The 243,793-nt window shown below is 40.8% G+C and overlaps 6 protein-coding genes and 2 long non-coding RNA genes across 13 annotated transcripts; 5 read left to right on the plus strand and 3 right to left on the minus strand.

Annotated features, from left to right (window-relative positions):
* Nucleotides 1-10,587: 10,587 nt before the first annotated feature.
* On the minus strand, nucleotides 10,588-171,496 carry ptprn2 (protein tyrosine phosphatase receptor type N2). 2 transcript variants are annotated; one of them, XM_084939480.1, is made up of 22 exons: nucleotides 171,151-171,496; nucleotides 152,247-152,297; nucleotides 140,443-140,556; nucleotides 134,092-134,333; nucleotides 127,480-127,933; nucleotides 127,068-127,364; nucleotides 126,766-126,806; nucleotides 125,806-126,230; nucleotides 116,719-116,805; nucleotides 109,640-109,719; nucleotides 70,869-70,933; nucleotides 42,421-42,636; nucleotides 39,373-39,576; nucleotides 30,650-30,797; nucleotides 27,777-27,850; nucleotides 23,768-23,845; nucleotides 20,637-20,756; nucleotides 19,658-19,824; nucleotides 17,101-17,154; nucleotides 16,041-16,105; nucleotides 14,016-14,089; nucleotides 10,588-12,023 (listed from the first exon to the last, which is right to left on the minus strand). In XM_084939480.1, the coding sequence occupies exons 1-22, from the start codon at nucleotides 171,260-171,262 to the stop codon at nucleotides 11,952-11,954; spliced, it is 3,240 nt and encodes a 1,079-aa protein (XP_084795606.1). In that variant the 5' UTR covers nucleotides 171,263-171,496; the 3' UTR covers nucleotides 10,588-11,951. The 2 variants fall into 2 exon arrangements, with proteins under 2 accessions (XP_084795606.1, XP_084795605.1); XM_084939479.1 differs by having other exon boundaries at nucleotides 134,077-134,333.
* On the plus strand, nucleotides 35,788-37,225 carry LOC146380422 (uncharacterized). The gene is made up of 3 exons (XM_084939481.1): nucleotides 35,788-35,969; nucleotides 36,229-36,490; nucleotides 36,851-37,225. Exons 1-3 carry the CDS (start codon nucleotides 35,788-35,790, stop codon nucleotides 37,037-37,039), a joined length of 633 nt encoding a protein of 210 aa, XP_084795607.1. The 3' UTR covers nucleotides 37,040-37,225.
* On the plus strand, nucleotides 137,005-158,537 carry LOC146380423 (uncharacterized). Its single transcript, XR_014801305.1, has 3 exons — nucleotides 137,005-137,241; nucleotides 137,475-137,534; nucleotides 158,009-158,537. It is a non-coding gene; the product is annotated as an uncharacterized LOC146380423 (long non-coding RNA).
* A 906-nt stretch (nucleotides 171,497-172,402) lies between the features above and the next one.
* ncapg2 (non-SMC condensin II complex, subunit G2) lies at nucleotides 172,403-185,622 on the minus strand. 2 transcript variants are annotated; one of them, XM_084939483.1, is made up of 26 exons: nucleotides 184,805-185,622; nucleotides 182,001-182,183; nucleotides 181,699-181,813; nucleotides 180,721-180,878; nucleotides 180,438-180,572; nucleotides 180,225-180,319; nucleotides 179,991-180,147; nucleotides 179,797-179,889; nucleotides 179,453-179,578; nucleotides 179,144-179,323; nucleotides 178,823-178,975; nucleotides 178,395-178,617; nucleotides 178,206-178,303; nucleotides 177,159-177,329; nucleotides 176,997-177,067; nucleotides 176,735-176,885; nucleotides 176,058-176,231; nucleotides 175,839-175,955; nucleotides 175,207-175,359; nucleotides 174,329-174,428; nucleotides 173,749-173,951; nucleotides 173,513-173,647; nucleotides 173,287-173,390; nucleotides 173,106-173,206; nucleotides 172,916-173,015; nucleotides 172,403-172,820 (listed from the first exon to the last, which is right to left on the minus strand). In XM_084939483.1, the coding sequence occupies exons 1-26, from the start codon at nucleotides 184,880-184,882 to the stop codon at nucleotides 172,769-172,771; spliced, it is 3,426 nt and encodes a 1,141-aa protein (XP_084795609.1). In that variant the 5' UTR covers nucleotides 184,883-185,622; the 3' UTR covers nucleotides 172,403-172,768. The 2 variants fall into 2 exon arrangements, with proteins under 2 accessions (XP_084795609.1, XP_084795608.1); XM_084939482.1 differs by having other exon boundaries at nucleotides 177,159-177,332.
* LOC146380425 (uncharacterized) lies at nucleotides 178,071-179,206 on the plus strand. The gene is made up of 3 exons (XR_014801306.1): nucleotides 178,071-178,323; nucleotides 178,425-178,562; nucleotides 179,118-179,206. It is a non-coding gene; the product is annotated as an uncharacterized LOC146380425 (long non-coding RNA).
* A 207-nt stretch (nucleotides 185,623-185,829) lies between the features above and the next one.
* esyt2b (extended synaptotagmin-like protein 2b) lies at nucleotides 185,830-225,966 on the minus strand. Of its 3 annotated transcripts, XM_084939484.1 has the most exons (24): nucleotides 225,211-225,966; nucleotides 216,777-216,818; nucleotides 216,130-216,264; nucleotides 215,822-215,898; nucleotides 215,364-215,436; nucleotides 212,826-212,915; nucleotides 209,024-209,079; nucleotides 204,323-204,443; nucleotides 202,799-202,975; nucleotides 202,519-202,601; nucleotides 202,084-202,132; nucleotides 200,998-201,087; nucleotides 200,804-200,899; nucleotides 199,347-199,448; nucleotides 198,643-198,705; nucleotides 195,300-195,374; nucleotides 193,024-193,110; nucleotides 192,765-192,914; nucleotides 189,997-190,349; nucleotides 189,627-189,725; nucleotides 189,275-189,406; nucleotides 187,147-187,252; nucleotides 186,968-187,017; nucleotides 185,830-186,850 (listed from the first exon to the last, which is right to left on the minus strand). In XM_084939484.1, the coding sequence occupies exons 1-24, from the start codon at nucleotides 225,610-225,612 to the stop codon at nucleotides 186,781-186,783; spliced, it is 2,778 nt and encodes a 925-aa protein (XP_084795610.1). In that variant the 5' UTR covers nucleotides 225,613-225,966; the 3' UTR covers nucleotides 185,830-186,780. The 3 variants fall into 3 exon arrangements, with proteins under 3 accessions (XP_084795610.1, XP_084795611.1, XP_084795613.1); XM_084939485.1 differs by lacking the exon at nucleotides 199,347-199,448 and having other exon boundaries at nucleotides 225,211-225,965; XM_084939487.1 differs by lacking the exons at nucleotides 198,643-198,705; nucleotides 199,347-199,448 and having other exon boundaries at nucleotides 225,211-225,965.
* A 445-nt stretch (nucleotides 225,967-226,411) lies between these two features.
* On the plus strand, nucleotides 226,412-238,241 carry dync2i1 (dynein 2 intermediate chain 1). Of its 2 annotated transcripts, XM_084939488.1 has the most exons (23): nucleotides 226,412-226,550; nucleotides 226,778-226,831; nucleotides 226,933-227,599; nucleotides 227,676-227,743; nucleotides 227,842-228,108; nucleotides 228,216-228,281; nucleotides 229,119-229,172; nucleotides 229,417-229,648; nucleotides 229,787-229,889; nucleotides 230,043-230,172; nucleotides 230,266-230,377; nucleotides 230,460-230,554; nucleotides 230,639-230,768; nucleotides 230,939-231,111; nucleotides 232,413-232,575; nucleotides 233,838-233,951; nucleotides 234,717-234,778; nucleotides 235,313-235,364; nucleotides 235,469-235,529; nucleotides 235,957-236,062; nucleotides 236,166-236,297; nucleotides 237,443-237,666; nucleotides 237,762-238,241. In XM_084939488.1, exons 1-23 carry the CDS (start codon nucleotides 226,536-226,538, stop codon nucleotides 237,934-237,936), a joined length of 3,255 nt encoding a protein of 1,084 aa, XP_084795614.1. In that variant the 5' UTR covers nucleotides 226,412-226,535; the 3' UTR covers nucleotides 237,937-238,241. The 2 variants fall into 2 exon arrangements, with proteins under 2 accessions (XP_084795614.1, XP_084795615.1); XM_084939489.1 differs by lacking the exon at nucleotides 228,216-228,281.
* Nucleotides 238,242-240,975: 2,734 nt separating this feature from the next.
* Nucleotides 240,976-243,546, plus strand: wdr97 (WD repeat domain 97). The gene is given in 3 exon segments (XM_084939491.1): nucleotides 240,976-241,670; nucleotides 241,782-241,914; nucleotides 243,173-243,546. Coding segments are annotated over 3 exon segments (267 nt in total). The 5' UTR covers nucleotides 240,976-241,641; the 3' UTR covers nucleotides 243,278-243,546.
* The last annotated feature ends 247 nt before the right edge of the window (nucleotides 243,547-243,793 follow it).

The following is a 243,793-nucleotide window of genomic DNA, read 5'->3' on the forward strand; positions in this document are numbered from 1 at the left end:
ACCGCAGAGGCTCAGAAACACTTAAAGAAATGCAGGTTAAAGCTCTATCATGCAAGAAGGTGTGAAGGTGAAATATCTTCTTTAAGCCAAACCTCATTTAAAATGGACTGAGGCAAAGTGGAAAACTGTTCCTTGGTCTGATGATCTGAAATTCTTTTTGGGAAAACATGGACCTCTGGACTAAACCATCGGGCTTGTTATTCATGCGTCATACTTCAAAAGTCTCTGATGTATGAGGGTGCATTAGTGCCTATGTATTTGGCAGCCTGCACATCTGAAAAGGCATCATCATTACAGAAAGATATATGCAGATGTTAGAGCAATATATGCTCCCATTAGAAGAAGTTTTCAGGTGAGGCCTTGCATATTTCAGCAACAAAATGCTAAACTATTACAGTATGATAATAAGTATAGTAGGAGAAAATTGGCCTTCATGCAGTTTACCAACTGTAAACTGTCCCAACATTTTTTAATATGCATTACTACTATTAAATTCAAAATGAGCTCATAATTTTCATTAAATAGCATCATTTCACTGATTATTCATTAGATATTTTCTCTCTTCTCTTGTGAATAAAATGTGGATTTATGAAATCACTGAGTTCTGTTTTTGTTTATTTTATTTACATTTTACAAAACGTCCAAACTTCATGCAGTTACTGAAGTTTACCTCTCAAATGCGTTTGTGGCGTAGCTTCTTCTTTAGCATTTGTAATGCAATTATCTGACAAACAAAATCACTCGCGCTGCGGTTATTTCACTAACAGCACATTCAAGAAGCCTGTGCTCCATTTTTGGCACGTGAGTGATACTTGGCATGTATGTGGATGCATCTTGCTAATCAAGTTTGCCAGTACTACCTGATAATTTAAGCCCCTTTTCCGTTAGTACCTACTTGGATTGACTCACCACTGATCGCCACGATTCGACTCGGATCAACTGGTTTTCCATTGCAATCCAGTACTACCTGCTTGGATCGCTTGGAACCGTGCAAAGTCGATCCGAGTAGCACTCCTAGTAAATTAATGAGTCATTGCACAGTCTCACAGTAACCCTGATAACATACGTGGTTAAGAAAACAGATGGATGACATTTAATAATTCAGATTGCATCATTATAACCTAATAAAGAAAGAGGAGTTAAAGACAGAACAAAACATATTTCTTTAAAGATTTAGCCTGAAGCTACAGCACACTACTGCAGTGTTACGATGTAATAAAATCAGATCTGTTTCCATCTCACTTTATGTGCATTGCTGCCAAACATCACACTTAATAAGGTTTTTAGCATTCATATACACTAAAAAAAGAAGCTTGTGTGACTCGGCGGGGGTCCATATTTTAGACCACAATTTCGTGCATGCGTTAACTATGAGTGTTAAAGAAGATGAGTTTTCTTAGGATCAGCAATTTGAGGAGCCGCAAAAGTAGAAGAGGAGAGTCACTAGCCGGCAGTGCCAAGTTAAAAAGCTTGTTTGTTTCTTAAGAAGATCAAAGGTATTGAGGCCTTGGACAGACATGAGAAGAACAGCCTCTGCAATCTGCTCTCCATTCACTCCCAACAACACCAGCAAAGAAAAACAAGGCTTTTCTCTTCAGAAAAATCCTGGAAATCATCCCAGACAGTGTTTTAAACAAGCAAACGCTCTGGGACTTCCCAACCCCTCTCCACGGGGAAATGACATGTTGGTCAGCATGTTGTTTGCTATCACTCAAAAGTCCAGTAATCTGCAGGTGTGGTTTTTGCAGACAGGAAAGCTAAATTAGCTTCCAAGCCTTGCACCCCAAAACCGATATTTTAAAAAATATGCTGCCTCAATATCCATTTGTCCATTGAGCCTATCAGAGCTAATGTAACAAGTACGAACTTCAAAGCATCCGATGCAGCTGTTCCCAATACATTTCTGTAACCTCTGAGTTTGGATTTGCATCACTACCACTTAGGCTGGCAAGTACTTCATTTCATACGTTCATATAATATGCTCATTTTTATGCAGTCATCAGCTTTACTCTTAAAAAATAAAGAAGCATCTTGATGCACGTGGTAGAGGCGGAGATCGATGCAGATATCAATGCCAACGCATGTAATGGTACGGGATCGATACTTTCTCTCCTCTAAGTTCGGTATGTAGCTCCCTAAATTGTGTTAAATTAATAATTAAATTATTATTATGGAAATGAAAAAATATACCACAAACATGCACTGTGACAGTCATGCTGACTTTATTTACAGCCTATGGCACACTTAAACAACAAGAGCAGACCCAAAGTGCTTCAGAGACAGACACATTTCAGTTTCAAAATATGCAAAAAGCTGAAAGGTGTGTTTTGCTGTATTAAGTCATTATTGTGGAAAGTAAATATTACAGTGATTTAGTCGTCATTAAAAAGTGTTCAGAATTTGCAAAAAGACGACGATTCATCTTATAAATCATGACACAAACACACATAAGCTGCACTTATGAGTAAATGTGAGTATCAGCAATACTGGCCTGTATTTACTTGGTATCATATGAAGACCAAAATTTGCAGCATCAAAGAGGACTAGCATGCGGGGCACCAAACTCGCTGATCTTCACTTTTAAAAACAATATTCATATATATATATATATATTTGGCCACTTGGGGCAACAATCAAGTAAATCACGTGAAGAAGCGCCCCATCCTGGGAAATAGACAGCACACAGAAATATTCCTTGTTTTAATTTAAAAAACTCATGGACAGCTAAAAATATAGCTACACAGACAACATATTAGCATATTTTTACCTTTTATGGCAGCCTGTTAAAACAGCTATTGATCAATTGGCTGTAATTTTGTTCTTCACCATCTCTTGAAAAAAAAACTATTTGACTTTGTGCTGTTAATCTGCTCGTTTCTAACCTAAATTTGATGGCAGGTACATAATTGTTTCATACTAGTTGTGATGTGTTAAAATGAAATACTTAAGCCTTTGAATTATGACAAGTAGAAAGCTCTTCAAAGCTGAGGGAAAATCCAGTTCAAAATAATTTGTAAGACTTTAATGTAAATAAAACAGCTAATTAAGGCCTCACATTTAGCTGACGCTACGAGGCAACATATTGACTAAGAAATGTTTTTGTTTATGTGCTCACTTTGAATTTGACACTAGCAACTCATAAGTTTGAGACAGAGACAACAGAAGACTGGAAGACTTTATAATGATTTGAAAAAAAGCACAACTACTGGAACAGATCAGAGCTAATTAGTGTAACTGGAAACAGGTCAGTAACATGATCGGAAGGAGGGTTCACCATAAGCATTTTAAAAATACCTTTTTGTCCTCATCATCAGATTGGTAAGAGTTGGTTTTCAGTAGTACCTGTTTTTTGGTATTTGTTTTGAAATAATACATTTAAAATGTCCCGTTACAAAATACGTCCATCTCACTTGAAACATTTTGTTATTTATTGACATTTGACACACCAGCTGCCCGTGTGTCTCAGTGCTTACACGCTACAATATTAATTACTGTTAGGATATTATTGGTTATGGTTAAAAACTACAGTGTTGGACGTGTTTGTTTACTGTCAATAGCTTCGTGATAAGTACTTTCTGAGTAACTGGTGCAAAAATGCTTAAAAGTTTAAATGTTAAAAAACACTCAGTGAAAAAAAGCTCAGTTTGTTGGACAACAGTCTACTGTCTGTCCCCCACTCCAGATTTAAACTCAGAGGAGATTGTGCACTCTCTGTAACTGTGAAGCAACATTCCCTTCACAGTCAAATTTGATCCTTTAAAACTAGACTTAAAATGTATTTTTATTCATTGGCACATTGGTCTGATTTGCTTACCGTGTCTCCTTCTTTTTTGACCACGACTGTACATGTTTAGCACTTACTTTCACATACTTTCCTTATTTATTAAGTATTCCCTTATTTATTTATTTACTCGACTTCTTATACATTGGTGACAGATATGCTAAAGTTAGCTACAGGTCCTGCACTAGATTTAGCTTTCAGGACATCAAATGGAGACCATGGCACTGTGACATCTGTGAAGGGACCATTAATGCTGAAGGATGAACAAACATGCTTGCAATATTTCCCCCCACCCAAAATGATGTCTTTGTTCCAGTGAAAATACATCTATCCATCCACCCATTGGTTTTCTTCCACTTATCCCACTCATCCTGACCCTATCTCTAAAGAAGAGGCCAGCCACCCTTTGGAGAAATTTCCATAATTTGTATCCACAATCTCGTTCTTTTGGTCACTACCCAGAGTTCGTGAGCTCAGGTGAGGGTAGGGGCGTATGGCATTATTTTTGTGCCACTATTCTGAGCACGTAAAAAACAATAGCAGGTGCAAGTGTTGCATTTTGAGGAGAAATTTATTTTGAGCGAAGAAAAGCTAAATTTGAGTGAACAAAAATTAATTGCTGCGTGCAAACAATGCATTTCAGTGTTTGCTATTATCCATACACACACACAATAGCAGCCCCTCTCGCTCAGTTTTTGCATTTGCGCTTGCTCGCGCTCTCAACATTTCTGTCCGTGCGCGCTCAACTCTTTCTGTACACCATTATATTTGTGCCACAAAACCAGCCAATCACAGACTTGGATGCAAAAAAAATCTGATTGGCTGTTTTGGTCTGCAATCAGCTCGAAATGACGAAATGCAATATCCCAGAATCCATTTCGTCCAAAACTCAAACGAGGCAGTGGCGGAGGAACACAGAGTTACTGTTACCCACCAGCTGACCGCATAGCTGGACTGGCCGGTGGGCCGATGATGATTTTTCATTTTTATGTTTGTTTGTTTGTCTTTGTAACGGTATAAACAATGAAAGGTGGTGGATTAGCCAGTTGGTCATGATCAACTCTGGGCTGGAACAATTACAATACATCCGTATTGAGGGGAAAAGGAACGCGATTCGTCCCGGACTTCAGCTACAATGAAAAAGACACAAAGCTGGAGTTATTCTGTCTTTGGGGCACAGCTGCCTCTTCTTCTCTCATTCTCTCCCCTCTCTCTCCTGTTGCTACTTCAATCATGAAACTGATCAGCTGATCGTCTCTCTTGTTTGTTTATCGCCCACTTTGCGCCACAAAGAGGAAATCAGCGGATGTCGCGCTAAACAACAGCAGCACGTTCAAGCTTGATAAGCTGTTGTTAGAATTTATTTAATATTACTTTCTAGTATCAGCTGATGTTTGCTGGAACCACAGCTGTAAAAGCTGCTGCTCATGATATCGGTTTGGAAACATGAAAGTGATACAAATCATACATATATACCAACAAGACAGTGTACATCACTGTCACAACAGCGTTTGTTTTAGTTCAAAGGCTTTATGGTTTTTCCTATAATACCTGGTGGTGTAGTCCATGATTTTTTGTCACTTCAGCCTTATATATTATGTTTAACCTGAGTGACCACCCGGTCAGCTGGTGGGTAACAGGCATCTCCGAAAACGTTAGAGCACTTATGCAAATATGCGATGTCTTGAAGAATCGAGCAGATATTTGAAGTTTACACAGCACCATTCTCATGAAAATATCTTAAAAGTTTATTTTGTGACCCAGAAAGAGTAATATTTCAAACTCCGCCACTGCCTCGTTTGAGTTTTGGACGAAATGGATTCTGGGATATTGCATTTCGAGCTGATTGGAGACCAAAACAGCCAATCAGATTTTTTTTTTGCATCCAAGTCTGTGATTGGCTGGTTTTGTGGCACAAATATAATGGTGTACAGAAAGAGTTGAGCGCGCACGGACAGAAATGTTGAGAGCGCGAGCAACACATTGCGAGCAAGCGCAAATGCAAAAACTGAGCGACAGGGGCTGCTATTGTGTGTGTGGATAATAGCAAACACTGAAATACATTGTTTGCACACAGCAATTAATTTTTGTTCACTCAAATTTAGCTTTTCTTTGCTCAAAATAAATTTCTCCTCAAAATGCAACACTTGCACCTGCAAATTTTTTTTTACGTGCGCTCAGAATAGTGGCACAAAAATAACGTCATAGGGGCGTAGATGACCGGTAAATCGAGAGCTTCGCTTTTACACTCAGCTCGCTTTTCAACACAACTGTCATGAATCGCTGTGCGGCAGGCAGGAGTTGGACCCAAAATGCAGGACTCACAGACTCAGGGGATGAACTCAAAATCACAGCTTTATTTGCTGGGAGGGAAAAAACATACAAACTAAACTAATCTAAACTGGGAACAACAAACTAAAACTCACAGGGAGATCCACACAGCATGAGGGACGACGCGACACAGACTCAGAGAAACACAGGGTTTAAATACACTGGGAAGTAAGAGGGGAATGAGACACAGAAGGAGGGCACAGCTGGGAGAAATCAGGACTGACGAGACAAGCAAAGCAGGACGCATTCACATAAGACACGGACCTTCAAAGTAAAACAGGAAGTATGACACAGAGACGCGAACTAGACTAGGGGAGACAGAGCAACTAAGAAACACAGACAACACCAACAACAAAGAGACACAGAGGGCAGCTACTAAATACTCAGAGAACTAAACAGAATACACGAAAACCAAACTAAGACATAAGCTGAATAACCTGAATAAAGAATAAGCTGGGACAACAAAGAGAACTAAGAACATAATATAAAAAACTCAGAGGCACAAGAAACTCAAAACACTGGGTCACTGACCCAGGACCGTGACAACAACAGAGGAGGAATTTAAGTATCTCGGGGTCAATGACTATCTGGGTCATTTAACAAAGACAATTCCAAACTACAAGGATTGGTGGTAAGAGTCCAGGTAGAAAAGTGCTTCCTGCAGTCCAGACCCATCCAGACCATCGATCATCCAGACCCATCCAGACCCATCCAGACCCATCGTCCACTGAGAACATTTAGTACAATAAGAAATGTAAATCCAACAAAGGAGGCGCTGAACTCTTTAGAATCTGTTTTGTCTTTGCAGGCTGTTCCAGCGTTTTGGGAAACAGGGACCTATAAAAATGTTAATTATGGCCATTTCTGTGTCTGTAGGAAATAGAAAAGTGAGCCAGGCTTGCTGCTTATTCTTACCACAATCATACCGCCCTTGTGTAATCCTTTTTTGTATAATTATTTTGTGACTGAACATAATGTATGCATATCTAATATATCAATTATGTACAAAAATCCCACAAAAAAAGTAGCTCTGTGTTGGGAATACAGCTATCCAAAGAGAAACTGATGGTAGGACTTGCATTTTCTTCTAAAACGCCATGAAGTGTGTCAGAAGCACTGAGAGCCAGCAGTGATTACAATAAACCACAGCGACATCATCAAAGAGTGGGCAGGAGCTGTAAGACTCGCTGAGGTCCGTGGCTGAAAAGGCCTACTCGACGTTGTTGGCGGTGTAGAGGCCTCTCCGAGGGACTGGCGCTCTGCTCGTTTCAGGACTGAGTGATTCATCGGCTTTGAGATGGCTTCACTTCAAAAGTCTCTCCTACAATATGTGTTTCCTCATTTCATGCCTGTGACTTTTCACTTTTGTGTCATTCCTGCAGTTTGCCTTCCATCTTTTCTCTTTGGTGGCAGGAATTTAGCGTCTTGCCAGGGCTGGTATGCGAGTATTTTCTGGTGGCATCATGATTACACAGTCGTTTTCCTACTTTACATACATTTATATCCCTGTGATATGCCAGCACTCTTTTACAACAGCCAGATATGCTGATTTTGACGGATCTCACTCCAAAGACTTATCCGAGCTTAAGCAGCAATTTAGAAATCCCTAAATTAAAAATCACTTTGAGTTAAACCGAGCATCCAAAGAGGCGATGCACAGTATCTAATTTTGACTTTTTCAGAACGCATTAATCCTCCCAAATGGGAGCTGACAGGATATCACAAGCTATTGTAGCACACCAGATACCTCAGGAAGCAATTACCATGAATACATTTTCTAATAAACTTGTACCCATCAGATGATAAGCAATTAAACATGCGTAATTATGGCTTCCATACAGTAATTTCTAAGCTGATTAGGTTTGTGTGCTTTACAACCTGAATGGGAGAATATTAATAGTGCTTTGGTTTGGGGTTGCTGGTTAGTGGTGGCAGCTCATCAGCGAATCATATGCAAATGAGGCCTCAGGAAGTGCACGGAGCCTCATTCCCGGCTATTAGAACTGTCAGGGGAGGGAGGGACATGTCAACGGGCAACGCACGCATGCTTGAATATCCATTCACACTTAAAGAACCCCACGCACCCATTGTTGAAAGGCAGGAAATTATATATTCTCTTTGCATGCTTCTCTATACTTTTTGTAGCCTAATATAATCCTTATTGTACTTTCTGCCCAAGTCCTCTAGTTTTACAGTTTTTAATGGGCTGATAAGCAGCCAGTGTGTTGGCTGATTTATTATAAACAGCATATGGATACTTCTTGTTTTGTTTTGATATTTATTTTGGTATCAGTTTCTAATATAGTAACTTTAACAGAAAGTTCGTAAACCGTGAGCAATGACTTGATTTGGATCAGTTATAAACCCTTAAGGATCCTGATCTTTGGATCATCACTTGATGCATGATTACTTATGCCCCACCCACTTCCTGTTCAAATCTCCTCTTTGAGAGGGGCAGCCAATCAAATGACAGTTGACTTAAAGTGGACATGAGACACTACATGTGCTAAGCATGGATTCCCACCCTAATGTATGACAGCTTTAACACTCTCTTTAAACTGGGTTAAAAAAGTAATTACAGTTACATCTTTTGGAGGAAGTATACCATCACCTCATGCAAGTACAGAATATGACGGCACTGGGTTGGTTAGCTGCTGTTAATAGTCCTAATGGTAAATGGACTAATAGTGTCTTGTACTCAATTTGAGTTTGAATTTCTACTACAAGTCTCATTTACCCACACACACTGATATGGTGCTTTTATCTATATCTAAACACTTTTATCTAACATTTACACACCGCACTCCCATTGATGCAACAATAAACTACTAGGTGTTCAGTATGTTCCCCAAGGATACTTTGACACATGGACAGGAGGAGCTGGGGATCCATTCACTGATCTCTCTATCACCTGACCCTGCCACAGTGGTTTATATTAAGCCTCAGTCACATCGGCCTAGTGACTGGTCGTTGACACCACTGGTGACCTCAGGTGGCTAAGGAAAATGTGTATTCTCCGTCTGGCTTGTTTGCTGGAGGTTACTGACTGTTTCCGAGTGAAATCAGCCCTTCTTGTAAGTGCTTTGGTTGAGAGCAGATTAGCACAGTCGTCTTCCTCAAGTGTTCATCATTGGGCAGCTGCACTGAAATGATAGAACAGCTCAAATGTTTGTCATGATGGGTGATCAGAGGGCCTGTGTTAAAAAGGTTTTCTATGGGGGTGTATTAGGCAACCTTAGCTTGATAAAAATCATATTAATCAGACCTCTGATAGATCAGTATCAGCTAAAACCTTTGAGAGGGGCAACCAATCAAATGAGAGTTGGGCTTTAGTTAAATTTGACCCATAAAGCATTTTTTAAACTATCAAAACAATCATAGTCACCCCTAGTCAACATTGCCTTTTTAGAAAGAAAGACTTTTATCTTATATTACTATTATTTAATTAAAGACTCATGAGGTATACATGCTACTCATGTGTACTACGTATCACACTCTCTGTGACTTGTAACATAACACTGTTGCTGCCTCTTTAAACACACTTGTATTATTGCCTGTCCCTGTATCACTGTTTATTGTCAAAATTGAAAATGAATTCAAATGCAGTAAACAATAATTTGTAATCACATGTACTTAAGCTACACAATAATGGATAAAATTAGCTCTTTGGTGTGTATCAATTGACTGGGGATCTCTGGGAGATGTGGCCAAAAGCTTCTGAGAACCAAGTAAGTGGAGATTTTAAAGATTTTTAATCCAGTCTGTGTCCTTTAGTTTGGCATCAAATGATTCTTGAAGGGCTCCCTTAAAGCTTTAGCGTGTCACCAATTTGCGTTAATATAAGAAAGAAAACACAAATGATTGAAAATACCCCGAAAGGCACGCTTACGACTGTGTGACTGTCGTATATTAGGAGCAAATTTGTCTTCACAAAAGACTCTTTGAGACAGTTTTATCAGCCATTGTTTGCAGGTGCAGCTGTTTCCAGCGATTATGGTCTAATAACAGATTGTATACCACCTCCCATTTCTAACAGCAGACAGACAAACCCCTGCAACAAGAGAAACTGCAGACAAAACACACAAAAATAAGAAAAGAGGCTGTCTGTTGTCAATTAGCTGAACGTGGCATCCTCCAGTAAACACTGATTGAGGTGGACTCTGACTGACTGAACTTTCTCCTCTCTGTAATATTGCAGGAGGACCTCAGTGGGTGAAATACATGACTGATTTCATTTCAAATCCCAGCCACTTTCTCCGCTGACAGAGCTGGTGAACCAAACATTTCATCTGTACAAACCTGCGACTCTCTCCCAGATACAAACCCTCGGGGAGCACCGTATAGCTTTTTCTCTGTGACTTTACCAAGGCCGCCATTCAATCAAGTGACTCTGGCTGTGAGGGCGGCCTTCTCGCTGCTGTTTGTGCGTGCGCGAGTGTAGCAGACGTAACATCACACACGAGGCGGCAGAGCGGTATAGTCCGTTCGGATTTATTATCAATCTGAATATTACTTCTCACACAAAATATATAGTTCTCATTGAGGCTCTCAGTATACATCTTCAATAGCACTATGTAAGTTTTCATAAAGTCATTCGTGGTCTATACATGGAGGGATTAATCGCTCATGTTTCACAAAATGTCACAATATACCATACCAGTGATGGAGGGACAAAGAAATTTAGCAACAATCCCAATATAAGGTCTTCTTAAATATATTATTACTATCCATACAGCATGACAGTATTTCTAAATAGAAGCAATAACTATCTCAGTTAGTATATTTCACATTTACTGTTAACAGAGATGTTTATGCAACAAACAGTTGGTGGCGTCCGATGTAAAAACAATACAATGAGGAATAAGAGAACAGCTGATGTGTTTCACAACAATCATGACGTGTGGGGGGCTCGGAGTCGGATAACCTGCAGTTTAGAACGACAGTGAGATGTCTCGACCCAAAGTACAACAACGCACACGCTTCAACGTCTGTACACACGATGTAGCAGCTGATTCAGATCACAGAGGAGAAACGTGTGAGGAGCTACATCGATTCATTTAGAGGATATAATCTGTACAATAATACGGGTTTTACAGGCAGGAAGTTCATTTACTTTACATAGCACTATAGTTTAGAGCTGCAGTGATTAGTTGGTGGAGAAAGCAAAAAAAAAAGAAGAAGAAAAGAAATGCCAATAAAACCTTTCTCTGATAAAACAATGATTTATATCTCAAGATTTCAGACTGTTAGTCATATTAAAAAAATACATTTTCTTTTTTTTATCAACATTTCTTAAACTGAACGATTAACTGGGAAAATAACTGTTAGTTGCAGCCTTACCGTAGCATGTTTTAATTGTGCCGGAGATCATTTTCTAAGCTTTTTGCATCAGTTTTTTTCTTTTTTTTTGCTCATTTTGGAACAAAAATCTTCACTTGACATCACGTAAACATCTCGTCAGTGGCACTAGGATGGTATGTTCAAAAAAACAACGTCACAGTTAAAGAGGACCGGGGTTCATACTGACAAAAAAAAACTCCCAGCGCGGCCGCTGATCGGACAGCACCGACTGATCGCGGATCAGCGGCCGTACGCTGAGGGAAATTTTGTGTATATGGATCCAGCTGAGATATCTGGCACGACATTCATAAGTATACAGTATATATAGAGGTGAAGAGGAGGCAGAGGGAGAAGAGGGAGAAACAGAGCGAGGAGAAGGCAGGCCAGAGAGAGATGTCAGTCTTGAGTGGGCAGAGGAAACCGGTGCTCAGCGAGCGAGAGGAAAGCATATGTGTGTGTGTTGGGTGTGAGGTGGTGGGGGGAGTGGGTTGCGATGCCTTCACTGAGGAAGTGCTTTCAGGATGGCGTTCACCTCTTCTGCCACGGCTGTCAGCGCGAACTCAAACTGCTCCTGAGGAGGAGGAGGGGGAAGGAGGATGAGGAGGAGGGGGAGGAGGAAAGGATGCAGGGAAGGAAAAGGAAGGATAAAAGTTTTACTGTGTGACCAAGTGGAATGGCATTTCAGAATGACTGGCAGCTCCCGACCCTGCCCCTGATGTGCTTGGCCACAGTCTAGAGGTGAAGGTGAGCCTCTCTCCGAGCTTTCAACTTAAAGTGTGTGAGCAGCCGGGACCAGCATCGATCCAGCCAGGTGTGTCTTAAAATGGAGCTTTTGAGTCAAGCTGTCTCTCAGCTTTCTCTGCTCACCTGTGTGTATGTGCGCGCGTGCGTTTGAGTGTGCATTTGTTTGTGAAACCGACTCATAGTTTTCCCCGAGGAGCGCAAAAGGGGCCGATTGATGTTTGCCCCATGGACCTGGTGTTTTTATATTCCTCTCCTCTCTCCAGGCTGAGGGGCCACGGGGTCCTCTCACAGAGAAAAGGTACGTAGGAGTTTGGAGGGAACAGCCTTTAGATGTGTCAACACACAGGCTGCCATAGTCTGGCCTGAGGATAGGCTAAATCAATACAGAGGAGTCACTGGTGACCGTGCCTCTCGCTTTGCAGTGGAGATTATCTGGAGTGCCGATGTTTTCTATTTTTATGTGTCTTCTGAAGTTGTGATGGGGCCAGAAAATATGTAAGTACATCCATGTTTATCTCCATCGCAGTTACAGGTGCCCACATCTATTCCCAAGTTAGGTTTAAAGTTTTGTGCATTGGAAGAGAAAAAAACTAAGATACTTCTAAATATGAGGGTTTGTGCACGCTGTTCACCTTTACGCCACTGGGGGGAGATCAATCTCTGCTTGACAGATCAGAGACGGATGTTAGTGAGGAAGGGAAAAAAAAAACGGTCACACATGTTGTAATTACTGCGTGTTGATGTCTGTCAAAAATTAGTAACCAGAGTAAGGGGAGAAATTAATGCCCCTTTTGTGAGCTTTGTCCAAAAATAAAAAGGCAGCATCACGAAGAGGAGGGAAAAACAAAAAAGAACATGATTGGTTGCTCAATCGTCGAAACCTAACTCTGAATTTCATACCTCAGTACAATGTAATTTCTGTGTAGACCCAGTATGAAGCCGCAAAGTGGAATCAACAATAGTCTGATATAATTTCACTTAGACTCTTTTGAAGAGAAGAAAAAGCAGAGAGTGCTTTCCTGCGCTGAGCAGAGCAGGGCCGTAAAAGCAGCATTAATGAACCATCGAGGAACACTCGAGTCTGTTAGCATAGCACCGGAGTCCATAAATATTATCACCCGGCTCTGCGTGGAGGTTCGCCTTTATTATTATTATTATTATTATTCCTTTCCAATTACAAGAGAGAAACAAAAGACCCTTCCTCCCTATTATTTGCATTAGTGGATAAGAGGAAACGCTTTGTTCACACCCTAAACTGCTCCACATAATAGTGAGAGGTGAACGACCCGCTGTGTTAGGAACTGTGTGGACTAGAGAGACAGATGCTGTATGAGACGAAGACAATCTAAGAGAACATTTTTGATTACTGGTTGCCATTTGTTTTTTGCAATATCAGCTGATTCCTCCTAAAAACTGACTCAATATCTTCTCATGTCTATTTTATTTGGTTGTATATTGTCCATGTTCTGGTTTTGGACTTCGTCACACTTTCTGATGGACATTTCTTTTGACATTTGAGATGTTACATGCTCAAGTCATGAATCTTACGATGCTGCAGTTTGAAAAATATTTCCGTGAGACATCTTGGCCATCCTTTTATTTTTGCGGCTCGTGAAATGTGGACTTATTGTTTTACAAGACAATGTTGTTCTAATCCTGACGCGGTTATCAGTTACCCCATCGTTTCCCCAGAAATGATCCCATGTGCACGTGAAGCAGACAATCCTTGGTCTTGAATGGCTGCAAACCCTCCTCCCGCTCTCCTTTCTCTCTGCCCCCCTCCCCCACACGCACACTTCTCTAACTCCGGGGACCTTACCTTTGTCTGGACCATGCCAGCTCTCTGGTCTCTCAAGTGCTCCAGGGTAGCGGCAATATCAATCTCTTTAGCACCTGCAACAGACCGAAAATTGGACTGAGTTCAAAGCAGTGGAGTAATCCAGCTCACATCTGTCAATCTCTCTTTATACTGGGCTCCCTTTGGAAGAGCGCAGCGATTGAAAATTATTACATTCATCCCTCGAAAGACTTGGACAAGAGCCACTGACTGTTTCTCGATAAAATATGCAAGAGGATATTTTTGGGCCCTGGTGCAATAATGCATTCAAACACACCACACACTGGCTTCCATGTGAGAGTCGTGTTCAAAAACCGGTTTAGATGATGTCCATGTCGGCAGTCCACTAATATCCAAGAGTGTGCACGTGCACATATCAGCAAATTAATTACAATGATTTATAGCAGATCTGCAGCAGTCATTCTGATGATTAACCCATGCAACAGTTGCCTGCCTTCAGCAGGGATCAGCTGCTGTTGAGCCTGTTTTGGCTTCACGAGTCTGTGAAGTTAATCTGGAAATCTTATTCCACTTTCAGATTTATGGATTGCGAGCAGCATGCCAGAGCTCATTTGAGGAAGCTGACATAGAGAGATGTAGAGAGCAAAACCCGAAGAGAGAAAAAGGGAGAGAGCCCCTGAACTCTCAAGATGGTTTTCAAAGTGAGGCAAAGAAAGGAAGCAAAGGAGATGGAGCAAGAGCGTGAATGTATGTATGCGTGTGGGTGAGCGAGAAAGAGACAGAAAAAGCGGGATTTAATGCGGCTGGACTTAGTACTCAAAGTGCTCCAGTGCTTTGACAAGACTTTCATGTCTTAGATGGGCTGAATTCCAAAGTTAGGCTGGAGAGAGGCTCTCAGAGAAAAGAAAAAAAAAAAGCTTTGGAGAGCGAGATTATGTACATTTTATATATCTGGTTCAAGAGCAGAAAAGAAAGGGTTAAAAGAGACCGAGTGGCACCTTTCATCAGCACGGACAACAGCGAATTCATCACCGAACTACATGAACTTAGTGCTGTTTTCCAGAGACGTGAGGGGAAGGTCTGCGTCCGCCTAACCTGCTCTAATGGAGCTGGATTGCAGGGGGAGGGCGAGCAGGCGGCGAGGGCAGAGGTCAAAGGATAAAGGGCAGGCTAACCTACGGGGGGACGGGGGGGGGCTTAAGGTGCACAACAATAGATGTTTATGTCTCAAAAGAACTCAATAGACAAAGCTAACTGAGCATTTTTTTTATTCATGAACACTCTCTGGTCGACTCTTCTTATGCTGGCGTAAAGATTCAACTAAAAACTAAAGTTTTCTTTGTCACAGCGAGATTAAAAAAACAAATCCATCCTCAGACTCTTCCTGTTTTACATGTAATGACACATCCACACCACAAGGGTCATTTTCCTGTTGTTTTTTTGGCCGTTTTTAATATAAAGTACTAAAATTTGTGATTATATTAGAGACAACAAACACAGCCTGAAGTCCAAATGACTGACACGCTGATGATGTTCACAGTTTGTGGTTTACATCGGTATCAAGCGGGAACAAATGTCAACAATTCTCAGAGTGAAATTAGAGCGAAAGCCGCAGACCGCTAAGAATAAATCAAATCAAATTCAATAAGCACAATGCTGCCATTAAATATTAAATATTGATTCAAACCACTGGAGCAAATTGCAGATTCTGATTTAAAATGTATTTTGCCTTTAAACATTTTATTTCCATGCATGTGCTATCTAAATTCATGTCGCAGCTGCTGAAGCAGGTCAGCGTGGCGTGGAGGTAGCTTAAATAGATAATTACTAATGTGGGTTCCTTTCTCATTTCCCTTTTCTCTGTTTTCTCTTTGTTCTGCTCTCTCCACTCCTCTCCACGGCTTCGGTCTTCGCTGCCTTTCCAGGCCTCAGAAAAAGTCACCCTCTAATGCATCCCCAAGACCCTCTGTGGAAAATGAGAGGCTTTAGTGTTGCCGGGGCAACACTTCAAGCAGAAAGAGTGAAAGGGAAGCCATTGATCGTTACCTTTAGCCATCCTATTGAGGACCATGTCAATCAGAATGTAAGTCCCACTCCTGCCAGCTCCATCACTGCAGAGAGTCACAGAGAGAGAGAGAGATCATTAAGGCGGCAGAGTGAGATGCTTTAATCTCAGAGTGTTTTTCTTATAAGGAAACAAATTGCTCATTTACATCTGTATCTGCGCAAAGACTGTCGAGTATGTTTAAGCACAAATTAGCCCGAGCACACAGACGTGTGTTTCTCCGTTCGCGCGTCACGTGGTGGATAAAAATCAATAATCACACTTAACATTCTTGCGAAAATACCTGAGCAGATCTGAATATTTGATGATGCAATGAATGTGATTATGTTAAACCTTTGCACACAAGCGTACATGTGGTCTTGAGAGCTGCATGGCAATTGGAGAGAGAGGATTGGGTTTTCTAAGGCACACTGGGGACAAAGGCTTTTAAATGCATGCACCTCAGGAGCAGAGGAGAGGTTGAGAGGCCAGGGGCGGTTCGAGAACAGCTTTTTGGAGAGCCTTGCTTTTCCATTACTCCAGAGATAGCCCCATGAAAAGGCTTCCTTTGTGCCCACCGGCCATTCAGCGGCTCTGCATGTTAATTGCAAACAAGGCGTGGACATCGCTCTAATAAAGGCAAAGCCAATAAAACAGGAGAGCGGCCCGAGCGCCACAGCTTCATTAATCCACTGCTAGACACTCAGTCCATACAGCTCCTTCAGAGGGAGAGCAGGCTTACTGGCCCCACACATGACTTAACAGGATGTGACTATTAAAAGTGACCAGACAGATACCTGGTGTTTAATACGAACCAATCAAGGCCAGTTAACTAACTCAACCAAATGGGAAATGGGAGTGTATTCGGCTGTGCCATGTTATTTACATAAGAACACAGTGAGCGGAATAAACAGCAGCTCCGGTGGAACCAGACAGAGTGAATGGACTGAGCGGGTTTAAGTAAACAGCCTCTCTCCTCCAACACATAGGCCACGACAAACACTCTCTGTCCCAAAGCAGCAGGGTCAGCCGCTGTCACAGGGTTCAAACGGTTATACTTGCCTGCAGTGGACAATTATCGGGCAAGATCGACCTCTGTAGCACTTGTTAACCTTTCTGAAATAAAAAAAAAAAGAGAGAAAAGTTATTGTCATTGCAAGCTTGGCATTAAGCTGTCTTAAGTGCACAGGCTGCTACATCGATTCAGGAAACAATTCTTTTATTTATTTCTTTTTCTTGAATAATAACAATAATAATCAAAACAAATGTGACTCGTGAGGGACTTGGGGCGCTGTGGCCTGGACGAAATTAATGACGGCAATAATCAAAGGGCCAAACATAACCACGAAAGATGCTCCCTCATGTCAATCAATCCCGTTAATTTGAGCGCAGAGAGAGAGAAATCTGTGTCGCACCCTCGTAAATAAATTGAGCATCATTTCAGGTGGCGTTATTGTGACATGTGGGTGATGGATGTGGTGGTGCGATGTTGTGATTTGCCGACCGCCGACGCATTAACCCGAGCCAATTCCGAATGTTATACACCACAGGCACGGCGAAGGCCAACGAGCCTTTTCACACCCCGCCGTTGCCATGGAAACTGACTACACCGAGAGCTTCCGCGTCTTTCCATTTCCTCTCGTTTCCCACCTTTCGGTGACAAAATGAGAAGTATCTCATGGTATCTATAGCTGATCTAAGCTTGCGTGCACTAATATGTTTCATATAGTAAGTATAATGTTTTGCATGAATATAAATATTGATAGCTTGTGCTATATTTTTGTAGTTTTGCCATGTGAATGCTGCATTTGTGACCAAAATTCTTAATAGTACTTAACATGTTTACCAGTATTGAAAAGCACAGGTGTGTTTGACTTAACATCATTGTGAGCTGCGCTGTTTATCTGTGAAGGTTCCAATTATAGAGGACCAAAGCAGCCAAAATTACAGCCCCCCCCCCCCCAAAAAAAATAATTAAAATTCAAATAAATAAATAAATATTCATTATTTTTGATGCCCTCTTTGCCAAAACAGTGATTTATGGAAATCTGATGAAGATTATCAACGAGTTAAAATCTGAGAATAAGTCAAAATTTATCAAAAAAACTAAATATTTAATAAAATACATAAAATAACAAATAAGTGAATAAATATGGATATTAATACAAAGGTAAAAAAATGCCCAAGAAAAGTAAAAATCTTATAGGTTTATTTTGGTGCATTTAATGGCATATTTTGTTTGTTTTGGCACATTTGGTCCTCCATACTTGGTGACTTAAAGTTTATTAAAATACATGTGCTAAAAAAAATGGACATGATAGAACTCTTTGCAATATAATTCGATGCTTATTTGGGAGTAGAAGTGTTTTCTTTTTGATGCTTTTTTTCTTTGCAGTTTTATGTGAAATCACATTGCATACTAATGCATACATTTTAATAATCTTGTTTGATATCGGAAGTATGACTAAATCAGAACACGCCTTCAGTGTAACAGCATACAGAGACGGTTGGAGTTCCCATGCAAGCCAGAGGAAGGAACAGTGTGAGGCAGAGTAGGAGGAGGTGGAGGAGGGAGACTGAGAGTGGAGTGAGAGAAAGACAGTTTGTGCACAGGCCTGGCTGAGGAGACACAGTTTCCAATGATCACTTTTGTGACTATGCAACTGGGCTCATATTACTAGCTGCAACATCACAAAAATGACACTGGCAACCGCAAAATACAGAGTTGGCCAAAACCACAAAACCGTGAGTGTTGAGTGCATCGTGCGGATCTGAGACCTCTGAATCGCCAGAGAGCTTTAGATTCCCAATAACCTTCAGCAGCATTATCGGAGTTCAATCACGGCAATTTAAGCGGGAGGGAGCTCTCAACAGCAGGGCAAACAGTGTATATGTAATCAAAACACAAGAGAAGCCATTACAGTAGTGTCTTAAACGTAGCTGACTGCAAGCAGATTAATTTGGAAGAATGGCAGCAACTCTGTCGAGAGAGGATGACACGATAAAACTACAGCTCCTCTTTTTCTTTCATCTGCATAACAAACCAGAAGGACAGGCTTCCATCTACAAATCAGATGCATCTATTCTTGCGTGGAGGGCTTTTCCTATCCCTCCTGGGTATTCCCAGAGGTGCTACTGCCGCTCTTCTGCCAGAACATATTATATGGAAAACAGAGTAAGGTTATTCAGTCACTAGCTTTCCCCCTCTCCCATGTTTTTAGTGAGACAGCTCTCGTTTAATTGGGTCTTTGAATTAGGTGGTGTTTTTTTTTTTTTTTCTTTCTTTCTTTTCTTCCCAAGCCAAGCCAGGCAGTGCGGGGCTGTTAATTTGCTGCATCACATGTGCTGGAGGGAGGTGAGGGAAATAGGCCCAAGATGAAAGGGATAGTACAGAAACACAGTCCTTATTAGAACAGCCATTCTCTAGGACACCAAAAGGCAGTGGGGCAAAAGGGAGAGGGACCAGAGAGGCGCTGACAGAATACAGAATATAAGGGAGGGTGATTAAGAACAAGCTCAGGACAAAGGCTGCTTAGAAAAAAAAAGGTGGAAATCTGTCTGAAAATCTGCTGAGCTGCAGTGTTTGTTTGAGGACCAACCGGCTGGATCTCCACTCTACCTGCGGAAGTCTAAGAGGGTCCTGGCTGAGCTGGGGATCCCACGGTCCATCCAGGACAGGAAGTGGAACTGAGTGACGGTGCGGGTCTCGTTAGTCTGCAGGTTCTTCAGGTAGAAGCTCCGTACCAGGAAGTCCTCACACCAGATGTGCTCAGACACCAAATTCACCTAAACGCAGACAAACAGAAAATCAAAATGTGATGTTAGGTTAAGGAAGGAAATGAGGAACATGGACACCTTCTTATAGAAATGTCAGGGTTTGTTTTATGCCAAATATTTCAGTTTTCATTCACTATTTAAAGAAATTAGAGGTGCACCGGTGTAACTCACAGACATAATAATGACCTCAGCCTGTCAGCATGTGTCATCTATTGCATCACATTGCTTCCACCCAGGCTAAATATTCAAAGATGGTGTAACGATTGATGAAGGCGGGGTTGTGACTGTGAAACATCAGTATTGGTGTCATCCCAGAATTTCCCTAATAGAAAATAATACAGGAATCACAGTTTTGTGTGCTTCCTGCTATTAAATTAGAAACATTTTGTGGTGAAATGAGATGTGACTAAGACACCAAAGCACGTAGGAATAATTTGGCCATTTTGATTGAACAGGGGCATTGTTATTGTTGGTATTATTATGATAAAATAAGAGATTATTATGTTTTATAACCCTTTATGATTTTAAGTCTAAGATCCTGGAGGGACAGGCTCTCATACTGCTACCACAGTTTATAAATGCTACCGCTTAACATGGAGTTTTAAGAATAGTATGAATAGATTTGTCTTATTTTTTAATGCTTCTCTTTACTTTTGGAGATTTTTACCCCCATAGCTTGCTCTTTTTCGCCCTTTTTTGATTGCTACTCTTCACACAAATTTCAGCACGTAAAATCCAAACCTAACTGCGTGGTTAGACACCAGCTGAAGTAGGAAAACATGTCTTTCGTGACCCTTCTGTTTAACCTCTTTTTCAATCACCTCGTATATGTGGTAGACGTCGGATCCCTCGTCGGGCCAGTAGTGGTGGCACTGCTTCACTCCATTCTCCGACAGCGGGGTCAGCATGACGATGACGACGCAGCCACTCTCCCACACCATCTACACACCAGAAAAGAGACACCCATCAGTCACACCCTGAGACGACAAACCCTTTCATATGCGACGTTCAAGTGGCCCTAATATGTAGCTAACCCGCAGCGCCGAGAGCAGCGCCGAGAGCAGCGCCGAGAGCAGCGCCGAGAGCGTTACTGATACACGGCAGCGTTGTATTACAGAGAAATTGATTTCTTAATCTTCATCCAGGAAGTATGAATAAATGTCACCTCTCCGTGTGTGACAAATGATAAATGTTGGGCTCGAGCAGCAGGAGGGCGCGTCATGTGTCGCCCTCTCTCTCACGCTCTCAGTCGTCTGAGCGAGATCACAACATCTACTGCTCTGATGCTCCATTTCATCTTATCACAACCTAATGTGTCCTTGGAAAAAAAACCCAAAAACAGGCCCACGGCAGCCATTAGGAAAATGAGGAGGAAACGTGGGTTTTATGATTGCTATAAAAACACAATGGCCTTGACTATACACTAATCACAAGCTTCTGTGATCCAGCCCAGTGGACACATTACACGCCAACTGTGCCAGGATGTGATGAGATTAGGCAAGGTGATAATGTGTGTGTGTGTGTGTGTGTGTGTGGGGGGGGGGGGGGGGGGGTTATTATCCATTTAGTCTTGTACAATTTAGCAAATATTTGATGGTAGCATTCATATTTTCCACCTCCTATCTTCCTTTTTTTGTTTTTGTAATGGGATTAGCAATTTACAGGCTCCAAAAAAGACATACACCAGCTACACTTGATTTGCATAGACAAAAAAACAAACTGAAAATGACCTGAGTTGTGCCTCTGTGAACTCATGCATGGCTTCTTCTTTTTTTTTGCATTTTGAGAAGGAGGGGAGGAAGGCCCAGCAGAGCTAAGGTAATAGCCAGGGAGGTGGAGATAGATGGAGGGGCAACGGATGAAGGGATGGAGGAATGAGGAGTGGAGGATTAGAGCAGAGCTGCCTTTCAGAGCACTGCCTGGGGCCGGTGTGGATTAGATAGGACACAGCAAAAGATTTGCACTCCTGCACGGTCCATTTGCATGAGAGTTGCCAGTGTTACCCCCGTTTGTTTACTTTTAATGGGGTAAAGAGTGTGTTTTTCCCTCATGCCACAATCCAAGGTTAACCATACTGAATAATGAATGGCTGCTAAGCATTCCCAGACACAGAGCTGATGTTCAGCGTGTCAACGTGTGGCTAATTTTCTATTATTTTTGCTTAATTGGGAAAGATTTAAAGATGAGTTAATGGCTAAGTAGCATTAGATAATGGAAATGGATTTATTCACCTGTACGGGAAAAAAAACAAGCAAACAAACAAACTAGCAGACATACAAGAAAAAAAACGAAATTATAATTAACACCTTATTCATTTGAGGCACATTTTATTCCTATTTCAGCTGATGTGGCAATTAATGTACAATTTTCAGATAAAAGCCTCTGAGTTTTTCCTTTTTAATTAGTTTTAACACCACATGAGCGTGGGGAGGTTTAAGAAGTCATATTACAACAAGTAAATATTCTCTGTTTGGTGTACAGCACCAGACCATGCTAAGCTTGGCTTCTCCACCCGCCGCACAAATCGCGAGCAGCCTCCAACGTCTTGTGCAAACACAAAGTCAGCACTATCATAATGATTCAAAATGAGTATCCGCTCAGTACAAGATGCAGAGTGCAGAGTGCAGGGCCAGCTGGTCTGTCAGGATTTATGCGCCACACTTTTACATCCTGGTCACGGCTAGCTGGAGTTACTTCACCATATGGAGGTGATGGGCCCACTAATTACAACAGTGCTGTCCTATTAACACATAAGACTGCCATTTGGCAACCATGCATCATTTAAGGCACACTTCCGCACAAGTTGACACGTTTTACAATAGCCTAAATCTGCTGATTGATTACAGGTCCCGCTGACATTTATGGACATGGAAAAGAATGCAAAATAGGCTTGAGGGGGAAAAGCCCCACTAATATGAGCAAATATCAGGATTATTTTAAATAACATTAGGTCTCCTGAGGCGTGTATAACTAGATCCTTATATAAAACTAAAAAGCTTCAGGTCTTGTGTACATATTCAGCTGCTGACACTTTTTGATTGATGAGTAGGAGCAGCAGCAGCACCATTACTTCTCTACCAAGTTTGTGCCTCTCATGAAATAACATTACATTTGAATGTAAGCATGCATTTTTCCTAAAAATATACAATTACCCTTCATCTTACCTCTGTTTGAGGGATGATTATGCTGTGCTGGAGCCACAGCTCCTATCACTCTTTCCAGTGTGTAAACAGGAAGTTTGTTTCCACAGACTGAGTGGGGTGAGAAGTGACTATGGGCTACAATTTCAGGAGTTTTCTCACCTTTGCTTGCTTACATTTGGGGCAAAGTGACACCATTAAAAAGACATCAAATTAGGGATGACACTTGGATCACTTGGATACAGATAGAAATCTGGCAAATCCAAGGAAAAATGGGAATACAATGACCTCTTTTGCACCAACGTGGTGCCAATTCTGCACACATTTCTGCAGGTTTGAGACCCGTGGCTTACAGAATCTGCGAGCTGAATATGCCAATTATTGTTGGATTTCTTGTGGCAGACCCTCACGTAGCCAGCTTTTTGGCACCACCACTGGTCTTTTAATAGTAAAAATGAGTGGGACCAGTTCTAGATTAAGCTCTGGCATTGTGCCAGTGGAAACAGCAAAGGAGCATCTTTTATGATTTCTAAATAAATTTAAGGATTCTGAATTATTAGCGGTAAGGATATCCTTGGTATAGTTTAACTCACTCTAAATGCACAAACGTGTTTAGTGTTGGTGTGTTCAGCTTGATTTCCTCGCTGATCCACCACAGTAATCTTGACACGCCTTTCTTGGACACTCACTAGTTGGAAAACCAAATAAAACCTCTGGGTCAGAAACTGAGTACCTCTGCTGTGGTTCTTCCCTCACAGCTGTAGACACAAACAAATAAAAAGATGAAGGATGGACAGTTAATAGAGTTTTACCTGCCAGAAGTCTGCCACGGTGGAAGCTAAGGGACCCTGCGACGCGATGTAAGTAGGGTTGCGAGGGTCATGGTCCATCTGGGAGAGAGGGAACAGAGTGTGACATAGTGTGTGGTTGGTGACTGGTGGATGAAAACATATTGTCTGGTTAAGACTTCCATGAAATCGTCCATCTGGATGCAGAAACGAAATGAGATCAGCATCTATTGATGAAAACACTTGGCTTTCATTCCTCCTGCAAACCCTGTCGTATTCAGGATGCGAGTATTTTTACGGGGGCGATTAGAGGAAACTGGGACGTGGAAGTAACTGCACGCTGTTCGCTGGAAAAATGTGGATGTTAACACAAGCTGAACACATATTTGAAGGATAGGTTTGTAGCTAAAAAATGTTTTTTAAAAAATCACTCTTTTAAATAGATTTGGACCTTGAACTTTCCCCTTTATCTGCTAGGCAACAGGCACCTCTAATGTTGAACACAACAACTCATATTCAACGGTTTTCTATGCGAGCAAATAACTGAACCTCTCTTTTTAAAAGCTATATATGTTATGAAGAAAGATTCTGTAGCTTCTCAAGAGGATTAGTGAAAAATCTTATTTCCAACTAACCTGAAATTTGCAAAATAACTTCAATTCACTGTCGCTATTTTTCACTCTTACAATATCTTTGTGCCCTCAAAGACTTGATGAACTGCTTTCAGAGCTCTTTCTTTTTCATGCTTAGCTGTGTTTCTACATGAAACACGACACTGCCGTGGACTTTAACGCCTGGAGTCTCCTAACACGAGGGCGCTGAATGCCCAGGTGGGGTGATGGACACAGTTTGAGGGATGTGCTTGAGATTTGAATGAAAATAAAATCAGCAACCAGACTTTACTGAATTAAGTTTCTATGGTTAACCTCTCGTGTCAGGCATACCAGTGGGGAACATGGTGACTTATTTTGAAGGGAAAGATTCACAAATCATTCTTAATGTATGTTTGACATCATAATGATAGATGACTCAAACAGTGCTGTATTTTTTGCACATGCAGAATAATATCAAATATTGCAGACTTTCTAAAGAGTGCAGGAGTTTTTAAAAATTGACGCTGGTGCTCAGCACTGCCTCCCTGCAGTAAGAAAGTTTTGGGTTCGAACCTCTTCTTGGTTAGCTGGCTGAAGGTTTAAATGTGAGCATGAATGGCCTATTTCTCTCTGTTAGCCCAGACTGGTGACCAATTTAGGGTGTATCCCATCAAGCTACCCTGCTGGGATCATCTCCTGCCCCCCTGAATTGGATAGGCGGGCGAATGGATGGTATAATTGAGTCATTGCTTAATTAATCTTCCATTGACTGACATCCACCAATGGAACTGAGTGCTTTTTTTTGCAGCACCGCCCTTAAATCTAACTGGGAGACACCTTCAAGCTGAACATCACAGTGACAGCAAGCGACAGGGTCGACTTTAATGGCGTTTTGATTTTTTTATGAAATCCCTTTTTTATGCTGAAGAACAAATTGTCAAGGACACTTGACATGGCCTTAAATGTTAAAGATCTAGTTTTCTCATTTCATATCTTTGCAAATTTCTTAAGCTCATTTGTCTCGCTCATGGACCTTGACACGCACCCTTAAAAGGAAAAATAATTATGGAGGATTTCTCCATGGCTCTAATACTACCATGACACTTCTCTCATGCTTAATATCCTGAACGACAGGATTAATTCCTAATGCTTTGAAAAGCTGATAAAAAAAACAAGCACGCAAGTTTAGTTGAATTGTTAAGAAAAATCAACTTCTTTGTTATTAATCCAAGAGTTTGGAATCTATTTTTTGTACTTTTTCGGAGGATTAAATACTTTAAATTGTTTTGTTTATTTAAATCTACTCCCAGGCAGTGACGTAAATGTAACTCAACCTCAACAGAAGCAGTATTGTCAGATGCCAGCTGTTGAAAATCATTTGTTGTGTAAATGATTATTTTGGAGATTTGGGTTTTTTGGAGTAGTGAAATGCTTAACGCAGCAGATTCTCCCGGGATTCATAGTCAATGTTTATTTATGATTTATAGTTTTTATCTGTATAAGATGTCAGGCAGGGTGTCAGTTTTCATTGTATATGTAAGAAAACAACCACTGGGGAGCAGAAACGAAGCTCGGAGCTGAACATGCTCGCCAACGCACGCACACGGACCGGCTGAAATTGAAAAATGTTGACAAAAAGGACTCATGGGTGAAAGAAAAACTGCATTCATTACCTGCTGTTACACGTCAATTAGCCATGTCCGCTTTCTTTTTGTCCCTTTTTCGAATTGCTCACATGGTTTGGTTGAAACAAAACAAAGTAAAAAACAAATCTCACCCGCAGAAATAAAAGGGTGATGTCAAAAGCTAGTGCCTGCACTCCGTTTAGCCAATCTCAAGGACACAGACATGCTGTAGCTGTGTGCTGACACCCCTGCATGAATACTAAAGCGCTAACATGAAAGAAAAGTCCTGCATTTCAGCTGCAGTCTCCCTGCCATTGTGGGAAGAAGATAGACTACAGTAAGAAAAAAAAGAACCAACAAAAGAAAGCAAAAAATGCAAAGAAGTGCTCTTTGGTTTGAAGTAAAATAGCTTGTTCGAAAATAGCTCGCACAATATGTGTTCACCGTGAAGCTTCAGCTTTCAACACCTCGCTGTAGTGTCTTGATCCCTTTTTTAAAAAATATAAGATTGAGAGCTCAGAAGCTAACTGCCAGCTTGAGCTCATCTGAGTTTGAAAACAAAAGCGAGGGAGAACAGGCGGGAAATTGGGAAAAGCCAGAAAAGGCCAGACGAGACAAAGACGAGCGGCCTTTGACCACTTCTTGCCGCTGCGCATTCCTTCAAACCATTCCTCGCACTAATGATGATGTACATCTGGGAGCGCTGGCACCGTTTGTGGTCAACCATTAACCATTAGCCGAGCTTTTCACCGAGTGTGCGTGTCACCCGGTGCTTCGCAAGGAGCTCAGATCGCCCCCTTCCCTTTGCCTCTCTGACCCCGGATTCCCAGAAAGAAGCGACAGATTATTTACTCGTAGGCCGCTGCCCCTGAAGCTAATGAGGAGGAAGAAGCCGCATTGACAGACATAATTATCACAGTTTTGCTGGGCTCAGCCAGGGGTCCCTTTTGTGGTGTAATTACTGTCCTTTCATCCACACACCACTGCATCTGCCATTACTGTATTTCACCCATCTTCAACATCCGCCTGCATTTCTGCTTTAAGCCGCACCAAAACAGTCTTGCAGAACTTTTTTTAATCGAAAATCTTTCCCTACCTTCTTCCTCTGATTGATCGACATTATTGCGACATTATTCTATAAGACGTTGCACTTCAGTGCTGTTTAAATAAGCTAAAAACCTCTATGAATATGCCATTAGTGAATATGGAGAAATAAATAGACCACCTAAAAGTCTCCATTGTTTGTTTCTGAAGAGTAATAGGCTTTTAGCGCAGCTGCGTGCATCCCGCCCCTCCCTCATCTATCTCCTCGGAAATTTTGGCACTGTATTTGAAATGCATAGTTTCCTGTTTCCTTTTGATGGAATCCCTTTTCAGCAGCCTCGGGGGAAATCATGACTGGCAATGTTTTGGGGGAGAGATATTTAAAAAAAATATAACCATAGCCCTCTTCAGTAGTCGGATCTTTCTGGATTTGTATGGGATACCTTTGCTTAGTCAAAAAAAATGCATAATTCTTTTTAGTGTGAATGAAAAAAAAGAAAAAGAAAGATGGGTATCTCCAGGGAGCAGCCATTTTGAAAGCAGTAAAAGTAGCAAGGCAATTCAGCAAGACACAAGAAACCCACTGAGGCTCTCAGTATGGAGAACAAAGTTTAAAAAAAAAAGATCAATGGGCTTGGATCAATCACTACTTTTCTCTCAGAGTAAAATCCAACCACAACAGGTGCTCTTGGTACTAAAAAAGGGGTGGGGGGGCTTCAGAGATAACATATTAGCCAAACTCTAGAACCATAATGAATAAAGAATACTCACAATTGGACTGGCATTGATGTAATCAGAGTTGCTGTGGTTGTTCTCCGCTTTCAAGGTGATCCTGGAATGATCGTCTGTAATGGAGATGCATAATTCATCGGTAAATATTTCCCCCCGCTTTTACTCCCTGCACAATAACAACAAGAGTTTTGAGCAGCAACACAGGAATATGAAGCTGAAATGGCTGCGGGGACTGCAATTTCACCAGACTTTCATCATGCGCACGCTGTTCTAAAGTCCTGGATTGCTTCACCTTAACCGAGGAATGTTCCAAGTGAAATAATAATAAACTGTTTCATCTTAAGAAGTGTGCAAGTTCTGAACTTTCAAATCCTGTTCGTTCTTTTTTCTTTTCTTTTTTTCCTAAACAAGTGAAGCTGTTGCAAGAGTCATATAATGTATTTGTAATGGCCTGGAACCCGCTTTGATTTGCTTGGAATTAAAGTCCACGATTTCAAATATTTTCTTATATTTATGAACAAAAAGGCGAAATCAAGGGAAATAAAACATCTTTATGTGTTATTTAAAAAGAGTTTAACACTTTAGGCTCGTCAGACCTGCGCAGGTGAGGTCAGATTTGACAGTAACCAAGCAACACGCCGCCTGTCATCAGATTGCAGTTCAAATGTAGCTAAATCCTGATTGGTGCATGACACCGTGTGATACATAGCTACTGTTGCTATGCCCTGAGCCCTCTACAGAGTGGGTTTCCTTCCTATTTATCCCACTGCACTGAAATTGGCAGAAAGTCACCTGGAGGGTGTTTGTGAGAGATTCCCAGAGATATATATATAAATATATATATTTAAAAAAGGCACTTGGAGAATCCTGAATGGAAATTTATGGGAGAGTTGTGCAACAAGTAAGATGGTGTCAGAAATAAAGTTTTCTCATACCCAAAACCTTATTTTGGGTCAAAGTCAGGAAGATTTTTCAGTGTTTAGCATCACATTTGAATGGTGGGTGAGTACATGCAGGTTTTATGTCCTGGTGATTATTAGAATATATATGACTCATAATAGATTAACTTTAACTAACTGGGAAATCCCGGCAAAGCGAGCTGTGACACAACTTTCACTGCTCTGATTTCACTCTTCAAATAAGGAGGCGTCACTAACAGATGCTACTTATTCACATGTTAATCTCCTGTTTTAACTGAGATTCCCAGTGTTCGTAGTAGTTGTCGTTTCTCTGGCTCTCTTTCACAGTGTGTCTGTTTTTTCCCAGTCTCACTCCCCTCACTCCTACCCTGTCGCACCAAATGGCCGAGCCTGTTTCTTCCTATTAAAAGGGAGTTTTTCCTTACCACCGTCGCCAAGTGCTTGCTCCGGTTTGCTCTGTATTATTGTAGGGTCTTTAGCTTAAAATATAAAGTGCCATGAGGTGAATGTTGTTGTGAGTTGGCACTATATAAGTAAAATTGAATTGAATTTCAAAACTGCGCTGTCAAGGACGGACATCGAGCTGTAAATCCTTAACTGCCATACATCAGCACACTGCTAACAACTTATGGGCCAACTCAGCTCCCACGTAAGATAAACAAACAGACATAGGTATAATGTAATTTCAGTTTGTCTAGAAGGAGGCGTAAACAGTTAATTTTGCTGTGTGGCTCCATTCACCTTTATCTCAGGAGCTTCATTTGGGTGAATTACAGCAAATTTTGGTGCAGGTCTGCTTGTGTTCATTTATTTTGGTGGTCACATTTTAAAGCATGATTTACATTTACTTCAATAATATTATAGGCTTTTGTACAACTGTTACAAATACTATAAAGGGCCAAAGTTTCAAAAAATGACATCGCTTTATGTGCATGTGACCCCTGTAATCCAGAAGCACAGACTTCAGACTGCTCTGACCATTTTTTTTCTAGTCTTGGATCTGTATGTTTTCAAAGAGAGAGGATATCCCAAATATGGTCATCTAAGGCACACGCAGCTGTGAACAGAGGTTGTTTGTGAGGTGCAGCCAATCAGAAGAAAGCTGGCTTAAAGCGAAAGGAGCTAAAATGACTTGTTGCAGACTGAGATGCTGCATAAAAGCACTGCATAAGATAATACTTAATATTCATTTTGAACTGTGAATCATCCAAAAAATCTAGAGTTTAAAAAGTAAGCAGAGCAGGTCGGCTTTAAAGAAAGACTTATTCACCCTCCAGTGTTACATTTTTGGGTCCCAGTTCATTCTGAACTAACTGAAAATCACAGTTCAGTGAGTGGAATTTCTCCACTAATGAGAAATTCTCAGCTCTGCCTAACAAACCTTTTGTCGTGTTATTGCATCTCTCTCTTCTTTAAAATGTGTGAACTAATGCTAAAATGTAGTGGTGGGCTGAAATAAAGCAAAACATTCTCATGAAATAATGTTTTTGTACTGCATGGTAACGCTAGCTAGTAATAATACTTTAATTACAAGGGATCAATGTTCATTTCAACCTTTGGATGGTTTTGATGCGTCCTTTGGATTCGGTGACTCTCAAACAGGTATGCATTTGTCCCCATTGAAAATCCTCTTTGGCTTTAATCGAGAGGATGCAAGAGATGCAGCAGGGAGTCTCCTCTCACTACACTGACAGACACTTATGGGGTTTCTGGAAAAAACAGTTTAAATATCGCTCTTTGGCTAGATTACTAATTACTAATTATTTGTTCATGTTTGAAGCATATTTTCCACAGTGTTGTTTTGGCATGTTTACCCAAATGGTTTTATGTTCCTCTTTGGAGCTTCTGTTCACAAATACATCAACAACATTTATGAAGCTACATGACCCTGCCTGGACTGTTCCAGACTTGAGGATCGTACTAACATTCCTGCAGAAAAAAACACTAAAGCAGACAAAAAAAACCCAAACCAAACAACCTGAATGGACTCACATGCGACCACGGCGTCAGAGCGGTTCCTCTTGGAGTTCTGCTCGCCTTGGCCCACGCTGCAGGCGCTGGGCTCTGCCTGGTAGGAGCACAGCGCCTCCCACTCACGCTCCAGACGGTTCTTGTTCTTCAAGTGGTCCTCCATGTATGACTAGAGGAAAACAGACACCACCTCAGCCACCACTTCAAACGACAAGCCAGAACCGTGCAAAAGGAAGCAGAGTTCAGCTCGAGATATGGCTGCAACAAAGAAATCTGATTTGTTTTTGCACTGAATTTGGTTTAATTAAGTAAAAATAACAAAACCTTTACCTCACTGGAGGTTTCTGGTTAATGCTCGATGTTAATGCTTCATTGTATTTTCTAACCCATAAATAAACTAGAGCAAAAACACTAAACCTTAAACAACAGCATCCTCCTTCAAGCATTGATCAGCTGTCATGTCGCATTATTATTCTAAGCTGCTGTACAGCATGGGAGCTAAATGAAGAGGAGGCTGCTGAAGATCTAGGTGGGGAAGGTGTGTTAATGCTGGCGTCTTTGTGTGTTTGTGTGTTTGACCGAGAAGAAACAAAAAACACACACAATTAAGACTCCCTGAAAGGTTTGTCTGCATTGGAAATACTTCAGGGGTGTTTCAATCACGTCCCTCACTGCTTGCACAGCCGCTGATAAGATTGTCTGCATTTAAGCTGTCGCTTGGAGAAGACAAAATTGAATTCGCTAGAGAGACAAAGATGGAAAAAGAGAAGGGGGAGGGGTATAGGCCTCTGTATGTGCGTGTGTGTGTGTATGTATTCACCCAAACCAGGGCAAGTCTTAGGGAGCTTAGAGGCTGTAGCTGGCAAGAAGAGTCTTTTTTAGCATAGCACAGTGTTGCACTTTCTCTCCTGTATCATGGCTCCCCTCTCGGCGGGGTTAAATGGTTTAGTCCGCTATTGTGTGAGACAGAAGATTACAGACTCATAAACTGATGTCAGGGATCAGCTGGCTAATACAATGAAAGTGATACCCAGATGTGCCGGGTTTTCATCCCGTATTAAAAGCAGTATAGGTAGGCCGAGCAGAGAGGTGACGCTCCATTGTCACAAATCCGACTTATTCACTTCTGCCTGTCATCGAGAATCCAAGTCTTTGCAGCATAGTATACATTAATATATATATATATTCATAGATGATAATCACAAATAAGCTTGTCCAAAAACACAATAGCCAATTATTCTGGTGATGAATTCAGAAGTCCTCTGCATGCCTGAGAAGGATATTAGCGCTTAAAAGAAAATTACAAATCCTGCACACAATGGAAATCAGAGTTTATTGTTGGCCACAGAAGCAAAAGGTGTTACACACGACCAGGCTGAGAACAATAAAAAAAAGCAGCTCTTGTGGTTAATGCAGCTGCATAATGAGAGAAAATGGTGGCACAGTATGCCCTATCTGAACCCATTAATGACAATAAGTGATCGTCCTAAAATACTGCAGTAAATTTCTACTCTTCTACTTCCCAGTCTGAATCTGCTGTTTTATGCATGCAAAAAAATTCAATTATTAAAAAAAAGTCAGTTCTAACACATGTATATTTGCATGTGCTGAGATGTGCATCGCCTAGAACACACACACACACACACACACACACACAGCGCTGTCTTCCCAGGAAAATGACAGCATGCCATTATGGCCACTTGACAGAGCCTGTCACCACTATGCTCTTGTCACCCTGTACAAGTACTCTCTGCTTGCCAGCCTGACAGCATTCCACCTCCCCTACCAATATTACATCTCCATGTACTTGATATATCCACTCTGAATTGCATCCCATTCTACTCAAACGATGCCCTGAATCGATTGCATTCCAAATTCATATTTTCGCAACTTAATGCAATACAGCCAGCAGGCCCTTATCGAGCCCTCCTGCTTCTAGGAGGAGGCAGTGGACCACGGCGTATTCCAGAGACAGGGTAACGAAGGTTTAGTGAATGGGGGGATTATGTCTGCCAATCAGAGGGCTGGGATGGGAGGCCTGGGTGTCAGGGAAACAATGTCTAATCCTTCCTAAGCAGTCTCCTCAGCAGCAGAGGGTGCTGGGTGAAATCAGGATGAAGGGACGACCACGGGAGCCAGACACAACAGGTAACACATTACTGTCAGGCTCCGCTGTCAAATTAAAACAAACAATGGAGGGAACAGTTTGTGCAGGGACCTTTATGATATGTCGAACAGCTGCGAGACGTGAAAAAGAGCATTAACGTGTACTGTGATTTGTGTGACTAATATTAGCTACATGAAAAGAACTCATTGTGTTGCTTTAAATGAGGCAGCAAATTGCCCCCCCCCCAACTAAATATAAAATTGCAAAGAAAAAAACCCCCACAAAAACGCTGAGGGCAGAACATGTTGCACAAGTCAGTGGCTATTTTTCCTTTGCCTGAGTCTATTATCCTGTTGAGCAAATAATTTATCATTTAAAAAAAATGAACAATAACAACTCAACATAATAAAAAAAAGGGCCTCCAGCTACTTAATTATTGATTTCTTTCCCCTCTTTTTTCTTTTTTCAGTTTTTTTTTTAAGAGAGAGGTGATTAAGCCAAGGGAAAACTACAACAACAGCAACGGCATCAACATTTTGACCCTGTTCCTGCACAGCAGGAGAACCTGCTCAGAGGTGTTTTGCTTGCGTTTGCAAAGGCCGGAAAACAAGTTTGGTGCCTGTGAACCCCTGTCCATGGTGCTGAAAAGCTGCAGACTCACAGAGTGGCACATGCTTCCTTGTTACACATCTCTTAATTATTTTACATACATAAAATGTAGAGGTTATGGCATCACAGTGTAGCTGAAACAGAAGAAGAAAGCAAGTGTAAGACACCAGAGGTGTGCCAAAGCTCTGGAAAGCACAGCAGATGACTCAGCACACAGAGGCATCCAATTTTGGTTTTGAAGTTGGAAGTCGTTATGCAAGTCTTAAGGTGGGCCACACAGTGGGACACAACATCGTAGTTCATTTATCCTGACGGCACTCTCGCAGAAGTGGTGTGTGTGTGTGTGTGTGTGTGTGAGGTGTTTGGGGCTCAAGAAGGGAAAAAAAAGAACCCCCAGCATGTGTGCTTTGGAAAGCTGGGTATTCATCATCCTTCTCCACACGGTGTGAGCTCCAAAGAGCGGGAGCGGCGAGATGAGAGGAGAGCAGAGATCGGAAAATATAGGTCTGAGATCAGTGATAACAAGGCAATCTCACACATGGTTTCATGTGAGATGGTGGAGGAATTTTAAAGAAGAGGCCCCTATAGGACATCTCGATGTCAATCACGGCCACGAAAGAGAAGTAAAGGCCCCAGAGTGTTTTACCTTTCCACAGCGTAGTGCTTGCGTTGCTGCTGCGAAGAAACTAGGGCTAATAATAACAGCTCCTAGAAATGATTCACAGTGGCTCTTTTGTTATTTGCAAGGCTAAATGCTTTTCTATTGTCAATGTTTTCAAAAGAGGCTTCACAAACAAGCCTTGACGAGTGCAACAAAACCCATCTATTACCAGCAATACAAGGCATTACTCAGATTCACTCTCATTCATTATAGCCTCCCAATAAAAGCTAGACATGCAGTGTGATGAATGCTCTCTCCATTAATGGAAACACTGCAAGGCATCTATCCATCTCTTTTATCAAGCTTGTTTCAAATGAATGAAGCAAAAGTTGTGCAAAATCAAACCATGCATTGTGTGTTTGTGGAAGTATTGGCAACCAAGAGCTTTTTCAATCAAACGACAAAAAAAAAAAAGGAACAATATTTCTAAAACATCCAAATGACAATCAGATGGGTAATGATATTTCACTTTTGTGCCGCTCTCATCACGCGAAACATTGTCTACCTTATTTTGCTGCGGCGGTAAGAGAAAACGGAGGCGGTAAGAGATGAAAATGACAGAGAGGAGAGAGAACCGGGACGGAATGATGAAGAGGGAAAATGACACAGAAGTAGGAAGAAAAAGTTGGAGGAGGAGGAGGAGGAGGAAAAAAAATATAAAGACGCCAGAGCCGAGATAAAAGCAGGAGGGAGAAAACAGCAGGAAGAGTAATGAAAAAAACAAAAAACAAAGATAACAGGGTTCTGAAGGGAATGAGGTGAGAGAGGGATGAAAAACACCATCCAGACAGATAAACAGAGAGAAATAAAGCTGTTGGTATTCATACAGGAAGTCTTAAAATCAGACACTAGCATATAAATTCATCAAACAAATAAAAGGAAGTGACAGCAAACATTTTTCTATACTGGATTGGCTCCAGTATGCCAGAATATTCCAAATTAGGTGTAGTACAAAATACATTACACTGGCAATCTTCATTTAACCATGCAGGCACTCTAAGCGGTGTGACGTATAACAGACATTACCTCATGGCTCCTCAAGGTGGAGCTAAAAAGCGAATGAGTGCAAGGGTCTTAACTGGCTTGCAGCAATAAATGCATAGCCTGAGAAGCAGCAGGCAGCCAGGGAAAGCAAATCAGAGTGCTAACCGATTGAAGCAACACACAATGCCAACACTTGTATATTAATCCCACAATGCAGTGAGTAAATTCTCTCTTCTGTGCGAATATCGCGATGTATCGTAAATGACTTTATGGCCATTTATCGAGTATCGCAGAATCACATACATATGACATCATAAGGTACTTGAGTCAGTGTTCATTTTTTAACATTAAAATTTGATTTTTAAACCTATTAATTATATAAAAGTAGATATTTCAGTCACTGATCACTTATTTTTCTTGTTCTTTCAAAAAAATTTAAACAATTTCTTTAGTGTCAACGTATTTATTTACTTGAAAATATCATCGGACTTCTTCCCACCACTATTAGCTATCGATTTGTCTATTTAATGACCCGTAACAGTATTTTCCCAAGCATTCATTAGGTACCACTAGGGCTGCCACAATTAGTCGACTAGTCACGATTACGTCGACTATCAAAATCGTCGATGCCTAATTTAATAGTCGACGCATCGTTTAAATGCCGTAAAATCCTGAAAGGTGCAGGAATAACAGTAGGATTTAAGAGTGTAATAACAGACTGAAACAGAAGATGGCGGAAATGCACCTACAAGGATACCGTTAAACGCCAAAGACGAAGAAGAAGTAGTCTCCGTTATCATGGCTACTCGGCAACGGAACTCGAAAGTCTGGGAGCATTTTGACCAAACAAAAGAAAAGAAGGTCCAATGCAAAATCTGCAAAATGGAACTTGCCTTCCATGGCAGTACAACAGCGATTCACGAGCATCTAAAAAGGAAGCACGTCGTGGCATCCGACGACGAAGTGGTACAGTCGTCTCGGTAAGCTAATTGGCTAGTTAGCTGCTAACATCATCGTAAACAGCAAGCTGCTAATTATTTGTGCTGTCAGCGTTAATCTCGTTAATATGATGTTAACGCCATAACCGCATTAACGCGGCAAATCCCCGTTAGTCAGTGCCGTGCAGCCCTTGCACCGCGTTATCGCGCTAACGGGGATTTGCCGCGTTAACGTCGTATTGACGAGATTAACGCTGAGAGCACTACTTATTGCTTATATTAATAGCTGTTAACGTTACAGGACTGCTAAAAAAATACGTTCGTCTTCAATGGACGACTTTGTCACCAAGCCAACAACATGTACACCTTGGCAAGCAGATGTCCTGACTGAATCAATCTTGAACATGTTGGTGACGGACATGAGACCCCTGTCTATGGTTGATGATCAAGGTTTCAAAGAGATGATCAAGCAGTTCAACCCAGATTACCATGATAACTACCTACCAGGCCAATCCCACTTCACCAAATTGATGGAAAAGAAATATGATGCTACCTTTGAGAAGGTTGGTCTCTCTTTCTCTCCACTCTCTCACACCACAAACACAAAATAGCAATTTGTATTAGAATTTAATACATTTCATGATGAAATAATATTAAGAGCTTGCTGACTGAGCAACCAATAAATTAATCTTGGTTAAAGCATGTAATGGAAAGTTGTTGTTTTTTGTTTTTTTTTGTTTTTTACTGATATGTTGAATGTTTATTGTTTAACATACGTAACTGTATTTGATGTAACTGAATTATTCAATTGGTAAATTTAAATCTTAATACATAAACTGACAAGCATTATTAATAATGAAAAAATATACTGTAATATATTTCCCTAATGCTTACTATTGTTCCAAATCATCTCATATCTTTAGGTAAAGCAGACCCTTGGTGGTGTCAAAGGTTTCTTCACCCTGACTGCTGATGTCTGGACCAGTCGTGCAACAGAGGCCTACCTTGGTGTGTCTTGCCATTTCCTGAGTGAAGATTGGAAGATGAAGAGCTTCATCCTTGATACCATGCCTCTTGAGGAGAGGCATACTGGTGCCAATATAGTGACATAGATGGAAGAGGTGCTAACAAAGTTTGACATCTTGCCTGCCAAAATAAAAGCAGTAGTACATGACAGTGGTTCCAATATGGTGGCAGCAATGCGACTGCTTGAAGAAAAACATGGATGGGCCTCTATCCGCTGTGCTGGACACACACCCCAGCTCATAGTCAATACTGCTCTCAAAGAAACCACCATCAGCAGAGCACTAGGTGCTGCTAGGCAGCTAGTGGAGCACTTTAAGAGAAGCGAGCTGGCTAGTACAAGACTAAAAATGAAACAGGAGCAAATGAATGTGAAGAAAAATACACTGATCCAAGATGTCAGTACAAGATGGAATAGTACATTCCACATGATAGAGAGACTCCTCGAACAGCGCTGGCCTCTCACTGCCACTCTTTCAGATCCCGAGGTAACGCCAAGGGGGAAACACTACTTCGACTTGAAGCCAGAGCAGTGGGTGCTGCTTGAAGAACTGAAGCAAGGTTTGGCACCTTTTGAGACTGCTACTGTTTACCTTAGTGGACAGCAGTACACAACGGTTTCAGGTCTTCCACAGGTGGTCAAAGGCCTGACACGGGCTGTACACCAAAGCCAACTGGAGACGAGCTCAGGAAAATCTTTCATTGCCAGTGCAGAAAAAGGCATAACACAGAGATGGGGGAGTATATGTACTTTCTCAGCAGACAAAGAAAACCCTGTTATTCTCGCAGCTGCCTTGGACCCCAGATACAGAAAGTTGAAGTTTTTGGCTCCTGAAGATGTCATCAGAGTGCAGGGGACTGTTGAAGTGCTTGCTGTCAAAGAAGCAAATGCTGGGACACATGAGCATGCAAAAGTGCAGACGGCCAATGGTTCAGGTAGAACTGAAAAGACTGCTCTGGACAACCTCCTTGAGTCTGACACAGTCAGTCAGGGTGACAATGAGGAAGAAGCATCTAAGGAGGACCAAGATGTCCAAGTTGTGAGAAGTGAAGTTCAGCTGTACTTTAAAGAAGCCACAGTTTCTAAAAAGGATGATCCTCTTAAATGGTGGAGCGAAAATGAGGGACGTTTCCCCACACTATCAAAGCTAGCTAAATCTTTTCTGTGCATTCCTGCAACCTCCACCCCATCGGAGCGGATCTTCTCCACAGCAGGGAACATCTGCTCTCAAAAGAGAGCAAGCCTTTCTGCAGAACATGTAGAAAAGCTAACTTTCCTGGCTATGAACAATAATCTCGTGTAGATTGCTATACTGACTATATAGTCCCAAAGTTCAATATAGTTGTGAGGACTGAGCACAAAATGCTATTTTGTTATATTTGTTTTCGGTTTGCTTCAAACTTGAAATTTCATTAAAAGTTTAATAAACTATCATCTTGTCTTTATTTTTAGTTTCACATACCTTAAACACTTAAAGCTGTAAGCTAATGATAGTTATATAAGAGCAGATGCATGCTGCTGCAATAATCTGTACGTTTTACGTCCAATGGATGCATGATCTGATTAGTCGACTAATCGCAAGAATAATCGGTGACTAGTCGACTATCAAAATAATCGTTTGTGGCAGCCCTAGGTACCACTAACCCTAACCCACTGGCTCTCAAACTGTGGTGAGGGACAGAAACAGGTGGATAGAGTTTGCTGATGCTATTGTACTTTCAGCTTGGATCCTTTTTATTTTTTATGACTGTTAAAAACTGTGGGGTGGGTGTGTGTGCGTGTGAACGTCCTTCTGAAGTGGGGTATGCCAGGAAAAACTTGAGAACTGCAGCCTGAAACCATCACTCTCAGCTAACAATTGTCACCTCTCAAGTTCTCTTGCTAGTTTTCACAACAGTCTGTATTCTGCATTTGATTACAGTTATTTCATTAGACAGACATTACTAAACGATCACTCAGATCTCATTAAAGACATCCCGCGTGCACTGTTGGAGCAGGTATTTGTGGATGCCAGCTTTTTCGTGCTTTATGGATATCCTGATTTGTACTTTTATGATTAATGTAGCAACTCAACACTCACCATCCTCTGGTGAAGTGCAGTACCAAAGGCTGGGAATGTCTGATGTAGACTTGTGACTGTCTACTGAAAGCTGACCCTACTTACATAGCTTAGGAGTCTCACACACTCGACTAAACCCAACCTGGCAGGTTAAGTGCATATTTATGAGACATGAAGGGATGTTTGTGCTTGTTCAGTTGAAACAGTCAGACGCTAAGAACCACAAATGCTCTCTGAGGGCTGGACAACAAGCCATGTTACCAGCCAACCTCCATTTAATAACTCATCTCCTTCTTTGACCCTTTTTCCACCTCATGAATCATTACTTAAATTATTTCTGGAGTCAAGGTAAAGCTTCTTACCAGTATCATGTGACCAGTGGAGATGTCCATGTTGGATGGGACTGGCTCTTCACACCAGGAGGAGGTGCTGCTGCGGGTCGACGGGCTGGCTGCGGGGCCATCGCTGAACTGAGATGACACGCTGTTGAGCCGAGAGTGGCGCAACGTCTCCGGCCGCTCGACGCGCTCCGATGTTCGTATCGCCATCCGCTGACGACACAACTCCTGGGGATTACAGGAGACGACGACGGTGAAGAAGTGGATAATGAAGAGCGCAGTTCTTCCTCTTTGCAAGCTCTTGTGCATTTATCTTCTTTTCATGCACGTAACAATAGCTTTATGTGCTTATCCTTGCTGTGAGGGGCTGGTTTCTGTAAATGCACCTTGTGAAATCCTGCATCTCGGCTGAGTTGATCTGTCCTCACTTAACTGTAGATTAATGGCTTATCCTCGTGGATTATGGAGCTTATACTAATTATGTCAAAAATACATGGTTGAGGAACCCTTACAGAATAAATTCAGTATGTCACACCTTGCTGCCACACAAACAACTCCCTTCAACGCTAAAGAATGGATCTTTCACAGCATAATCACCCCACATCCACACGGTGAACTCAAACTCTGCACAGCAAAAAGTGCACTACTTAAAAAAGAAGAATCTTTTTTTTAAAGGATATTTTTTTTGCAGAGAAGCAAAGGAGATACAAAATGAAGTGCCACTATTGCAAAATAAATGAATAAACATTTCCTGTGACTTAAGAAGCCACTTCTATTAAGACCACGTCTTTGTAGTCTTAATGAGTCAGTTTTTCTCCCATCATGCCTCAGTGCAGAGACAGAGGATTAACCCTCTGAGATCTAATTTGTCATCCTAGCCCCCAACACTTAGCCTAACTGTACCCTGATGTTATAGTGACAAAATTCAATTAAATGAGTTTTTAATGCATGTCAGTGAGAATAATTATTATTATTTGTGTTATTTCCCTTATTTTGTTTTCTAAAATGACGTATTCTGATGGTTAGGACCATCACAATTGGTTACTTAGACCTCAGGGGGTTAAACAGTTCAAGACTGAGCATTACCTACTAAAATGACCAGCACAGGGTTGTATGCCTCGGCCAACAAGCTACACTGGAGTTTATATTCATGCCTGTTTAGACCCATGGAAGACTTTTAAAGGTGGATGCCAAAGATCAATTCTGCATCAGTAAATTCCAGAAATACAGTCACAGTCTCTTCCTCCTTTTCCCAAGTTATGGCTGGAAAACCTGGCTGGATATAAAATGTTGCTGCATTATGTATTTGTTAGACATTTGTGTGAAATTCTGTCCCTAAAAGTCTCTTGTGATGTAACCTTGATCTTTGACATACGACCATCAAACTCTCACAACTTCACCCTCTACCGCACGTTTGCGCCACATGTAATGAAACTCCACCCCGTGACGACGCTCTATCTCACTCAAAACACTCTGATGGTAGTTTATCAGATTTGAAGAAATTCGCCAAGAGCGTTCCTGAGCTATTGTGTTCACCCCCAAAAAAAGATGTATGAATAAATGGGCAACGAGAAATGATAACGCCTCTGGCCATGCCTGTTGACAGCGCTGAAGCATAATAAAAATATATATAAATATATATATATAGGCAAGGAAATCTGCCGAATTTATGCAAGCTTACGTATTACATCTGCTTCCCCACAATAAGGTGTGGCTTCACTGGATATTTCCACGTTAAATTTATAATCTGTAAGCCCCACCATGTTTAAATTTGGGAGGCAAAGCAGTCAGCTCCACAGAATTCATTTCCATACTCAATTAATAACAGTCAGGGCAGGCGGGCCAGTGAAAATGCCTCGTGAAAGCACATGCTATCTCATGATGAATCATAGCGATATTTCCCTCTGGAGCACAGGCCTCTCTAAGCTCTGGTCTTGGATCAGCTTTTCTGCCATCGGACTTTAATGATTAGAGGCATGAAGCAGTGCCCTGGGCCTTGGCCCCAGGGCACAGTCCAGGTCCACCTCATAATTCATCCTACTTCTCAACATCTCTGCAAAGCCCTGTGCTGTACCAGCGCTGAGAAATGGTCCCATAAGAAGGGAGTGGGATGCAGTTAGTGCCAGAGGAGAGAGACACACGGAGCCCAGGGAGAAGCACAGGTCGTGAGATCACACTCTCCCCGTTACCCCCTTCTTTCAGACAACTAATCAGAATGAAAACAGGGCCAAGGGGAAACAAAATCTACAGTCCGTGCTGCCATTTTACAATAACACCCTCCCACTGCAGACAGCTCTCCCTGAACAACTCTGTATGTCAAGCATGGAGTACAGACCCACAAGACAGCAGAGTGGCTAGCAGAGGACGAACAGGTACCAGATTTCACCTTAAATTTGCACCGATTTTCATTAATTTATGATAATCAAAGAGTGGGATTCGGAATGGAATTTCAGAGAGAATATTTTTGCATCTATTCTTAATTTGAATATTTTTTTATTTGATATCTTTTTTAATGGTCATCACCATAACACCTCAGCCTTTGGAAATCAGCCTCGTGAAAACCTGATTAAATATTGAAAATGTTAACGTGACATGCAGGTAAATGTGTTCTGAGTGCCACGCTGGGCACAGCTGAGCCCCAACTCTGAAAATCAATACAGCCCAGGCTGCCTGTTGCCCTGGAGGAACTGAGGGAATAGGTCACAGTGGCGGTCTGCTCCCTTGCTCCTACGCAGACACACACAATTCACATGAAAGGGTAAGCATATCTATTGGAAAAATGCTACTGGCAAAGACAAAGGAAAGATTTAAATACGCATGACGATGTTTTCCTGTTAAACTACTAAAACATTTAATAGCACATAAAATAAAACAAAACAACAAAATCGCTGCATCAAAAAATGGTCCCAAAAAGCAGGTGGAACAAGAGTCACTCAAACATGAGCAGACAAACTCTCACAAACCAATTGGATGATCGGCCGTATTTGAACAGAGGGTGCTTCCCTCCAATGGCAAAGCACAGGATAAGAATCCCGGCCTCTGACTGGCTCATAGCAAGGAGGCTGGTCTTACCTGATAGGTTGCAGTGGCATCAGTACTGGTGTCAGTCCCCAGACTGGCTAGCTTCTCCTTCATGTGTAGGTGCGAGCGCTGGCGCACGCAGAAGAAAGTGGCCGACACTGCCACGGCCACCAGGATGAAGAGCATGCAGAGGACGGAGAGCAGCAGGAACTGGCCCGACTCCACCCTGGTTTCCTTCACCACGGGGATCTGGGTCAGGCTGCCCCTCTGGAGGACACGCACACAAACAGAGAGAGAAAAATGCTGTCAAGAGCGGTAAATGATGCCAGTCTGTCTTTTTCCCAGACTGATGCAGTCGCTTTTGATTTACAGCAACCTCCATATCAAGTCTGCAGTGCATCAATTTTCACCTGAAGGCTTGTGTTGGGGAAAAAAATGTGGATGCAGAAGTGATGCAAGTGCCTTGTCACCTTACCTCCACTTCCTCTCCCACTCTTTCCTTCCACCCACTGCCACTGTCTGACTGGCCATTCTCATTAGAGAGCTCTAACTCTGGCTTGATAATATGCATTCAGACTCAGTCAACCCCTATTACAAGCCCCTGTCCAGTATTGTCTCCTCACTGTGCCCCACTATAGATATTTACAACCCCATTTAGTGCTGGCATGGCACGGGCTGGCACTGTGCAGCTTCAGGAGGCCTGGATACTAAAAGCTGTTGCTTAATTAGCTCCTCTGGTCCTGAGTTTGGCTGGATTAGGCCCTGGCCCAAGCTGCACAGCTAATGGCTACCAGGACTGGGGAGACACAGGCGGCGCAGACTGGACCCTCACACATACACCACTATCACCAGTTCAGTAAAAAACAAGAAAAAAAAGAAGCTTTTCAAACATTCACACCAACGCTGCATGTTAATTTAGACAGCAGTTTCTACAGCAGACCAGGTTTAATGTGGTGTAATATCATCTAAGAGATTTTTATCAGTGTCGGTTAAAGAATAGGCCCTATGCGTTGATAATTGGTCCACTTGTGGCCATTTACTATAACAATAAATCCCCTGTAGGCCTTGCTGATACATATTTTGAGAGCATAACAGTGATAATTAGGAGCAATAATGCGGACAGATAATTAAAGATACCTAAAATGTAGCTGCTAATAAGACTGCCTGTGCTGATTGCATAGGCATCCTGTCAATTTGTTTTTGCTTTGAGCTCTGCAAAACAGAGGGGTGCAATTTGGCCCAGCACAATTTGCCTCACATAAATCATCCTCACTGTCCTCTGCGATTGACGTAAAAACATGGCGTTTCTGTAAAAGCCAGCTCTCTGCAGATTTTGATCAAATTTTACCAGCTGCACACATGCCAATAGCTATGCATCTGCAAAAGGGCAATATCAATAACAGTGCACGAATACATCAGCAGGCTCCTAAATGTCTGCATGCAATATTGAAAGATTGATGGGTGGAATGAATCAAATCCACCCCCCAAAAAAAGAAAGAAAAAAAAAAGAAGCCAGTCGAGCTCTGACATTTAGCCTGAGGGGTCTAATGGGCCGGCTGAAGGATTACTACATCTTGTTATACCATTTTCAAAACAAGACACTTCACCTCACACCAGTAACAATGCGGTTTGACCTTGTGGCTCGTAATTGCCAATGTTTTAGCTGTTATGCCGATGCCCGGGTCTTTTCGATTACTGTGTTGGGCCTGACGACAGTTGCTGTTGATTGCAATTGCGGTGACTCGAGCATGTAGTTTCAATCAAGCATTAAGAGGTTGGACAACAACCGAAAGGTTTGAAGAGGCTCATATACGGTTAGAGAGGGGAGAAATGGCCTCCATCCAGTGAATTGTCTCTCGTTTTTAGTGATTGACATGAATACACGGACAGCAGCGATGTTTTAGAAATGAAAACTATTTTCATTTGCTGGAGTACATTTGCTGGAGTACATTTGCTGGAGTACTTATCTTATCAGATGCATTCTAACATAAACACGCACACAAAAAATAAAAATATCGAAGCTTAAAAAGCCTCCTTCCACTTTGCATCCAGCATATCTGGCACCATAGGATGCTACACTGATTCAAGCCTCTGAAATCAAAGTGCCTACTGATTCAGATCTGCCTCAACCGATTTCCAGCAGTAGCACAATAATACAACTCTATCTTTTATTTCAAAAAAAATTAATAAATTAACATTTATTATAAAGTTCATCACGGACGTGGCCCTTCGTAATACGTGGCTTATTCTCGAAAATAATTTACCTGGTCAGCTTGAAATGAATAAAAACGTTTGGGAGCGAACAGACTTGAAATGCAGTGTGATCTTAAAAGAGTGTTTGAAGATGGCAATCGAACTGGAAGGAAACTAGAAGAGAGACAGAAAAGGGGGGGAAAAGGAGGAAAAAAGGGGAGGAGATGTGCCGCGAAGAATTACCTTTTGAGTTTTGTTCCTCAGCTTTTTTTCAGCTTTTTATAAATTACATTTTGTATTAATTTCCCCCCCCATGATTGGAGTCTGGTTCAACTAAAAATTGCTTCAAGATTTCCCTCATAACTAAATGAACATTTTTAACCGAAATTATTCCTTTAAAAAAATCATAAGCTATCACATTTAGAATTTTACCCCCTTTTGTTTTATGTGCATTTAATAAAAATATCACCTGGTTGAAGCATCACAGAATAAATCATCAGCTTAGTTTTTTTTTTATATCTTTTTGGAAATGTATTTGTTAAATCTCTTGAACACACACACACACACACAAATGATTTTAACACCATTCCTATCTCTGGTTATAACTCTGCCTCTAACAGGCTCTCTCCCTCTGCTCTTCTCTCTGCTCACATCGCCCCTGTCTGGTGTGGTGAATTAGCCAATCTGAGAGGAGACAAGGGGCAGATGGATTTCGGTGCTCTGGATTATTCACATAATAAGAGGGAAGGTCAGGCAGAGAGGTGCTGTCGGGGCGAATGGCCATCCATTCACTCACGCCACAAAACCTTTAAGAAGTACGAGAGGAAAATCCTTCCAAACACCACAACGCCAGACCTTAAATCAAAGTCTTTTCTTTTTGAAGTTGCAGCTACTATTACAGATTTGAATGGTATGAAATCAGCTCCATGTAAGCTGTATTCATGAGAGAACCTGTGATTAATAAAAGAAAAAAAAATCTCCCAAAATAAAAGTGTCTAATGTTATTTAAATTTGGTAACTATAAAAATTATTTTTAGACTTATTTTTATTCATTCATTTATATATACAATATATGTGATTTTTTTTAAGTCAGCCAGTCCTAAACTAGACTTAAACGATGAAAATAAATCTAGGAATTAAATAGATATTTATGTCACAAAACACATGATTAAAAATGAATATTTGAGCAGTCAAAGAGGGGAATTACCAGTTCTAGTTCTCAACATTTAAGAGTTGGAGCTGCTTGCACCAAAGAAGATGAGCCTGCTTCGAAACTTTGTCCCCTGCAGCCAGATGTGCTCCCATCAAAGCAGCAGACTCAACACACCGCTTCCTAGGATTTTTTTTTTTAAATCTTTTTTTTCTTTCTGTAAGATTAGATTTATTTTTCATACACTGGAAGCCAAATGCTTTCGATTCTCGATCACATTTATGCCATCAGCTTTTCGTGATTCGGTCTTCAGAAAACTATCGCGCAGAAGGAGCGAAATTAAATGTGCTCAGACTGAAACCAGAGCTCCTAAATTATTCTGCATCTCGATGAAAAACCATTTTCGCTCACGGGCTTTCACCGTGATTGTTCGCAAGTTTTTTTTTTTCTTCTGTTATTTTTTTTTTTCAAAGCCAATCCTTCTCTCTCTCTCTTTAACCGTTAAAACTTGCACACTGATTACGGCACAAAACAGAAACACGCGTTTTCAAGCCAGGAGATAATTACCCAAATCCATGTCGCCGGGCAGAGCGCACATTTCGCAGTAAACGGAAGCTGATGCTGCGTCTTGTATTCCAGAGAGCACGGATAACCACTGACGCTCGCCGCAGCTCCAAGAAGCGTTTGCGCGTCCCGGCCGCCCACTCAGTCCGCTTCTCCAAAAGTTCCCCTGCGATGGTCCCATGCGTGCCCCCTCCCCAGCGCCAACAAAAGACGTAGATGAAGGGAAAAAAAGAGAAGGGGCAAAAAAGGGAGAGTCGAAGAGAATAAGAAAAGGGAGAAGAATGTGGGATATGCCCGCCTGATTTTCCGAGCCTCGGAAGAATGTGCAGAAGCCCCACTAGTGAGTCCTTTCAGCGCTTCTGTGCCAATGAAAAGAGATGGGGAGGTGGTGGGGTTGGGTTTTTTTTTTTTTTTTGCGATCATTTAGTTAAGGCTGAGCCCCTCCTTATATTCAGCCGCTCAGGAGTCCCCGTCCATTGCACATGTCATATCCACTGGTTGCTATAGCGATGCCTCCACATGTTGTCGACAGTGAATGTTCAAGGAGCGATGCCTGGCTAATAGGCTTGCGGGCCGAGGGGCGATATGAATGGACATAGGGCTAGTCACTCATTTGTTGAGCTACTAGGGGTCTCTGTGTTTGGTGTGTGAATTGCTGTTTTCTCAGGCTCTGCTTTTCCTCTGCTCCCTCTCCCAGGGATTCAGTTATGTGAGCAGAATAAGGGAGATGGGGTAGTCTATTCTTCAAAGTAGGCTTTTGCATTTAAAGCTGAAGTGAGCGCTATTATTGGAGGCTACCACACCGTACAGTAGTTGTAAACTATATGAATGCTGCATCGGAGATAGATTGGGTGCATTCTGGAAAAAAAAAAACCCAAACCTCAACCTAAAGTAAAATTGCTTATAATTGGCTGAGTCTTTTGTCCACTTCCTTCCCAGTGCTGCCAAAATGAAGTGAAAAGGAGGTGGAAATTGCAAGTTTAACAAGTTTTAAGGATAAAACTCAATAAAATGCTATCCTAATTAGCAATCAGTCTGAAAAAAAAAAGATCCAATGGAGAGTAACAGCTGCACTTAGCAGGGAGAGAGAGAGCGAGAGAGAAAGGGGGATTATGGAGAGCACAAGCAGAGAAAAGGAGAAAGCAAAAGAAAAGGGGCGGTGAAGAGAGGAGAACGGGGGTCCTGTCAAATGCAGATGACGAGTCGTGGGGAGGGGGGCTGTGTGACGGGGCGCTCTCCAGTTTATTTTTTCCATTCAGAGAGCACCCCCTCCTCTCCTCTATTGTCCCTCAGTGTGACAGCTGGAGTTGGCAATGTGAAGGGGAGAACAAAAACGAGCTTGCTGTCCAGCCTGTGTCTGTGGCCACATCGGACGCCACCACATCTCCCCCCCACTCCCCCAAAAAAAGCAGGGCCAACCAGACGGGCCCTGCGGGGATGAAACCTGAAGCAGAACACACTCCGATTGACTCGACAATTTTACAGCATCCCCCCAAAAACTCTTAAATGCGTAATTGTACCAAGCAGGATTAGCTGCAAAACTAAAACTGTGAGTGCATTTGGCTTTCCCCTTTTCTCATGGCCACAATACGCTTGACACTCCTCACGTCGTGTTCTCTGCACACTTGCATCTGCAAATATCAGAAAATTATTCAGAACCCAGACGCTGTTTTCTCTCCTCCCTGCGAGAGGGCACGCAAATGCTCATGGCCCGCGAGGTAAATTTTTCTAACTTGCAGGATTCTGATTCAGTTTTGAGCAGATTAACTCATTCTTTCTGCAGTGGCTTGCTGTTGCAGCAATGCACGACAGATGCAGAAGTAATGCAAGGTGGGAGACTTTTATTACGACTGCCGGTGTGTGGGTTTTATTACTGGTAAGAAATGAATAGTGGCTCCTGAAGTTAATCCCCAGAAAATCAGTCCCTACATTAAGTCGGCGATCATATCTGTCTTGGTCTCTGGTGGATTGGAAGAGAGACCTGTTCATGCTTTTTCATACAAGACACCCTGGTTACACACCTGTCAGCCCTATCTAAACCCACACTCACCCAAACAAGAGTATTCCCTTGACGCTCAGAGGATGAAACCTTTACCTTTTCTTTGAAGGAAAGCCTGACTTTGGCACATGCCGTTTTCCTTTACTTGAACTCTGCGTAAATGGACACATTTTCACACATGCCGTCTGCTACGTGCCGCACAGTGCCATCTGACAACTCGTGTCACATCCCCCCAGTGAGGCCAGCGCTAATGGTTATCTCACCAGGGAGTTCTGACGTGCATCAATTCATTCTCTCTCTCTGTCACACACACACACAAAACCCTACAAGCAGTCAAATTCAGGATCGTACTGAAGTAAGTCGCTCTTGTGGTCACTGGTGATAATCGTAGATGCTGTCTCGCCTGCGTGTCCCTCCTGTAAGTACTTCCTCGGGGTAACACATGTTCCAACAGCCGCCTTGAGCCCTGCATGGCTTATCTGTCCTCCTCTACTCTCGCTGCGAGGCTGTTTGCCTCTGTGACACATTTCACATTTCTAATAAAGAAAAAAGACGGAAAAGCAACGAGTGTGTTTAAACAGTGGCAGACAGAGGTATGCGGCACTTCACCATGTCACCAGGAGAGAGGTGGGGATGAGAAATGTTAAACAAATGCCAGGATCAAGTGCGCTACCTGCGATGGCAGAGCAGAGACATCCACTGATGCCTCTGTGTGAGTTCAGAAACGGGTTGAGGAGACAATAACTTGCTCAGGTATTATCTTTGCACCTACAGGCTGCAGACATCTGGGCATATTGACATGTCTGTCGCAAATGTGCAGGTGTGCTTCAACGGTCCATCTAACGGTGTAGGAAGACCTTCATCTGGACACACAGACGTCTAAGCTTTTAATATTTCTATTTTAGCAAACAGAATAGAAAGCCAGCTTGCAGAGGACAGGGAGGCAGCACATTGGTGGTGCACACGTATACCAATCACACTATAATGCCATCAGTGAGAGCCTAATGTCATTTACAGTGCTGCACAAGAAACCAACAGCTGCAATGTGTACCTGCAGACTTAACTAATGTGAGATAGTGCTACACCAGAAATAGTTAGGGGGGTGTTCTGCTAGGCTTTTTGAAACAGGGTACAATAAATTATTCATAATAATATGTGAGAGAAGTGGTTTCTACTGCTCAATTTGGGAAGGTGTTGGAGGATTAGCTTCAAACTGTAGCGCAGAGAGAAATGTATGCAGTACAAAATACATTTGGGTTTTGTCTTTCTTTTTTTCCCACCCCTCTCCCAGATCCACCAGCTGTTATCGTTATTGCCGAAGTGATATTACACGATACGTGCGAGAGGGAAATCTCGAGGCTCATCTGGGTTTTTAACTCTTCTGTTTTTAAGCGTTTGATTTACACATTTACCCTTATGCTGTTTGTCATGAAACAAAGCTCTCATAAAGGCAGGGGCAGAGATGCGAGGACGAAAAGTTTGGTTTGAAAGTCTGTCTGCTTGTATTCACAGTACACCGATGTCATTCTGGGATATTGTTAGCCGCTCCACTGCACTTTGATTTTGCCCCCGAGACATAAAATTATATGTATACAGAGGTAGACTATAAAAGGTGACACTTTGCGCTCTTGTCTAAGCCTCTTTTAAAACATCACTTAAGGTGCAGAAAGTTGACAGCGAGGTGAACGTCTTTAAATGCATTGTGTCTGTGTGTGTGCGAGAGAGAGAGAGTGCGAGAGAGAGACCATGTTTTCCAATGGAAGATGTTCAAAGACCCAAAAAGGTCCCATTTCTGGGTTTTACTTGAAACATTTGAATTGCTGTGTCTCATGCTCATCACTTGCTCAGAGAGGAACCATTCAAAACCCGTGTGTGTGTCAGCCATGTCATTCTGGTATTTTCCCCAGATGAGCTTGTTCAAATAGGCCTCTTTCTTATGTGAATCCCAGCCCAGGCTTTACCAATGCCAAGTAGTTCAAAGCAGTAAACATCAAGGTAAATGCTATGCCTGTCATCCTGACTATATTCAAAGCACAGAGGCAAACCCACACACATGCACATCAGCGCGCACTTCAAAATGAAATAGTGTTGTGGCGTCACAGCCTGGAGTATGAAATCACAGCACATCTGTGAAATTATAGAAAGTGTTGTAATCTATTATGATAAGCAGAGTGATACATATTATGTCTTGATTTAAATGGCTTATAAATACTGATCATGTACACATACACTACTGTATGGATTCCAATCGCTACAGGTGAGGGAGAATAAAAAAATCCTGTAACTGTTTTAGTCAAAATAATATAACACAGAACCGTTTCTCGTCAGTCCCCCTGCACTCAGCTTTTTAAGGTACTTGGCAGGTAGGTTATTCTAGACTACTGGACAAGTTGAGACAATATGTGTGGATTTTGGCTGCCTCCCTGTGTCTTTCTAGACATCCCAGACTGACTCCAGGCTCTGAGATCAGGGCTTTGTGTGGGTCGTATGAAGGTTGCAAGACTCCTTGTTCTCCTCACAGATGAAGATGGTCACACCGTGTCCTCATTCAGCTACTTCCCCTAGTGCTCTTCCATGAGCGCTCTTCTCTGTAATCAAGTATGGAGTTGTACATTTATCTTTAATCTTTATCTTTAAATGTATTTTTCTGACTCGGGCCTGTAATACAAAATACTGTTACACTAGAGGAGAAAAATCTGACATCAATGCCTGATTAAAAAGCAAGCCACTCTGTAGCTTGTGTTGGCATTGCCATGAGTGGCTATGTATCCTTATACTGTCTGAAAATTATTTGGTGGTCTCGCTGCTTTGGCTCCATACAGTACATTAAAGAAACTTCAAAACAGAACAAAAAAAATCTACCAAAATAAAATAAAAAATAAAATAATGTCACATTATTAAGGTATTAGTAAGGTGTTAACGAGTTCTTAATTCATCATTTATACAGGATTACTCCTCCTTAGTATGCCATTTATAAATACAGGCATAATATTATGACTATGATAATGATTATTACTAGCAGCGATAACATTCTTCTTGAGTCTCTCTATGCTGTCTGTTATGTCTCATAATGGATGGCTGCCTCTTTCTGAGTTTGTTCTGTTGTGAATGACTTCCTGTTAACTGGGAGTTCTTCCTTCCCATTGTTGCCAAGTTATTGCTTATAAAGGATAATCTAATTGTTGGGGGTTTCCATTCTGTAGTGTAGGATCTTTACTTCACAAATTAACCTCCTAGGACCTGGCGTCCACATATGTGGACATCACATTTTGGGTTATTTAGACCAAAATATTCCATTTTGCTCTACAAGGGCCTGATATCCACTTACGAGGAGATTATACTGCTACTGTTCTATTGAAATTTTAAACAAATACCCTCATATGTGGCTCTCATTTTTCTTAGAAACAAAAATCAGGTTAAAAAACACCAAATCTGGTAATTCTTTGCTTTTACAGGTAGCAATCAGCCCAAATATAAAAGAGAAATTAAAAATGCATGCCGTGGAAGAGTTCGGGTCTTAGGAGGTTAAAGCACAATGAGGCTACTTTTTTGAATAAATTAAATTAAAATGAACTGAACATAATTGGAAATGGTAACTATTAAGGTAACTAGTGTACCCATTTATTAGTGTATGGAAAAAAATGATTTCAGATGCAGTCTGAAGCTCTGTGTTTTGGCTTGTTGCGTGCACTATTGTTTGTTCAATCAGCATTTAAATCTAATATTCATTAAACCTTTTGTATGTCGAGCGAAAGGAAAGTCAACATTGTGGATAATCACGATCTGATGGCACTAACTGTTTATCATACAAGTCAGATGGCAGATTACCTAAAATTGTCAGTAATCTTTGAGAAAATTGTCATTTATTTTAGAAAATGGCAAACAGAAGCAGCTTCTCCTTTCAAGGCTGCAGTCATTGATTTTTCTGCTGCAAGGACATGTGTTAATATCAGAGTTTGATTGCTGTAGTAAGCTAATTCAACTTACTATATTTTAATTATTGTATCACTAACACTGCTCTTTACAGTGTTCATATGAAAATGAAGACTCTGCAAGAGCTGTAAGTAACTGTTTTCTTTATATTTTTGTTCCAAGGAGCCAGACTCTTGTAATTAAAAAAAGAGAGTAATAGTTCTTAAGGCTTTCAGGGGTCTGTCAAAGCTTTTCTCTCCTTCCTCTGACCATTTTCAGAGGATTTTGTTGTTGTTGTTTTTTGTTAAACTACTTAACATTGACCTATGGATCATTCAAGCATAAAATAAGCACCTACCCCAAGAGTTGAACCAGTGTTGTATTTACACATCACATACAACTTAGATGTTGAATTTATGAACACAGAAAAGCACCTTCACATTTTGATCCACCGTGCAATACCACCTGAGAAGGATCTGATTGGTAGTGGCTTCATCTTTTATCGTTTCTTTCTGCCAATGCAGTAAAACCATACTGTGCAATTATCATGGATTGGCTTCCCCAGAGCTCAGATCTCTCTATTATTATCTTAACAGAGAATGGAACAAAAAGCAGCCAACATCCAAAGAAGAGCATCGCATGTCTTTCAAGAAGTCTGGATATTCTTGAACTACTACTACTTAAAGAAATTACAAGAAAGCGTGCCTAAGAGAGTTCAGGCTGAGTTGAATACTAAAGGTGTTCATACCAAATATTGAGTTACAGAATTGCTAAAACTTGTTTTTGTGTTTATATACTGCATTTGTACATGTCTCAGTTTAAATCACTGCACATATTTCCCATTTTCCTAGCAAAATATAAATGAATAAAGGGTGGGCCAAGACTACACAGTAATGTGTATTGTATTCTTAAAAATCTGTGCTAAAGCTGCATATCATAGTTAGCATTCTAATTATTTAATGGCACTGAAGTAATAATACAGCTTGGTTCTTGTATGATGTTAGCTTCAAAGCTAGTTAGCCTTAGAGCTACATGCTAATGATTACAGCTTACATTAAAGCACATACCACTATCAAATACTTTTGTTTAATTTTTGACCTTGTTTTTAGGTTTTTAAAAAAGGCTCCTCTCTAAGCTCTAAAGTTACAATATTTTTGTTTGTACACCAGTTTATTTGAATAGCTAGTTACTGCTAAGCTATGACTAGCTAAATCTGTCTGAATGGGCTCTTAAAATGAAGTGCAGTTTTACATTTAGGCTCTGATCTTCTTTTTAAAAAGCTGGCTTGTTAATTCCAGACAAGACAAAGCTGTCAAGTGTCTGAGAAAGTTGAGCTGATTTATTTTAACTTTCTATTTTTTTAATTTGGTCAAGGTGCAGCTTTAATTCCCAACTGGTTGTAGCTGACAATAATGATCCTTTCTCCCTGCAGCTGTGATGACAATAGCAATATGTCTGACAAGGATGATTGTGTTTGCTAAAATGCCAGCCAGAATTAATTAAACAAGGTCACCAAATGGTGCTCATTGCTAAAACTTACAAAAGTCTGCTCGGTATCAGTAAAGATGTTTGCACTGTGGCCCGAGACAAAGTAAATTATGCTCAGATTTGCATTAATCATAACGACAAGAATTATTTTCAAGATGTAATGAGCTTCTGACAGGGGATATTATAATACAGTAGGTGAAAAGTCATTAGACACCAAATAAAATGGCCATGCCCAGAGTGTGATCTGAGTTTGCTAAAACAGAAGCCAATCAGGAAAAGTAATTGAAGGTAATACTTCATTCTCTTGTGGCAAAAGATAAAAGAAGAGCCACCACTAAAAATCATCCGCAGTCAAAAAACAGTGAGGAAAAAACACTGTGGTTTTAATTGTTTTGTTTGAATAGAATCCACACTACTTTTAGACTATTGTGTTCTCAGCAGGCTTTTTTTTTTTTTTTATCTTGGAGGGAGATAAAACTGCAATTAATTTTGAAAGGGGCGAAAACAGTGAGACAATACATCAAGTCACACATGAGTGGTGGCAGGCAGGGATATGTGGGCTGCAGCGGAATAACAGAGGTAGTCAAAGGTAGCATTCATAATTGAAACCCCTGTCACAAGAGACTTAGTGGGCTGGGAACCTCTGATACTGAGACTGACAGTAAAGGGACAAAGGGAAGTGTTCAGAGGAGAGCACTGAGCGACTTCATAGGTTCAACAGGATGGGTTTCCTCCACACCTGAGTCCACCTACTATCTTAAAGCCCCTGAAACATTTTACTGCTCTATAGCTGCTGCACCATTGCACAGTGGTGCTCAGTTTCATAGTCCAAAGAGTTAAAATTCACCCACAATCTAAAAATAATTTGAATTGTACTTTTCAGTAGATCACCCTTGAGCCAAAACCTGCACAACTAAACTTACTTTTCAGCTGAAATGTGTTTTCTCCCGGTAAGGTAGCATTATCGTGACTTTTGCAGTATGATGCAGTTTAAAAAGAAAGCTTACATTTGAAACACGAGGGAAATGCTGGATTTTCACAAAGGAAACTGGGGGTCAAGTCCTGTGTGGGATAGTTACTTTAAGAATGTTGTTTGGGCCAGAGGTCTTGAACATTTATCTGTTTTCAGGCTTGAGGAGACCTTGACAAAAAAAGAAAAAGAAAAAACAGATGAACAGGTTTTTAAATTATCTATCCTTGGAGTAAGCAATTCTTTGGATTCTTTAGAGGTGCCTGGTGCCTTTATCCTCTTAATTTCGCTGAAGGTGGTTAGCACGGATTTATACCGGTTAGTGCCGAGTGGTATAGATTTAAAATCCCAAAAAGAAGGAACGTTGTGGAGAAAAACGAAGAATTTAACAGTGTGTGAAAATTACTGATATGCCTGTTCCAAAACCAGCCTATTTCTTTTACTATTTTTAAAGTTATTAGGGTGCTCAATACTTTTAAAAAATTTCTTATCAAAGAGAGCTACTTTCACTTTTATTCATTTGCACAAACACCCTTAGGACTCAAAGTGGCCTTCGAAGCTTTAAAGTTACTGTTTCCTAATAGTGTCCAAGATACAAAGTAACAATATGCTCAGCTCCAAATCTTTGAAGGCGTACAGGGTGCCTGGTTTTAAAGAAACAAAGAAGGGAGCGAAAGTACCACTACTTTCTGATGAATGTATCTCACTATATTTGTTAAAGGCCAAGCTTAATAGTTACTGTTTCCTAAAAGACCTAAACATGCTAATAGATATTTTAGATTTTAGATAGATGTGTTTTGCAGCTTTTTTAAGGTCAAATATTACTCATTATTTGGTGTGACACAAGAAGATGACAGGGATAGGGTGAGATGGAGGCAGTCAATCAGAGATCAACATAAGCTACAACTGTTTTTGCAGTCAACAACAAAGTGTTAGCAAGAACCATCGGAAATATGATGGCATAATTTGACATAATAACCATTTTAATTCATTTTTCCCCTGGTTTCTGTATAAATCTAACTTTACTTGAGGCTGACATGCACAAAGTGGTACCATAAACTATCAGAAACTACATTTATATATACATTTATACTGAACAGTATTTGACTGTGTAAATGACCACACTATACCCATAGTTAAACAAGTGTTCACACTGTGGCCATCAGTGCACTTCAAACGAATCAAATCTGGCATGGTCTCAAACGCTACTGGGCCGCTGTTGAATATGGCGTCCCGAGCAAATGCCAGCACACTCAATGAAACCCTGGGCCTGTTTGTTTAATGGCATCCACGCTTGATAGAGCACAGACAGAACAAACAAAGCAAGAAATAAACCAGAACAAGCATCCCAAAGTGAATAACCAGCCTTGACACTATTGGTCAGTTGAAGTGCAGGGTGTACTGGCAGGTGGTGAGAACGAGACCGGCCACCCACCCGGCCTGTGCACGTTGTGGCAATCTGCGCTTTTTTATGGTCACATTTCTGCCGTTTTGCCTGTCTGAAAGCACCAAAGTAAATATTGTTTAAAGTAAGCAGCCTCCCTAATACAATTAGATTTTAAATTGGCCCTTTGAGAATGCCTCTCAAGACTTTAGTAGACAATTATTCCTCTAGTTTAAATCGAATGAAAACAACGCACATTTCTGATCACGTTTGATTACGTTTATTGGACAACCAAAGCCTCGTGTCGCCGCCTGAGCTGGTGCTGGTGGACCCGCAGCATATTGAGGCCGCCTGCCTGAGCATACGCCCCGATGATCAGCTACAACTTGTATAAGTGAAGATATAGATGTAGAACCACAGGAGGCAGCACGTGATGGGCTAAGGGTCATATCCCTGTAAATGCACAGAGCCACAGCCTCATAAATTCTCATCAGTGTCTTCATTAAACATTTTCCCCTGTTATCACCATGACAACAGCGGGCCAGCGTGTGCCCGCAGGGAGAGGCGTGTGTGTCTGTGTAACCCCGGGGGTGACTTTGGGGGGTAACTTGGCACAGACACCAACAGCCCATACCTCTCCTCTGGACTCGCTCTTAGTATAGGGACCGAGGGGGGGGATTGTGGAGTGGAAGACAGCCAGGAAGGCTAGAGCTGTTCCACAGCGATCACACTTGACAGGCACTGGCTGTGTCTGGACTGGAGGCAAGCGCTCTGATTTCTCTCTTTAATTACTGCTAATCGGAGGAGCCACAGCCCATGCTAATGAAGCCACACCAATCAGCTGGGGGAAGAGTCATGGGCCTGGCGCTGAAAAACAATCCTCTGCACGGAGAGAGCTGACACTGCCTGCCCAGCACCGCAGCGTCCCTGTGTGTCTTGCTGTCTGTCTGTCTCGCAGCTCCGGCAGCTTTATACGAGGTGTCTGCCCTCGAGCCAAACCAAGCAGCACCACTCGGCAAAAGAAACCTCTGTGAATCCCTAATGAGAGCGCTGCCACAGCTGTAGTACGGTATCAGCCGCCTGCTTTCAGCTCACGTCTCCCACAGCTTCACACCAAAACCTCTGACAACAATGCGAAGTACGGCTGATCAGAAATTCTGAAGGCAAAATTAATTATGATTTATGCCAAGATTTTGATGGTTCTGTAACATAATAATACAATTGACGGCTCATTATTATAAATGCATATAATCAATCTAGCCAATTTTCACCCACAAACATAATTACACTCTATGGCTTTTTTAGCGAGCCAGTGAGGACATCTTTTTTCTCTTTCTTCAAAAGGAATAAAGTAATGAATAGTGACAGACATGTGATTGCATGTCTTTGCGGACCTGACTTGCAGAGATACCTCTGTCTTTTGTTATTTCCAGCATTAAAATGTAATTCCTTCTATTTGTCCTTCATATTGTTTAAGCTGTGAAAAATTACTTTGTCCCGTATTCTTTTTATTTAGAGACTTACCTTTTTTTTTTTTTAATTTGTTGTCCAAATGTCAGATAAAATGCACAGAAATATACAGATATTACATTAAACTCTAAGTATCTGTTATGAAAATCAAACTAGTATATAGTAATTATTATTAACTGCACATTACTGTTTGACATACCATATATTTTTCAGTTGTGAGCATGTAACTATTTTCATGTGTTACATGAATTATTTTGATATTTGGTATCAAACATACAGCCCGTAGACTAGAACAAGTCCCAAAGGATAGCTCGGAAAAAACAACAATAAAAGAAAATGTACTGCTCTTTCTGGTGTGATGCTGCCAGCACAAAACAGGAATGAAAATGTATAGAAAGTTTAAAGTAGATATACTACTAGTAGTTTCGCTCGAGAGCAGTAAGATAACATTGTTACCTCTATTATTACCTCAGTTTACAGGCTCAGTCTTTGTGCCTTAGCACAGTTAGGTCTTTAGGTTTTTGGACACTGATTTCATGTTTGTACACCATCACAGTGGCTTTTTTTTAATCAAACAATCAATTATCTTGTTTTGTAAATAGATGGCTGATTGCATACTTAGAATATATTTTTAGTTATTAACACAAAAACTAGAAAGAAGAATATATATTGTATAGTTGTGGTCAGAAGTTTACAAATGCTCATCGGGGGCAGGAATGTCATGGTAATTTAATGATTTTTTTGAGCTGTTTTTTGTTTTGCAAGGTGGAATGATTGCACAGCACACATTTTTAATGGCTTTAGCAAAACAAGAATTGGGTGCAGAAGTTTATTTGGGATTTTCTCTTACAGCTGCACTAAAACCTGGTTAAGTTAAATGTCAACCAGTTGCCTTTGGACATCTGCAAGCTTCTGTAATAACTCTGGCTAGATATTTGATCACTCTACTTGGCATAATTGGCAGAGTTCATTTAAACTGGTTTGTTTCCTGTCACAGAAATGGGATTTTGAGCACACTGCACAAATTTCCGATAGGATCTGAGATCAGGGTTTGGGAAAGACCATTTCAGAAGCTTAAGGGAGCACTTCTAAACAACTGCAGATTTCACGATCAGTTCAAAGACTTGTACACAGATATTCTGATGTTATTTTGATATGCCACTACTTTGCCAAGGTCTGGAAGAAGACCCCAAGTGTTACGCTCACATAAGAGGAAATTGATTAGGATTTTCAGGAACTACCAAGGGTCAAGCTCGCCGTGAACTGGAAACTGTCGGAACACTGGCAAAGTCCACAGTGAAGCAAGTTTTCAGCATGGCCGTGAACTGAGAGGGTGCAGACCAAAAAAGAAGCCCCTGCTCCAAAATCAGCACCTTCAAGCTTGACTGAAATTTTCACCTGCCCACATGGACAAGCCAAATGCCTTCCGAAGAAAATATTTTTGGACAGATGAGACAAAGATTGAGATATTTGGCCACAACAAGATAAGAGGTATGTTTTGGAGTAAAGGTAAGGTAAGGTGTCGAGCATGGTGGTAGTAGCATCATGCTCTGGTGCCAGTAGTACTGGTACACTGCAAAGAAGATGAAATAATGAAGGAGGACTAACTGCAAATTCTTTAACTTCAACTCAAATCAACAGTTAGATGGTTGAACCTTGGCCACGATTGGGTATTCAAACAGGACAATAATCCCAAACACATATCAAAATTGTTTTTGTAAAGCAGGCTAACATTAAGCTTCAGCAATAACCTTCCCAAAGCCCCAACCTCAACCCTTTTTGTGGACAATGCTTAAAAGCCAGTGCGTGCCAGGAAACCAACCAGTTAAATCAATTCGACCAATTCTGTCAACAATAGTGGTCAAATATTCAACCAGAAATGTTCCAGAAACTTGTTGATGACTACCAAAAGCAGGTACAACTTGCTAAGGGACGTTTAACCAAATATTAGTGGGGGCAAGTCATAGCATAGATTACACAGACACGGAAGGAGACGGAGGTTTTAACAGAAAGCGACCCCTTTATTGAGCCAGTAACTGAAGGCTGACCTAAACACACATGAGGTAAATGAAACCATGAAACCAAGAAACACAGAATATTCAAACACTATAAAGTCCAGAAATCTCGAAACACTGGGTCAGTGACCCAGAACAACGACTGGGTGCGTGTATGCATTTGAGCCTGTGTCGATTAGAGAAAATCCAAAATAAATTAAAACTTGTTCACCCAATTCTTGCTTTTGCCCAAAATTACCTTGATATTCGTGCCCATGATGAACGTTTGTAAACTTCTTACAGCAACTGTAGGCCACTGTGGTCTGGTCGAGTTTAGTTCGACTATAAATGGCCCAGTTTAATTCTTCCGTTGTTGCCCATATGACAAAGGCTTTATAGATGAAATACCTGCTGCAGGTATCTACCACAACCTGCTGTGTATTTTCCTCCAGCACCTGACAGGACGAGCCTGCACGTAAATGTAAACAGGCATCTTGGCAGCCATATACAGACGAACATGGCTGCCAACAAGCCAACTGTGATATGTAAAGCAAAAATCCCATCACAGCAGGACTCTTCTCGAGTTCACAGACGACTCTCAGCATCTGATCTTTGCCGCTGCCTTTTACCTACACGTGTCTGCTGTGCAATGATTGCATCACATATTTGGATGAAAGATAACATATATTACTCCAAACACATTAAAGAAAGGCCTTCAGTTTGTGGCTAAAGGGCCTAATTAGACTCAAATATTGAATGCTATCAGATTAATATTTATTAATGTAAATTAAATAGCTGGCAGAGATCAAGCAGGAAAAAATGCATGCAGGTACAGTCTTAATTTAAATTATGTAAATTGTTATTGGCCCAAGAAAACCATGCCTCAGAATTATTTAGAATTTTCATTAAAAACAACAAAAACAATAAAAACAATGTAAGGATTAAGGAGAATATTTATCATCTTAACTTAAAACCTATACACCTCTCTAAACATTGCTTTAAACAAGGCTTTGCATTATTATGATTATTGTACTTTAAATTCAGAATTTCAGACACGTCCAAACATAGAATATTCATAATTTAAACATTTATCATTATGTCTGAACACTGCAAGGTCAATGCAACATACTCTTTTTGAGCAGTGAGCAGAACTGGTAGATGTTTTGAAGCCACTCTGCACCAGACTGGTCTAGTTTCATTTCATGGTTTATCACCACAGATGGAAGATATTCATACATCCTCCCAAGTCAAGGTCATCATATAAAAGACCATAACAGCTCATCAAGCAATTTAGTTGACCTTGCCATGCAGAAAGCAACTAGCAGTTACAGCAGGATTCACAATTACACTCAATTAAAGTCAATAAAAGATGATATGACAGTTGATTGCATTTAATTTACTGAGAGCAATGCGGTTTTCGTGTTTTGCGCCCACTGAGCAATAATTATTCGACCGCACAGCTATCATAAATTGTGGTGTTTGCTAAAAACATGCCACATTAATGTTTTAAGATGAAACTATATTCATGAAACTATATGCACATATTTATATCTTTAAGATATTATCTTTTAATGTTACTTACAGTCCTGTAACTGGAACTTTTATCTTCCTTTTTGGACAACTAGCCCTAATTTTGCTATAATGTTAAAAAGATTACCACGGGCCACTGGTTAGCCTGCAGCAAGGGCCTTTCCTGCTGCTGTCAGTGCTAAGGTGCCAGATGCGTTAGGCAAGTAACCACATGATAAATGGCAGAAGGTGAGAGCTCTGTGGCCGGGACCTGGAGCACCCTCTCCCTGCATCCTGCTGCCAGTCCCTTGGCATGCGGCTTGTCAGGCCAAATGGCAGCCACATCCTCCTTTCAATGTTGACATTTAAAACCTCTGCCATGCTATCCAGCTGTGGACACCGCAGGCCTACCCCCCCATGTCTCCTCAGCCTCTCCCAGGCACCCAGCCCTCAACCCAACAGTTGCCGCTCCCAGACAGCAGTCAACTAATTTCCATAAACGGTCAGAGCGTTTGTTCAAACAACTGTGGAATTTTTAAAAAATTAAAGGGAAGAATGTTCTCATAGTGGAAGATGCAGATTATTTTCCTTGTGCTTTAAAACGTGCAGAATATTATTTTGGTTCTCAGGTATGCTGCAGGAGTCCTTTTTAATGTCACCCGTGTGTTGTTTGTGAAACATTGTTAAGCTTCTAATCATGCTGTGTAGTACAACTAACTTGGTTTGAGCTTCATAACATAGAGAACGAAACATATAAAACATCTTCAAGATGGAAATATAGTGAAGATGGTATGGCTTTGCCTTGGGCATGCAGACTCAGCCTCAGGTAGAACGCTAACCTTAGCATCTTTAAAACAACCCCATCTGACATATTAAAAAGTCTTCCAGTCACATTTTTAAAACCAAAGTTGGCTGCAAGAGGAATAAAAGTACTCACAGAAGCAGCCTTTAGAAATTAATTCACAAGCACCAGGCCTCTCCTTTAGTAAGATCTAGGAGGGTAGTTGAGCGTAATCACCACCATATTGGGAATAAAATGTAGTGAAGCGGCAGGGCGTACAGTGATTATTGCTTCTTAAAATCTGCATCTGCGTGGACACCAATGTAAGAGTTGTAGGGGCCTCTATCAGCTGAGGTCTCGACATAATTTTCAACTTTTTAGGTGGAAACAGTCAAAAGATACCAACAACAGTTTTAGAGTCTTTTGGTGGAGATTATTAATTCTGGTTCTTATTTAAAGGAGAAGAAACAACTCTGTGGTGGTTATATTTTATTATTAATAACGTGCCCTATTCCTCCTGTGCTTCTAGTCTGTAGGAAACTGTCCAGGAGTAGGTACTGTCCATGCTCCTAAAGGTACTCTTTAGGAGCATGTATTCCTTTGAGGTAACCGAATGCGCTCCAGTGATCAGATTCAGATAGATTTGCATCAGGGCATAATAAAAGAAATAAGGTTGTAAAATAAGTAAAAATGAACTCGGATGAAGAATAAAACATACCATATTAAATTTTGATTAAATATATTTAGGAAAAAATAAGTCAAAAATACAGTAGCAGTGTGTGAAAAACTAAGTATAGTGGAACCCACGACTTACGAAATTAATTTGTTCCCGAGGGTCTTTCGTAAGTCGAAAATTTTCATAAGTCGAAGCACCCATTGCACGTTTTGAGTGAGGCGAGGCTGAACGATAGGCTATAGGCTAATTGCTAACTAGAACAACAATACATCGTTCAAGTGGAACAGCGAAGCGCAAGTACGGAAGCCAAGGGGTTGTCACATGATTCGGAAGGCATTGTGGGCATTGTAGGCTCAGCCAAACAGAGCCGGCAGATTTCGTTACTTGGGCATTTTGCCATAACACGGGCAGAAATATTGCCGTTCAGTGCCTTCGTAACTTGAATTTTTCATGAAACGGGGTATTCGTAAATCAGGGTTCCACTGTACACCCCATTATTTGATAGCTTTTAGCTTCTGGATGACTATATTAGTCTCTTACATCATTTGGCCTCTTGCTTCTGTTCATTTGTTTATTCAAAGCGTCCTTGTGGTCTCATCACAGCATTTTTATTAGGTTGAGGTCTGGACTTCAACACACTGAAGTCATTGCAACAGCTTGATTCTTTATTTTTCAGTCGTTCTATTGTAGATTTGCTGCTGTTTGGACCAAGCATTAGCTGTTGGATAGATTTCCTCACATGTGACTCAGAGGAGTTTATGTTGGACTCAATGACTCCAAGGTGTCAAGGTCCTGTAGCAGCAAACAAGTCAAAATCATAACCCCTCCACCGCCGTGCTTTACAGTTTGTAAAGGTGTTTGTGGTGATATAAACACTAAACATGGGAATGTGCATTATGGCTGAACATCTCCATTTTGGTCTGATCTAGCAGCAAACTAACACAAATTTCAGATTTCATAGAGATGCTCACACTTGCTGATGATAAATTAATCAAGCGAATTTAATTAGCAGCACCAGTAATTCCAGTGAATGCAGTACTTTAAATTATTTTTCACACACTGCTTCTGCTTTTGACTTGATTATTGTTAAATAAATAATGGCATGCCATAATATATAATGTGTCATTGTTCATCATCTAGGTAGTTTTTTACTTGTTTTATTACATGGTAAGGACACGACACATAAAACCTTAGAATTGAAAGAGGGCGTACTTTCTTTTTCACTCGACTGCATGGGTTTTACGAGTATGATTATACGTTTTTTTATGTTCAGTGTATCCTCATATATGTAAACAGGGTTTTGTGTTTATTCAGGGCTGGCAAAAGTAGCAGACTTCACTGCACGGTGGTGAAAACAATGGCAGTATGATCTGTGAAAACGTAAGAAAATCAGTAAAATCAGTGAAATAAGGTGAATCACTCACACTCAAAGTACAAGTGCTGGAAAATTAATTAGTAGCACTCTATGAAAGAAACTGGAACTGAAACAGCGCCAGGGCTAACGGTTGTGAAGCAGCAGTGTTACTGAGTGAACAATTCCTAACAGTGTAAGGTTTTTCATGAGTGCATTTTTTCCCTTTAATTTTATCTAAACCCTCATAATACCTCCAAGGCCACCCCGACCTTGTTATTTCTCTTCCAAGAAGAGATGAGTACACCAGAAAAAAAATCTCTTATTTAATACCTTACCTAAGGTGAAAGAATTGCCCTTCAACAAGCAGAGTAAAAATACCACTGTCAACTACACACAGTAACCGTGCCTCTCTTTAACAAAGGCAGCAGAACATAAAAGAAGTGAAAGGTAGGAGAGTAAATACTTTACATTCTGATACTCATTAAAAACAGACAAGTCTACCCTTACCCGAGGGAGAGCACACGTCATGATATAGAGAGAGGCAAATACCAAACTGCATGGCTTGGTATCAAAGGCATTTCTGCAGTCCAAAGGTCAGGTGATGGTAAAAGGTTGCCGGGAAACGGGGCTGCTGGACGGGCTTTCATCAGTGGGAGGCAGCTGGAGTCTCCAAAGAGGCAGTGCTACACGTGGCTGCAGGCTCAGTGGGGCTGCTCCGATATGACATTTCACATCCAGATCTGCCACAGTAATGGCATTTTAGCCACTTTTAAAACAGCCAGATTGGCCTTCCTGCACTGTTGAAATTTTTATAGGCAGCAATTTTTGATTGTTTGGGTTTATTACAGTCTCTAAAGAAGATAGGATAGGTTGTCAATGTAGAAAAAGGCAATTGAAGGCCAATGTAGAATTGATTGGCTGATGGAAAGACATACTTACAGGCCACACAATATGCACACTATACAAGACGTGCATAGGCACAGCATGTACTCCAAAGTGCAACTTAGCCACTCTCATTTCCCTGGAGGAGCTACAGTCATGCTTAAATAAGAATAAAAGATCCCAAAATTAACATAAAAATGTATTTTCCCCATCTTGTGATTTTTACAGCTCGAAAAACCAACGTGGGAAAATATGTTTTGAAGTAAAGCATATTCCCATGCCGTTACAAGATCAATTTGTAGAGCTCTTGTCACAGTTATTTATTTATTTCAGTCAGGGTATCTCTTCTCTCTGGTAGGAAATGGTCAGTGTAGTTTTCCTTTGAAGTCTCAGCTGAAATTATTTGTCCCATTCCCTCTGAGAAATTGCAGTCACTGCTGGTTGCACATGGTATTTGTTGTTAAGTGGAATGTGCTACAATATTCAGGCTTTGTTAGATTAAAGGAAAGCAAAATGCACTGATTTTCCTTCATATCAAAAAACATGGGAATAAATATTCATGTGGAAAGAGAGTTCCGCCAAAACAAAATGCAAATTTACAGTGATTATCTCTGAGCTAAGAAGTTATTGGAGCCAGTTGAGTGCATTAAGATGTAGTGTTTGCTGCCCAAGTTTCAGCTGTCTTGTATCTGGATGTGACAGTGATGCATTAAATCAAACGTCATTTATAAGACATGAAGATTAACACAACAACTTAAGTTACCCTGTAAGTGCGTAGATGCTAACTGCTGACCTGAACATGCTAACATGCTAACACGCTCATGTCATCCAGGCTACTTCTGTACTTGCAATTAATTTTAACTGCAAAAATGTCTTCTGCATTACCATGTAACCTTTTGATAACCTAAAAAGTTTAAGTATTTACTCTGTATATTTTTCTGTATAATGGAGGGACCATCACCGAACTATTAACTATGTGGTTAAGTATACATTGTCAGCATATGATGCTAATGCTAGCAAGCTAGCCAAGAGCTGGTAATTTTTTACGCACTAATGTTATATTTCCTGTTCTGTTGTCTTGCTGCCTTTACTAAAGTTCAGATTATTAGGCTAGTATGAGTGTTCAGAGTATATGTCAGCTAATGGTTTAATAAAATTATATTTATTTATAGACTTGTGACTAGATAGTGGTAGGTCTGGTCATCTCTACTTAGACCCAGATAAATCGTAGGAAAAACTTGGAAATCTGTCAAAACCCTTTTTCTTTTTAAACAAAAAAAGACAAACAATATTGTTATTTTTTAGGTAAATAAAAAACTTTTGTTTATACCCAAATTTGGGTATAACACTAGGCTTCGCTGATAAGCAAGAAATTAATCAAGCATAACATTCACTAAAACAAATTTTTTCTGTTTAGATATGCAAACAAATAACTGTAATTTAATCTTAATTAAAAATTATAATTTTATTATTATTATTATTATTGTAGGTTTTTTGTGAAATAGCAATTTGGAAAATAAATCATGCACAATAACAATAATCATATTTTTGGAAGTAAAACTTTAATTATTTAAGATATCTAGAGCTTTTAAAGAGCTTGCATATACTAGTGGTTATGACAGAAACATAAAAAAAGAATTTTTGTTAAATAAAATATTTTGGTTATAACCACTACAGTTAATTTAGGTCAGCTGTGGCACAAACCTTACATTTTGGGGTTGGCAAGCCAGTGCAAAAGTTGCAAAAGTTAGTTTAGTGTCATAAAATGTATTGATAAGAACAAATGACCTTCAAGACTGACAAGGTTGTGAAAGGTTTTGCAGGTTTGTGGTGCGATTTTCAGGTGGTTACACAGAGAAAGCTGCAAACATGCCGCCATGTCTGAATTATGATAAAGATAAGCTAAGTTGCCAATAAATAAATGCCGCTGTAAGCTATTTTGCCATTGTTAAGCTGAATTTCAGCACAAATTATGCTGCGTGATCAGTTGCAGTTCTTTTATTTTCCATTTCCTCAACTCCAAATGGATTGTTGTCTTTTAACACTAAATGTTTGAACACTATAACAATAATTTAAAGTTCCAGTCTATTGCTTAACTTGTATGATCAGATGTGATTTAATAGGGTTGCACAACTAGGTCCATACCTGGCTAATGATACTATTCAACCACACATTCAAAGAGATGTCGAAAATTTAAAAGAAAAAGACTTAAACTGAAACAACAACACAAACATGAATAATTTAAAATATTCAGGTGTGGCACAATAATCTATTTGTTAAGGAAAATTATAAATTAATTAATAATAAAACTATCAAACCCATTCAAACTGATCAAAGAAGTTACATCGATGCTGCTGACTGGCCAAACTTGAACTCGAAATTACACATTCAGCTGTTAATGGTGACTATCCAAAGTATTATATAGTATTTTTCCTTTTTCTTTTCTTTTTTTTTTTACAGGAAGTCTGTCAGAAAATTCTCATGTAGCGTTAATTATGGTTCAGGATATTGGAAGGAAAGCCTTCAAATCCATTGTGAGGGGTCATCATTACACGTGACCTTTCTCTGAAATGAGTTTTGCCTCTGTGCCTTAGCACTTATTCATTTCATTAGAAATATATCGCGGTCTCTCAGACATCATACGATGATGGCATTCTCCCGCTGGGCGTCTAGACTGACACAAGAGGATATAACCTCTTAATATCTACTTATTAAATAAAAACAAAATGGAAAAACATGTAAAAACACAGGTGCAAATAAAGAGTCAGACATCTGAAGAGTACGCAGGAAAAAAAGTGCAGAATTGAGCCCTAAACAGTGGTGAGAGGTTGTGTAAGGCCACTTCATTAATACACCCCTTTACTGTAAAAAATACATAAACAACACACACATCCTCGGCGCAGAGACTCCCTGTCTGCCATATGTGATTTACATTTAGTGGTTGAATAATCAGTTGACACGTAGCTCAGGGAATTCTCTGCTTAATGAGCACCTCTTCACATAAGCAGTTTGCCAGAGTTATTTGGAACATGAGACCGCTGTCAAAATGTCAATGAATCTCAATTTAACTACCAACTTAATCACATGGGGATCATCTGATGCAGGCAGGATGAATGTGGAGCTACATCCTTGGTGCGTTTTCTTATAAACACTGGCACAAGTAGAACAGAAAACTGGGAAAACATGATTAGAACGTTTCACATGTCATTAGGCATTAATTGCGAATGATTGCTTTGAGAAATTTCTAATTAAGCAGGTATACTGGGGATATTAAACTTTAGTTAAGAAAATGTTGATATGGAGCCCTGTGCTGCATTTTTTCTCAGCTTCTCTTTGGATGGGTGTTAATTATGTCAGCTGTCAGAACTGTTATTTCCTCGCAATTTTTTAAAAAATATTATTTTTTTCTTGATGAAAGCTTCTGCATACTCGTATCATATGATGCGAGCTCTTTAATTGCGATTTACGTTTTTGATCAGATCCTAATTGACTGAGAAATACTTCTTACAGGGAACCCTTAAAAAATTAACTAATGCCTGACAAGCGGTAAGATTTAGTCATCGTTCGCTCAATTTTTCAAAAGACTGGACGTTACTATTTTCAAGCCTTAGATTTGTATTTTGACCTTACATCTGGCAAGCAATCGCTTCTAAAAAACATTCTCAGCCTCCCTTTTATTCCCCTGCCTCTCCCTACTGGTACCAGTCATGCTGTGTCTACGGCTGTCAGCAAAAGCATGATGACGCCAGACGTTTTCATGGTGTCTGGTTGCTGCCAGCTTTGGGTGTGACTCACCTCCTGCGCAGAGGAAGAAGATACGAGGAGGCGGGTGGTGATGGGGGGATGGATGGTCACACAGCTCTGTGTGCCTTCTAGGAACGATGATGTTAGTGGAGCCAGTACGTGGTACGATCTGTCGGGGTTTATTTTCTACACTTAGAGTAGTAAGAGTCTGAAAATAACGTGGATGTGTTCGCTCTGTATGGTTTCAGCGTGGCATGAATATAGACGGCGGAGTCGGTACGAGCTCGACCACGTCAACCGTGAATTTTTTTCCACTTTGCTTCTTTTCTTCCTTTCAGTTTTTCACACATTTACAGGCTCATAAATTGCTGTGAGGAAACCTCTATTTGCCTGTTGGGTTTTCACAAGCGTGCATCTCCCACTCGGGAAACAGCTGTTAATAAGAAAGATACTCAGAAAAGAATACACTTGCATACACTGTGTAAGAAAACCAAAGTAATCATTTTCTGCCCCCCCCGCCTTCCTTGGTAAGCCAACTTCTATGCGATCTATAATGCAGTAGATATTGCTCGGCCTATTGATTGATGTCTCCTTCCTCCACTTTGACATTTGCTTATCCTCGTCCGCATCTACTGCTATTGACGTTCGCGCTATCTGGACATCTTCCTAAGCTGTTTTGTCATTTGTCACCTCTTAAATAAAAACGGAGGCGGGTGGGAGTTGTCAGTGATAAGACTTAATGATACCAACCGCTGTGATGGGTTTATACAAGCTGAAGGAAAGAATATCGTGGGGACGAGTGGTACCGCTTAATTTTCAGCTCTATACCTCTTATGGTTCCACGGAGCAATTTTACCCAGCCTGTTTCTATTTCTGCCACTAATAAGCAGACTAAAGACGACCCTCTTTGCAACCTCTAGCACACATTCACTCATAACTGTGGTCAATTTAGTGCAAATTTACTGAAAGCGGGCTTTCGGTTTAACACCTTTTCAACTAATGTATTTGAAGGGCCCACTCCACAGGCTCTCCTGTCAAAAGCTACTATTTTCCCCAACTTACCCTCAACTCTCCACTTCCAGGATGCAAACTGGTGAGATCAACACATCCACATTAGAGCATCACTGATAAAAAAAAAACCAAAAACACCCTCTGAGTGAGTTTTCAGGATTTATACTTTGCCAAATCACGATTTGTAGTAAATGCTGTGCTTCCTTTACGTGAATTTCAAACAGTCTAGCGCTGATTTTCTCCCCATGAGGTGGAAGACAGATCCTTCCTTTCCTCCCTCCCTCTTTCCATCCTTCCCTCCCTCACCCTGGCTCCTGCGGAGAGGCTATTATTGCAGCTAATTATCTACAAATAGGCCCAATATGACAAACACAGCCCTGTACCAGTGCTAGCCGAGTGCAGGAATCAGTCTAAGTGAGAATAAGAATAAAAAGGAGGCGAGGAGAGGCGGACAATGAATAGGACAAAAGTTACGGAGAAGAAAAAAAAATAGCAAAAAAAATAATAAAAAATGAATCAGACATAATTGAGATGAACATGATGAAGACACAATGTGGAATGAGATGAGAGAAATTGTGGTCCTAAAAAAGATATAAGTGGGAGGCAGATGGGCGAAGAAAGGCAGTGACACCAAAAGAGAGACAGCGCAGAGAGAGACTAACGCAGGAAAATGATCTTGTCTATACAGTGTGTTGTTGCCATTGGCAACTGTCCTGCTATGCACAGACCACATCCAGTTAACTCCCAGCATGCCTTATGATCAGGGCAGCTCAGGGGTCTGAGGCTGTCGGTCTCATTTTCATAGAGAAACTCATTTACCAGGCAAACATGGAGGGCTATGACACATCAATAGGTGCTTGATTAGATCCTTACCTTTGATACATATGAATATTTATCACTGTTGAATAAATACACATTTGCTCTCCTTTCATCTGGATCATCCAGAGAGTCCTCCTGCTCTCCTCTTAATTTCTTCCAATGAATATGTCACAGGAGCTTCAGTGCTCCCTACAAAGTGACAGCACTCAAGATAATCTGGTTATTGTTGCTCAGAGACGTGATCAACACTCACTTTAAGTTTCATAAAATGCACTGGGGCTTTTGTCTTGTTTTTTTTTTTCCATGGTGACAACAGCTCTTAGAGACCTAAAGGAAATGAGTAAGGGGGCAATAATCACTGGAGCGGGCTCAAAAAGATGTGTTTGGAATTCGTTGCTGCAAAAGATTAGTGTTTGGCTGCACGACTGAAGCTGCAGGTGTGATACGGATGCCAAGACAAGTTGAAATCACAGAGTTATTCCTGTTTGATGAGCCCCAGCACAGAGAAGGCACACAATCACTTAAGCACACCCACTCTCTCACTCTCTTTTTAAACACACAGATCTGGATAGCAGATATTTTTAGTGAGTTTTACTTACATCACTAACTCCAGCCTCCACTATCTTCAGGCCCGTCTCCTTCTCCAGCTGCTGCTTCTGTTGGACTGCATGGGGAGACAAAAGCAGAGGAGGTGTTGAATATGAGCAGTGGATGACGAAGTAGCAGATTTTTCAGTTCCTGCAGCAGAACAAGTGGACAGTGAAAGTGAGAATGATGCAATGGATGTATCAGGCTGAGTCAGATGTCAAACTGGTCAAAATGTACAGCCCACACATACAGCCAGACAATCTTCAGGGAAGGGAAGGGAAAACAGTCTCTGGGGTAAGACAGCAGTAGCCAGCAGTCTATTGTGGTACTTTGGCAGGAATGAATTGTTAGTAGGCCTTTAACAGGTAACAACAGGTTAGGGTTAGGTAAAAGGTACATTTCCACACCTGAACTTTGGGATACTTTCCACGGTCTTTGGATTTCACATGTAGCACAGAGCACCATAAAGTGGATTGCAAACTATTGCATTGATGAAATACTTGATGTGGTTTAACATTGAATACAGCATGCAGGATGCACAACACCTAGTTTCTAGTGCTAAATGTACTGGAGTATTAGCTGTATTGTTATACAGTAAATTTACATTTATTTATATAGCGTCAAATCACAACAAGTCGCCACAAGACACCTTTTACAGCAAGGTAAAAACACCCTGAGGAAAAAACCCCCAGCAATCAAGTGACCCTCTTACAATTGAGCACTTTGCGACAGTGGGAAGGAAAAACTCCCTTTTAACAGGAAGAAACCTCTGGCAGAACTAGGGTCAAGGAGGGGCGGCCATCTGCTTGGGGGTGAAGGGAGAAAAAAAAAAAGTAGACCATAAGAAGAAAGGACAAAACACAGAGTAAGGGCCTGGTCATTGCTCTGAATATGGCTTAAAGGTTTTACAGTTTTACTACTGATTCAATCACTGCTGCCATCTTGGATTGCTAACTTGGAGTTGGTGGGTCTGCTGTGTCTCACGAAGTAGGAAATCCGAGTTGAGGGAGCATGAGACTGGACTTGGACACAGTAATTGTATAAGCTAATACTAATACTTCCAGCATGCTAACAGTGATGTGCAATGATATTTAAGATTAATACAAAATGTGAACAGGCATCCTGTTTATAATGATAGCACTCACCATGCAATGCCTCATTTGATTACTTGGTCTGTAGAGCTGTTATCTGCTGTGAGTCTATGATTTTTGGGGGGATATAGCAGCATAATGTAGCTGAAAGGCTTATGCATATTGCATGCACTGCATAAAATGAAGCTGTGGCATGCATATCCTATTTTGGTGTGTATGTTAACTAGGGCTGCCACGATTAGTCGACTAGTCACGATTACGTCGACTATTAAAATCGTCGACGACTAATTTAATAGTCGACGCCTCGTTTGAGGCTTTGTAAGATCCCAAAAGATGCAGGAATAAGTAGCAGGATTTAAGAGTGTAATAACGGACTGAAACAGAAGATGGCAGCACTGCATGTACAAGGATGCCAGCTGCCGTTAAACCCCGAAGAAGAAGAAGCTGTGTCCCAGAATCCATAGCGCCCTGCTCAGTTGTCAACAATGGCGGCAGCTAGTTAGTTTTAATATTACTCTTATTATTCTTTCTGGGTCACAAAATAAACGTTTAACATATTTTCAGGCGAGAATGTAGCTGTGTAAACCTCAAATATCTGCTCAGTTTATCAAGACACCACATATTTTCAAAAGCGCTCCGACGTTTTCGGAGACGTCTGTTACCCACCAGCTCGATAGCTAGTCGGGGGCACGGCTCACTAAAGCCCGTTAGAACACCGGACTCCCGGCAAATCGTTTTCAAACCCACCGCTGTCTTTCGCTACTCAGGTTAAACATTATATATAAGTCACTTAGATAACTTAAAAATTATTGTTTGGCTTTTTTTTAGTGTTTTATTTGTTCCTGAGTAAATCGGTTTGGCTGAGATTAAAGTTATAGTTTTTACACAGCTGAATAAAAGTCAAGCAGACAGCTGATTATCAGAAGTGCCAGATGCTCGAGAATATACTCCAGTGTCCTGATATATTTTAGATAGCAAGGAGTTTATTAAACTTCACCGAAACAATCTGCAAACTTCATTAAATTTAATAAACTGTCATCTTGTCTTTATTTTTTAGTTTAAACACTTAAAGCTGTAAGCTAATTATAGTTATATAAGAGCAGATGCATGCTGGTGCAATAAGCTGTACGTTGTACGTCCAATGGATGCATGTTCTGATTAGTCGACTAATCGCAAAAATAATCGGTGACTAGTCGACTATCAAAATAATCGTTTGTGGCAGCCCTAATGTTAACCATAGATTGCATATAAAAGGCGGAACTTCTGGTTGTGCAAATCTGCATTGTTTTTAATGGCCACCAGGGGACGACTCTTTAGATCGGAAAATTTGTTTGCGTAGAAATCTGTGAGAAAATTTTTACTTGACATGTGATCTGTATAAATATTTTGGTCTTAATTACTGGTTTCAAGTTTTCTTGCATGTTTGCAAGAAAACTGTTGCGTGTGCATGTTTGAGGGCTACACTGTGTGAGAGCGAATGTGTCATCAGGGTCAAAATACTCAAGACAGGAAAACACAAACTGACAGGTGATGACACTGAGGCAGTCTGTTATATACAGTCAGTGATGCTAACATTTGCTAATTGACGCACCTGTCGCACCATTTTTACACCACTGGGAAAACTCAATGCAACATGATGATGACGCCAGACGTTTTTATGTATGTTACATTTTTATTAAGTTTTCAATGCATCCATAGTCACACTAGAGCTGAAGTCAACTCTGTAATTTTTGAGAAACCCCAAATATAAAAGTAAAAATATCAAGGCTATCAGTTTTATAATGGGGAAAAGTGATGAACAGCTAGCAAGGCTAAAACGATTGTACCGCTATCCTCAAACATATCATGCCAGACCTACTGAAGATTATCAGACAGCACATGAAGTGCTTGTGGATTCGCAGCACACAATAACTTGAGCTCCTGCCTTTGTTCTTCCAGTAATTAATACACCACCCGAGTTTGATCCTCAGATCTACTGATCTAATCAAATATGGCATGCTATTTCCAAAGCTTTGTTCGCCAAGGATATTCTCATGCAAATCAAACTAAAGTGAGGCAATCTTAAATATCCATCATCCAAGATCACACGTTCTGCCGACTTTTTCCGCCTCCCTGTGCTTAACACCCCTTCCTCACTTTGATAGAAACATTTATATTGGAAAACAAAATCAAAGGGTACCTTAATAGATTATGCCAAATTATAGAGTGAAAGGGAAAATAGAGCATAATATTAATTGAGTTGGTTAGCATGTGAATGTGATTGGAAATGGGAGGGGGAAAGGAAAAAGAGTGCAGTTAAAGGGAGAAAGAGAGCAGGTCCTTTAAATCCCATTTCCCCAGATGAAGGCTATGCAAATGACCCTGAAGAGCTGAACCCCACCTCACACTCCAAATTCGGCAAGGGCCTGTTTAATTAGTATTTTAATCTATCCCAGTGATTCCACTCAGTCCACAATGTATGCAGAATTCTATCTAATTAAGGACGCTACTTTTAGGATAATCATCCATCTCCCTGGCTCTTCCTCTGTCGCCTTTTCACTGTCTGGTTATTAAGGATCCTGCAAACATTGATCATCCTATCATCTCATCAACATGGCAGCGAAGGGGGCATCTTATATTTTAGTTGTCAGCCGGGGTTTTCTGAAAGATGGCTAAAAAGGAGCATAAAGAAGGCTGAGAGAGAGCCGGAAAGGTCAAATATACATTCAAAGTCTCTGAAGAAGAGTGCCACATAAAAGAAGACAAAAAGGAGGGGAAGAAAATCTCCTGCCATTAGTGAGAGGAGAAAAGTCTTCAGCTGGCATGTCTCCAAGATGGAACTCATCTTCATTTCATGCTGCCACCCCTGTATTTAGTCACAGACATATTGGCTCTCCATAGATAGCGACAGTACCTGCTCAGTCCCAGTGCTGTTTAGAAGGGGGGTAATGAGCAAGGTAATTGGGCCCAGCTGGGTGAGGGCGTAGGTGGTGGAGGGAGGTGAAGCTGCTTAAAGGTCATGCAGCGTTTTGGTCCTAATGAGGACCCCTCTGAGGGTCACAACACATCATGAGTCAAACTACGAAAGATTAGCCAGGAATCAACACGTGTCACAGAGTCTGCAGCTCAGGTTTGACTGACAAGCTGACATTAAGCGTCTTCCAATGAAACCAAAGAAGCCTGAAGGTCAGTATACTTGTGAATCAAAGCTAAAACCTCTCCAATCAACCTGAGGGGAAGGACAGTCCAACAACAGCCACTTTAAATATAAATACAATGTACTTGCCAAGCTAATTAGCTGGCGCCTGGATGGATTTGGGCTGCAGAGAGAATCCAGCCAAGGGGTAGCTTGTTCTCTCGCCGACTGCACCGATAACAGCCAACCGGATCTCTTTCTGGTCACCCCTTATATTAACCTCCCACTGGAGCTCACTCTCTTTTTCTTTTTCTCAAAGACACACACACACGCTGATTTTGTAGACTTCAAATTAGCCACCAAATAGTCCTGACAGACTGTGGAAAAGAGATGTCAGGTCTCATTTCAGAGAGCCTCCTCCAGCCATTTTAATAGACATTGTCTGAGTCTATTTAGTCAGATCTCTAATACTGAGATCTGATCCCTGCTGTGCATTTGATCTTTTTGGTTTCCAAGTCATCTTAGCCAAATCATCTCATGTTCTGCAGTTTTCATATGTGTTTGAATGTGCTCCGTTTTCAAGTGGCTTTGAGAGAAATTATGTACAAGGACAATAGTTTTAAGAGAAAATATTAAAAAGACTGGCTGCAAATCTTGTTTTCTGCCTTTTTCTTAAAACTCTGGTCACCAAACGGAGTACCGTAGGATTTTCAGTACTATTCATTAGTATTGCAATATACAACTGAACAAAAAATGAATTGCAAATTAGTGTACCAGTACTTCGTATGCACTCAGTTACCCTAAAAAAAAATCCTATCAAAGGGAGCCCAAGTCTTGTCAAGCAGTCGCTTGATGGTGGGAATTATGAAAGCAAGACACATCAAGATCAAGGCCCTGACTGACAGCAGAGATTAATGAGAGAGAAAATCAATCACCTTTTTGTGAACAAACCACAACCAACCACCAATGCAGAAAACCCACCAGTTAAAGAAAAGAGAAAGACAAACAAACAAGCAAACAAACCTTTGGCTTTTGCTGAAAATGGGGGGGTTAATAGCCTTCACCACGAAGGCATCCTGTGCTGGGAGAAGCTAGCTAATGCTAACAAGACTCTGAGCAAGGGAAGGAAACCAACATCTCCCATGAAAAAAAACTTGCTGCAAAAAAAATGCTGTATCTGAGTCAGAGGCGTCAAGGCTGTGTGAAAATCTCAAAGAATACAAAGAAAGAAAACTAAACTGTATTACACTATAGTATTATAGTAAGTCCAGATGCTGCAAATGACCCGTGTTACAACTTCTGTTGTATTTAATTTAAGATCTGCATAGTGTGGGTAGGGTGGGTATGTGGTTGGAGCAGCCAGTGCACAGCTTACAGCTGATTGGCTTCATCCTGAGGTCTATTCGGTCTTTAAGTGATGACGTGTTGAATCCTGCTCCCGACCCAAATTACTCTGCGCTTAACAAGGCTCTTGTGTTTTTAACATGTTTTAATGCTTTGTATCTTGTTCTATTTAATCTCAACAAGCCCCTAAAAACAGTCTGTGATCACTGTCGGTCTCTCTCCGTTTTTATTGCCGCTATTCGTTTTAAAGCTCAGTTTTTAAAGCTTTAGGATGTAACTATAGCCCAGCCCATGCAGCAGTATATTAATGACTAACCTCGTAGATGGATTATCTCAGTTGTTCTCCCGACTGAAGTTTGGTCCGTTTACAGCATCCCGACATGCGATTGCATTTGTCCCGAACCATCGAGTGGAAAAAAGTTAGCATTCATTCTCCAGCTTCACTGTTATATTATGCCAACAAAGCTGTGCTGCTAGCGATCACGTAGCACATCATTGTATACCAGCTAGTCCAACTTCAGTAACCCTACAAAAGTCACTGCTGTTTACTTTCCTGTCTTCATTTATGTTGGAAGTGATAGCAGAGCTGTACGTTTTAATTTTTTCCAGAAATCTCTCAGTCTGAACATGGTATGTCATGTTTAGGTGAACCTAGCGAGCTAACTTCCTAACTTCCTGCTAACTTCTAACTCTGTTAAATTTAATGAATTATGTTTTAATGGATGCCTGGATGTTAAACTTAACTGTTACACCTGATAGAGGAGCTGATCATTTTATTACAGATGAAAGAATTTAGACAGCTTTTAACTCTCAGTAATGCTGCAGTGATCGTTTGACTTTGGGACCTGCAGCGGAGTTTGGGCCCAGACACGGCTAATGACGTCAGACTTAAAGACCGAATAAGAAGCTAAACCAAAATGACTGCCACCTGCAGCAAAAGAGCATTCACTTCCCCATCTCTCAACCAGCCACACTGATGCTGATTTGTAACCTGCCACTGAAGGATTAAGTAGACCTGAACTGCCCTTCCTTTATTTTTGGAACAGTTTTCTCTTGTTTATGTTCATTTTCGTATTTTGGTTTGTTTCTATTGGTTAAGTTAGCTTAATTCATGTGGTGCTAATTTATGTTTGTGCGTCTCTAAGACTGTTGATGAATAAATACAGCTTTTATTGTATGTTAATAAGTTGCTTTTGTGGCTGCTTGGGGCTTGGGTAAATGGATGCTTTTCATGTTTTTGTCACGGCCCCCCTAGACAGGATGTAAGAGGCTGTCAAAAGTGCCTCCATCTGACAATACAACCCACAGAAGGACTGACGACATGTCAGATGACACTGTCTTGAAATTTTGTCTTGCCCTTGGATGTCCCTTTTTGCATAAAATGCCTGAAATTCACAGATCTGTGCAGCAGCCTTAGCTACTACTCTGCAACTGTAATGTGGGTACGGGAAAGCAAAGGAAATTTTTAATTTTTGCGAGGGAGTAAAAGAAGAAAGAGGATAAAGGAAGCTTTCCCAGTAAGGTAATAATTTTTCAGCGCCCCACTGCTGAGTGGAAAACTCCACGCGCCATATGGAACATGAAATCCGATCACAGCTGCAGTTAATAACAACTGCAGGTTAGTTTGGCTGTTCTGTAAACTGAGACACCAGTTTTTCTGACATAGTTGCTGTTCAAGAAGTGCTTTTAAAAAAAAATACATGAAGTGTATTTGAAATTGTTTTAGTCTCCACATGAGAAGGGACATTTTCTATTTTCAACATTGTCCTTGTAAGTATGATAAATAAGAGAGAAGGCCGCAGTTAAAATACACAAAGGTCATAACTGAAGATGTTTCGCTAGAAAACTTGACACAACACATGGATATCATATAACGTGTCAAATTTGCTGGATTGTTTGGAAAATCCGTTGAAAATTAGAGTTGGTTGTAAAAATTTCAGAGTACTCTAGGATACGTGCTTTGATTTAAACCCTCGTGACCATCGCTCTCTGTTAAAAATCACACAGTTCAACTAAGTAAATAGAAAGAGTGAAGAAATGCTCAAATTAAAGTTGCCAAGGACTTGTTAAAGAAAAGGAAAAGGCCAACTCAATCAAAAGAATTGGTTCATTTTCTCGAAAAGCACGCCAAAAGAAAGATATATATTAAGAAAAAAAAGAGGCAAGCAAACATTTACGCTTGATTTTATGTGACCTTTAAATCTTTAAATTGCTCCGTAGCACATGTGTTCGACAAAAATTATCCAGTGGCGAGATTTAATTTGATTAAAACGTTGCTTTTCTACACCATATGCTGAAAACTGGAGCAATTGTGCTTCCTCATCATAGATTCTAATAGCGATTCAGAAATGATTATCATGAAGTCATCAGAGCTTAAAGTCATGAATATACATATATATATTCATTTTCCTGATTTACGACAGGGTTGTTATTGTTAGAAGCAATATAAATTCAGCATCAGGAGACAAATCACCCACTGGAGGCTGTAAGTATTTTGTATTTCAACACAGCACAGCAGCCGGCACTGTCACATGATCGTTATGTTGCCTCTTTGGCCAAATGGGGGTATACAGTTGACAAAATGCATATTTCACTAGCCCCTGATTGATCTGTTAATATTGAATAACATCCACAGCCGTTCCATCTATCTATCCGCCCCTCCTCCCTCCTCTGTTCCTCAGGTCGTCCATATTCACCACTTCCATCACTCCATCCATCACTCCAACCAAACAAAATGAAAGTGTTTATTGCAGGGGAGGGCTGACGCTCACGCCTCTCCACAGCCGTTAGCCTTATCAGCAGGCAATCGCTCCGATATTAAAGCTGCCATTCCGCCCATCACTTTCCCCCCGCACATATGATGACTGTCTCTACCTATCAGAGGTAGAGACTGAAGAAAGGAGGAGAGGGGTGGGAGGGAGAGGGAGGGGAGATGCACCTGATCCCCCTGACAGATAAGATGCATGGCAACCCATTTTTCAGTCAAAAACCTGGGCGGAGAAACAAAAACAATAATATTCCTTCATAGCTCGGTGTACAACGAGCCGTGGCGCTGATTTCCGTGCGGCAGCATATTCATTACACGTATCATATGTAACATGCATGTGACCTCTTTACATCGGTACGCAGATGCTTATCAAAATGTAAATCAGCTCACGGATATTGCTGTTGCGTTTAGAAAGCTTATTTGTTCATCCTGTCTCTCGCGCTCTCTATTTTTCTTCTTTTTTTTTAACCTTCTGTGAAATTTATCAAAGGGAATATTGCGCAGGAGACACAAACATCCTGTAAATAACTGAATAAATACGAGTATTTGAGCGCAGGCACAATTTCTCTTTAGAGAAACCCACAGAGAAACTCTGCTCTGCCTTTCCTCGTTCGTGAGCGCCGATTGCTATTCTTCTCCTCGGCTTATAAAAAATCAAGACGCCAAATCAAAGCACCTGCACCTCTGAGGAAACCTACAAATGAAAGAGAGGAACAAGGCAGGAGAAGAAAAGAGTGCGTCGATAAAAACAAGACACTTTAATGCAACCGCTGAGTGACATTACGAGCTAACAGATTAACTCACAAGCGGTACATCAAAACTAAAACAGAAAATCAAAGCAGGTGCGCTGAAGATCGCACGGTCAAAAAACTGTAATGTAACACAGTAATCCCAGAGTAATTAAGTAAACTGAGTAGTTGACTTTTGCATTACTAAAAGCTGAATTAACATTACCAACTTCTAACTTTGCTCCACTTAAAAGTACGTCCAGAGTGCATTTATTTTGTTGTGTGCATCCACTCTAGTCTGCACTTGTTTATTAACACTGTTGTAATTTTAACGTATTTTAATATAATTAAGTAGAATTACTGACCTGCATCTGCCTAAAACTTGGGTCAGCAGCCTTCACTAACAAAAGAGCCATTTCTGACCTAAAGAATCTGAACAAAAGCATCACTTCACATAGAAACAGGGTCTATTAAACATAAGTTAGCTGATCAACATTACTAATAGATGCAAAGAATAAAGATTTTAGTACATTTTTACCACTCTGCCGTAGGATTTTTACAATAGTTTGGAGCTTTAACTTTGCACTTTCATTACAATAATATGATTTTTTTGTGGAATTTAGAAAATCGTGACACATAAATGTCTAAAACATTTTACTTTCCATCGCCTCAAAGCAACAAGGTCCTGGGCTCGAACCCACTGGCCCACTTGGGCCCAAGTGTGACGTTAGATTGAATAAGTGGAAGAAAATGAATGAATGGATAGTATACAGTGGTCCCTCGTTTACTGAGGGAGTTATGTTCCAAAAATAACCCGCGATAGGTGAAATCCGTGAAGTAGCCAGCTGTATTTTATTTTTTTACAATTATTTTAAAAGTTTTAAGGCTGTAAAACTCCTCACTCTTGTTTAAACTCTCAAAGTTCAAACCTTCGTAGAAAAATAAGTCCAGTATTGTATAATGAAACCCGCGGTTGCTTTTGACGGCGCAAAACATTTCATTGACATTGTTGTGTTTGTTGGGGAGAAAACTTCAGCGTGACGCTGCTACCGATCCAAGATTTATGTCAATTTGACAAGCGGAACGCATTCTGTACTGTACAGGAGACACGGCATGAGATTGATTGATTGACAGTGGTCTACAGCCAATCAGGATGCAGAACACAATGTGCTGGGGAAAAAAAGAAAGAAAAAAAATATGGAAAATTGCACCAAAGAAAATCAGCGAAACAGCGAGGCCGCGAAAGGTGAACTGCGTTATAGCGAGGGACCACTGTACCTTCAAAATTTGTACTGCCAGGAGAAAATATCTAAGAGCAAGTATAGTCTTACTTTGAAGCAGAGTAGCCATGAAGCTATGAAGGACACTTTGAGTCCTGCCTTTGTCTGGCTGAATCAAATTAAAAGGACCTCAATAGAAACATAACCAAAACATATAGCAGCAACTGAGTAATGCCAGAGTTGAACTGATGTCCTTGATTTGCTGTCTGGTTGTGCTATCTTTCATCCCCAGATGGATACTTTTTAGCAAATGGTGCATGAATCTAAATGTAGATTTACAGTGAATATGAACCGATATATACAATACACATTGTTATAGTTGGAAATGAAAAAATGAACATGTAAATATTAAAAAACTAACTATTTTTCATCTTCAGATTTATATTTATTCTTTTTTTTATTTGGTTAAAGCCACGGGCAGCTAACTTTGTGATCTCTGCCGTAAAGTGTTGTAATTACTTCTTTTGTATAATTAAAAAATTAAACAATCAACTAAATCCCGTTAACTAAAACTGTTCACAGTGTGTTAACAAGCAGCTTGTAATCAAAATATTACAATTGACTTTTAAGTTCATCAACTTTTAGGACTGTTTATCAATTCAGCCAACTTTTGGACGTTCACCTTTTTTTCCAGTTTTAATCAAAGACTTGATTAATTGTTAAGTTTATTAAAAACATTGAAATCAGACTTTCCAAGAACCAAGATGTCTTCAAACTGCTTGTTAAGTCAGAAAATCAGAAAAACATGAAATGATTAATCCCATTATTCTGGCGATCAGCAGGAAAGCAAAAATCTTTGTCGGATGCAAATGTGAATATCTGTTGATTTTTTTAATTTCATCATTTTATGAACCTAACACATAAAAGAGATTCGGAATCATCGAAAACATGTGAAAGGAGAATTTTTATTTAATGTAAGACATTTATTTATTTATTAAAAGTATTATTAAATTTTCAAACAGACTCACTCTATCCACTCACTCTCTAACACTATGATCCAAATAATGATCATATAGACTACTAACACTAAATAATATAGCAGATAATCCCTCAGACGTAAATATGGAGTTACACTGAGCTGAAAAGAAGAATCTTCCTTCCAAGCAAACCCAACATGGCGATACCCATGACATCATTAAACTCTAATGTCCAATAAGGAGAGCCAGTCATATACCACCATGCCTGTCACATGGTAGGACCATACTGTTACTAGCAGGGGTCCTGGCTCGCTCGCTGTTTATTCACCCCGATCAATCGCTTCCTGCGGATAAGCCAACAGTGCTCCTAAACAAACCAACTGCTGTTATTCAGCCTAAACCAAGACACCGGGAACCTTTGATATCTAGCTGAATTCAGCTCATGAACTCTGCCGCAAAATATTGCAAATCACGGAAAACCAAAGCCGAAGTCAAACCCTGTTTTCCGGTTAACACATTGCAGGTGATGTTAATAAAGGAGATGTAGTTTGCTGCCTGTTTTCAGTCGTGCAATCAGCAGGCACTTTGTGTCTGCTACGGACCCTGCTGCGGCCTTTGCTATCAAATACTCTACAGGCCCTTTCCTTTTTACAAACTGAGCACATGACACCTTTATAATTGCATCCACTCTTATTAGAGACCCTTTTCAAAGATGGTTGAATAATACACCGAGATGAGTGCAGATGTATGAGCGCCCACAGACACGCTTAAACACAAATACACACTATCTGTTTCTTTGCCGGCTGGTTGATTAATAGATTGTGGCTGCTCTGACACTCTGTGTAGAATAGGCATTTTGCCTTTGATAGGTGCTGACATCAATTCTTCACGGACTGCAGGAGACCAGCGAACAGAAGCAGTACTGGCAAATGACTTGGATGGCAGACACCTCCAGATGTGGGAGAAACCCCACGGATGTCACTCCGCATTCTCCTTGGGTACACGTTTAGATCATTTACGCCGCCTTTCAGAAATGACAATCAGCAGATGTGTGACATATGCGATGCAAATCACATCTGACAATCACTCAAAAACAGCCGATAGGTTTGTGGATCACAGTGAGCGATGTGGTAAACAATGCGCATCTGAAGCAATCATGGTCATCAGAAGTCCAGCCTGCTTCAGAGCCACGCTGCTGAATCTTTGGGTGACCTTTTCCAAAAGCACAAGCTGGCAACCCTTCTGCATAAAAACCATTTACTGCGATCTTTAGGGAAACCTCAACAACTGAATAGTGTTTACACAGCTAGCGCCAGACTCCTCCCGATATAGAGCACTGCATATACTCATGCAATATGTGACATACAGCTAAAAGCTGGAGGATTACTAGGAGCTCTTTTCTGGGGTTAAAAATATCCAAATGATTAAATGATGCTTGATGTATTTCCTCGGATGTTTATGTGATACAAGATGAAAACATCTGGAAGGCTGCCATTGTCTGAAGGGAGCCTACTGGGGAAATGCTTATTGGAGGAAAGAATGGTGAAGCTGACACACACACACGCACACACAGACTGACGAACTCGCTCCTTCCCCAGCTTCCCCACTGAGGGAACTCTGACAGAGGCAGCCCTACCTGTCACTGTGGCAGCAATTATCCTGCAGGCTCTCTCCACGGACTGTCTCCTGCAGGTCTCCACATTACTAACCACATCACTGAGCACACACACTTATTGAGTATGCACACTGACGCACAGGAGGGCACACTGCACACCCACGAGTACACATACTGTACATATTCACACACACACGCACATATGGCTGTATGTGCGGTTGTGCTTTTCATCCACAATTCGCTCTGCACAGGCTAATGGCTCGAACGAATCGTAATGATGTGTTGGTGCAGACATCCTGCTCAAGCCAGGAGAAACACACAACATTGTGTGGATGTGAGTGCTCATGCAAGCATGTGCACATATCTCTTATGGGTTCTGCTAAAGATAAATATATTATCAAAGGTGAGACGGGTAAGAAGTCTGCAAATACACACATAGATGAGAAAAACTAACAAAATAAGTAAATACGCTCAAGCCATCATAAGGTTTAAAAATGAGAGGTGGAATTAATATCAGACCAGGATATAAGCTCTAGTGAGTCAAGAAATAATTCGTGGATATTGGAAGGGGGGTAAACAGACATGCTCAAGAGAGCAGGGTGTCCATTTTGGCTGCAGGGAGGTCTTCTGGAGGAAGCTTGTTTCACGCCGGTTCACTGGAGCTCAAATGCAGAGCTCAGTCTGAGTTTGAGAAACAGGTTGACTGTACAGAGCTGTGAAGGGTGATTTCAGCGAAAGGGAAGGGAAAAAAAAGGAACCTAATGTGACCTCATTACTGTAGATTTGTTCCGACTGTCATTAGGAATCACAAACGCCATCACTCAAGTCAGCAATATGAAGGAGAGGATGGTGCAGGGGGTGGAGTGAGCAGGGGTGGGCGGATGGGCTGATAGTAATCAAGTGGATTCAATCTTAAAACAAGATTTATCATCAAACAATCTATAGATGACAGAGAACATCAACACATGTGGTACGATCGCCCAGGCGAACGCATGTGGCCCAAGGAAGCAGATGCGTGAGCAATAAAGGACAATTAACACCACGACCATGACACATTAAACCGTATTATTACACTTGAGCCACTAGAAGATGATGCCCAGCTGCTCAGGCGCAAGAAACCTGGGTTATTTACAAATGAAGGAACTATTACAGTGATGTGCACTTTATTTAATGTTAAACTGTCCACATAAAAAGGACAGTAGCTCAATTATCCACTGGCAACAAAAAACAACGTTATTATAGAGGAGCAAAGTCCACTAGGTGAGGGGTCAAGGTGTGTTATAGATTTGTTTGTGCTAATCTATAGATACACAACTGTTTCCTACACATAACCAAGTGGCTATTGTAACTTGATTAACTGTAACTGAAACCATGAGCTCCAAGCAGCTTCCTTTTTATGCTTTAAGCTAAATAAACACGTACTCACTGTTGTTACTCGCTGTGGTGAAAGCGCGGTGGTTCCAGCTCCTTTGGAGTGACACTGAAGCATACAGGGTTAATGCATAAAGAGCTATATTTTGAGCTAAACCCAACTCTTTTCCTAAAGCTAACCGATCAGCTCGTGTCTAAGAAAAGACAAAAAGCATGCGAAGAGGAAACTAATCAGCGAGTGAAAAACACAAATCTCCCAACCACAACACACCAGAATCTCCAGGCTGAGAAAAAAGAGTTATCGCTACCCGGCCTGCCCTCCTTATATGGACTTCAGTGCTCTTTAAAACAGGGCCATTAACTCTCAGAGTCCAATGCTGCCCCGGCAACGCCATGAGAACATAGAAAAACAAAAGAGAAGCTACAGGACCACTTAAAATGAGCAACTTTGGATTTCTAAGCTGTGTCCAAAATTACTCTCTTTAATTAATTGACTTATTTTTAAGGCTAAAGTCACACTAGGAAAACTGCTGGATGACCAAAATGATTACAACAGTGTTCAATCAACTCGTGATCTCTGATCCCTTTGAAATTGATGCTTCAAAGACGAGGACTAGGTGCCATCTTCAAACCAACTTTGGTCCATCAAGACAGTTAAATAAACTCTGCTATCAGTTTTTGATTGGATAGAGTGAGGTCTGCAATAACATGCAATCTGTTTGTGATAATAATGCAGTTGATTGTGATAAATGTCAAATATGTTGCTTTTTGTTGCTATTTACACCTGAAGTGTAACGCTGTACCAGAGATAGAGCAGACAGCCCAACCGTCTCAACCGTCTCTCAGCCACACACTTATAAACTATAAATTTATAAACAACAGAGATAGTTAGACTAGTTGTAATCATCACAGCTATGACTGATTGCAACATATTGGCAGTCTGTCTGCGTTTATAGATTAAATTAGATCGCAGTTAATTGCAGACCTCCGTCAGCCTGTCTGAGAGTGACTGCCTGCAGTCTAAGTCAGACCAATAGAGGTTGAATCCCATCAGGCAAACTGTGCAATCGCCTTTGTAACGAAAAGTGGTCGCTCATAGATTGAGCGTGCAGCACTCTCATCCTCTGGGCCACCAGTTGACAACTACTTGCAACTAACCAGATAGCAATAAAATGAAATGAAATAAAATCATTTAAAAATTCAGTGCAATCACTCATCAACTACCAGCTTTTCCTGGTTGCATGGAGGTTGCTATCTTATTTTTATACTAGTGTAATCGAGGTCTATCACACCCCTATTTTGAGGTGAGCATTAAAGTGAGATTTCAGACTGTTTCATGCTGTTATCATCGCTTAGTTACTTCCTATCTGTGCAGATTTTTAACAACCAGCGCTTTCTTGTTTTCTGGTAAGGCTACAGAGAGAAAAATAAAGGCACATGCTGAACTGTTGTGCTTTTTCACTCCACTCCACTCTTAAAATGCCACTAAGAAGTTAGCACGGCTTTGCACTAGGGTCACCTTAAAATGACACATTGGTCTCTAATGACTGGTTAGGGAAAACTGAACACCCTCCCACGTGGAGGTTGGTCAGAGTACAGAGCAGAGCTACTGTCAGGCTGAAGATGGAACGAGTGTAATGACTTCACAATTATGTCTGATATCAGGCTACAGGCTGAAAATTTTAGACTCAGTTCAGACACAAACACACTAGACGCTTTATTAGGTACACCACGCTCAGACATGGTCCATATTGACACGACAGGATCGGCAACAGCTGCTATAGATTTGTCAGCAACACATTCATGACGTGTGTCTCTCGTTCCACCACGTCCCAAAGATGCTGTTTGAGTACACTGAACGTGTTGTCATGTTCAAGAAACCAGTTTGAGATAATCTGAGGTTAGTGACATTATCCTGTTAGTGAAGCTACACTGTGGTCATCAAAGGATGGACATGGTCAGAAGCAATAATCAAGTAGGCTGCGGCATTTATGATCCTTAATTAGTACTAATTAATATTTGGCACTACTGAAGTGTGTCAATATCCTCCATTCATTACACCCCCAGCACCACCTTAACTGTTGATACATTGCGGGATGGATCCATGTTTTCATGTTGTTTAAGTCAAATTTGTAGCTTCAGTTTCCTGTTCTTAGCTGACAGTAGTCTTCTGCTGCTGGAGCTCATCTGCTTCAACGTTCGACATGTTTTTTTTGTGATGCTCTTCTGCATACCTTGGTTGTTAACAGTGGCTATTTGAGTTACTGCGGCCTTCCAATCAGCTTGTAGCAGTCTGGCTATTTTCCTCAGACCTCTGGCATCAACAAGGCATTTTTACCCAGAGAACGGCTGCTCACTGGATAGTTTCTCTTTTTCAGACCATTTTCTAGAAACCATCCTACATTCAAAGCCACTTTCGTCTTCATGATGCTCGGGTTGAACTTCAGAAGATGAAGTGGGCACGAAGAGCTCATTACACATGTATTATCATGCTTGTCAATCCTGTGTATACGTATATGCTGAAATCCCATCACTGATGTGTTGATTGATAGCTGATTACGGTTGCAGCTAATGAGTATCTCTATCATTAATTACTCTGATGGTTACATTGTTAGATAATCACTTAATCATTTAATTTATAAGATGCCAAAAATAAGAGGTAAATGTCCATCTCAGTTCTCAGGGTGAACTTTTAAAAAAAAGATGAGCTCTATCGTTTCTTAAATTAGAAACAAAATAAAAACTCAAAACGAGTCCAAACAAAGCAAAGAGAAGCAGGGAAATCTCACAATTTATGTGAAAGTAAGAAAAAGACAAAACCAAAAAACAGCAGCGAAGGAACAAAAGAGCAATAGTTTAAAATGATTTTTTCTGCCTGAAGGTTTTCTTGTAAGGCCCGCACTCTCACTGAATACATGTGCCAGTATGAGACTGTTAAAAGTTGCCACCATCTTCCAAAAAGGATGCTAAATCAGGATGAAATATATGTTGAGCTGCTAATGTTGGTCTTACAGTAAGTCCAGATTCATCAAATGAACAATATAAGAATACAGAGCTTCTGTTTACTCTAGCTCCCTCCATTTCCATCTAATGCACTGTCTGAGCACCTAGATTAGATTTGCGAGGCTTCTTTTATTATTTGAGAGAGTCGAGATGCTTTCAGCTCGAGGAGGTTAATGTCAAAGCGAAAACATTTGCTGCCAGCGGCCTTTAAGTAAATCCCTCCAACCACTGGTACAGATGTTAGCGGACATCTCTCCTCAGAGAGTGGATAAAGCGGCCGAGCGCCGCGTACGTCCGCCCGCCTGCCTCTCTTCGTCCACGTGATGCACCCTGGCTGCTCGTCAGATCGCCCCGTTAATCTCGCCGCGCTGCCTTCCCGCGTACAGCTGGGAGTGGTGGGTGCAAAATGAAAGTGTAACACAACGGCCTCATGCCAGGTGTCAAAATGAGAAATATGACATTTCCCTTTTGAGATTTTATTAGTTGTGATATCATTTTGCATTCAGCCTGCCTGACGTGTCACCGAGCCCTCGCTCTCTCTTTTTTTTAATTTTTTTTTAATACTATTTTGCTTCAGGACAAAATGTGATAATCATTATTATATGTCTAAAGCAGAGCAGCTGTGACTGCAAAGAGGAAAAGAAAAATGCAAAATGCATTCAGGATGAGGTGCAATTGGAAAATCAAAATACACAGTTTGACTAGTGTGTTTGCTATCGCATAATTCTCCCCACTCTGAATCAATCATCTTACTGCAGAGTTTCTCAAACAATTGCTTTTAAAAGTGAGGCAGCACAGCATGATGATTAAATCTATACTCCACAGCAGCGCCGGCATGCAGTTGTTGTTTTTTTTTGTTTTTTCAGGATTCATTTCATAAATAACTGCACAAATCTCTCTATATGTTTCAAACTCTCCTGTGACTGAACTTTCAAGTAGTTGGAGAGGGAAAGACAAGGCTGTGTAAGCACACCTCGCTGCCTTTTTAAGGACACCTGTTGGGCTGCATGGCTCATCTCCTCCTCATTTAGCCGTCTGTCTGGGCTCCGTGGGGCTGATTACCAGGAAGAGCTGATTCCAGTTGCAGTGCTTATCAGTCTAATTAGAGCCCCTGGCAGGTGACTTGAAGGAAGTTGTATGTCTCACGGATGTTCAGGCGGAGCAATTTGTACAGGGATGGGGGCTGGCACATGACAAAAATGCAATATCAAAATCATAAGACGGAAGGGTATGAAATTGTGTTTTGAGAATTGCGGTGACAGATCAGTCTTGGTAAAGGTGTTTCAGTGCGGGGGATATATTTTCAGGGCTTTTTCTGGGGAGCAGAGGGGCGCCTGGAGGAAGTTAAATAGAGTCTTTTGCATCACTTTTATCATGCAAAATTTCAAGCGGTGACAACAAGTCAAGAGAAAGAGGTGACATCTTGAGTAACATCTTCTGGTGAAAGTATCAACTGTCAAAAAAAGAAACAACACAGAGAGACAAACTCAGACAGGCTGTGTTTCCACAGAAGAGAAAATGGGAGATGGAAAAAAAAAAGATTTAGAAAAGAATATAAAACACCAGAGAAAGAAAGACACACGAAAAAGGGCAAACAAAGTGAAAGACAGGGGCGGAAAGACAGTGAGAAAAGTTGAGGACAGCGTGCAGGAGGAGAAGAGTTATCCAGGTAGTGTATCAGTCACCGGTAAAAGGTCAGTAGTCTGCTGTTCGCACATCCAGGTGCTAATGCAACACCTCTCACACCTTCCGCAGCTGCTGGTGTCTGTCTGCCTGCAGGTTGGTGGGTAGAAAGACTGTTTGTGCTAGAATAATATGCTGTAATCCCCCATCTCAGATGTGGCCTTAACACAGGTAATTGGACTTGGAGTGTGAGGAAGCCTGTGGCTAGACACACACACACACACACACACACACACACACACCGCTGTGAAACAGGAGGATTGTAGTCTGATTTGAAATATGAACAGAATTGCTCATTTTCTCAAGAGAGATAAGCCCTCTTTTATTTTGTTTGTTTGTGAAGCAGAGCTGCTTTAGTTGTGATGTTACACTGTCCTGTTGAGCTCTGAATGTGTTTTGAGAATGTTGTATACAGTAAGACTAAGACTAGAAGATTGTGGCTTCTTTATTATCCTATTTCTTAAACCAAAAACCAGAAGAGCAAAAACTAAAGGAATGTTTTTAATCTGTTTTTTTGTTTAACGTAAGCTGCAGATATTAGCATTTCCAGCTAATGTAGAGCTAATGCAGTCTGAGTCATAATTTGTCATACTTTGGTAGTTTTGCCTGTTTTATACCCTGTTTTCTACATAGTCCCTTATTTTCAGAAGCTCAAAATGAAGACATAATATCTGAAGTTGATTCAAAATGTTAAATTTGCATTCTAATCAAGTCAAGGATACTCTGAAGGAGATAAGCGTATCATTGTCAAGGTCTACAATCAAGCGGTGCCTTCATAAAAACGGATACAGGGGGTTTACAGCAAAATGCAAACTGTTTACACTCGAGAACAAGAAGGCCAGATTAGAATTTGAAAGAAAGTGTCTAAAAGACTCTGCACGCTTGTGAAGAAAAACTCTTTGGACAGATGAAAGCAAGATTAACTTGCACCAGAACGATGGGATGAGAAAGGTATGGAGAAGGAGAGAAAGAGCTCGTGATCTGAAGCACACCCCATTATCTATCAAACATGGCAGGGGCAATGTTATGGCATGGGCTTGTGTGTGTACAGGGCTATACTCTCTGCTCAGATTCAGCCAAACGCTGCAAAACTGATCAGACAGTGCTTCACAGTGCAGATAATGTTTCTGAAGGCAAAGCAATGTGATGGTCATAGAGCAGCTTTTCATTTAATGATTACAAAACTAAGGCTCACATTGCAGGCGAAAGCGCATCAAATCCGACTTTTTTGAGCCTATGCGACCCATATCCGATCATGGTATGACAGTGTGAACGGCACAAATCCAATATTTTCAAATCCGACCTCACTTTCTTATGTGGTACTGAATCCGATACATATCTGATGTTTTAGAAAGCGACTGCTGTGTGAATGGTCATGTCGCATTAAATCCGTCTTTTTCGTCACTGACACAAGACAGACACCAATTATCAGCGCTGGAGAAGACATCGTGAACGCTTCCTGGCCATCCAGTGTAGATGTTAGTGAAACTGTTGGGAAGACAACGTTGGAGAAACGTGAACATTTTGTACTGTATAATCTGCAGATTCTGACAGAAATCTGCAACTATCCTTTGAAGCACCGTTCCTCTTTAAAACAGCAATAAGGATAATTATTAGGCCATATGTAAATAACAAAATAAATTTATAACTTAAAGCAAAATTGGGAAACGTAAAGTCCGAAGTCTTTATATTAAGGGCCATCAGTCAAACAGTACTGTTTGCTCTGGGTCTAAACAGAGCGCGTTGTGTGTGACGTCTTCTTTTGCGCATGCGGGCCGCTTTGAGGGTTCACACTGGAGCGTGTTTGCTGTCACATTTTATTTGTAGTGTGAACAAGCAGACAAAAAAATCAGATTTGATCAAAAAATCGGAATTGAGCATTAAGACCTGCAGTGTGAACGTAGCCTAAACGCTGAGATACCCACAAACAAGCAGCAACTGATGGTGGCTGCAGTAGACCTAGCAGAGCATCTCAAAGAAGAAACAGAGCATTCGGTGATGTCATGACTTCTGGACTTTCTGAATTTACCATTATTAAACTTAAAAAAAACAACAACAACGTTACACTATTAATAAAAAACAGCTTTTGAATGAAGGCTTGAGTTTGTTAGTTTAGCCTGACCATAGCTGGACTTTGAAGTTATTATATACTGTTAGATTGCTTGATCAGAAGGTGTAATTATAGTAGTAATATTAAATGGTTACTAACACTGATTAGCAAAAAAGGTGTTTTAAAACAAAACATACAAAGCAGAGAATTCCTCTAAATATGCCTAACTTTGCAGAATTAACTCTGGATTAACGAATGACTGAGTTATCCCAATCCGGTTGTTAAGTGATGACGTGACGAATCCTACTTCCGGGCCTAAAGTAGTCTGCATTTAATATGGCTTTTGTGTTGTTAACATGTTTAATGTTTTGTATTTTCTTCTATTTAATCTCAAAAAGCTCCTAAAACAGTCAGTGATAACTGTTGACCTCCCTCGGCTTTTATTACCGCTAATCATTTATTTAAGCTCAGTTTTTAAAACCTTAGGATGTAACTACAGCCCAGCCCATGCAGCAGTATATGAATGAATAACCTCGTATTGTGGATGGATTATCTCAGTTGTTCTCCTGGCTGAAGTTTGGTCCTTTTACAGCATCCTGCCATGCGATTACATTTGTTCCTGACCACTGAGAACACTCACGTTAACTTTTATCGAGTGGAAAAAAAGTTAGCTTGTTTATATTATGCTAACATAGCTGTGTCGCTAGCGGTCACGTAGCACATCATTATATACCAGCTAGCCAAACTTCAGTAACCCTACAAACGTCACTGCTGTTTAGTTTTCTGTCTTCATTTATGTTGGAAGTGATAACAGAGCTGTATGTTTTAATTTGTTTCCAAAACCCCCGTAGTCAGGACATGCTATATTGTATTTAGATAGAAGCTAGCGAGCTAACTTCCTGTTAACTTCTAACTCCGTTAAATGTCATAAATTCCGTTTTCATGGATGCCTGGATGTTAAACTCAATTGTTACACCTGGTAGAGCAGAACGCTGATCATTTTATTAAAGATGAAAGACTTTAGACAGCTTTTCAACTCTCAGTAATGCCATAGTGATCGTTTGATATATGGACCTGCAGCGGAGTTTAGGCCCAGACACGGCTAGTGACGTCAGACTTAACGACCGAATTTGAAAATCTGCTCCTGAACAGCTATTATGAGGGGAAAACTGAGGAGCAATACTAGATTTTTGAACCGGTAACCCTCTTTATTTCTGGTGTGAAACAGGACACGTTAACATGGGAATCAATGCAGACTGGCTTAGAGGTCGCTGTTTCAGTGGATGATGTATTAAACACAGATTTTCCAATGGTCAATCAACAACTAACATCTCCGCTGTAAAACTGGTCAAACTTGTCATATCAGAGGTTTTACCTTTAGCAATCATAATTATTGTTGTGATGTCAAACTAGCATTAAGCAAAAACAAACAGCTTAGAAGATACAAAAAAGTAACATCTGTCATGTATGTAAGCTAAGCAGCACAATATTTTTAATACTCAAGTCACACATGAGGCTAGCATTAGCTTAACTAGCAGAGTTTTGCGAAATTTGCTAGCAAGCTGTTTTAACTGATAAAAATCAGCAACTGGCTACTAAAACACTACATCTTTATGATATTAAACTTCAAAGAAAGGATTTCAATTGAAATAAACCTTTTATAGAAGCCGGAACATTAAACATTTTACATTATCTTTTTTGGTAAGATGTCATTACAAATTGCAAAGATACTGTATAGCTGCAGGTATTTAGGCATGCTCAATTTCTTCTAGAAGAAATGCTGATCACACATCTATATATTCCTTTCCTTTGTGTCATCCCAAGTCAATCTGAGGAGGATATTGGAGTTCAATTGAAAGCGGGTGTGCCTTAAAGAGAGGTTTGAGATAGGAACGAGTTATCGCCTCCAAAGAGAGCTCTGGGAGACACTGTGCTCCTCTGTAGCAGTCCAGCCTGATGCGTACAGGCCACTGACCCATGACAGTGAGCCCGTATCGATTTAAGAGGAGGCAGAGGACACAGAGGAAAAGAGAAAGACGGCTGGGGGGAGGAAAAAATGAAAAACAGTGAGGAGGCCAGGGAGCAATATCCCTCTTAAAACTTATCCATAATTCATTGTCTATTCCTTCTTTCTTGCTTTCTTCTATATTGCGTATATATTCTGTCTTTTTCAAATGGGTGCACGCTAGAGGAATGCTTATTTTCACAGGGGATTAGCGACAACCTATTTTGAAATACATTCCCAACCCAGACACACACAGAAACAGCCATGGCTACACAGCCAGATAGCTAGAAGAGATGTACACAGAAGATACAGTAAAGAAGCGAATTTTTAGTACTCATAATGTAAAAGAAATATTAATAATTTTATGTATTTGATATATTAACACCAACAACATCTATTTTATTCATAGCGGGTCGTTCCATTTGTCATTTAAATTGTAATGTGAAAGGAGACGGTATCTATCTTCTGAATCCAAACTGGGGTCTGGGTCTGGGGTCACAGGAGAAAGGTCTGAAGTTGCTGAAGCCTCTGCCTCCCATGCTACTGTTAGAACCACATGCCCGCAGTTTGAGAGCAAAGTCCTTTCGGGAAAATATGGTACTATGAGACCTTTCAGATGTGACGGTTCCTGATTATTCAAGACTTCTTAAGTGAGGAAAAGAATTTCAAATTTAAGTCTGGATTTAACGAGGAGCCAATAAAGAGACTAACATAGGAGAAATATGGTCTCTCTTCCTTGTCCCTGAGAGTAGTCTCGCTGCATCATTTTGGGTTAAATGAAGGGAACTTTCAGAACAGCCTGATATTAATGAATTACAAGAGTCAGACGCAGTGTTGGTCAAGTTACTTGAAAATAGTGATTAGTAACTAATTACTGATTACGTCTCCAAGAAAGTAATCTCGTTAATTTATTGATTACTTACTTAAAGAAGTAGTTAGTTACTTTATTGCTTAGTTACTTTTTAAAAACATGATACACAACCAGAATACGTGATAAAGAAATAGACCTCTCAGCCCAATTCTATTTTTTCTACATAACCCATCATATAAAGTTGAATCAAATGGAAAAGTCTCTTTTTAAAAATAGTTTTAATCTTTTAACTTTATGCACATTGCATCAAGCAAAAACTAAATTACAAGCAATAGTTTTTGACTGGAAGAAATTTGTTTAACATTTAAACCTATTTTCTGCATATTCCAGCATATAAAATAAAATAATACACTTACTCTTTCAAATAGATGCAAGTAAAACACAGTAAAAAATAAATAAAATCAAAGATTCAGTGGCACTAAGTTCTGTCGCTCTTAAATCTATTTTCACCTGTTTAGCAGGAGTGGGGCCTGTGGAGGTTTGCCCAGTGCCGTAGAGGTCATGTCAGTGGGGGGATCCGGGGGTTTCTCCGTGAATTTCACAATCCTGTGGCAGTGTACTAGGTGCTTGCTCAGATTTGAAGTTTAATTTTTTGGTACAGTGGATGATGTTTTTGTCACTTTTTATGGAATCATACTCAAAGTAATGTCAGTATTTCCAAGCTTTAAACACTGCATGGTCGTACTCTCTCCCGCACTCCATATTATCCATTGTTGATGTACACATGTCTGCACCACCATGTTTCTAAGATTGTTAGGACCAAATATAATAGCTTCAGTTTTTGCCTGATTAAAGCTGGGTATCATCTGCATAAAAATCAAAATTTTGCCAGTGATTTTATAGTAATATTGCCCAGGGGAAGTATGTATAATGTAACTAATATTGGTCCCAGCACAGAACCCTGTGGAACTCCACGACTAACTTTCATGTGTGAAGAAGAGAAAGACATTTGCATGGATGAATTTGGAGTGCAACACCTTTTTTATACCAACAGTGTATTTTAATCTCTGTAATAAAATATTGTGATCAACTGTAATGACTACTGCACTGAGGTCTAACAGGACAAACGTAGAGATGAGTCCACAGCCAGGCAATAAGAAGATCATTTGTTACCTTCACTGGTGCTGTTTCTGTGGTATGATGAACTCTGCATACTGACTGAAACTCCTCAAGTAGTCCATTCCTCTGCAAATAGACAGTTAGGTATTTGACAACTAACCTTTCAAGAGGAAGGCTGGATATATGTCTGTCTAAACTAAGATAACTCAAGTGAAAACTTTTAAAGCTGTGCTTAAATCACAGCCACCTTGAAAGCCTGTGGTAAGTTTCCTGTTGGCAGAGATTCTAGTAAAGCTTATGATAGTATAAAAAAACATAGGTTGTTAACACTACAACCTCTGCTAATGGTTTCCCTGTCAGTTAGCCTTGACATGTTAACATCTCCTCTACAACACCTCCTTATTTATTCATAGAAATCCAGTGTAAGTGCTGTTAGAATAATGCAGAAAATCCTCCACAAAAAATCTTCTTAACCTCTTATCCAGTTCAGACTATAGCAGGGGGCACATTGAGAATCTCTAACACAATAATTTTCCACCTGATATTGATAAAATAATTCCTTCTTTGCCTTTGATTTCACCCTACAGACTTTGAGGCCAGTGCGTCCTTCATTAAAGCCCAGCCTGAAGTGCTTCAGCTGCCTCGTCTTAACTACAGCTTACCTATGACATATCATGCGTAAAATGTAATCACTGAATGTAATTAGAAGAATGTGCGATACATTCTGAAGTGCTGGCATTACTGAATACTTTTCTTTTTTTTTTACCTTACTAATTTTGGATTAAACGGCATATGAGCAACTAATTATTAGTTAATAAAGTCTGATGCAGTTCAACATTATGTAAATAATTCTCACATACATCCATGATACTAAAACCAGCTGCTATATTGGGGTCTGGTGATTTTAAATTGGCCGCAGTTGTGAATAGTTGTTTTGTCTTGTTCTGAGTTAGCTCTGGGATAGACTGACAACCCGTCCAGAGCACTAATCTTGCACTAAGGTCTTGTATACACAATAATCAGGAGCGTTAGCATCAAGTAGCATCAATTGCGCTCAGCTTTTAGAATTGGAACCAAAGTAAATGATTTTCTATCATCACCGTGCATCATGTCATTATCTTAGCCCAAGTCCAGAATCTTTCCAGCCGCAAAATTTTCACTACACAGTACTTGTCATTTTGCAATATAGATATCCACCTGCAGAGTTCAGTCGCTCCCACAACTCTGCTGTCAGTGGGGGGCTCATGTGTTTTGTATGACAAGCTGTACAGAAGCTGCATGTAAATACAGCTGTGCCGTGGGCAGGTCTTGGCATTCATGCTTCTCACGCGTCTCATGATGACTGCAGGACTGAAATATCTGGCTCTTTGCAACCAGCATCCCCAGAAAAAAATAACACTACAATGCTTCATTATGGTTCATTATTTGCAGATTTCTTTTTTTATTCCTGGGTAAAGCTTTCTGTCTTGTTTCCTATTTAAAATGCTGCACTCAACAGCAACTACAAGCACTTCACTCTGACCATATGCAAACCGAAACACGCACATCAACACGAAGCTGCACCCGATGGTTAGTCATGCCCGTGACTAGCTTTAATTACTGCTGCTGCTGAACTGCTGGGACCTCGCAATCTGCATTACAGGTAAAAGGGGGCAAAAGTGGCCCGTGGACACACAAACACATATAAAGAGATGCACAAAGGAAGTGAAAATTGAACATCTGTCTTTTTTTCCCCCTTTCAAGCCCCCTGCCAAAGAAAGCTGGTGCTGCACCTGGACATGAATTATAGAGAGGCACTTGGATGAGGTGGGTGGAAGAAAGAGAGAAGAGAAAGAGAGGTGAATGAAAATGAGGGGACAGGGTGGATTTCATGTCTCCCCCATCTGGAGACACTCACCAAGGGAGCTCAATGGGTCAATGATCAATTCACTGCCAATAGCTGCCAATAAGGTCTGACACAGTGATATAGTATATGCTGCATAAAAAGTTGCTTTAAATTATGCATAATAGCAAATAATAGTGGCACAGACATATTTAAAAAATAATAATATAAAAACAGACAGCTCATTGTGCACCCTCTATTGAAAATGTTATGAAATGGCCCTCAAATACTACTCTATGTTTTCAGACAGCTGTAATCCTTTAGAAAAAAAAATTATACTCAAAGAGGAACTACAAAAGCAAATAGTGCTTTGAAGATGGAAAGCCCGAAATGTCACCCACCCGCTTTGAAGCTCCCTGGCTCTCTTTGTTTCTCTACACTTGTAGCTCACAAAACCACAGGCAGAGCACACTGCATTCAGGGGCCAATTTAGAGCGGATGTACCATTAAGGGAGAAAACACACACACACATACAAACACATGCTCATGAGCTCAGACAGTGATATACTGTGTAGGCCGAAAGAGACAAGCGCGCACAAACACAGATGAACACACACCTGGAAAGGCGACATTGTACAGCATACATATGGCCATCTCCCTTTGTTTTGTACCGTCTCTTTGTAGTTTCGAGCACTTTAGGTGTCATTTGCCGCCTCTTTGATACACACGTACCTTCTGGTTAGTCCATTAACAGCCACATCCAACAGTGACGATTTATGTCGCTTCAGTATACTCAAATGCAACATTTTTGCAACTCACCCTTGACGCAGTTTTGAATCTTGTAGAGCTTATTTAGGGGACACGGAGTGAGGGTGAAAAGCAAGCACGGTGAAATCAGTCAGAATGACTGACGGTAAAAATGTAAATGATCTTTTCCCATTATTTTCTAAACAAAGCATTGCTTATTTGGAGATGAGTAGTACAAAATAATCAATACCAATTACCTCTTTATTATTATTTAATTATTAGTCTATTAGCAGCCACTGAATGAACCAATTTTTGTTATTTTAATTTTTGGATATTACAAATAAGTCTGATGATGATGAGAAGTTTTTTAAAGCACGGGATGGCAGCATACATCAAACACTTCTGGAAATTTCCTGAAGAAGCAAAAACCACTTAACAGTTACAAAGAGTAAAAACATCATTTGTAAAATATTCTTTAGCTTCTTTATTTTGTTGATATAGAAGAAAAGCTTTCAATTTGCTCAACGACCGAGTTTCAATCCAGTTTACTTAAACCAGACTGATTGTTTTTACTTGTTTTGCTTAATTTGCAGATAAAAAATATTTTATGCTGGACCTTATTGCCGGGCCTCAGTTTATTCACTGTGTGAAACAAGCTGTTTTAATTCTTCTCCTTTAATTGTTCAGTCACACTAGGGGACGAATTAGATGACCTTCTCTCTGTAAGTAGGAAAAATGGGTGGTTGGCCAGCAATTGCATTGAATTTTATTTGTTGTCAGACACCGACTGAAAGCAGTTGTGATGACCAGAGGTTGAGAGTGTTTGATGGACCACCTTCAAACACAAGGCGATTACACCTGTTCACCTGCTGAGAGGCAACTTACCACCTCACAATTTGCGGTCTGACTCATACTGACTGAAATCACTCTCAGACAGATTGCTTAAGGTTTGCAAATAATTGCCATCTAATTTATAAATGCAGACAAACTGCCAAGACATTGCAATCAATCTGAGTCAGTCTGCACTGATGAGCACAATTTGTCTGTGAAACATCTCTTTGCAATAAGAGACTCAACTTAAATAGTTGTCAACTGGTTGTATTCTGGTTACACGCCTATATAAAAGCAAGGTTGACCCCTGCCTATTTCATGTAGCATTTAAATCGCCGCTCTGCAGCAACTATGCCACTATTTTTGGCAGTAATTTCTGAATTTGAATTTAAAAAGTTCTAGCAGGATTTTGAAGTAAATATTTAATGTGAATTTCTGTGTATGCAGACAACAACAGAGTTGCAGTTTTTGCTGCTTTATCACAGTTAATCGCTGTATTATCTCAAACGGATTGAATGTAATTGCCAACTTGACCCCATTCATCAGAATCAGAATAAGAATACTTTATTAATCCCTAAGGAAATTTTTCAACCACAAACTATGTCTTATTGCTGTTTTATCACCGTCTTGATGCACTAAAGTTGCTATGAAGATGGCAACTGATTGAAAGTGGTTGCAAGCATCCTCATCTTCAAAGGTCACAAGTTCATCGCACGTGGTTGCACCAATTGGGCTGTGTCACAGTCTCCAGCCACTGTTTTCCCTGTGTGACTGTAGCATAAGCTAACTTTCCTTTGATTGGCTGCCTCTCACAAACACAAGCTCTGAACTGCAGGTGGTGAGATTTGCCCTTGTGCCTTAAAAAGAATCCCCCCACCCCCACAAATAAATAAAATAAAAACATAATGTAAATGCTACAACTAAACTTTTCTCTCAGTAAAACATTCACAACTGCATGATGGGAGTGATTAAAAAACTAAAATACTTTGATTTAATTATGGTTCATAGCAGGAGCTGGAAAGAAGCTCATTTCCGTAGCTGTTTGTGTCTGCTGCTTCATAAAGTGGCAGCCATCGAGTATACCGACTGCTGTGCGTACAACAAACACAATGCACGAGTACCCGCTGCTCTTGACATTAGGGCCGTCGGCACACGGACTCTCTCGTGGAGTAGCATTTACTGCGGGCAGACATGGAAGATGAAGGGATGAGGGAATATAGAGATGGGGGTGGAGAGGTCGAGATGAACCAAAGGGAGAATAAAAGTGTTGCTGATGGCAGGACTGAAGAGGAGGCTGGATTTTCTGCTCAACATGGTGCTTAAACCCACAGCACCAAACATGTACCCACCATCTATATGGCCTGACTGCCTGTGTATATAGAGTAGTGGAAAAACTCTACATCTCTGCTGGGTTTAGTTGGTATTTTTCTGGCGTTTGTGAACAACACTGATAGAAAAGATACTGCACTGACAATTACGTCCCTTTCACTTTGGCACAATCTGTTTAGACAGAAGACTGCGACGACTAATCGTCTTTACGACTTTGTGGCAAAACAAGCCATTTTGTCAGTTCATAAAACATGAAGCTAGTGAGCCATTCTGTTATTATGCTCACCACCGTGTGTGAGAAAATGTGCTGTTGCCAGCCGTCCTGTGTGGCTCAGCTGGAAATTAGATCACGGAAAAGTACTTGGTTAAATAAAAAAATTGCATCATCAACTCTGGCTGAAATCCAAATGAGATCAATTATAAAATTTGGTGTCACTTAATAGCAATAACCTGCAAACTGGAACAAGCTAATACACAAATAAAACGCCATATTCATTAGCCGTGTCTGTACCCCTGATGTGACTGCAAATCTCCAGAGAAACAAAGTGGCGGATTATTATCTCCAGAATCATATTTGGCATTAATAATATATTTTGCAACACGGTAAGTTTCCTATTAATCAAGATGAGACGGTTTGATATCGGCAAATCCGTTTGAATGAACATGAAGCTGGAGCAAAGCACAGATGTGGCAGAAGTTCTGCAAGGCTGACTATGTTCACTGTCCTTAAAGGGACATTCAGTCTTACTTTGGAAAGTTGCCCCACCCCCAGCTTCGCACACACACCGTTAATCATGTTGGATTTTGAGGCTGCTTCCAATCATTCCTGTAACTTTCCCCAAAAAACGACAACCTGACATTGACGCCCACGTTATGCTGTGATTGTCCTGAAAGAGCAGTGGGTTTTAACTTTTTTTTCATGTGAAGAATCAGGAACGTTTTTCTGACTAATTAAGGTCTGCCTCATATTTCATATTTCCTTATGTTGACCACTGTTCTCTGCAATGATGACAAAAGAAGGTACTGGAAGTGGAAATAAAGTAAATAAAGTCAATGCTATATCCTGCTCGGAAAACTGGCTGAAAATCCTGGTTATATTAAAGTTATACACTCGTTACACATCTAGATTACCCTTGAGTCTATGTATTTCATGCCTCTTGTTCAAGTCCAGGTCTCACGGGAAGCGGTGCAAGCTGAGAAGCCCTGATGTCCCTCTTTCCAGGGTCTCCTCCCAGATGGGACTGTATGAACCAGCTCAAGTAGCTCCTTTCGGTTAGTTTCTCCAGCTCTCCATCCATCTTCCAGTGTTTTGGATTGATTTACTTCATTTCTACCCAGTAGGCCAATGGTGACCAAGACAAACCATTGGCACCTCATCCAGTTTGGCAGGTGTGTGTCGATGCTTTGTGCACACCACATCAGATGTTTTGGGAACCAGTGCAACCATGTTCACTTTTTTCACTACCAAAGAGACTAAAGCAACCAATTTGTCTTCTTTTGTCACATATGAAGCAGCTTATATTGCTGCATCAGAGCATTTAAAAGACTAAAAAGCAAGAAGACAAAATCTGTTTTTGTCTGGTTTAAATAGATTTTTTCTCCAAATACAAATTAAAGGGTTTAGATCCATGAGATTGTTATCCATTCATACTATACGTTAAGACAGAAGATACGTCGATTCAGTCTAAAAATGCTAAAAGCTGATGATTTGCAGAGAGGCGGCACCTTACTGCCTCAGCGTCATGCCCTGACACACTTCACATTCAAACGTATCGCTGTACATCCTTCTTCATCTTCTTTCAAGCTTTGCTTCCCACCACCAAAACAATGCATATTCAATTTTTGTTTACGAACTCGGGGTCTCTGCGGGTGTCTGAGAAAGGTTGCTCCGTCGTTCCAATTTGCGTTGCGTTTCACCCCCTACTCATTAATCTCCCTCCATTCGCTGATAGTTTCGTTTGGTCCACTAGAAATCGCTTTCAATTATTCATGCCTATTTACCACAAATACCTTGGAGATGGAATTAGCAAACAAACAATGCCAGGCGACACTAATCCTCGTCTACAGCAAAGATCCTTTAATGCACTGGAGATCAGGCCGGCTGTTGACAGGCACCTGTTACTGTCTTCAGCTGCTTCGCAACAGCAATGTTGACACAGTAAATGTGTTTACGGGAGCAGCGCAGCCCTGACCTTACGCTAAAGGTGCAGGGATAATGCAAAGGAGAGAAGAATAAGTAAGAGGAGGAGAGCATGGAGAAAGGACAGGCGAACGACTGGCAAGGATAAACAGGATAAAGGCAAGTGTAAGACTCGGCCCGATTCGTGGGCTGGAACACTCTCGGCTCTTCAACGCAGTAGCAAATGTTGTACCTGACACCTTTTTTTGTATGAGATGAACTCAAAAGTCAGCGATGATGAAAGCTCGCTCTTCGGGCCAGGGACGTGGATAAAAACTGGATGTTTTAAACCGATTTATAGACACCAAAATGCTCTGATAAAGCATTTGTAATAGCTGTCTTTGACAATTTGAGTGCTTTTTTTTTTTTTTTTACTGGAGGCAGTTGAGGCGGCAGGAAAAGAAAAAAAAGAGGATGAAGCGTCATGACCTTGGAATTAAAAAGACATATAATACCCTCGTAGAGAAAGAAAGTTTCCACTAAAACAAAGCGAAAATATTTAGCAGCTTACAGTGAGTAACACAACTCTGGTTATCTAGCGCCCTGCAGCTAGCAGGCACACAGGCGCGCGCGCACACGAGAGCTGTGTGGAGTGAATAAATTTCGGTTTACCTAGTGTAACAGACAGCGGCCGTTTCTGAGATCAACAATGCATAAACGTTAAGACAGAAAAGTGAGATATGTCATATCGAATGAGCATCACTGTGGATTTATGTTTGTACGCGCACATGTGTGTGTGTGTGTGTGTGTGTGTGTGCCCTCTAGCAGACAGGGAGATGATGCAAGGGAGCCTGGAAAGGTACTACTGAGACTGAAAGAAGATAGTGAGAGTGACGGTTTAGACAACTGAGTGCTGGGCTCGTAGCTGAATGACACACACACATTTTCTCACACACGCATGCACAGAGCCAGGGGCAATGCAGGAGAAGAGACTGAGGAAGACTTTGATCACCGAACTGAGCACATTCAAGCACTCAACCAGAGAGGGCAGCCAGTGATGAGGAGGAGAGAAGAGAGCGCCCAGGGAGGGAGGGAAGGAAGGAGGGAGTGAAAGAGGGAAGAAGGGGGTAGGGTGGGTGGGGGAAGAGAGGGATTGGGTTGTTTTCTGACCTCTACGCTCATTGATACAGATGTTAAGGCATGAACACACAGACAATCAGGCATCCGACATGGATTCTACCAAGCAAAAAAAAAAAAAAAAACAGCTTTTCTTGACGTGTTTCTTGATAGTGGAAACCCATGCTGACAAAACTAATTTCATTCCAGCTGTATGTGCCTGGACATGAGCACACCAAAGTGGAGGAAACGTTCGGAAAATTAAATTCACACTTATTTCTTTAGCCTCTGGTGGCTTGCTGACTTCTGAATGGTAAATATTACAATATCAAGCAGAAACCAGACAGACAAACGTGTCGCTCTGGAATCCCTGCGGCTTATGTTACCTTTGCTGGCGGCGTGACCGAAAAAAACACCAAAAAAAACCAGGCGGCTGTAGCACTACGGAGCCGTCCTGCACGCCTGAGATGCAGGTGGATAAACCATTGTGCTGTTTGCGAAGAGAGCAGGTAATTATCGCTGGCATTTTGACAAGTGTTTGCCAGAGTGAAGGTCAACTCTGTCTGCGTGGGAGATCTATGCTAATCTGCTCAGCTGGAAAAGACTACCACTCACCACTCGAATGGTAGCTAGCACTATTATGCAGCCACAGCTACTATGTTTTCACTTCAGAGTTGTCTGCAAGGGTGTGTGTGCAGAAGAGGGTGTGTTTGTGTGTGTGTGCCTGCGAGCAGAGCGGAGAGAAGAAAAAAAGGAAAGAGAAAAGACAGACAGAATCAGACAGGAAGACAGACAAGTGGAGTGAGATGGAAAAGGAACCCGGTTAAATTTAGGCTGGCTCTCTTATGGTTTTAGAAAAAACACCAGTCAGTGTGGTTCATTTCACATCGTGTAAAAATCTCTTTCTTTTAAGGCAAATGGCTCAGATTTCCATCCAAATGAAGACAGAAAAGTGAAAAATAAGAATCCAAACTAGTGTACGTCGCTGCTCTTTAGCCTTTTTTTGGTGAAAAATAGAGTTGGGTGCATACAGAATAAACAGCTGGGCGCCTTTTTTCCAGTAGGATGTCATTAAAGTCTTGCAGAAGAAGGAAGCGCAGTGAGATGGCGTAACTGAAAACACATCAGGCGAATCTCAAACAGTGGAAAACAGTGATGAAATTATGCCACATTCTATTTGTTTCACGTATTAATCTGAATGTTTTCTGCTCCACACAGAAAACATCTGATGTCTTTTTTTATTTTTACAAATAACCATTTATGAAAATATAGAAGGGGCCGCTCATAATGTCGCCTACGGGCGAATTATGAGCTGAATCTGCAGCTCTTCCTGGTTTTTTATGGCTCTTCACAGTGAGATTGCACTCTTTCTTTAGCTGTTGGGCTCCTAGAGAATCGTTTTCATCTGCAGAAGGCAGCTGTATTCAGTAAAAAGTAGCAACTTAAAACAACTGTATACTATCTGCTCGCCCCTGGCAGTTTTTTTCTTGTGAACAAAGTTGAGAATTAGGCCCCTGAAGAGTTCTGATGTTTTCCTCAGGAGATGGTAGAGACCAAAAACAGAGACCGCTGGCCTTTCATTGGGAAGACTGATCATAATGTTGGCGGTTTAATGGTTTATCATACCAGCATACATGACAATAGTCTGCTTAGAACCTGTCTTCATATTAAAAAAGCAAGTCTACTTACTGTTTTTCAACTTTTCTGCCCCATCAAGGGGCAAGCACTTGATTTTGGGAAGGATTTTTAGGTGGATAGCAATTCAGTTTTCCTCCTGGTAAAATCCTCAGGAGTTTTCTCACCATCATCTTCCGTTTGACTCAGCAATCTCCATTCTGCTGTCACTTACATGTGAGTGAAAGAGTGTGTGTGTCAGATAGACAGAAGCGGAGGCAGAAACACGGGGGCAGACTTTGTCTATGTCCACATCTCTGCGTGTCTGCCTCGGGTGACAGCCGTGTGTCAGGGTCTCTGCTCTCTGCTCCAGATGGCCCAGCAAGTTGCTCCCGGGGTCCCCAGACTCTCAGTGCTCATTGACCAAGGCTGGGGTTCTCACGGCCTGGGGGCCTGTGGACTCATTGCTTCGGCCTGGCCTCTGGGGCCTTTGAGGCCTCCGAGGGGCTCCGGGGTCGCCCAACCGTGACAGCCAAGACAATAGGAGTGTCCTCACCCTGCTCCCCACCCACCACCTACAGCCCCTCTCAACACACAGTCACACACCCCGGTGTTTGGCCTGGACATCCTCGATCTCCGCAGGCAGACAGTTGCCGTGTCATCCAGCATCAGTTTTCATCCCAGCTAATCAATAAAATACTTTAACGTGTAGGTATGATAACTGTGTTGCAAAAATGCATCGTATCTCATCTTTATCAATTGAAAAATATATATAAAATAAGTCATAATTATAGACACTTTATAAAACACCCTTCCTACACATAAATCCACCTCCTCACCGTGAAGAGCGCAAACATGTAAGTGGATCAAATCCATCACCAGCTACAAAACGTCGCTTTTTGGTGAGCAAAAGCAGTTCTGACAGATCTATTTCCCACTGACTGAAGGTGATTTACATGTTTAGAAATCACAGAGAGGAAGCAAGAAGGCAAAAAAAAGAAAGAAAGTGGAGTTCTAAACAACACATCTCAACACTGGTTTTAACAGCTTGGCTGCCACTTCATCAAATATTGAATAAATCATTTTCTTGGCACAGTATGAACACAGCTGCAAAAAAAAGAGAGAGAGAGAAAAAAAGAACAAAATCACACACACCAACACGCACACGTCCACACGCACATGCTAACACGGACACACAGAATGCCTTGTAGTTTTGATAAAGCAGCAGCTTTCTCTTTTGTTTTGCAGCCGAGCAGGGATTAGGCAGTGCGGGCCTTTGTCCTGCGGTTTTCCAGTTGAGCAGAACACAAGAGCCTCTACCTCCACTAATACAGTCAGACCTCCCAGCAGGCCTTTCACCACACAGCCGCTAAGAACCTGCTGCCTAAAAGATGCTTTTCAATGAGTTATCAAATCTCCTCTATACTGTCCATGCCTTTCAACAGAGTCTCTTTGTCTATTCTTTTCAATGGAGCATTGAACACATCAAATAGAACTGATGGGCAGATAGATGGACAGCAGAATGTAGCAGAGCCATATTAACCTCTTTCAGACACTGCCGAGTACAGTAAAGGTACTCGGTTTAACGTATAACAAACCTGACTGAGAACTTGCTAAATTGGAGTTGTTTTACCATTTTTATTTAGCCACACAGGACAGTAAACAATTTACTCGTTAATCTAAAATAATAAGGAAAAGATTTATTGACAGTGAAAATGATAACTTGTTGCAGCCCCGACAGTAAGCAAACATTATTCTGAACAGCATTAAAACAATATTTTAGTCCACAGGAAGATTAATCGCAAGTCATTTTCAAAGCAAACACTCTCAACGCTTATTCAAGCGCCTGAAATGTGAGTATTTGCATCTTTTTCAGTTTGTTTCATTACTCTAATTTCTTTATTGCTCTCCACTCTCGGAGCATTTGAGTCACATTTTAACTTCTTCCTTTTGGGACCAAACTCTATACCGAATAATCAATAATGGAAATATAGTAATTGTTAGTGGAAGCCCTCAAAACCAGTCTACAACACAAGTAGTGCTGACACCGTCAGATGTTAGTCGACGGGAAAATTAGATGGCAACAGCTTCTCTTCATGCAAAATATCAAAAGCAGTGCATGAAAGCCGTCATTTAGTCAACAGTGAAATTGAAGAAAAACGATTCTGATTGCCACTGAAGTCATTTACCAAGAGCGATCCTGAACATTTATGTTTATTCGCTCCTCAGTTGTAAAGATTTGCTTCTTTTTCTGTCATTTTAAAGTGAAAATCTTCTTGTTACTGGTGCATTTGAAAGAGTCTCCTGCAATCATCGCTTGCAGCAAATTTATTGAGGAAAATTGACTTGTGTTTACGGGCATCTCTGTTTTCTCTCATGTTGGTGGCAAATGACTAATTAGACCTGTTTAATGGTTATTGATCTGCTTCAAAGAAAGATGATTTTGTTACATTCTCTCCATCGTTCTTGGGTTTTGTAGTTTCACGACTGCCATCAGGCTGGATGTGGAGGCTCTCAGCGGCAGGTTGGGCACAGAGTACAGCAGGGGTTTCGATGAGTTCATTAGGAGGCCACGTCATTTATGCACAGTCACACATAAGGCAAAGGTCAGCCAGGATTACCCAGGTGGCCACTGCATGTGGGTGTCAGTTTGATTTTTAGACTGCACTTTAACCATGCTGTTGCTCCACAACCTGGTAACCGCTTTGAAATCACCATGCCTTTGCTGCACTGCATTGAATTCGGTGTCACGCATGCTCATTTGGAGCTGGGAAACAGCTACAAAGCGACAGTTTGTGCATGCACTTCAGATTGCTTTTAATATCGGGAGGCGAGTGGGAAGTCCACTCCACTTCACACTGTGGTGGAAACAGAGGGTGGGCAACAAGGTAGGAGGGGGCGCAGGGACTAAAGCTCTGGTAGGATTTAATCTAAGGTCAGCGGGGGGACACACGGAGAGAGGATCCAACCAGTCAGCTATCTCTAAGTGCTATTTCTATACTTTTTATACATTTCAGAGCTGAAACTCTTCGGTCTACTGGGATAAAAGAACAATGCATCCAAGGGGAAGTAACTTGATAAGCTCCGTCTGTTCACTTTTACAAATTGCTATTCAGGTGGGCTGTATTCATAATTCATCAACATGGGTCAGGCTCATGATCATGTTGACTTAACATTTGGTCTGACATTTCAGCCCTGCTCACGCCTGTCATTAGCTCTCGCCACACGCTACCTCATCAAAGTCAGTCACACAAGCGAGGAGGGGAGGGAGGAGATGAAGAAGAAAAACAAAACGTTAAGACAGAATAAAAAAAACCCCAAAACGATACAGTTTAAAAATAATACCTTGTGCATATAACGCCCACGATATTTGTTCATTTGATCGTTTTGTTAAACAAACATTGCCAAAGTGGGATGACGGTGCGGGATAAAGATAGACACACACCGTAATCCGGCGAAAACGCACCCTTAAACCCGCTGAACCGAAGCTCAGCCCCCAGCTCAGGCTTTCTTGCGGTAAATCTGTATCATCAGCCATCAGCCATCATCCAGCGCTTCCCTAATGGGAAACGAGTTGGTGCCAAAAAAATGTCGCCGCGCAGAAAAACTGGAGCAGCAACACATTTCTGCCAATAACAACACCACCATGTTGATTCCAGTGGGGTGATATTGGATGATATTGACTGTTGGGAGTATTGCTGTGCTTCTCAAAGTCATTTCCGACCAAAGCAAGGACATCGACACACATCCAACACATAGGCGCACTTGCTGCACGCACTAACACCAACACCGGGCTAATCGGAGTGCAGACATCGAACAGGAGAGTGGAGGCAGCGCATACTGACAACCTCCTTTCTGTGGGTGACAGCTCTCCATCAGTCTACATCAAACAAGTGCATACATGCAGGCACACTCACACACAAGTGTACACTCCGTCTGATTGGCCGTTGCAAACCTGTTTCAACCTGCCACCAAATAAACTGTGCTGTGTACTATATATGTGTGTGCGTGTGTGTGTGTTTGCAGAAATAGCAGGTGTGCACGCTGAGCTCATCATCTCTGTAACTGATGGTCATCTGTCATCGCCCGGTGTTGATAATCTTCTTAGGGACGGGGGTTTGTCCGAACAAGATGAACACCAGCCTATCTACTGTATCGGGAGAAACTAATCTGTGCTCTCATTTACTGGAGCCCAGACTATAACAGAGTGGTCCGGCTGGTAAAAATTAGATGAATCGCAGTGAAGGTTGTCAATGGGATGATTGCGTGAGGACGACGTGAGGAAATACAGACCGCTGCTCTTACCTGCAACTTGAACTAGATCTGCAGTGGTGACGTTCTTGGGGTTCGGACCGACTCTGAACGTCAGGGCAGGGCCAAGGACGCTGCAGATAAACAGCAAAGGAGAAACAGAATGAGCAGGTTTTTGGAAAAATGTGAAGACGCTCAACAGCTCAGGTCCATGATCTGTGAAGATCGAACTACAGGTGAGCTTAGCATAAAGACTGGAAGCACGTAGAATCAGCCATTCAGGCTCGATGTTTACAAAAGCTCTAACAACTACTAATTAGTGTAATATTACACAAATAAGAAATATCATATGAAACGCCTGTACTGCTGCTGGTAGGTTAGGTTTTTACACCTGTAAAAAGATATCTTTATAGTTACCTTAATAAGAAAGTAGGAATAGAAAGTAACAACTTCTCAAAAAATATAGAAGCATGCAACTGTAAAACCAAACTATAAAATGCACAGAATAAAACGTTGAAATTACTTCCACCCTGTGACATGTAAACCACTCTTCTATGGGGCCACCTGTTCAAGTGAGAGTCACAATATGAAGTCACACACATTTTCATAAAGTAATCAGATTAAATTTCTCGCTGTAGAAAGAAGTTTTCGTCCCACGCAGAGTGTACAGTGGACGCTAATGTTTATGTCAATTTTTACGGACTGAAACTTAAAGTAATGTAAGTACTTCCACGCTTTAAATGCTGCATGGTCATACTCTCCCCCACGCCACGCTCCATATTATCCGTTGTTGATCTACACACGTCTGTTGAGATCAACAATGGATAATATGGAGCGCGGTTGTACGTCATTGTCATGAGACACTCTCACAAACAAAATCACGGTTTAGTAACGCAGTATTGCAGTAACGCAGCATGCTTACGGGAAAGGAACAGTAATCTAATTACTTTTTTGCAACAGTAATCCCTTACTTTACTTGTTACTTGAAAAAAGTATTCAGATTACAGGAACGTGTTCTCTGGTCTGATCAAAACATGTGAATCCATCCACATGAGTAATAAAGGAACAGCCAAAATTACCAAGTGTTAAAAGCAATGTTGCATGTAGGAATAACGGACATCAGCAAGTCTCACAGAGATGTGATTAAGTGTTTGGGAAAGCAGAACATTTTGGGGAAATGACTCCTGTAAGCAGCACAGCAAAGGATCATAAAGATGCTAAATATTGACTCAGAAGCCCTCAGGCATATGTTTCACCAACAGAACAGAAATATTAAGAAGAGAAACTGTAAATTACCCAAAAAAACAAACAAAACCTCCCCCAGAAAATATGTGGAGTGATCATGATTTCTGTTTTCCTTTCAAGCCTGAAATTGGCCAAAGAGCAAAGTACAGTCATGAGCGGTGCGCCTTGTTTTCCCTTCACCTGCGGTAACCTGCCTGTACTCTCTGCACCCATTCTCCTCTGTGTGGTCAGGAGTCAGCAACAGACTTCTCCCCCTGGAGGAGAATAAATGTTGAAGGTCCCCGAGGTTAGCCATAAAATAAAATCTAACAACTCTAGCAGACTCAGCGAGACCGCCCAGCAATGGTCAAGGGAAAAGAAAACCTGTGAAGCAATGTGTAAAGAAAAAAATCCTACTCATGTTTAGTGTAACCTCTTAAGATCCCAAATGAAATGATTTTTTCTAGAAGCAAGGAGACCATTTTTAACAACTAAGAGAGCAAACACACATCGACTGCACAGCCCTGAGTGTGGCTCGCTTTTAAACACGGACCAGCAAAGAACCCAAGTGGGAAAAGGTAACCAATGTAGCAATGAGATCATTTTTCTCAACACTCAACATTAATATTAAAGCAGTGACGACTGAGACGCCGACAATGAACAAACAAACGATCATCACTTCCCAAATTTAGTAAAAACACGAAAATGCCAGAATGAGCAATCAGCTTATTATCAAGTACTTTTATTATTTCATTCAGTCACAAATGGATCTTTTTTTTTTTTTTAAGCAAGTGAAAATTTAACCACCGAGGTGCGAAAATTTGCACCTGTCTCTAATACAAATCCGCTTATTTGAACAATTTGTACAATAAAGACCAATTTTCTTTGCTTCTAGCGTAGTGCTAGGCTTTATTCTGTCTTCTTTAAGATATTACCGTCACATAAAATTGTTCTATTTCTTCTTTCTTTATGAGTACATTTTGTCACTTGTTTAAAGGAAACAAGACTTCTGAAATAATGAAGTAATTTAACACTGGTACACAGAGGAACCTGTTACAGATTATTTCTGTGTTAGAAGTTTGTCCATGCAGTGCAGATTTGTCCATGATGTGAATCTCCTTTTCCACCACATGCCAAAGCTGCTGCACTGAGATCTGCTTACTGTGGAGGGCATGTTCAAGAAACCAGTTTGAGATGTTTGAACTTTGTGACACGGCACTGATGGAAGCAGCCAACAGAAGACCTGTACGCTGTGGTGATAATGGGATGGACAACAATCCTCAGGTAGGCTGTGGTGTTTAAACAATGCTCAGTTAGTAATAAGGTGCTGAAAGTGTGCCAAGAAAATATCCCCTACACCATTACAACACCACCAGAAACTTGAATGTTTGGTACAAGGCAGGGTGGACGCATGCTTTCATGTTGTTTATCCCATATTGTGATCATACCCTATCCGAATGTCATAGCAAAAATTAAGACTCATCAGATTAGGCAACGTTTCTCCAGTCTCCTGTTGTCCAATATTGGTGATCCTCTGTTGACTGTGCCCTCAGTTTCCTGTTTTTAGCTAACAAGAGGGACACCAGGTGTGGTCTTCTGCTACTTCTACTGCTAATTCTCCTACATCTTGTGCATTCAGGGATGCTCTTCTGCATACCTTGATTGTAATGAGTTTTTATTTTCGTTGGTGTTGCCTCCTATCAGCTAAAAGCCATTCCTCTCTGAGTTCTGACATCAACAACGTAGTGGTTAGTGTCTCATTTTAGGACTATTCTCCGAAACCTCTAGAGACGGTTGTGTTGGGAAATCTCAGTGGATCGGCAGTTTCTGAAATACTCAGACCATGACACATTCAACTCACCTAAATCACCCATCTTCCCCATTCTGATGCTTAGTTCAGACTTCCGTATGTTGTCTTGGCCACGTCTACATGTTTACATTCGTTGAGTTGCTGCCATGAGATTGGCTGTTTAGCTATCTGTGCTAAAGAGCAGTTGAATGTTGAACTTAATGGAGGTAATGGGGTACTTAATAAAGTGATTGGTGAGTGTATAGTAAAAGTGATAAAACCATAGACTTATTTAGTTGCATTCAGACTGTATGAGCTGTATGTGGCTGTATTTTTCTTCTCCCCAGTTTTTATGCTAAGCGGAGTTAAGCTAACCAGTTAGCAATGCTTATCTTACTCTCCAAGTAAGTAAAGAGAGTGGAGACAGCTTTAAAGAAGTCCAATGAGTCTGAAAGAGCTAAAATTAAGGAGATAAAATGTTTAGTGTATATGACTTATATAACAGCACATGTATAGATGTTTTGTCCATAATTTACTGACAGACGACAATAAGTAACACTGAAAAGAGAGCGTGTGGGGGTCCCATTTTTGGCATTTCAGTACATCATCATGTCGGAATTGTTATGTCCAGGAAAGTGCACGTACATTTCTAGTGTACTTCCTGCCAGACTGTACAACAGAGAGCGAGATTCATCAGACTGCCAGAGTGCTGTGACCCAGACCCACTCACCATCAGTCAGCCTGGTACAGAGGCAGCAACGCTCACTCGGCCAGGAGCAAAAACACAGGCAAATACCGCCAGACAGACGGACCCAGCCGTGCACTGATGCATTTGTGATCAAGCACACACACACACACACACACACACACACACACACACACACACACACACACACACACACACACACACACACACACACACACATAGGTCTGAAGGAAATATGTCCTTCTCTAACGCCTTCACCTGGCCTCTGTTTGCTCTCGTAAATGTCAATGTTTCGACAATCTTTACCCCTGCCTTCGTCCTCCGTGGCCGAGGCTGTTCTGCCTGAGATCTCAATGCATCTCAAATTGAACTGACGTGATTTCTTTTTCCCTTTTTTTTTTCAAACCGCACAAACCCTATTTAAATATACTGGGAGGCGGGGGGAGACTGCCACAGTTGGGAGATGAAGTTAAGATAGATAAGTTATCTAGAGGACTTCGCACTGCCTCCTGTGTTATCGGATGTGTGAGCTTGGACTTCATATTAGCTCTGCTGGTGGGACACGAGGAGTATGTACGTGCAGAGCGCTTGGCGGGATATTGGCAGGATGTGTTTGTGTGTGTGTGTTCTTGCACAGACTGTGTGTGAGGATGGACCAGTGAGTGTGTGTCCCACTCCCCCTAGTGTTTCTAAAGAGTAAAACCCTTACGTCATCTGAAAAAGGAACATTTCATTCCCTGCCCATCATCATCCAGCTATTTCAAGTCTCTTTCAAAAGGGGAATATTTTATGCTGATTATCGTAGGAGCAAGCTCAAACATAATTGTGTTCGGCATCTCAAAATCTTAACGGCGCCCAGGCCTCCTCTTCTCATACTCTCTGTCTGAAAGTCTTTTCTGCCTGCCTGTTGTCGTATTTGAGTATCTCTCCTCCTCCTCTCTTACCATCAGAGCTCATCAGAACGAGTGTGAAAGAGAGACCCCCCGAAGCAGGGCGGCGTGCTCCGACCCAGCTCTTGTACTCCAGCCGACTCGTATTCAGACAGAGGCTTTCAAACACTCACCTGTCGAGGCCGCACAGCATGAGGCACAATAAGCTTGCATCATGTCCTTCGCCTCGGCTATTTCTACATGAATGCGCTTTCATTACTTTGTAAAAAGGAAAAAAAAGGACGCAGATAAACAAGTCAGACAAAGAGGAAATTTGCTGTATTCTTTCTTCCATATCAGAATGACGTGATGTGTTTCGGAAACCTTTATTTTAAGCAACTGTGTGGTTTTCACACTGGCTAAATGACTATAATGAGCAGGCACCATTGATACTATACACTCACAGAAATGCTGAAACATTTAATTCTCTTTTATGAATATTATGAATTAGTTATTAGTTGCAATGAACTCACGTACATGCAGAGAAATACTGCTGGGTAAGTTTTATAGTGTAAAAAACAATGATGATGGTTTTTCAAGCATCTGTGGCAACATTCGTGGGGATATTGATTTTCAAAGGACACTGGGGACAAAGGTATGTGTGGTTTATTCCTACTGATTCTAAAAACATGTGTATTATTTCTCTGTGTTATCATTATGACTCCAAAGAAGAGGACACATCCTCATTTGTACATCTTTGTATGAAACCCCCACCCCCACTTCACTATTGTGATGTAAGAAAAAATTCACTGCTTGTTCAAATATAGTGAAAACTTGAGTTTTATGAACTTATGTCTATGCCTGTTGTTACGTTACGTGTACATCAAACCACAGCAACCAATCTGATAGTTTGTCTTCAAATTAATCAAAGAAGGTTTTTATTCCCTTTGTAAGTTGAACTTTTGTAAACATTATATATTGTAAATATTGTATACTTCTTTAAATTCTGTAAACAGATTAAACTCAGTGTAATCCTAATTCATACTACATTTTGTGGTGCTCATATTCAACTCCATATTTCTATTCCTGGACTCTACTAGAGTAGCTGTGCATGAATCACAGTTTATAATAATGTGTATTCATTTTTATACTGAGCCTTAATTGGTGCAGTCAGCTTAGTGACTGTTTGAAACAAACTGTTTTGTCTCCTTCTCATTGGCTGCCCCTCACAAACCAAAGATCTGACCAGCAGGTACGTCTGCGCTCACTGCCAGAGATAACCATATTAAGCATTATTAATCATCTCTGTGACAAGATGAAGGTAGAACTGTGTAAAATTGGGTGTTTAGACCAGCCTGAAAGCATGTGGCTACATGTAATATGATTACTTCCTAATGTAATGGTATAGATATGACAGGAAATAAAGAAAAGCATAATAATTGCACCTTAAGTAGCACTTTAAATGCAGGTACCTGTGCTGTACTATCCTGTAGTCAACTTTCACTCAGGTCTTTCACCCCTTTCTAAACGAATAATAGCCCACAGCAATAAGACCCTCTAATTGTGTTTGAGTGTCAGGAGTTGATTCTGAGTGATATGAAATGACAGGTATAATAACAAAATGAACGAAATCAGCATCACTATGCTACGTCCTCCTCGTCCTCCTAAACCCAAAGGTTGGATTTAAAGATCGAGATCAGAACGCCTCCTTGGCTACATTTATTTTAAGGCCCCTGTGCGCATTTTCGATGCTTAACAGTAGATACAGAGCGCTCTGATAGTTTCACCCTGTCAGGAACTATTATCTGAGCCCGAATACTCTGTATCTACAGTTTCAGTGCAGCCTCACGCTGCAGTGCACCGGCTTTGGTGTTCATATGCTGCGAGTGTTACTGAACCACCCAGATTTTACTCCTCCTGCAGGAGTGTCTTGAAAGGCTTGTCAGATCTTCGGCGAACATGTCTCCTCTGCCTCCTACATGGTCTGACACCAAGTGTACAGCAGAACCATGGTACAAGCACAAAACAGCCTGGGTTCAAGGACAGTTCGCCTGCTCATTAATATATTAACCGCCTCCTGCTGACTACTTTCTCGTTTTCCAGCTCTCTATTCACTGCTTGCTTCCCTTTCGTTCGCTTCCTCTCTTTGCTTCTAACGAAAAATCGTTTGATGGCTTGACTGCTCTCTTTTTTTGACAAGGCGCACAGTGACAATAGCGGCTAGGCAGTGTTTTGAATACAATGGAGACATCAGTATGTGTCTGGAGGTAATTAGGCCTGATTTCGCTCCCCGCGAGAAGTCAAACACTCCGAAAGGTCAAAAAAACAACAAACGCCTACAGTTTGTGGCAGTGTAGCAGAGCATTTTCACACAAACAATGCTCAGAGCAACTGGACAACCTTCATTCTGCTTCCTCATCCTCAAAGGCACAAAACAAAACATTTCAAATGAGGCCAATTATCCTCTGTTCGATGTATGGTTTGTAAACGGCACGGTAAATCATTATTTGCAACAATGTGGGATGTTTTTTGTGTCTGTACATACGAGAGCTGGGTGAGGTCTGCAGCGTGGAGGCTCAATCTCTGGGTCAGATGCTCCATCAGGTCCGTGCCCTGGTCAGTGGTGAGGGAGCTGGGGGTAAACACACACACACATACACGGAGAGGCGTCAAATTTTTAGGTTCACATCCATACAACGTACAACCGTTTAGCCATTAAAATGCGATTTTTTTTTAGGGCGATACTGTCACAATTCATACCCACAATTGGGTCATTGCACACAAGCGAATGCTACGGTCGTCTGAATGGATGTGCTGCACGCATTTGCAGACACATACAAACACAAACAAACACACAAAGCACCGTGCTGAGGGAAAAGGGATCAGCTGCCTCTTCAGGCTTGGTAAATCACCTGCTTTTTTCCAGCAATGAGACAAACAATAAGGTGCAAATGGAACCTGCATGAGGTGTAATGGCTGTATCATATGGACGCTCCTTTCTCTCCCTTTCCTTCTCTCATCTTTCTTCTTCTTCTTCGCCTACATTGGCGTTCTCTCACCGACGCGCACGCACACTCAAAAGTAAAACATGATAACACAGAGAACACAAACAGCCGGGCACGCACGCGCCCTCACGGTGAGATGAGAATAATAAGGTGCAAATGGAATGGAGGTGAAGTGTAATGGTGGTCTGATAAAGCCATGCCTCATCTCAGCTCAGTCCACGGCTGCTCTCTCACTGGGAGAGTAAATCGGCAAGGAAATAGACCAAACAAAGGCAATCTGCTGGCCAGCGCGTCGTATGAAGAAATGAGGAGGGCATCCACACAGACCCACTCAGAAAGCCACTTTATTGTTGACAGCTTAACCTGGAATCGCCGAGACTGCCGAGTAACTGCAAGGTGACATGCAGGACCAAAAAAAAAAAAAAGTCATGGATCATAATGAGACATCGTTCAAATTTTGTTACCACCTCATTGCGGAGAAATGTGAAATAAACTGGGAAACAATTTCATGCTGCACTGGATATTGAGCGCAATATCACTTATGTGTTTTTTTGTGTTTTTTTAAGATACTCGGCATCATCTTGAAGTTTTAAAAAAAAATTTTTTCCTTTGGACATACTCTAGTCAGAATTATGCTGACATATTTTGTTTAGCCTGCATTTGACACCACATTACAGAAGCTTTTCTTCAGCAGAACAGTGTGCCGTGCATGAGCGGCTGATTCACTCCACCTTTGAGAGAGTGGGAGGTTCTTTCTTTTTTTTTTTCCCTACACTTTTCGAGGGGTTTTGAAAGTTAAAGATTCAACCAAGCAATTCCAGACACGTCTGCATCCCTCTGTGGTAATTCTAGCAACAGGAGTGACTTGGTTGTTGATGCTAGCACTTTTCCCCTTGGGTTTCTCTCTGTCTCCTTCTCTTCTATCCATACCTTTCCATTTCCCCCTCCACATTCACCACCCCATCCTCTTGCTATTCCCCAAACCCCCCACTACCACCGCCACAATGTCAGGAGCTGTCAGATAAGCAGGTTTGCGTAGCGTCACTGCAGGGTGCAAAGAAGCCGGGGATAACAACTGTGCAATCATGAGGTCTGCAGCAAAAGCACAGACACCTGTACAGGCCAACTATAGGCATGCACTAGGTGGGCTGAGGATAGACAAGAAGGAGGAGGGGCAGACATTTCACTCAGAAGGTGACCTGTTTCTTTCCCCTGGCACACACTCACCTACTAAATTGTGTGTTGACGTCTTAATCTGCTATTCCTATTTGTGTGGCAATAAGGTGACAAAGACTGTACCCAGTGGACCTTTATGAGAGTACGTGTGTTGAACAGGTGAAGGACAACCCTCTGACACTGGACTTGATAACACTATAAAGGGATTTGAGAAAGGGCCAGGGGCAAAGACAGAGTCGATAGGAACTTATCTTTGCTGAGCTTGAGAGGTAAGAGAGAAGGAGAGAGAACTTGGCTGCCTTTGCTGACAAAGTATCATCATTAAAGCTGTAATACAACACAGTAATACCTACACACTGAGGGATTTATCAGCCCTGCTTTTCTAATCAGGTACAACACACAAAAAGGATTTCAAACTTCAGTATCCTGTAGCATAGAGAAGTTCACATGTGGGTGGTTTTGATAGAGGATGCATGCAGTTTAAGGTAAGCTAACAAAGAAGACATTTGCTGAGTATCAAGATCTGTAAAACAAGTCTGTCTTGAAAGAAGTGCATCACTGTATCACCAGTAAATGGAAGCAGCTGTAAAGTTATAATTATAAGAGCCCAATAAGGAATAAGACAGGCTCTCGTGCTGTTGCTGATGTTAAACACAAATGTTATTGATGATGGCTTAGGCAACCGACATCACTGACATACAAAGTATTTCTGAAATTTATGGGTCTGCATTGCACTTCATTGTCAGGGACAATCATGTCATCCCTTTACATACTACAGCTCAATGTTTTTATCCTATACTGCAATTTATTTTTGTGGAGATGCAAACTGCAACATCCAGTGTCTCATCCCATGACATTTGTCTCTAGGTTGGTATAAAAACACCACAAAATACAAAACACATCATGCATTAGAATACAATTTAATTTAAATTCTAATAAAGGCTTCTAGTTTTTTATGGCTAGTCAGATTATATATATAGTAATGTGGAGTAGCATGAGGCACTGGTGCTTACCCTAACATTAGAAAAAAAAGAATTAAAACTGAACAATTAATAAAGACTGAACAAGTATAGCCTGTTTGGAAGGGATACCAAGAGAAATCATCTAAAAAGAACATGGCAGCATGGCTTAAGTTTGAAAAGTTGCATCTGAACAAACCAAGACTTCTGGAACAATGTCCTCTGGACAGACCCACAGTGGAAATGTTTGACTGTAATACACAGCACCATGTTTGACGAAACCAAACACAGCATATCAGATGTCAAGCGGTGGCTGAAGGGTATTGATTTGGGCTTGTTTTGCAGCCACAGCAGCTGGGCACCTCTTAGTGAGTGAGTTGACCATGAACTTTGTATAACAAAATATTCTTGAGTCAAATGTGAGGCCATCTGATCCACAATTAAACCTCAGCCCAAGCACAGCAGCAAATCTACAACAGAATGGCTAAAAAAGAGAAGAATGAAGGTGTTACAATGGTCCAAACTGCAACCCTCAGCCTGATTGAATTGCTGTGGTGGGTTATTAAGAGAGCTCTGTAAAGAAGAGTTGGCGAAAATTCCTCCACGGTGAAAGCGAGCACTGCTAAAGGTGGTACTAAAAACTATTGAATTTCATATTACTGTAAAGTAAAAGTAATCCGTGCACTCAAATTTCATCAGTCACATCCATCCTACAAGTTTTCTAGATAAGAATCCTTCATTTTCTATACAATCTTAATTGTTATTATTTATATCATTATTTATGTTTAGAAGCATCAAATGGACTTTTCCACATGTGTGGGTTTTCTTGGCCAAAGAAAAAAAATCAATATAATATAATGTAAAAAAAAATAAATTAAAATAACTGAAAACATAGCAGTGATATGATACTTGATTTGATCTTGAAATTGGCTGTCACTGAATATTTATCTGGAAAGATAAGCATATTAGGCACACTATAACCTTGCCATTCATAAACTTTCTGACTGAATTTCTCTGCCACACTCTGATAAAACAAACCCCACATTGTTAGACTTTTCATCGCCACTTTACGGTAACATACTGGCGTCACTGTTGCCAGCGTCATACCATGACGCCGTGTTACGGTAGCTTACCGTTCTGCAGGATGATACCGTTTTTTGCTGGTGTGGTATAATACTCTTGGACAAATTATGGTAACGCACCGTAGCCTTTTTTACGGTATCTCACTGGCGACAGTGACGCCAGTGAGATACCGTTATGTCGTTATGTCGTAAATTACGTCAACAAAGTAACGTCATACTGTGATTAAGAAATTGGTATACTACCGTTTATTCACGGTATGTCACTGTAAGCCCGCTGCAAGGTAATAAACTGCAATATATTAACCAGTAACTTACCGTTATCACGCATCATCAGTACCAAAAATATTCATCTCTGCTAGAGGATACCGTGTCCCAACAGGCGGTCATTTACTGTTTAACAGGTCGTAATTTACCGTAATTTCAGTTAACAGTAACATACTGTAAGAGACTGGAGGGTTCCAAAAAAATTGGATGGATGGATGGATGGATGGATAGATACACACACACAAAATATAATTCATGTGCTTTACACCACTTTATTTCAATTCTGATTTTTCCCTGCTGAAATACACATTTCCAAAATCAAAAACTGAAAAGAACTGAAAACATATTTTCATTGAGGAAGCACTTGTTTTTACTAAACCATGTAATACATTATTTTCTCAGATGGTTGTACAAACAATAACTATATTATGTCATATCCATATCATGGCAGACAACATATGCTCAAGGTGTTGGGTTTTCTTATTTATATTTTGTAGGGTCTTAAACCTACAGTGTGAAGTGCCTTGGCATTCATTTTGTTGGCACCATACAAATAAACTGAATTGTAATGAATATAATATCAAGCCCCACACGTCTGCCTTTATATACACTTTGTCCAAAATACTGGCTCACACCACCAAATCATTGCACAAAACAGGGTCCACAAGGACATGGATGAGCGTGTGTGGTGTGAAGGAACTTGACTGACCTGCACTGAACCCTGATCTTGCTTTGTGGACTGAGTTTATTGATTTGTAGGGTGAGCCAATACATGTGACAATTAAAGTGTAAGTAGCTGAAATAATTTTTAACAAACAGGTAAAAGCAGGGAAAAAAAATCAACACTGTTGCACTCAAAAAACCTATTGGACAGAGACAGCGTCTTGCAAGAGTGGCAAGAGAGCTTGTCTTCATTGTTGTTCGTCTTGTGTAAATGTCCAGAAAGCATGGGCCATGGATCATCTGTGGAGACATGGGTAACAACACATTGGTCACTTAAATTATACAAGAAATTCACTAAAAATGGCAAAAACAGTTACCTAATTTGAAGTTCTCCACTCAAATTCAGTAAGGCGCTGGAGGAAAGTTGTGACACGAGGGTTAATGTGAACAACCTTTCGCTTCACAGTGGTCCCAGTCTTTCTGCTTGTCCCAACCTTGGAGGTACATTTTGTTCCCTCTTCAGGGTTTATCCTTACAAAAATCCTTGCACACGCTGACTCCTGGTATTCCAGGTTCAATACATAGAATTACCAAAGAAGACTGACATTGCATCAGCAAAGGTGTTCTCTTTGTCCAGCTCAACAATTACACGCCCCTCTGCACTCACCATCCAGCAGGTGGCGGTCATTGAACTTTGTCCTTAAATGTATAGGGGCAACATGTTGTCATTATGCAACATAAAATAATTTCAATACTTCACTTCTGCACACTGTCTAGATAGTCATAAAGCAAATAGCTACATACAGTTAATTATTAATGGCCTTATGTACATAAGTCCGTTTTAACATATTATAATTGTACATAATTGGGAATTATTCTGCACATTAAACACACCTAACAAAGAGTCAGCCCAGTTAAATTACCGGAGATGAATCAACTGTATGGTTATTTTGGAGTTTATAGTTTGTGCTGCTGTTAAACTTTACAGTATTGACTTCAGTATTTCTGCCGTTGGTGTAGCTAGACTACAGTGTTGATCGGTAATATGTAATGTGAAATTTGATATTGTTACTTTGCTGGATTCACTGAGACACATGTCCAACAACCTTGGTTTATAAAGGAAATTACAGAAATTTGAGCTAACAAAACAGAGACTGGATACCTGTGTCCACAAAAAGCTCCTGTGCCAAACAGAAATTTTAATATGGTCTAATTAGCTCTATTTCATAAATGACTTCTTACCAAGCATAATCAGCCTTGGGGTGCTTGGCAGGCTTTTAACATGCAAACTGAACAATATATATTTGCGTGCACTGAAGCCACAAAATTTAGAAATACACATAGTTGCAAAAAGTTCAGTGACCAATTACCTTTCCTAAATGACATATGCAAAAAATAAGAGTATTGTCAATAGGGACCAATTCCCAGTTTTTACATGATCAAAATTATTCACAAAAGGCTTCAATAAACAGAAAATGTGTGCCGACAAGAGAACAGTGCACAAAAATGAAAAGATATTTGAGCTCGACGCTTTAATGGGTTTAACATGACTTAGTCAGCACTCTGCACCGTACAGGTAGTACAAGCACACCTGAAAACACTGACCAGCTAACAGCTTTAAGCATTTGGCCGCAACCTCGGTAGTTCACCGATCCACCTGTTGCAAACGTCCAAGTTTCTATCAAGTCTCATAAATCCATCGGCAACTATTACCTAACTAGTCTTTTGAGTCTCCACATTCATAGATATTGACATTTTGTCTTAGCATTTGAATGAAAATATCCTGGCAGGGTAGCTTAAAAGTCAAAACAAACAGTAATAAGAACGCATTTCGGACTTCTCTCGAATAAGTGAATAAAACACTTACCTTCAGACTGATTAGCTGGTGTCAATCCAACTTTAATGTGTCCCATGTCAGTCCGTTTTAGGGAAGAAGCGTTTCATTTAATTTTGAGATACTCCCGCATGGACGAGCAATTTGGAGTCTAGCAGAGTTATCACGAATAGCATATGATCTTCAGATATAATCCAATCAACCTTGCATTTAACCCGATTGAACATCCAGTTACCTCTGACTACTTTTGCACATGTTAACGGTCTCATCATCACTCTGTGCTGCAGCGAACTGGATCTGTGGCACAGAATAGTTGATGGCCATGTTGTTCTTCTGCTTTGCAGCTTTGTTTGAGTCTGAATTGCGGCTTAAACGTGCAAAATTAAGAGAGGCAGATCAATATTTTCTTCTTGTTGTTATTTAATGGTGGTTGGCAACCAGCGAAAGGAGCATTAACCACCTCGAGCAATATTTTGTATCCCCATTGTTGTTTTGAAAGTGAATACCCGACGTGTGCGTCATACGTCACGTTGTACGTCAGGTGAAGGTGTGGTGTCGGCTATTGCACCTGTCGCATTAAAAAGCTTTAAAAACGTAACAATCGCTTTAAAAAAACAACCCAACGCGCTAAACATGAACAAACATAAACACCCGTGATACATTATCACGTATATCCAGGACATCTCTTCTGAACCAAGACGAAGAGGTGCTACAAAGGAATTATTTCTTTAGGAGAGTGTATTTAATAGCAGTCTGGCCTGCAACAAAATGCACCGCTAAAAATACAGTTTCTGCTTGTCCCAGGATTTATTAATTTTGAGAGTGAAGTTGTAGGACTGATGCTGGTTAGTGGTGTAGGTTTCATGGATGTGACACCTTAACTTGTGTAAAATGACGACCAGAGCATATTATTAGGTCAGTTCACTGTAGTTAGGCAGAGGTGTCTTAAAAAGTACCACATTATACAAAACAAATGAAGGTCCAGTATAAGAAAGAATAAGAAGAGAAAAAAGGAACACCCTGCTAAATGAAGTAATTTTTAAACATTACTCTAAATGTAGCCATTAGTTTTTGTTGCTGGCCATACAAAAAATAAGTATACTTCAATTATATTTCCCAAGTATACCTTACCTAGTACGTATACTTATAATGCTTCTTGTGACTATATTGGCCCCCGTTTTAGTACATAACAGTATTCTTGAAATTAACTTTTAGATGTACTTTTTGTTCACCATAATTGTACTAGCATAATGTCATAATGTCTACAAGAGTATAATTAAAATATACTCGACTCTATCACAATACTAACCTTACGAGTATACTATTAATTAATAGTATTAATAATGTTTCATATTGTTTGAATAAACAAATACATTTATTAATATATGAGGTTCCATTCAGCTCAAGGAATTAAATTTTAGTGTGGCTGCAACTTACTCCTTAAGTTAAAAATTGTGCTGTATATTGTAGTTTATATGTTATACTACTTTCACAGTGAATCGCATTTTATAGTAACACACTCTGAATGAGGATTTAAGTAATTACTCTTAGATCTACAGTAGAAAACAACAGAAATCCGGATGGTGTCATAGTATAATCTCAGTAACATCACCAATTGTTACATTTGCTGTATTTTACAGCTGTTTCCATGAGTACGGTGAGTTACTGTAAAAATAATGTAATCTCATGGAATTTTCCCACAAATACATGCAAATTACAGTACTAAACTGCTAACATCCTTTAGAGTTTTTTACTGTTGATTTTGCAGTACTAAGCTATGGAAATTACTGCAAAGGCTAACAGTGCACATTCACAACCATGATCAGTGTGTGTGTGAACGATGATCATTTATCTAAAACAGGAATCCCACCGGGCTTTGTTCTTGGCCCACTTCTCTTTAGTTTATGCTTAAATGACTTACGCAGAAAAGATTTTCTCAGCATTTGCAGTCCATCACAGCAGGATTTAAAAAGCTCCCGTCTTACACGTAACATCCCATTCAAGAAAACAGCACTAGTTTGGTTCTCTTTGTTTTAGAGATGTCAACTATTCCAACCTAAAATTTGAGAAAGATATTAAAATTGTTCCAAAAAGTGGGAGAAACTTTTTGGGATTTCCTTACCTGGATGATTGAGCATGCATCAAGACATTAAAAATGTGCACTTTGTTGCAAAAGCAGATTCAGCTATTAGTCATTAGGGTGATATCTGGCTCCCAAGCAGCATCTCTGCATCAAGCAAGCTTAATTTAGTGATATGTAATTGAGCAACTAAAAATATGAATAGGAAGTTGATAAGATAAGGTCGCAGTCATGTTGTTAAGGAAATTACATTTGCTTTAACATTATAAACTCAACTATCTTTCTAAATAATCACATCTAAGGTGTTCAGTGACCTGGTGGCTCTTATCAGGGCATCTGGCTCAGTAAAACATGGATCCACTCATCCATAAATCCTAATTTAGACAAACAGGTTTTTCTGGTCAACTCTTTACCCACAAATCAAGGTACAGCATTACTGTGATCTTCAGAAGGCTTAGGGTTTAGTTTGGATTTCATTTCACCAAAAACCTTTTGTCAAGTTTAGGAAAATACGAGAGGTAGTAATTTCTTATATATGTATAAACATCATATGTTTGAATCATACTTACTCTGTGCCGGTGATGATGTAGCCAAAGTGTCTGTCCTTCCCTCTGCTGGAAAACTCCTTCACTCCCACATGGACCAGCTGGGTTTTGACTTTCATGTCCTTCTTCTGTGGCTCCTCCAGCTGCTTCCTTCCTTCTGGGCCTTGAATCCTCTGCATCCACTTGTCAATGTCAGAATCGACCTGAACGTCAGGGTCCTCTGCCCCACCGGTCAACCGCAAAGTGGACCCTTCCTTCGCAGGTGCTGTCATAGTCTTCTCCTCCCAGCGGTGGGGGACGGGAACTTGGTCTTGCGTTGTGCGGCTATGCACGGTCTCCAGTCCTACCATTTTCTGGAGCGGGGCTGGTTGCCCACTGTTGACCTCTGGAGCATTACCAAAGGGCTCCATGTTGAGGTAGTCCAGCAGCTTGGAGAAGAAGGCGGTATGCTGTTGTGAATCAAGAATGAATTCTCTTTAGAATAGTGGAGACATTTTCTTTTTAGGTCTACCTACACATTACTTTTGTCTCCTTACAAAAGAGAATTAATCAAGAGAAACTCTGTTATCAGCAACTGAAAAGATATGAATTTGTTCTTCATTCACCAGCGTTTCTCAGTCTAACTGCCAGTCCAAGGTCTAATAACATCTTTTTATTTTACCAATTTTAAAGGCTGCTTAGTAGATTTACTCATTTACCATTGTTAAACAAGAGTTTTGTGACATTGTGCAAAATAATTCTGATTTCAAAACGTTCCATCCAGCGAAAACGCTGGGGTCAGACAACAATCAAGGAATTTTCTACGTTTCTGCAGTTGCAAATTTGCTTTCAAGTTCTAATAATGCCAAAGTAAATGGTAGTCTGCACAACTTTCAAATCATCCCCGTTTGAAAAGTGTTCAAAAGAAAATAAAATGCAAGTTTGGACATGTCTCACTCCCTGAGAAACCAATTTGTTGGTTGGGCAGATTAATTTTACATTCACCTTGTCAACGGGCTCTTTGTCTGCACCGTCTATTTTCTGGCCTGGAAACAAACACAATATATGTGAGCAGATTGTGTGAAAACTGAAGTACTCTTTTGTATTTAGCAAGGAAAAACAGTTATGACTCAAAATGAAAGACTCAAAAATACCTCTGGCAGCACTTTGAACAGAAATTACATAAACAAAGCCTTACTAAAGCATCTTCAGCTTACAATGTCTTATTCTCTCTTACATTTATATGCTCATCACTACCATGAACGCTGCAAGCTTTTATTCTCTCTTTTGCCAGTAGACATACGGACCTTGCTGTTTCATTCTCAGTGTGTTTTTCTGGTTTAGATCCTGCTCTTTATCTGATTTCAGGTCCTGGTCCTGATTCAAATGCATTGCTGCCTGGGGCTCCCTGTTACCCTCCATGTTCCCCCTGGAGTCAGTGGCTCCTGGTCCTGGCTGAGCTTCAAGCGCAGGGTGCTCCACATCCACCTCCCGCAGAGCTCCTGTGATGACTTCAGCCAGCTGGTCCAAATCTTTGCCCATCAAAGCATCCATGTTGATGCTGTGCCTCCCCAGTTGGTTTACCAGATTCTGGATGAATCGCTCTGGACAGGAAAAGAAGGGTTGATAGAGCATTTATAAATGCATAAAAAAAGGCACCAAAATGCTAAATTTTCCTGAAAATGTAGAGGAGAAAAAAGCAACTATAATTGATCGTACCATCCATGGCCCTAAGAGGCTGTTTTGCGGTGAGTCGGTTCGAGTCAGCCTTGAATAGCAGTTGGTCTAGATTAGGCTTTTGGGCTTTGGAGCCAAAAGCAACCTGAGTCTGTGGCTCTGCGTGGTCGTTTAAAGCTGGTCGCACGTAGCTGAGGTAGTGGAGCTTTCCTTTGGGCCACATCGCCTCGCCACCTGGACTGCCCTGCTGAGTGCCTGGTGCCCCGGAAAGAAGCCGTTCCATATGGCTGGAAAGCAGCGTGCTCTTTCCTGGGTTCTGGTTGGAGTAAGCTTTACTGAGCTTGGGATGCCTGCCCTCTCCACTCTGTGTAACGACTTTGGTGATTGGAGGCTGGCCGGCTCCTTTCTGAAGACTATAGATTGTGGTCTCCTTCCAGCCCTGCTTGGGCTTTGGCTGGCTGGGCTCTGAACGGTCATCAGATTTGATGTCTTCTTTCTACACACAACACAATATACTCAGTATACCACATTTAGACAATTGGCAATATGTCACACATTTTCACCAAGCTAGCTATAATGGATCAGCCTGTTAGTAAGTTGTAACTATGACAGAGTGAAGAAAACTAACCTCTAAGTAATATCATCCACCAGATCGACCCGGGTCCATCTAAGAGTAGGCTTAGGCTTAGGAGTAGAGTTTGGGTGCTATTAACATTGCACCCAAACCCTACATGCAAGCAACAATGAATGGATATGTACTATTGGGTCCATAATTGGTTAGGCAAAGACACTATTTTTGTAGTTTTGCCTCTGTTCCTCACTGGGAAACTGCTTCTCAACTGAATTTTTAGCGCCTGAAATTGTGGGACTGTGTGTAAAAATAGCTGTCATTCCTTAACAATCATCCATCCATTTTGTGCAAAAAGTTTTGTTCAAAAGACCAAAAAACTTAAAGTCTACCTCCTGAGCCACAGCCACCCCACAGTGGAAGGGAAAATAATTAATGCCTTAAGTGAAGGTGCCTCTTTGTCAGCTGTGTCAAATACCTAAAAGCATCCGTGTGCTGAGAGGCGCTAGCAGGGTAAATGATCCAGAATTATTTATTGTACAAGCTCATAAAACTGAAAAACTTTAAGGAGACAAAACTGGATAGCCTGCAGCAGACAAACTATAACTTCCAAATGTCGGCTGTAGGGTTATATATTTCTCGAAGTTAAGCTAAAGCTAAGACCATGTAGCTTTTTAAGGTTAAAGATGGATAATAACAAGCTTTAAGCAATATTTCTTTAGGGCTGTAATTAGAAAAGTGTCTTTTTAATGCTAGTTATGTGTTAGCTTAACTAGCATAATCTTCGTACTAGCTAGCCTACACAGTGGGTGTTAAAATAGTGCTTAGACATAAAGAATTATAAATCTTTTCATCTTGCTAAAAGTATTATTAGCTTTAGCCCTTAATGTATAGAGTATGATGATTTGAAGCCATGTCACTATGCTATCACTGTTAGCATGCTTAAATACAAGCTTGTGAAACTGCTAGCATGGCTGTAGAGTTTGTTGGGACATATCAGTCATATGTAGGGTTGCCAACCGTCCCTTAAAAAACGGAATCGTCCCGTATTTAGAAACAAAAGTACACGTCCCGTATTGAGCTAATAAGGGACGGACTTTGTCCCGTAATACAGTGAGAATCAAAAGTAGTCTATAAATGTTAATGGAATTAACGCTTTGTTTGAAAACATAATTCCCAGCCCCTCTCCTGCTTTGTGACCAATGAGCTGACAGCACACTTATGACAATTCGAGTATGACAATTCAGATTACCGCTCATGTCATTGGTTGAGGAAAGGTCGCTTGCGGAGAAAATACCGGAAGACAACAGATGACCACAACAAGAAGCATGGCCAACAGGGAAACAAACACCGACACTGCGGTGCAAGTCTCGGATGACAGTACACCTAAAGCTGGGCAAACACTGTGCGATTTTTTTCAGTCACGTTATTCAGCTCCTGCTCAAACTGCACGATTGACTCACAGGGGTTAGAAGTTGGTAGGTCACGATGCAGGGTCTCATACTATACCGCCCGATGCTCTGATGCGACCTGAGTGCTCACACTGTGCCTCCATAAAATGAAGGTTATAGCAGAAATTCTGTCGCTCGCTCGCTCGCTCTCTCTCTCTCTCTGTCTTTCACTCATACAGACACGCACACCACCACCATCAACTTTGCTAAATTGCTAATGAAAAACATTGATCAGGCAGCTGTGATTAAGCAGCAATGTAAATCCAACTATTTTCACGGTTGTGGTCGTGATAATTTTGTGATGCCACATCGAAAAGGCTCGGATGAGCTTTCCAAAGTTCTACAAGTTGTGCCTCCATCGCTTGTGTCCAGATCACAGGCTGCACAGCCGTGCTGCTCCGTCTTTTTCACCGACGTTTACGTGTTTGCGCGTGAGCAGTGGTCGTGAGGTGTTAATCGTGTCTCGTTACCCCACGTATACTACAGGGAGTGCAGAATTATTAGGCAAGTTGTATTTTTGAGGGATAATTTTATTATTGAACAACAACCATGTTCTCAATGAACCCAAAAAACTCATTAATATCAAAGCTGAATGTTTTTGGAAGTAGTTTTTAGTTTTAGCTATTTTAGGGGGATATCTGTGTGTGCAGGTGACTATTACTGTGCATAATTATTAGGCAACTTAACAAAAAACAAATATATACCCATTTCAATTATTTATTTTTTACCAGTGACACCAATATAACATCTCCACATTCACAAATATACATTTCTGACATTCAAAAACAAAACAAAAACAAATCAGCGACCAATATAGCCACCTTTCTTTGCAAGGACACTCAAAAGCCTGCCATCCATGGATTCTGTCAGTGTTTTGATCTGTTCACCATCAACATTGCGTGCAGCAGCAACCACAGCCTCCCAGACACTGTTCAGAGAGGTGTACTGTTTTCCCTCCTTGTAAATCTCACATTTGATGATGGACCACAGGTTCTCAATGGGGTCCAGATCAGGTGAACAAGGAGGCCATGTCATTAGTTTTTCTTCTTTTATACCCTTTCTTGCCAGCCACGCTGTGGAGTACTTGGACGCGTGTGATGGAGCATTGTCCTGCATGAAAATCATGTTTTTCTTGAAGGATGCAGACTTCTTCCTGTACCACTGCTTGAAGAAGGTGTCTTCCAGAAACTGGCAGTAGGACTGGGAGTTGAGCTTGACTCCATCCTCAACCCGAAAAGGCCCCACAAGCTCATCTTTGATGATACCAGCCCAAACCAGTACTCCACCTCCACCTTGCTGGCGTCTGAGTCGGACTGGAGCTCTCTGCCCTTTACCAATCCAGCCACGGGCCCATCCATCTGGCCCATCAAGACTCACTCTCATTTCATCAGTCCATAAAACCTTAGAAAAATCAGTCTTGAGATATTTCTTGGCCCAGTCTTGACGTTTCAGCTTGTGTGTCTTGTTCAGTGGTGGTCGTCTTTCAGCCTTTCTTACCTTGGCCATGTCTCTGAGTATTGCACACCTTGTGCTCTTGGGCACTCCAGTGATGTTGCAGCTCTGAAATATGGCCAAACTGGTGGCAAGTGGCATCTTGGCAGCTGCACGCTTGACTTTTCTCAGTTCATGGGCAGTTATTTTGCGCCTTGGTTTTTCCACACGCTTCTTGCGACCCTGTTGACTATTTTGAATGAAACGCTTGATTGTTCGATGATCACGCTTCAGAAGCTTTGCAATTTTGAGACTGCTGCATCCCTCTGCAAGATATCTCACTATTTTTGACTTTTCTGAGCCTGTCAAGTCCTTCTTTTGACCCATTTTGCCAAAGGAAAGGACGTTGCCTAATAATTATGCACACCTGATATAGGGTGTTGATGTCATTAGACCACACCCCTTCTCATTACAGAGATGCACATCACCTAATATGCTTAATTGGTAGTAGGTTTTCGAGCCTATACAGCTTGGAGTAAGACAACATGCATGAAGAGGATGATGTGGGCAAAATACTCATTTGCCTAATAATTCTGCACTCCCTGTATACGATGCACAATGAAGGCCAAAATCGGGCCGATCGCCAAAACGGTCGCACGACTCAAAAATCGGCTCAAAATGGGCCAAAAATCGCACAGTGTAAGCCCAGCATTAGAGCAGCAATGTTTGTTCGCTCAGAGAAAGAAAAAAAAAAAGGCTGCAAAAGTACAGGGAGGAATGGGAAAAGGAAAACACCTGGCTGGAAAAGTGCACGATAACACCTATAATGCACTGTGTGCCGGCGCACTTTTTCCATAGGCATGCTTCTAATGGTGGGCACATGAAGAACATAAGGGGTGTGAAAGCTCGGGGAACCCTTAACCAATTTTTTGTCCACCAGGCCACGGCAGAAGCAGATATGGTATGTAAACATTGGTTTGTTTTTTTTAAACCGTCTGGTTAAGGTTAATATGGGCATGTGCAGTGAATATCAGCGCTATGTGGCCAGAAGGGTGATAATATAATTTATTTTGTGTAATAAACAACTGCAAGGATAGATGATTACAACAAATAGATCACTAATACATAAAAGTAATACATAGATGAATAATGATGATGAGTTAAGATGCGTAATCATGGGAACAAGCGGGTTTACAAACAGGAGCAGCTGATTAGCATTAGAAAAGCTGAAATAATACCTCAACTGAAGCCAATTGTACTAAATGCACTATATGTGCACAATTACAAGAATATTTTTCGTTCTATTGCTTTCTATTAATTTATATAATTTTAAGTTAAGCAGGACAGAGTTCTTTTAAAGAAAGATTTACTTATATTCTCAAAAGTTAAGCATGACAGGCTTCTGTTTAAGAAAGAGACCTGTTTTATTGTGTTAATGTTGTCATTTTGAGCTAAAAATAAATGGCTAAATGATCATTTGTTTCCCATATGGTCATATCACAAAGAATATGCATCTGCTTAAATCAAATTCAAGTCAAATGGTTAAAAAATAACTTCACACACAAAAAAAAGAGCTACCACACTGGGAAGGGTGAAGACAACTGGGTTGCCCGGCCCTGGCCACGAGGTGTCCCTTATTTATTTTTCAGGGAGTTGGCAACCCTAGTCATATGATAAGTATAACCTAGTATTTTTTTCTTTGTGACAACATTAAAATGGGTTGTACTGGGTCAGCATTGTTGTGACAGGCTTCAGTATAAAAAGAAAAGCAACCTTAGCTCGACGAGACGGAACAGGATATGAATGGGGAATCCAGATCAAAGACAACTGCTCTTGGAAATTGCATTATGGAAATCATAGATGAGATAGTGTCACTCAAAGAGTAATTTCATGCATTTCCACAGCACACAACAAACTTTAAAAAATATACCCCCTCTATCTGAGAGGTAGCAGCAATGCCTTATCTAAAGAGAGAGAGAAAACTGAGTCATCTGATTTAAAAGTTCGTCATATGAGTATATATTTGACACATGATGAATAATGTATTTACATTAAAATGATACAAAGACGTTTAGAGGCATTTTAACCATTTGGTATTGTAGCTGTTATTAATATTGGCACCAAAATGTGTGATTGTGCTCTAAGAGAGGAAGAAAAATAATTCCTCTCGTATGAATCATAAGAGCCCACGCTTCAGTTCAGCATACAGTATATCCATTCCACTGAACAGCATCATTATCCATGTTGCTGTTGCACTAATACTAGCTATCTCCCTTGCCATTTTCCGTCCTTCAAATGTATATAGAGAAAATGTCAGTCTTTCCAACCCCGCCATACTGAGAGGTTATAATGGCATTAGCACAGCAAGATGGGGGCTGCTCTGCCATTCATGCTAACCATGTTTGCCTTTTTCCATCACACCACACAACAAAGGAGCTCATTTCATCAATAAGGAAGGTCCTGAACTCTTCAACTTTGCATTATGGCTGCACTGACACAGCAGCAGGAAGCAGCTCGGCTATGAAGGATGCGGAGCACATTTCACACAAAGCCGGGGTTCCACCCTAAATATAAGGACTGAATAATGTAAAGAGGTGATGGAAGATCTTTGTATAAAAAGGCTCCCAGCTCAGTGGGAGAGGAAGCGAAGACAGAAAGCAAGAAACAAAGGCAAAGTAAAGACAAGAGGGCAACCCCAGCAGAAGGAGAATACTGACACTTTGTCAAAAGAAGTGGGAAGAGGCCCTTCTATAATTTAGCCAAGAAAATGTGACGCTTTGTGTTTACTTGGACGATATGGATTCCTAAATCCTAACCTTAATGTTGCACCTACTTTTACATGAGCCATTAAAGCATATTTCAGTTTAGTATGTCCCTGCCATAAAGTTGAAGGACTAGCTTGAAACACATTAAATGGCAGACAACCTGACCTTTAGTCCTGACACTACTTCCTTCTTCATCATTTTTCAATCATTTAGATCCAGTTGCTTCTTAAATGCCTTTCCCACCATACGTTATCAACCCGTCATGTAAGGTTTTGCAAAATGTTAGAATTAACTTTAACATCATCCTACCACAAGCCTTTTTTCAGCCCTTCTGCTTTTTTGGGTCATTTTTATGTGTTTGTTACTGTTCATTTCACTTAGATGCTAGCGGCTCCTACACATTTACTCAGTGCTGGATTCTCACTTGAACATTGGCCACCTCATGTTGGACTCCAGGTTGTCCATCTATTTCAGCCCGCGGCAGGAAGCCCAGTCCCGTCAGGTACTTATGAAGGTTTCTAGTCAACTCATCTTGTCCAGGCCTCAGTTTCCTGTCTCTGGAGCTGCTGTAGGTGGTCAGGAGGCTTGGAGGGGTGGCTTGATGGTGGAGGGGGATGTTCTTCAATTTGGAGAGCTCTCTGGAGATGACCTGCTGAGTGATGTCATCCTGCCATGTCAAACCTGTAGAAAAAAAAGAAAAACGAAAAAGAAGTAATATTAAAATATGATTGTTTTATTATATTGTTGCTTACACTGTTCTGCTGTTCAGCACGGAGAACTGTTCAACTGTACAAGACTTCAGAGAAAGTGTTATACTGTAGTTCTCTCAGCATTGCAGAGTAAACATTATGGTACAAAACAGCAAGGATAAAGGATGAAAGAACAGAGGAAGTCCAAAATTATGACAAGCTAAACTGAAGACATGACTGCACGTGCACACATGTAGGGACACATGTCTGCACATACATGTACGGACACGCACACACACATATGCGCGCACAGCACAGCCCATCAACAAGCCCGGGGAGAATGTCACACAGTGGCCTGACGCCGTGCCAACATCCTTGCTAATTGCCAACACATAGTTGGGATGCAGAACTCCTGGGCAGGGGCAAAGCACAGTGGTGCCAAGACCAGATGGAGCTACCCAAGCAAAAAAGATACCCAAAACATGGCCCCATTCCCAATGAGCCAAGAGACACAGGATTCCACTGGCGGAGAGCGACGAAACACCAACCATATTATATTTTAAAAACAAGAACACACAGACGACACGGCAATTGCAGAGTAAGAGTGTTTTACAATGAGAATCAATTAATTGCTGCCACACAGCTAACTTTTTTTACCAGACTCTAAAGAGGTTTCTACCTAAAGAATCCTATGCTGCTCTTGGGTTTAATAAGGAAACAGACTGTGAAGTAGAAATCTGTGAAGGAATGAGCGTTTCAACACTGCAGAATGTCTTCATTAGCCGGGTTTCTCACCCATACACGCTGGATATTCTCATAGATATTCATAAGCACCAGATGAGGATCTGAGCAATGCAGAGTAGCTACAGATGCCTCTAGTCATTCTTGGCAGCAGTGAATGGAGCACAAAGCAGCGCATGTTGTCACTGTTCTGGAACGCAGCTCAGCCATCCATCCGTACAACAATGACAGTTAACTACCCGTGGCTTACACAGTTTGGTGTATACTTGCTATATATTACAGTGGTGATCATCATTTATGCCATCATCAGCGGGCGATGGGAGGATCGGGCCTGGCTTCAGCCCTAAAGGATCCATATGTCACCTGCAGTTTACTGTAGCCGGTTAAATAGGTTCAAGTGGTAAATGCGCAATGGCGCCGCAACAGGATGAGGCCGGCTTCATCGACTGTGACACCTCTATCCCCTCTGTCTCCTGGGGAATGCGTTCATTTCCATACATACCAATGTTTTGTCTGCGTGCGATGGGCCTCACTTGAGGAAAAAAGTATGCTGGCGCAAATTACAGAATCAAAATGAGCCATTTTATAAAAGAAAAAAAGTCAGGGAGAAAAGTGGTGGGGCCTTTACGGTTGGGCTCCTCTCAATCAACCTCTCCGCTGATTATCCTGGCACTGAGGAGCTAAATGTCATGCAAATTCATCTGTAAGTCCAGAGAAAGAGCAGGTTCCATCATCAAGTGCTGCCGCTTTTCGCCTGTTAAGGATAGCATCCCGTCTCAGGCAAATGCCTCAGTTAATTAACGCCTTGCCATTAGTGCAACAGCTTTCAAACAAGCAAGATATTTCTGTTGGCCTCCTGTCTGTTTTCTGTGTGACAGAGGGAGAGGGAGTGTGTGGGGGGCTCCTAAATATTCAAAGCCTATTAGATGGGATCCTGTCTACATGACTTGTTGTTTCATGTGGTGTTTTTTCTTTTTTTGAAATGCAGATTTTTCCCTTTCATTCACTTCTTTGCACTAACTGATTTAAAGGCATTCATGGAAAAGAGCTTGAATTACTTAGCAGCAAGTTCTGTTTAATTAGTTGAAATGTGAAATGTGTCAATCTGAATTTGACAAGTGCATTAAATCAATGTAGGCTCTGTTATATGAATGCACATGCTGTATGAGTGCCATTTGTAACATACTGCTGCATTTGCTGTGGGGTTCATGTTAGTACTCAGAACTCAGTACTCTCACACCTCAATAAATAAAATTTAATGAAAGCGTAAAAGCTCCAGCCCCACCTAGATTTAGCTATTCTCGTCCCAGTTAAATGCTAATGTATGTTTATATGGTGCATAGAACATCTACAGTACAAGAGTGCAAAGACGTTTAGTTAAACTGCAGCAAATAATTTGCTCTGAGTCAAAGCCTGCAGCAGAAAGTAGCCAGAGTCACACTGAATGACTGAGTAGATCCCCCGTGTTTTCCTTATAACAACTCCAGTTTTCACGCAGCACATTAGCCTGTAAGTGTATCTTTTCTCCCCGCTGCTATCTAGCTAGGCTGTGAAGGAACAGACAGAGTGGAACATGGTGAACAACAACAGCAGTTTTAGTTGCTTGTTTGTCAAGGAAAGCAGGTTTGCGCAGGATCCGAAGCAGGACCACGAGTAACCTGTTGTTTCCGTACCGCTGGAGGGACACGATGTCAGTTTATGGTCACTGAGTCTCCCTGACCGATGATTCCTGTCAATAGAACTAATGCAACTGTCACAGTGCATCATCTTATTTGACTTGTCTGTATGAGACTATGTGCTGCTCTACAGAGGGTCGCGAAATCAATCAACTTTAGGTTACTGCAGTGTGATATGCTCCATCAACTTTATATTACCAGTCTTGCATTCTGACATAATTCTTTCTGATGTTTAACTTGTGGCGCTCGAAAGCATAAAAACGGATCTGGACCTAGTATGAACTGTACTCACCTTCTAGGAGCACAACTGCTTGCTAAGTCCCTCCTCCTCCATAGCTACGGTTGCTATGTCTGTAAATGAATGAGGTAAAAGTAGAGCTACACTCGCTCTAGCCAGGGCTAGCTAGCTCGCTATCGACACTGAGCTTTTAGCATCTTCAGGAATTTCGGTAGACTCAGGCAGAGATTGTTTAAAAGACCCAGGTATGAGTTGCAGTCAAAATTTTTGTAACAGCACCTTTAATAACAAAGCAAAACCTTCTCCGCCCTTCAAGGTCGTGTGCTCCTTGGAGAACTCCTCCTTTGTTCTTTAGCTAGCTCGTTGGTCCAGTTTTGGCCTCACTTGCACGTGCGTGTATTCATAATACCATGGCCTACAAACTTGTATCAACTTTTATGTTAAACTAACCCATGTTTTATGCCACGGATTATCGTAGGTGATGATAGCTGGGCCTTAGGACAGAAAGAAAACGGAGGTCATGAAGAATGAGCATAAGGTAAGGAGCACAACCAGGAGATTGCTTGTTGTTTTTCCCAGATAAAATGGATTCCCCCACCATTACACTGGCAATGTGCACATCTTAAAACATCTGAGTACAAACGACCTGAACTTCGATGCATTTGTGCGCCCGCTCACAGCATAGTTAAAAGGCATGAGTTTTTCTGGCCACAGCAACACAGTCATCACCCACCATCTGCTCTACTGCCCAGATTTGGCTCTCTACAACGTCTTCCTCCTTTCCAAAATATAACTAAAATTTCAGTATTGCTGTTACAGAGGAGATGTGGATTACAAAAGCAGTATATGTGGCGAGGGCAGAAGCACTGCGAGCAGTGTAGCGGTTAATGGGGAAATTATGGTCCAGTGATGGTAGCGCATGGGCAGTTTTGGACTGCCTATCTGTCTGCAGTGGTTGAAAACTCCTCTCTGTAGACTCTCCGCAGACAAATACCTTCGTAAACAACAGGACACATCTGCAGTGGCATAAATCAGGCATCAAAAGCAGACGACCACAAAAGAGATAGTGGTCAAGTTTATGGGTTGAGTTCTAGAAGTTTTCCGTTGCACCTAATTTTGGCACACTTTCAGCTGATTTATTTCTCTTAACATCTACTGGGAGAACTTTATTGCACTCTCTCTGTGACCTTACCTTCAGTTCATCTGCTTTGTTAGCCACTCCCGTCACCCGGTGAAACAGAGACCAGAGGAGAGGACAGAATATAACATGACACAAAAAACACAGGAGAACCCACTACCCTCCACAAAGTAGGGAAAGCACTGCTGTGATTGGAAAATTGCTGTTCCAGTGAGGGCTTTAGAGAACGGTCAATTAAATACTTCATCATTTGAATATATTGAATATCAAATTCAAATCGCTGCAGTAACTGAATTAGCTCCTGTGTGTATAGTCACACAATCCAAGGCTACAGCAGCACACATATTTAGCAGAGCCGAAATTATCCCAAAGCTGTATGACAGCAGTCTAGCTATATGAAATGTGTAGGAAGACTGCAGCTGTGCACGGTGAATACTAACTAAGCTTTAGATGACGTGTAATATAAAAGTCATTTGCAGCTGGATGACAGCGTCTTGCATTCAAGAGGTATTGTGGTGAAAATTTAATACCAGACAATGTGCTCTGCCAATGGGGGCACATCCAGACAACCCAAGCCCTTTTGTACAAGGGTCAGTTTCTATTGATCTGAATGACATTGGTGTTGTGCATTGAGCAGAGATTGTGTGATTTCTACCTGCAAGATAAAGAGGATTGTAAATCGATTCCATTGATGTTTTTTTCCCTCCCCTTCATCTCTTCAATTTGGGTTACAGTACAATGGTCTCTATAACCCCGTCTAGCCTCAAAAAAGGGTCCCCGATGTCTCAAAGATGACACTTCAATAGCTGTTGAGCTGATAAGAATAACGTGCCACCGAGCATTAACAGTGCATTGTGGACTCATCCGAAGATAATGCTCCGTGTCTGTGGATGTAATTCTACGAGACAGAATGGGCGAGCGTGTTTCAAAGTGATGATGTCATGTTTGTGGTGTCGGGAGTCTTAAAATACAAGGTCACCGAAGAAGTCTCATAATGAAAACCATCTGAAGAGTTAAACACCTCTTAAAACAGAGCAGAAAAAAAACATTTACACACCGGATCTCTTCTCATCCTCCTCGCTCTCATTTGTTTATTTCTAAGCAGTAATTAGAATAAATGTGTGGTCTCGCCTGGCTTAATATTCATCACTCCATTTTCTCCCTCTTTTTTTTTTTCTGATTTTCTCTGGCCGGCTGCTTACTCTTAATGATTTTCAACACTGGTTTACGCCTGTTAAAAGATATTAAGCTCAGAGTGGCCTGCAAAGCCAATTACGCTTGGAGGGCTGAGCGGCCGGTCACGGTCTGTGTTAAAGGTGTCTACTGCCCCCTGGTGGGTCATAGCTGCAGTTACAAACATGTATTTTCTTGGTACCTATTCATTTTAATGAGTTTATAATGAACGTTCTCGTCTATGCTGAATTGTAGACATGTTTCCTCTTTTTGCATGTTCATCTGACCTGCTGTGCACACGCTCAGACATTTAATTGGATGTAATTAATTAGGAACGTACTGCCTGAACATGTTGTGTCTACATTTATACTTATAATGAGTACCAAATTACATATTTGCTTCCAGGAAACATGCTATTAAATTATTAAATCACAGGCCCATGAAATGAAATACTATCGTTTGCTTCATATTTTCCATTGTACACAGAATTTAAGTTATTTTTTCCCCTCTGATTCATGCTTCCTAATTAGCGCTGGCGTTCACACTGTATCAGCAAGAGAAGACTTTGTTCCCCACAAGTAGTATAAGACATGAATATCAATTTTCCCACATTAGATGCACTGATTATACAAAATCCAAAGGAATGCCGGCATGTCTCCATGTTAGGAAACAAGAAACAGATATTTGGAATTCCTACTGATTTCCATCTAAATTAGATGCACATATAGTTAGTTCTTATGTAATATATCTCTGAAGATGTATACCCATGAAAAAAAAAAATATATATATATATATATAAATCACTACCAGCTGCCAGTGAGTGAGCAGTACACGCTGTCTGAAGTGATTACACTGCACACCTCACAGCCTCTCATCCACAAAATTAGCTTTAAATGTCTGAGCGGCATACGTGCTGGTCTGATTGGCTGCCAGAGTTAGGCGATGAGGGCACAACAATAGCCTGATATGAGTCAAATGACCTGTTCTAGCTCTCTGGTGGTGCGCTGCGCCTAGCCAAAGAGACAGCTTGGCTTATTTGGCTTGTGTTGCACCATGGCAGTTGACAGGCATTTGCTGCGACTGATGCCGAAGAGACAAAAAGAAAGTTGGACAAAGATGGACAGGCTGTTTGTACCTCTGTGAGCCAGTTTCTGGAGGAGGATCCTGAGACGTTGCAGAGCAGACGAAGAAATATCGTACGTGTGCAGGTCTGCACCGGCCAGTTCTTGGCACCTTCCAAACACTCCATCTATAGAGGAAAATGGTGAAAACAGGTTCATGAGTGTTTTTTCTTTTTACAGCTTAAAGTGAGAAACAAACGCACACACACAATTTTACAGCCCCTTTTTTGTGGCTTTGATGATGTAAAGCTGCCCAGGTGAAATATTATATTTATGTGAGGCACCTGCCGTGCCTCATACCTCTGATTTCCTGTTTTTGGGGAGCTAATAGCTGACATTTTTTCCTCCGACAGCACCACGATAAGCCGGCGTTCATGGCAGGAAGGACTTTATCGGGAACCCCAGTAATCTCCCTATCAGCAGGCCTCCTGCCTCACTCAATACAAGTTGCTAGGCAACCCACGCCACAGAGCCCCTATCAGCCCCATAATTCAATGGATGGTGTAGACCTCTGAAAGATGCCGAGGCTCCGGGGGTCAGGAGGGAGTGTGTAGATGCAAGGCCTAGAATATAAATGACCCGTGTTGTCACCTTCTCTCAGCTTGGAAGATAAATCCATGCGTCTTGTTTGCTAAACTCACTAAATGAAAGTCTAAGAAGATCTCTGGAGATGAATCCTGCAGTTTCAATCTGAGCTACTTCCTCCACGAGCGTGCACTCATATGTGTGCAATCATCTATGCTGCCACGTGAGAGTATGTGTAAGGGATGCCGCTGTGATTAGCTGTGATTTAATGATGTGAATCAGCACTTGGTCATGCACCACAGCTTCCCATTAATTAGCCCCAAGATGTCGGACAATGACAGCAAACATCAATGCTATGAGTGATATTTAATGACACATCGGGAAACAAAGAATACGCAAAAACTGATGTCCACTACATACTGCAACTTTCTGCCTAGGGTTCTGAAAACAGACAAGTGCAAATCAAACAATTTATGATAAATTATACTTTTCAATCACAGACAGTAGTCAGAAGTTTCCTTAGCTTTTTCTTTTTCCAGGGTGGAATAATTGTACATTTAATGACTTTAGAAACAAGAACTGGGTGCACGAATTTATTTTGGATTTCCTGTAACCTACACTGGGACACATATGGTCAGACGAGACAAAGATTGAGCTACTGTACGCAGGAAACAGAAGAAATCACAAGAAATCATTAAAAGCCGAAATGACCATGATCAGTGGATGTCTCTCTGCATTAAGAGTGAAACATCTCTTTTGGAGATCAAGCTTAGTGTTAATTCAGGTAAATAAGTTACGCTCAGGTGCAATCATTTGATACCGTTCTACACATCCAATTAGCAATCCAGTCTTATATGAGGCTCAATATTTTGAGCTGTATGGGCCTGTCTGAAGTTACTGCATAACTGCAAGCCACTTTACAACCCACCTCCTTTTCCCTTCTTTTCACTTCTTTTCATGCCTTCTCTGGCTTAATCAGATGTTTAGTATTCTGTGTCGGTTCTCCCGACTTCTCCATATACAAGTGGATAGTGATTGGGTGTGTCCTACAGCACAGCCATACCACCAAATATAAATGGCTGCAAATGGAAACAGCAGTTTTCTTTTGGCTACAGTGATTCTGCGTGAAAGATAATAATGTGATGTCTAACGATGCTCTAAATTGAATTCTTAGTTTTAACGAGATGCGGGTGTGTCCCTCTCCAGCTTCCCCCCCTCTTCCCTGTGAATCATTAAATGACAGCTCTGTACAGGAATAAGCCTGTGGGAGGAGGTGAATTAGCATAGACAGCACGGTGCAACGCTCCGGAGTTATTTCGAGAACTCCAACGGCGCAGAGGAAAACTTCCCACCTACAGACTCAGATCATCACAGACGTGCGTGCATCACAGAACGTCAACTGTCTCCTTCCTCTTTGCCAACAATCCCTCTTTTTTTTTTTTTCCGAGTGTCGCAGTTGATATGATCCCAAAATAAGAGTGTTTTTGTGATATATTTTTACAAGTTATTACACTATCAGTGACAATTATGTAAGAAATAAAGGGAGGATGGTGACATAACAAGTGACGGAAAACTGTTCAATGTTTGATGCTCTGCATCCTTCACTGGTTTCCATGGTGATGGCACATGTTACTTCCTTCTCTGTTGTCAGGGACATTCCCGATGGCAACCAGATATGAAAACACACACACACACTGTGATTTAGTGCATTAAATACAGAAGTCAGGTGTTTAACAACAAAGAAATCCTTGTTTGGCAAATATAACAGTTGACTGGTCTATCGAGGTGGTGCCGAGCCATTCAGAGCCACATGCGCAATGAATCACAAAGCATTCTCCTGTCACTTTAGTGAGTATATTTACAATATTGAGGAGATCAAAACAATCAGGAATGGTTATTGTAGCTGACAGCTTGGAGGAAAACACATTTTTCTTTCCTTCTATTTTTTTGACAGATAAAAACAACATTTTAATTCCAGGCCTGGAAGTTCCCAGCATGTGTTTGGTATGCAGAGGGTTGACAAGTGGGAATCAGTCAAACGGCAAAATAATTTTCCTAAAATATGTCACTATGAGTGGAACAGATCTACGAATGTCCGAACCGTCCAGCTGAAGTCTATTTGCAGTGATTTTCTGATCATCTCCTGCGAGGCTTAAGGGAACATTAAGCTGACGATACATCAGTATGTGCTGTCTTGCAGTGGCAAGACTGCAGCGCAATTAAAGCTCAATCAATGTAATCCATAATACATAAAGTAGGCCACAGAATCAATCAATTGATCAGCCCTCAAATGCACCATCCCATAAATCAGTGATGTTCAAGAGAAGCTGTGACTGGATAAGCAGCACGTTGGCAGGAATAAAGAAGATTTTCAGCTGAAAAAGGTAAAGCGCTCTAAATCCAGGCACGTCTCTCCTCTCGCTGTGACAGACAGAGAGACGCCCGGCTGCTGCTAAAGCTATTTAAACTGTGAAAGCTAATGCTCTTGGATAACATGAGGAAACACTAAAGCTGACAGTCAGCAAAGCATTTCCAAAAGACTGTACATTCAGAAGATGAGGCAGACGGACCCAGGAGACAAATTAAGATGTACTGGAACAGGTGTATTAGCGCCGCAACTCATGTTATGAAAATAAATAGACTCAGATCAACGCACCGAGTCCAGCCAGATGTAGTCTGCAAATAAGGAACGGTATGGGAACAAAAGCTAAAGTGATCAGGATATGATTAATGAAGTGTTTACAGGTTATTCTGGGCTTCCTGTGTGGCAGTTGAGGCTTTGAAATGATAATTATATTTATGCATGCTCTGTAATGCACATGGAAATACAGAAATGAATAAAGATAAATCAGACTTTCAGATCAAACCATACCGCCTGTTGAATATGGCTGTGGGGCATAAATCATCTCTATTATTACATTTTTCCTTCCCCTGAAGAGCTCATGTCTTTTGTTAAACCCGCTGTAGCATCTTTTAATACTTACAGTTACTTTACTCAGCACTTCATACTTGATTATTCCTGGATTTGCCTCCTGAGCTCTGGCGCTCTTTCTCTGTCCTTGCAGATTTTTTTTTTTTTTTTTTTTTGATATGATGGATTTTGTAGTGGTTACTTAAGGTGTTTATGCTGCAGTTGCACTTGTTGCTGATCAATAGAAGCATCACCTAAATAGCTTAAATCTGAAATAAAGTCTGGATGTTTCAGACAATATTGGCCCGAGTGGAGGAAAGATAACCGCCAATCGATACCACACTGTTGGTTAAGTGTTTAATAGTGTGCCCCGAGGGAAACATGTAGCACTTATCCGCTGTACTTTAGCCTAGCTTGTGATAGCAGTAAGCCACAGACTTTGGAGAGCTGCATCAAATTAAAATGCATTTCCCGGGTAATCACATATGCTTTTAGAACAACGTCTAGAAAAGCATTCCCTGAAGACGAGGGTAAAGATTTGAAGAATTGCATTAAAAATGAGACATGACAGCAGGAAGTCAGATGGTATGTGTAAGGATATTAAATGATCTACCTAATCTACAGTTCATGAAGCATCTTTGTTCAAAATCTTACTTTTTTTTTTAAATAAGTTAGGGTATTCAGTGGATGGCTTTCACGTTTTATTGTCTCCAGTATTAAACAAGTAGGTGGGTTTAGCCTCATCTTTTGCACCAAGTGAGGAAAATAAACTGAGCTGGAATTTTTGAATTTTAAATGGTAAATGGCCTGTATTTGTATAGCGCTTTTACTAGTCCCTCCTAGGGACCCCAAAGTGCTTTACACACCCAGTCATCCACCTATTCACACACACATTCACACACTGGTGGAGGCAAGCTACAGTTGTAGCCACAGCTGCCCTGGGGCAGACAGCTGTGGCTACAACTGTAGCTTGCCTCCTGATTTTAGCAAGAAATAACCAACTGACAGCAAACAGACTTTTCAACCCACCAAGGTCTCTTTGAAGACGGGAAGATTAGCTAGTGAGCATGCTGATACCTGTCGTAGTCTTTTATTATATCATATCTTTACAAACAATTTAAAAAAAATTAAAGTCTCATCACATATTAGCTCATTCTCGCTAGCTACAGATAATAAAATCTGCAAGGAAGCAGTTAATTGTGATTTTAGCTGACAAATTAATGTTAAATTATAAAATATTATCATGCTCGGTGTGATCAAAGAAAGCGTAGCTGAAACGTTTAGACAGTCATTTGCACCAGTGGTTTAGGTTTGAATTAAAAGGGGGTGAATATGTTGCTATGGATGCGATAAATTTTGGGTCTTATGTTTGTGATGAATAGAGATTGATTAGTAAAGAGCTGTTTTCATGCTTTTGAGAGCAAAAATAAGAATGTGTTTTCATAAGCACTGAAAACGATAGTCAGTCACATATAAAATGATGCAACCCTTCCCTGCCCTCAGCCACCCTGCATGGCAACAGCCCGGGTGAAGAACGGTTGGCCCAGCCCAGAATAAACCAGGTTACTCCTTCAGGGACCTGAGGAAGAGTTGATGTGGCAGACCTAGTTACTCCCACACATCATGTGTCTGTGCAGTAGATGCTGCTCCTCAGGAGTCCAGTGGAGAATGACAGAGCAAGACTGAGTGTGCCGATGAGGCAACTAAATAATGTTTCATTACTTGCATATTAGGTACAACATTAATCTAACATTAGTCTTTTTTGCCTGTATATATTTTCCTACAGTGAACAAGCACAGCGCAGTAATTGCATTTCGGTTGGAGACGGATTCTGTGAGCAAGGCAAAATAAATAAATAAAAGCTAAAATGAAAATACGACTAGAGGCCAATCTTGCATGGGGATCACACCGGCTACATGCCGACGCTCCAGCCTGTGAGTACCCAGTTGATTACTAAACTGTTACATGATAACATGAGTACTCGGTACCCGTGGGCTGAATTTGGTCTTCATTTTGAACTCACACGCCTGGTAAATTTTGCGTATCCGGTCACAAATCTGTCCACTTCCATACAAACAAACACACGAACACCTGCCAAAGTACTCAAAAACATATTTAGATGTTCCTGCCTCGAGGTGCCTCGAGGATCATATTCTGCCATGATGACGCTCTCACACACAGACTCACAAGCTGTGCTGCGGCTGATGCAAACAGACAAATCTCCAAAGAAATGATCATCCACATTACATTCTTCATGAGTCTTCATATTCTTATGTATCCACACTAAGACACTCTTGTCTACCTCGGGGTATTTTATTGTGAAGGTGTCAGCAGGTTTTTTCTATTTTGCTTCCTTTTACCAATGCAGGCCGTGTAATTAAAGTTTTTTTTTTTTTAATATATTATTTTCTGTACTCTCTGCTTTTTCCCCATTTCCTCTGAAACTGGGTTAATATGGAAATCAAGGAGGAGGTCTCCCAATTTGTGCTAACTTCCAAAGTCTACCCACTCCCTCTCAATAGAAGATAATCCCAATCCTTAAAAAAAAACACACTCACACATCTCAGAACAGTGTTTCAGCATTTCTAGAAATAACTTTATCTAGTTTTTTTTCACTTCAGTGCAGAGTCAACACAATCAGCCAACTAGTATTTCCAACCCTTTAAAGATTTCGGGTATTCATGGCCTCGAAGTTTGAAGCAGTAGTAGCCATCAGTTTAACATTGTATTAAATAAAGTCATGTCAGTTTCTTTTTTATGGAAGCCATGTTAGCATACATGGGACTGATGACAAGAGCAGGAAGTCAAAAACAGGAGCACCCTAGAGAAACTGGTGGTGGATTTTCAAAATAAAAGATCTTTTGCAGATTCTGCTTCTAAGCAGTGTGGAGTTCTGCGAGGGTCATTGCCGGAGACATGAGATCACAGACACCCACCCAATTATGTGGCATTTTAGGTGTAGTTTTGTGCTAAAGTAAGCTAACTATAGATGCTAGTCGTTGCTTGATATTTATAGTGCAGGCATGAGTGGCATCATTGGTCTCATCTTTGTAAAATGCTGAACAAATCTTTAATGATACGTCTCTGTTCTCCAGGTATGTGGTTACTGCAGCCATGATTATTAATTTTGAACCCTTGTAGTGTTGCCACAGAGTGCAAAAACTAGTTGATTAATTGATTAGTTAGCTGACAGAAAAGTAAAGCAAAAACAATTAGGATGCATTTTATCTGTTACTTGGATAAAACCAGCCACTGGATGACTCACTGGGCTGGAAAATGTCTCAGTAATCAATAATGAAAACAGCAATTAGTCGCAGGCCCAATAAAGTGTCCTGACCTGTGCTTTAAAGCATTCAAAGTCATTCTTTACTTAAACAAGAGGTGTTATGTCACAGCATGATGTCCATTTTTGAGGGCCAGCTGTGGATATGGAGGTAGGGTGTTCTAGCTCCTCGAGCCAGCATGTCAAAGTATTCTTGGGCCAGACATTGAAACCGGTATTGTCCCTGAAGCACAGTCAAAGTTAGATTAAAAGCACTTAATACTAGAAAAAAGAGCTTGCATGAATGTATGTGTGAATTGGTGAATTAGACTTGTAGTAAGAAAGCAGTTTGAGTACTCAGAGTAGAAAAAACTACCAGTCTATTTATTACCGGGATAAAAGACTACATATTGTGACTTTACAGTACTAGTGGTTTATTGTCATTAATCAGATTGTTTACTGTCAATATGCAATAGTTCCCATGTACAGTATCACTCTTATTCGGTCGTTAAGTCTGACGTCACTAGCTGTGTCTGGGCCTAAACTCCGCTGCAGGTCCATATATCAAACGATCGCTATGGCATTACCGAGAGTTGAAAAACTGTCTAAAGTCTTTCATCTTTAATAAAATGATCAGCGTTCTGCTCTACCAGGCAGTGTTGCCAACTCCTCAGTAAGGAAAATCGCTATTGGTTGTCCTAAAAGTCGCTAGAAGTCGCTAAATGACGTCATCGCCTAATTTGCATAATTGGTCATGCTAATCTAATTGTAACCTATGTTGTTGGAGAGAGAAATAACATCGTGGAAGCGACATAATGTCAGTAAAAAACGTCCTAAATGCATTTAGAGTTTATTTAGAACTACAAATTAAATTTCTTTTAGCAATTATTGTTTTTTTTAATGTCACAATTCCAACCCTGCTCCTTTACCTGGGCTTGGACCGGCAAAAGTGACCCGAAATAGGCACTCTGGTGGAGTTACTTTGTGTGTGTGTGTTTATAAGTAGTTTTAAACCTTGTGATCCACAAAACAGCATAAGAGTAAAAGAGTAAAAGAAGAACTGACTGCGTTACAGCACCCGCTGCTTGTTGAGAGTAAAAGCGATACGCACTTTCACGTCTTTTTTTAGCGACTTTTTTTCTAAAAAAAAGTCGCTAAGGGGTCTGAAAACTCGCTAAATATAGCGACAAAGTCGCTAAGTTGGCAACACTGCTACCAGGTGTAACAATTGAGTTTAACATCCAGGCATCCATGAAAACGGAATTTATGACATTTAACGGAGTTAGAAGTTAGCAGGAAGTTAGCTCGCTAGCTTCTATCTAAATACAATATAGCATGTCCTGACTGCGGGGTTTTGGAAACAAATTAAAACGTACAGCTCTGTTATCACTTCCAACATAAATGAAGACAGAAAACTAAACAGCAGTGACGTTTGTAGGGTTACTGAAGTTTGGCTAGCTGGTATATAATGATGTGCTACATCAGCGGTCTCCAACCTTTTTTGCGCCACGGACCGGTTTATGCCCGACAATATTTTCACGGACCGGCCTTTAATGTGTCGCGGATAAATACAACAAAATAAAACTAGTACCGGTAACGAAAAAAAGAAGATTTATTCATAACACACGTGAAAACACCCAGGAAAACCGAGTAAACGATAAAAACGATAACAAAATAACGCTGAAAACCGATAAAAACCCTGAAAACTATACATTTCACACCTGAGCCTCAACTCTTGCGGCCCGGTACCAAACGACTCACGGACCGGTACCGGTCCGAGGCCCGGGGGTTAGGGACCGCTGTGCTACGTGACCGCTAGCGACACAGCTATGTTAGCATAATATAAACAAGCTACCTTTTTTTCCCACTCAATAAAAGTTAATGTGAGTGTTCTCGGTGGTCAGGAACAAATGTAATCGCATGGCAGGATGCTGTAAAAGGACCAAACTTCAGCCAGGAGAACAACTGAGATAATCCATCCACAATACGAGGTTAGTCATTCATATACTGCTGCATGGGCTGGGCTGTAGTTACATCCTAAGGTTTTAAAAACTGAGCTTAAATAAATGATTAGCGGTAATAAAAGCCGAGGGAGGTCAACAATGATCACTGACTGTTTTAGGAGTTTTTTGAGATTAAATAGAAGAAAATACAAAACATTAAACATGTTAACAACACAAAAGCCATATTAAACGCAGACTACTTTAGGCCCGGAAGTAGGATTCGTCACGTCATCACTTAACGACCGGATAGGACGTTGTTCACAGGCAAAAAAATCAGCTTCGTTACAAGTAAACTGTAAATTCAGTTGTTTTCCATGCTAAATTATTTGGTATCATTTTGTTCTTGGTAGCTTCAAGTGTGAAGGAGTTTTGGCATCAGTTTCAAATCAGTGTTCCTTCAATAGTATGCAAAACTATGCAAGAAGGTTTTTTCAAAATGTAATCAGATCATGCATGAGTTATCTATGATGCACGCTGGCTTCGTAATCATGTTTACAAAAATCTGAGGACATACACAAAGTTCAAAATCGAATGTTAACTCGGGTCATTCTCATCCTCTTCCTCTTATTAGCATATTAATAGTCAGTTTGATACTTTGTGTTCTGTTAGCTGTAGTTCATGTTTTGCATATAATTCTGCTGCCTGAGAAAGTGCTCGTCTTCCTCTCGTTGCCTTCATCTTGTTTGTGATACAGATTTCAGGATGAGTCTGCAGAAAGTAATTGAAAGGTGCAGACAAACAAACAGGCTCAAAGCACAGGCATTTAATCATTATGCCTGCAAGGACAAAAACAAACACGTGGACATGAAACCGCTCCATACACGTTTGACCCTTCCCTGACTTCCTGCTGCTGCTGTGTTGAATACATTAACCTTTCCCGACAACTTTCCGCGGAGACGATCCTCAATATCGACACGCTATCAATCCCCTTTAAAATTACAGCCCGCTGTGTGAGCCGCCTGAATGCCACACAGTGAAAAGCTATGACATTTCCCCTCTGTTCATCCGGTGATGCATTGTCATGGCGACCACTGAGACAGACAGTCCCGTGCTCCATGGTGAGAAGGTTTGCAGATGAGGTCGAGATCATGTGTGGTTTGGAGAAACCTCGGAATCGGAAGGGAGGAAAGCAAGACGCCGGCATCAATCATGAGATGAATGAGATCAGAGAGCTTCTGTGTGTTTATATTGTGTGGTATTATTGTTGCAGCCTGGCTCACATTCAATTTTGAAGCTTTTCTTAAGTATGACTCATGCTGTATGTCTAAACTAAGAAGAATGCTGTGAGCGGGACCGTCAGTCTCCATCTATCTATATATAAATCTGTGAGCGATTAAAAATAGCTTAAGGCTTTATCTGCAGGTTCGGAGATGTTGAGACTTTAACTCCACTTTGGTGAACCTCCCATTTACAAAATTTAAAACACAAGCACTTACAGAAATGACTCCAAAATTTCACTTGGTGCACAACTCCAGTTTCATGATCAGCACCAACATTAAAACTGCTGACAGGTGGACCCAATAGCATTTTGTTCCAATGCGACGTTTCGCTTGAATATCTTGGATGTGGACATTCACATCAATGTTATGCTGACAGATACCAGTAACTTAAACATTGCATTGCAAGCAGATAAACTGACATTTTACCACAGTAAAGAGTGTAAGGCATTGACCCGGCATCCCAATGCGATCGCCATACGAGGATTTGCTGGCACAAGTTTGACTCATGGAGGCTCCACTCATCAGGATTTTCATGACCCAAGGGATTCACGGCCAGTGTCAGTGTGTCCAACACCCCGGGCCACCCCCAAGAGAGCAAGCGTCCATGTCTACAGGCCAATTCTGTTTTGGTTTATGAAGGAAACTACACAGTGTTGGATTTTATTGTTGCAGCTAATTGGTGTAGATACAGCACCGTCGTACTGAGAGCTTTATAGTTAGCAGACTGCATTTCCTATAATATTGTGTACCACAGACAACCAGCTAATATTATAAGAAACCAGGGGTCTGAATTCCTTCCTCCTCCTCTGAAACAGTCCAATTTGCAACACAGACATGCACAAAACTGTACTAGCTTCATATGGAGCATGCTTGCCTAGAGAAAGCTGCTTTTAATAAGGAGTATTATTTTTGTCCGTGATTCAGTTATGATCAAGTGACCAGACCTTTGTTTTCTGGTACTCATTCCCTGTAAAGAAAAAATTAGGCGTAAAGAGAAATCATGGAGCAAAAGCTGTGATATAAAAGTCAAAATAATTTCTCACACACAGTTTAAAACAAAGTTTAGTGAGCTATGACTATTTGTTGACCTTTTGTATATTGAATCTCCCACAACCAACCTAAAGTGACACTACCAAAAACCAATAAAAAGATAAACATCCACCCGATTATTGAGGTGTCTGTTCTGTCTGCAACCACGCCTCCCTCCTACAATTTGTTTGATTAGATGTGAGAAACCCAAATGAGCATTTTTAAAAGACCTTTTTTAATGATTGGTTTCAGAGCTTTATGGTCATTTGTAATGATAATTACAGTCTCAGTCATATAGGCCTATAGACTGGTTGGCAACCCTCTGGCAACCTCCAGCCATTAGGGATGAAATGTCTATTTCCTCACTGAATGCCGGGTTAAATTGGTCGCAAAGTGGATGCTGCATCAAAACCCTCTTTGTGATTGCGTTCCACACTTTGCATGGAAGATGCCAACTTGTCTGCAAACATTTGCCAACTGCTCACTAAGAGAGCATTTGCCTTTAAAGTAAAGTTACCCATATTGCTTTTTTGCTTGAACCAATATGTTTCAAAAGGTGTAACCTTTACTTTGACGGCCTCTGATTCCAGTTTGTATTACTTTCTTCACAGTTTTACTAACCAGTTTGCAAGTACTCTTGACAAGTGAGCATCTTCCATGCAAACTGCACGTCACCACAGCAAGTCTCCACCAACCACTTCCCAACATGTTGGGTAATACACAACTTTCCTTAGCAGTTGGTAGTCTCCAGCGAGTGTTTATGCCTGTGTGACTGGACTAAGGACTTAATTTTGGATAAACTTGATAAAACTTTTCAAGTGTCCTGTATATGATAAAAAGAGGTATGTGTACATGAAGGTGAACTTACCGTTGACGCAGAACTCATAGGGTGTACAGAGCTCATCTTCAAACAGGCAACCTGGAGGTCAGAGAAGGTGAAACAAAGAGGAGACAAGAAATGAAAGCAGCTCAAGTCGTTAAAGTGTTTGTCTTTGCTGCGGAGAAAATGCAATGCCAAATTAGCTACATTTTCTAAATATGTGGCAGAGCTATAAAAGTGCAGCTTAGGACTACATTAACTCTAGCTGTAGGCTTTGCCGCTAATGGCAGAGCCATCAATCATCAATTAGTGTGACTTCCCCTATCCTGTCTCTGACACTGATACCCCAACTCCATGGGCAGCGCTTCCATTTATGAATGTTGCATGAATATTAATGAGCTTTAATGCTTAGACTAAGAATGGGTGTTCCAGACTAATAAATGAACAGATGGCAGAAGCATTATGAGTAGCTGTTCCCTGTGTTCATATCTCTCTCATGTGGGAGTTGCGGCGAACAGAGGACTGATTGTTCTGCTCGTCGATCTGCACAGGTGATCCTCTACATTTACACATTTCCAGGAAAAGGCTGAGGCGTGAAAAAAAAACAAAAAAACAAAATGAAAAAAAAAACTCCTTCTGAAGTGTAATTTTCTGTCTTGTACGGAGGAGGTGTTCGCACATTCAGGATCAAAATTAACTACACAGAGCACAAGATTTAGGCTAGTTCATTGAGCTCATGATACACCACTTCATGGCGTTTGCAGTGCTGGTAACACACGGAGAGTCTGCAAACAACTAGGCTGAGCCTCAGTCCTGTTTCTTCAACTCTTTTATCTTTGTTTTTCCCCTCCCTCTGCTCATCATGCAGAGTGACGGAATTGGATGCACCCTCTTGGCCCGGTGGCCTCGATGGACAGCAACGAGCAGCTTGTGACCGTGAATGAAGAACAGGCTGAGTAGGAGGAGAGGTGTCTGTCAGACTTCTTTAATAACGAGAAGAGATAGTTGCGGGATGTCGGATAATCAATTGGCACAGAAAGGACAGATAATAAGGACAGGTGTGGAAGAGAGAGGAACTTTTCAGGCTTTACTTATCCAAAGTTTGTTCAAGTTTCTTCTCTCCCAGTTGGACGTGCAGGTCATTATTCTGTTGCATTATTAAAGGCTAATCTGCGTGGGAACTGGAACTTATAGGCACAGTGCGCAGCCATTTTGTTTAGGAGTCGAGGGCACATTTTATGAAATTACTCTTTTGCAAGGTAATGGCTTCAATGTGTCAGCAAAATTGCTATTTAACGATGTAGAGTGGGGCATCAACACAGACTGTAAGGTCGCTCAGCTCTCTGGTACAAAACTAAAAGGCAGAATGTCCCAAACTGAAGAAAAGGAACTTACTGCTCTAAAACCAAGACCATGAATTGCTTTTCCAATTCATTGTACCTGAATATTATTCTGCATCATAACGATTATATACCTCATTTTAATGGACACATTATAGGCTAAAGGATGCCTGTATATGCACCAATATATTTTTGGAAGAGTCATTTTCAGTTACATTTGCAATTTACAAATAACTAAAACCACAACTCTAATGCTCATGGTTTAAAACCTGGGTTTCTGTCTTATATCAGAAGGTTTGCGGCAGAAAATAAACAGATGATAAACTTTCTGTGTGCTCCCTAACGGATCTGACGGATAAAAAGCCAAATATTTCCATATTTGGTGGAGTTGGTGGAGACCAAAAACAGAGTGACAAGTAGAGTGAATCATCCAGACTAGAGGCCTGAAACAAAAATCCATATGAATGTTAATGGTAAATAGTTTCATCTGTAGGTTTGAGACAACTTCATACAGTTTTATCAATTTTAATATGGCAGGGTTGTACTTGTACTTGTTGGTTGTACTTCTACTGCGAAAAAAAAATAGCCCAGAAATGCAAGTGAACACTGGGTCTAATCATATCCAGGCTAACACTTTCCAATCATTGCTTACTATCAACACAGATACATTTAAAGAGGCTAACAAAAATCTAAAAAAGCCCCAAACAGTTACACTTTTGCTCAAGTTACTCTTTATCGTGCAGGCGGTCAATACTCATTGGATTACAAATGTTGTCCTTTGCAAACATATTCTTCATATTCATGCTTTATTATATATGAAACATTTATGGAGATTCGGTTATCATGTACAAAGAAAAACTCAACAAATGCCCGTCGAGCAGAATTAGGCAGATACTTGCTCAAAATTAACATTCAAAGGAGCTCCATCCCCCCAAGACACCCTCAATCCCTCAAGAGCCACTTATGCCAGCTGGTGTTGAGACTGTGTCCACACAAACACGCCCCAACAAGTCTCACAACAGCACTGCTTACCAAACACAAGTCAGAGTGAACCAAATCATCACACAATGCGAAGAAATCTATCGGAAAGACTGGAGAGAATGGACTAAAAGCCAAAACAAATTAGAGAGATTATGAAATAGCAGAAAATCCCTTGACTGTCAGAGGCAGAAATCAGAAACATTCTAACCAGGCATAAGGTCAGTGACCATAAACCGGCAATGGAAGATACAAACAGAAACAAAACTGTGACAGGTGAGGTTGAAACAGAGATGCATTTCCTCTTAAGATGTAAATTATTCAGTGACGTGAGGACCACTTACTTCAACCAATTCAGATCTGTATTTCAGTGAGCTAAACAACATGACAAAATTAGAAGCAGTCCAAGGAGAAGGACACGGGGCCTATCTGGCTGCCCAGCATATATCAAAATGACACAACCTGAGGGAGGACCAGCACTGACATACACCTGCACGTGTTGTACTGTACAGCTGTTTGCTGAACTGAGTAGAAATTAAATGAACTGATACTGTTTTTTCTGTTGATATCTTTTGATATATTTCAAAATTTTATGTATACTGTGAGTGAATGAATATTGAATGTTGTCATGTTCCTTTTCCTAACGGTGCTATCACTTGGTTTAGCTACATCTGTCACTATGGCTGTCTTCCCACTGCTTGTCCGCCACTTCTATGTCCACTGTGTTAGCCATCAACAGTTTGTCCAGCTCTATCCTCTATGGAAGTGCCACAGCATCTGGACTCGATCATTCTCAACCAACCAAAGGGGCGTGGCCTATTTTGACCTTGGGATCTCCAGGCCATACCCAGCACGGATGTTCAATTTCCAGTACCACGTATGCCCTCCCTGCTAGCGTGTTGCACCCTGCTAATATGTGCTGGATCGTGTCAGTAGCCTGCACCTGTTGTATTACCTATATTAATCTCTAGCTCTCTTCCACAGTGTCTCTTTTATGTTGTTATTCTCCCCTCACCCCCATCCAGTCCGGGCAGATGACTGAGCCAGGCTCTGCTGGTGGTTTCTTCCTTAAAAGCTTAAAAATGAGTTTTCCTTTCCCACTGTCGCCGAGTGCTTGCTGGAGAAGCATGGGCCATTACCACTCTTGACTGAGTCATTTGACTTTCTGATGATGAACATTAATTAGAGTTCAATTAATTTCTTGGTTAATCAATCAACAGAAAAAATTAACTAAAAAATTTTGGATAGTTGATTAACGATTACAGTTAAAGCTTCTAAACTGAGAGGATTTTTGCTTTTTCTAATTAGGCATCACTTCCTGTCAGTTTGTTGTTTCCACAAATGAAACTATTTTAAGACGTCACCTTGGGCTTGAGAAAAAATGAAGTTCTGACATTTTATAGACCGCGCAAACAATATTCACCTGCCAGCCCTAATTTTCGCACGACTCTGTTTAACTTACCAAGACTTTCCCATTTAGCTTGAAGGTAAGTGAAAGAAGAATTTACACCAAACTTATAAAGCAGTCACTTAGAGCTGGAAGAGTCCCTCTTGACAATCCCTCTTGACCATGCACATCTCAGCACTCCACAATTAGTGTCAGTCCATTCAACTTTACTTCCTCATCACTTCCCTGCTTAATTCATGGGGTTCTCTGGGAAGCCTTGTCAGCTCTCAATATTAATTACAACTTTCCACTAATAACGCGTCCAGTCGAGCATAGTTAGTCAGACAGTATGTGTGTGCGTGTCTGCGTGTGAGATAGGCAGGGACATAGAATTGATAACAGCACAGCCCCTTTCTCCAACACCGTGCCGAGATGATTAAAATGGCGCCTTTTAATTAAAATGCAATCACAGTGGATGCTGCTGATTACCCCAGGCAGAAAAAAGGACTTGTCGATGCTGAGGGAGAAAAAAAAAAGGAGTCCTTGCTATATCTTGATGACGCATCCTGACAAAGAACAGCCGCGCTCTTTTATTCAACCCAAGGCCTACAAGATAATTTCACAAACACAATGACCTTTATGAAAAAGTGTTACGTTTGGTATTAAGTACTGAGGCCGTGTCAGCCTCGTCACAGATCAATCATGGCTTATCTGTAGCCGCTCTTCAAGTCAAGTAAGTGCAGTTACAGACGGATTTAAAGGGAAATGATTTGTGCTTCTTAGCCGATTTTTAACTTAAGCATGTGACTTTTTTCCTTCGACCCATGTGAGCAATGCAGTAAAAACATGTCATATATGCTCACCTTTCACACTGTTATCACTTATCTTAGTTATGCCGGTTATAACAATGATCTAAAACATACCAGCAATTGTGTTTCCAATCAAAATTAAGGTTTTGGAGCGCCCCAGTCAAAGTCCAGACTCATATCTGATTGACATGCTTTGGAGCCCGTTCATACCCAAAACCCTCCAATGTGGGGGAATTTTAAACAATTCGGCCAAAATTCCCCCCACAGTGATATAAAAGACTCACAGCCACAAACGTTTGATTAGCTTTAGGTTTTACACAGGATCAGGTGCATTTTGTATTACTCAGGTTATCTTTGTTGATGATTTATAAGATTTAGTGTGACAAATATGCAAAAAAACAAGAAATCAGGACTCTTTAGAAACTGTTATTAAGATTTAAAGATAATAAAAGTAATTGTTAGTAGCTGCACTAGATGAGAGCCGACTACAACTGCTGTAAATATGCAGAAGTTTCTGCTCCCAAAATAGATGCTTTGTGACCTAATTTATAAATGCTGTATGAAGGGAGACTCCAGAAGGTCACAGAAGTTACTTCACAGTTTTTTAACAAGATGCAGCGGTAGTTAGAGGCCTGTGTTCTCAAGAGACGGTAAAATAGGAGGTGTATCAGACAGAAGTGCATAACTACATGTGCTACAGTCACTGTTTGTCTCTGTCTGCCTTTCAAAATGACATTAAAACATGCTGTGCAGACTTTGCATAAATAACACCTTCAGAAAAGCATGCAACAATGGGAACTTGGACGGGATCTATTACCCTTTCCGAGACCTCTACATGCAGCACAGAAACACTTTACGAGGATGTGTCCTGTCTACTTTGTTACAAGTAACTGCTATTTAGGGCAGCAAGTGCACCGACCGTGTAAGTAAACAAGGAGCAGCACACGCACATGCAAAAAACTATTCACCTATAACTAAAACCACCTGCGTGTTGGGACACAGCAGCGTGCGTATCTCCCCTTGGGGGTGTGAAATCAGAGAGGAGTGAAAGGCTTATTTGAGGAAAAGCAATTACATACGTTTCTCATTAGAAAACAATATAACCACATTATCCCACAGTCAATCTCCACCTGAGCATTATAATGCTATTAAGTACACATCCCAGTGCACATTTAGGTCTCTAAACGTTTGGCTGTGATTGGCTGACCTTGCCCGGAACATTAACTATGTCCCTATGAGGCAAAACCCAAAGCTCAACAAGAAGTCAGAGGCCTGATCATCCACTTTCCCTCACAGGTGGTTGGCCGGTGCTCGGGTACCATCTGCGATGTCTGAGGGGCCAAGGAGAACGCTGGGAGCCTGGCAGTGAGAACAGCCAATCCCGAGGTCTGCTGCAGTTAAGGGCATATTTCATTCACTCTCTGGGGCCACCAAAGTATCTTTTATTATAGATATAAGGTGCAACCAAGGACGCCTGGCTCATTTTTTTTTTAAATCACAGACAACTGTACCGTCAGCCAAAAAAGCCATTTTAGAACAGCGCGGCGGGTGACAACGGCAATAAAAGTGCAAGTGAATTGAAAAGGGAGCGTGGCTGGAGCGGGGACAGCAGAGAAGAACATCACCTGCAAGCAAATTAGCATCAGCTTGACACCATGTCCGCAGATTTAAACAGCTTGTGTCATTATGCGCTCTCCTGCTAAAATTAAAGATGGCTCCAAGCTTTTCTCTGCTCCAGAAGGTCTGTTCTTGTCAAAAGCTGCATGCTATGTGTCAGCAACTGAGCTCTGGTTACCTTATCATGATCCTCGATGTTTTTTATACATTCCCCCCCACACGTTTTCATCTGAACATGGCAGGACGCTGCTATAACAGTTGTTTAAATAAGACAGTGACATTTTGTTCACCCACATTTCATCAGGAAACTATTTTCTCTGGGGTGAAGGACAAAATGAATAATTCACTTTAACACCACAAGAAAATACAGTAATTCTACCATTGAGGCTTCACTTCTATCACTGCATTAGAGAAAAATACCTTTTTATGTTTAAAGGAACAGTTTTCTTCTCAAGGCTAAGGTGAGAGCTTTCTTGTGTGCCCAATGTTTGTGAAGCAGCCAGTTAGCTTAGCTTAGCTTAGCTTAGCATGTTTAGCTAAAGCACTGTAAAAGCTTTAGGTTGTTAAACGATCATAAGGAAAAAAGGTTTCACAGTCACACTAGTGCAGCTGACAACTCTTCTGTTCATTAAAAAAAGTAGTAATTTGGACCTGGACCATCAACTTCTGTGTGAATGAATAAAGTGTTAAGAACAACAAAATTTGTAATTAAGTCTGCTAGGTATCTGTCTCTCAGACTGCTTTCTCCATTGAGCACATTTCTAATTGACCTCCAGCTTTTAAGCTGTAGTGTATACCTTGTTAATTAGTGAGCTTGAAAGTCGGTGCTGTTGGGTTATTTTAACACAGAGCTAGCTGTTTGCCCTTGTTTACAGATTTTCTGCGAAGCTAATTAGCTTTTAGCCGTAGCTTTTTTAACTTGTAGCGTAATTACCATTTTTTATTGTGTTTTTGTAAAATATTTCCTTTTAGCAAGATGGCACATATAGATATTGTGGGACTTTTTCTTTAGTTCAAAGCATTTAACATAAACTAAATCTAAAAGTGTTTAACCTGAATTAGGAGCTTGGGGGTCAAAGTCAGGGGACTCTGGGGTCACTTTGACTGAAGAGAGATCCTGATGTGAAACCACCTGGCATCCAGAGGAGTGTAACCAGACACAATTCCCTCAGAATTCCCAGGCAGGCAGGTCACTCTCAGTCACTCAGCTGCCAGCTCCAGGCGACAACCCAGACAACGGCTATGAATTAAAGATGGCAGCATCACTGCGGCAACAGAGGACCCAGAAATAGGCCGGGTTGACCTTTTTCCCGACCTGCACTGAGTGATTCAGACATTTGATTTTCTCCCTTCTCCTGAGGTGTGATTGAGTGTTGAAAAGCAGAAGTGGAGCGAGTGAAACAGCCTCTTCTTTCTTATGTTCCAAGGAGCTCGAAGTGAACCAACACAAACTGCCCTGAGGGGAATATCTAATCCTGCAGGTGAGGACAAAGGTTTAACTCTTGAGTGCCAGCTGAACCTCGATTAAAGTGCAGGTCAGTACCACGCCTTGGTGTTTGGACTTTACTGTCCTGCAGATGTGACATCGATGACATGCAAATGGGAGTGAAATGACATCTTTGTTGGCCTCAAGTCATTTATGTGCCTGAGTGGTAATTTCACAGCTTAAAATGAAACTACTCAGCTGTACCACCTGTGGAATTAAACGCCTTAAGATGCAGATGAGATGAGAGGAAATTGATATGAAACTGTCTCCATGCCTCTCCCTGGTCAGAACACCTCTCATCACTGAGGGATTGGATTTTTATGGCTGCAGTTGGTGCAGACACCCAAAGGCATCACATTTCTGACTCAGTGAAAACACTTTGGCAGTGGGGTGTGGTTTTCTGGCTCAGCTGTGAAGAGAGGAGGGAAAGTGATTCGTTTGAGGAGGGTGGCACACCTGGTGTGCATCTGCTGATTAACCTCTCCTCTTATATATAGTAGGGCAGGAGCACAGCAGGCGCTGAGAGAACCTTTGAAAGGAATGACGACATAAAGCGGAGCGGGCATTGATGTGTATGAGTGCGTAACAAAGAGAGCAAAATAAACAGGGTGTTTGTATAAACTGGGACTGGCCAGGCCTCTTTACACTCAGTGGCAAGGCTACAAACACACATAATCAAAAATTGCACACATAAAGCCCTTCTCTTAGCTGACTTTAAGTTTGGAAAAACCAAATAAATATAACGCAACATAAACTGAACAAATAGCATTCCTCCTCTAATATTTTACCTTACGTGCTTCTGCATAATCACCCCATTGCAAGATGAATATCAATATTAGGCTATCGAGAAGGAAAGGCAGTCTATATTCAGGTGGATTTTAAATGCTGAGGTATTCAGCAGTATCCAAGTCCCATTATTTAAATTTGGGGCCCCCAGGGTGACCGCAAAGGGGGTTAAAACACACTCATTTTAAACTATTTATGCTACCAACTAGTGCCATAAACAGAAATACGGATGTTTATGTCCTGTTAGAAAAAACGTTTTTCTCTCGATGGATGGTTGTGGTTTAAAGAAGCCAGTTGAGGTGGTTTATGTATCTGACTGGGATGTCTCCTTGATGGATTTCGGGGAAGGTGACTGGGAGGAGGCCACAGGGCATACTCCAGACTCAGTCGAGAGATTGTATCTTTCAGCAGGTTTGGGAAAGCCTCAGTGTTTCCCCTGATGAGCTGGAGGTAGTAGCCTGGAGAGGGAGGCCTTGACGTCTCTGCTGAGAGTGTTAACATCGTAACCTGATCCCAGAGAAGTGGCAGAAGATGGAGGGATGCACGTACGAACAGTCGTTTTTTCTCATTAGTCCCCTATTTAAACTGTATTAAGCTTTAAAGTCATGATATACTGAGCTAGCTTATGATAGCTGTTAACTTAGCACTACAGCTTCTTATCAAAACACGACCACTTCTGGCACCAACAAAACACCAAGGTGGTGACCAAAATGCCAAATTCTTGGCCCTAAACAGAAAGTAGTCCATCAGCCAGGAGGCAACTTGGCTGATCATTAGCATTCATTAGGATTTGTGTTTCTGGTGACCTGATGAAAGGAAGCACTCTAATCCTGGGCCTTCTTTAAACCTCAGTTCTCTGTTAAATGCTCCACCTGCTTGCTGCTAATTGTACGTGCCATGTTGTTCTTTGTCTTTGCCTCAAAAGACGCTAAAAACCTGCCGATGAAAGAGCTTAGCAGGATGCTACCCAAACTTCCTAAGAGATGGTAGAACTAGCTACTGAATTTAGACCTCATCCACAAAAAGTAGGTGAAGTTGTGCACCTTCTTTGTTGTAGACATCATCTTGGGGGTTTTACAAATAATGCTCAATGATCCTTTTTCAAGAGCTGAAGGAGATATATGTTACTAATGTACTTCAAATGAGACAGTTGGTCACAAATATAGGAAAACATCCATCTCTCTGTTGCTTTTTTCCCTTCAAACAGTCATTTTCCTTTCCTGCTGCACTGAGAAATGGCCCAGAGTATTAATCAGCATCCCCCAAAGGCGAAACCGGAACGTTACTGCTTTAATCACAGCTGAGATAGTATAGATTAATTCCTGTGCTCAGCTCACAGCTTTCAGAATCCTCATTACTGTGTTATTGTCCTCATTATAAATCTTAGCTCCGCCACACAGAGGTGACCTTCACTCTGACCCCCTTACCAACACCAGTTAATTTGAACCTTGAGAAACGCCGTCCACTCCTTGTAAAAACCGATGACGTTTTTAACACTCGCCGTGTCAGGTGTGTGCAGAGGAGAGAGAGTGCAAAAAGGAGCACGTTCTTTGCACTGTTGTTGGCACGCAAGCGGGAAAACGCCTTCTTTGTTTGTGTTTTTAATCAACGTAAAGGTCCAAATGCGTCATGTTCTTACACCTGACAAGTCTCAGAGGAAGAAAGAGCCTCTACTGAACTATAAACTAATTTTAGCATCTAAAAGAAAAGCAGACTTCCCCTGGAACATGTCGCCTTCCTCGCCTCTCTGGCGGCACTCCTCCTCCTTGACCCAGAATATCTTCAAGGTTCACCTTGAACTGAAGAGAGCCTAACGAGATGTATTGTCTCGACACGTCTATCTTGACACAATTCTGACTTCATTCCTCTCATAAGCTGCCGACATTTGTCTGGAAAGACACAGGAACAGCCAGCCGCCGTGCTCCCAACACACTCCTCTGAGCATCTGTTGAATCACAAAGAAAATCCACACTTCGCCTGTTATCACACCAGCCGTGGAAGCAACCCAGGCCATGGATACACAGCCTGCTTTGTTTTACATTTTTTTCCTTGTACTTTCAAGGGTACAATTGTGAAATCAACTAAAAACTCAAAAATACCAGTTTCCCAAACTATCTGAAAAACAGCGTCGCTCAAATAGCTTATCAGTCTGCGATTCATGTCATCCTGAAAACAAGACTTCCAGCAGCTGTGTGCCTGCACAGTGTGGCTGAGAAGAGGTCCTTTACAACACCGTATGCGCTTTATTAGCGAGAATCAATAGATATATATTATATTCAGCAACAGATGATGGCAGAACTGTTAATGTTAGATCAGTTACACTCGTACTGAATGCTGCAGCTGTTGAGTTTATTAATTTGGAAAAACAGGCTTTGCAAATAGCACACCAAATGCTTATTTAACCATCATGTGCTGCCATGTGCACAAAGAGGGGGATGTACTGCACAATGAAAACTCATCCAATAAATGGTTTGCCATTTATTAGATGAGTCAAAGCCCTTAGTGAATTTTAGAAGGGCTCCTCATACGAAGTGTCAATAAAGGCTGAGCTGAAGGCCGGCGCTTTGGACTGACCCTCCACCAGACCAGTCAAGATGACTCAGACGTCCTGAGAGAAACGAAAAATGCACTGTGACCTTTACTGAGAGTAGGAGAGCCATCAAAGCCGGGTTTTATTAGTCTGGCATTCATATTAGTTCTCGTCCTTATATGAGTTTTAACTTAATTAGCAATTTTGGTGGCAGAGGAGTTTTCATTACTAGAAAACTCATACACATACATGCATGAGGTGTTTGACTATACCTTCTTCTGCTTTGGCCCAGAGTAAAATATCTCAACAGATGGATTACAGTGAAATCTGGTGCAGATATGTTTGTGCAGAAGAAGGTCTTTGATCACTTGTTTGCGTTATCTAGTAGCTTAACTTCCTCAGGTAAACTCTTCTCCGTTTTAGGCTATACACCTGTAAACATAACTGCCCACACTGGCACTATGAACTTGTTGTGGTTTAATTCAAAGCACCAAAGAGAACCTCCCAACTCCTCTTCTTCATACTTTTTTGTCAGCAGCAGATATTTCTGCATCAAATTTACATTTTCTTTGTCCATGTATTTATGGAATGCGCACATCAATTTCAGGGGCATGCCCACTTTATCTGACGGGTGGATGCTGACACAGGTGGCTGCTGTGTGCGAGCTAATTCGAACTACTGACAAGGACCTCTGGGGTGGGTGTCGGAAGTTGTACTGGTGTTTTTCAAGGAATTATCCAATAAATAATATGACTTTCTGTGTAGTTAATTGTACTGACAGCTAGGGGTGGAGGCTATAGCCTCAAAATTATATCACAAAATTTCAAGGAAATTTGCAATGATGATAATTATGGTGAATGCAGTTTGCAGGCAGCAGCATTTATTAGTGCAAATAAAATAAAGGGCGTTTTCCATCCTTCTTTTCCAATGAGCTGCTGTCAGTGATGACAGACTACCTCATCTGAACTGGCATCTATTGCCACAAGCAGCAGCAGTATTATAGTGCAATAGTAGTGACACACCATTATTTATAGTGACAAAGGATAAGTCAAAAGCAGAAATGTAGCCCAGGTAGTGTTTTCTCTGGAAATTTTAAGTATAAAACAACAGCTTAACACTTTAGTGTAGAGTAATTAAAGTAACTGAACTTTGCAACTCTTATATTGTCACATAATGCTGCTTTTCCATCATTTAACTGCATCAGTAATTCCCATCCATCGTTTGGTCTTTCTGTCATATTGAGTGCAGTGAGTGAGCGCTCCGGTGACACTCTGCTGAGTCATTTGTTTACTTTTGGGTCGCACATCACCAGCTGCTAGCACCTCCTCCTCGTGTGTCTTCATAGCTTAGTGGTACTCCTGGTGTTTTTTGTTTTTTTCAAGTGGTGAAACGAGTTTGTTGTTTCCACCTTTATCAGGAACAGTTTGTTTTTTTTAAATAGTGTACAAAGTGTAGCCTACTTTGTTGGAGGTTGATGAAGCAGTACCGCTCAAGACTGGCACCCGCTCTCGCTCTCAGACGTTCTCGGGCTTGTGTCATTGTGTGGGCTAGGAAACAAACTCGTGGTCTTGATAAACCACTGATATCATAATATTACACTTTTTTTGACCATGTAAAAATGTATTTATACCAGTATGTCTGGGGACAATATGATACGGCACAGCACGCTCTAGTTTTTAAGTGAAATTTCTGTAAATTCTAAATAAAATTGTCCCCAAAAATTAAATGAAAGCAGCCAAATTATTGAAATTGAGGCTTAAAAACGTCCAAAGCCTTTCTACTGTGTGATGACTGGGTTGATCTTTCATATACAGTCTGTGGCAGGGGTGGGGGAACTCCAGGTGTCGAGGGCCGGTGTCCTGCAGGTTTTATATGTGTCCTTGATCCAACACAGCTGATTTAAATGGCTAAATTACCTCCTCAACATGTCTCGAAGTTCTTCAGAGGCCTGGTTATGAACTAATTGTTTGATTCAGATCTGCTGACCCAGGGTGATATCTTAAACCTGCAGGACACCAGCCCTTGAGGCCTGGAGTTCCCCACCCCTGGTTTATGGTAACAGCTTCAAATACATTGCACCTGCTTCTATAGAGGTTTTGCATACTGCACTGGTGGACAAGTTAATGTGGCATTAACTTCATGGCAGTCACTGAGAAAAGGATTGCTAAAGTCCCAGTCACGCAGACCTACAGACTTGTCAGTGATCACCCCCTGGCAACCACCTGTTGCTATGGAATGATGTGTTTTCCCCAACTGGTGGCAAAAACGTCCTTGTGTTTGCTTTGGTCGCTAGCACGTTGCTGACGTCATAGTTTGAATGGAAGTGACTTGTCTACTAACCCTGTCCAGCTACTCTCCGAACTATAGCAAAACAGTGAAAAGTGAGACAGAGTGGAAATGGCGAGTCAAAGTTGTGCCGACCTGTTTCAAAATTCATTTGACACTTTTTTGAGTTTTTTAGTTAGCAAGTATTTGCAGAGAAACATGAAGAACTACAGACAACCACAGCATTCAGCAACCAAAGCAATGTCAAGAGGTTTTTGCTGCTTTGCACTGTTTGCCACCCAGTTCACCCAGTGACACCGAGCAGCCTCCAGAAACCGCTGCCAACAGGTTGGGGGAATGCGCATTTTGTGCCCTAGTGCCACAAAAAAGAAGACATCCTAAACCACGCGGCATAAAGGATGAAAAAAGACAACTTCCACTGAAGCAAGATGTCCTGCTTGTGGATGCAGACTTCACCATGTTCATAAGCTGTGCTGTAGTAAAATATCAATCCTAATACTGCTGCACATTTCGATCGTCTCTGTTGATTTATTACCACTATGAGATGCCTGATTACCACTCAGTCCTGATATCTATTGGATGACAGAGGGCTGTGGCAAAACACATACAGCTCAGCAGCCAGTTAATCAAATCCCACTTGTCTGGGTATGTTAGGCGGTGGCTGCTGAGAGCCAGCTGTAAAGAAAAAAACAACAGACAGACAGACAGCGCAGCCTTAAAGCACATCTACAATGTACACATTGGAGAAAGGTCACATATCAATCAATATATCCTCTAACACTCCTTAATTTGTGTGTAAAAAGTGTGTTGAAGGGGGGAGTGGAACAGATTTGCTCAGAGGCTGTCACAAGCCCCGCGTGTCCATGTTAAACTCTGCTCAGTCTGATCTCAGTGTTCCTGCTAGATTTGTGTGTGCATTATTAGAATCGTGACAACACCTCGATAGCAGCTAGACTGCTCTGCTTTCCCTTTATTAAATCCTCGGAGCTGCTCATAACCTTTAAAGGATTAATATTTCTTTCTTTTATTATTTACATATAGCAAATGTTGCTGAAAGTACATTTTTTTCTCAAAAGCAGCACCTGCAAGCTGGAGAAAAGCTACCTGCGTAGCTAACAAACACTGGGATTTTTTCAGTAGTTGTATTGGGATTCAAGTCACTGCCAAACCTCTGCAAACAAAGCAGAGATGCTGAACAGAATTTTAACAACAATCCCGATGGAAATACTGATCGCAAGGCACTAGAGTGTTTCTGCTAATTTTCTATTGGCTACAATCTGTGCTGGAGTCAATAAATTCATTATTTAAATTATGCTTTTTCTAACTTTGTGTAAACAAGGCATTAACCTTTCAGCACTCTTCAAATAAAGATGAATAGTTGCCAATCCTTTGATAAAAATCTTTCTGCCTCTTTCATCAATTACGAGCACAGCAGGCCGTCGCGTACACTGAGGCAAAATTAAAGTGTAAGAGTGCTGTTAAGCTTTTTAAATGCCGCTGCCTTTTGGTTAATTTACAAGTGCTGTGCTCTTGAATTACATCTCGCTTTCAAGGCGGCAGACTCAAGGCTGGTTAGTGAGTCACCTTGGTGGGAACAAGTTGGAAATGCGTTAACCAGTCCATGACCTCTCCCAGTCTTTGGAAGACCAGAGCATCCTCCCAGAAGAAGCCACTCAGACGTCAGCAGCTGGGTCAAGGCAACAAAATGGCACGCTGTGTGAGCGAATCTAAACCAATCGAAGATTTTAGTGCATCACAGAGACGACGAACAGCAAATACAGGAGGAATAAAGGGTTTAAAGTTTCAACAGTGGTGGGTAATGGTGGCATGTTTTAGGCTATTTTAGGCATTGTAGCTGCCAGGAGAAAACAACATTTAACTTTGGGGAAGTTTACTTTTAACTTCTTTAGGATTCAAGTTTTGCAGCCAAAATAGTTCAGGTTAGAAAGCAGAATTGCTGTAATTTAGTTTAGCGTTCTGCCTTTAAGCTGATTAATTTAGTAAATTACTACAACACGAACCCACAAAACATCAGTTAAAATACTTCCTAGAGTTGGCTTTATACTTTAAATACTTAAAATACTTAAGTATTTGGGAAAAAGTCCATCTACCAACAAAGCTGTTAGATGGATTAACTAAATTTTTCTTATTTACATTTCATTTACATTTGTAGTCATTCAATTTTTATGCTAGATGTATTTCTGACTCCACAGTTATGTTGCAACCAATTCGTTAAGGCTTTATAATTATGATTGTAAACGCTCCACAAGTTAAAATGCGATTTAAAACCACTAATATTTACTAGATATTGCTTCTCTTCTTATCTGTAGACAGTATAAAACATGGATGTAGCTCCTCAGTTCAGAACAGCCACAAATCTGCTGATGGCAATAGCTGTGGTTGTAAAAACACTTCTAGTCTGTTGGAAAACAGCTTTCAGTCTTGACATCTAAAACACTTTTCTGCTAAGTTCATGGGCCCAGTCACTAGTTTCAGGACATAATGAAAAGAAAATTTGTCTTTGTTGTAAATCTTGGCCATAGTATGTTGCAAAACGGATGATTACCTGTGCATCGAGCGAAGCAGCAAAGAATGAGTTTATTCTAATCTCGTGTTTCTATGTTTTTGCTGCTGTTATATTATTACCAGGGGTGGGAATTGAGAATCAGTTTAAGTAGGTTCAGAGGTGTCCAACCATCAAAATCCTCTGCCTCCAAGCTTATCAGGCCCTTATTACAATGCTGGCATGTTTTTCTGCCAGTTGCATTGATTCATTGATTAAGCCACAGAGTGTACAAAAAAGGTGCTTTCAGCCAATAATGACACACCCTATATGGACAAACATACTGGGGCACCTACACATTTCACCTGCTGGAGCTGCTCCGTCATTGAAACCCATGTAATGAAGTTCCCAACACACAGTTTTGGTGCTGATGTTAAAGATTATATTAAGGCTGAGCCTTTTGTCTCTATTTTCTTTTTGAACTCTGGAATCTGGTTAGATTTTAGTTCTTGCTACTTTTCTAATCCATTGCCCTGTAAATTTTTTTCTAGATTACTTTATATTTGATTCCCTGCATTTTAGTTCAAATTAGCCTTCCTGGTGTCATCGCATACATCGCTGTCAAGTGTTTGTCTCTGTTATGCAGTTACTCTCAGTTTTACTGGTCCTCTTGAGTCATTACTTTCATTTCCTTCAATATTGCCAGAATCAGTTTCAGCTGTGTCTTGTTACCCCGATGTTTCCAGTCTCCCCGATTACCTCCAATATTTAATCAAAGCCCCCGTTTTCCTTAGAATCTAGAATCGTAAGGCGTTCTTGTCCATCCATCTTTGTGCGTGGGAAATGAAATAACATAAATTCTGTGGTACTTTTATTTATTTATTTTTTTCTACTTTGTTTTGTTTTTTGTTTATGAAGTCTGCATTCGGGTCTACAACCTGCAAACCTTAACAACGTGATCTGCCACTTTGTGGCTCAGTTGTTGTGCTTCCTAAACACTCCTACTTTGCAAGAATATCTCTTACAGCTGATTGTGAAACATCAAATCTCTAGAGATGCAACGTTGGCCTCCTACCACAGCACCATACTCAAATTCAGTGGGCTCTCTAGAAAAACACATTCTTTCACAATGTTTGTAGAGGCAGACTTCATGGCTTGGTACTTGATTTTATACACCTGTGATAACGGGACTGAAAACACCTGAATTCAAAGATTAGGTGATGTTAGCCAGATACTTTCCCCCCACATAATGCAGCTTAAACCTGTATTCTTTCTAATAGCTAGCAGTGGGGGACTTGTACAGCTTTACTTGATCTATGACCTCAGTAACACTCCCCCGATAAGTCAATGGTCTCGTCACCAGTTTTAAGTCTTCTTCTTTAATGTATTAAACATTTTTGTCCTATTTATTGAAAAACAACCAATCAAACAGGCTGTGCCTATCTAGTGATGTCATAGTGCCATATCAGTCTTTTATATACAGTCTTTGGCGTGCGTCTTCTTTTCATTCTACAAAGAACATTTATCAGGAATCAATAGTTGAGTTGACCTGTATGCAGAATCGATGAAAACACTAATGATCACTAATGCTCATCTCTTTATTCCCACACAGCAAATAATAGGTTTGGATAACTGCTGAAGTGTCTCAGAGGTGGAGTCTTTGAGCCAATGTGGAAAATGTTGTGCGTATGGACATAAATTCACACCACTACTTAAAAATCACAGCCATTAACTACATTTTCAGAGCTTGTAGCTGCAGACTTATTTTCTCCGTCTGGCTTTCATGTGCTCTCAGACATGCAGGATGTATACACCCACACACAGCGTGCTCTCACCGTCTCTCCCACACAAACACAACGATGTGGTTATTTTTAGATCAAGACACATATATATTTATATAAATATATACATATGGAGAGAGCTTTACATATGCTATATAAATAGAGTCACATCATGAGTGCACTTTGATCCAAATCTTCCCTATGACATGGCATAATCCGCAGTGGGGCTCATTAAAAACAATAACCATCCCCAACTCTCAGCCACACTCTGACAATGGAGACCTCATTCACACACACAGAAAAACACTCTGAGAATTCAATGAGAGAAATGCACTCGGGGAATATGAGCACTGACTCATTCAGTGAATTTGAAGAATAAATTAGCCAACTTGCAGGGAGAAAAACCCAGTGAACAAAAGGGTAAGTTCTGGGCTTTCCATATTATTGTATTTGTTAATCTGATCACTTAGAATATGTGTGTTTATATGAGAAAATAAGAAAACAGGTTACCAAAGGGCTTCCTCCTGTTCTAAATATACAGAATATGATGCAGCTCAGTGTCTGTATGAATCATCAGAGCAGAAGAGGCGACCAGAGACCTATATTCGCCTCTAGCTCATGATAAAGTTTATGAAAATATGTGCTCCGCCTCCTGATCCTGGATCAGTACATCTGATTTTTTTTTCAGTGTAAATGAGCTCACACACTACTGAAGCAGGAAAATGAATCATTTAATCTCTCATATGTCTCATTAAACGGACACAATTATCACTGCGGCTGCTCCAATACATCACTCTTTGGACATCTGCCACTCTTTTCTTTCAAATCACAGAGCAGTGTCTGAGGCAGGGCTGGAAGAACAAATCAAGGGTAATGAAAATTTACCTCAGCCAAGTCTGAATATGAAACATAGCAATATGAAATATGCCCTCTTTTCCCGGGGAGCATATAGGATGTCATCAAATATTTAACTGAGTTTAAAATTGCATGCTCCTTAAGGGAACGTGTGAGTAATTTTTATGTGCTGGGAAACTGTTAAAGGCATATGAAATGGGATGCATTGCTAGAGATGTAGGAGGTAAAAGGTGGTCACACACACAAAAAGTGTTACAGGAAAGATTGTGTCCATGAGGCCTGAGAGGTTATGTAACTTTTCCCTGTTCAGGTTTCATCCAGTCTTGCCCACGGCACAGGTAAGTTTGCACCAAGACGGTGATACACTGTTTGCAGATACCGACATTATGAGTCTCAGCATGCATTAGGAACTTTTCTGCAAAGAGAGCAACTGTTTATATTAGAGATCGAGCCAAAAGAGGGCAACTCGGGAGGATATAGCACCACGGACAGAGCCTGTGAGCGTATATACAAAACAAAAACAACTAAAAACCCAAAACACTTGATATGTTACAAAAAAAGAGCAATAACAGAAAGTGGAGCACAGCTACTTACCAAATTTTCTGTCGGCGAGGGCAGGTGAGGAGCAAAGGCTGACAGCCAATGCAGCGAAGAGGACGGGACACCAGACTGAATCCATACCGCTCCTGCCTATACTCCAATCCATCGCTCACCTCCGCTAAAACAGCATGTTGTTTTACGCCAAACTCAAAGTGTCGGCCGCTCGGAGGAGACTCACAGAGAGAGCATGTCGGAGGGCTCAGATAATAATAATAACAATACGAAAAAAACGGGTAGAAACTGGAGCCGAAGTGGCTAAACGGCAACACAATACAGGCGTTGTTTCAGCACCACAAACAGCAACCAGCCTCACGGAGGAGCCCCTCCTAAGTTTCTGACGTCAAACACACACATGGTGAGGAGGGATGATGCGTGCAGCATGCAACCGAGCCGGGAGGGGTGCATGGATGGAAAGGAGAGGGGAGATGTGAATGATCACTGCCCGAAAGCCTTGCAGCCAACATACAGAAACCGGGGTGGGGGGTGAAAACCCCCACATCTTCAGATTGATTGATAGGACTGATTAAGATGACTGGGGGAAACAAATGACGCGCACTGCAGGGGAGTTACAGAAATACTGCACATGAATATCAATGAGTGAGCTGCTACTACATTTCTAGAGTACAGGTGCATTAAAATAATATAATATACATTTATTATTTATATGATATTTATAATAAAATAAATACAGGGCTAATATTAACAAAATATATATACATATATTTCATTTTATTTAATTTACTTAAATTTTTTAGCTTTAAACTTTTATATAGTACATTTTTTAATGTCTCCATTTGTGTTCATCATAGCTGTATTCGTTTTCTTTATCCACATCAGATTCTCTAAAACAACCCGGTAGAAACTAAATTCAATAAAACTTAAAGTGGATTAAGTATTACAATCTGCTACGTTCATTTTAACCCTGAAATTTAGATGAACTGGTGACATCAACAAAATATGGCGAAAGCATATAGTTTGTTCCTTTGTGTTGGACAAAAGATGAAGCGGTGAATCTAACTGCTTCATCAGGTGATGTTACCTCGTGCCACTTTTTGAGACTAGAAGCTTTGCTGTCTGCAGTGTTAACAAATATTTAAGAACCATATGTAAAGTCTGAAAATGGAAGCGGTTCCCTCTTTGAGAATGAAAGGAAGTGAGAGGATGATTTACGGCTTGTTTTCTCTGTTATTACTCTGCAAAGCGCTGCACAGGCAAGAAAACATCTGAGGAGGAAATAAACATCAAATTTAGGCTGATTGATACCGTTTATTTTATTCTGATTAGCAGCAAACTGCAAGCTGACAGAGCAGCAGACACATAAACACACACGATGAAGATATGCATTTCAAATTGTTTTCAAAAAATATATGGCGAGTGAAAGCTTAAAAGAAAAGTCCCAGTTGAGACAGGAACTGAGTATTGTATGCCATCAAGAAATAAATACAATGCAGGAGTTTAGCGAGCCTTGGAAAACTTTGTATTCCTGGTATTAATCCAAACCCTTAAAACAAAGGTGGCTGGGGAAAATCGACCTTCAGGAAAGCAGACCAAACAAAACAAAATAAAGCAGAAAATACATCACATAGAAACGTTTGTCTTTTAAAGTTGGAACTCATAAATGCAGAATCTCATTCAAAGTCGTCACAGAAGATTCATAAATAACCCTGTTGGGGAAAAAAAAAAAAGATGATTAGCCAAATTTAGTTATTATTATTCACAAGTTATCAAAACAAAATCATCAGATTTCCTCCTCGCTTACCTCTGGACGTCTGTGCTGTCTGCAAAGGTGACTGCATGTTTGTAAAGCTGCAGCTGGACGGACACAGCTGCGCTCTTCAAGCCTGCTTTAGACTGTCCGCCTAACAGGCGGCAAGTGAAATGTGTCGTTAGGACCAGAGGGAAAAATATTCAGTTTTGAAGTTTTACGTTTTTTGGTAGTGGAAGCTCACCGTGTTTGATGACCGCCAAAACGTGCAGGACGGCTGCGAGTTCAACGAGATTGCCGATGGCCTCAGAATCCACAGATGTGCAGACCTCTGCCAGAAATGCCCTAAAAGAAGCAACAGCAAACCATTAGACTCTGGAATACTCATTCATGGAAGTTAATGAAAAGAAACTTTCAATACTGACCTGGTAACAGGCTGTGACTTGAGGAGGACAGACAACAAGATCCTGGACAAAGGAGGCATGTCGTCCACTGACTCTGGGATGATCACCGCCTCAGGATGCTCAATCTTTAAAAAACACGAACGTTAATATTTCCAAAAAGTCCCACATCAGTCTCAGAAAATGCAGGATAACTGTTTATAATCTGACTGCTTCCATTGTGCTGCTACCCTCCTCTGTCAGCTCACACCTTCTGAAGCAAATGTCTCTTCTCCACAACGATAACAGCAAATAAAGTAGAGAAGACCCCGCTGAGAGGTGCTCGCTCCCAGAGTTGGGCCACCTGAAGGAAGTCCGTCAGACCGGGAACAGCTGACTGACAGAGCTGCATCAGAGCAGGAAGAGAACATTTTATGGAGGTTAAAGCTCAGTTACCGGAACAGCCAGGTCCGTCAGAGACTTTAATAAATAAAAATTTTGAAAAACCTGCTTTCCTTCCTCTGGATCCTTCCTAAGGCGACGGGCCAAGAGCTCTATAATCTTCTGGAAAATGTTAGACACCACACCTAAAATAACAGTGGTTGGATCCTCCTGATCCTCTTCAGGCTCCTTGCTGTCCTCAGGTGCATAGCTGTTTGCCACCTCCTTCAAAATTGGCAACACTGCAGGGATGCACAGGTAGCCCGCTTCTGAAAACACAAAGCAGCGTTAATTTAATTGCCAAATCTTCAATTTTCATCAGTTTTTCTCAACAACCTTTCTTCTGACAAAAAAGATTGATAACTAAAAAAAAGGAATGCACTATTAAGTTGTGTAGAACTGCTCCGGGGAAAACAGTGCAACGCTTTACCTCCCACTCTCCTCGTTTTCCATGAAAACGCGATGAGAGGAAGAGAAGAGCAGACATGTGGATACATTTTTCATTTGATCTCATTAAAAATAAGATGCTTTGTAAACCATGTGGAGCAACTCTCTACTTTGGGTGAAGTAGGCTATTTTCAGAAAAACAAAAGTCCTGGCATTTCTCGGCGTACCTACAGACATGCAGACCATCTGAAACGCTCACCTGAGAGGAGGATGAGCGAGCACAGGTGTAGGATTTGACCCTTGAATGTCTCATCGCCCAAACCCACGAGCAAAACGTCACGGCATACTGTCAGGAAGCTCTGTGAAGAAAACAAAACAAAAACAACAAATACGGATTACACCCACTCTACATGTTAGCATAATGCTAATTTTTATGTCCAACACAAGCAGGTTTATTTTCAACACTCAAAGTGACAGGCTAATAATAAAAAATATGGAAACAAACAGATAATGCTAAAATGAGATAATAAAGCTATTTCACCACGGCAGTATTAACTGGAGGAGGCATGTACAGAGTGTGTGTGGACTGAGGCAGAACAATCAATGAAGAGTCTAAATTTACCAAGCAGAACAGAAAGTCCTGGGAGCAGGAGGAAAAAAGGCTCCACAAAAACCTAATGTTCTGGATAACAACATAACTCAGCCTCGGCTCTGTGTGCCCGGGTGAAAATGAGTGAGTTAACAATCGAAAGTGGCAATTTATGCACGAGGAGATGTGATTTAATTCGCCTGTAAGAGAAATCTTTTTCTTGGATTGACTTTACTGGTCACGTAAAACCACAACCATTCGTCACAAACCGACCTCGCATCTGAATTTATCTTTGCTCTTCTTTGAAATAGCTAATAGGTATTTCTTTAAACAGACAGGCTGATGACCCATCATGTGAGCCTAAATCACACATTTGTGCTGAATTGGAAACCAGAGCCTCGTCTCCTTTTAATGGAAAACGCACACATTTTCCTTGTTTGACCAAATTAAATGCCTCAATATTTTCAAACCCCTGCTTAAAAAAAAGAAGAAGAAAAAAGTAGCTCTTGATATAAACACATGTTCACAAAATGAACTGTGGAGCTCACCTCGGTTATCTCTGCAGCCAGCGGCTGTGGCTGAGATTTCTCAGAGTCCTCGCTGTCATCATCGCTACGTTTCGCTAGAAAGGGCAGCACCCTGTCGGCTACCCACGCAGCCACATGCTCCAGAGAGAGCAGGTAGTCACGGCCATCTGACAGCTGAAAGAGAGAGAAAAGCTTTCATTTTCTTTCTTTTTTTAATTCTTTTTTCACAATTAACAAGAGGGGGGGTAGGGGAATTTAAAAAAAACCAAATCAACCCATGGCCACATTTAGCTCACAAATCTAATGGTGTTTTCTGCGCCTTTTAAATCAAACTCTGGCTCCTTTTCCCCTTTGGTGTAGGTCATTCCTGCGGATGCGAACACGGTAATTACACTCAGGTGTAGAACAGAACACCTGAGCTGAGACCGTTTGAAGGAGTCCAGCTCCTAACAAACTCCAGAGCAGTTTGTGAGAACTTGATCCAACATAACAACAAAAAATCTGCTGCAAATCTGAGCTAAAAGCCTTCCCATGAAGCTTTGCATTCTGGGATGCGACGGCAAACTACATATGTGTTACTACAGTCCAGTGTTGCCTGAAATATTAACTATTAAGGTGGAGAGTCTAATGACAGAAAGTGCTATAAGCCTCACGTTATGTTGCAGATGTGCGCCGAGGCGGCCGTGGTGCTTGAAGGCGTTCAGTGCCGTCTCCACGCTGGCATGTTTGGGGTCTTCTGTGGTGGAGCTGAGATGACTGTAGAGCACCAACTATGGAGACAAAAATGACAGAAAACACACTTCTTATGGAGGAACCGTTCACACTTTTCTGTCATTCGGTTCAAATATCGTACTGAATGACATCCATAATACCTTCCAGTTCCCCAGAACTGTATGCAGCTGCTTCAGTGGTTTCGCACCGAGAGCCAGGACCTTCTCACGTGTTGAAGTGTGGCTGAAAAGGTGCTCCAGGTAAGCCAGCGCCAGGTCGGGTTTGGCCTCCACCGTCTCCATGATGCATACCTTTCGACCACTGGTCGCCTTGTCCTTAAGATGACCACAAAAAAAGAGAAAAAAAAAAAGAATAAAAAATCTAACTTTTTTTTCATGAAAAAAAAAAAAAAAGATATTCAGAACTAATTTCATTTTACTTTTGAGTGCCAATTTCTACAATAGTACAGAGAGAACCCAACAACGCTGTGAGCAAAGATTTGGTGACAGTGGGGAGGAAGAACACTCTCGACAGAAAGTTAAATCGTGGAAGAACAGCCATCTGTCATGAAAGGAAAGAAAAGACGAAAGAAGAGGAGCACAGAGAGACCACAAACAAACGAGACATAACACAAACTTTGTGAGAAAGTGGTCAAAAGTTAGAGGCAGTCATTGTAGATGAATGCAAGAGGAGTGAAAGAGCAGTGTATCTAAGGGCCACCTGATCCAGCTGTAATTATAAGCTTTATTAAAAAGTTTAAGGCTAATCTTAAACTTTTGTGTTCTGGAGACAGACAAAGAAGACTGCAAAGATGTCAGGCATTGCATAAAGCGAGTACCTTTTTGGGCAGGGACTCTGTGAGCCAGTCAGTGATGAGCTCCAGGATGTCAGCAGCCTGGCCCCAGCTACAGAGGCAGTCGAGCAGCTGGCTGTACTGTGCTGGAGCAGCTCCCGAGTCCATCCTCCTTAGTCTAGACATGACTCCACAGCTAGGAGTAAGAAAGCAGGATGAAGGAGAGGATTATCCAGGATGTTTTTGGTAAAAGAAAAAGCAACAAAAACATAAAAATCTGAGTCAGGAAAAAAAAAAAGCTGCTCACCTGAACATCGGCACTGCGGTCGGGGGCATAAACGAGGCCAGCTGTATGAGTGGAACAGTAGCTCGCTCATCCTGGAAAACAAATCATGACTGCTTACATTTATTCAGGGGACAAAAAGAAATATATAAAAAATACAACAGCACCACACTGCAGTGGATGTACCTCAAAGGCCTGGAAATACTTGGACATGACAGACCCAAACTTGGCACACGTATACTTCTGGGCCTCTTCATTTTGTTTCAGGGCTTTCGAGACACTTCTCCACAGGATGACCACGACCTCCAGCAAACTGGACACGATGGTCATGTCTTTCCCCAACAAGGCAGGTGCCGCCTGCTGAGATGAACAGACACACACAGAGGACACAGCCTGAGCTCGTGTTTCAGCACATTTTCTTCTTATCTCTGCAGTTCCACTAGTGGCCACACGAGGCTGGATTTAACCCTTTACAGCAGAAATAAACATGTTTACACCCTGGAACCAAAAGAATTTCACCTCTGTGAAATCCTGATAACTGCATTGGTGGTTATTTTTACACATCTCCGGCGGCTGTAGCCACTACCTGTTTGCTAGGCTTCCTCCACTAATTAAAGTCAATGATGTGGCCTTAGAGACACGTTTGTGCCATTTGTGGCTTTCGAAGTGTTTTCATGTAATTATGTGACTAATAATAACGCTTCCTGTGGAGTTAATGGCACAGCTGGTCCAAGAAGTTTCTGCTCAGGTTTTTTGTTTTGTTTTTGAGTAAATCTTTACTATTTTTTTTAAATATATTAATACTCATGTGAAGGTGTCTGTGTGAGGCACTCATTCAGTTTGTGGATGCAGCTTTTTTTTTTAAGCAGTACACTTTCTATTCTAATTATGGACACTTTACACTCTGAAAAACAAAAACAGCAAGAGCCAATTTGCTGAAACAGGAAACAAACAGTGGGTGGCAACGAGGTAGGGATATTATTTTTTTATATACATACTTCCATGGTGTACTGTTTCAATCGATCAAAAAGTCATCTAAATAAATTCAGATTTGACTTAATGCGTGCACATAAAATGGTTTAACCTCTTAAGCCCCAACGCCCCCTGATACGAGGGCAAAAGGCAGGAGATCAGTTAGGCTTGGGGCTTAAGAGGTTAAATAATAAAAATCAAAAGCTAAATTTTGGGAGATGCTTCCCCTGTTCTAAGTCAGTCTGTGTGTTTCCGTCTTACTGCGCTGTTCTCTTTGTTGCTGTCATTGATGTCAGTCATGTCACAGTCAACCTGGATGCAGCTGTTCAGGACACGACGAATGGCCAACATCAGCTTTACTGGAGGAGAAGATAAAACGGTACAAGCAAACTTTAAATATCCAAAACACAGCATGCAAAAATAAATCAGGTTTTGTTGCTGTGCATTTACTTATGTTAGTGGGTGCTGTGTGTCTATAAGCAAACTGGTAGAATTTCCTGGCAGCCATGGGGTTCATCTGGATGAGGGTGATGCAGCGGTTACACCACTCCTTCTCCGACTCGTTGACCGGGAAGAACGACTTGAACAGCAAGTCGACGATACGCTTGGAAACCGAGTGTGAGTCAATGGCAAGGCGGGCCAGCAGGTGGTCCATGTTGCACACGTCCCAGAACTGGAGATTGGTAGATAGAGGAGATAAATGAGAAGTAAAATTTGTGTTAACAGGCATCTTTGGATTCCTCTGTTTCAATGAGGGACAGTAAATGTCTTCAAAACTTTCCCCTTGTATCCAAATATATATATATATATAAAATCGATAGCAACGTCACACAGCGACAGCCTGTTAAAGGTTTTAAAAAAACCTACACATACATTACCTTTGCAGCACGCACTGCTTTGACCTTCATAAGCATGTCGAGGAAAGCTATCCGGACTTTCTCTGAGTTATCATGAAGGCTGTATTTGAGCATAGGTAAGAGTTTCTCCAGAAGTGGATGGCTGAGAGCGTTGTCCAGGACAATAGTCAGACACTGGAGAAGGAGGGTAATTACACAAACCACAAGTCATTAAATAAATCATCCATGACTCGTGCAAATCCAACGATAGTTATTCTGCATAATTAACTCAATACTGGCAAAATGTCACGACAGCGATTTCTTTCTCTTCTTTCAGGAAGGGAAAGAAGCCACATTTTCCACCTTGAACACTGAGCAGCGGACATCAGGGGAGCTACTGTCAGCCGCCAGCTCCGCCACCAGCTTCTTCACGAAGTCTGTGATGATTGTAGGTGGGAGGAGCTCCCAGCATTTAGCCAGGATCTTGCAGACACCCAGTGTGGCGTTGGAGCGCACTGTCGGGTGAGGATCATCAAGGAGGTTCTGGGATGACAACAAGTGACATTTACGATTCTGTCTGCGCTCAGACAACGCTACCTTAGAAATGCTTTGTGCTACTGAGATACACCGAATATTCCCTTAATGCCTGGCGGGGGTTTGAAAGGTTCTCACCATTGCTGTGTCCAGTTGCTTTTGAATGTTCTCGTCTATCTTCTCGTTGCTTTCACTCGGGTCGTAAAATGGGAAGGCCTCAGTGAAAAGCAAAGTGGAATTTGCACGCACCTCAAAGTTAGGAGCCTGAATAAATCAAACAGAAACACATTAGATTAGAATTAAATGTCAAAAATTGAGGGTTCAGCTGGCTCACGATGGGCCTTTTGAGGGTTGACTGTGCACATAATCTCAACTGGTCTGTATATACTTAAATGTGTGGATCGTCCTCTCATTAATTAATAATATTCTACTTGTTTTTTTTGCTTGAAAGCGAGGCTAAAACCTGTATGAAGTACGCGTACACTGAGAGCTTTCCAAAGTATGGGCCTGTAGAGATTATAGAGCATCTTGTCCACGTTGCGGCAGTCCTTCCTCATGTGGAAATAGCTCACAATCTGAATATGAGACAAAGAAAGCAGAGAATGACACTCCATACGATGAATATGAGGACTAAAAACATCTTTAAAACAGGCACATTTCTTATTTTACAGTCTACCTGTCGGACTTTGGAATGCACAGGAGAAGCTCTATGAAGGAAGATCGCGTTCTGCATGAAATCCTGAATGCATAAGCTCTCGATCTTCTCCAAGAACTCCCCACTAGCCTTCTTCCATGCTCTGAAGTAGATCTCTGCAATATGAGCAGTGATGAGCCTGAATGGAAGAGTTTAGTTGTTATTAACATGAAAAGAAAAGCGAGTGTGTTGGCGAGAAAAGACTGGGGTTCTTACTTGCTGTAAAACTCCAGCTGGTTTTTGATTGTGCCGTGAATAACCCAGATGAAGTTGACGTTCCAGCTGAAAAGAAACACCAGGAATCGCTTTCCCTGTGACAATATACACATCATCAGACTGACAGCTCGAGAGGGAAGCCACGACGATAAAAATAAATAAAGCAGGGAGTGAATCGTGAAAACAAGCACGCGGCGGCTGAGCACAACTCACATCATCGTTTCTAATGTGAGCAGGGCGGTGAAAGCACTGAAGCAACAAGTCGATTATCTGCTTGTTTTCTTCTGATGTGTAGTCAAGACTCAAAAGCACGTCATGGAGCCTCCACACTCTCTGGATCTCAGCTCCCTGACAAGAGACAAGAGATCACAAATGTTACCAGTTATCAGCAGACTGTTGTGAGACGCACTGGCTACTGATGGAAAACATTTCTTTCAGAGTGAAAACCTGCTGAAAGAGCTGAGGAGCTGACATGTGACTGAGGGGTTACACTCACTGGTTTCTTGAGAATGAAGCTCTTCTGAAGAGACACAAAGAAAGCAGTGCGCCCAAACCGTTCTTTCTCCTGCAGCCCTTTCTTCCACCAGGCCTCACACAGCGCGTGGATGTGGTTCTGCAGAGGTGCCTCTGAGACAGGAAGCGACACCAGTACATCTGAAGGACACAGACACACACAGATGCTCATTATTATTTAAGCTTTCTGAAAAGGCAAGGATCCTCAGATGGGAATTATGTGTTACCTTTGGATTGCAAATGTAACACATGTGACTTTCTGGCCTCATTGCAGAATAAAAGCATTTTCACTGAAACGCCCATGATTCATCTCATAAACTGAGCAATTATGATGGTTTCTCAGGTTGTTTTTTCATAACTGGTAAAAGAATTGGTACTTATAACAGCTGTTTTCTACTCTTACAGGATAATCAAAGCTCTATAATTTATATATAGGACCTGTACACCTCCAGGACACTGGGGCGTGCAGCTCGGATCACAGCTGACCCTTCTCACCCTGGACACAGTCTGTTTGACCTGCTCCCCTCAGGCAGGAGGCTCCAGTCCATTCGCACCAGAACCTCTCGCCATAAGAACAGTTTCTTCCCCTCTGCTGTTGGACTCATGAACAATAACCGTATGACTGTTCCCACCACTAACACATGACCCTACACTCTGTTCACTGCATCATTCCACGTTTGCACTGATCACCACCTGCACTCATGTATATATCTATCTACTTAGCACTTTTAATTCTTATTTTTATGTCTATTTAAGCGTTATATGACAGTATGTTTGCACTAAGTACCGCAGCAATTTCCTAATGTTGTAAACCTGCTCAACATTTGGCAATAAAACCCTTTCTGATTCTGATATATTTATAAGTTAGATGGATAGATATTTATACCTATCTATCTGAATGGGAAGAGCATCATATGCAACTCATTTGCTGTAAAAATGTGCAAAAAACACAAATAATCACCGTGAAGACGTCGGGTAACTTCCAGAAGGGGGCTATAGGGGTCATCGTCTTGTAAAACCTGCAGAGACACTGTAGAGACGAGCGTCACGCCGTCCACAACAGCCACAGCGTGTTTCTGGGAAAAAAGTTAATGCACCAGATGTTAAAAAATACAATTAAGCAAAACGTCAAAAAGCTTAAAAGCAATGTGATATTACAAAAATCAACATAGGAGTGCTTTCCATGCATCTAGTCCTTAATATTCGAATAATATGACTGACAAAGACTAAGCATGGGGTCAGTGAGCTGATCCTTTTACTCACAGAGTCTGCAGTGGGCTCCTTCTGCATGCCCTCCTCCTCCCCCCTGCCCTCCCAGCGCTCTGTGGGAAACTCCAGCAGGACGTCCTGAAGCAGAGATGCCAGTCTTCTCCACAGGGCCTCCCTCTGCTCTCTGGGCATCTCCTGCAACACCTCCTCCACATCGAAGGGCTCGGCTTTGTCCTTCTGCTCAGATTTATAGACAGACAGGCACAGCTTTGACTGGACAGCCATGTGTTATGCACATTTAATAAAAATATAATAACTGAAGAAATGATTTTTGTCTGTAATTCCAATGTCAATTGTGACCGCCACATTAAAAAAAGATATTTGAGAGAAAAGGATGATCATGCATTTTTTCTCACTTCACCTTTCAGCACATCCATTTTTTCTCCATAAAAATCCACAATTTACTTCTCACCAGGCTGAGTCAGACTTAGTTTAGGTCACATTTATTTATTTATTTTTATTTGAAATATAATTAAAAGTTCAAGTCTGCCTTAACGAAAAACCACACAAAGGACAAATTTCTTCCTTTTTTACCCCCCCCCGGATGCTAAAACTACCCTGATATTAATATTCTGAATTTGTCACAGCTAACTCTTACATACTGTTCAGGTCAAACCTGGCCCGTTTTGACAAATTTAACATTTCTTTTATTTTCGTTTCTTTTTTTTAATGGGGCATGGGTGACAGAGTTGTAGGGGGACCTGTCTATGTGCTGGTCTACGAACGGTCATGGGGGTAATCTCCATACATGAGGGTTAAACAGGCTTATTATCAATAAATTATGCTGGGTGGTTTTGCCTTGTCTCTCTGTAACACTTGTGGACTTATGTGCTGTGATTGCTTAATATCCATCTGTGACATAACTCTGAGAAAAGCCTCAGCTCGGGCTGCAGTGTGAGTACTGACAGGAAGTAGAAAGAAAGGTCATGTTTCTCTCATTTTGGCTTCTCTCCATTGACTCCCTGTTAAACCAAAGGTAGAATTTAAAATTGTCCTCCTCACATTCAAATCCCTTTAATCACTGAGCTCCATCACATTTTAAAGACCTCACAGTGTAAAACTGAGCACTTTTATTTCAGAGTACAGGCCTCCTACGGCTATAAAATAGTACATTTGCAGAGCATTCAGCTGGATTCAGGAAGGGCAGAGCCTCTCTGCTTTAAAGTTGGGCTTAAATTATATTTATATACTAACGTTGCATAACATCAACTTTGTATCTTGCAGTTTGGGGGTTTTCCTCCCTGTACCTTTTTCCAGGCTCGTCTCCATCTGCTCAGTCTAAGACTTTGGAGGGTGAAGCAACCAATTACATGACAGCAACTCAGTGCATTTAGACATGTAGACACACAACATGAACCACTGAAGTTCAAACAGAGCATGAGCACATGGAAAAAAGGTGATTTAAAATACTTTGAATCTGGCATGGTTGTCTGTGCCAGACAGGCTGGTCTGAGTGTTTCAGAAACTGCTGATCTGCTGAGATTTTACCACACAGCCATCTCTAGGCTTTACAGTGAGCTGCATTTCTCTGGGTGAAAATGCCTTGGTGACATCAGAGGTCACAGGAGAATGGCCAGACTGCTTTAAGCTGATAGGAAGGCAACAGCAAGTAAAATAGCCACTCATTACAACCAAGGTATGCAGAAGAGCATCTCTGAATGCACCACACGTCATACCCTAAGCTACAGCAGGAAAAGACCACACCAGCTGCCAGGCCTTTCAGCCAAAAACAAGAAACTGAGGCTACAATCTGCACAAGCTCACCAAAATTGGACAGTAAAAGATCGGAAAAACCTTGCCTGGTCTGATGAGAATTTAGCATAAACAACATGAAAGCATTGATCCATCCTGCCTTGCATCGATGGTTCAGGCTGCTGGTGATGCAATGGCCTGGGGGATATATTCTTGGCACACTTTGGACCCATCAGCTTCAGTTGAGTATGGTTTAAATGTCACAGCTACTGGAGTAGTGTTGATGACCACCTCCATCCAATTATGAAAACAGCATCCCCATCTTCTGATGGCTGCTTGCTATGCCACAAAGCTCAAATCATCTCACACTGCTTTCTTGAACATGGCAGTGAGTTCACTGCACTCAAATGTCCCAAACAGTCACCAGATCGAGATCATGGATGTGCTGCTGACAAATCTAAAGCAACTGTGCATTGCTGTCATGTCAATATGGAGCAAAATCTCTGAGGAATATTTCCATCATCTTCTTAAATCTCTGCCACAAACAATTAAAGCATTTCTGAAGGCAAAAGCAAGGTGTACCTAATAATAACAGGACTTAACACGATGAGCCTGTCTTAGCTTATTGAACAGGACTGCATGCATTTTCTTGATATTTCTGATTTATTTTATGCTTGAGTAAATCAAAGCCTATTAAAAAATAGTCTGAAAGATTTTTATCATCGTCTTGGTGACTTTTCCTTTGGTTATAGGCCAAAATCTCTTTGGTAAGTAATAAAAAAAACATGTAGGAGGGAAAAATGCTTACTTTACAACAGACAGTAAAAGTTTGTCAAAGTTGGGATCGAAACAAGCATTGTCAAATAACTGGAGTCCAATTTTTAATACCCCCCCCCCCCCATGAGTACACTCCGTATCTTAAACTTTAAATAGCATTTTAATAGTGAACACAGCAACCATATTATTTGCATCTCATGTTTAGGACCTGACTTGAACACTTTCCTGTACTACTTACACCTCACAGCCACAGTTAAACAAGCTAAACAGGAGACTTCCAATAGCTTCTGGGTGTTTCAGGATTAACTCGCATTGAGTTAGCTACTTACGTGAAGCTGAATAAAGCGAAGAAAGTCCTCCACATTTTCTTTACAGGCTGCTTCTAAAAATGCCTCTCGCTTGGACATGATTCCTGCTTCCACAGTGATCCGAGGTAACCGTAAGTTTTCCTGTAATGCTGCTATGAAGCCACTATAGCGTTAGCTTGTCTCGCTGTAACAACTCCACAACAACAAATATGGCAGTCCGTTTGTCGTTACCGTCAAAAGTGCTAACTGCAGACGCAGGGTTGGCTGGTATTAAGGCTCTCAATGATGCGCATCTGAATTAAGCAGCATTTCCTTCGCCTGTTACCTTTTTATTAAGGATTTTGTGAAAGGAAACAGTGAAATGACAGCGAGCCATAACAACAGTAAACCCGCGCAAATTTGGATAAAGTCGGTTCCACACGTCATCACGTTTGTTTCGACGCTGACGTACAGTTGCAATTCTCGCTTTTGCCACTGGATGGCGGCAAACCACTACAGATGTTCTGTGTCTCAAAAAGCGTAAACGAGTAACATTATCGCGTTTTCGTATTACTTTTTCTGTGGATGATTCATATTATGACCCCAGTCAAGAGACGTTTATTTGCAAGGCGCACACCAAGCCTCACATAATATATCGTAATTCAAAGTGTTTATTATTCAGTCTTTGCTAGATTTAATGTGCATTCAAGTGATTTCAGAATAATCGGAAAAAGGACAACTCGAAAAAAATCACGTCAATGCCAACCGAAGATAAAAAAAAAAAAACAATTAGGAAATTCCCTTAATTGCTTTTTAGGTACGCAGAAAACGACAGGTCACTGGTCCTTGTTAACCTTCCCATATGACCTGCTCGACCTCCTGAGCTTCAGCCAACCTGAAACTTAGCAAATATATCTTGTTGTTCAAACGAGACCAAAATACAAGACATCATCCGTTTGATTTTCATATTCCAAATTTAAGCACAACTTTAAGCACAACAAAGTTGCAAAATTCGGGGAACATCACAGAAGCACATGAAAATGGGGTATTAAAAAAAGCACACCAACTTTCACAAGATAAAACATGTATTCATCAAAAGCCATCCAAAATAATAACAATAAGAAGGCAAGTAAATTATATTTCTGTGGGGTTTTTAAGGCACAGGATAGATAACCAGAAATGTATTTAACAGCTCCCATGAAACTCATAACTGCGAGGCAAAAACATACACAAGCATGACAAGGATGCATCATCTTGACACAGACTCTGGCAGCCCTGCTCATAAAATGCAAAAACTGTTGTCCCTGTTCCTGTTTTTCAGTTTTTTCAACTTACATTTAGTTTGAAAACAGTCAAACCCTTATTCAAGTATCCTTTGCATAATGCACAGAGCTTGCTCATAGCCCTAAAATGTCCCCAAGTCTCATTCAGAATCAACCACCATTGCACAAATCTCCTAAAATATACACAGCACAGCAGTCATTTTATTCTTTGCATACCGGCATTCCATGTTTGTAATCAAGCATTAATAACGAGAGGTAAGCGATCAATCAACACTGCGTGCCAAAGGAAAATCAAAATCTCAAATCAGGACTGCTACTTAAGCCTATATTTGTGTGCATCAGTTCCTTTGGTTAGTTTTCTCAGACAACAAATGAAAATTCTTCACATTTTAACAAACCGGATACAAAGTCATAAGAATCGTGACAGATTTCAACACGACTCCTCCAAGTTAAGTATAATGCCATGAAAACCCCTGCAAATTCTTATAACTATATATATTTACATTAAAACACTAAAAACAGAGACAAGGCAGTAAGTGTGTTTGAACACATTAAAATATGTTACAACATCTTCCAATCAGGCTCATGAAAGATTAACAGGAAATTTTGACAAAAATAAAACTAAACATGATGAAATTATTCCTGTTAACTAAATGGAAATTATATATGAATACAACAGAAGGATGTGCCCTTAGGTTAACAAGATAACTATGTTACAGAAGAGAGGTGGTGCCACTACGTGACGACGGGGTCTTGAATACTTTTTGTGGCTTGAGACGACAAACCATCTTCACTTAGATAATACCTGCAACAGAAAATGATGAAATTAGATATTTAAGGACAGAAATTTGCTTCTTCTTTTTTTTTTACCCCCAAGAATCAACTCAATGTTGTACAGGAAACACATAAAATGCTAGTTTACCACTGTGTGATTCCTTTTGCTATGTCATCTCCACTTAAATCCACCAGAACCTGTAATTTTAGGCAAAAAACAAAGAAAAAGAACAAGAAATGTTTAGGATCAGCACCTGCATTGATGGCTCGAAAAGCGATAAAAACGTCAGTGCGTAAGCCACTACAGGGAAAACCTGCAGGAGATACCTTTCCCAGAAGCCCTTTGTGTTTGGACAGGATGCTCCCTCCATTCTTCACAGCAACATCCAGAGTTCTCCTGTGGAGCTCCACAATAGATACACTAAACTCAAACCTGCAAAGACACACATACGCACACAAACATAAGCATACGCTTTTTATGTTTAGCATAAAATCCAGATTGTGCGTGGTCATTGTCTGGGCCTTCTCTACGTATCCCTTTTGTCCCTCTGCATTTTCTTGAAGGGTCCTGGTGGGTGAAGTGAATCAGTGTAAATGGGACCACCCGGCCGGTCTGCCTGGATGCATTTAAGAGCTGCTTGTCTCAGGCTTTGCTCTACCTTGTTCTCCATCCACTTAGCACCATGCAATTTCTACGGCTGCCTAAAGATTCAGACAGTGCTGACTAAAGAGAGTGGGGACTAACAGCGATGTGATGAACAGAAACAAAGACACTTAGGAACTTTGTAGCTGGCGGCGCAAAGTGGACGGGCCCCAAGTTAAACTTTTTCTCAAATTTGGGGCGAGCCATTAAAGTAACCACCAATGAGAGGATACTGTCGATTGATATAAGACAAGGTGGTAAATACAGTACAGGAAAGGAGGAAACTGGAGCCGGGGATGTCCACTAGTGACCAACTGTCAACAAACAAACTGATGTGTGACAAATGAATTGTTTTACATGTGGACAGGACTTAACTCAGTCACGTATGGTCACAAGCTTTTCTGTAATGACTGAAAGAAAGAGATCACAGATACAAGCTTTCTCCGAAGGGTGTCTGGCTCAGCCTTTGGCTCATTTGAGAGGGGGGTAGAGTAAAGCTGCCACTCCTCCACACAAAAAGAAGGTAGATGAGATAGTTCAACTATCGGACTGGGATGCATCATGGATGAGGTGTACTGTCCTACTGGGTGGAGGCAATGGGGCAGATCCAGGACATGCTGCAGAGATCTGGAAGAGCTGGAGAAGGTGGCCCTGGAGAGGGAGGCCTGGTTATCACTGCTTTGACTAACAGAGTAGCAGAAAACGGATGGATGGATAAACAGGCGATTGAATGGGTTGAAACTGGGTCTTTGTCATGGCTCAGTGGCCAGACTATGACAAATATGGGGATTGTTCTGGTCCTTTAAACAAAAGGTAAGGCAAAGAAATTTGCCTTACCTTTTGCAAACTGTAGAAAATTATTTGACTTTGAATTCACAACAAAGCAGCATACACTAGTGTAAACTTGAGGCCTTGCATGGTTTGTTTGGCTTGCTAACCACATTGTGGAGAGACAGATAAGTTGGTTTAAGTTGGTATTTCTGACTTGTGATTTCAACATGGTGCCAGTGGGGTTTAAGTAAGTGCCAGCAGATGCTTAAGTGTCTGTGTGAGTCCATAATCCCTTTCTCTTTGACCTCAAGTCTTCTGTTCTAGCCCCTGCACAGCTATTGTTAACAATTTCATCAGCCTCCCCCGCTAATAGTTAAACTGCAAACCAGCATAAAGTGTTTCTGACATGGGCATATTGCCTCTCTAAGTTTGCACTAAGTCATCAAAACCCCTGCAGGCTCAAGATGGCTGATAATCAATACAACTGCATCAATAGCCAGCGGGACTAGGAAAGCACCGACGTGCTAACTCCAGCCTACACGAAGGAGCTGAATGATGCGATCGGCTTTCATCCATGAGGCTAAAAGATTTAGTCTGAGCACTGAAGCTCAACTGCAAACAAAAGTGTCCAAAACAAACAGAAACTCGAGGTGATGGATCCACAGCGGCCACATGTGATACGAATCTCAGCTCAGCAGGGTCATATCGTCTGTGCAAGCTCTTTTCTTCAGTAATAAAAAAGCTCTCTTGCTAGAAAAAATAAAATATTCCACAACTGCACCCTTGCTGTGGGTCTGAATTCAAGAAGGACCCTGAAAATATAACTGAACATTAAAACTGGAAATAAAAGGAAAGCTTTGAAGGACTCTCAAAACACAGCCAGTTATCAAATTAATACAGCGGCATAACTGCAGCTAAAGGCAGAAATATTCGCAGAGCTTATAACAATCGGACACAGGTGAAGCAAAACAACAGATCCTCAATAATCACATTACGTTACAAATCTGCAAGGAATCTCAGCAAGTACTGATGCAAACCCACGTCTGATCGTAAACAGGATTAAGAGTCCTCTTCATTGTGCTTGTCTTCCTCTTCCCCGTCCGGCTCTTGTCAGGCAGCAAATAGAGGCGTATGAAGGGGTCCGAGCCGTCTTTGGTGAAGGCTATCAAGTTGCTGAGGACACACAGGACAAACGTGTTTTCACTCACATGTTGCCAGGCACGTGTTGCTTGTTAAATCTTTACAGTTAGCAGCTCCACAGGAAAGAAAGTGATTTGAATACCATGGGCTGAATCTGCACAAACTCAAGTTAATGGCACAAAGAGCCCAAAAACAAAAAGTCCTTCGAACCACTTTGTGTAAATTCAGTGTATTGTAGTAGTTTGGAGCTCACCGGCAGGCGTGCACCACCACAATGAGTTTATTCCTCTGGGAGCTGTGTCGAACAGTCAGCTGGATCTCACCCAGGGGGTACTGGCTGGGGGCCGAGCCGCTATAAACACACCAAAGTCAGTCAGTGTCACGTCCAGGTGCTGCGGTCGAATTTACAAAGTGCATGCATACAGGGACTGATTCACTGTTTGACAGGTAGGCTGATAAAATATTTATAAAGATGAATATTCAAAAATCACGATGACATTTAGATGGAGGCCAGAATTTAAATGAAATTGATGGAAAAACAATAAGAAACCCTGAGATGAGCCAAGCTGGAAAAGCTGGAAAATAAACAATAATAAAAGTAATATATCATATCTGCCATTTACTTCTGCAGCTGACGAAGCCTTTGCTGAAGCTCCACGGTGGCAATAGGCAGGGAGATATCCGATGCCAGGCTGGCTGTGGACTTGTTGTGCGGCAGGTGTTTCTGGGAGCTTGACATGGCGGTAGTCAGGTTGGTGGTACTGTAGCGATGGCTGGCTCCGTACGGCTCGCCGTCCCTGTCCTTGAGGTTGAGAGTGGAAGCTTCTATAGGATGCAAATGCGTGGGCGGAGGCAGCGGCAAATCTGAGGCTGATGGTCTCAGGGACGAGGCTGGGGGTGCCTGTGGCACGCCGGACTTGTTGACCTGGACTGAAGAAGGCTGGTCTGGGGACACTTGCTTCTCCAAGGACAGGATCTAGAGAAAGACATAAAGATGTTTAGTTGATTGAGAATAGAAAATAAGAAGTTAAAGTTAGTGCTGTCATTTCACGTGAAAAGTCTCTAAATTTAGCAGACCTTTCTAAACTGTGTTTTTTAAAAAAAAATTATTATGTTTTTTTAAGACTCTGCAAAGTAATTTCTCTTCTAAATGTATGTTGGTTGTGCTTCAATATGGAGAAACTGTTTTAGAGCAGGTCAATATTTTAATGTAGCTGCATTCCTTTTCTTAATTGGATCACAGTCATTCAGTATAATACGCTTCATTTTGGTCTCAAGAAGGGCAATGCAGTTTGTTTGTTATAGCTTCCTGTGTTTCCAGATGGGAACAGGAGAAAATATCCTCATTAGCAGTAAGTAATGGCTTTAGTTAAGGCTGAACTACGCTATGGATGGCAATGAGGCAAACCACCAAAGACTACCTGTCAAATCACTGGATTTAGTGCCTCAGGCAAAGAGATATAATTTTAGTGGTGCATCTCGAAAACGTCTACAGCACAAACAGCAATCAAATCAGAATCTGACTTTAATTTTCACCGCCGTGATGCCGTGACAGCAGAGATGACGCTACGCCTGTTCCAACTTTCATTAAGCCACTAAGCCCCACAGTTTCAGAATGAAAAATGCTGTTAACTAAATAAAAGAGAAATAAATCAACGTCAGAGTCTCAGATTTTACAGAAGACTCACAAATGAATCCTGGAAATATTCCTCCAGAGTGTCAAACACGCTGACATCACAGTTCCCTATAAATGTGAATCCTGCAGCTTCTTATTTAACATCCTAGGACCTGGAGTCCATGTATGTATGTGTGTATATGTCACTTTGTTCCCTGTAGGGAGAGTTGCAAACTACTCTGTAACTGCTACACTGACAGCAGTAATCAATAGCAAATACCCTAACAGGCTTCAGAGTATGCAGGACCGCTCTCTTTCCTGAATTATTATGATAATCATTATCACAGGAAAAAAAATATAATCAGAATATTCCCAAAATTCACACTATATAAGATATATTGTAATGTACTGCAAACAGATTAAACAGTTTATCTTCTCAAACATGACATGCTATCAGCAAATCCATTTACAGTTTTATTTATTTACAGTTGAAGCTAGCCAGGGGCACATTGTTAACTAGATTAACTAACTACAGTTTCCAGGTTGCCACTTCAGTAAAAATCAATTTGCAAGAACAGCCACTGTTTTGTGTTTCCACACTTTGTGAAAGTCGGGCTTTCAGGGCAGTGAGGCGGCTCTATTCTGCTCTTAACTGGGAGTTAAGTTCACTCCAGCAACTGCAGTAAAGACAGTGTTGCTGAAAAACATTAGTCTTCGTCCCAAAAAGCCCGGCATTACAATATACTGCGTTAAATATAAATACTCAGAGGAGCCGCAGAGGTTTGGTTAGGGTCTGATTTTTTCTCTTTTTATATTTATAAAATATGATGATTATTAACCAAACCTTTGCCGCTAATGTTTCTCTGTTTAGTCTAAAATGTGTCAGATAAAACATTTTCAACCAACCTCATGACATGGCTGCTCCAACTGATTAAATCTGCCAGGGCACAATAATATTCAATATTTAGTATATTTAATATTTAATTTTATTTAATGTTATATTCCCATAGATCATCGCAATGATGTTGTTTATTATATTGCTCTTTTTTTTGCTTGTTTTATCTTTTTTCTTTCTCAACAGGTGATCCAGGTGATTGATATATGTATTTTTTGTCTTTTTGTTTCGTTTGTTTTTGTTTTTTGCCCTTTATCACCGTTCCTCTTCCCCGCTGTTTTTCTTTCCCTACCTCTCTTTCTTTCTCCCTTTTCTTTCCCTCAGTCATGTCTGTCCCTTGTGTAGCAAGGGAAAATAGAAAGAAATAAACAATAAAAACAAAGGTCAATCAAATGGACCAATACCGCAAGGCCGGGATGGTCCATTTGGTAAAGTAAATCCGCTGGGCATCTTTCTTGGCCTTTAGACAATAATTCTGATGGCAAAAGATCCAAACGGGACAGGCGAAAAAAAAAAAAAATAATAATCTGCCAGGGAAGGTGAGGATTACTCCATGAAAAATCAGTGAGCACCACTTAAAAATAACTTTATATTAACACTATAAAAATTGCCGGGCCTTTAAAGTGTCCAGTGTTTGGATTCAGTTGGTTGTGGACTAGAAATGAAATTTTTATAGCGGTAAATCTATCACTATTGTAAGCTTTTTCAATTTATTACACACTCAGTGTGCTGTATCTTTAATTTAGACATACTGTATCAGTCAGTTCTATTTGAATTAACAGATTGTGAACATCTGTTCTGGTCTCCTAAGCCTGAAATGAATAACCCATCCATCCTCAATGCATACAGGAGCAATGAGAAGAGATTCAGCCTGTTTTTACCCTCAGAGCCATCTTAAGTTTGATGGTGGAGCTGGGCCCAGAATTCTTGAGGGGAAAACGCTGATTCAGCGTCATGTCCTTCTCCACCAGCAGGCTACTCAAAGGCACCGTCAAGTTACCCAGAGTGCATTTGTTCTTGTCGTCTTTTACCTGTGCAAAAAGCAAATTTCTCCTTTTAGAAATGTCAGTTACTTAATCTGCGTCAGCGTACGATCTTATAAAGAAAACAGATGTTGTCCGTGACGTTTTGAAGAGTTACCTCCACCTCGAGCTCCTGCCTCCTCGGGTTATGGACCAGGAATGAAAAACAGTCTTCCCACAGGGGCTCCTTAGTCTTGTACCGGATCTTTATGGGCAGATAAGTAGCCATTTGCTGGTTGTTAATACAATGACAAATCTGATCTTATGTCTCATATAACATTTATCCTCTGCTTGGTCTTCTACTCTCCACTCCAGCAGTTCTGCATCTTCTTTTAAACCCCTAACAGTACTTGATTTACACCTTGAGGTTTCTAAAAAGCCTGATTATTCAGTTTTACATACATTTAACCCCAGACAACCAAACACCTCACACTAAGTGAGGAGAGATTATTTTTATGGCTAAACCACCAACTTTACCACTGTACTGTATCAGTCATGTTACATAAGCTGAAGATGTAAGATGATCTGATAAAGAGATCTAAAAGTGCAAATCCATCAAACACTTCTTTGGCTTGGACTGGAAGTTTGTGTATCTAAAAATGTGGCTGAGTTTTTTTATGAATCGTGTCAACAATCATGCAATCACAGAGTTAGAATTAAGATTACACAGTGCCACGGGGTTCATTTTACACAAAAGCAATAACTCCGGTGTCCCGCTTTCATCCCAAATGTAATGACAAACTTTTGAATTTGATTTGATTTCTCACCTCTGTCTAAATTAGGGTCGAATGAGTAATTTAACAGCTCTCATCCAATTACTTCCTCTCAAAAAAAAAGAAAAGAAAAAAAGTGAAACAGCAGTCATTCCTGCAGCCTCATACTGAAGCTGAGGATGGGCTCATGGTTTCATTGCTTCATTTTAAATCCAAAGTCCTGGAGCACAGAGCCAGTTTGAATATGAACGCAGGACTGTGTTCATACTCAAACACTTTCATAAGTGCAAACAGGCTCCATCGCAGTAAACCTCCAACAGCTCACGCCTGCAATAAAATCAGTCCAGCAGATCTTCCTCGTTTACATTTCCCTTCTGAATGCTAGGATAGAAATTTCCCGTGAGAAACAGCCAATCATCGTGTCAGACTGAAAGCTCTTAAGCTGTGCAGTTAACTGGGTGTTGGTGGTAGCAATTCCTCATTTAATGTTCTTTATTTTACAACAACAATTTCATTTCATCTTTTTTAATGCTACAGTCAGAAGGAAGTATATTGCTAAAAGAACGCCTCAAATAGTGATGGTTAAAAACATTTATATTTTGGGAAATGTAAGAGATTTATTAGACCACAAAACAATGCACATTTTATATTTCTCATTGTTTTTTCCATACTTTAGTTACTGTGTCGAAGTTTGGGGGAATACATATGAGAATACTATAAAACCTATAAACTTGTTACAGAAGAAAGTGATACAAATGATTCATAACGTTAAATATAAAGAACATACAGATAAATTATTTATAAAATCTAAATTATTAAAATTAGGAGATTTAGTGAAACTACGGACACTATTAATTATGTTTAAGGCTAAAAGTAATATTTTGCCTTCTAAGTTGCAAAGAGTATTTTTAACGTGTTCGGGGGGAGAAGACAGCAGAAGGAAATTTTATTTTAAGCATCAGCTAGCTAGGAAACACAAAGATTAGTGAGTCCAACGGTTAGGGGTATACGACTGTGGAACTCTCTTCATTATAATTTAAAGAGTTGTATAAATTTACATTGTTTTAAAAAGTGTTACATGTCTAAAACGATAACTCAATATGAAGAATGTGATTGAAGTTGGAGTTAATTGAATAAGGATCCATTATTTTTTGTTTCATTTATTTTATTTACTTATCTTTTCTCCTTGTTACTATGTGGAGTGGTATATTCTGATTGTAAATTAGTTGTTTGGTTTGAGTTAGGACTGGAAATAAGTGTTAATGTTAGTTTGTTCCTTGACTTTTGGTGCCCACTTGCGGTATAAGTTGGATTGTAGACAGGAGGCAGGGTTTAATAAGAATATATTCTTCTGCCTGCTCCTTTTCACACGTGGTTGCAGTGCTTTACTGACAGAAAGTGTAGTTGGTTTGTTTGAAAGAACTAACTGTGGAAACTGTTGACCAAGTGTGAAATAAATAAATAAATGGAACGAAATAAATGAAATGAAATAGTTATATGTAATTACATATAACAGCTTGACTGCCCAGAAGTCTTTTTTATGACTTACTAAGTGACACATTATTCTCCGAATAAAATGCACAACTGCGAAAAAAAAAAAATTAACACGACATTCCAGGAATACAGAGCTACGATACAATGACACAGCATAATAACTTTAATGGATACTTCCACGACTCACCTTACTTTCAAGTGTTTTATGTCCAACTCTGAAATGAACATAAGGGCTGGGGTCGCTGGTATTCTTCTTAGCAGACTAATAGAGAATCAGACAGAAGAGTGTTAGCGGCATGTACCCCACTGTGGCACAAAAATCAACCGAGGGACAACATAATTGCACTCAAACATTCAAACAGCAGCTCAAGTGGAGACTCAACCAAGCACACAACGGTGAGAGAGCCTGTAGTTCAAACAGGAAGGAGCATTCCCGTACATTCTGACAAGCAGGGCTGCAGGCAGAGCGGCAACCAAGGAGACAGCCGAGCTTTGTCTCCTCTGTGGGCTAAATTTAGCATGCTGGGCTTTGACAGCTACGTATTATTCAGTATTCCTCTCAGAATAATAATACCCTACATAGCTACAGGCCAAAGTCTGTGACAACAGAGGAAAAGCCTTAATTTTCTCATCATCTAATCCTTTCTCTTGAGGATGCCGCTTGAGTTTGACAAATGTTTCTCACCAGCATTACAATTAAGCCTCCCATTGAACATGCAGGCTGATAATAAAGACACTTTAACTTTAATTGAACAGAAATACACAGAAATACTTTCACAAGTTTTTATATAATTCATACAATATCTGTTTTTAACATTTAAACTACATGTCCAAAAGAATTGGGACACACCTCCTAATCTTTGTATTCAGGTGTTTTTAGTCCCCAGAGCCACAGGTGATTAAAATCAAGCATGCAGTCTATCTTTACAAGCGTTTGTGAAAGAACAAGTCGTTCTACAGAGCTCGCTTAGTTCAAGGCAACTGCAACAATTTTCCTTCCTCAGATCAACTCTGTAGGGGTATTGTGCAAAGTGGAAGTTTTTAGGAATCACAGCAAGTCAGCCAGTCATAAAATGAGCATGTAAAGTTACAGAGCAGCGTCTCTGACTGCTGAGGAGGATCGTTGCAAATGCTCTGCTGGCTCTATAAGAGTCCAAATCCTCCTCTGGCATTAATATCAGCATATAAACTGTATGCCAGGAGCTTCATTTCATGGGTTTCTATGATCAAGCAGCTCCTCTAGGTGTAAAGTGTAGGCACCCTAGTACTTTTATCTGTATAGTAGAGATTCTGTGTTCTATGTATAAAGTGAACTGTGAACAAAATAAATTCTTTCTGTGAAGGTAGAAACTCTGCTGTTCCTCTATATCCATTTTCTTTTGTTTTTCCTTCATCACGCACGAGTTTAAATGTGTGATTAGAGAAAATCTCTTCTCCTCTGCTGGATTACAGTTTGCATCTTTTCAGTTGTAACTGACTGTTTCTGTTTCCTTTTTTGACGTTATCGGAGGAGGAAACAGTTTCCTGCGACTGATGCGGTGTCAGACAGTGGAAGATGCAGCAATGTCTGACATGCATTGTTTGATTTTGTATGATGTATTTTTGTTTTGCTGTTTATTATTGCTCTGTTATTAATAAATGAGAATCAGAATTTTGTGTGTATCATTTTCAGACTGTGACACGATGCTCATAGTGATTCTATTATGCACTAGCAGAACCAGTAAGAGATTTTACATTCTGTTTATTATAAAAACTTTTACAGCCTACAATGATACATATTAACCTATAACCAAATCATATATATGTTTCTACATTTTTTTTTCAAATTAAATAATAACTAAGAATAAAATCAAATCTTTTTTTTTAAATAATATGAAACATATGAGCCAATCAGCACGGGGTTTGTGCATTAGGGAGTCCCATTACACTCATGCTATACTTCATGCACACATGAGGACATAAAGGTCTTCATCTCATAGATTTTATATATATGGACCCGTCCGCACAGACTCTACACTGCAAGGGCACCAACTGTGCATATGTTCTCTGAGCAGTCAAGAAAGTAGTATAATAAAAACAGCTAAGTATCCCTGGTGTCCTCAGCTGTCCACAATCACAAGGGAGCATAACCCGGGGCCTCAGACTCTCACTGAAGTGCAAATGTAAATAAGTCAGGTATGAAATGTGTCCTAGAACAGTTGCCCCTTTTCTTGTTTGTCTTAAACACACATGTGAAAATAGTGCAGACATTTTTGGCACTTGCTGCTCTTTCCTCCTGTTTTCTGCATGCATTACAAACATGCGAAGGCATGTGCCCATTAATATTTAACACATGACCTACTACACAGAGGCAGCATGGTGTATTAGCTCTATTTTTTCAGCAACCTTGCTGTCCAGACTGGCTGGTGAAGCTATGTGTGTTTGGCAGTTTTCAAAATAAAAAAAAATCCCACAGCTTCCAATGCTTTAAGCTCTAAGTCACTATATGGGTAATGCACCCACAAAAACAATTTCACTTGAATAGATTTTTATCTCAGCATGGACAGGCTGAAGGAAACAACACGTAAAATGGTGTCAGACTCACAGTGGTTTGAGATTCATTAATAAGAAAATAAGATGCAGCAGCTCAGTCTACCATCCAGCTAGCAGCCGGTCCTGCTGTCACGGTGATACAGACTGAACGACTGAGTGCAACAACAAAACATTTGTACTCCTGCTGCCCTCCAGCACAATGCTTCAGTGAGTTTCACTGGCTCATATCAAACAAAGGGAGTGTCACAGTCAGTGCGATACAATAGGAGGCTTTAAACTTCCTAGAAGTAGGAAGGTAAATAAAAGGAAACGACTCGTGCTAACTAGAATTATGCAACATTGATTTTTGGAATGGTGCAACCTGAAACTTATCTTTTGTAACACACTAGATCATCTGTTCTGATCACTGGTAAACAAGATAATGAAAGCCGGTTTCTACTTCTACCAGTCTCCTCACGGCTGCATTCACATAACATTTACTTAGACTAATCTGTGTCACTACCTAGTGTCTACTTTATCTGTGTATTTGTCTGGCAAATATGAGCTACAGAAGAAGAAATGTGGAAATGCTGGCCCAACAAGCATCTAGTCCTTATCCTGAATTCCTGAGCTTTAACATGATCGGGTTCTTCAACACAAAGGCACAAAAGGTGTTCTCAGAACTGTATTGTTCTATAGATGTGCCATTGTTAACTGCCTTTTTAAAGCAATCAAGTGTCCCATCATTTCACTTTAGAAAAACCAATATTGTACTTCTGCATGCAAAAGTAGGGAAAATATGACAACAATTCAGGACGGCACAACAAAGGCTCAGACAGTCAGTGCAATCATCCATCTTCATGCACATTTTTTCAAAACCCACAGTTCACTTTGCACGATCACTTTGCACGTCTGATAGCCATCACGATCACATGACTCTGGATGGTGCACTTGAGGACCGGCACAGGTGAGACACAGGGTGTACGTTCTGTACATGCAGTCCATTTTTCCCACATTACCTTCAGCACCTTAAAGACTGAGACTTGCTTCAACCCGTCATAGGTGAAATCTGACAGGTTGCTCTTTAAGCCACAAGGAGATTTGGGGGAGAAAATCACACCCACAGTTAGTAGGACGGGAATGACTCGGCACGATTAAGAGACATGAGGGGGGGGGGGAAGCCCACAAAAAACGTGTTGAAATTTGTGCTGAAATATGAATAGCATGGATAACTGTTAGATAAATCAGACGCAGCAGATATTGGGCTGATATTGGAGCAGGGCATAAAGCTAACAATGAAAACATATGTCAAAATAATGAGGATGTTCCCTATAGGGGAGACTTAAAGGTGCTGGATCTTTTTTAACAAGCTACAGACTTTCTGTATCTGTACAGCTATACACTAATGTGAAACATCATTATGAGCTCTGCCAGCGAGCTCTTTCTACTCCTGACATTTTATACTTGGGCCTTGAACTGAGCAACTGATTAAGAAGAATATGCTGCAGGCTAACTAGCAGGCACAGTATAGCTGAGTCCTTCAAGTGAAGTGTCTGCCTCATGTTACTGGTTATTTTTCAGTAAACATTCCTTCACAACCATGCAGCTAACGCATGCTTTAAGATTCATGTTTGCACGGGCTCCTGTTATTGTTCAACCCAACCCAACATTGCATACCGCTAATGCTAGCACTATAAAGATGGAAAAGTACCGGGGAACTCACACATATTGTTTTATACTCTGAAGTACTGCTCTCACAAAAGACTAGGCCAGAAGCTCTCCTCTCACTTAAGTTTCCACAGCCTAAGCTGCCTGAGAAGACGCTCTTGGGTGAAGAGGAAAGAAAATTAAGAGGAAACGGGGAAGTTATGAGAACTGAAAGAGCTAAAGTATTTATATAATAAAGGTAAACAAACAAACAAACAAACTAATATCAGACAAGAGGTCAATTTGACCAATTTGGGTATTATAAAACATTTTCTAATCTCATTACATAAACGTCAAAAATGCATTTAGTCAGCAATTTGAAGGTTCAAGTTTATCCTCTAACAAAAGCAAAAAAATATTGCCCAATATAGCCCTAACACAGAATCCTTGAGCTTTACCGACACTTTATTAGGTATACCTTGTGAGTACCAAGTTAGACCTCATTTTGGCTTCAGGAAAGTGTTAATTGATGGAAACAGTCCTCTGATTTTTGGTAAATACTGACATGATATTATCACACAGTCGCTGAAGACTGGCTGACTGAACACCAATCATGGGAATCTTCTGTTCTGATATCTGGTGACTGTGGAGACCATTTGAGTATAGTTAACTCATTGTCATTTTCAAGGAACCAGTTTGAGATGATCTGAGCTTTGTGACATGGTGTGTTATCATCTAGGAAGCAGCCATCTGAAGATGGGTACGCTATGGTCATAAAGAGATGGACATAGTCAGCAACAATACTCCTTAGTACCAATGATGCTCACTTGGTACTAAGGAACCCAAAGTGTGTCAAGAAAATCTTGGTTTCCTTTTTTTTAGGTCACAGGAGTGGCACTCAGTGCATTCAGAGATGCTGTTCTGAATACCTTGGTTGTAACATGTGGTTATTTGAGTTATTATTACCTTCCTACCAGTTTTAAGCAGTCTGGTCATTCTCATCTGACCTTTGGCATCAACTAGGGATTTTCACCCAGAGAACTGCAGCTCACTGGATATTTTCTCTTTTTCAGACCATTCTCTGCAAACCCAGGAGACGGCTGTGTGGGAAAATCCCAGTAAATCAGCACATTCTGAAATACTCAGACAACCCTGCCTAGCATCTTTCTTCCTCATTCTGATGCTCAGTTTGAATTTGACAAGGTCAACTTGACCGTGTGCACTTGCCTATATACACTGACCTGCTGCCATGTGATTGGCTGATATAAATGAGTTAAACAAGTGTACCCAATAAAGTGTCTGGTAAGTATATAATGTCCTGAAAAAAATATGAAGATGCTTTTTGTAGTAGACTAATGCAATCACTTCAGTCACAAATAAAAAAAAAACTACAGTAAAAGTATGTGAATCTTTACTACACAGACCACTAATCTTTACTGTTTTGGGTAGAGAACAAGAAGCCTGTGTAAGCCTAAAGCTATATTTTTGCACAAGCTACAGCGTCAAACTAAAGTGAGCATTGCATCATCTTACTGGCAGGTTCTTTGCCGAGTCCAGATAGACCACCAGCAGCGCTGATGACAGTCCGTCGTTGGCAAGGCTTCTGTCTGCGCGTACGCTTTGCAGAACCTAAACAAGAAGGACAAGTTAGACATGTTTTACAGCTGCAAATGCAGAGAACATGTCCTTGTGTTAAAGCGATGAAGCCTTATTGTTACATGCAGTACCTGGTCCAATTTCTCAGAAGTGGAGAGCAGCGATAGCCACTCCAGTTTCAGGTGGAGTTTCCCAGTAGTTGCTTCTTCAAGATCAAACCACTGCAACAATGTGGCCAAACAAGTACGTCAATATTTCCATTCATTCGATGACAGGAACAAACCAGGCTTAAAAATCACTTGTAAAGCTTTTAGGAGCTGTGCTAAAACAGAACAATTTGGTGGTTTAGTTTACTGTGAAAATTTAGATGATCAGATCAGTGCCTATCTCAAATCTGCATGGACTCTCAAACACCTTAAATCCAAAGTTAACAAACTCATAATTACCTAATCATTTCTATCATTACTATATATCAGTCAACATATCCAGTGTTATTATAGTTAGCTAAAAATAAACTAAAAAGTAAAACTAGAAGTGAAAATAAAACATTTAAGTACTACAATAAAAATAGAAACTAGACTCTTGGTAAAAAATAACTGAAACACTTTTGTGAACTTTGAAAAGCAACTAATGGAAGATAAAAAAAAATATAGTGGAAGTTTTAATATTTGTTACTTTATCAGAAATTGCCTGATTAGGCTTTGATGGACGTTTTTACTCAGACTCCAGATGTCTGTGAGAAGACTGTGAGTCAACTGCTTTCAAAAAGTTCTGCCTCTGACATATGGCTACCATACCATAGTGATTAAAAAACTAAAAACTAACACTCAACTTAATAAAAGCTGAAGTAAAACTAAGCATTTTGAAACAATGGGAAATACAAAATAAACTCAAACAAGCAAAGCTGCTGTGCTCACCAACTGAAACTAAGCAGGCGTACTCTCCAATAATCCCAGTTTTTACAGGGATTATGTGTCACCAAAGTAACTTCCTTTAAGGCTGGCAGAAGTCAGTCGACATATAAAGTGTTAACGAGTGAACTTTAGAGCTGCTGGTGGGTGTCATTCATGGTTAAAGTCTGGTTAGCTGTTTACCTGTCACATCTTACTCCTTACAAGAAAGCAATATGACTGAGTCCGACGGTTACTTTAAGATGTATAACGTATACGCTTTAAAGTAATTAAACTGATAATATTATTGCGAACAAAGCAGCTTACCATATCAACTTTCTGTTCTTTGTGCAGCTCTGTCATATCAATCATGAGACTGTAAATAAGGACAAATAATTATGGAAATTGGGACAGCAAACAGTAAACAGTAAAATCGCACCAATTAATCTAAACACAGGGGGTCCAGATATTGATTGACTGCTTTGTGTTAATAGCACTGGGTGTAGCATTACAGCCTTGGGGTAAAAATCAATGAAATTTGCCCTTGGGCCGGTAACTGGGGATAACACTTATACACTTCCATTATGAGTGATGTCCACTAACAAACATAGCTTTATTTACCTTAATTTTGTTGACTATATATCCCGCAATACATCAAAGATTGCTCTTACCAGTTATCAGCGCTGGTACACCAGAGCTTTGTTTTAAATGAAATAAGTGCAATAACATCTCAGCGGGTTAGGAAATGACAAAGACACTCACCTCCCCAGGAAGTCATCTTGGTCTGGATCCTCATCAAATAGCTCAATCTCAAGATGCTGACCTGAGTGCTCATACACCAGTGCCTGATGAACACAAGAACAAACTGAAGCTCATTCAAACTGGCACAGGAGGTCAATAAATAGATTACCTGTCATGCAAACCAGCAGGAGGTATAAATAAGACAAGTGGAAAACAATGGCACATAACAATAGGAAACAGACTAGCTTTTTCGGTGGCAACAAACAACCTTCCTGCTCTAAAAGACATCCCCAACTCTCACCTCGTACACTTCGTTCCACTTGGGATTAAGGCTTTCCTTAATTGTCTTGCTCTGAAACAGCTGGTTGCCGATCTGCAGGATACCATAGGGGTCAGACTTGCCTTTGATCAACCCTCCCAGAAATGTATCCTTCCCTTCTAGATCTTGAGCCTCCAGGAAGTGAATCCTTAGGACTCCCTGTGGAGCCATGCAGACACATGTGTTAAGGTCTGAAAAAGCTTACAGAGTTGATAAGACGTGAAGATTTCTGTAATAGGAGGACATTAGTAGTATAAGAGGAAACATGACTTATTACCATAATAAAGTAATAACAAAAATACTAATTCATTTCACAATTCATAATTTAGCAGACTTTATTTAAATGTGTGGTTTGTAAAAAAACGCACCACAATAAAACATAACAGCTACTATTTAAGAAAAAGAAATGCAAATTTATGTAAATTTAATAAGCTAACCTTTACTTACATACACATACATATACCTAGAATGTATTAGCACATGTGTGCATATATGTATGTGTATATATATATCCCATGATTACCTGGATAAATAGAGGACTAATCTAGACTTTCTACTGCAGAATAGGGCTTTTATTTTGTTTAATTTTTCCATTGTCAAATGTTTTTCCTTTCTTTAATATTTAATAAAAACATTTGCCTGAAAGATAGCAGTAAGAATTGCCACCGATATATAAAATCAGACCTGCATTTATTTTCTTATTTTCTTACCTAAGTATTGTGCAGCACATTATCTATTTTTAAGTTTCCTACTGAGTTTTTAATGGATTAACATATTAAATGTCTTTATTTTAAAATACAAGGCCTTATTAACCTAACAGTGATGGTGGATATAACAAGGCTACATTGTTATCATGGAAATCATTTCACCACATATGCTTCCTTGCCAGATGAAAGTCTAGTAAATAAAGATGACCATTAAAGCCAAGGAGGTAGAAGGACCTGTTGCTCAAGGCTCCTTGGAAGTAAAATATAAAGAAATGAGGGGTGACTCAGAGTTTATCCCCATGCTGTATATGTGACACAAAACATCCTGCCGTCTGATATCAGAAAGACAAGTTCTTTGTTATCTTTTCAATGTCTCCTTTTTTTCAAAGGCTGTAATGAATATATGATGTGTGGTAAGATTTTAGTTGTTTCTAGCCTGATCTGTGGCTTCTATTAAGATTCCAGCGTTTCTTTTTTATTCCTGTTTTGAACGCTTGAAACCTTTTTAAATATAATAAGGATGTGGCCTGCAGTGAAACTTTTTTTCATTTTGTTGCCATGGATACAAGTTCCAGGAACACAACCTTTGCTGCATTTTTTATTGTTATGGTTCTTTAGTTTTATTCCGCGTTAGCACTGAGAATTAACTACAAAACCCTGGGAGATACTTTTTACTACTGACAAGCTTTAACGTACTAACCATGAGCTCCTCGTGTGAAACTGTCTGCTTACGAACTAATAAAACACTTAGAAGAGCAGCTCATCCTTATTGGATGTATTGTAACAAGTGCATTTGTACCTTTGGCATTGGAAAGCGCAGCTTGGCCAGCTCCACCGTTCCGACCAGTGGGATAGTGATTCGGTTGGGTAATACCAAATAACTGTAGATAATGTCTTGAATCAGACTGTCAGAGAAGCCACTGTAAATACAAGGGGGGAGGTGGGGATGATGAGAGAGGGGAGGAAAAAAAAGAAAATAAACAGAATGAAGTGATAAATAATTTAAAAGACAATAAGGGTGCCCTTGGGTTATAAATGTTCTCTTTTAATCTAAGCGTAGTTTAGCATGTTTCTGTTTAACATGCGCGATGACAGCAGGAAAATTGGAGTGAGTTCAAGCATTCTGCTGCTGTTAGCCAACAAACGTCTGAATGTCTGTCTGATCCACTAATGATTCAATGGTGAATGACAACAATGACAGTGAGGTCACAGGATGACATTTCCATCAGACGTTTCCTTTATTCATTTCCTTACTGTGGCACAGCTGGAAAATTGCAATCTTGGCTAGCAAAAAAAATCAAATTACAATAAAACTTATCGTGCTGGGTTATTGCTCAGCATGTCCCTCGAAGAATGGTTATTATTATTATGGGCCAGATGTCCATATATATTATAATGTGACCATTGTAATCAGGGGCATTTGTAAATTGTCTAAGACATCACCTGGAAGTGGATGTTTTCTGAGGACACCTATAAACACAATCTTTAAAATAGTCTGCAAAGAAAGAAAAGTACAAAAATGTAAGCTGATGAAAAGTGGGTGAATTTTTTTTTTTTAAAACTAGACATTTGCTAACACACACCTGATGTACTTGTGCTCTGTGCTTTCTAGGTGCCCACCAGTGAATACGTACAGCAGCTGAGTAACAGCCTCTATGTAATTGGTCTTATAAATTTAGGAAACTTGCATCATTGGTGTCTTACTGAATTAGGCCCAAGATATATTCAGGTCTTCAATGAAATGTTATTGTGTGATAGAATTTCAGTTTTAACAGTAAAACTCTACTTGCTACAGTGATCACTGCATGGAGAAACTACAGTAAACTCCATATTTAGTCAAAGTTTAACCTTTTGTTTTGTCATATAGAAATAACAACACAGAAATGTGTAATCTTTAACAATTAACAGTGTGCGTAATTTCAGAAGAACAGAAACATAAAGTCCAAAAACTGCAGTGACAAGCTATGAAACTATAGCTAGCTTGCCACAGCATTATCCGTTTCCTGTTTATTGTAACTTAATATTTAGGTGTACTGCACTAATTAAATTTTATTTAAAGTAAGTTCTACCACTTAAACAAAGTCAATCTTGAAACAATCAAGAAAATAATGTAAAGTTATCACTGGGGATAAATGATAAATTCTAGCTGGTGAAAGCTAGGCTAAGGCTAGCTAAGGCTAAGGCTTAGCTAAGGCTAATTCACCTACTTTTCTCTTGTGTAATTAAAAACTTTAACCTATTGCTCAAACAGCCTAGGTGGTCATACCACATAAATAAGGCATTAGTTAAATGAATTTATAATTAACATAAAGTTATAAAATAAAATAAAAATGGTTTTCTTAACGTACTGAAAAACCACATTTGTATTTAATGCATTTTTAGGCTCTTTATTTTGCTTCTTCTAAAGGCTTTGATGATTATTAAGAATTGCTCTATATTAGCTAGGTTAACTCCTTTCCTTGCTTTTCAAAGGTGCCACACAATTTAATTTCCATGATTATTAGACTCACAACGGCCAAATGATCCATCAGGCTGAAAACATCGGTCAGCACAAAGGCCAAAATCCATAGCAAACGCTGGGCTCAATTACTTTTTTGTATCAGCCATAGGCTGCACATTGATTAAGCAAAAGATTCAAATACCAAGAAGTAAATTAAACTACTTTCTAAATATCGCACAACTCAGGTTTCAGAAAATTATACATCGTCAGGAGCTATTTGCCATTTGAGTAAAAAGAGCGCCCAAGTTTGCTGGATTGTCATGTAATTAACAATGCGAAGGTTATGAACCGGTTACATTAGAGGACAGTTAAAGCTCATTTATAAATATCTGTAATTCATTATAACCTTGCAGGAATACATGTAATGCGTCAGGAATCTCAGGCTGTCCTGCAAAACCAATAAAAACCTTCAAAGGAAAAAAAAACTCTGGTGTGATACTAAAGCTGCACAGACACCAGATGAAAAAACAAAACATAATTTTAGCTTTCATTCATTTGATCAATCCTCAGCTTCTCTTTAGGTGAAAAACATGCATTGACATTAGGATTCAGTGGCAGGGTGCTGATCAGAGCTGGAGCTTTTCTCCATCTAAGAGCTGAGGGTGTAAAGGGATTCCTGCCGCATCAGCACTGTTTCTGCTGCTCCCTCGGCGCAAACACTGGAACACCCCCATGTCCCTGCCTTTGTGTTTATCTATTCACTTTAGGACTCTCAACACTGCACACTCAACACTTATAATGCTCACATAATGCACGCTGATAATGTGTTTTACCTTCCACTGACTCACATCGACAGCAAATATCCATCACTGCGATGTACAGCAATGCTTCAGCCATGTTAACTTTGTCCTGGCTGATTGCAGAAGCAAATGACCATTAAACAGATTGCCATTAAATTCTACACAAGCATTTGTGATCACTAAGAAATGAATCCTAACAACTGTAGTGATTCCCTGCCTTTTTCTCTTGCTCAATTAGCTGGCAAAGGATTTCACTGATCCAGTAAATTATTACCACATCTTCTAAAGAGATTAGCACTTTAGACTCTACAAATATTCATGGTCCTCAGAGTAAGACTTTAATGACTTTAATGATCAGTGACTTTCCCTCTACAATGAGGTTGAAATTTGGAGTAATGTGCCAGCAGCTACTGGATAGATCGACACAGTAATTGTCACAGACGTTAACTGCAAATCACTTCAGAGATCACCAGAAGTTTATACTACTCTATACTGTGACCGCAAAACAACCTACTGTATATTAATGATGGATGGATACTGTGTTTGATTACAACCCACAGTGAAGTCTCAAACTGTCTCGAGTTGTCTTGGTGTTTTGAAAATGGACAATCTGACCGAGAAACCTTTAATTACAACGTTGGCATCGCGAGAGCACCAAATTGAAAATTTCCTTTCAAATACAAGTTGAGATATGAGATGAGTTCAGGATCAAAAAATAAGGTCAGAAAACAAAAATAAACAAAGACAATATTACCCACCTTTGAAAAATGAAGCTCTCATGGAAATGCCTTAGACCTCCATTCTATCTGAACACCACCAGATGCAATACTTGTGGTTAGAAAAAGACTTCCAGTCTTATAGAAATCTATGGGTATCACTTTGTGAATCACTGCACTAGCAACCTGTAAACTCTCACTCATGCCTGCTGTTAATGATATCCCAGGTTATCCTTTTTTCCCCCTCTAACTGGGAGCATAATTTATGAGGCTAGCACTGCGTTGTATTAAATTATACTTGAGGGTACAGATGAAGGGAGCAAAGCTAATCACATTTCCATTAGCCTCAGCTTTGTTTTGTGCTAATACACAACATTAAGAAGTTGATTATGGTTAATACTGACTCCACTAAACAACAACATGTTATCACAGCTACTAGTATGATTAATGACAGTCTTAATATTATTAACAAGGTTTAAAAGAGGCCCACTGGGCAAGTCTTCAAGTGGACGGCTGATGCTGCGTGTGCTGTAGCTGTGATTTGGACCACGAAGACCCAGCTAACCCCTCGCCCACATCAACACCCAGACTAACACGCCCACGTCTAGGCACGCAAGCTCCGTGGATCCATTTCACCCCCACAGAGAACTCAACAGAAGAGAGTCCACTGAGCTCTGCCTGTGTCAACATGTCTGTCAGCGTCAGGGGGGCGTTCAACAAGCAGCTGTAATCCCAGAAAACTACATTCAATATTCGTGCATCTGTCAGCTTCTTTTTCAGCTGTAAAAAAAAAAAGTACCACTCAAGATGGCAGCGTGTAATTGCGTCGGGCTGTTAGCAGCTCTTAATCAGCTCTTAATCAGCTCTCATTTATTTTCTGCTCAGCCCACACAACAACCCGAGGGAAAAAGACACTTAATACAAACAAAACAAAACGGGTGAGGATAAGGAAAACGGCGGAGACAAACACCACCTGTTTTATCCCAGTACGAGCATTAAACTGTTGTGTTAATCCTGTTTTTCGTGATGTGTGTGCAAACAGACATGCTGGATCGTTTCACTTGATCTCATTGTTTGCTTCCAAATGTTTGAAAGAGATATGTTTATCTAAATCAGCTCAGTCTAGCAAAACTCTGCGATAAACTACAGCAGTAACGAGGACAGGAACACCCGAGGCTTCGTGCACGTAAGGAAACCTCATTAGTGGAAAATACTTTCTCTACAGCTGGTGAGATTTAGCTTTCCAGAAACTGGACAATAAGACAATATTGTCTTTAAATATAACAGTGGAGACAAATACTACTGTATGCATAAAACTTTTGGTTTCATCAATGCTGAAGATATTAATAAATTAAATGCGACTGAAACTCTGAAAATTAAGCTTTTTTTTTTTAACATAAAATGTGTTTAAATGAGAAAAACAAAATCCTGAAATTATACAGCAAACATCTAGGCACGTGTTAACTTCACTTAAACTAGAAGTCCTCAAATCCTTTAAAATTTGTTTCTTGAGGGAAAAGAAAAGCAAGTTTGAATTGACTTACTTGAGCCCAGGAATATCCAGTATATTGGAGAGGCCGGTCCAGTTTATGTCCACAAGCTGAAAAGGAAGTAAAAATGAGAGCGTGGCCATGGGTTAGACGGTAAGAATAGAAAGCGTGAATGACTTTAAATGGAGTCAGAACACTTGATGTTATTGTTTCCTGGCCCTCTATTATGCTGCAACACGACATTATGCTGCACTGGTTATTTAGGAGGCGTCACACTGCTACGTAAAGTATAAAACAAACATTTCCTGTCATATATTAATAATTGTTTTTACCTTTTAGTTTTCAATTTGGGGTCCACTGACCTGTAAGTGTTTAAATGCATGCACTGTGTGCACAATTAGTTTATGAGTCACAACGGGAGCACAGAAAGCAGTGATCCTTGAATGGGAATGAATACAAAAGCACCTGCTTCCTGAAAGATTTATTAAAGCAGCAGCATCTGTCTGGGGTCTTGTTAGTTTACAGAATAATGAGGCTGGAAACACTGCACCTTCTAGTTTTGTGCACTTCTTTAGAAAATCTAGCAGCAGATCAAATCTTGATGAAGTGCCGCGGTCAAAGTAAATCAAAGAGACCTGAGACGCAGGCATATCCTGCTCCGCTCAGTGGGCTTTGATCGGCTCTTGCCTCCAAGCTCAGGGACTTGAGTTTTTCTAATGAGCCTTTCCCACCCTACTTTTTTGTCCAACCTGCTCACACTGCAGCAGATGCACTGAGCTCTGCAGGGACGAGGAAAGCACTGCAGGGCTGTAAATGATGTAGGGGATGGTGTGGAAGGACACATCCATCCCTGCATATTGTATTCAAAGAGTCATCAAGAGACTGTTGATGTATATATGAATAACAAAACTGTTGATAAGGGCACTGTCTTTAATCTAAGTGAATCGATTAAATGATAAAATAATATCTGCTTTGAAAAGCTTCTCAAGTGGGAATATTTCCTGTTTTCCTCCCCCTCGTACGTTATCATTTTAATGCCTTTGGGGTGTAAGACTATTGAAAAGTGAGAAAACTGCACAGAATAAGCCAGTTTTCCTTGGTGAAACCAAATATATATATTGCAAAGTCAATCTAAAGCAAACCCTCTCCTGATATATGCTACATGTGATAAAAGAGCAACTGCAGACAATGTCAAGACCCGATTTTACAGCTTTTTTAAAAAAATTTTATCAGGGTTCGATGGATGGGCTGGATTTGGTTGCCCGCCCCCTTTTCTCTATTTACAGGTGAAGCTGTTGCTCGGGTTTGGCATCACTGCTCGACCCTGAAGAGGAGTTGTCCTGATGCAGCTATTCTTCACACACCTCTGGGATTAAGCAGACAGACAATGAGTATATCTGGGTGGATTGGTGGACTGGTGCCACAGTTCCTCACCTGTTCGCCACTGCCTCTATGCTTGCCTAGAATCTCCCTTGGAAACCTGTCTATTCAAACCGTTACTCCTCTCTGGGCTGGGACGTCACCAGCAACGCTCTGTTGCATTTATGTGCTGAGCCCTGCACAGGAAGGACTCTGGTGCTTTGCCTGTGCCACCTCGCAACCTCTGGAAAATCCCCTAAATCTGCTCAGTAAGTCCAATTTAAATTTGATCATGACACTGGTTGTTTTCAGCCAGAAATTACTCAATAAAATGACTGTAATTAGTAACTGTCAAAAGGATCTATTTTTAATAAATTGATTTTGGACAGTCTAACCATTAACTCAGCAGTTTTCAAGCCAAAATACCAAGTCACACCTACGTCTATATCTGCAGAAAAAAAGCCTCTCTGTCACCTGGAATTGTATTTTAATATGAAAATATTGTATTTTCAGAATGATGCCTACATTTTTTAACCCATTTTGTTTTTCTTTCAGTTTATCTACATTGGAATAAAGTTGCCTCCATCATCTTATCAGATGCTTTAATACCATCCAACATTTTTTTTTGCCACCTATGGTTCAGATTTTTTTACAGAAGTTTCTGCAAAGTGCCTTTTCAGCTTGCTTGACAGCATTTTGGCATTAGCTAACTCCTCCAGAAGCTGAACAAATGTCAGCGGCCTAAGGTCGCCGGCATCTCTGATATAGCTCAAGCTATGAGACAGGTAGTATTCTCAGTAGTTTTTCCCTTAGTAGATGCTTTTTTTAGTTGGTTTGGTGTGGGTTTTTTTCTCATCAGTGACCAGATTTACCTCCTCACTTTCTGTCCGGGCTATCTAATGTGCACTAATACATATATTTAAACCCCAGCTGTTCTTTTCATGGAGTTAAATAATAACACTGTAGATATAAAATCCCACGGAGCAGCAGGATTTGGCTCAAGGCACACCATTTGAAAACCACTGCATAAACTGACTGAAAATCGGATCTGCCAGTACATTCAATCAATGTAACTCTATTGCTTATTGTCTATTGTCTTTGTGTGTGTAGTGCAAACATCTCACACACATCTACTAATTAGTACTTTCAAGAATTAATAGCAATAATAGCCGTGTTTGCGATTCAATCAGATCCTTCACTGCTTCATCATTCATTCATTACATAAAAGTATAAAACTGTCATCTGAGTTGGAGTAGATGAATATCTTCTGCCTCACTGCAGAATGTGGTGCATCTTTTTATTTAGGCTGTGCTGAGTTGCATCAGTGCAATCACACCGTCCAGACATGGCCAAGACCTCTTATGGTCTGGAAATGTGTCTGTTATGTTTGGCACCCAGCCTCAGATCTTGTTTAACACAAAGGGGAAAAAGAACATGACTTACTTGGAGTCCAGAGAACACAATGTTAATATGTCAATGTCAATAATTTGCTTTATTAATTCTTTTTCTTTTTCCTCCAGGAACCCAATGTGATGTTGCTGGTGTACGAGCTGAAAGAAGACTAAAGCACCTAAATGCATGTGTAGATATCTTTGCATGTGGGGAATTTACTGAGTGGAAGCGGCTTCTTCCTTCAGTCTCCAACAGTAATGTCTCCACCTTGAGCTTTAGTTCACTGCCTAGACCCCTCAGGGGAACGTAACACTGGGGTAAAAAAAAAATATGCCAAAGTAGGTCTGGCTTGATCTGCAGCTATTTAAAGCACCGCTACAGCTCCACTGGGCCTTCGCATTTGATATAAATCGGTCAAACGTTTTTAAGCTGTGCAGCAGTGGCTCTGCCTAGGGGTTGAACCAGGAGAATAATGGAGCCTCAACTGGAAAATAATGGATGCGTAAGCAACTGGAAATGTAATTCCAAATCATGTGAACACTGCTTGCACCGCAAGAGCACAAACAATGTCCGACGGTAAGGACAGTGAAGTAAAAGAGACTGAAATTACGCTGGAAATTAATGCTGCAAATAGTAAGAAACGCATCCTACTGTGATCCAGTCGTGACTTTGACTCAAATGACCCTTTTTAGCTTTAATTTATGTCCATTGTATCTGCATTAAAAGGCAACAGAATAAGTAAAGCACAAAAACAAGATGCTTTATGAGGTGAAATGTTAGGCATAGTAAGAACGGTGAAATACTCAGAGGAGCATTTTAAATATTCAGGACAGCAGGATAATCATGCCAACCTTGGCCAATGTAGTATTATTATATGTAATAACACAAAGTTGTCATTCTTTCTGAATGTCAATTGAGAGTATAACCCTGAATTAGTAATGTGCTGAACTGTGATGCCATCTTGGCTTTGTGGTTAAACAGCCTCCACTCTATTCATGCTGCATTTAATCAAACTGCAGTGTCATTATAACCTCAGCTGCTCCTCTGTTAAGTTAGTCTGACTGATAAAGTTACTCAGTTAAACATTATTAGCTTATGCACTTACTGGCTTCTTCAGGAAGAACAAAGACAGAGCTCCGACGAGAGGTATATCACCCAGCAACGGCTCCATCACCACTCTCAACACACCGTGGATCTATGGAAACATAAGAGGAACAACACGTTGATATCCACAAACACAAACGGAAAGCTACAGGGAACTCACACCCTGCTGACCCCTGACATTCGTCAGCAGCAGTGCCGCTGGAGCTTGAGCGCATGACAGGTTGGAAACTCTATCGCCGCCTGACTTCACACCTGCCCTGTGTGATCCTCCACCTTCTTCAAAACATATTATGACAATTATGAGGATTATGGTTTTGAAAGTGCTTTAGATGTATCATGTGGAACACCACACAGCTGCTCTAATCCTGCAGAATGGGAACAAAGGAGGTTTGAATTCTAGCACCAGTATATTTGTTGTGGAGTTATATTCCTTTTTTGGAGGAATCACAGTCAGAAAATGTTGTCCGAATGGAAAGTGAATTACGCCAGTAAATCTGATACTAATGACTAAAGCCCCTGTGAAACTAAAAACCAATAGTACTCTTGTTTTTGTGTTTGCAGGCAGTTCTTTAGACTTAAATGTATTTCTCTATTTCCTCTCTCGCTCTGTTAACTGTGAGATTGAATCAGCTCCTTAGAACATAAAACTTACACAAAGCCAGAACGGTAAAATCAAGTCCTGGAACGTCAAAGAGGACAGGTAGAAAAAGTTAAGCTTCATTTAGGTGCATAACTTGTGCAAAGATCACACCAAAAGTAAGTGGTGGTGTATTTCACACTGAGCCGTGGCAGTTTCTTGCTGGACTCTGGAGTATTTATAGCAATATTGACAAAACTGTCCAAAGGAATAATAATGGCTTAAAGGCATGGTGACCTAGGCCGGCAGGAGACTGGCAGGGGAAACAACAAAATATGAACATTTAAAATAATGGACCTGCTAAAAAATACTGCAATTTAATACAACACGTGATTTATTTGCAGGTTTAACTGGCTATTAGTGTAAAGCAGCAGTTGTTAAAAAGTTTAATCCAACCCATCTAAGCTTAATATGAAGCCAAACCCACCTTTGTAATTTTTGTAATATAATCCAGCTCAAATGTGGACTAATGTATGAGTGGATGATTATAGTCTACAGAGATACAGTATGTAGGTCTGCCTGGGTTTCATAACAGGGCCAGGGACAGACCTGACGGCACTGGGTCTCCAAGGAGGAGCACAGATTGCCTTTTTTCTGCCTGCTGCTACTCGACAGCAATACACAAAGGGGAGAAAGGAGCAGCAAGAATAACAACAACACACAGACACAAAATACTTCAGAGTAATTGGGCTGTGTAGTCAAAGGCAATCTTCCAAAGCAACATAAATAAGGTTTAGCTGTTTTAGTTTGTTTAAAACTTTGTTTAAGAGACACTTTTTAAAAATAAAGGTCCTCGTGACCATATCAGAACAAACAGTAAAGCTTTTGAAAACACTATTTGTCTATTCAAAGTCTGAGAATGTCTCCTTTGAGTTATGATCTGTGTTTCTCTTGTTGGGATTTGTGATAGCTTCATTTTTTCCCACTGATCTTTCCTTGAGTTTGTTTGGTATGCTGATTGTTACTTATTATGTCTTGTCTTTGTGGTAGCGCCTGCAGTTTTCTCGATTGCTTTATTTACGTTGTTTTGTTGCTGGACTTTGATAAGAAACAATCGGCTTCCATTATAAGTCATTTTCCTTTTTTCCAGCACAACATTAGTAGTTCTCAACATCAGAAACCCCTGATAGGTCTCGATATATATATAAGAAAAGCAGGAGTATCTCTTTGGTTGGGTTATCTGTGTTAATCACAGAGACATGAAAACTTCCTGTTTTGATTTGATAGTATTCTGATTTCCCCTGTTTTCCTTCCTCCTGTCTTACCTGCTGTTTTTCTGATTGTCTTCACCTGTGTATAATTACTTTCACCTGTTTCTTATCCCCTTCCCTCCCCAAGCTTCTCTGGATTGTGTTATTTTTACACTGCTCAAAAACTGAAAGGATCATTCGATCATAAGAGTATAATTTTCTTTTCCTTAAATTTTGCGAGTCATGGTTAGTAGGTCCTTTTAATCATGGCCTATTATGGGGCCAAGTGACTTTGCATAGTTTTAGCACTCAATGGCTCGAAATGTAATTTAAGTTCAGCAATATGAGAAAGAAAGATGGTCTCTCTTGGTTAAATTTGATGTGTGAACCCTTACAACTGCTTTTCATATGAGCTGTTTAGCTGCATTATATGATTATTCTGTTGTTAAGTATGTAAATAATACAAAACTTCAACTTCATCAGTACAAAGACATCCCCACACACCTGAATCTAGACGTTTACCAGTGTGTGTTTATGAGTCTAGTGAAACTGTACACTTAGACCTGACAAAATCACCTCTTACTTGAGTTAACAGCCTTTTTGTGCATTGCTTCCTGCTGTGTTTCTGTTTCCAGTGTGCAGTCCTTTTTTCTTACCAAGGGAAAGTACCTCTATGAGGATATGAAACAAACAAAAAAAGGGATTTCCTCACCTGGATGCTCTTGATGCCAGCTTTGCAGTAGTAGCGTTTGATGTCTACTTCGATCTCAGTGTTGCCAACAAAGCTGGGTGATAAAAAGCAAAAGTATGTCTCGTAAAAATCCTCTATCAGGGTTCCATCACTTTGATTCAGGCCTTTGAAGTTCAAATCCTTTCCAGGAAATGTGGATTTAATACTGTTTGCTGTGTATGCTATTCCTACACTGGATTCTCGTGTGCACAAAGCAGAAGATATTAACTTGCACAGACCTAAGTGGAAAGAGGCTATTTACATACTGACCTCTGCATGAAAGCAATGTGAGTTTCTTTAGCTGCATTGAAAACAGATACTCCAGTTGTTCTCGTGTTGTATTTTTAACAAAAGAGCCAAGCAAGTAGTGTCTATAACTATAATGGCAGGAGAGAACGCTAGACGATAAACATTTTTAGACAGTGATCTGGTTGGCTCACCTGATCTGCAGGTCCATAATGATCTGTCGCTTATCCACGTTTTCCGTGTAAACCTTGACCCCGTTGATCCTCAGCGGCTGCAACATAACATAAGGAAGCATTACGGCCACTCCGTCACCCCTCCCAACCCCCACGTAGTTAGCACAAGGTCGACCCCTCTGCAGACCCCCGCACGGAAACTATTTATGCAACGAGAGCATATGTCAGCGACATGCATGCACGTTCATGTTCTAGCCACGGCGCACCCTCATCAGCTGACCCACGGCACCTGCTGCTAGCAGCTTGTTTTGTCACATCGAGATGCTCACTTTGTCTCCCATGTCGAACTTGGTGAAGGAGAAGGTGCTGAGGTGGGCGTTGGACTCCTTCACCGCCGGCTCGATCACGTCGTGGAACAGTTTTTCCACAAACTGGCAGATGTAGGGCCACATCTGTTTCACAGTCTAAGGGGATACAGAAAGAGAGAAATCAAAGAGTTTTGGAACAAATCAAAGAAAAATATTCATTATATGATTATTCTAAAAGGATATAAAAATGTATTTGCTCCAGGACTTTAAACATTGAGGGGTACATCCTTTACAGTAAAATATTCAAAGTGTAGTTCTATTTAAGTCTAGTTCTATTTGTCAAACCCATACACATCAAGCAAAAAGACTAACACATGAATGTTTTAAATCTCCAGCTAGCTCAGTTTAATGTATACTCAGGAGTGACTCCAAATTTACATCCTGGTTGCTATCATGGGATTCGCAAGGGTTAATGCATTTCACAGCGTTGCAGGAACGGGCCTGCATGTTAAGTCAGATGTGCTGCAGTGTGGCAACAGTCAGCGTGAAGAGGAGAGTTAGCAGATGGCAACAGACATCCCATTTCCCACAGTTTTTACAAGGCATGAAAAACGAGGAGGGCTTTACTCAAGCAGGCAAATTCAAGAGGCAGCTGCTCGATTCGTTACCTTGTTCAGCCACTCCACCCGCTCTACATCTGGAAAGTGGACCTGCAATGGAGAAAACAGAACAGATCATCTTCTGGTTGGTTTCAGAAAGCCTTTTAAAGAAAAGGTGGAACATGCTGTTGGGGTTGGCTAAAGCAGGGTTGGCTAAAACTGTCATCCATCCATCCAACTTTTAACCATGTATGCAGTTTCAGGGTTGCTGTGGACATGGAGCCAAACCCAGCAATCACAGGGCGAGAGGAACCTTCTTGCTTTGAGACGAAAGCGCATCCAAGTGCATAAAATGACCATAATCATAACTAACATGATGACTGCCCAAAGGCCTAATGACTGGCAGCTGAAGCTGTTTCCAGTTGTTGTCTGTTGATGTGTTTTTACAGTTTTTGAGTTTTTTTTCTTTTTCCTATATTTAGTTTTTGGATTTAGGAAGTAAAAACCACGCTCAGTGTGTGATCTGTCATTTCTAAACCTATCTCATGTTAAAGCTGACAGTCTTCAACCCGTGTGCATTATATAACGGCAGCACGTAATTAAAACTAATCAGCCAAACACTTTCGATTACGATTTGTTAACATTTTTGTGAACCCAAGTAGATGTCAGACTTCCTGACGTTGCCATCTTTAGAGCCATGCTGCTATTTCAGCACAGCTAAATTTACCAGTGTAAAAGATTATGGTCTAGATACTTATTTATTATTCATGTTTGCACCGAAGCTAAGAGTAAAGAGCACGCATCTCCTCCAGTACAAGCTGTTCAAAATATTTGTATCTAGTGGCAATTTAGTGGCTGTGGCTAATGTCATATTTAATTTTAAGACCTTTTAGGCTGTAATATCACATCAAATGAGAAGCAATAGCTTCACTATCAGAAATTTAAAATGTTGTTTTTGTGTTTTCAGGCAGTTTAATTTTGAAAAAATGTTTATAACCTCACTACTAAAAGTTTCCAAAGGAGGAGGAGGAGGATGGAGTAACGTGTTCCTATTCTGATGCATGAGATTTACTATGGTTCGATTGTTGCTTTGCAGTCACTGCTGTAGGTGAAGAAAAAAGATGAAAATGCTCTTCAAAGATCAATTGTTTTGCAATCCATGTTTTCTTCTCTACCTAAAGAATGTTTCCATCATATGCCCTTCCCTTTATCATCATGCAGCCATGCTACATTTCTAAACAGACATTTCTAACTAATCTTACACTCACGGATACGCAGCTGAGGATTGAAATAAATCAGACATGACTGATAGTATTTCCATCCTTCTCTAGTCAAACCTTTTACATAATTTGTGGTCTGAGTCTGCTCTGCAGTTTAACTAATCTTACTGAATGACAAACGTAAATCACTGACTTAACAGGAGCTAAAGCAGAAACAAAGTCAATACGATGCATAATGGTGTTCAGCACTGCAGACACCAGCATAATAGAAAACAGATAAACCACGTCCTCTTCATCATTTTAATTTAAGGTGTTTATACCCTAACTTCAACAGAAGCCCTAATCAAGGCTCTTGTGGTGATACATACTGATGGCCACTTCATTAGGTTTACCTTTGAAACTGTTTCTTAATGAAAATATCCAATCTAATCCAATCACATTGCAGCGATTTAATGCATTTAGGCATCCAGACATGGTCAAGGGGACCAGCTGTCTGGGTAAAAATGCCTTGTTGATGTCACAGCTCAGAGGAGAATGGCCAGACTGCTTAGAGCTGATGGGAAGGGGCCGCTTGTTACAACCAGCGTATGCAGATGAGCATCTCTGAATGCACATAATACCGAACCTTGGAAGCAGCATAGGTGGAACGGCAGATTGACATTATGGATGTGCAGCAGCAGCTCAGTCGGTTTTCAAAGAGGGGTCAGTCAGGCATTCATGAATATTTCCCTACTTCCTGTTTTCCTGGTGCTTCATTAAACTGCGGTTTGTGCCTCGCCGCTGTCTCTCTATATTTTGCTGTGTTTCGAGTTTTGTGCTTCTTAACATTTATAGTATCGATTGTGTTTCTTATTGCCTTTTATGTTTCAAAATCCCATCTAGGAAAGTACACTACAAACTAGCTCAAGGTATAAATGCTGTGATTCGTGGCATGGTTCATATTACATATTTGCACTATAAAGATGTAAAAAATAAAATAAAGATGAAGTGAGGCAACTGGCTGGACCTATGGTGAGACATGATATGTGATGAGACAGCACCATTTCTCATGGATTCAGCAAAAGTGCTTATCCGGCGTTTATGTCAGAGTGTGAGAAAAGCAGTGACATGAGCAGGGCGACAGAGAAGAAAATGTCACAGCTAACATAAAAGATTCCAGAAATAATATAATCCTGTGGAGGAGATGCTGGAAAAAACCTCATTAATACCCCTGACACAGTGACCTCATTCACAAATGTAGGTGAGGTAATGATGAGTCAGTTCTCAGCAAATGTTTCCTTTTAAGCGCTGAGCAAGAATCAGGAAAACATCTTAATTATTTCGTGTTATGCCAAAGAGTCGCTGAGCTTTGCCTCTTAAAGACATAATTAACAATTTGCCTGGGTTTTGAATGAAAGATGGTTATTCTCACTGTCTTCAGACTGCTTATCGTGGCTCGCTGAGTCAGAGAGGTGCTCACGTCCTGAAGGAAAACACGTCCTGCAGCTAATAACACAGGAAAATATTAAAGTCTAAACACAATGTCAGCAGCAGAAGCAGCAGAAATGGGGTTTAATTCAGCTGATATGGTATCAGGATTTCAGCCAAGTAATGCCGTCCTCTGGCAGAAGGTGCATGTTAACCCTTTAAAGCCGATCCGATCAGCTGTTCGTAACACTTCCTACCTCCATCAGCGAACTATCGCATGTCCGTCATGACCTGCCTGAAACCGGAAGTGACGTCATTTTGCGGAAATGTAGGGTTTTTTTTACCTTCAGGGCCTTATGAGCCTATACTGGTGTTTTTAAAAGTTATGTTTGACTTTATGACTTTCTGTATCATTTCTGAGATGCTTAGAACTCAAATTGCACTACTGGAAATAGTTTATTTTGATGCATATGCTGTTTTTTTTTGCAAATTTGCATCATAATATTTATTTTCGTTTTTCCTGAAGTATATAAAAATTGGTGTATTTCAAAAATAAAACTATAAAGACACTCAAAATAAATTTCCTGTGATAGAAAACTATTTTGTGCAACTTTTTTGTATTTGCAGTTTTGAGGGATAAACTTCTTAAATTTCTCTAACTAGAAATATATGTTAAAAAAAAACAAAAACGATTTTAAATTTTTTTGTAGTTTATTGCACTTTTTTGCAATTTATGTAATTACTATGCACTTAATGCATACATATTATTAAAATTTGAGCTATAATGGTTGTATTGATGTATAGCAACTTGAAATGCTCCCAAAAATGGCACTACAGCAGGTAAAAATATAATATAAGCTCTGGCGAACTTGGTTCTATGGTAGGTGTTAAAGGGTTAAGGTCTCATATAATGCAGACAATCTGAGCCCTCTGAATGACACCTCCACAGCTAAGGTCCATCTCAGTTTGTACAGCACATATTGCTCTTTCACTGCTGCTATGTAAGATCAGAGAAAACAAACTGTACAAATAAACTGTGACCACAGGGTTCAAGGAAAACACGACTATATCTACTGCAGCTGTAGTACAGTTCTGTGCCTGTAATATTCACTGCCCAACTTCAACAATGCAATAAATATGTTTGCCGTTTTTAATTTACAGCTTATACTCCCTTCATATAAACTGTACGGGTGATAACTTTTCTTTAATAACTCCCTCATTTGTTGAAAACGCACACTAATTATTTCAACTTGTGGGTCTTAATATAGTTTAAATACGCTCTACTACTAAACAACATCATGAAAAACACATGATATACTGGAATTGTTATAAAAACCCTCAATTTTAAAAGGATAATTAGATTTAAAAAGGCATAAGCAATGCATTCAAGGTCAGTGATGTAAACCGGTGGCAGTTCAGAGCTACGTTACTTTTTCTAACAAGCTAAAGTATTCTAAGCATGAAATAAATGCCACAGCGTGCTGCTTTTGTTTTTTTCCACTGCAACGGAAACAAAGCAGGCGATAATAGTCTTCACGGTATTCCTGCTGACAAAAAGAGGTGCAGAACATGCTTGTGGAAATCAACAACTTTCAAAATCCTGAGCTCTGTGTTCTTTGCACTCCTGATGCATTAAGTCCATTTAAAAGAACAAACCAAAGCACAGTGTCACCCATTTTCTCCCATAAGTAGCCTGATAGCAAGTCAAAACTGCTTTGAGAAATCCAGCTGGGCAGCAAGCCATCTTCTCTGATAGTGATGTTCGATTCGTGAACGAATCGTTCAATACTCGAGAATCACTTTACTGACTCGTGAATCATGATTCACAAGCCCAACTGACTCACTGACTCATCCCTGTTGCTGTTAGCAAACTAATTCCATTAGTAGAAATATATCTAGCTTATAATTAAAATTGTGGGGAAAAAAAACAACAGCCAGTTTCGTAACAAAAGCATTTCTGCTCTGAACTGGAAGAAAAAACCCTGAGTAGAAGCTCACATCAAGAAAATAGCTCCTCGGTTCAGAGTAGCATCGCGCTGCTAACATGCTAACAACACATTTGAGCTACTCACCCCCTCCCTTCCTGTGCTGAATCGTAAGCATAAGCGAATCACTCAGGACTCGCTCACCCCCTCCCTCCTGTGCTGAATCAAAGAGCGAACGAATCACTCAGGACTCACTAACCCCCTCCCTCCTGTGCTGAATCAAAGAGCAAACGAATCACTCAGGACTCACTAACCCCCTCCCTCCTGTGCTGAATCATAGAGCGAGCGAACGAATCACTCGCTCACCCCCTCCCTCCTGTGCTGAATCATTGAGCGAGTGAACGAATCACTCACTCACCCCCTCCCTCCTGTGCTGAATCATAGAGCGAGCGAACGAATCACTCGCTCACCCCCTCCCTCCTGTGCTGAATCATTGAGCGAGTGAACGAATCACTCACTCACCCCCTCCCTCCTGTGCTGAATCATAGAGCGAGCGAACGAATCACTCACTCACCCCCTCCCTCCTGACTCACAGCTTCTTCTTCTTCTTGGTTGGCAAACAATGTTAAGGCGCATTACCGCCCCCTGGCTCATAGCGCAGTGGACATTTAGATGAGAAAATATATATTTGACACACTTAAGGAAAATACTAATAAAATACAAATAAACAAAATAAATGTTTATTAAGCAATTTTGATAGGAAATTGCTTAATTTTAGAAATGTTTTTGCTCTTCTTTTTTCTCTATAAAATAGTTGTTGTTTTTTTATTTTTTTGAATCATTCATCTTAGCAGTGGGATTTACATGAAAAGGGAAACAAATTAAGTTTGAGTGAAAATGTAAAATTTTTGCACTCTCTGGTCAACTGACTCAGTGAATCAAATGACTCAAAAAACCCGATTCACTTTGGTGAGTGACTCATTAACACTCGATTCAGTAAAAAGAATCAAATTTACCATCACTATTCTCTGACACTGAACCAAGGTGACTATCTGCCAGTTCAATCAGCTCAGCAGTGCACACGTGTTCGGTGTTTTCCAATTAAATCTGATTCCGTGGCTCAGACAGATAGAGACGCGTCGCATGTCAGCAGGTGCGCGCAAGCTAGGAATAATGGCCATTGTTTACAACAATGAGAATGAAACTACCTTGGAGAAAAAAGCAAGGACTATATAATGGCAGTTGATGCTAATCTCTATAAAGAAGTAGAAGAAGACAGGGCGATCTATCTGCTGACCTCTAACAGCTGACGCTCTTGCTTTTTTATCTTCATCTTGATATAAAGTTTTGATTCATGTCTGGTATGCAGTGTTGCCAACTCCTCAGTAAGGAAAATCGCTATTGGCTGTCCTAAAAGTCGCTAGAAGTCGCTAAATGACGTCATCGCCTAATTTGCATAATTGGTCATGCTAATATAATTGTAACCTACGTTGTTGGAGAGAGAAATAACATCGTGGAAGACACATAAAGTGAGTAAAAATTGCATTTAGAACTACAAATTAAATTTCTTTTAGCAATTATTGTTTTTTTTAATGTCACAATTCCAACCCTGCTCCTTTATCCAGGCTTGGACCGGCAAAAGTAACCCGAAAATGGCACTCTGGTGGAGTTGTGTGTGTGTGTGTGTGTGTGTGTATATATAAGTAGTTTTAAACCTTGTGATCCACAAAACAGCATAACAGTAAAAGAAGAACTGACTGCGTTACAGTCAGTGCAGGAGCAGCGGCTTCGCTCATGCGCGATTCATTTGCAGTTTGGACGCATAGGTGTGAACGTCTCCTGCCCTGATAGCAGCGGGGAGAGGACTATCCTCCACCTGTGAGCGCTTTGGCACGGCTGAGGTGCCCACGGCAGCACCGCTGCTTGTTGAGAATAAGAGCAATACGCGTTTTCATGTCATAAATAAGTCTCCAATAATGCCAGAAAAAGTCGCCACATTTGTCGCTAGTCGCTTTTTAGAAAAAAAAGTCGCTAAGGGGGTCTGAAAACTCGCTAAATATAGCGACAAAGTCGCTAAGTTGGCAACACTGCTGGTATGTTTTCCTCATTATGCTCTGTTACATCAACGCAATGACATCACCACCCTGAATGGCGGTCTACGTGTGAAAAGATTTTTTCATTATTCCTAAAAACTAAGACAGAGCATTCAATATTGTTTATATCAGCTATTAATGACTAATGCCAATAATAATGAGCTCTACATGAAGGCTAAAATATTCAGCTCCAGGTGCCATAACGGTCCATCTTTTATGTACAGTCCTTGGGCCTCACCAAATATGAATGCATTTACCTTTCATTTTATAACCATTTTCTTCATCTAGCAAAATGCTTTTTAAACAAGAAGAGCCATTTTCACCTGAATGCTCAAGGTTTTTCATTCGAAGTCTTGGTTCAGTCTGTGCCGCTCAGACTGTAAAATCTAGCCAAGAGCTATGTGCAAAACTGTTGTGACGCTTCCACGGACACTTTTAGTGTCAGTAGCTGCCACACCAGCTGACTACTGAGTCACCCTGGACAAATACAGGTCAGGACATAAACTAAACTGGATAAACTGGAACTGGCAGAAGTGCATTTTAGCAATTGTTTTGGGGTGTGGATGCACAAAAAACCCAACAGTGTGAAAGAAATGTCATCTTTATATGTGTAGTGGGGAGAAATCTGCAACAGCCAAGATTTAAGAGCTATAACTGGAAACAGTGAAATGTGCTCAGCTTGTCAGGCTGGAGGTTGTCAATCATTGTGAAGCCCCAGAAGATCCATGTTGATTTCCCATGAGGACACAATCCTGCTGCTGGTATGACCACAGTTTCATAAAGAACAGACTTAAAACAGGGGGGTGCTGAAGCCAATTAATAATTTCTCTTTCCTTTAAGTGGGATGCTTTCCCTCGATCCCATCTAATTCCTCCACCCCCCCTTTAATGGCATCAGTGCATCCTCAGCCGTGTGTCAGCAGAATAGGCTTTTAACTTTTAGCGAGGCTGTGCCGCAAACCTCCTCTGAGTCGGATACAGAAAGTCTCCGTTTTGAAGACCTACAGGTTATTCAGTCATTTAATTTAAAGTTTATTTGAGTTTCATTTTTTTGCTGAGAGAATACGGCTCAAATTCACTCAAAACTGATTACATGAATTGTCTGGACCACCCAGACTCTCTGGGGTCCTAAAGGAGGGTTCAGTAAAGCAAATTTCTCTTCCCCTTTCGAGTTTTACGGAAGATACAAAGTTTACTCACAGATATGATCTTTTACAGTCACATTATTTCTCTCAAGTGACCCCAACCTTTAGTGTTGAGACTAGTCGTGAGAAAATCCATGTGTGAAAAAAATTAGCCCTCTTCCAAAGCCTGGAATTAACCTGTGAATTTTTTTTTCTAAATATAAATTATAACTGTGGAATTATCCACTTTTCATTGGAATTTAGACTGATTAAGTGGGACCCAAAGTATAGCTTCTTACTGGTTTATAAACTGGTTTGCCAAATTAAACCCTAAATTGTTAAACCCAAGGATGGGCAGCGACCTCTGCTCTGTCTTAACATTTTGCCAAGATAACGTGCTGCAGAAATAGACTGACTTACTACAAGTGACATAGCCAGTCTGAATCCCAAAATAACAGAGACCCCGTGGGCATGTTTCCTTCCCAGCGTGGTGTCTCGTTTACCATTGTACCCTGCTGTATTTAGACTGGGGCTCTGGTCTAATGTCACTGCTGCGGAGACAGCTGCCCCATCACAGCTTTACAGCTCAACTCTGCTCTGCTGATCCTGTCAGCTGATTGTGTTTTCTTGGAAGCTCAAAAATATTGTTCACAACAATACTACACGCCCTATTCATAGAAGTGGCTCAGTTGGGATAAACAGCTCCGTCCTGCTCTGATTTAAATTGTGCCTTACCCATGGTGGTAAATCAGAGGTGGTGAGAGCACATTTGGCACTTTGCTCCTCTTGCTCAAAGAAAGCTATTGCTCGGCTCAGTCGGCTTTGCTTTCCTCCTGTGTTCCTCCTCCACCAGAAAAAGATCACAAGTCCAATAAGCAGCCAGCTGAAACTGAACTCAAAATAACCAAGTGCGTAAATGGGGAAAATGAGCACAAATGTCTTAGCAAAGTGGACCCAGGTCTGGGTCAGCTCGCTGGTGGATGACGCCGGGGTATCGTCGGGTATGGTCGTCTCTGAGGGATGGGGAAAGTTGGGTTGAGGTGGCCTCGGCGCAGTGTGCCCGTTCTCTTTGGGTAAAGCTGGGCTAGCGTTTTGTGAATGGCTTCCTCGTACATCTGTCATGCTGTCTCTTGACATGTCTCTGTGGCCTCCCCAGGAGAGTGTCCTTAAAATATCAAAATGCGGAGTGTCACAGCTCCCATGTGCCAGTGGACCAAAGCAGTCTTCATACGGGGATCCTGCTCTCACGTTGGTTCACCTGCACACCAGCCCATCGCCCCGGGAGGAACCGCTGTCGTTCACCGTCTTAGTTTCCACTCTGAAGAGCAGCTCGCGAAGACATTCCGCTGATTAAATCGGTCTGCTTGAGATAGTCCAGTTCACAGCTCTACTTACTCTGCCCACACACAGGGTGGGTATGACCATTTCCAAAAACGCACAGGCATCCAGTTGTGTGAGATCCCAGCGGCGTCTCTAGCGCTATGTATAAAGCTAAGACATCGCCATCTGGTGTTTACTAGAGGCAACTACATTGTTATCACCTAGAAAGCGTCAAAGTCCAGTGAAACAGATATTCTTAAAAGTAAATGTTTAAATAGCATCCTTCATTGGCTGTATTTGAAAAAGAAATATTGCATTTAATAGTGCCTCGCTAGCTTGTTAGTACAGTATTACCCTTAAACCCGAAATGATGAGCACTGATAAATCGCTACTCAGTCTTTATTGATAGAACTATGAACTCACATACAACTAGACATAACAGGGCGAAACAACTAACGGTTATAATCGTTTAAAGCCCAAAACTTAAGATATTTCGCTAAAACAAAAATGTATGGACAGTATCTTCAGCCGCTGCTATGGCAACTGGCTGTTGATTTCAGCGATTTCTCTGCTGCGGATTGATACGGCTGTTGTCAAGCCGAGGTGACGCGTTCTCCTTGGATTCGGTAAACTGCGCCTGCGCGCTGGGTCTTAACTATCATGGCGGTGTCTCTACAAAAATAAGAGCTAATATTCGGTGATTGAAGACAACCAAGAAATAAACAAGCGCCGATGGGAACATGTACACAGATAAGGTACGTGCTTCAGCTCTGACTTTACCGTGTGTGAGCCAAAACTGAGAAGTGTTTATTTTTAGTAGAAAAAGTCGTGTTCGCTATGAATGTTGTCAAACGTTATCTCAAAGAGTGAATGTTATCCCGCTGACTTACATGGGTCTGGTTCGATATCATACAAGTTATATAAAATGGTGTCTTTCAATTAAAATGTCATCAAATGAACCTTAAGAAACGTGTTTGTTTAGAAAATAACAAAGGAAGACACATGGAGACCTGCAGACCTGAGGAGACACATCAGGGTAAGTTGCAGAATTTTCTGATTCAAGCTCGATTTGTAGCAATTAAATGCAACGGTAGATGATTTAATCGTATTTTTATTGGTTGTATTTATTTATTCTAGGAGGAAGAACGCGGTGGTGACGATGCCAGGAGGCGCGATGGCTATGATAGAAGGTACCGTGGTGGGGAATCCGCTGAGAGACGCCATAGGGACCAAGAAAAGGAGTCTAGACACGAGAAGGAGAGGCTCAGGGAAAGAGAGAGCACAGGGAGAGAGAGAAGAGATGAAGGGAGAAGAGACAGAAGGAAAGAGGGCTCACAAGATAGGAGAGCTGAGACAGGAAATGAAAGGGAGAAGACAAGGGAAAGGGAGAGATTTGTAGATGTAAGGAAGTATGGTGATGACTACAGAGAAAATAAGGAGAAGAGAAGAGACCTAGAGGAAAAACATGACAGGGAGAGGGATAAGGAACGACACAGAGATAAGGAGAAAGAGAGGGTAAGGGACAGAGATAGACACAGGGAGGAAGACCGTAGTAAAAGAAGGGATGACGTAAATAAGGAAAGAAAAAGAGAGGAGCAGGACAGAGAGCTTAGGAATGATGGGGAGAGAAGAAGACACAGGGAAAGCAGGGAAGGAAGAGGAGCTCAGATAGAACAGCACCACAGGGAGGAGAAAGATCAGCATCGGGAGAGGGAGAGACACCAAAATGAATATGAAGATACAAGGAATGCCAAGGAAGAGAGACAAAGAGACATGAAGCATTTGGAACAGAAAGAGGACAGAGGTAAACATACAGGAGTGTGCCTATTTAGAGTAGCATGTCCATGAGATGTTTAATGTTTGAATGTCTTTGATTTCAGAGTATAAAGAAGAACATAGAAAACGTAAAGAGGAGAGAGAACGGAGGCACAGAGAGAGAGGACATCATGTAAGCTTCCACAGTAATATTAATGTTCGCGTATTTGAATTTTTAAGGAATGGCTTTGATTACATAGACCCTCTTGCTGGGATTTTCCTGCTATTTAGGAGGAGAAACAGAAGCACGATAGTGAATACAGAGAGCATCGAGGGGAAGAGATCAGACATCATCGTGCTGACAGAGAGTTGGCTGAGAGGGACAAACCCAAAGACAGAAGGTACAAAGAGGGAGAAGACCCAGAAAACAAACACAGGGAGAGAAGGCACAAACATGAAGCTGACGTGGAAAGGAAACACAAAGAGAGAAAGCACAGGGAGGAAGACGATCACAGAGACAAGAGATCATCATCTGGCAAGAGTCATGAGAGGAATGTGGTTAGTTTGCGTGTAAATTTCCCTCATAGCTCTCACAATGCTGATCCAATACTATGGATTATCTGATTGTAAACCCTTTCCTTGCATTATATCCTTTCACAATATAGGAAGTTGACTTGGTTTCTGAGCAGTGGATACCTGCTGTGAAACATGAAGCAGACACAGAGGAGCCTGTAAGATGCTCAGTTTGGTTATAGCCTTCAAAGGCAACAAATGCACTCTTGCATGTCTTTGAACATTTTTTTTAGCATGGGGGTGTTTTTCTACTTATTCCATTTATTTCATAAGTCACTGAGCCTAAGGAATATTGTGTCTTGGCACCCTTTGTGGAGTATAATACCTCAGCCTGACCTTTCTGTGCTTGCATGAGAACAAACCAGGTTTAAGCTCAGTCTGCAGCTGGTTTGTCTGTAATGCTCGCAGTGAGCATTAGAGAGAAGCAGACACAGGGACCTGTTTCCCACTATGTTGCATCATTTCTCCTAATAAACATAAAATATACTGAGCAGAATTTCCCATTTGTAGCTATGTAACACAAACACATAGATATCACTCTATTTTTTCTTCATGCATGTGTTTTCATTTCTGTTGTTAAATTGTTGACCTGTATTGTATGCCCACACACAGGGTAGCTATTTGGACTCCTGAAACACTCTCTGTGATGCTGGTTTTATATCCAGTGCTGACCTTTTGCCAGACAACATGATCAGTTGTGAAATGTGTCACTATCCCTCTTATCACATGCTTTTCTAGTCTTTTGTTGCCCGCTCCCAGCCTTTTTCAAACATGTTGCTGACATCAAATTCAAAATGAATCTACATTTTTTTTTGATTGGGCTTAACTTTGAATGTTTTCTAACCGAACAAACTTTAATTACATTAACGATTTGGGAATTATTAGTATTGCATTCAAATGTTTGGGAAATTGGTGTTAAAACAACATGAGTCTGTGCACAAATAATCAAAGTTTCTTAAACGATTGTCCCACTTTATGCTTTCTGATCACTTCAGCAAGTTGTCAATGATGAAGATTTGGCTGACCAGGATTATGAAGATGATTTTGAGGTAATTACAGAGGCTGCTCTTACAAAATATGCTAGTTTTGATTTTAATTTCAGTGTTGTTTACACATTTCTTTTTGTGTTACTTTGGCATGCTCTAATCGATTTACATTGTAAGAAAATGGTGAGTGGTTGGTTCACGTTTCTTCTTTTAGGATCTAGTTTTTGTTCATCATGGTTATTTTTCTTGTTTCAAATAAAAACGCGTTGCATGTGCTCAGTGATGAATGGGAATGCTCTATTTAAAGGACTATGAAGAGGATTTTGAGGAACTGAATGAGAGCACTAATGAAGATGAGGACGAGAAGGAGCCATTGCATCCACAGGCGGGTGAAGCAAAGGAGGAGCTTTCAGCACAGCGGAGAAAGGAGATTGAAGCTATTCGGAGAGCCATGGATGAAGAGAATGAGAGAATTGGAACAACAAAGTCCAGACAAAGTACGAGCAGAGAAGAGGAGGAGAGGCCTAAATGGTCCAGAGGTATATTCTTACCCACAATAAATGTTTTAAGTGTGCTTCTTTCTTTGTGTATAACTGAAAGGCACACTCCTGTTAAATCCAGGGTATTTTGTGCAGGATTATCCTGGATTTAAAGCATCATTACTGCCCTGTTTACAGACACTGAAAAGATCCAGAGCAGAGCCTCCCAACGCGGAAAGTTTATCGACTTTGTAGCTGCAAAGCAACGCGAAGTCAGCAAGAAAGTTGCCAGTAAGCAAAAGTAAGTTTATTTGCAGAAAACATATTAAGTTAAATGGACACTTGTGGTCACTTAAGTAATACTTTTCACATAAGCATAAAGCAACCTCGGGCAACCTGACAGTGTGCTTATTATTTAATTAAGCCTTGAATGTATATTTGTTGCTGACAACAGGAAGAGAAGTACAGAGCTGCTTCGTTTAATCGATCTGGATTTTTCCATGACTTTCTCCCTTTTGGATCTGCCGCCAGTCAATGAGTATGACATGTACATCAGAAACTTTGGAAACGCAAACACTAAACAGGTTAGCGATTATTTCTGTTGTCTACTTCTAATCCAAATTATAAAGAGAAACTGCATACGTCTTTATAACACGTGAGATCGTCTTCTCTTCTAGGCTTACGTTCAGTGTAATGAGGATAACACAGATCGAGACATCCAGACAGAGGAAATAGAGATGTCTGAGAAGTGGACGCAGCATCCTCCGGAGCGCAGTGGAGCATGTGGGGGTAATAAAACAATAAGCTTCTGATAAGTTAAGTGTGTAGGCTATATGGTGAGTTTATTAATAGAATTTCCCTGCACTGACAGATCCAAACCTCTCTAAGGAAGCACGAGACAAACAAAGAAGTGAAATGAACTATGATTCACAGCGTCTGGCATCATTTCTTCGCTCAGCCTCACAGGTCTTTAAACTATTTGTTAGAAGTGTATGCATGAAGAACTTTTTGTCTTGTTGTTAGTTCTCACTGCTGTCATTCCAAATCAAGGTCATGGTTGTCCTGCTGGAAGAGGATCAAGCTGAGAGAAAATCCCTGGAGAAACTGAGCACTCAGTCAGACACGTTGTCTTTCAGCGATGGAAGTTTACAGCTCATCACTGAGTTGCCTTTTCTTTATGGTACAAAGTCCAACCAGAGAAACTCGTTTTTGTTTTTTACTTGTATCTTGCTCTATTCTCATTGCTAGTTTGTTAGTTGTTACTTGTCCTCTGTGGCAGCAGTAGCAGCCTCTCAAAAACTCAGACAGTTGTTCCTATTAGATGTTCATGTTTTGTCTTGTCAATTGCAGATCGCCAGATTAGCATGCTGCACTTTTCTCAGGTCCAAAAGCACACCATGCTGTCAGTTCACATGCCCACGACTAAACCCAGCGCCAAGCATCTTGACAGCTGTACCATCATCTGCATCTGGAACATCTGGGAGCCATCCAGGCCTCAGAAGATCCTTGTTTATGAGTCTGAGGTGACATTTACAACTTCTAGTATTCAGTTTTATACCATTTCTAGAGTTTGGTATCAGCCAATTATTAGCCAATTGCAAAGTGGATATTTAAAAAGTAATATCAGACATGAGAGAAACACCATTCAGCCATGTAAGGAGTTTTGATATTGTTTGTGCACTAAAGGGCTCTCTTCAACTTCCCTGTTGGCTACACATTTGTCACAATAACCACCAGTCAGGCAGAGCACGAATGAGTAGAAAAATAAATACACATGACAAATATCAGTGAAACTTACGGAAGCTTGTTTCTGCCAATGAATAAAACAATTTTTGCCAGCCGAAAGAAAAAATTTGGGGTTTTCATCTCAAGATTTCCCCTTATTAACTCAAACTTCTGAAAAAAATAATGTACACTTGAGAAAATAACCTGAAATTTTCAATGAAAAAAAAAATTCAGTGGCAGAAAAAAAAATTGTTCATGTTTTATGTCCCTGAAAGAAAGAAAAAATATCATATGATATTTTGGAATATCAGATTTGAAATCAACAAATCGGTATCAGTCTTAAAAATCCTGTGTCAGTCAGGCTCTATTTATTTGCTCCAGAGCATTATTGTTTATCATGAATAAAAGCTGTGTTAAACTGTAGCTATTTTCTGCATCACTTAATCAGAGGAGCCTAATCAGTCTTGAAATTCAGTGAGAAGCATCAGTGCTTTGTTTGCCCTCCAGAAATCAGCAATCAAATCAGGCTTGTCTTACATGTTGGTCACATCAGAAGGGTAATTGCTTGTTGTAATTGTTCCTCCTTCTTGGGTGACCGACATACGAACAGCAGTCCCGTTCCCTTCGTCCCACTACGTTCAAAAGTTAACACTGCATGACCTTTACTTTTCTAATAGATGTGAGGAAACCTAACCTATAACTCTCTTTTGTCTGCACATTGTCCCACATAAACATCTGTCTCACATTAATTTCAAATTTGGTTAAACTTCCTCAGCATGTACAATCTTGTTGTAAATGATCAAACACAAACCCTGTAGTTGTTTAACATGGTGCTTTTTCATTAAAAAAAATCTGTAGGGCCTCCATCAAACATTATTTGCAATATTATGAAAAGACCGTAAGGATGGAAAATAAACATTTGATTTGTCCTTACGTGTCTAAATGGCGATATTTACTTCAGCTCTAATGAGGAATGTGAATCTGTCCTTTTAAGTGCAGCTGATGTTATTTGTGGACTTGGCATATCGCTTCTTAGTGAAACCAAAGCCACTGAACCTCTAACATCTACACTAATCCCCTGTCGTTTTCTTTGTTCCAGATCCAGTGTTGCTGTTTCAGCCCTGGAAAGGTCACGCTGGTGTTTGCAGGCACATCAGTCGGCTCTGTGGTGCTGTGGGACCTTAGGGAGCAGTCTAGTAACCACTATAGCTTAAAGATGGGGGAGGAAGAGTGGACATTCAGGCAGCCTACCTTCTCCACTGGTATGTCAGCAGGGAATTAAATTCCAGCTGTGCCAAATAGGGCTGCCACAAGCGATTATTTTGATAGTCGACTAGTCACCGATTATTTTTGCGATTAGTCGACTAATCAGATCATGCATCCATTGAACGTACAACGTACAGCTTATTGCACCAGCATGCATCTGCTCTTATATAACTATCATTAGCTTACAGCTTTAAGTGTTTAAGGTATGTGCTAACTAAAAATAAAGACAAGATGATAGTTTATTGAATTTAAATGAAATTTGCAGATTGTTTCAGTGAAGTTTAATAAACACAGCCATCTGCTCCTTGCTATCTAAAATATAACAGGACACCGGCGTATATTCTCCAGCATCTCACACTTCTGATAATCAGTTGTCTGCTTGACGTTTATTCGGCTGTGTAAAAACTATAACTTTAATCTCAGCCAAACCGATTTACTCAGGAACAAATAAAATACTGAAAAAAGACAAACAATAAAATTTTTAAGTTATCTAAGTGACTTATATATCATCTTTAACCTGAGTAGCGAAAGACGGCGGTAGGTTTGAAAACGATTTGCTGGCAGTCCGGTGTTCTCACCGGCTCTAGTGAGCCTTGCCCCCAGCTAGCTATCAAGCTAGTGGGTAACAGACGTCTCTGAAAACGTCGGAGCGCTTTTGAAAATATGTGGTGTCTTGATAAACTGAGCAGATATTTGAGGTTTACACAGCTATTACATAGCATTCTCGCCTGAAAATATGTTAAACGTTTATTTTGTGACCCAGAAAGAATAATAAGAGTAATATTAAAACTAAGTACCTGCCGCCATTGTTGGAAACTGAGCTGGGCTGCGCTATGAATTCTGGGACACAGCTTCTTCTTCTTCGGGGTTTAATCCTACTACTTATTCCTGCGTCTTTTGGGATCTTACAAAGCTTCAAACGACGCGTCGACTATTAAATTAGTCGTCGACAATTTTGATAGTCGACTAATCGTGGCAGCCCTAGTGCCAAATATATAAAAAAGCATTTTTCTTTCTTTCCTCTTACACCTAACATTTGTTTCCAGACTGTTATTCATCTATTTATTTTAAGAATATAAATCCCTTTGAACTTACACAGTGACACAAATTTCACTCTTTGCACCCGACCTAAGGAAAAATGAATGTCAGCACTCCCCTGCCCTCTCTCACATAAACTTGAGAGGCTGATTGTTTTTAGCTGCACAACTCGAGTTCAAAAACCAAAGCAATCTTCTTATTTGTCACCTTTTCAATGCAGATGCAGTGTTGGCCGCCTCAGGCCATTTGTCATCTGTGACCTCTGTAGAAGTTGTCCCCTCTGCACTAGCAGGGGAGCTGAGGGCAGACGTTCCACTGTTGGCATCCGAGGAAGGTATGAAATGATTAACCAGAGGTGTGAATGTTGCTATATGTTTTCTGCCATTCATGTTTCTTCATATTTTGCCAGGAAAATGGGAAATAGTTGCAGCAATTAGCACAATTCTAATGAGCTTAAAAGTCAATATTCATATGAATATTCACTCAGAGACAAGGCATACCCCAGCCATGTATCCATGTTTCTCTTCCTTAAGAATGGCTTCTTGACAGCAGCTTTGCTTAGACCATTTCTAATGAAGCTACAACAATCACCTTATTGATCACTTTGTTGGTGGAAAAATACTATTTTATACCTGTCAAACTGTGTTATCTTTAGAATTTTTCATAGATTCGGCTAGAGAAATGGGGACACTGTGTTTTTTTGGACAGGCAGCTACTAACAAAGTAACTAATTAACAATTAAAAATGGTTCTTTGCTAAGTTGTCTGTTATGTGTAGACACAAGGCCAGTTGATCCATTGAGTTCGGAGCCTTTTTATGCTTCTATGATTCATAGGTCAGTGCTAACTGGCTAAGCAAGCAAAAAAAATCCTCTGAAAAGGGTCAGTACTGGGACAAGTACTGGACTGAAAATGAGTGAGAAAGCAGCCAATATCCAAAGAAAAGCTGTCCTTCAGAAAAACCTGGAGCCTATTGCACTTTAAAAACATTACAACAAAGTGTGGCTCCTTGGAAGCAAGACATACAGAAATGGAGAGTGTCCTGAGACTTTTGCACAGTACTGTTTATTTAATTAAATGATGTTCTTTTCCAATTGTAGAGTCATCAGGACTGTCATTCCAGCTGGCTTCTTTGGATGAAAGTGGAGTTTTAAATTTTTGGGTAGGTTGAGCAACTAAGTAGATTGTACATATTTTACATGTATTTTTTTTTTCTTTACAAGGAGCAGGAGTTGGGAGTGGATTTTATTAGAGAGGTCATGGAGAGAGATACATGAATTGGAAAATTTGGAAAGCCCACTGAGGATTACTGATGTTATTTTAGATTCATTGTGACTTGCATTCCTCCAGGATATCCAATATGTCCATCCCTACTAACTAAGTATTCATTGTTCCAATGATTTTACATCTGTTTTATACTCATAAAAGAGTCACTGCAGGGCAGATGGGTGGTACAATGACCAAAAGAAAACATGTGCTAAACTAAGTGTAATTAATGAGATTTTTGTGGGGAAAATAGTTTTTGTGGTTTCTATTGTTTCTTATCTTCAGTTCACTAAAATTCAGCTTTTTTTTTTTACCACTTGTTTCCTGTCATTTTAACTCAGTGGTAGGGGGATCGGTTTCTGAAATTTGGGGACAGCTGCACCGTAAAAATGTGAATTGCCTGTCATGATTTCTCCCATTTGTCCTTTAGGTGGTGGTAGAGCTCCCAAAAGGCAACGAGGCAGGCTCTCCAACAGATCTGGGTAACGCAGTCACAGTATTTCTTTGAGTGGGCTCACCTTTCTCACACATGTGGCATTGCTTTCAGCCCCGCTTCTTTCTTTTTTTCCCCTCTCCCCTCTTGCAGGCCTCCGGCCTGGCAGCAAAGTGAAGTTGCTTCACAGCTCGTCCGTCCTTGCTGCCGAGAGGTGAGATTGATAAATGGCTCATGACGATCATCTGTCACTGGCAGCCACAGGGCTTAAAATACACCGCAGAGTCTTGGCCCAGTGGAACACAGCTGTTATGTTGTGGCCACTCGATCCTGTTTGTTACATGCTGCATGCTCTTGATTTTGTCACCTCAACATTTGATGGAAACATACCTGTGCTCTTATACATGTGTTACACAGAGAGGTGTGGTGAGGAAAACCTCAGACATCACTCTGTCTTAACTGAAGTATTTACTTTATTGTCTCTTTCCAATCTCTTGCACATACAGACAGCAACTTCCCCATATGGCCCACCAATGTGATGCAGTGTTGTCTTCCATTTTGTTCCGTTGTTGTTTGTTTGGGAGTAATCTAACTTCTGACCTGTTGTTTTATTTTTCCCCCCTCTATGCCTCTTTCCAAAGTCTCAGGGGGTCACCGCGAGATGTAGTTAAAACAGGGCCGCTGCACACGCTGCTTTTAAAATTCCTTCCAACAGACTCCAATCATTTCTTTATTGGCACCAACATGGTGAGCTTAATTCATGTAATTTCAAATGAATCCTCTCAAATATTAAAAAAAATTATACTCCTGTAATATTTAGTGAAAGTGTGCTAATGTGACTTGTGTGTAGGGGCTGGTCCACCATGGAACGAGTCACGGTTTGAAAGCACCCCCCAAATTTTACAGGTTTCAGGAGGTTGAAGTGCAGCCTGTCGATGTCACCTCAATCCACTTTTCTCCCTTCAGACCACACTTGTTCTTGGTGAGAGTCATGCTTATTTACATCACATCTATTTTGGGAAATATGCATATTTGAGAGGTGAGAAGACCGCTTAGATTAGCTTAGATAAAATGAGTAGGGACAAGAAATGTACCTGCAGGTCTTAAGCTCAAAAATGAACACATCCTGTTATTGTAGTGTCTTTTACGTTACAATATAAAGCACCTTGAAGCTACTCTGGTTGTGATTTAGTGCTATATATACTAGGGCTGTTCGATATAACGATATATATCGGATGACGATATAAAAACGTCTATCGTTTCATTTTACGCTATCGTTTGTTTCGTGGTGTCGCAAAATAAACTGTTTACAGCAATATTTTTTCATGGTTTTGATGGTCACTGTAGTGGCTATATTACTTTCTTAAAGTTCTCTCTTTCTCTTATATTTTATATAACCACACTACAGATGGACAAGCGTCTGTTTTATGCATTGTCGTTAGTAACAATGACGGTAACAGCATAGCGTGTCCGCTTGTTTATGTTCCAAATAAACCTTTCACAATAAAGCTCAAGATCCTGTTGATACTTTTCAAAATAAACTGAATCACGTGAAAGAGCAGATTATTTACGGATGAGAAGTAAAAAAGAGCCGCCAGGTGCTAAAAAATAAACCTTAGACTCAAACGTTAGAACAGGCTTTTTCCCGCAGCACGCCGTGTAATAAATACTCACAAAGAAAACGGCGGCTGTTACAACTTATGTCTAAAAATGTATAGTTTCATGCGTCAGTTAAAACACTCGACTCCAGCTACATGACGCGCAGCTGGAAACACTTCCCGCAAGACGAGCTGCCCGAGATTCACAGAATTTACAGAAAATGTTACATTTTTGTGATTTATATCGTTATCGGGACGATAGAATTCTTATATCGGGATATGAGATTTTGGTCATATCGCACAGCCCTAATATTTACATAAAACTGACTAGAACTGTAAATTCAGTTTGTATAAAGAAAAAAGGTGGGTGAGTAACTGAATATGTTGAGTGACTAGTTTTTATAGAGAAAAGAAAAGTTTGGAGTTTCAAAGGAATGGCATGCAAAGACTCAAGAAACAAAACCATGGAGATTTATACCAATGTAGCCTCGAAAGGGTATATTTCAAATATTCTCTGTCCTTGTTTCAGGTGGGTTGTGGCAATGGCAGTATCAGGCTGCATGCAGTCAGCCATGAGCAGCCTGTGGCACAGTGGAAGAACAGTACAGCTGGCGAACCGGTGGTCTCCCTGCAGTGGGCCCAGACCAGAGCGACGGTCTTCTGCGTACTCGATGCTGCATGTAATCTCCACATATGGGACCTGTTGAAAGATGACACACAGCCTGTGGTCACTGAGAGAATGAGTGCTGACAGGTAATGCCACACACACGCAAGTGATAATTAAGCAAATTAGTTTATTTTTGTCTTATGTGTTTTTGTTTTTTTTTTTTCATTTTTTCCATTGTCAGGGTGACAGACATGGCTTTGTTTGGACAATCTGGAAAACAAAACACATATTCAGGAGTAGCACTGGCACATGAGTCAGGGAAAATCGAAATGCAGTATTTCAAAAGAAGTTTAACTGTGTCCAACACTGCAGAAGAGGAGAAGCTGTTGGAGAGAATGACGACTGAAGCCTTTTGAAATGTGCTGTTTGTGAGAGCAAATACATCATTTCATAACCCTGTTTTCTGTTGCAGTTACTTTCTATAATAGAAGTCCTATTTTTTTGTTTTGTTTTATTTGAGCCAATGTCACCACGCACTGAAACAAAATTAACATAGTTGTGAGAAGGATGTAATTAAATACCAAAGATCTTCCACATTCATTACCATAAATATAGTATATAAAACATATGCACATTTGCTGATGTAAATATTTGTACTTTTTGTTTACATGGAATATTTTTATGATGTTTCGTTTTATATAATAAACTATATATAGCTGTGCTTGTTTTGTTGAATGGTTTGGTGAATTTTTCCCATGGAGAGTGAAGTGCTTAAACTCCTGCAAACACAAACGAAACCAACAAATAATTTCAGTTTGATTGTATTTTATCTTAAAAAAAATTAAAATTGGCTAAGAAGCAAAATTTAGAAGAATTAATAATAAAAAGTTTCTTTTGCTTTTGAAAGGGTACGAGAGGAAATGTAAAAAAAAAAAATCACAATATTTTGATTTGGTTGTAAATTTTCTGTTGAAAATATTATTTCCAAAATATCAACTTAAAAGTAGTAAAAATGATCATAGCTAAGTCTAAAAACTGCTGCTGCGATCAATAAAATTAGAAGTCACCAAGTCCTGATGGGAGACACCACACAGTGGTTGAGAACAACAGGGTTAAGGTTGTCTGGGACTCAAGGCAAACAGCTTCCGGTTAATCAACATGATATAGTGGCATCATAGACTGAAGGTCAGTTGGATCAGATTTCTAAGGTAAAGTTCAGCATGGTTGCCGTGGTAATAGAAACATTAGCGGCTGTAACCCCCAAACTGGAAAAGTGACTCCCACAAATTCCAGGCACAACATCAGAGGTCTCTTTCTCGAAGTGTGCAGTCTAGGAACAGCTAAGATACTGCAAAGGACCTCTAAAAAAACACACCACAGAGCACCACACTTTCTACACTACTTATTTAATTATACGTTAGGATTTTAACAATATTGGCAGCTATGCTGTGCAAATACCAGACTTTTTAATTAGTAAATATCTGTATAAGCAGTATTGGTCTGGCTCTACAAGTGAAAGCAGCCGCTGCGTATGTTTTGACATCTTTTCGGACTGCATGCTTTAGGGGTCGCTATAGTGCATCATCTGCCTCTTTCTCACCCTACCCTCAGCCTCCCCATCTGTCACACCAGCCCTCTGCATGTCCTCCTTCACTACATCCACAAATCTTCTCTGCAGTCTTCCTCTTTTCTACAATCCAGCTGCATATTCAAGATTCTTTGCCCAGTATGTCTGCTATCCCTAGTCTGCAGATGTCCAAACCATCTCACCCTTGCCTTTCTGACTTTGTCTCCAAACTGCTGGCCTGTTCTAAAGTTGTATGAGTGGAAAACAGTCTTGTGTAGAAGAAGATCGTGATGGAGTGCCCAAGAGCAACAAACACAAGTACTGTGCTCTTTCCCAACCTGAGGCTGCTGTCCCAAAGTAAATAGAGACAACAAAACTTTAAACACCTGTCAACATAATGTGGTCCCTCGCAACAGTAACTCAAATTAAGTCATTTTTATGTATATAGTTCTAACTCATAACAAGATGCTTTACACTGTGAGTTAAAGATCCTACAATGTTAGAAGGGAAAACAAAACTGAACATTTTGATGTGAGCAAAGATGAAATTTCGTGAACACCTGTGTTATTTTGCAGTAGATTGCTAAGGTGTGCTTAATAAAATAGTCCAAGGAGAGTAAGAGGTAGGAGACTGACATCTTTCAAACTTTCATGATGAATTTGTCCACTCCCCACCTGATGCGACAGATGACTGCCCCTTCCCGAGGCTGGTTCTGCTAGAGGTTTGTGCCTAGTAAAACAGTTTCTCCTTCCCACCGTAACCAAAGTGCTTGCTTCAAAAAGGGTCATCTGATTGTTGGGGTTTTCTCTGTTTCATTGTAGGATCTTTACCCTACAATATAAAGCCCCATGATGCAACTGTTGTTGTGATTTGGTGCTATATAAATTCAACTAAAATGAATTGAATTGAATTTTTGAACATAAATATTGACAAATTGTGTTTTACAGTGATGTCACTGCAATCACGCACTGCATTCAGCTGGACTGTTTGATGATTGCTCTCCGTGACCTGTCCATCAAGGTATGGAGTTTAAACTGGTGGCCACATAGGACCCTTTTAGGCCATAAAGGTATATTATGACTGAACTACTCCATATATCTACTTCTGCCTGTCTCTGATTGGTTATCAGCTTAATTTTCTTACATTTCTTGTCTGTTGTTTTTGTCTTTACATGTGGTAAAGTCCTTGTTTTACCGCTCTGGATTAAGGATGCTAATATCTTCCTCAGTGGATGGTACCATCTGCCGCTGGGATCTGGATAAGTGTAATGAAACTGACTGCATCCATATAGATCAGATCAGAAAAGCCCTCCATTATGCAAAGCAAGAACTAGAAAAGAAGACCCCGTCATCTCTTTTTCAAAGCAGGGGCTGCACTTCTGGACCATCAGAAGACTGTACACCATCCACTCAGAGGTGATGAAGGCTCCCCATTGAGACAAATTAAAGTCCCGTCAGTTGCTGCTCCTTACCCTATGCAAGTCCTTCTGCATCAAGGGGGGACAGAAATATCACTCTGGTGGCTGCAGAAACTGGAGCAGTGTTGACCTCTTTCAAGGCAAGGAACAGGATTTTGTGTGGTGACTACTGCCTGCAAGAAGAGATTCTGTTGGCCTTGACTGAGGCAGTCACGGTGCTTCAAGCCAACACACTAAGTAATCAAATCACTTGATGGAGGAGTGGAAAGGCCAGGGACCCTGGAAGGACATTGAAAGCTTGATAGAAAATGATGATGCAGGTACTCAGACGATCCCTGGCCCAGCTTGGCAATATACAGCTATGTGGTAGACAAAGAGAGAGCTTTAGAGCAGTCTCAGAGGTTACAGGAGAAGAGGGGTTGCAGTCTCAGAGACGAGGCAGCACTCAATAACCCAAAGAACAAGTGAGCATTGTCAGTCCAAAGAAAATACTCGATGGTGCTACAGAAACTCCGGGATTGCCAGAAATCGAATATATTTCTGTGTCTGAGACAGGTTTTTGATCTTTCTTGGTAAAAGGGGAGGCTGTGTGAATAATGAATAATGGAAAGGTGTTATGCCGGATGCCAGCACACAATGGTCAGAGAGTCACCACCGTGCAGCTGCATTTGTAAATACTCACAAGTATTTACAAATGCAGTGCCTTTTGGAATAATCATCACTCATTACCTGATTACTGTATCCCAATTGCCAAGGTGAGGACTTGACATTGGTGGTCTGGAGGGTTAATCCCTACATCCAGAAGTGTCTCACTCGACAACTAAGCACTACAGCCAGCCTCTAGCCCACCTGACAGCACTGAAGTCCCAACTGGCTGCAACCTTTCAAGAGCCCAATGACAGCTCCTACGGCTTAAAGCATGTCAGTCTGTTGACTCAAAGCCAAACAGATTTCAAGCCTGAAGAAGGACATTCAGACCACTTAACAGGTCACAGTTTTTATTGCAAGTTACATGCAGAGTTATGTTGTTGTTGTTGTTTCTGTCTGTCTCTATGTGCATGTTTGCTCGTGTCTTGCAGGACTGTGCTTCCCCATCTGAAGGTGTTTGTTTCCAGCAGTCTGGATAAGAAGGGGCAAATGTGGGATGAAGAGAATCGCCTCCTCAGGTTGGTGATTATTACAGATGTGAGGAGCAGCCTTTCAGTCCGAGCCTTTGTGTGTATTTCAGACAGGTACGTCTATGTTCTTCAACCTCTTTGTGGATGTTGCTCCTCCAGGACGCTCCAGCTGAATGCGGTGCCTGAATGCTTGGCGTACAGCGTGTTTGGAGGAGATGTGTTCCTGGGCATTAGAGAGGGCCTGTACGTGATGAGCTGTACAAAGTTCCTGCAACCCAACTGCCAGCAAACAGTAAGACATTCACCTGGAGAGCTGTCTGTGTGGCTGTGGCTATAATGGAGTGTAATTTGGACTTTTTCATAGCTAACCAATAGTAAGACTCAGATATTTCATATTAAAGATAATGCAAAACAGTGGCCTTATTATCTGTGAGCATTGTTGGTGGAAACAGGACTTCTAGCAGAGATAAAGACGAGGAAGCCATCAGTGATGGACTGAGGGGAGACATGCAGCAAGAGGTGTGTGTAAATGATAGGACTTGAATGTCTAACAGTTGCATTTTATTTCAGATATCTCAGCTGTTTCCTTTTCACCTTTATTTTAGTACATATTAGTGACTTTAAATAACAACCTGGAAGCACTTCTGCAAGATGCAGTAAAGAGCAAAAAAGGGAAACTTCAAGGCAAACCAGGAAGGAAGCATTTCAGCGCTACATGAAACTAATATATGGCCTGCTACTGAATATTAAGGTTCTTTCCTCACTTATCTAGTACTGTAAAGCAAATGCAAAAGCTTACATTTACAGTCAGCAAACTTCAAGCTTTCCACTAGACCAAGATAGTTGCTCTAGTGGAGCAACCCAAACCTAGATCGACTCCATTTCGTGGTCAATTCAGGACCCCATAACCACCTCCACCACGGGAAGCCACACCTGAACTGCCAACGTTCCTTAAAGAGTTCGTAGAGATGGAATGGTTTTGTGATTTGTACCCTGACAAAAAGGTAGTGCAACGCAAAGGCAACAAAAATGGACTGCCATGCACAGTAATAACATTTTTATACTGAGGTGTGCATGTGTGTGTCTGAGAGAATCCCAAGCACGCTGTCTCCAGAGGACTCCTTAGACCTGCTCAAATATCTGCAAATCTGCAGCATCCCATTCAAGATATTGATCCTCGCATCAACAAAGGCCCTGCACAGCCGGGACTCTTACAGAACAGACGAGCTATACCAAGGCCTCGCTGACTGTGTGCACACATTTGTGAGGCCTCATATGGCACAGCAAGAACCAGACTTTGCAGTTTACAAGTAGAGGATTATTAGGTTGTGATTAATTTTATGTGTGTTTCAGTCAGCTGTGGAGCAGACTGTGCTTACTGAGATCTTAAATCTGTTGATGCATCTGAAACCTGCAGGCTGTGAGCTGATAAAAAAATTCTTTTAACTCTTCTAGCCTATAAAGAACTAGGGGTTGGTTGAGTTGTCACTGCTAAAACAAGTAGTTTTTGTTTGTATAGCTAAAATCTTTTTTTTCTGATTTTAACATAGGAAGACAGTAATGCGCGTGCTGACAGAACTGAGCGTGGAGGTTGTTGAGCAGTGGCTGTGGCCCGAGGTGGACACTTGGGACTCGGAGCTGGAGGAACAGTGTGACACCTGGAAGAGTCTCCACAGCAAAGCAGAATGATGGCTGGACTTGTGGTTCTCAACATACAAAGTAATTTATTGATTTGAAATGTTTCTGTCTTTGGTTAGAGCTGACATATTTTCAGTATTTCAGTGTGACAAAAGATCAGATCAGTTCTGAGGTCATTTACTGTGACCTCAATTGCTTTAATGTTTTTGACTGCTAGTGTAAGTGGTTAACTACATTCCCGCTTTCATTTCCAAACCACCAGGAGCATAGCAGGTATCTCTACCTGAGCAGTAACACCAAGTGGACACCCCCGGCATGCAGTGTGGTTGAAATGATCAATTATTTCTGCTGTGTGCAAAAGGACGAGCACAACAAACCAAGAAATGCCACACATCCTGGTCGCAAAAACACAGTGCTTTTGCCTATTTATGACAGGTATGTGAAATTAGTGCACATATTAGTTTCACTTCTTCACTGTAAGCTAAAACATTTCATTTCTGATTTTTTATTTTAGTAGATTTCAACCAATTCTT

Source organism: Perissodus microlepis, chromosome 9 (assembly GCF_051167445.1).
Source record: "Perissodus microlepis isolate ML-2025 ecotype Zambia chromosome 9, ASM5116744v1, whole genome shotgun sequence".
Taxonomy (NCBI): domain Eukaryota; kingdom Metazoa; phylum Chordata; class Actinopteri; order Cichliformes; family Cichlidae; genus Perissodus; species Perissodus microlepis.

Coding starts and splice junctions, on each gene's coding strand:
- LOC146380422 (XM_084939481.1), top strand. CDS start 35,788: ATGGCTACTCGGCAACGGAACTCGAAAGTCTGGGAGCATTTTGACCAA. Junction 35,970..36,228: donor GAAGTGGTACAGTCGTCTCG/GTAAGCTAATTG, acceptor TTAACGTTACAG/GACTGCTAAAAAAATACGTT. Junction 36,491..36,850: donor ATGATGCTACCTTTGAGAAG/GTTGGTCTCTCT, acceptor TCATATCTTTAG/GTAAAGCAGACCCTTGGTGG.
- ptprn2 (XM_084939479.1), bottom strand. CDS start 171,262: ATGGATTGGAGTATAGGCAGGAGCGGTATGGATTCAGTCTGGTGTCCC. Junction 126,807..127,067: donor ACTGAGAATGAAACAGCAAG/GTCCGTATGTCT, acceptor GTTTGTTTCCAG/GCCAGAAAATAGACGGTGCA. Junction 39,577..42,420: donor ATGCCACTGCAACCTATCAG/GTAAGACCAGCC, acceptor TGTAATCCCCAG/GAGTTGTGTCGTCAGCGGAT.
- ncapg2 (XM_084939482.1), bottom strand. CDS start 184,882: ATGTCCAAGCGAGAGGCATTTTTAGAAGCAGCCTGTAAAGAAAATGTG. Junction 179,579..179,796: donor TACTTTGGAAAGCTCTCAGT/GTACGCGTACTT, acceptor TGATTTATTCAG/GCTCCTAACTTTGAGGTGCG. Junction 178,618..178,822: donor AAGCAGTGCGTGCTGCAAAG/GTAATGTATGTG, acceptor ACCAATCTCCAG/TTCTGGGACGTGTGCAACAT.
- esyt2b (XM_084939484.1), bottom strand. CDS start 225,612: ATGTCAAGAGACAGCATGACAGATGTACGAGGAAGCCATTCACAAAAC. Junction 202,133..202,518: donor CAAGATGACTTCCTGGGGAG/GTGAGTGTCTTT, acceptor CCTTATTTACAG/TCTCATGATTGATATGACAG. Junction 186,851..186,967: donor GCAAAAGGAATCACACAGTG/GTAAACTAGCAT, acceptor TTTCTGTTGCAG/GTATTATCTAAGTGAAGATG.
- dync2i1 (XM_084939488.1), top strand. Junction 229,890..230,042: donor AAAGTTGCCAGTAAGCAAAA/GTAAGTTTATTT, acceptor TGCTGACAACAG/GAAGAGAAGTACAGAGCTGC. Junction 230,555..230,638: donor TTCTTCGCTCAGCCTCACAG/GTCTTTAAACTA, acceptor TTCCAAATCAAG/GTCATGGTTGTCCTGCTGGA.